This window comes from Homo sapiens, chromosome 16 (genome assembly GCF_000001405.40).
Source record: "Homo sapiens chromosome 16, GRCh38.p14 Primary Assembly".
NCBI classification, from domain to species: Eukaryota; Metazoa; Chordata; class Mammalia; order Primates; family Hominidae; genus Homo; species Homo sapiens.
This window is the reverse complement of record NC_000016.10, coordinates 55,394,007-55,636,396: the sequence shown is the minus strand read 5'-3', so window position 1 is coordinate 55,636,396 and position 242,390 is coordinate 55,394,007. Positions and strand designations below refer to the sequence as shown.

Here is a 242,390-nt window from a genome sequence, read left to right as displayed (position 1 = left end):
GTTTGAGAGTTTGTAATCCCTGCCCTGGACACTTCCATCTCTTTGCACCAGCACTGACCTGATGATGGTGGAAAGGGCTATCACTGTGTGGGAAGGGACTATCACTTTGCCTCTATATGAACACCCAGGATTCTCCATTCCCACCAACCTCCTTAGCCATTGCTGGCCATCCACCTGAACTCCTACCTGTGGGAGTGTTGCCTGCTGTTCCCTGCCCTACTCGTCTTTGCACATGCCATTCTCTCCACCTAGGGCACCCTTCCCCACCTCCACAACCGTACCCCACTGCCCACCCCATTGTCTGATAAAGGAATATCCATCCTGCAGGATCAGCTTTGATGTCCCTTTCTCTGAGTGCGTGGTGTTGTGGTGTGGACCTTCACTTCCCTGGGCTCCCTTAGCATACTTTTTTTGTTGTTTTTATGTGTTTGCATCTTTTCATGCTTTAGCATCTTTCCCACAGGAAAGAAGAAAAAGCAGAGCCCCTGCAGGCAGTGTGATCTCAGATCTACACACGTGAAACAGAAGATTATATAATCTGATAAAATCATTGTTATTGTTACCCTTAAAGGACTGTAGAGTCTCAATGTGTGTTCACATTTATGGTGTCCTGGACGAAGCAGAAATAAACTCCAGAGTGACACCACTCAGGAAGGGACATTGTACATCACTGTACAAACATCAGGCAAACCTGGTGTTTGGAGTGTAAACCAAAAATAAAATTCTAAGCCTACCAAACTACTAAATGGAGCCCCCCTGCCTCTTGGCCAAGGAGATTCCCAAGTAAATCTGAAAAACTAGTTCGGGCCATGACGGGAAGGCAAGGGTCAGGCATGTTTGATTATGTTAGCAGCAGTGAATCTGTACGGGCCTGCAGCAACCTCAATTCTTGCCTCCTCAGAAGAAAGAATTCAACTGAGGGGCATAAAGCAAAGTAAGAGACCAAGGCAAGTTTTAAAGCAGAAGTGAAAGTTTATTAAAGGGTGTTAGAGCAAGAACAATAGGAAATAAAGTACACTTGTAAGAGGGCCACACAGGCAACTTGAGAGATTCAAGTGCGTGGTTTGACCTTTGACTTGGGGTTTTATACATTGGCATGCTTCCAGGGGGTCGCATCTTTTCTCCCCTGATTCTTCCTCTGGCCTGGGCAGTCTGGCCTGCCAGCACTTGGGAGGGACCACATGCACAGTGCTTTTAATGAACTTGTGTGCATGCTCACTTGAGGCGTTCTTCCTTTACAAGTTGAGTGTTCCTACAGGAAGGTCATATATCAGATTAACTCTGCAATTTTGCCTTTTAGTGTGCATGCTTGAGTCCACTTGTCCAACTCCTGAGATCTTATCAGAAGCTGCCGATCACCAGCTTCATGTATTTTCTGTCTATTGGGAAACTGCCTTTCCCTGGCTCCAGCTGCAACCAATTGTTATTCTAGAGAAACAGTTTAACAATCACCTGACTATCACCTGATGATCACCTGACATTCCTGGTGGGGAGAGGACTCTCTTGCCCTGCTTATGTCTGACTACCTACCTACTGTAACATTTCCCTCTTCAAGAGTCCAAGACCCCAGTTCTTTGGGGAAAATGGATAAGGATCACTTTTTTGTAGTTGCTTCCTGGTGATAGAGGGATAGTGGTGGTTGTTTTGCGGGTCTTGGCCTCTTGCTAGATGTCAGGGCAGGGTGGCTCTATGGGTTGATGGAAGTGGTATCCATCCAGGTCCAAGAGAGACAGGGGCAGGATTTCACCTTTGTCATGTTCCTCTGATGGGCAGCCTAGGAATTCTCTGTAGAAGAGTGACTCTTGAATATTGAGAGTATGGCATCCCTCACTGAGGATCATCTGGAGCTTGATGGTCTGAAGGTGAGAGGCAAAATAAAATAAGGGGTTGAGTACAGCTCCAAAAAATCCTGAGGCTGCCCACATGCCCAGGTGGCTGGTGGCTATAATCATGCCTGCTAAGACTTGGGTGCATGGGGTTGCTAGCCAATTCCAATATATGCCCATAATTAGAATATTGATCCACCTTGTTTCATCTGAGCTGCAGCCAGAGTCACTGGTTGGTTCCAGGAATAAGCAGGGTTAGTCTAAATTACAGACAAAAACTCAAAAACAACTGATTAGACTAGAATCTAATAACAGGCATACCATGGTCTTTAAAAAATAATTTTTCTCTCTCCAGTCCTCATTTTTATTAAAAACAAATTATGATAGGACTAATTTGTTTGCAAAATAGCTTTTGTCTTGTTATACTTGCCCAATTATTTGCATAAAGCACAGCAAGAATAGTTATTTGCCATATAGGTTCCTTTTTAAATTGGCTTTGATGGAACTTCATTTCATAAGACATCTTAGGTAAGATTTTTTAAAGCCTTCAGTCCAGCCATGGGACTGTGCCATCAAATGCCTGTATAAATTGGGTAAATTTCTCTCCTCTTGAGGTCCCAAGATAACTTGGCCTCCTGGGCCTGTAAAAAACTGACATTCTTTACTTACCACGAGTCAGGAATTCTGTACAGGGAGTGTATAGGCAAGGTATGAGGCCAGTTTTCCCAAGGGAAAACTATAAGTCAAATTTGATTCCTTAATGGAAAGCATGTCATTCCAGTTAAAGCCTTGGTAAAATAACCAGTGACTCCAATTGTGTCCTGCTACAAAAGAAAACAGATTCTTATTGCACTTATACAAATAACTATATTTCCATAAGTTAAGAATACTCATAGTTTCCAAATTTTGGAGAAATTTCTCCAAATTTTGTTTATAGGAGTACACTTTACTCTATTGTTAAAAGCTGGAAATAGCTCAAAAGAAAAGTTTTCTTGGTTTTGAAAACCAAAGGATTAGCAACGTTTTAACCAAAAGTTCATAAAAGTATTATTTTAGTCTTCTATTAGTTCAGTCCGTGCAGTTAACTCTTATTCTGCTTGATATTCATAAACATTTCAGCTCTCCATGAGAGTCCTGAAAGTTTTTCTCCTATTCTAATGTCACAGTCTCCAAAATTATCAGAAACCTGCATTTAAAAGTACCTGTTAGAGTCCTATACCTGATTAGAAAACCAGCTTTTAAAGATGATTAAAACAACATAACAATTGTTCATGGATGACAAAAAGTCTTAGGGTAGCCATAGTCAAAGATACAATTGACAAGGAAATTTGTTACCTTGGTATCACACAATAATTTAACATTAATAATTATAATTATTACTTGTATACTAAATCATATCAGAATTATAGGAGTTTTGCATAATTTTGGAATGCATGCCAATAACACATTTATACCAGTACAATCCAAAGAAAGCCAAATTGTGCCTTTGCATTAGTGTACTATTGATGTCAAACCCAGTTCTTAATAAAAATCTAGTAGACAAATCTATCCAATCTTAACCAGTTTGACCATAAGTTCATAAGCCTCTTACAATTTTCTGTTGAAGTGCAGAATAATGCTTTAAGAAAAATCAGGTTGTGCTTTTATTTCAATGTTCAATATATGGATAGACTACATAATACTCCTTTAATTTTAGCTAATATATTCACACACATAATTTCTTTTAGAAGATTAATCTTTTATAAATCTTCCACAACTTCCTCAAATCTTCAGCTTTATCCTATCTAACTTAAAACAATCCTTTAACTCTCTAAACTAGCCCAAAAATTTATATTCCCATGCCTTTTTATTATCTTTTGCCAAAAGCACATTCTACTTTCCTTACATGCCTTGCATGTAAAACTGTTTTTCCAGTAGCCTCAAGTACATGATACACTGTTAACTCTTAGCCAATTTAACTTTTGGTGAAAAACCTGCTAAGTAAATGATTCTAATTATGTACTAGGTTTGGAGCCAAGGACACCAGATAAAGTGCAGATAAGGTCTGACTCTTTCCAGCATAGCTAGGGGGCATGGCTAACTCTATGTTCTTAGGTCTTACCTAGTTTTAAAGCAGGCAAGTTGTACAGTTAAGGGTCATAGTAGCAGTTTATGACCTTAAATCAGTTAGTAGAACTAATAACCTTTAAAACTGTATAACATTTATTTTATAAATTCCTTTTCACAAATCTTTTTATTACTATCTATGACATACTTGGACTTTCTGACTTATTCTAAACATCTCTCTTTTTTTAAAAAAAACAGTCATTTTTAGTTTAGGACAAGAATGTATCATTTTAATATAATATCTATTTTCTTTATAACCTTCCTTACCAACACTACCCCTTTACCTTTATAACCTCTGGATTAGACAAGTCATTTTCCTTCTGTTAGAAAGTCAAGATTTGTATTGCACGTTGCTGTGTGAGTCCTGTGAAGGAGGTGCAGATGAGGAGGTTATGTATATACTGTGGAAGTTATCCCCCCTCAAAAGATTGTTCAGTTAGTTTTGCTAGAGCTTGTATGAATAAGCGTGGGCTATTTCTAAACCCTTGAGGTAGGATTGTCTAGGCTGAAGTTATTGATTAAAGATTTAGGTAGCTTTCCCCGGACAAATAGGAAAGATGAATTCAAATGTTGGGTAAATATTAAGTAGGTATCCATCTTGAAAGTATATTTTTGCCCCAAAGAGACGTGGAGTATATAGACTTTACCAAGAACTGGTGGGAGAATGTTAATTGGTCCTTTAAGTAATATAAAGGGGGTGTGAATCTTTTTTTTGAAGGGAGGGTATGGCATTTGCCCCCATTACCCAACAGAATTTGGAGGACAGTTGCTTAGAGAAGGAGATTAGCAAAGAGTAGGCAGTGCTTGAGACCAAAATGGAGATTTATCATTTTACTTTCTGCCTCCAGAGCTTCCCTTGTCCTGTTGATGACAATGTCTGATTTGGAAGCCTGCTGGAGTGGAGAGCCCCTTCAGCTCAAAGCCACCAGGGGTTGGGATTCTGTCCTGGGGAACATTCAGCCTTCAGGACAGTACTGATTCCGGTGTCCAAGCTTGTGGCAGAGGGGGCAAGCCATGTGGGCCTTTCATTTATCCCATTGGGGCAGTTTGCGTTCCAGTGGCCTGGCTTCCTGCACTGATGGCAGTTACCTGGGAGGGTATTCTGAGGCCAATGTGGAGGGGATTGGTAGGCTTGCAGAAAAGCCAATAGTTGAGCCTGCCTCTTGTTCCTGCATTTATCCTTTTTCTTAGCCCTGTCCTCATCCTGATCTTGATTATAAAAGACTGAGGAGGCTAATTTGAGGATTTCCTGCATAAGGACACTAAATTCTAAGGCTGACTTTTATAATTTTATCCCAGTTAATTTTTAGGCCAGACAGTATTACAAAGGAGCCTAGGTTTTGTTTTAAGATTTTGGGGATCAAACTTTTCCCAGTTCTTCAGGATGCACCCAAGGGGAATGTCCTATGGTAGGGAGACATGATTATCCATCTGCAAAAAAGAGAACAGAGGAGAAAAAAAGGAAAAAGGAAAAAGATGACATCACCTCTTACTTTCCTATTACCCTGAACAGGGCATCCCCCATTCATCCTTAGGGTTACAGAATGAACTGCTCTTACCATGTACCCTTAACCTAGGTCCCATCTCATCACAATTACCCACCTGAGAACAGAATAGGTACTGGAGTGAACAGGAGGGCCCCTATTCATCATTGGGGTTCTGGAATGAACTGGTATTGCCATATACCCCTAATCTTGCCTTCATCTCTGTTCTAATGGTAATCTGTTAGCCTGGGACCAAACTTCATCTCTGTCCTATAGGTCTCTTGTACCTGAAGCCTTGGGCCAGCCTATATCCTTGTCTTCATGACATTATAGTGACTCTCACATGGAGCATTCTCACAACAAAATGATTATCTCTTTTCTCAGATTCCCATTTCCCATGTTCTTTAGGTAAACAAGAAGCCTGTTTCTCAGCTAACTGCTGCAAGAGGGATGGACTTCCCTCCCTTTGAATATGATCTTGAAGGTCTTGATACATACTGAGAAGGGTGTGGAAGTGATTAGAGAAATAGAGGCTACAGGAGGAAGTGGGAGGAAGCAAGAGGAATGTTCATGAAAAGCCTTCATATACTTATAAAAACAGCAGCCCTTGGATTCCAGAGGGTGACATTTATTTACCCTGTTGACATCAAGAGGAATCTCCAGAGGACTTGGGCCCTGGGATAAGGGCTCACAAATGGCAAAGGAAGAATATCTTCTCCTCCCAAAGGAGTGGGTGCTAACTCAAAAAATCCAGATGGGGGTCTTCAAAGGGTCCCAGAGTGAGGCCCTATTCAGTCAGACAAACTGCTTCAAAAGCCACAGGAGAACTTAGCCCTGATGTGTAACAGGAACCAAAAGCATATGGTAAGTCATAAGGAGCTGGCAGAGCTGGGCTTCTGATGAGTGTCTGTCCCAGCAATATTCCAGCAGACAGGTGAAGGGTTGGAGGTCATCTGAGCTGGTAGGGTAAAAACAGCACAAATCTCAGGGGATATCTGCAAGGGAGACCATGTCTTTGCTGCCATGCAAATGCAGCAAAAGCCATGAGTGCATGCATAACAGGGAGTGTTTTCAGGGCAGAGAAGGAAGTCACGCAGCATGCCAAGTGAAAGCAGAAAAGGCAGACTTGCCCCTTAGGTGGACAGTCTGGTGGGTGTGCAAGGCCATTTTGGAATACATACAGAGAAACCAAGAGAATAGGCAAGGCAGGTTTTTGGGAAAGAACTGATTTCAGCTGAAAAAGCAGAGGAAATCCCAGACATTGAACAGTTTTAGGCTTTAGCTCTGCCATTTTCATGAGCCTCCTGCACAGGAGGGCCATTAGAGTCTCAGGTCTACTTGGTGCAGATTCCAAGGTCATTCCCACCCTCATGAGCCACCTGTCAGAGTGAGCTGAGAAATAAGCTGGAGGAAGCAGAGCCACTGGGGTCGAGAGGAATCATTCTGGGGGTTGGTTAGTAAGCAGGAGAGTGAATGGGGAGAAGGAAACTGTATACAGGGTTGAATGCCTCCAGACATGTATGGGCAACTTGAGAGATTCAAGTGCATGGTTTGACCTTTGACTTGGGTTTTATGAATGGGCATGCTTCCAGGTAGGAAGGGTTGCATCTCTTCTTCCCGGATTCTTTCTTTGGGGTGGCCTGTCCACATGCATGTGTGTTTACTGAAGTTGTGCACATGATCACTTGAGGCGGTCTTCCCTTACCAGTTGAGTATTCCTAGAGGAAGGTCATATACCAAGTGAACTTCACCATTTTGTCTCTTACTGTGCATGCTCCAGCTGAAGAAGGCGAGGCATAGAGGTATCTTACCACCAGGAAACATATCCAAGTCATGCAACACCAAAGTATGTTAGCAGTGGTGAGTCTGTATGAGTCTGCAGCAACCTCAATTCTTTCCTCCTCAGAAAAAAGAATCTGACTGAGGGGCATAAAGCAAAGTGAGAGACCAAGGCAAGTTTTAGAACAGAAGTGAAAATGTATTAAAAGGTTTTAGACAGGAACGATAGGAAGTAAAGTACACCTGGAAGAGGGCTAAGAGGGCTACTTGAGAGATTCAACTATGTGGTCCAACCTTTGATTTGGGCTTTATACATTGGCATGCTTCTGGGGGTTGCATCTCCCCTGATTCTTCCCTTGGAGCGGGCTGTCTGCATGCACAGTAGCATGCCAGTGCTTGGGAAGGGTTGCATGCTGTGAGTTTACTTAAGTTGTGCACATGCTCACTTGGGGCTCTCTTCCCTTACTAGTCGAGGGTTCCTATAAGGTCATATACCAGGTAAACTCTGCCATTTTGCCTCTTAGTGTGCATGCTTGGTTCCCCTCACCCAACTCCTGAGATCTTATCGGAAGCTGCTAATCACCAGCTTCAGATGTTTTCTATCTACTGGGAGACAGCCTTTCCCTGGCACCAGCTGTGACCAAATATTATTTTAGAGAGTCAGTTTAACAACCACCTGACCATCACCTGATGGTCACGTGACATTCCTTTGTGGGGACGGGGATAGCCATTTCCTATCCTGTTTATGTCTGACTATCTACTATAACAATTATACCCTCCTCCCTTTGGAATTCAGGCACAACTGACCAGCATTAACATGAAAACAGAGATCTTAACATTAACAACACATACTCTGTAGCAACGAGATACTGAATTCCAACCTGACTCTAGTCAGACATCTAGTATAGCATCACATGACAAATAGCAGGCCCTTAAAGAAAATAAAGTATTGCACTCCAAAATATATTCTTTGACATATTTTGAAATGGCCCTGCAAAGTTGTCTCTTATGGGGGAAATTTACATTGTGTAGAGAATTCTCTTCCCTTTCCAGGTCTTTTTCTGATCCTGAAGAGATTAGTTGAGGTTTAGCACCTTTTAAAAGTCTGAATAGGAAACATTTGCCATCTATTCCTTTAAGAATGGCCACCTCGAGACTTCATCTACATAATAAGAACCTTGGTTTCCACAACCCCTTATCTTAATCTAGACACTCCTTTCTATTGATTCCAGGTCTTTAGATATTACCTTAACTCTTTCAACCAATTGCCAATCAGAAAATCTTTGAATCCACCTATAACCTGTAAACCTCCCTTTTCCCCACCCAGACTGAACCCATGCATACCTTAGATGTATTGATTGACATTTTATGATTCCCTAAAATGTGTAAAACCAAGCTGTAACCCAACTGCCTTGGGTACATGTTCTCAGGAACTTCTGAGGCTGTGTTATGGGTCATGGTCCTCACATTTGGCTCAAAATAAATCTCTTCAAATGTTTTACAGAATTTGGCTTTTTCATCAACAGAAGGCCAGGAAGCCAGACCAGGGCTGGCCCAGCTCAGCACACTCTGAGTGACCCAGGACACACCGTGAGTTCTTGCAGGGACCCAGCCCAGAATCTGGGGCCTCTATACATTGATTGGGTTCCAGAGTGGGCTGGGAAACCTAGCCTCCCAGGGTAGCCAGATGAAACCCTGGGAGGCCTTAGCAACAGGCACTTTCTCCAGTTTTACAAGCCACATATGGGCTAGAGGCTGGGCACAGACTCAAATTGCCTAGCAGGGTTCTGTTTTTGTCTTGTTTTGTTTTGTTTTGTGCTGCCAGAGGAGAAAGGTGTGTCATGAAATAAAGACCTTCACCATTTTGGGGGGCAGCAGCAGTTTCTGTGAGCTGAGGCTGGAGTTGGCATTTCTCCTTGGGCCAGACCTGGTCTTGGCCCTTAGAAGCATATAGGTGATAAGAGAACAAAGATGTTAATTAATGACATGTAGAATGTGGCCTGTGACTAGAATTCCTGGGTGCAATTAGAACATGTACCAGGGGATCTGACCTGGTCTGTGGGGTCAGATTTGTTGGGACTAAGACCTGAGAAGTGGCATTCTCCAAGCAAAGAGGAAGAGAAAAACATCTGTAGGCAGAGGGACCAGCCTGTAAATGATGGAGGCATTAGGGGACCAGTATGGCTAGAGTGAAGGTTGTGAGGAGAGGAAAGAGTGAGAGAAGCTTCTGGAAAGACAGTCAGGGCCCTGACCTGAGGGAGGCCAAGGGCCAGGATGAGGACTCTAGATTTTATCCTAAGTATCCAGTGAATGACAAGTGCTCCATGATCAAGAACTTAGACTACCCAGCAGAATGGATAGCTCATGACCTTTTACCTCTGGTGAAGGTTTTGACCAAGAACAAGGTGCTGATTTCTGCCCCACCTTTTCATTCTTCAGGCTTCTCTCTGCTCTCACCAATGCCAAGACTTTGTTCATCGTCTTACTCACCATATACCCCTAGCTGCTAGCACAGTGCCGGCACCAACCTACTTTGTTGACTGTCTGACTCGGCATTCAGGGTCTGACCCGATGTTGTGCTGGATAGTCAGGAGCGACTGGGAAAGCATCCTTCTAACGTGCACACTGCCCAGTTGCATGTGCTTCTGCAGTAGAGGGCTGAGGATCTGAAGGTTGTTGCTGAAGCTTGTTCAGCTCTATCTTTGGAAACAGTATGTTCACATAAAGTGCTGTATTGGTTTTCTAAGACTGTTACCTCAAGTACTTCAAGCTGGTGTCTTAAAACAACAGAAATGTATCATTCCACAGTTCTGGAAACCCTAAGTCTGAAATCAAGGTGTCAGCAGGGCCATGTTCCCTCTGAAACCTTCAGGGGAACTTTTGTCACCTCTTCCAGCTTCTGGGTTTGAAGGCAATCTTTGGCGTTCTTGGCTCTTTCCAAATAAGATCACATTTTGAGGTACTGGGGGGTTAAGACTTCAACATATCTTTTAGGAGCCAGGGGGACAAAAGACGTTAAACCCATAACAAGTACCAAGGTCTCTTTTCACTGTCAGCCATTGCTGCCTCCAAGCTGATGACCAAAGGGTGACTTCAATGACAAAATTAATTGAGATGCTGCCATGAATGACCCGAGCTAACCAGGTCTCTCAGCCCACGCTGGCTCACCCACAGGCCCACTAAGGGGCAAAGTGGGTGAAGCAGGATGCTGGCATGCTGGCTGTGGCACTTCCTAATCCTGTTTAATCTGTATAATGTGGCCCTGGTTGGGATGTCCTGACTCCATCAGACATGCCAATCCTATCTGGGTTGTAAGTGGTTAGGTATTATTAGTGTATGTCCCAGAAAGCTGTCCTTTTCTCTTCCTCCCCTAAAGAAGCATCAGTATTGTGAGTTGCTCCAGATGTGGGCCAGAAGCTTTCTGGTTGCTTCTCCTGACTGGGCTCAGACAAAGACCTTGAAACTCTGGTGATGTCCTAATTGGGTGTGGCCTTTTCTTCTGTGGCACAACCTTGGCCTCAGACCAAATCCAGTCAGTTCAGATAATATGATGGAATTTAGATTTTTTTATAGTACACTAGTTATTGTGAAAAAAGGAATAAGTTGATTCATATTGGAATGGATCTATTAGCGGATGTTGGGGATAAGTGAGAAGCTGTAACTTAGCTTTCCTTTGTAACTCAAGGGAAAAAAAATATATGGTTTGATTCAAACTTTAGAAAACAAGCTTGATATTTTTTCCAGTTTTGAGTTCTGGCTCACTTTGCTAAACTATCCCATTTGACAGGACAAGAAAGCCTGCCTGTTCTGAGGAAGGCAATTTATACTCATCAGCAGTTGTCAACAGGATGGTGAGCACCTAGCATGTAGTAAGCACTCAATCCACCCCCACCCCACACTGCCCCCATCCAGACTGCATTAAGAGCCATTGTTTAACTATGCCAGGGATCAATCAGAGTGCATTCCTTCATTGCATTTCTTCTTGGCCATCGTTTGGAAGTGGTTTGGAAAATGAGTACACATCCTGCCAATCTCCTTGGTCCTACCTCTATCTCCCTCCACACATCTGTAAAATGGGTATCCTAGAATATCCGAAGGACAACTCAGGCAAGATCTCTACTGAGCTCAGGGAACCTTGGAACAAAAAATATCACATTATATCCATTGGGGTCTCTGAATTTTCCAAAGCTCAGATAATGTCAGCTTTAAAGAAAATACTTTGCAGCCAGGCACAGTGACTCATGCCTATAATCCCAGAACTTTGAGAGGCTGATGCGGGCAGATCATTTGAGGCCATGAGCTTCAGACCGGCCTGGCCAACATGGCGAAACTGTATTTCTCTGCTAGAAATACAAAAATTAGCTGGGTGTGGTGGTGCATGCCTGTAGTTCCAGCTACTCGGGAGGCTGAGGCATGAAAATCGCTTGAAGCTGGGAGGAAGAGGTTGCAGGGAGCTGAGAATGCATCACTCCATTCCAGCCTCAGCAACAGAGTGAGACTCTGTCTAAAAAAAAAAAAATTCAACCATTGTGGAAGTCAGTGTGGCGTTTCCTCAGGGATCTAGAACTAGAAATACCATTTGACCCAGCCATCCCATTACTGGGTATATACCCAAATGACTATAAATCATGCTGCTATAAAGACACATGCACACGTATGTTTATTGCGGCATTATTCACAATAGCAAAGACTTGGAACCAACCCAAATGTCCAACAATGATAGACTGGATTAAGAAAATGTGGCACATATACACCATGGAATACTATGCAGCCATAAAAAACGATGAGTTCATGGCTGGATGGATGAAATTGGAAATCATCATTCTCAGTAAACTATCGCAAGAACAAAAAACCAAACACCGCATATTCTCACTCATAGGTGGGAATTGAACATTGAGATCACATGGACACAGGAAGGGGAATATCATACTCTGGGGACTGTGGTGGGGTGGGGGGAGGGGGGAGGGATAGCATTGGGAGATATACCTAATGCTAGATGACGAGTTAGTGGGTGCAATGTACCAGCATGGCACATGTATACATATGTAACCAACCTGCACAAGGTGCACATGTACCCTAAAACTTAAAGTATAATAATAAAAAAATAAATAAATAAATAAATTTAAAAAAAGGAAGAAAAAGAAAAAAAATACTTTGTATTTGCATAGGGTGTTACACTTCTCAAGGTTTTCTCTCACTCTCTTATTTTATTTTATTTATTTTGTAGAGGCAGCATCTCGCTATGTTGCCCAGGCTGTTCTTGATCTCCTGCACTGAAGCAATCCTCCCGCATCAGCCTGCTGAAGTGCTGGGATTACAGGCATGAGCCACTGTGCCTGGCCTCTCTCACTCTCATTCTCTCAGTTTCTTTCTGTCTCTGTTTGTCTCTCACCTGTGCACTTGCATGCACAGTCATGCACACACAGAGAGATACACATACATGAGTTTGGTCTGAACTGACCCTCACAAAATTTCAGTGGCAGTATATAGATGAAGTAGTATCCCAATTTTGCAGATGAGGAAACTGAGTCCCAGGGAAGGTAAGGGACATGACAGTAAGTCAGTGGATAAACACAGGGACTAGAACCTATCGGTGCTCTTTTCTCTGCATTACAGGCTCACTTAGAAGAAGAACAGCTGAAGCACAGTGAAGGTGTGGAATGGGAATGGGGAAGGGTTAGGCTAGAAGGCAAGTGCCTGGATTTCTTCCCGAGGTGCTGCCCTCTGCAGCCTTTTCTGGGTGCAACACCTGACCTAAGGTGCATAGATATCCTGGCCCCAAGCCTGGCAGGCAAGCTCTCTGGGAGTAAACAAGGCTTTTCCTCCCACCCCCACAACCCTCCCATCTCCCCTCGGTGTCTCGTGATGCTGGCCCCACCCTGGAGCGCATGCTTCAGAGCTATCAGGGCACTGGGGCTGGGTGACCGCTACAGGAACTCATCCATAAACACACAAACAATGACTCAGGAAGTGCAAGCCTTTGATGTGGCTCAAGGGCCACCCTGTGAGCACGTGGGGCTCCCTTCAAGGTCATTTTACCCATGTGTGGCTTCACCAGTGTCCAGAGCCCTCTCTCATCTAATTTCATCTGATCTCTCTCAGGCCCTGTGTGGTAGACAAAGCAATGATCTGGAAACTGAGGCTGAGAGAGACTTAAGTGGCTCAGTAGCGGTGTGTAGGAATCAGAGCTGGCCGACAAGTTAGGGATCTTGGAATCCAAGGACAGCTGTGTCCTCAGAGCTGGGGGACCTCTGTCTGTCTTCAGAGTTGACTCCAAGCAGTTGTTCTGTCTCACAGGGCCTCAGCTCCTTCATTTGTCAAAGAGAGCTACTGCTTCTTCCAGACATTGCTAGGGTCCAAAAAAGCAGCTTCTTTATGATGCTACTTTGAGAACCATTAAAGAACTAAAATGAAACAAAACAAAACTTTTTGGCCTCATGATTCCAATAATCTACTGAATCAATGACTGAATGAAGACAAAGTTTGGGTATATTTATGGCTGTTATGAGTGAGCCCAAGCTAGAAAGCAAAATCATTCTCTAAAAATGTCCTCTGAGAATCGGCACCGTAGAACATATCACAGGACCAATTGTCTGGTACCTTCTCTTCTGAGCCATTTGTGGATTATGTTTATATCTTCCCACAGCTGTTCTCCATTTGCCATACTTCTTCATAATGTGCATGATGCAGGCATTGTGGGCTAGTGATGGGGAAAGGGGCACTCTTGGGCAGTTTTAAAGGCAGCATCCCCACAGTTTCGGTTTCCATTTACATATTACTTAAACAGTGAGTCCAACTGCCATTGGGAAAGTGATGGCACTTCTCTTTTAGGATTTCTGTGTTTTGTTTTTCTTCACCAAGAAACTTTCAGATTGAGAGTAGGTGGTTACTTCTTAGTCCAAAAATATCACAGCAGGGGTGGATAGGTAAGGTGAGGCCTACAAATGTAGCTGGATGTGGATGAAAAGGAAATGCAATTTGTAAAGATCAAACCATTGCAGTATGATACAGTAAGAAATTAGCAAACCAATGTCTCATTTTGTTGCAGATTGAATCTATTTACTGAAAAACACTTGTTTTTATAGAAATTAGCTATACCAGGAATTTATTTTAGCCTTCCCAACCTTTCCATCCATTTTCTTTGAGCTTTCTTCTAGCCTATGAATCTGAAAGTTATCACAAATCCAGTGAAAAGTGACTTCAGCTGGCCCATCAGCTGTTCACAGGGCCTGTGTTTACCTTTCAAAAGAAATTGATTTTTCCTAACAATTATGCCAAGCACAGAGATTTTGCTTCAGTTATCTCAGGTTAATTTGTAGTGCCTTCTAGCCTGAAATGCTGACAAGCAGATGACTGACTCTAAGAAATCTAGAAAAATTTGCAGGTTTATATTACAAATGTTTCTCCACTGAATAAAACTTTGTGAGTGTATGTGAATAAAATACATTTAGGGGAAACTTCTACTATAGAGAAGTGAATTAAAATTCAGTAATGCCAATTCAAGCAACCACCCTAGAAGGGGTTCTAGCCTTCTCCTAACTCCAGCTTCCCAAATTATCAATGAACCCACTTGAATTTTCTTCATCAGACACATATGCTTTATCTTTCTACGTGGCAGAAATGCATGCCACAGCCAAAAATGCCTGCAGCTGCCTACGAGGAAGTAACTCTGAGAAACACAGAATCTCACGGATAGAAGAAATACTAAAACTAGATGTTTTCTAGCGTCATCTTCTTAATTAACACAGAAGACTTTCTTGCTTCATTTTTCCACTTTTGGCTATAGAGAGGAGGAGGGGGTCTTTTCCTTCTGTTGTTTTGTGGTTTTTGTTTTTGCCAATAGCAATAAGTGGTCTTTATTTTGAGCCTGATTCATATAAAATATCCATAAAAATCAACAATGACATTTATGAGATTTTGAACATTGGATATTTGATATTAACAAAATGATGGTTACTAGTTTTAGTAACCTTTAAAATACTTTTTTAAAGTATTTTAAAACCCTTAAAATACTTCAAAAAGTATTTAGTAATACATTTTTTTAGAGTCCTTTTTTGGAGATTTTAAAAATTAATTAATTTATTTATTAATTTTATTATACTTTAAGTCCTAGGGTACATGTGTACAACATGCAGGTTTGTTACATATGTAAACATGTGCCATGTTGGTGTGCTGGACCCATTAACTCGTCATTTACATTAGGTATTTCTCTTAATGCTGTCCCTCCCCCCTCCCCCTACCCCACCACAGGCCCCAGTGTGTGATGTTCCCCGCCCTGTGTCCAAGTGTTCTCATTGTTCAATTCCCACCTATGAGTGAGAACATGCAGTGTTTGGTTTTCTGTCCTTGCGATAGTTTGCTCAGAATGATGGTTTCCAGCCTCATCCATGTCCCTACAAAGGACAAGAACTCATCCTTTTTATGGCTGCATAGTATTCCATGGTGTACACATGCCACATTTTCTTAATCCAGTCTGTCACTGATGAAACAGCATCCCTTCCTTACACCTTACACAAAAATTAATTCAAGATGGATTAAAGACTTAAATGTTAGACCTAAAACTATAAAAACCCTAGAAGAAAACCTAGGCAATACCATCCAGGACATAGGCATGGGCATGGACTTCATGACTAAAACACCAAAAGCAATGGCAACAAAAGCCAAAATAGACAAACGGGATCTAATTAAACGAAAGAGCTTCTGCACAGCAAAAGAAACTACCATCAGGGTGAACAGGCAACCTACAGAATGGGAGAAAATTTTTGCAATCTACCCGTCTAACAAAGGGCTAACATCCAGAATCTACAAAGAACTTAAGCAAATTTACAAGAAAAAATCAAACAACCCCATCAAAAAGTGGGCAAAGGATATGAACAGACACTTCTCAAAAGAAGACATTTATGCAGCCAACAGACACGTGAAAAAATAATCATCATCACTGGTCATCAGAGAAATGTGAATCAAAACCATAATGTTTTAGTACCAGTACCATGCTGTATTGGTTACTGTAGCCTTGTAGTATAGTTTGAAGTCAGGTAGTGTGGTGCCTCCAGATTTGTTATTTTTGCTTAGGATTGTCTTGGCAATGCGGGCTCTTTTTTGGTTCCATATGAACTTTAAAGTAGTTTTTTCCAATTCTGTGAAGAAAGTCATTGTTAGCTTGATGGGGATGGTATTGAATCTATAAATTATCTTGGGCAGTATGGCCATTTTCACGATATTGATTCTTCCTATCCATGAGCATGGAATGTTCTTCTATTTGTTTGTGTCCTCTTTTACTTCATTGAGCAGTGGTTTGTAGTTCTCCCTGAAGAGGTCCTTCACATCCCTTGTAAGTTGGATTCCTAGGTATTTTATTCTCTTTGAAGCAATTGTGAATGGGAGTTCACTCATGATTTGGCTCTCTGTTTGTCTGTTGTTGGTGTATAGGAATGCTTGCGATTTTTGCTCATTGATTTTGTATCCTCAGGCTTTGCTGAAGTTGCTTATCAGCTTAAGGAGATTTGGGGTTGAGACAATGGGGTTTTCTAAATATACAATCATGTCATCTGCAAAAAGGGACAATTTGACTTCCTGTTTTCCTAATTGAATACCCTTTATTTCTTTCTCCTGCCTGATTGCCCGGGCCGAACTTCCAACACTGTGTTGAATAGGAGTGGCAAGAGAGGGCATCCCTGTCTTGTGCTAGTTTTCAAAGGGAATGCTTCTAGTGTTTGCCCATTCAGTATGATATTGGCTGTGGGTTTGTCATAAACAGCTCTTATTATTTTGAGATATGTCCCATCAATACCTAATTTATTGAGAATTTTTAGCATTAAAGGCTGTTGAATTTTGTTGAAGCCCGTCTCTGCATCTATTGAGATAATCATGTGGTTTTTGTCTTTGGTTCTGTTTATGTGATGGATTACATTTATTGATTTGCATATGTTCAACCAGCCTTGCATCCCAGGGATGAAGCCAACTTGATTGTGGTGGATAAGCTTTTTGATTGCTTCTGGATTCGATTTGTCGGTATTTTATTGAGGATTTTCGCATCAATGTTCATCAGGGATATTGGTCTAAAATTCTCTTTTTTTGTTGTGTCTCTGCCATGCTTTGGTCTCAGGATGATGCTGGCCTCATAAAATGAGTTAGGGAGGATTCCCTCTTTTTCTATTGATTGGAATAGTTTCAGAAGGAATGGTACCAGCTGCTCTTTGTACCTCTGGTAGAATTCTGCTTTGAATCTGTCTGGTCCTGGACTTTTTTTGGTTGCTAGGCTATCAATTATTGCCTCAATTTCAGCTCCTGTTATTGGTCTATTCAGAGATTCAGCTTCTTCTAGGTTTAGTCTTGGAAGGGTGTATGTGTTGAGGAATTTATCCATTTCTTCTAGATTTTCTGGTTTATTTGCATAGAGGTGTTTATAGTATTCTCTGATGGTAGTTTGTATTTCTGTGGGATCGATGGTGATATCCCCTTTATCATTTTTTATTGCGTCTATTTGATTCTTCTGTTTTCTTCTTTATTAGTCTTGCTAGTGGTCTATCAATTTTGTTGATCTTTTCAAAAAAACCAGCTCCTAGATTCATTGATTTTTTGAAGGTTTTTTTGTGTCTCTAACTCCTTCAGTTCTGCTCTGATCTTAGTTATTTCTTGCCTTCTGCTAGCTTTTGAATGTGTTTGCTCTTGCTTCTCTAGTTCTTTTAATTGTGATGTTAGGGTGTCGATTTTAGATCTTTCCTGCTTTCTCCTGTGGGCATTTAGTGCTATAAATTTCCCTCTACACACTGCTTTAAATGTGTCCCAGAGATTCTGATATATTGTGTCTTTGTTCTCATTGGTTTCAAAGAACATCTTTATTTCTGCCTTCATTTTATTATTTACCCAGTAGTCATTCAGGAGCAGGTTGTTCAGTTTCCATGTAGTTGTGTGGTTTTGAGTGAGTTTCTTAATCCTGAGTTCTAATTTGATCGCACTGTGTTCTGAGAGACAGTTTGTTGTGATTTCTGTTCTTTTACATTTGCTGAGGAGTGTTTTACTTCCAACTATGTGGTCAATTTTGGAATAAGTGCAATGTGATGCTGAGAAGAATGTATATTCTGTTGATTTGGGGTGGAGAGTTCTGTAGATGTCTATTGGGTCCGCTTGGTGCAGAGCTGAGTTCAAGTCCTGGATATCCTTGTTAACTTTCTGTCTCATTGATCTGTCTAATATTGACAGTGGGGTGTTAAAGTCTCCCATTATTATTGTGTGGGAGTCTAAGTCTTGTTGTAGGTCTCTAAGGACTTGCCTTATGAATCTAGGTGCTCCTGTATTGGGTGCATATATATTTAGGATAGTTAGCTCTTCTTGTTGAATTGATCCCTTTACCATTATGTAATGGCCTTCTTTGTCTCTTTTGATCTTTGTTGGTTTAAAGTCTGTTTTATCAGAGACTAGGATTGCAACCCATGCTTCTTTTTTGTTTCCCATTTGCTTGGTAGATATTCCTCCATCCCTTTATTTTGAGCCTATGTGTGTCTCTGCATGTGAGATGGGTCTCCTGAATACAGCACACTGATGGGTGTTGACTCTTTATCCAATTTGCCAGTCTGTGTCTTTTAATTGGAGCATTTAGCCCATTTACATTTAAGGTTAATATTGTTATTTGTGAATTTGATCCTGTCATTATGATATTAGCTGGTTATTTTGCTCATTAGTTCATGCAGTTTCTTCCTAGTATCGATGGTCTTTACAATTTGGCATGTTTTTGCAGTGGCTGATACCGGTCATTCCTTTTCATGTTTAGTGCTTCCTTCAGGAGCTCTTGTAAGGCAGGTCTGGTGGTGACAAAATCTCTCAGCATTTGCTTGTCTGTAAGGCATTTTATTTCTCCTTCATTCATGAGGCTTAGTTTGGCTGGATATGAAATTCTAGGTTGAAAATTATTTTCTTTAAGAATGTTGAATATTGGCCCCCACTCTCTTCTGGCTTATAGAGTTTCTGCCAAGAAATCCGCTGTTAGTCTGATGGGCTTCTCTTTGTGGGTAACCTGACCTTTCTCTCTGGCTGTCCTTAACATTTTTTCCTTCATTTCAACCTTGGTGAATCTGACAATTATGTGTCTTGGGGTTGCTCTTCTCGAGGAATATCTTTGTGGTGTTCTCTGTATTTCCTGAATTTGAATGTTGGCCTGCCTTTCTGGGTTGGGGAAGTTCTCCTGGATAATATCCTGAAGAGTGTTTTTCAACTTAGTTCCATTCACCCTGTCACTTTCAGGTACACCAATCAAATGTAGATTTGGTCTTTTCACATAGTCCCATGTTTCTTGGAGGCTTTGTTCATTTCCTTTCACTCTTTTTCTCTAAACCTCTCTTCTCGCTTCATTTCATTCATTTGATCTTCAATCACTGATACCCTTTCTTCCACTTGATCAAATTGGCTACTGAAGCTTCTGCATGTGTCATGTAGTTCTTGTGCCATGGTTTTCAGCTCCATCAAGTCATTTAAGGTCTTCTCTACACTGTTTATTCTAGTTAGCCATTCATCTAATCTTTTTTCAAGGTTTTTAGCTTCCTTGCAATGGGTTCGAACATCCTCTTTTAGCTCAGAGAAGTTTGTTATTACCGACCTTCTGAAGCCTACTTCTGTCAACTTGTCAAAGCCATTCTCTGTCCAGCTTTGTTCCATTGCTGGCGAGGAGCTATGATCCTTTGGAGGAGAAGGGGCACTCTGGTTTTTAGAATTTTCAGCTTTTTTGCTCTGGTTTCTCCCCATCTTTGTGGTTTTATCTACCTTTGGTCTTTGATGATGGTGACCTACAGATGGGGTTTTGGTGTGGATGTCCTTTTTGTTGATGTTGATGCTATTCCTTTCTATTTGTTAGTTTTCCTTCTAACAGTCAGGACCCTCAGCTGCAGGTCTGTTGGAGTTTGCTGGAGGTCCACTCCAGACCCTGTTTTCCTGGGTATCACCAGCGGAGGCTGCAGAACAGCAAATATTGTTGCCTGATGCTTCCTCTGGAAGCTTCGTCTCAGAGGGGCACCTGGTTGTGTGAGGTGTCATTTGGCCCCTACTGGCAGATGTCTCCCAGTTAGGCTACGTGGGGTTCAGGGACCCACTTAAGGAGGCAGTCTGTCCGTTCTCAGAGCTCAAACTCCATGCTGGGAGAACCACTGCTCCCTTCAGAGCTGTCAGACTGGGACATTTAAGTCTGCAGAAGTTGTTGCTGCCTTTTGTTCAGCTATGCCCTGCCCCCAGAGGTGGAGTCTACAGAGGCAGGCAGGCCTCCTCGAGCTGCAGTGGGATCCACCTAGTTCGAGCTTCCAGCCTGCTTTGTTTACCTAGTCAAGCCTCAGCAATGGCAGACGCCCCTCCCCCAGCCCAGGCTGCCACCTTGCAGATTGATGTCGGACTGCTGCGCTAGCAGTGAGCAAGGTTCCGTGGGCGTGGGACCTGCTGAGCCATGCTCGGGATATAATCTCCTGGTGTTCCGTTTGCTAAGACCATTGGAAAAGTGCAGTATTAAGGCAGGAGTGTCCCGATTTTCCAGGTACCATCTGTCACGACTTCCCTTGGCTAGGAAAGGGAAATCCCCTGACCCCTTGCACTTCCTGGGTGAGGAGATGCCCAGCCCTGCTTTGGCTCAGCCTCTGAGGGCTACATCCACTGTCCAACCAATCCCAGTGAGATGAACCAGGTACCTCAGTTGAAAATGCATAAGTCACCCGTCTTCTGCATCGATCATGCTGGGAGCTGCAGACCAGAGCTATTCCTATTCGGCCATCTTCCTTCTGTTCCTCTTTTTACTCATTTGATAAACTGATAACAGACTAATACTTGATATTCTTTGAACTACATCTTACTGGTGTGTCCAACCACAGGGGCTCCTTGCTAGGTGACATGGGTGTATGTGGGAGACACTGTTCTCTGTCACTTTCACACTGAGCTACTTAGGACTGGGCGCAAAGCCAGTCTGTGGTTCTTTCAACTGCCAAAACAAGCGGATGCAGGCATTGTTTTTATATAAAATGGAAGGAAAATCAAGAACATAATTCAAGTTTTAGGTTCTTACCTTGTCATGGTGGTACAGAAAGAGTTTGGCAGCCCAAACACTAAGGAATTAGGCATATACAGGAGCCAGAGAAAGAGATGTCACACACAAATCTTACAAGGAAAGGGCAGTGGTGGCTCCCCAGTGCCTAATAAACCTTGGTCTGACAACAGGGTAAAAAAATGCAAATGCAGTACAATATCCTGGGGGCATTAATTACTTTAGGGCATCTTGCTGCTGCCCTGTTAGACAGTAATTTGTTAATCCTTAGGATCTCCTGATAAGATAAGGTTTGTATGCTCTTGATGCCTTTAAGTTACACAAAAGCTTCCAAGGCTCCTGGAAATGTTATCAATTGCAATATATTTTGAAACCAAGCATTATATATCAATCACGCTCCTTGAGTTTCAAGTTACAACCAATTACCATAGTACACAAGGCCCTTCACAACCAGGCTGCCATTTATCTCTCCATGCTTTCCCTCATGTATTACTCTTAGGCTCTCATTTACTCCAAGTCAGACTGAACTGTGTGCAGTACTTAGACCACCAAGCCTCCCTGGATCTTTCCCTTGCTTGTATGTAGCTAATGCAAGCTTCCAGACTCAGTTTGGATTTTGCTTCTTTTAGGAAAACATTACAGGCCTCTCTCACAAGGCCAGACTTAGTAAAAACTAACTATTTTTCTGGAGCACTCAGGGCTTATTTTAAATTCTAAATGACCTGAATTCTAAGGATCCCTGAAAGAAACAGATTGAACAGTCAAATTAAGATAATTTGTGGAGGATTTCAAAAAGGGTCTATTTCATAAAGATGTGTGCAAGATACAGGGAAACCATATAGGATACAGTACTCTGGGACTAGTAACAGTGAAGGCTATTACTACCTTTAGGCCAGAAGGAGGAAGTGGAGGAAGTGGTTATCAGAATTCTGATAGGATAGTCACACTTCGTTTCCTTGAAATGAGTTGTGATCTTCAACAAAGGGATGTAGTCAGCATAAGAACACTCTAGGGAGAAAGTTAGGGTGATAAATATTCTGACTTCATCCTCTTTCCAACCTCTGATCTCCTGCTAGGTCTCCACATTCGCTGAAACCAATAGGATGTAAGACAGCAAGGAAAATATTGCCTAAATAGCCTCCCAAGACTGAAAGCAGGCTGAGTATAATGGCAGATTACATATAGAGAAACAATAATAAAAATGACTGCCAACTTCGTATGCAAAACAATAGAAGCCAGAAGACAACGGAAATGGTATATTTAAAGTAGTGCCAAAAAGCCCTGTCGATCCAGAATTTTATAGTTAGTAAAACTATGTTTCAAAACCAACGATTGAATAAAGAAATTTTCAAATCAACAAAGACAGAGACTTTTTCACAAGCAGAACTGCATTACAAAAAATGTCAAATGAAGTTCTGGAGGCTGAAGGGAAATGACACTAGTTGGTGACTCAGATCTATAGGAAGGAATAAAGAACATGGGTAATAGTAAATAACTGGATAAATATAAAAGTCTGCATTTATTTTTTCCTCTAAATTTATTTAAAAGACATATGACTTATTTTATTTTATTGAAGAAAAAATTAATCTGCTTATTGGCAACATAGTATTTGGGAAAACTTCAGGTTTAGAAACTCTAAGGACAAAGAAGAGTGGGCACTAATGTGCAAATGGAATGCCAGGCCAATGTCCAAGTGGAAAAGTAGATCCCTTAATCATGGACTGAAATGCAGAGACCCACACTGATCTCAAGGCAGTTATGATTTCCAAATTAAGCAACAAGTATATGACATATGATTCTTTACAGTAAAAATTATGAAGAGTTGCTACACTTGTAATAATGTAGGTATATACGTGATAACAATTGCACAAATAATAGGAGTTGTAAATGGAACTATAATGTTGAGAGTTCCTATATTTTACATGAAGTATTGCAATACTGGGAAGATTTTGATAAGTTGTATAATGTAAGCCCTACAGCAATCACCAAAGAATAATACAAAGAGGTACAGATAAAAATCCAATGAATGAGTTAAAATGAATCTTAAAAGCTATTCGTTTAATCTAAATAAAGAAAAAATATATAAGAAAGAAAAGATGGCAAAATGGTAGACCTAAATCCAACTGTATCAATAATTATTATAAATGTAAATAAAATAAGCACTCAAAGTAAAAGGCAGAGAATGTCAATACTGGATACAAAAGCAAGACCTACTTATAGGATATCTAGAAAAGATATTCTTTAAATATACAGACATAAATAGGTTGAAAGTAAATGGTTTTGTGTATTGGGGTCTAGTGCAGGAGCTCAGTCTAAAACAATGGACTCCCACAAATTTTAACATTTCCTAAATAGGCAATTAAAATTTATACATTTTTCTCTAAGCAGTACTTTCATTGCTTTCCGCAAATTTTGTATTCACATTATCATTCAGTTTCAAATATTTTCTAATTCCTCTTTTAATTTTCTCTGACTTTTGGCTTACTCAGCAGTCAATTATTTAGTTGTAGAATAGTTGGAGTCACTTGTGCTAAGCGCCACATAATTAAACTGAAATGTTAAGGAAGCAGGAAAATCTCCAAACAGACCGGTTATTTCTAAAAATAGGAGATTCACAGCAACCAATCAGAAAGCCCAGTTAACCTGAGCTGGTATGATAATGAAATCCCCTACTTTAACCTTTCCAAGGAAAGTAGCCTGTAAGTAACCTGATTTTTACCAATTTGCCTTTTGTACTGCTCTGTTTCTTTGTTCTCACTCAACCTACTTTATAAAAATAACCATTCAGCCATGTCCAACAGAGCACTTTTCTATTTTTTTTTTAATAAATGTGGTGCTTCCTGATTCAGGAATCACTAATAAAAGACAGTTAGATCTTTAAACTCAATTCGTTGAAATTTTGTTTTTGGCAGAAAAGAAATAATGCTTAAAATCAATTATCTTAGAAGCCATGTTAAGTGACTAGAAAAAAATACGAGCAAATGAAAACCAAAACTTGAAGAAAGGTAATAAGAAAGATATGAACACAAATCTATTGAAAAGAAAATAAGCAACAGTTATAATTAATAAAGTATAAGATATGCTTTATCAATGTTAGCAATAAGAGAGAGGCTATCACTTAGATTCTGCAGATATCAAAGGAATAATACAGGAATATTATGAGCAACTATATTGCAGTAAAATAAAAAACTTGGATGAAATAAACAAATTCCTCGAAAATCACAACCTATAAAATTAAAAATAGTGACACCATCAAATGTTGGTAAGACTGTAGAGTGATCAGGGCTCTTATCCATTGCTGATGGGAATGTAAATTGGTAAAGCTATTTTAGTTTCTTATAAAGCTAAACCTACAGTCACTTAATGACCTATCAATATTTCTAGATATTTGCTCTAGAGAAGTATAAATGTAGGCCCACAAAAACACATGCACCCAACACAGGAGTGCCCAGGTTCACAAAGCAAGTTCTTAGAGACCTATAAAGAGACTTAGACTACCACACAATAATAAGTTGGTACTGGCAGTATTAGATAGATCATCGAGGCAGAAAATTAATAAAGATATTCAGATCCTGAACTCAACATTGGACCCAATGGATCTGATAGACCTCTGCAGAACCCTCCATGCAAAAACAACAGAATACACATTCTTTTCATCACCATATGCACGTACTCTAATATCAACCACACTATCAGATATAAAACAATCCTCAACAAATACAAAAAAACTGAAATCATACCAAACACACTGTCAGACCACAGCACAATAAAAATAGAAATCAAGAATTTAAAAATCAGTCAAAATTATTCAGTTACATAGAAATTAAACAACCCACTCCTAAATGACGCAGGGTAAATAATGAAATTAAGGGAGAAATCAAGACGAAACTAATGAGAACAAAGATACAACATACCAGAATCTCTGGGACACAGCAACGCAGTATTAAGAGGAAAATTTAGGCCGGGCACGGTGGCTCACACCTGTAATCCCAGCACTTTGGGAGGCCGAGGTAGATGGATCATGAGGTCAGGAGATCGAGACCATCCTGGCCAAGATGGTGACACACCATCTCTACTAAAAATACAAAAATTAGCTGGGTGCGGTGGTGTGCACCTGTAGTCCCAGCTACCCCGGAGGCTGAGGCAGGAGAATCGCTTGAACCCAAGAGGCAGAGGTTGCAGTGAGCCAAGATCACGCCAATACACTCCATCCTGGGTAACAGAGTGAGACTCCATCTCAAGAAAAAAAAAAAAAAAAGGAAAATTTATAGCACTAAATGCCCATATCAAAAAGTTAGAAAGATCTCAAATTAACAACCTAACATTACCATTACAACTAAAAGAAATAGAGAAAGAAGATCAAACCCACCCCAAAGCTAGCAGAAGACAAGAAAACCAAAATCAGAGCTGAACTGAAAGAGACCGAGACACGAAAAACCATTTAGAAGATAAACAAATCCAGGAGTTTGTTTTTGGGAAAACAAAATAATAAGATAGATAGGCTGACAGCTAGGCTAATAAAGAGAAAAAGAGAGAAGATCCAAATAAACACAATCAGAAATGACAAAGGGGAATATTATCAATGACCCCATAGAAATGCAAACAATCATCAGATACTACTATGAACACCTCTATGCACACAAACTAGAAACCCTAGAAGAGATGGATAAATTTTTGGACACATACATCCTCCCAAAACTGAACCATGAAGAAACTGATTCCCTAAACAAGTCAATAATCAGCTCTGAAATGGAATCAGTAATAAATAGCCTACCAACCAAAAAAAGCCCAAGACCAGAGAGATTCACTGCTGAATTCTATCAGATGTACAAAGAAGAGTGGGTACCATTCCTACTGAAACTATTCAAACAAATTGAGGAGCAGGGATTCCTCCCTAACTCATTCTATGAGGCCAACATCATCCTAATACCAAAACCTGGCAGAGACAAAAGAAAAAAAAAGAAAATTTCAAGCCAATATCCTTGATGAACATTGATGCAAAAATCCTCAACAAAATACTAGCAAACTGAATCTGGCAGCACATCAAAAAGTGAATCCACCACAATCAAGTAGCCTTTATCCCTGGGATGCAAGGTTGGTTCAACATATGCAAATCAATAAATGTGATTCATCATATAAACAAAACTAAGGACAAAAATTACAAGACAATTTCAATAGATTCAGAAAAGACTTTCAATAAAATTCAACATTTCTTCATGTTATAAGCCCTTAATAAAATAGATATTGAAGGAACATACCTCAAAATAATAAGAGCCATGTATGACAAATCCACAGCCAACATCATACTGAATGAACAAAAGCTGGAAGCATTCCCCTGAAGAACTGGCAGAAGACAAGAATGTCCTCTCTCACCACTCCTATTCAACATAGTATTGGAAATCCTGGCCAGAGCAATCAGGCAAGGGAAAGAAATAAAAGCCAAGCAAATAGGATGAGAGGAAGTCAAACTATCCCTGTTTGCTGATAACATAATTCTATATATAGAAAACCCCATAGCCTTGGCCCAAAAGTTCCTTCAGCTAATAAACAACTTCAGCAAAGTTTCAGGATACAAAATCAACATACAAAAATTCCTATACACCAACAGCAGCCAAGCTGAGAGCCAAATCAGAAACACAATCCCATTTGCAATTGCAACAAAATGCATAAAATACCTAGGAATACAGCTAACTGGAGATGTGAAAGATCTCTACAATGAGAATTACAAAACACTGCTCAAAGAAATCAGAGATGACACAAACAAATGGAAAAACATTTAATGCTCATGGGTCAAAATAATCAATGTCATTAAAATGGCCACACTGTCCAAAGCAATATACAAATTTAATATTATTCCTATCAAACTTCAATGAAATTCTTCACAGAATAAGATAAAGCTATTCTAAAATTCTTATGAAACCAACAAAAGAGCACGAATAGCCAAGGCAATCATCAACAAAAAGGACAAAACTGGAGGCACATTACCTGACTTCAAAGTATGCTGCAAGACTACAGTAATCAAAACAACATGGCACTGGTACAAAAATAGACACATAGACTAACGGAACAGAGTAGGGAGCCCAGAAATAAAGCCACACACCTACAACCATCTGATCTGTGACAAAGCTGACAAAAACAAAAGCTGACAGGGAAAGGACTCCATATTCAATAAATGATGCTGGGATAACTGGCTAGCCATATGTAGAAGATTGGAACTGGACCCCTTCCTTACACCATATACAAAAATCAATGCTAGGTGGATTAAAGACTTAAATGTAAAACCCAAAACTATAAAAACCCTGTAAGATAAGAAGTTAGGTAATACTGTCTGGACATAGGAACTGGTGAAGATTTCATGATGAAAATGCCTAAAGCAATCACAAAAAAGCAACAATTGACAAATGAGATACAATTAACTTAAGAGCTTCTGCCCAGCAAAGGAAACTATGAACAGAGCAAACAGACAACCTACAGAATAGTGGAAAATATTTGCAAACTATGCATCTGACAAAGGTCTAATACCCAGCATCTATAAGGAACTTAAACAACTTTACAAGAAAAAAAACAAGCAACCCCATTAAAAAGTGAGCAAAGGAAATGAACAGACACTTCTCAAAAGAAGACATACATGCAGCCAACAAGCATATGAAAAAAAGTTCAACATCACTGATCATTAGAGAAATGCAAATCAAAATCACAATGAGATACCATCTCACACCAGTCAGAATGGCTATTATTAAAAAGTCAAAAAATAACAGAAACTGACAAAGTTGCAGAGAAAAATGAATACTCCTACACTGTTGATAGGAGTGTAAATTAGTTCAGCCATTGTGGAAAGCGGTGTAGCAATTCCTCAAAGATCTAAAAACAGTGCTACCATTCAACCCAGCAATCCCATTACTATGTGTATACCCAAAGGAATGTAAATCATACCATAAAGACATGCACGTGTATGTTCATTGCAGCACTATTCACAATAGCAAAGACTATCAATGGTAGATGGGATAATGAAAATGTGGTACACATACAACATGGAATACTATGCAGCCATAGAAAAGAATGAGATCATGTCCTCTGCAGGAAAATTAATGGAGCTGAAAGCCATTGTCCTTGGCAAATTAACGCAGGAACAGAAAACCAAATACCACACGTTCTCACGTATAAGTGGGAGCTAAATGATGAGAACATATGGACACAAAGAGGGGAACAACAGACCTGGGGCCTACTTCAGGGTGGAGGGCAGAAGGGGGAGAGGATCAGAAAAAATAACTATTGGCTACTAGGTTTAGTACCTGAGTGACGGAGTAATCTGTACAACAAACCCCAGTGACACAAGTTTACCTATATAATAAACCTACACATGTACCCCTGAACCTAAAATAAAAATTAAAAGAAAGCACTTGTACATGAATGTTCAAAGCAGATTCTCTGAATACTCTTATTCATAATAGTAAAAACTCAAAACAATTCAAATATCTATCATTACGAAAACAGATAAACAAACTGAGATATATTCATACAATATAATCCTACTCTGCAATAGTATTCATCAACATAGGTGAATCTCATAGATAATGCAAAGGAAGCTGGATACCAAAGGGTGAATATTTTATGTACTTAAAGCATATACTGTATAATTTCATTTATATGAATTTCTAGAAGAGGCAAAGATAATTTGTGGTGATAGAAATTAAAACAGTAGTTGTCTCCGTGGTGATGAGGATTATTAGCTGTAAATAGACTTTAGGGAACTTTTTGAAATAAGAGTGTGGTTTACATGAGTGTTTCCAGATAGATTTTTGCATTCCAATGTTTACATATTTTAATTAAAATAACTATAAAAATAATAAAAATGCATGAACAAACTTTTCTCAGTCAGAAACTTTATAATATTCCCTCTTCTTTGTGTGTTTCCATTTCACAAGTTTTTGCTTTAAAATCTTTTATTGATCACCCTATCACAATATTCTTAGTTTTTGTGTAAATTAAGGCCATAAGCATTAAAACGTCTTCTGTATTGAATGTGTTGAATGGAATGTATTATATATTTTAGTACTATCAAATACAAAAGCAAACTTTCATTGGAAGTGCATCTTTTTATGAGATGAGCAGGATCTCTTTCTAATTAGTTCATGCATCTGTTCATGAATATTACTTATTGCTAAAAGGTCATGATTTATCATCAGTATTACTCCTATTTTCATTTTGATAGATAAAAGCCCTGAAAAAATCATTTGAATGTATAAGAGATGGGAATGGAAGAGTGTATTATAAAAAATTTATTTGAATTACATTTATTTGCCAAAAATCATATAGTGATCAATTATCACAGATTATTTGTAATTATTCACAGCTCACGAGTTGATTGATCCTCCTCCAATTTTGTTGAAAACAATGAAAACCACCTGATTTACAAAAGTATTTGTTACCCAATTATTTACCGATTATATTTTCCCACCTGTCACTATTTCAAATTGTTCCTTTGTTTCATGCTCAGGAAATTCTGACACCCCAGGGTAAAATATGATCTTAAGATTCAGAATACATGAGAAATATACCTTTTTCTCTGTAAAATATAGGAAATGTAAATGTAAAAGGGGTCTCCTTTAAAGCAAAGCAGATTAATTTTAAGAGGTCATTCTCCTTCTTATCTCTCTACCCCAACAAACTATATTACTGTGAGTTTCATGAATAAACATTGCTTGTTCCTGAATATTTTGTTTCATCTGAAGAGTGTGTTTCATAGTGTTGGCTTATGATTTAAAAAAAATATTTCTCAATATGTAGTAGTGCCCGTTTTTAGATACTTAAAGTTGTTTTTCTCTTAATTCATTTTTCTAGAAGTTTTAAAAACTCATCTTTTTATTTTGAGATAACTATAGATTCACAAGCAGTTGTAAAAAATAACACAGAGAGATCCTGTGTATCCTTTATCCAGTTTCTCCAGTGGTAACATCTTGCAAAACTACAGTACAATATTACAACCAGATGACATTGATATAGTCAAGATACAACACATTTCCATCACCAGGAGGGAGGAGTCCTCATTTTGTTTGTTATAGCCACTGCCACTTCCCACCCCTCCCATCCACACTACCCACTGTAGTCTCTGGAAACCACTAATTGGTTCTCCGTTTCTGTAATTTTGTCATTTCAATAATGTTATGTAAGTGGAATCACACAATATGCAACTTTGGGGGATTGGTTGTTTTCACTTGGCATACTTCTCTAGAGGAGATTAAGTTTGGTTTAAGGGGGGTCTGTATGGGTGCCAAGGAGTGGAGTTGTGATGATTAATTTTATGTGTCAACTTGGCTAGGTCGAGGTATTCAAATGTTTGGTCAAACACCAGTGTGATGTAGCTGTAAGGACATTTTTTAGAGAAGATTAACATTTAAATCGGTAGACTTTGAGTAAAGCAGATTACCCTCGACAATGTGGGTAAGCCTGATTCAATCACTTGAATTGACCTGAGAAAAAAGACTGAGGTCCCCCAAAGAACAGGGAATTCTGCTTCCAGGTTGTCTTTGGACTCCAGCTGCAACATTAACTGTCCACTGGGCCTCCTTGCCAGCCAACACTGCAGGTCTGGGGACTTGCCAGCCTCCACAATTATGTGAGACCATTTCTTAAAAGCTCTCTGTCTCTTTTCATGTATCTATCTATCGATCTTCCTATTGATCCACTTATCTATTGGCTTTAACTCATCATATATATACATATATATACATGTATATATGTACATATATACACACACATATATACATATACATATACATATACATATACATATACATATACATATACATATACATATATATTTTTGTATCTTTCCCACATGTTATTTTGATGTGTTTTGGGGGTTTTTGGTAAATTGCCATGGAATTCTAACTTGGCTAAATTTTAGAGTGTTTCTTGGTGCTTCAGCATGTGGTCAAATTTCATGTATGCTTGAGAACATATATTCTCTAATCGTTGGGTGCAAAATTCTATGTATTCTGTGTATGTTCATTAGCTCCAGCTTATTAATTAACTTGTTCTAGTATTTTACAATCTTACTAATTACTGTCTGCTTTATCTATCAATTACTGACAGAAAGGTATTAAAATCTTTCTCTGTGATTACGGACTCTTCATTTTCCTTAATTGTCACTTTTTCTTTGAATATATTTGATGTTAGATCATTAGATGCCTGTAAGTTTAGAATTATTGTATCTTCCTAGAGAATTATACCTTTTACCATCATATAATGACTTCTCTTTATCCCTCCTAATGTCTTTGAAGTTTACTTATTTTAATATAAACTTTATTTTTTGCATGGTATATCTTTCTCTCCTTGGATATTCAGCTTTTCTTTTTCTTTTTTTTTAAGTTTTTTTTTCTTCTATTATTATACTTTAAGTTTTAGGGTACATGTGCACATTGTGCAGGTTAGTTACATATGTATACATGTGCCATGCTGGTGTGCTGCACCCACTAACTTGTCATCTAGGATTAGGTATATCTCCCAATGCTATCCCTCCCCCCTCCCCCCACCCCACAACAGTCCCCAGAGTGTGATGTTCCCCTTCCTGTGTCCATGTGATCTCATTGTTCAATTCCCACCTATGAGTGAGATTATGCGGTGTTTGGTTTTTTGTTCTTGCGATAGTTTACTAAGAATGATGATTTCCAATTTCATCCATGTCCCTACAAAGGACATGAACTCATCACTTTTTATGGCTGCATAGTATTCCATGGTGTATATGTGCCACATTTTCTTAATCCAGTCTATCATTGTTGGACATTTGGGTTGGTTCCAAGTCTTTGCTATTGTGAATAATGCTGCAATAAACATACATGTGCATGTGTCTTTATAGCAGCATGATTTATAGTCCTTTGGGTATATACCGAGTAATGGGGTGGCTGGGTCAAATGGTATTTCTAGTTCTAGATCCCTGAGGAATCGCCACACTGATTTCCACAATGGTTGAACTAGTTTACAGTCCCACCAACAGTGTAAAAGTGTTCCTATTTCTCCACATCCTCTCCAGCACCTGTTGTTTCCTGACTTTTTAATGATTGCCATTCTAACTGGTGTGAGATGGTATCTCATTGTGGTTTTGATTTGCATTTCTCTGATGGCCAGTGATGATGAGCATTTTTTCATGTGTTTTTTGGCTGCATAAATGTCTCCTTTAAGAAGTGTCTGCTCATGTCCTTCGCCCACTTTTTGATGGGGTTGTTGGTTTTTTTCTTGTAAATTTGTTTGAGTTCATTGTAGATTCTGGATATTAGCCCTTTGTCAGATCAGTAGGTTGCGAAAATTTTCTCCCATTTTGTAGGTTGCCTGTTCACTCTGATGGTAGTTTCTTTTGAAGTGCAGAAGCTCTTTAGTTTAATTAGATCCCATTTGTCAATTTTGGCTTTTGTTGCCATTGCTTTTGGTGTTTTAGACATGAAGTCCTTGCCCATGCCTATGCCCTGAATGGTAATGCCTAGGTTTTCTTCTAGGGTTTTTATGGTTTTAGGTCTAACGTTTAAGTCTTTAATCCATCTTGAATTGATTTTTGTATAAGGTGTAAGGAAGGGATCCAGTTTCAGCTTTCTACATATGGCTAGCCAATTTTCCCAGCACCATTTATTTAAATAGGGAATCCTTTCCCCATTGCTTGTTTTTCTCAGGTTTGTCAAAGATCAGATAGTTGTAGATATGCAGTGTTATTTCTGAGGGCTCTGTTCTGTTCCATTGATCTATATCTCTGTTTTGGTACCAGTACCATGCTGTTTTGGCTACTGTAGCCTTGTAGTATAGTTTGAAGTCAGGTAGTGTGATGCCTCCAGCTTTGTTCTTTTGGCTTAGGATTGACTTGACGATGCGGGCTCTTTTTTGGTTCCATATGAACTTTAAAGTAGTTTTTTCCAATTCTGTGAAGAAAGTCATTGGTAGCTTGATGGGGATGGCATTGAATCTGTAAATTACCTTGGGCAGTATGGCCATTTTCACTATATTGATTCTTCCTACCCATGAGCATGGAATGTTCTTCCATTTGTTTGTATCCTCTTTTATTTCGTTGAGCAGTGGTTTGTAGTTCTCCTTGAAGAGGTCCTTCACATCCCTTGTAAGTTGGATTCCTAGGTATTTTATTCTCTTTGAAACAATTGTGAATGGGAGTTCACTCATGATTTGGCTCTCTGTTTGTCTGTTGTTGGTGTATAAGAATGCTTGTGATTTTTGTACATTGATTTTGTATCCTGAGACTTTGCTGAAGTTGCTTACCAGCTTAAGGAGATTTTGGGCTGAGACAATGGGGTTTTCTAGATATACAATCATGTCATCTGCAAACAGGGACAATTTGACTTCCTCTTTTCCTAAATGAATACCCTTTATTTCCTTCTCCTGCCTAATTGCCCTGGCCAGAACTTCCAACACTATGTTGAATAGGAGTGGTGAGAGAGGGCATCCCTGTCTTGTGCCAGTTTTCAAAGGGAATGCTTCCAGTTTTTGTCCATTCAGTATGATATTGGCTGTGGGTTTGTCATAGATAGCTCTTATTATTTTGAAATACATCCCATCAATACCTAATTTATTGAGAGTTTTTAGCATAAAGCGTTGTTGAATTTTGTCAAAGGCCTTTTCTGCATCTATTGAGATAATCATGTGGTTTTTGTCTTTGGCTCTGTTTATATGCTGGATTACATTTATTGATTTGCGTATATTGAACCAGCCTTGCATCCCAGAGATGAAGCCCACTTGATCATGGTGGATAAGCTTTTTGATGTGCTGCTGGATTCGGTTTGCCAGCATTTTATTGAGGATTTTTGCATCAATGTTCATCAAGGATATTGGTCTAAAATTCTCTTTTTTGGTTGTGTCTCTGCCTGGCTTTGGTATCAGAATGATGCTGGCCTCATAAAATGAGTTAGGGAGGATTCCCTCTTTTTCTATTGATTGGAATAGTTTCAGAAGGAATGGTACCAGTTCCTCCTTGTACCTCTGGTAGAATTCGGCTGTGAATCCATCTGGTCCTGGACTCTTTTTGGTTGGTAAGCTATTGATTATTGCCACAATTTCAGCTCCTGTTATTGGTCTATTCAGAGATTCAACTTCTTCCTGGTTTAGTCTTGGGAGAGTTTATGTGTCAAGGAATTTATCCATTTCTTCTAGATTTTCTAGTTTATTTGCGTAGAGGTGTTTGTAGTATTCTCTGATGGTAGTTTGTATTTCTGTGGGATCGGTGGTGATATCCCCTTTATCATTTTTTATTGCATCTATTTGATTCTTCTCTCTTTTTTTCTTTATTAGTCTTGCTAGTGGTCTATTTTGTTGATCCTTTCAAAAAACCAGCTCCTGGATTCATTAATTTTTTGAAGGGTTTTTTGTGTCTCTATTTCCTTCAGTTCTGCTCTGATTTTCGTTATTTCTTGCCTTCTGCTAGCTTTTGAATGTGTTTGCTCTTGCTTCTCTAGTTCTTTTAATTGTGATGTTAGGGTGTCAGTGTTGGATCTTTCCTGCTTTCTCTTGTGGGCATTTAGTGCTAGAAATTTCCCTCTACATGCTGCTTTGAATGCGTCCCAGAGATTCTGGTATGTTGTGTCTTTGTTCTCGTTGGTTTCAAAGAACATCTTTATTTCTGCCTTCATTTCGTTATGTACCCAGTAGTCATTCAGGAGCAGGTTGTTCAGTTTCCATGTAGTTGAGCGGTTTTGAGTGAGATTCTTAATCCTGAGTTCTAGTTTGATTGCACTGTGGTCTGAGAGATAGTTTGTTATAATTTCTGTTCTTTTACATTTGCTGAGGAGAGCTTTACTTCCAAGTATGTGGTCAGTTTTGGAATAGGTGTTTTGTGGTGCTGAAAAAAATGTATATTCTGTTGATTTGGGGTGGAGAGTTCTGTAGATGTCTATTAGGTCCACTTGGTGCAGAGCTGAGTTCAATTCCTGGGTATCCTTGTTGACTTTCTGTCTCATTGATCTGTCTAATGTTGACAGTGGGGTGTTAAAGTCTCCCATTATTAATGTATGGGAGTCTAAGTCTCTTTGTAGGTCACTCAGGACTTGCTTTATGAATCTGGGTGCTCCTGTGTTGGGTGCATATATATATTTAGGATACTTAGCTCTTCTTGTTGAATTGATCCCTTTACCATTATGTAATGGCCTTCTTTGTCTCTTTTGATCTTTGTTGGTTTAAAGTCTGTTTTATCAGAGACTAGGATGGCAACCCCTGCCTTTTTTTGTTTTCCATTTGCTTGGTGGATTTTCCTCCATCCTTTTATTTTGAGCCTATGTCTGTCTCTGCACCTGAGATGGGTTTCCTGAATACAGCACACTGATGGGTGTTGACTCTTTATCCAATTTGCCAGTCTGTGTCTTTTAATTGGAGCATTTAGCCCATTTACATTTAAAGTTAATATTGTTATGTGTGAATTTGATCCTGTCATTATGATGTTAGCTGGTTATTTTGCTCGTTAGTTGACGCAGTTTCTTCCTAGTCTCGATGGTCTTTACATTTTGGCATGATTTTGCAGCGGTTGGTACCTGTTGTTCCTTTCCATGTTTAGCGCTTCCTTCAGGAGCTCTTTTAGGGCAGGCCTGGTGGTGACAAAATCTCTCAGCATTTGCTTGTCTGTAAAGTATTTTATTTCTCCTTCACTTTTGAAGCTTAGTTTGGCTGGATATGAAATTCTGGGTTGAAAATTCTTTTCTTTAAGAATGTTGAATATTGGCCCCCACTCTCTTCTGGCTTGTAGGGTTTCTGCCGAGAAATCCGCTGTTAGTCTGATGGGCTTCCCTTTGAGGGTAACCTGACCTTTCTCTCTGGCTGCCCTTAACATTTTTTCCTTCATTTCAACTTTGGTGAATCTGACAATTATGTGTCTTGGAGTTGCTCTTCTTGAGGAGTATCTTTGTGGTGTTCTCTGTATTTCCTGAATCTGAATGTTGGCCTGCCTTGCTAGATTGGGGAAGTTCTCCTGGATAATATCCTGCAGAGTGTTTTCCAACTTGGTTCCATTCTCCCCATCACTTTCAGGTACACCAATCAGACAAAGATTTGGTCTTTTCACATAGTCCCATATTTCTTGGAGGCTTTGCTCATTTCTTTTTATTCTTTTTTCTCTAAACTTCCCTTCTCGCTTCATTTCATTCATTTCATCTTCCATTGCTGATACCCTTTCTTCCAGTTGATTGCATTGGCTCCTGAGGCTTCTGCGTTCTTCACGTAGTTCTCAAGCCTTGGTTTTCAGCTCCATCAGCTCCTTTAAGCACTTCTCTGTATTCGTTATTCTAGTTATACATTCTTCTAAATTTTTTTCAAAGTTTTCAACTTCTTTGCCTTTGGTTTGAATGTCCTCCTGTAGCTCAGAGTAATTTGATCATCTGAAGCCTTCTTCTCTCAGCTCGTCAAAGTTATTCTCTGTCCAGCTTTGTTCCGTTGCTGGTGAGGAACTGCGTTCCTTTGGAGGAGGAGAGGCGCTCTGCTTTTTAGAGTTTCCAGTTTTTCTGTTCTGTTTTTTCCCCATCCTTGTGGTTTTATCTACTTTTGGTCTTTGATGATGGTGATGTACAGATGGGTTTTTGGTGTGGATGTCCTTTCTGTTTGTTAGTTTTCCTTCTAACAGACAGGACCCTCAGCTGCAGCTCTGTTGGAGTACCCTGCCGTGTGAGGTGTCAGTGTGCCCCTGTTCGGGGGTGCCTCCCAGTTAGGCTGCTCAGGGGTCAGGGGTCAGGCACCCACTTGAGGAGGCAGTCTGCCCCTTCTCAGATCTCCAGCTGCGTACTGGGAGAACCACTGCTCTCTTCAAAGCTGTCAGACAGGGACACTTAAGTCTGCAGAGGTTACTGCTGTCTTTTTGTTTGTCTGTGCCCTGCCCTCAGAGGTGGAGCCTACAGAGGCAGGCAGGCCTCCTTGAGCTGTGGTGGGCTCCACCCAGTTCAAGCTTCCCGGCTGCTTTGTTTACCTAAGCAAGCCTGGGCAATGGCGGGCGCCCCTCCCCCAGCCTTGCTGCCACCTTGCAGTTTGATCTCAGACTGCTGTGCTAGCAATCAGCAAGACTCTGTGGGCGTAGGACCCTCCGAGCCAGGTGCAGGACACAATCTCCTGGTGCGCCGTTTTTTAAGCCCGTTGGAAAAGCGCAGTATTCGGGTGGGAGGTGCCGTCTGTCACCCCTTTCTTTGACTAGGAAAGGGAACTCTCTGACCCTCTGCGCTTCCCGAGTGAGGCAATGCCTCACCCTGCTTCAGCTCACGCACGGTGCGCGCACCCACTGACCTGCGCCCACTGTCTGGCACTCCCTAGTGAGATGAACCTGGTACCTCAGATGGAAATGCAGAAATGACCCGTCTTCTGCGTCGCTCATGCTGGGAGCTGTAGACCGGAGCTGTTCCTATTCGGCCATCTTGGCTCCTCCCCCTCTTTTCCTTTTTTTTAACATTTATTTTAGTTTCAGAGTACATCTATAGATAAATTGCGTGTCACAGGGGTTTGGTCCCTATACCATTTCATCACCGAGGTAATAAGCATAGTATCCAAAAGGCAGTTTTTTTTTAATTCTTACCTTCCTACCACACTCCATGCCCAAGTAGGCCCCAGTATCTATTGTTCCTTTCTTTGTGCCCATGTGTACTCAGTGTTTAGCTCCCACTTATAAATGGGAACATGTGGTATTTGGTTTTCTGCTTCTGCATTAGTTCGCTAGGATAATGACCTCCAGCTCCATCCATGTTGCTGGAAAGGATGTTATTTTGCTCCTTCCTATGGCTGCATAGTATTCCATGGTGTATATACACCACATTTTCTTTATGCAGTCTACTGGATAATCAATTTAGGTTGATTCCTTTTCTTTGCTATTGTGAATAGTGCTGAAGTGAACATACATGCACATGTGTGTTTATGGCAGAACAATTTATATTCCTTTGGGTACATACCCAATAATGAAATTGCTGGGTCAAATGGTAGTTCTGTTTTAAATTCTTTGAGAAATCACTAAATTGCTTTCCACAGTGGCTGAACTAATTTACGTTTCCACTAGCAGTGTATACGCATTCCCTTTTCTCTGCAGCCTTGACAACATCTGTTACTTTTTGACTTTATTAATAGCCATTCTGACTGGTATGAGATGGTATCTCACCGTGGTTTTTATTTGCATTTCTCTAATGATTTGCGATGTTGAACATTTTTTCATATGCTTGTTGGCTGTGTGTATGTCTTTTTTTGAAAAGTGTCTATTCATCTTCTTTGCCATTTTTAATAGAGTTTTTTTATTTTTTCTTGTAAATTTAAGATTCTTATAGATTCTGGATATTAGACCTTTGTCAGATGCAGAGTTTGAAAATATTTTCTCCCAGTCTGTGGGTTGTCTGTTTATTGAAAGTTTCTTTTGCTGTGCAGAAGCTCTTTAACTAGGTCCCATTTGTCAATTTTTGTTTTTGTTTAAATTGCCTTTGGTATCTTTGTCATAAAATCTTTACGAGGGCCTATATGTAGAATGGTATTTTTCTAGGTTTTCTTTAAGGGTTTTTACAGTTTTAGGTTTTACATTTAAGCCATTAATCCATCTTGAGTTAATTTTGTATATGGTGTAAAGAAGGGGTCCTATTTTAGTCTTCTGGATATGGCTAGCCAGTCATTTCATCAACCATTTATTGAATAGGGAATCCTTTCCCCATTGCTTGTTTTAGTTGACTTTGTCGAAAATCAGGTGGTTGTGGTGTATGGCTTTATTTCTGCGCTCTCTACTCTGTTTCATTGGTCTATGTGTCTGTTTTTGTGCCAGTACCATGCTATTTTGGTTACTGTAGCCTTGTAGTACAGTTTGAAATTGGGTAATGTGTTGCCTCCAGCTTTGTTCTTTTGGCTTAGGATTGCTTTGGCTATTTGGGCTCTTTTTTTCTGGTTCTATAAAAATTGCAGAAGTTTTTTTTCTAATTCTGTGAAGAACATCATTGGTAGTTTAATAAGAATAGCACTGAATCTGCAAATTACTTTGGGCAGTATGGCTATTTTAACAACATTGATTCTTCCTGTTTATGAGCATGGAATGTTTTTCCATTTGTTTGTGTCTATTTGCTGTGTCATCTCTGATTTCTTTGAGTAGGGTTTTGTGGTTCTCATAGAGAGATTTCACCTCCCTGGCTAGCTAAGCATTGTTTCTTTTTTTGTGGCTATTGTGAATGGGGTTGTGTTCTTGATTTGGCACTCAGCTTCAACATTATTGGTGTATAGAAATGCTACTGTTTTTCGCACATTAATTTTGTATCCAGAAACTTGGCTGAAGTTGTTTATCAGATCTGGGAGATTTGGGGTAGAGACAATCAGGTTTCCTAGGTTTAAAATCACATTTTCTACAAACACAGATAGTTTGACTTCCTCTCTTCCTATTTGCATGCCTTTTATTTCTTTCTATTGCCTGATTGCTCTGGCTAAGACTTCCAGTACTATGTTGAATAGGAATGGTGACAGTAGGAATCCTTGTCTTGTTTCAGTTCTTAAGGGGAATGCTTCAGCTTCTGCCCATTCAGTATGATATTGGCTGTAAATGGCTCTTATTATTTTGAGGTATGTTTCTTTAATGCCTAGGTTACTGAGGATTTTTAAATAAAGAAATGCTGAATATTATCAAAAACTTTTTCTGCATCTGTTGAAATGATAATGTGGTTTTGTTTTTATTTCTGTTCATGTGGTGCATCATATTTATTGATTTGCCTTTGTTGAACCAAACTTGCATCCCAGGGATAAAGCCTACTTGATTGTGGTGGAATAGCTCTTTGATGTACTGCTGAATTCAGTTTGCTGGTGTTTTGTTCAGGATTTTTGCATCTTTGTTCATCAAAGATATTGCCTGAAGGTTTCTTTTTTTCCTCTCTTCACCAGACTTTTGTATCAGGATGATGCTGGCCTCATAGAATGCATTAGGGAGGAGTGCCTCCTAATTTTTTTTTAATAGTTTCAGTAGGAATGGTACCAGCTCTTCTTTATATGTCTAGTAGAGTTCGGCTGTGAATCTGTTTTGACCTGAGTTTTTCTGGTTGGTAGGCTTTTTATTACTGATTCAATTTTTGAATTCATTATTGGTCTGTTCAGGATTTCAATTTCTTCTTGGTTCAGTCTTGAGAGGTATGTTTCCAGGAATGTATCCATTTCTTATAGGTTCTCTATATGTGTGCATAGAGGTGTTTGTAATCATCTCTGGTGTTTTTTTGCATTTCTAGGGGTCAATGGTAATGTCCCCTATGTCATTTCTGATTGTGTTTATTTGGATCTTCTTTTCTTTATCAGTCTAGCTAGCAGTCTATCTATCTTATTTATTCTTTCAAAGAACCAATTCTGGTTTCATCAATCTTTTGAATTTTTTTTGTCTCAATTTCATTCAGTTCAGCTTTGATTTTGGTTATTTCTAGTCTTCTGCTAGCTTTGGGGTTGGCTTTCTCTTGTTTTCCTAGTTTCTCAAGATGTGATATTAGGTGGTTAATTTGAGATATTTCTAACTTTTTAATGTGGGTATTTAGTGCTATAAAGTTTCCTCTTAACCCTGCTTTAGCCATGGCCCAGAGATTCTGGTATGGTGTGTCTTTGTTTTCATTAGTTTCAAATAATTTCTTGATTTCTGATTTAATTCCATTGCTTACCCAGAAGTCATCCAGGAGCCGGTTGTTGAATTTCCATGTAATTATAGGGTTTTAAGAAATCCTCTTGATATTGATATCTATTTTTATTATACTGAGAGTGTGGTCGGTATGATTTTATTTTTCTTTGGATATGCTGAGGATTATTTTAGCCTGATTGTGTGGTGGATTTTAGAAGATGTGCTATGTGGTGATGAGAAGAATGTATCTTGTGTTGTTCTGGGGTGGAGAGTTCTGTGGAGGTCTATCAGATCCATTTGGTCCAATGTTGACTTCAGGTCCTGAATATCTTTGTTAATTTTCTGCCTCAATGATCACTATTATGGGGTGTTGAAGTCTCCTATTATTATTGTATGGTTTATCTAAGTCTCTTTTTAGGTCTCTAAGAACTTGTTTTATGAATCCAGATACTCCTGTGTTGGGTGCCTATATATTTAGGATAGTTGAGTCTTCTCGTTAAGTTGAACCCTTTACCACTACATAATGCCCTTTCTTGTCTTTTTTTGACCATTGTTGGTTTAAAGTCTGTTTTATCTGAAATTAGAATAGCAACCCCGATATTTTTTTTTCAATTTGCTTGGTAGGATTTTCTCTATCCCTTTACTTTGAGCCTATTGGTATCACTGCATGTGAGATGGGTTTCTTGAAACCAGTATACAGTTGGGTCTTGCTTCTTTATCCAACTTGCCACTCTGTGCCTTTTAATTGGGGCATTTGGCGCATTTACATTCAAGGTTAATATTGATATGTGCAGATTTGATCTTGTCATTATGTTGCCAGCTAGTTATTGTGCAGACTTGATTGTGTAGTTGCTTTATAGTTTCAACGGTCTATGTACTTAAGTGTGTTTTTGTGGTGGCTGGTAATGGTCTTTTGTTTCCATATTTAGCACTCCTCATGTAAGGACTTCTTGTAAGGCATGTCTGGTGGCAACAAATTCTGTTAGCATTTACTTGTCTGAAAAGGATCTTATGTCTCCTTTGCTTACGAAGCTTAGATTGATGAATATAAAATTCTTCACTGGAGTTTCTTTTCTTTAAGAATGCTGAATATAGGCCCACAATGTCTTTTGGCTTATAGGGTTTCTTCTGATATTAAACTTTTCTTATATCTGTTACAAACTGCACAGCACTGGATTAACTTTAGCTATCTTGATAATTTTGTTTACATATAATCAATTTACATCAGTTTGCTTATTGGTTAATTTAGATTTATTTCAGCCATATTGTTTTTGTGATATTTACCTTGCTTTTTCCATGTTCTTATCTATTTTATGCACTAGTGGTTGCTTGATTTTTTAAAAAATTAAAATTTTAAATTTAAATTCCCAAAACAGTTTCCACATTTCACCTGCTGTTTCTATTCTTTTAATGGTTCCCTTAAAATCTTAACACAGATAATTAATAAAATCTAAAGAAATCCATATCTCAATCATACTCCTGACTAAGGCTTTAAACCTGATCATGGTCCTCTCCTCTTTTATATGTTATGATGGTGTAGTATTTTAGTTCCACTTTGTTACTGATATTTATTCACTGTCCACTGTTTTCTCCTCTTCTTCCTCGTATTTCTTTTTCTTTACAGTCAATTTTTAAAAAAAGATTTATCTACCACTTATTTTATTTACCATTCTTCCTTGAATTTTGGTCCTTACATCAGGGTTCATTTTCTTTATTTTTGAAGTATATACTTTAGATATTTCTTGAATAAATTTTCTTTGTTACAAACCTGTTTTTGTTTGTCTGAAAATAGCTTTATTTTACTCTCAGTACTTAAAAATTAGCTTAGTAAGATATACAATTCTAGGTCAACAGTTATTTTCTCTCAGCACTTTAAAGATACTATTCCACTGTCTTTTGGCTTCCGTGGTTGCTGCTGACAAATCTAGCAGTGCTACTGACAAGTTTGTTCCTTGGTAAGTAATATATTTACTTCTGGCTTCTTTAAAGAACTTCTGTCTTTTAGTTTCTGCAGTCCACCATGTTGAATTGAGGTACAGATTTCATTTTAAAAATTTCCCTGGGGCTCATTACAGTTCTGAATCCAAGGGATTCATATTTGTCGACTCCAGAGTAGCAATATCTATTAGTTCTTCAAACAGTGCTTTTTTTCCTCATTCTTACTACTGTCTCCTCAAATTCCAATGAAATGTGTGCCAATTGTTCTCATTCTATTGTATTTTTTTACCTTCTTTTCCTCATTTTTCTCTCTTTGCCTCTGTATGCTGCATTCTGGATAGTTTCTTCAAATCTATTATCAGTTTCCTAATTCTTTTGTAAAGCTGTGTCAATATTTACAGTTTAACTCATCTATTTAGTGTAATATATAGTTTTATTTTCTAGATGTTCTATTTCTAGAAGACTTTTTCAAATAGATCTGGTCTTTTTTATGGTACCATGTTCATTTCTCATAGTTTCATAATTTTCTCAAACAGCCTTTAAAATCTTGCTTTAATTTTTATATTCAACAATTCTATAATCCAAAGATTCTGAGATTTTTCCTGATGTTTGTTTGTGCTGACTCTTGCCTTATATCCTTGCATATTTCATAATTTCAGAACTTTGGTTTGGCTGGGCTTTACTTGGCATTCTATCACATGTTAGGTTGAAAATGTATCCTTCCAAAGATTTACATTTCTGTCTAGTTGGTATCCCAGGGAATTCTTAATTCTCAGCATTGGGGGTTCATAGACCATGTCAGTAATTTTCAAACTTCGAACACATGTGAGGTCAGCTCTACATTTTAAAATGCTTGGGATGGAGGCAGTGAGGACATTCTGCTTCCACCTATGATGGAATAGCTAGTACTTGGTTAGCCCTCTTGCTATAAAGTATTATTAAAATGAACAAAATATATGAAAACTATTTTCAGACTTTGGACAAGAGGCAATGCAGGACTATGATTCCCAAGAGAAGGAAAACAAATGAGGTGATATAATGACCACTCTGTTTTATTCTGTCTAGAAAATTTTCTGGACTGTTTTGTAGAGTGCAAGAGCCCAAACAGAATACAGAAGTGTCACTTAGCTAAGGAGACAGAGATTAGAGCCTGAGGAGGCTGAGTTGGTTGGAAAGTGTGGAGTATAGTACTGAGAAAAAGGAAGTTGGTTATAGACAGAGCTACAGACATCTCTACAGGAAACCCCTTAAGTCTTTGGTTAATTATTGTTATGAACTGAATTGTGTCTTCATCTCCCTCACCTAAATTCATAGGTTGAAACCCTAGCCCTCAATGTGCTTGTCTGTGAAGACAGGGCCTTTAGAAAGGTAAGTTAAGGTTAAATGAGATCATAAGAGTGGTGGTCTAATGCAATAGGAATGGTGTCTTTATAAGAGAAAGGGATACCAGAGCGCTCTCTCTCTCTCTCTCTCTCTCTCTCCAGACATGTATAGAGAGAAGAGACCATGTGAGGACACATGAGTAGGCAGCTGTCTATAAACCAGAAATCTTATCAGAAACCATCCTTAATAGCATCTTGATCTTGGACTTCTAGCCTCTAGAAGTGTAAGAAAATAAATTTCTGGTTTTTTTAAGCCTCCCAGTCTGTGTTATTTTGTTATGGCAGCCTAAGTAGACTAATATAGCTACTAAGCTGCACATGCTCAGCGAAAGACTCCATGAGGACAGATAAAGAACATCTATTGGAGAAACAAAAAGTACTGAGGAAAGAATATCTACAGAGGAAGCTGTATATTGAATAACTACTGAAGCTCACACAAGGTTAAAACACATTTGATTTTTGAACAGCCAGAGCGTAGAGACCTTGTTGAATATACAGGAGATTCAAAAGAGACCCTCAGAAAGGCTACACTTTAGGCATAAGGCTAATGTAATCCTAGAGTAAAGAATACTATGGACTCTTTCTTGTAAAACCTTAAAATAAGCTTAGAAAGAACCAGGCTGATCTGCAAGTAAATTAACTACCTGGCAGAACAAAACTAGACACCCGATTTAAGGATGACAGCCAAATCTAGACACTTAATAAAGTGGCATCCATAATGTCCAGGATATAACACAAAATTATCAGACATGTGAAGAAAAAGGAAATATGACCTATTACTAGGAGGTAAATCAGCGATAGAAATAAAATCAGGAATAACAAACACAGAATAGGAAATAAGAACTTTAAAACTACATATAAATATATTCTAGAAATTTAGGAAATCTGTGAACATAATGAGAGAATAGGAATTCTCATTAGCCAAATAGAAACTAAGAAAAAAACTAAATAAAAGTTCAAGAAGCATAAAATGTGGTATCTGAAATGAAACATTTATACTGCAGGAGACACAACTGGTGAACTTGAAGAGCAACAAAAAATATGAAAACCAAAGCATACAGAAAAAGGAAGATGAAAAAAATTAACAGACTCAGTGACCTATGGAATAGTCCAAATGGGCTAACATATATGTAATTAGAGGAGAGAAATGAGAAAGATTAGGGGCAGAAAAATTATTTGAAAAAAATAATAGCTGAAAATTTTCCAAATTTCATGAAAACTCTAAACTTACAGATCCAAGCAGTTCAATAAACCCCAGAAGCATAAAGAATATTGCACCAAGGCAAATCATAATACAATTTTTCAAAACTAGTAATAAAGAAAAAAAAATGTTAAAAGTAGCCTGATGATAAATTACATACAACAGAACTAGGAAGATAATTATTGTTAATTTCTCATCAGAGACAATAAAAAGAAAAAGACAATGAAATCTGTAATGTACTAGAAGGAAAAGAAAATCAACCTAGAATTCTATATCCATCAAAAATATTCTACAAAAATGAAGCCAAAATAAAGACACATTTAGACAAAATAAAGTTGAGAGAACTTATCGACAGAAGACTTGTGCTACAAGAATTGTTCAAGGAAGGTCCTCATGCTTAAGGAAAATGATGAAAAGTGGAACTATATAAAGAAGAGTGCTAGAAACAGTAAATATGTAGATAAATATAAAATACCTTTCTTTATCAAAGTCTTACTTTCTCTCAATGGTAATTGTTTATAACAAAAATAATTAAAGTGTCTTGTGGGGTTTAAAACACATAAATAACATATGACAATAGCAGAAATAATAAGGTAGAGTAAAATGAAAGTATATTGTTGTAAGGTTCACATGCTATAGGTGAAAAAGTATACTGTTATTTGAAAGTAAACTATATTACATTAAAGATACAGTTTAGATGTGAAAGATATTATAAGCCTTGGAGCGACCATTAAAAATAGGTAATTATATCTAATAAGCCAAAAGAAAATATAAAATGATAAAATGTCAAAAAAAATGATTAATTCAAAAGAAGTCAGAAAAGGAAGAGAGAGTATCCTAGAACAGATGGAACAAACAGAAAACAAAAAGCAAGATAGTAGACTCTGTATGGTAGTAAACCTAATTGTATCAATAATTACATTAAATGTAGGTGGAGTAACTGCTCCAATTAAAAGACAGAAATTGTCATATAGAATAAAAAAATCAAGGCCTGAATGGGTCATAAAACATTCATTTAAGAGATGCATTTAAAAAATAAGGACACAAGTTAATAGTAAAATGATGAAAAACTATAAACCATGCAAACACTAATGATAAGAGAGTTGGCATGGTTGGAGTAGCTATGGTAACATTAGGAGTATTACTAGAATTAAAGAGGCATATTTCATAATGATAAAAGGGTCAATTCATCAAGACTATATGAAAATCATAAGTGATTATGAATCTAAGGGCAGGACGTCAAACAAACTGACTGCCAATAAAACCATGGTTGCAGCTGACAATTTCAATATCCCCTTTTCAATAATTATAGAATAAGCAGACAAAAAAATCAGTGAGGCTATAGAGGGCTTATATAGCATTACTAACTAACTGAACCTAATTTACCTTTACTGAACATTACATTCAACAAATGCAGAACACATATTCCTTTCAAATGCACATGGGACATTCAACAAGACATACATAGACTGGGCCATAAAATGAGTTTTGAAACATTTTTTTAATTGAAAGTTTTTGAAAAATCAGAGATTCTTTCCCCCTGCTCCAACCAAGCACCCAGCCCAAGACAGAAAAGTTTCCTCATTGTCTTTCTTTGTCAGAAGATGGATTTTTCCAGTTCATTCTTTTACTGAGCCTCTAACCCTTCATCTGCTTTTTCTCCCATGAGGTCTCAGTTCAACATTCCCACCTTATACAAAAAGCTTGTTTTTGTCTTCCATAGCCAAAAAATACTAAGTCCCTTTGTTACTGAGATTGACAAATGTCTGCAGGACGACTGTAACTTTCAGGCTTTTACACAGTTCTGGTTTTCATCTGCTTTCCACTTTTGGCCATTGAGGAGTTCCCTCAGTATTTTACATGCTCATCTATGCATTTCAAAATATGTTTGTGATATTGTGTTCAGTATTCTAGGGGTTTCGTGGCCAGCAGGTTCTCAGGTTATCTAGTTCCCATGTTTCTGGAAGTTAAAGCCTGGTTATTTTAAGGGTTCAGGTTACTTTGGCCTAATCAAATATCCCCTCATTTAGAGCCGGGCAGCCTTGGGTTTGAAATCTAGCCTCGGTATTCACCAGTTACGTAACTCTGAGCAAGTGATGAAACTTCTCTGAGCCTTAACTTACATGTGAGTTTTAGAGATCGTTAAGTCTGGGTTTTCAAGTTTGTTGTAAGGATTGTCTCTAATCTTACACAATACAAGGCAGAATAAGCAAAAAAGTTAATGTTATCATTATTCATTCATTCATCAAAGATCGAGTGTTTGCTATGTGCCAGACATACCTTCTATGTGCTAGGAATAACAGACAATAAATGTATAAACAAGTAAATAGTTTCATGTAAGTTCAAGTGCAATAACAAACAGGTAGTGGGATTGAGAATGTGTGTAAAAACATAATGGGTATTTCTAATTAGTGACTGGAGTTCCTACTGGATGATGTGACATTTGATTTAAAATCTGAATCAAGATGAAAACGTTCTGAAATTAGAGTGTGATGGTTGTACAACTCTGTGAATATAATAAAAACATTAAAATGTATACCTTAAATGGGTAAATTGTATGTATATTAATTACATCTCAAGTAATTCATGAAGCTGTTTGTTTAAAAGTCTAAATGAAGAAGAGAAAGCCAGATAAAAATCTTGGGGAAAAACACTGTACCTAAGAGAACAGCAGCACAAAACTCTGAGGCTAGAATAGGGCATTAGCCAGTTTGAAGAAAAGATTTGCTGGTAGGAGTTTAGTGAGGGAGAAGATTGGAGACAGTTGAGATTTAGACTGTGGGTAGGAGCCAGACTCAACACACTATTTAAGGGTGACAGGGCTTTGTAGGCCATGTTGAATATTTTGAATTTTTTCCAAAATGCAATGGGGGCCTTTGAAAAAAAATTAAACTGGAAAAGTGATGTCTGGTTTATGCTGTGAAACAATCACTGTGCTTTCCATAAGGCAGGAGAATTAACAGGATAGAAAAAGCACAAACAGGAAGAAAAGCAAAGGAGATAATTCCACAGTAACTAGAATGAAGTCCTAGGTATCCCACTTTTGACTTAGTCCTCCGTTCCCTCAAACTCTACTTTATTGATTATATTCTTATTTTGAGAACAGAGGTGTGACTGAAAGGGCCATCATAGCAGAAGGACCAATAAGAAGTAGAGAATTCATGCTCCACCACTACCCACAAAGGAAAAAATTATTGTAGTATCCTGAAGTTCAAATTGTCTGATTTCCAGTACCTGGACTACTCACAGAAGGTTTTGACATTTTTGGCTGACTGAAAATAGGCCATTCTAAACCGCTTCTGTCTTCCATTTAAAAACTAAGTCAACATTTGATATATATCATTCATCGGTAAGAAAATATATGGCAGAAGTTAAATATGGCTGCGTTGTTTTATATAAATGATTAAAAGTATGGCCTTTACAATCAGACAAAATTTGGTTTAAGCTTTGTCATTTAATGAGCGACTTAGAAATAGTTTTAAATTTTGTTAAATAAAATAAGGGACAAACAACTATTCTTCATTTAGGTTCAAATGAGTTGAACTGTAAATGAGATGCCTATACATCAGTTAGCACAATGACTAATACATGGTAGGCACTCCAAATAGGTAGCCATTATAATTATTATTGCTTATTGTAATAATTGTTGTCTGTTACTTTTATAAAGGAAAAAAATATTTTGAAAAGATGAAATCTACTCACCTTTAAAAGACATGAACCTGTTAACTTCATGTAAAATTACCTTCACGTTAAGTTATGGTTAAAATTACCATACTCCATGTAATCTATAATAATAATATCAAATTTTTCCTGTAATAAAAGTAGTTTAAACCCAATTTTAATAATTATAAAATCTTCAGCAGATTTCTCAGTAAGTTTTAGCAAACTATTTCTAATTATGAACTACTATGGAATATTGAGTTGGATTTTTTAATAGATCCCAAATGAAAATCAAACTCATATTGAGAGCTGAATCCAGTTGGGCTTCTGTGTCGGGTGGGGACTTGGAGAACTTTTCTGGCTAGCTAGAGGATTGTAAATGCACCAATCAGCATTCTGTAAAAAATAGACCAATCAGCACTCTGTAAAATGGACCAATCAGGAGGACATGAGTGGGGCCAAATAAGGGAATAAAAGCTGGCCACCTGGGCAAGTGGTGGCAACCCGCTGGGGTCCCTTTCCATGCTGTGGAGCCTGTGTTGTTTTGCTTTTCACAATAAATCTTGCTGCTGCTCACTCTTTGGGTCCGCACCAACTTTAAGAGCTGTAACACTCACTGCGAGGTCGTGGCTTCATTCTTGAAGTCAGTGAGACCACGAACCCACTGGAGGAACAACCAACTCTGGACGCGCCACCTTTAAGAGCTATAACACTCACAGTGAGAGCCGTCGCTTCATTCTTGAAGTCAGCAAGACCAAGAACCCACCAGAAGAAATAAATTCTGGACACAATATGTTTAATATTAGAAGAATGATTACACATAGCTTGTTACAGATTTCCAAAAAACAGTAGGTACAGTTTTTAAAATTTACATTCACAGAGAATTTTAATGACATTGGAAAATGTAAGAAACTTTGAAAAAAGATGGAGTAAAATATGTATAAAATTGATAATAGTTGATTTAGGGTGGTAGAAGTAAACATAATTTTTTCTGTTTATATTTTTCTCTATCTTTTAAATTTTGCTAATGTGCATAGATTCTTTTAAAATAATAAGAAAATAATAAGGTTAATACGTTATAAAAAATAGGGACCTGGCTGTTGAAGTGCGATGGAGACAATTTGTTAGAACATGTGGCTTGTTACACAGACGCTTGAGAAGTTTGTTGAGAGAGAACGATTACCTAGAAACAAGAGTTACAGTAAATGGGGTAAAAAGGGCAAAAGTTCTTCAGATTACTATCCTATTTACCAAAGTTTGTGATATGTATTTTGAATATATGTGAAGAGCTTCACTTCTATCAAGCCATAGCACTTATTTGTCACTCTGATATAACAATTTAACATAAAATTGAGTTCATTCAAATGAGCAGAAAAGGAAAAAAATGTAAGTATGTCTACTTTCCCGGGAATGGTCTTGCACCAGTATCTTTCTATTCATGTTAGCATTTTCTATGTAAGAAACAAATACCCAAAGACTTTTGTAGTAGAGACTCCATCTGTTCCAATATAGTCAATATCCTTCTATTTGAGCATCAATTAGTGGCCTTCAATTAACCACCTTGCATTCGGTAATAGTCTGAAGGGGAGAGTTCTTGATTCTGGGAATCAAAGAGCTTTACTGCTGTGCCTCATGCAGAGAGCAGACCAGATGTCTTCTAAAAGCGAGGCAGTCTCCTTTAAATATGCATTAGAGCTAGCATTACTATCACACTTAGCCTTCCAAGGCTCTAAAAGCAGTGGCAAAGGAGGGCTAAACATACAAAATGCAAGCAACTTGGTCTGTAAGCAGTCAGTATGTCATTATCCTTCAACAGAACTCTTTCAATTGAATGTTTGTGGTTTAGAGGTTTTAGGATATAATATTTCTCACTTCAAAGAGTTTTTTTATATTACTATATGAAGCCATGGTGCATTTAACTGACTTAATAAAATGTAATTCTTACTTTAAGTCTTGAGAGGAGAAAAGCCTCTGTGAAAGAAATCTTTGTTAGCAAGGCATATAAGCAGAGTCCTGGTCTGCAATAATATTGATGATCACGACTTGTGTGTTACTATATAAAATTCAACCAGTCAAAATTCAACATCTTTAAGAATATTGCTACTTTGGGCAAAATTTGAGTTTCATTAGAGTAAAATCATTTCTGACATTTCATAAAGTTTAATGCAAACAAAAATGATTAATCATTCATAAATATGTAAACATATGATATTAAAAGGGTATATTACATTTGAGACAAAATGGCAGAATCAGAATTTTTTTAATTGCTAAGAATTTTATGTAGCAAGTTTGTTTATTCAGTAACATAATCACAAAATAGAAATATCACATTCACAGAAGTGGAAATAAAGAGCATAAAATATTTTTAAAACAGGAAAGCAATGGGATCACTTTCAAGAGCCTCAAAGAAAACCTTTAATTTACAATGCTACGCTTTCATGATTAATAGGATTAATGTGTGGTTTTTCTTTGATAAAAGTAGTCATGATTTTTTAGTATTACATACATTCATTGCATATGACAGACACTCTGATAAAAATGTACTGTTCTAATTACTTAATTGTTTTGGCTCATTTAACACCTTGTTTAAATAGCTTTAAGACATATAAGAGGCAAATAATTATATATACTTAAGGATAAAATTTTCAGATATTTATCCAAACACACATTTACCCATTAAATTAGAACACTAACTGCTTAATATGTAAAACTAGTTTGAAATCATGACTCTTGATTAAATACATACTTCAACATCTCTCATGAGACTTCCCAACTTCAAAAATGACTTTAAAAAATTAGCTTGGGGGTGAATCACCAATACATTCAGAAACACGGCCAAAACAAGGAGTTTTATTTCAAAGACTGAATTCAGAAAATGAACCAACTATTTTTGTACATTATATTAATAAATTGGTTCTTTGTTGAAAACCTCAAACATGAATGATATTAGCAATATGCATGTGTGAGACCCATTAAAAATGACAATTCAAAAAAATTACTGCTTAACCTAAAGGAAAAATGTTACTGTTGGATTCCTGCCTGGGGCTTAAATTGTGGTCTTGCATTAATAAAGTACGTTTGTTGATTCCCTAGCTTTGGGTGATACCTTGAAACCTTTTGTGTTTTCTGGGAGATATTTCACACAAGTTCTAAAATTTGAGAGTCCACTTAACAAAATAAAATTCCCACTTACATGATAATATATTAATTCTAATATTATATAAATAGAACAAATCTGATTCATTTATAGGGCAAGTGCTACATTCTGAACTATCTAACTCAAATTAAATTCAACTCTGTGGCAAACAATTCATTTTCTTATTAGGCAATCAATGTTACCTTCAATAAGGCAATTCCCATTTACCTTCTGGCCATAGCAGTTGTCTTAAAACCAAGTTCTAAACCTGTAGTTCATGTAAAAGGATATGATTTCCTTAGCAAGTAGTTAAGAAAATCTACAATAGGCCGGGAACGGTGGCTCACACCTGTAATCCCAGCACTTTGGGAGGCTGAGGTGGGTGGATCACCTGAGGTCAGGAGTTCGAAACCAGCCTGGCCAACATGGCAAAACCACATGGCTACTAAAAATACAAAAATTAGTCGGGTGTGGTGGTGGGCACCTGTAATCCCAACTACTCGGGAGTCTGAGGTACGAGAATCACTTGAACCCAGGAGGCAGAGGTTGCAGTGAGCTGAGATTGCACCACTGCACTCCAGCCTGGGTGACAGAGCAAGACTCCATCTCAAAAAACAAAACAAAACAAAAAACTACAATAGAGATGTATGTCAAAGAGAATATAAGTTCTTAAGAAGCTGCGTCTAATTAGTGAAGCTCTCCCTTCCCATATTCAGTGATCCAAGAAACTGAAATTTAAATGGAAAAATGAATCTGTAAAGTTATAGATGTCAAATTCTCAGATTCTTCATTGTTATTTCCCAAGTGGAAAAGGATTAGAAATAATAGAATATTATTGATTTTTAGAGGAAAGTAGATTAAAAAGTGTTTACATTTTTAAAACTTTATACAGTGTTGCTCAATGCTCACCAATAGACCATTGCATTCATTTGTATATGCAAATTAAACTGGAAAATCCATAAAAACATATGTATCACCAGTAAATGAATCAGTAAAGTACAATATAACACAAAAGAAAACGAAATATTGCTTGATTTTTTCCAATAAAAGCAAGGTTAATAAAAACATTTTTAGTAAGAAAATCTATCATTTTTGTTTTAAAAATCTTTCAATTTTAAACATCATTACCAACACATTAAAAGTATTATCAATAAGTGCCTTTACAATTTCAAGCAAAAGCTACTGTGTTTTCCTTATTGGAAATACTGCTTTCAGTCATCTTTTTTGTCTGAGGTACTCTCTTCATGCTTTTCAGGGCTGACTTTATTACTGGCGGTGGAGGGGGTTGTCTGGACTTCTTTTGGTAATGAAAACACATGGCACGTCTGGAGGTCTAGGTATGTTGTAAATATCTTAGCATATTCTGGATGCTTTAAGGCAAAACTTTTAAATTCCTCTAGAAGAGAAAGAAAAAAAATCCAATAAGTTGGGGTGAATCTTCTTTTGGCATGATGCAGATTAATAAATGACTCTAATAATGCAATTATTACAAAATTCTACTACCCAACACACAAACATTGCTGATGAAAATATAAGTTGTACAACCACTTTGGGAGATAGTTTTTCCATTATCTAGTCAAGTTGAAGATATACATACTCTTTGACCCATTAATTCTACTCTGAGGTATATATCCTAGAGAAATTTGTGCATATTGTGCTCTGAGAGACATGTATGAGAATGTTCACAGCAACATTATTTATAATAGATAAAAAATAAAAACAACTTGGATGTCCATCAACAGTAGAAATGCATAAATAAATTGTGTCATACTCATGGAACATAAGGCCATATGGCAATGAAAATGAATAAACAGCTATGTAGAAACAATGTGGATTAATCTTAAAGCCATAATGTTTAATGAAAAAAGCAAGATATAAAGTAACACATAATTGTATGAGTCTATTTATATAAAGCCCAAAAACTTAGACAAAACTAAAATTTAATATTTAAAGGTACATACTTTAGGGGTGAACTGTTAAAGTAAAATAAAGCAAGGCAGAGATTCCTTTTTAAGTCAGGATAACAACCCCCTTCTTTAAGAGAGAGGTAGGGGTGTGGTTGGGAAAGGGCACACAGGGGTTTCTGGAGTTGTGGAAAAGCTCTATTTCTTGACTTGAATGGTAGTTACATGGGTGTTCACTTTATAAAACTTCGTTGTGCTTTATATGTTTTATTTAGTTTTCTGTATTTTTGTTCTTTCTAGCAATTTAAAAAATGTTTAAAAAATTATATTACCCACCACTTTCTATAATTGGTTTTTAAAACCATTTGAGCCCTTAACTCTGGTACAGAAAAATACAGTCTTAAAAAGCTGAGCCTTGATTTGTAATCAATAATGGATAGGAAAGTGTACAATATATAATAATCATACCACAAGACCTCCAAGTAGAGGAGTTCTTTTTATCTCAAGTGTTTTAGAAGCTGAGATAGGGCTACAGAAGGCTTACTTAGTTAACTATCAGGACTTGAACCTCAATCCTCCAGTAACCTGGAGTTTCTGAAATATTATTCTGTCTTCTATTTTGAAATCCTTCTATTCTCTTCTTTTGGGTGGATAAAACTTTATTGAGCTTATTAGAGCAAAGATAGCATGGTCTTTGGATTAGCTGCCATTTGGCTCTATAATAAAATAATGTTAACTAAATGTCCTATTTCTATACATTTACTTTTAAAAAATCCTCTGATAAGCAAGGGTCTGCTTCATGACACATTAGGCTACCTAACTCTTGAATATAAAAATAGGTCTTAGTCTGCAGTGACCTCTGATCATGCCACTGCACTCCAGCCTGGGCAACAGAGTGAGACCGTATCTCAAAAAAACAAATAAACAAACAGGTCTTAGTGATGAGGAAGTCACCAGATTGAACTCAAATCATTATTTGCAATTGCAATGTTGTTTTGCATTAATAAACCACTTTTTATTTCTAAATCAGGCAAACTACTAACTGTTCTTTTTTAACTTCCAAAATAAAGGTTCTTGTTTCTAGGGATACATTATAGAAAAAAATAAAAATAGATGAAGTTTAATCTACATGAGTCTGTTTCAATGACGGAGACACATAGAAGACTTAAGTGACTTTGAAGATAAGTGAGCATGACAGTTGATCTACTGAAACCAAGAACTTTAATTTCAAGACTTGTGCTATGGCCAAAAGATCAAGATCCTCTGTTGGGATGTCAGTGGCATTAAAGAGTAACTCATTGCTGGAAGTCCTGTGATTGACTCTATGTGGAATTTGAGCATTAATTTAGATAATGGAAAACTGAAAATAAAGTAATTTAAGGCAGCAGTCCCCAACCATTTTGGCACCAGGGACTGGTTTCATGGAAGACAATTTTTCCATGGATGGTAAAGGGGATTGGGGAGATGGTTTCAGGATGAAACTGTTCAACCTCAGATCATCAAGCATTGGATTCTCATAAGGAACGTGCAACCTAGATCCCTCACATGTGCAGTTCACAATAGGGTTCATGCGCTCCTATGAGAATCTAATGCCTCCACTGATCAGATAGGAGGCGGAGTTCAGGCTCTAATGCTCACTCGCCTGCCACTCACCTCCTGCTGTGTAACTCCGTTCCTAATGGCCACAGATCGGCACCGGTCCATGGCCTAAGGGTTGGGAACCCCTGATTTAAAGGATCACATTTAAACAATCTAAATGGTCACATTCATGACATTTATCAATATCTACTTTTTAAACAAAATTATACTTAAATACTTCAAACATTCTTGAAAAAAATAGCAGATTTGCCTAATATTGGGAAAGGGGAGATATTCTGTATTCTGCAAAGAAAAAGGTTGAACTCCAAAAAACAAAGCAGATTTCCCTGAAAAATTACTTAAATCAACAGGTTATTATGGCTATCTACAAATCATTTTTAGTATTAGCTTCCATTGAAGTAGTTATTCCAACTAGTTTTTCAAAATTTAGTAGTTTGGAGTAATAGTCTTCCTTATGAAAATAGCCAGAGAAGAATTAGTACACTTGAATTTATGACTCATAAGTTTCATCTCAGTATTTACACTTCCCATTTTATCCTGTTTTTTCAAATGAACTCAATAGATTAAGTGCCCTAGGCATTTAATTACCTAAATGACAGTAATTAAAAACAGAGAGTAAGAGAAGTATGTGATCTACTTTTCCCATCCCATGAAAGTTAACAAGCTGAAACTCTTGAACACCATAAGGAAAGAGTAATTAAAGAGGAGTCTCCATCCAGCCTCAGGGGAAAGACTGGGGAAGATAAGCCAGCTTGACATCCATGACCACATCAAACCCAAGACAGGGAAACAATTATCTTGGTCTCTCCATTGAGGTGTGTTTCTCAACAACTGCACTGTGAATATAGAGAAGCTTCAGTCCAGTGCAACTTGTTTTGATGGGTGGACTTGAGCCATCAAGAGAAAAGACAGTTACTGATGGATAGACCTGCCACTTTGCCACAAGGTCTTTCTCCATGATAGACCCTAACTCACAGGAGTTGCTAACAAGATGGCATGAGACAAGGAATGTGAAAAGTTACATAGGTCACTAATAGTAAACATCAATAAATCGTTTAGCTACTATTATTGTTGGTGCCTCAGTCCATGTTCCTTTACTATAGTTGCAACCTACTTGGTTTACTTGTTCAGTTTTGCCTGGCCACACTGAAAGCAGAGATCACTAAAGTGTAGAGTCAATAGTGCAGGCTCCAAAGTCAAACTGTTTTGGTTTTTGAATTGTGGCTCTGATGTTCTTTAGCTAAATTGTCTTAGATAAGTTACTTAAAGTCTTTGTATCTTAGTAAAACAAGAATAATTAAGAATACCGATTAGATAGGCTTGCTATAAAGATTAAATGGGTTAATATATATAAAATGTTTAGAAGAGTGCCTAGCATATAAGTCCTCAATAATTAGCTATGACTATTATGCCATTACTACTATTATTACTGTGGTCATCAATATTACTATTATGTCTATTATTAATGTAATTAGTTAAGAGAAACAGTACTCTTGAGCATCAGTCCATAGTCTGGATGTCCTCCTTGTAAACTAAGTCAGGAGGCCAGATTGCCTACTCACCATAGGAAATTGAGTCCCCTTGGGCTATTTCCTTGAAGAGACCAGAAACATCAAGGTCAGGCACTCCAAGGGAAGCCTGTAGAATGGTGGAGAACTCTTCCTCCGTTATGTAGCCATCCTCATCAACGTCAAACAGCTGAAGAAAATAAAATGTAAGAATTAGCTCCCTCAGGATCATAGTGGTAGGGAATAATCTTGGAAAATAAAGTCTTTAATAATTCAAACATCTACTGTGGCAAGGGCTAGAAATATGTATATTAAGAAAGTATCATCTCTACTACCCTCACAACACCTGTAGCTTGGTGTTTGAGAGAGACAGGATTAAAACAGGAGCTATACCAATGGTCCATAGTACAAAGGGACAGGGGATCTCCATGGGGAACATAATGAATCCTACCCAGAGAGGTCCAAGAAGGCTTCATAGGAGTTGACATTTGAGTTGGGTCTTAGAACATGAAGAAAAGTTCCCAGAATATACAAAGAATGGCAAGTGATTGCCTGGGGCTCCAGTCAGGAGATAGAGACAAACAGGAATTAGATCATGGTGGGTATATAATTCCTCACCAAATCCTGTAGGATTATAATGGGAGTGGAGGTGGTGTGATCCTATGAGAACTGAGAAAACTTTGAGGCAGAGTATGGAGGATGAATTGGGAGCAAGAGGTTGATAAAACCAGAGGCAGGAAAACCAGTTAAGAGTCTGGGTTTGAGAAGCAGGAAGGATAGGAAGGGATAGAATTCATGAAAAGCAAAGACAAGACTTGCATATCAATAAGGGGTCTGTAGTGATGGAAAGGTCAGAAGTAAAAATGGTATCTTCTAGTTTAGGCAACTGGGTGAAAGCTGATTACATTAGCCAAAGTGGGAAAACAGAACAAGCGCCAAATGAGATCAAGAATTAGACCTAGATAGGTTAAATTTGAATCAGAGGTGCCAGGAGTAAAGAAGAGATTCAGAATATCATTTTAGGAAACTGATGAGTCTTGAGATACGAATTTGGGTAAGAATGGAAACTATGGTTATGTTTGAGCTTATCTGTAGAGAATGCACAAAGTAAAGCAAAGTCCTGGGAACAGCAACAGCTGAGGTATGAGTAGTGAAGAGGAACTGACAGAAAAGGCTTAAAAGCAGCAGCCAGATAGGAGAACCAAGAAATCAGAGCATGTATCTTAGAAGCTAAGGGGGTGTGTTCAGGAAAGAGGAAGAGATGCTAACAGTGGTAAGGGCCAACAGAGCAAAATGCCATAGGAAGGCCTAGCAAGAAGCAAAACCGTTTGTTGGATTTGATTATTAGAGGATCCTGATGATTTTAGTAAACAATTTCAGGGGACCGGAAGCCAGATGGTAATGGGAATCAAGAGATGAATAGAAGTGAAAAGCAGAGGCAAGAAATATGGACTCTTCATTTTAAGGAATTATGAAACAAAGGGAAAGAGATAATCGGGGTAGTATCCAAGCACAAAAGAGGTTATTTTAGGAAGGGAGAGACTGAATATGGTTTAGGAGGAGGGGAAAAGGCAGTAGAGTGGGGTAGACTGAAAGTCATGCAGCAAAATAAGGATAACTGATGGATAATTAATATTCCATACTCAAAATCCTCTCCTGGGTCTTAAGAATTTTTAATGATATGAGTACTTACTTTTTATAAGCACTGATCAAAAGTGTTCAAATCACTTTACATGTACTAACTCACTCAACCCTCACAATAGTCTTATGGTAGGTGCCACTGTCAGTCCTATCTTACAGATGGGAAAGCTGAGGCACAAGGAAGTTAAGTAACTTTTCCCAAGGTCACACCACTTGCAAGTAGTACAGGGGGCATCCAAATCCAGGCAGATAATATCTAGAGTTCCTGATGTTGAGATTTCTACTTCTGACCAAATACAAGATCAAAAACAGAGAAAAACAGGTATTAGATAAGGGGTGATAACCATGAAAAAAATAATAAGCAAATACTGAATCATGTTTTAATGGTCCCTAAAGGGTAGGAGGATAAAAAAGTATAATTTGAAGTTGAGATTTGTTGCCCCAGCAGACAAAGCTCTGGCTTCAAGTCCATTTCTTACCACTCAGTGCCTAGTTAGGGGATACAATAGTTGGAAAGTGAAAAGTGAATCGACATCTGTTTTCACAAACTGTAGACCTCAGGCTCTTCATGCGCCTTGGACTTCAACAGTAATTGCCAGGACTCAGTCCTAGCTCCCTCCTCACAAGCTCTAAGCTTTCTTCAGAGGCCTTCCATTTCTAAACAGTTTGTGCCAACTCATCTAAACAGTCTAAATTCTTGCCAGGTTTGGTGCTTTGGTGTCTCTCACTTCTGTATAAGCTCCTTTTACATGGTCCATACTAAAGACTTTTACTTCCTCTATATGTGTCCTTTGCCATAACTCCCCTCTCTAAACTCTTCAATTTCCCTCACTTACTCGTCACTCCCCACTACAAAGTTCCTAGATCTAAGGTAAACCCCATGCATGATCTAGACTCTGGTAGAAAGTTTAACACCTCAGTTTCCTTTGAAATGGGGACTGATATCTCCCCATTGCACAGAATAATGTGGAATCTTAATGAAAACATTCTGTCTTTCCCATCACGCACATGGCCCAAGACCAGCTGGACCCTCCCTGAAATGTGCATTATGAACAGAGTTGGAGTTTGCTCATTTTAACTGCAGTGGCCAGGGAGGTTGTAAGGCTGTTCCTGCAGCCAGGACCTCTGAAGCTTCCTGGCTGTGAGTTTTCCCTTGAGTCTACTCCCTGGCCTTACAAATAATTCCACTTTGGCGTCAGTCAGTCAGTCTATCTTATTGCTTGCAAATGAAGAATCTTGACTAATATTCTAACTCTAAGTGTCACTGTGAAGGTGAAATGAGATAAAAGATGGGAAATTAACTGTGAAGTGCTATCCAAATAAAAGTATGTAAAAGAATCCTATATGTAAAAGGATACTACTAAATAAAAAGTATGCAAAAATACTTCCAAAACATAAAACACATTTAAAAAGGAGGGTTAAAAAATAACCAATGTAAAGCATAATTCTTGTCTTACTGAAAAAAAAAAAAAGCTAATTATAGTTTTAAGCCCTCCTTTCTTCCCTTCCCCTTCCCCAAACCAAGGTCTAGGCTAGACAAAAATCTCACAGCTTCTTTCAAATCGTAATTACTGTGATTAAGGGCCAAATTTTATATCAGGTCTTTCATTGGTAAACCAAAAATGACCATTTGCTCAACTAAACTGATAATTACACGTACAATCCCCAAACAGAAACAGAAATATCTAGATCAGAAGAATAAGTTAGCTATGTGTGTAATTTTAGGTTTTATGATGAATAAGTCTGTAAAAGCTGAAGGTTTTAAACTTTGGAAAAAGTCTGGCCCTTGCCTTATGACCATCTGCTAAGCATCAACCATTTAGGTTCTTTATAAGCCTGGCAGTTAACTCAGTTTAAACCAATCTGAAATAAAAAGTAAACTCAGGGGCTCTTCTGTCAATGATAGTGCACATGAAAATTCCTAAGGCTTATCCCAATTGGCCTCTAAGACATAAGAAAGAACTCTTGGAAGAAGAAAGTCTTTCTAGATAATAGAGGGGGGAAAGCCTTCTTGGAATTGCAGGGAGACATTCTTCTCCAAGAAAGTCAGGAAGAGATGAGTAGAAAACAGAAACAGAGAAGGTCTGCAGCTCTCTTGCTGGACAAAAGCAAGGAAACTACGTGGCTGTACAACAAGAGCCAATATACATAGCTTAGCAAGACAAGGAGAGAAATGAAGTTTCTCTTTTACTTGAGAGAACTAAAAGGGAGTATCATATTTAAACATACTGATTAGATGAAGCCCCTTTACTCTCAGAACAGAACACACATTTTGGGAATGTATTCTTCCCTCTTGTTTTGCACTTGTAAGCAAATGGTCTTCAAAATTTGAACTTTCATCAAGCTCTGTGGGAACCAGGGACATGAATTTTATTCATCTGCTCCCAATTTAGATCCCTGTATTGCTGTGAAAATATATGTGACAAGACAGGAAGACATGAGGGGCAGGAACTTGGGACATTTATGATGGTGTTCACCTGACGCCACAATGCCAAAACAAATTTTATTAGAAAAAGTACCACTGAAAATATCACTGACATACAGAATGAGAAAATAACGATAGATCAGAACTTTCCAGAGACTGAATTAGGATGACTAGTGACAGGTGGTGTTTATTTATAAACTTCCCTTTGGGGCTTCAAAATGGGGAAGCTGAAAAGAAATAATTTTTTAAGTTAGCTTGTGAAATCTCCTGCTCTTCAATCTTGATGTTGTTAATTAGGCTACTTCTAGAAACTTTTTGCTTAAATAAATGCTTGTGTTTTCTTTATTCTTAGTAGCAACTGACTTAATCACATTATTGTCCTGTACATGTCACAGCAGATCTATAAAATCACATAATAGATTCACTGATTTTCAAATAATACACTTAGAGTCAACACTTGTTTACAAGGCAGACCAAGATGCTTTCAATGGGGCTGACAGTACCTTAAATGCCACCTGGATGATCTCCTCTGTGTTGGAAGGGTTGCACAAGACAGCCAGGCCAATCACATACTCTCGGAAGTCAATGCTGCCATCATGGTTCTGTGAAAGGATGGGATAAATCAATTAGGAGGGCCACTAGTGGAATTACTATTAATCCTACTACAAGGTAAAATTCAGGTATGTCTTATAGCTCAACCTCATCATTCACTATTTGGAGAAAAGTCTCACTAAGAAGGAACAGCAAGCAAGTAGCCCAACTATTCCCAAGAAGGAAGAAAAATATATTTTCTGTTCAGCAATAAATATAAACTTTTTATGACTGGGGCCATTTATCATGGCTCTATGGCACCCAGTGTGGGTTCTTGAGCTCAGCTTTGCCATGATGGGAGCCCCTCTGGGAGGCAGGACCTATGAGTTTCATCCTTTGTGGAAGTGAAGTGTTCATTCCACCATTACTGGTGGTCCTGCCATAAAGACCAACACCAAAGGGTCATTAAGGGTCCTAAGGGGTTACTAAGCAATCTTCCACATGTGGAAAATGAAAGAAAAGAAAAAGGGCAATAATCACAGCTACATTTTTTCTTTCTTCCAGGCTTAATCTATAGTAAACCAGGAGCAACTGAAGCAAACTTGGGCAACTTTAATAGCCCTGGGGGACATCACCCCAGAAGATCTTACACTTCTAAGCCAATGAAAATAAAGCATAACTAGTATAATATACCTTAGGAGGCATTTCCTGATGGCAATATAAGGGAAGAAATTGATTATTGTAATTCAGGCTGACTAAATACAGAGTTTTCCCTGTACATTAACTGTTTACCTAGACAGGAGCTCTAAGAAGATGAAAATGGAGAGAAGAAAGCTTAGGAGAAAAGGAAGAAAGAGAGAGAGAGATAAGGTAGAAAGTAGGGAGGACTGAAGGAAGAGAGGCCAGACAGAGAACTAAAAAAGAAAGAGGGAGTAGAGGAGAAGGGACAAATGAGATGGAAGTGTTAGAAAAAGATAAAGAGGTGGAGGGAGGGTAGGAGGAGGGAGAAAGAAAGAGAAACTGTAAGTAAGTACTTGATTATAATACCAGGTGTTAGAATTATTTTGGCAGCAAAATTTTCAAGTGATAAATTCCCAGATAAACTATGAACTAGTAACAACAAAGCTAGGGCAGTACTTAATTTGATAGACTAATAATAATATTTGACACAACAAGAGTATGATAATCATCTGTGTTGAAGTATCTACGCTTCAATCAAAAGTTTCTTAAAAGCAAGGGCTGTTTCCTTTGTGTAACAATGTATTCTCATTCCGAGGCACAGAGACAGGGGCTAAGAAAAAAAAAAACAAAAAAACAAACACAACTTTTTCTCATCTACCGTTACCTACTACTCTAGGTTCATAGAACTTCCACTTTAAAACACTAAGGCAAGAATTCTTTGCTGGAGTTTCATGGATGAATTTGGGGAAGGAAGGGCTGTGAAGCCCCTGAAATGGTATGCAATTTTTATGACATCTTTCTAGAGAAAAATGTAGCTTTTATTAGCTTCTCAAAGCAACCAAAACTTAAAAAGTTAAGAATCATTTTCACCATATTACTTTATCTTACTGCAGGGCGGAAACTAAAAGGAGTAATAATTTAATCTCGTTTTCTCACCAGAGAAGGTAGAAACAGAGGTTTCAAGATTTCCCTAAAGGAACAAGGTTTATTCCTGAAACAAACATTCAGGTCATCTGACTTTCTTTTGTCTGATTACCAGTCTGTCAGAGAGCTGTTTTTGTTTTGTTTTGTTTTTTGTTTTTCCTTTTCTTTAATCAGCTTTATTTGTGTTGATTACATTTACATTCAACCAAATGCATCCATTTTAAATGTACGGTTTGATTTGTTTTTTGGTCTTTGGTTTTTTTAAAGATATGCTCTTACTCTCTTGCCCAGGCCGGAGTGCAGTGGCTATCCATAGGCATGACCATAAGCGCACTACAGGCTTGAACTCCTTGTCTCAAGAGATCCTTCCACTTCATCCTCCAAAGGAGCTGTAACTACAGGCGTGTGCCACCACACCCAGCTTAGTTTGATGTGTTTTGACAAATGTATACACCATGGTAACCAGCGCCAATATCTACATTTCATCACTCCAGATGTTTCAGAGAAGGCAGAGTATTAAAGGAAATCATTTCCTTCTTTGCCACCACCATTTAATTTTCTAATGCACTCTGGAGGGCTGTTTTTACTGAACCTTAGAGGTTGAGGAGCTTCTTGAACCATGGCTTTATTGCTCAACATAGATACATTTCTTCTGCAATTAGCTTTTTCCACTAAGCAACATAGAAGTCTTAAATAGAAATTCTTAAGAACAGATCCAAGAATGATTTCTGGACACTGAAGTTACTATCATAGATTGTCTGTATAATTGGAAATACCCCTTTGAATTTATGTTGTATCTTTATTGTGAGATATCCAGTTTTTATCTATACTACCAAACCCTATGTGTAACACTTGTCAGGAAGCATCATTAAGTCATTTTGCAGATGGAGAAATAGAAATGTGACAAACTCTTAACATTACCACTAGTCACAGAACAAGGTAACATTCTGGACCCCTAATTTCATTAACATACGAGTGGTTTTGAATGACAAAGAATCTTGATGATCACAAGAGAGGGTATATGAATCTTTTCATCCTAGTAATATGAAGGAAAAAGCAGCATGGAAATTACTCTGAGAGATTATATTATTGGATTAGTAAATCAATATACTGTTAAGATTCCAAATTCAGAATAACAAAATTTAGAACTGGAAGGAATCTTATAAATCATCCATTCAACTTCTTCATTTTACCAATGAAAAAAATGAGACAAAAGTTTCTCTTGAGGTCACAAAACTCACTATTGCCATAGCTGCAATTAAAATTTAGATAATCTGGCTGCTTACTAAAGCAAATAGCTTGATAAAATGTACCCCAAAACAGATAAAAATTATACAGCAAAATATACTATTTTTTTAATTCTTAAATGTCAAATCAGTATCATGATAAGAATTATTGCACAATCTTTGGTTCTTTTCTTTAAAACCTACTGAGGTCCCCAGGAAGAATTATAAACTTAATAAAAAAAAATCCAGACTTGAAGATATTTCAGGGCCACATTTCAAAGGAGACCAGCTCTTTGGAGGGAGGCCGTAATCCCTCCATAACCTGTCCTAATCTGGAGCCCAGAGAAGTCCAGAGTTAGAACTAAGGAGTTACATTGGGTAAGTACAAATAGAAAAGATAATGGTCTCATGGAAACTCCAGACAGTGGGCCCCATCCCTTTCCTGGAAGTCAGCAGGATCAGAAAAGCATGGAAGTGTGTGTGAGGGGAGGTCACTGTGAGCTCATGGCCCCCCAGCACCTTTCATCTGCTTAGTCACACAACACCAGCTTTCAGGGCCAGCAGGAAGCTCTAGGCTACTTGTTCAAATATTGTCCACTTAAAACTCTTGAAAAAATAAGTGGTGATTCTCATGTGTCTGATTCTCAGGTATCAGTTCCTTCCAGTTGTTTCATAGTTGAATTTATTCAACATCTTTATTCATGTGGAATTAGATACTCTTTATAACTTTTTATGTTTAGTAAAATTTAAGGATATGGTTTTGAATACATTTTGCAATGATAAACTCCCAAGAAGAGGGACTATTTTTCCTTCTGATGTTATAACTGAAATATATCATCCCTGTAAATGAGAGATAATCAGTGTTGTCAAAATAATTTTAAAACGTTTACATAAAACAGAATTTACTTGGCAGCAACCAACAGAAAAAAGTCTTCACATCGTCAGAGATACTCTATAAATCCAAAGGAGTATTATTATTAAAATACAGTAAATTCTGAGCTGTACAGAAGAGTACAGGAAGAAGTATTCGATTTAACTGAATATTCTAAGAGCATATTTCTACCCATATACATAATTGAATCAGTTTCTAGGAATAAAATTGTTTTAATATACTTAAATATTTTTAAAAAGCAATTCTGAAGGTTCTTCAAGATCAGTAGGCACATTAGATATCCATACTTTGTAAGTGCCTCCACAAATATTTTTTAAGTCCCCACTATACGGGTAGTTGTTTAATACTACTGATAAGATTTTTTTAAATAATTGTTTTTTCAAGACAGGGTCTCCCTATGTCACTCAGGCTGGACCCCCCGGGCTCAAGCGATCCTCCGCCTCAGCCTCCCAAGTAGCAGGGACTACAGGTGTGCGCCAACTTGCTTGGCTAGTTGTGGGGATTTTTTAAATTTTTTTGTTGAAACGGGGTTTTGCCATGTTGCCCAGGCTAGTCTTGAACTACTGGGCTCAAAGCAATCAGCCCACCTCAGCCTCCCAAAGTGCTAAGATTACAGGCATGAGCCACCATGCCTAGCCAGTACTGATAAGATTTCTGACTGGGGTAGCTAGATAAACCAACTTTTAAAAACACATGCACCGCTACCCAAAAATATTTTTAAAGTGACCTTTAAGATCACATAAAAATTTTGAATGTTTCTGGTAGTTTGCTGTTCATAGTTACAGAGCACATGATTCTTTTTCCTTTTTTATAGGTTATAAAATTTAGTGGATTATATCAAGATAAAGTTACTTTTCAAAATCACATGGGATCTTTTGAAATTTAAAAATGTAGATGTATAATTTCACATATTTTTATCACTGAGTATGATTTTCAATTTACATTGATTAAATTACTTAATGTCAGAAATTTAAGAATAATGGCATGGAGTTATATGAATTATATAAATCTTAGGCTATAAATAGTCTTGCATATAGAGCAGGCAAATTTTTAAAAAGGTGTCAAGTTAAATATTGCTTCTAACATTAAAAATGTGCCTTTAAAACATCAAATATTGAATGAAAACTAAGAAATTCAATCACTTGCTAGGCTATTGGTTCTACACAATGCTAAATATTTGGTTACTTGGAAAAAGTCCAGATTTTTTAGTTCTAGTATCCACTCTGATGTCTGAGGTTACTTATACAAATTCAGAAGAGAAAAGGAGAGAAACTTAGGTAATTTCAGGGTGTTTTTCCATGAGCATGCTGGAAGAGAATTGTAAAAGTAGGTAATCCCTCAACTTGAGAAGCAAGGGCAATAATACCACTCCTAGTGTGAGATGATTGTTTTAACTTTTATGAAACATTTACAATAAAGTGAGGAACAAAAATGTGGTTACATTGTTCTTTCCACAACCATCCTATGGAAAGGTTAAATTATAAACCTAATATTCTGAGAATTTAAAAGATGTCTGGCAGCTTTCCCCTTTCTTGGCTACTTTACTACATCCATGCCTAACATATTCCTGGACTTATTCTAAAATAGAGAGATTGTTATTAATGTGTGGTTGCTGGCAGCAGCCTCCTTCTTATGTAACCACACCTGGTCTAAGTAGCACACCAGACCAAGGTTAAATTACAAGTCCCTTGAGGAAAGTGGATGTGATCTCTGTGCTTGGCTCAGTTCAGAATTATATGTGTGTGGTGTTTCATAAATATTGTATGATGGTGATGATGGTGAACACAAAGGTCAAAAGCCAACCTCTCCACATTTCACTGGGGATTTCTAACAGGAAGCTGAGGGATGTTAACAGGCTAGTTACATCATTTCCATAGTTACAACTTTCTTCTAAATGAGTCCAAAGAGGAAGGAAGAATTTATCTGCAAACTCGGGATGACCCTCCAAAGTAGCCTGGGATAGAGACAATGCATTAAAAATCAGAGAAGCAGAATGGGTAGAGACCAATTAAATAGCAGACAGAGGAACCAAGCACTTGCAAATGTAGCCTCTCTAGCTGTGTCTACTGGCACCGGAATCCTGGATTCTGTTTGCTCTGCTATATTAGCCTATTATCAAAATTATAAAGCCAAACCAAGGTCTGTACGCAAGAAAGGCACAACTACCCCAGCTTTTGGGTGGCATTTTCTTGGTATTTCTATCTTCCTTCTCCTGAATGCTGGCAACACTGACTCTCCTGCATGGCCTTAGTTTTGGCTGAGACAGGCTTGAAAAATACTGTGAGGTGGCCCTACTTCAAAGCAATCAAGGCTGTCAACCTTGGCTGATCATTAGAATCACTTGGGGAGCTTTAAACATATTCATCTCTGGGCCCCACCTCTAAAAAGTCTTATTTAACATATTTGGAGACTCAAGTATTAGTATTCCTAAAGAGCTCTCCCAGTGATTCCAAATTGCAGCCAGGGCTGAGAATAATTGCAATAGTCAGCAATATGTGTTCTCTATATTGGTTTACATTCCATTTAACTGATTACTGTTCATGTGTTTTTCTTTTTTTGTTTTTCTTTGTTTGCTGCTTATTTCCTGCCTGTAGTTTTCAAAGATGAACAAAAGAATTTTCCTTGCTCTAAGGCAGGACAAGACACGACAAGAGCTGGCTAACGTCAACAGGGCATGCCTGATTTTGTATGAAGTACGTGTAAGAGCAAACATTTTGATTCATTAAGGCAGCTAGAGACATTTTTGAACTATGAGCATATTGTTTTATTCCTCAATGTCTTTGACTCTCTTTACAAATGTATCAAAACAAAATTGCTAGTGCTTTTTTTTACTAAAGAAACAGAATTAAAGAACTTTAGAATTTTAGATAGTAGCTCCATCATTTAAAAAAATGCTACCCTTATATAAAACTGCTTAATTTCATTGTCTGAACCTGTTTCTTTATGGTTAAATAAGTTTCCTAAAAAGCACTTTTCATTTTTTTACATAATGGGAAAACCAGGTATAAAATTACAAGAAAAACAGATTTTGAACCTCTCTCCTCAACTTTTTAAAATGGAAAATGTATCTCCTGAGGGCTTTCTTGATTTATTCTAGGATTAAAAAAATTCATTCTTAACAACAATAACAACAATAATAAAGTTCCTACTCCTTGGAATTTATTCACTAAATAAGCAACACCTTTTAAAATCTACTCCATTAGAACTCTACCCCACAACCTCCCCACCATATATATGCAAGTCCATATAAATCCAAATCTCAAAAAGCTGATATACAAACCACTCAGAACATTTTTCGTGAAATATCTGTTTTAATTCAGCAGTAAAAGGCAGCACATGATCAGAAATATGTAGGGTTGTGAAAGAGCTTGCCAGGAAATGAGAGCTGTTGCACAGGGTATCAGCAACTGTGTACAGCTTGGCAAGGTTTTCAGTCCTGTCCTCCAGGGAGGATCTTGACTTCTCAGTTCCCACTTCAGGAATACATGGTCAACTGCAGCCATTCTTTGATAGACACTTGAATCAGGCCATCTCTATCTCTATCCAGAGACTTGAAGGCACGAAACATGGCATCCAGGCGGACCAAGCAGCTGATGAAATTGTTAAAATCCATATCTCCATCTTCATTAGCATACCGGCGGACAATCATTTGGTAAAGTTGTTCATTTAGCTGGAAGCCTGCGGCCTGCAGAGCTCCCCGCAGCTGAGAACTTCCCAGAGACCCAGAATGGTCCCTGTCATACTGCTTATAAACACACTGCCATTTCTTGATGTTGTTCCACAGATACTTAAATTCTTCAAAGCCCAGCTTACCAGTCGTGTCACTGTCCATGACAGACACAATGCTCCGGCAGGTGTCAAGACTAAAACCGTCAGTCTTAAGATCTTTGTGCTTAGAAAGGACTTTGTTGAGAATATTCATCAGATCAGTGGCACCCACCTCCATGTCTGGTCCAGCCAGCTGTGTAAATTGTTGCCGAAATCGCCTAACTTCCTCACTTTCTGAGGCCTCCACACTGGTGAAATGCTGCTGAGTGGGAGGCGGTTCTGGAGTATACTGAGCTGCTGCAGCCTCACTGATAAAATTCACAATTCCTCCAACTATCCCTCCAATATTTCTTCCTCCTCCTTCTCTTCTCTGACCACCTCCTCCAAAGAGGCCTCCAAGAGCTTCTCCAAGACCTCGATCTGCTCCTTCCAATAGAGCCTTTGCAAGAAACATGCTTTCAGTTTAACAAGCAAATGCGGCAGCAATCTTAGAGATGGTATGAAAAAAGATGAAATGGAGTTCAAGTAGTTTACATGTGGAAGAACTGGCTTTTCTTTACCTGCTTACACTGCACCACGCCCCATGATGTGATGTTTCACATCCTACTGAAGATACCTGAGTTCCATGAGGTCCTAGCACCTGCCATATTTTACAAGGCCTCAATAAAATTGTTTTCACTCTTCCAGATACTTATAAATTATAGTATGTAGGACACCTTAGGATAATAGTTTTAAAGAAAAAATATTAAAGTATGCATTTTTATGTCATTGATTTCTTAGTCCTCTGTCTCAGCACCTAAAAAATGATGTGCATTTTCCTAACAGGAAAAAGGTAAATGATGCAAGGAAATCAAAAATTTATTCTCTAAGAAATATTTATTGTTAGAATAGAATTGAAGAAATCTTGGGCATTGGAAGAATATTTAATCCTCTTCCTTTAGCAAAGATTCTCAAAATCCAGTAGTCTTAAGAAAAATTTAGAAGGGAGATTTTTAAAATGCAAGGTCCTGAATTTCCACTCCCAGAGATTCTGATTCCATAGGGCTGCTGTGGTGTCTGTGATCGACATTGCTAAAATCTTTTTTGAAATGTAACATTCATGTAAAAAATGTATCATATAAATCACAAATGGATAGCTCAAAGAATTTCACAGACTGCACACATCTCAGAGGCCTCTTCATACTTCTTTCTAGTTACTTCCGTCTTCCAAGGATAACCACTGTCCTGACATCTAACACCATAGATTTATTTTTGCACCTTAAATAAATTAAATCAGACAGTACAGACTCTTTCATTTATTCCTTTTTCATTATAAAAATGTTAAATGTTTTAAAATTGTGATAAAATACACATGCCATAAAATATACTATTTTAACCATTTTTAAGTATAGAGTTCAGTGGCATTAAGTATATTTGCATTGTGAAACCATCACCACCAGCTATCTTCAGAACTTTTTTCATCTGGCAAAACTGAAACTGTACCCATTAAAGAATAACTCCCATTCTCCCCTTCCCCCACCCCTGGTAACCATCTCTCTATTTTCTAGCTCTATGATTTGACTACTCTGCATGCCTTATATAAGTGGAATCATACAGTATTTGTTCTTTTGTGACTTGCTTATTTCAATGAGCATAATTTCTTCAAGATTCATCCATGTTGTATCATGTGTCAGAATTCCCTTCCTTTCTAATGATGAATAATATTGTATTGCATTAATATACTCATTTTGTTTTTCCATTATCCCATTGGTGAATACTTGGGTTGCCCTTTTGGCTATTGGGAATAATGCTGCTATGAACATGGGTATACAAATATTTGTTTGAGTCTTTGCTTTCAATTCTTTTGGGTATATACCAAGAAGTGGAATTGCTGAATCATATGATAATTCTATTTTTATCTTTTTAAGGAACTACCATACGCTTTTCCTTATTGACTGTACCACTTACATCCCCACCAGCAATACACAAGAGTTCCAATTACTCCATATGCTTGCAAACACTTGTTATTTTCTCTTTTGTTTTGTTTTCTAATAATAGCCATCCTAATGGCTGTAAAGTGGTATAACATTGTAGTTTTGATTTGCATTACCCTAATGATTAATGATGTTGAGCATCTTTTAATGTATTAATACTTACTGACCAAAGAAGATCTTTGGAAAAATGTCTATTTAAATCTTTTGGCCATTTTAAAATCTGGTTATTTGTTGGGTTTCTTGTTGTTGAGTTGCAGGAGTTCTTTAAATATTCTAGATATTAATCCCTTATCAGATATATAATTTGTAAATATTTTCTTTCATTCTGTAGGTTACCTTTCCACTCTGTTGTTAGTGTCCTTTGATGCACAAAAGTTTAAAATTTGTATGTGGTCATATTTATCTATTTTTCTTTGGCTGCCTGTGCTTTTGGCGTAATATTCAAGAAATCATTGAGAAATCCAGTGTCATGAAGCTTTTCCTCTGTTTTCACTGAAGAGTTTTATAGTTTCAGCTCTTATGTTTAGATCTTTGATCCATTTTGAGTTAACTTTTGTATATGTGTAAGTTAAGGGTCCAACTTCATTCTTTTGCATGTGGATATATAATTTTCCCAGCACTATTTGTTGAAAAGACCGTCCTTTCCCCATTGAATGGTTTTGGCATTCTTGCTGAAAATCATATGACCATATACACAAGGGTTTCTTCTGGGATCTCTATTCTATTCCATTGGCTTATATGTCTTTCTTGAAACCAGTGCTGCACTGTTTTGATTACTGTAGGTTTGAAGTAAGGTTTGAAATGAGGAAATGTCAGGCTTTCAACTTTGCTATTCTTTTTCAAGATTGTTTTGGCTATTCAGTGTCCCTTGAAATTCCCTATGAATTTTAGGATTGATTGTTCTATTTTTGTAAAGAAACATTGGGACTTTGAAAAGGATTGCTTTAAATCTGTAGATCACTGTGGGAAGTACTGACTCTTAATATTGTCTTCTAATCCATAAACATGGAATATCTTTCCATTTATTTGTCTCTTCTTCAATTTCTTTCAGCAGTGCTTTGTAGTTTTCAGTGTACAAGTCTTTAGCTTCCTTCTTGAAGTCTATTCCTAAGTATTTTAATTTTTTCTATGCCATTGTAATGGAATTGTTTTCTTAGTTTCCTTTTCAGAATTGTTCATTGTTGGTGTATAAAATGCAACTGATTTTTGTGTGTTGATTCATATCCTGTAACATTGCTAAGTCCCTTAATTAGTTCTGTGTTTTGTATGTGTGAGGGGTAATCTTTAGGGTTTTCTACAAATAAGATCATATCATTTGTTAACAGAGATAATTTTACTTCTTCCTTTCTATTTCATATGCCTCTTATTTCTTTTTCTTGCCTAACTGTTCTCGCGATGATTTCCAATACCATGTTAGTAGAAGCATGAGAGTGGGCATCCTAGTCTTATTCCTGATCTTAGAGGAAAAGCTTTCAGTCTTTTCATCACTGAACACAATGTTAGCTATCAACTTTTCATATATGGTGTTTATTATGTTGGGGCACTTTCCTTCTAGTTTGTTGTGTGATTTTATCAGGGAAGAGTACTGAATTTTGTCAAATGCATTTTCTGCATCTGTTAAGATGATCATGTGATTTTTCCCCTTCATTCTGAGAATATGCTGTGTTACATTAATTGATTTTCATATATTGAACCATCTTGCATTCCAGGAATAAATCCCACTTGATCATGGTGTATAATACTTTTAGTGTGCTGTTGAATTGTGTTTGCTAGTATTTTGTTGATTTTTGCATCCATGTTCATATGGCATATTGGTCTGTAGTTTTCTTCTCTCCAAGTGTTTTTATCTGACTTTGGCCTCATGGAATGAATCAGAAAGTATTCCCTCTTCTTTAATTATTTGGAAGAGTTTGAAAAGAACTGGTGTTAGTACTTCTTTCAATGTTTGGTGGAATTTTCCAGTGAAGCCAACTGGTCCTGGGCTTTTCTTTGTTGGGAGGTTTTTGGTTACTGATTCAATATCTTTGCTAGTTATAGGTCTATTCATATGTTTTACTTCTTCATGATTCAGTCTTGGTAGGTTGTGTAGGAATTTGACAATTTCATCTAGCTTATGCAATCTGTTGGCATACAGTTGTTCGTAGTACTCACTCATCATCCTTTTTATTTCTGTAAAATTGGTAGCAATGTCTTCTCTTTCATTTCTGGTTTTATGTGTCTAGCTTTTTCCCCCCTCAACAGTATATTTTTGAGATTTGATTTTATATTTTTAATAAGCATCTTCAGAAGTCAGTCTGTAACAGGTAGCCTGGATAATACTTTGAGAAATCCTACCTTTAATACTAGTTATAGTCAGAGTACAGGTCCTCCAGAGGTTATTGGAAGTTCTACTGGGGAACTTGGGGAAAAGTAGCTAGGACTTAATGATTAAGTCATTATATTACTTAGCATTTGGGGGTCTCAATTTCGAATCTACAAAATGATAATAATAATATCGCCCTTGCTTACTTCAAATGATTCAATCTGATTTATTATGTATCAGGACTTGGGCTCAGTACTTAGGTTACAAAGGTGAATAAAGCAGGATGGCTGTGCTCAAAAATCAAGTAGAACTACAGGAAACTGGTATAATTATAATATGAAGTCTGTGTTCACATTTCTACTATCAATACTAATCTATTATATTTGTATATATATGTTTTAGTATTTAGGTTTCATTGAATTCCTCTGAAAGATACAAATGTATTTTAGATAAGGTAAGAAAAATTCAGAAAAGTTAAGCTAGTTATCCAAGGTCACGCAGCTAGTACACTGTCCTATGATATCAAACAAGTATAGGCACACAAAAAGGGATCAATGAATTCTACTGAGGCAAAGGAAAGGAGAACATTTACCTATAGAAGAGATCATGTGTAGGCCTGACTACAGGCTGAGTCTCAGAGTTCTCCAAATAGATAAGGGATATAAAAGGACAGTCTAGCAAAAACACAGAAGAGCTAAAGGATATGAGGTATTCAAGAGATGGTGAATAGTACAATGAGATGAGACTCTATTGCTAGGAGTGATGAGAGATAAAGGGAGATCAATAAAATGGAATCAGATTGGAAGGGGGTTTGAACTGCTATGTGGCAGAGTCTCTCTCACAAGTAATTGTAGAAACTACTGACAGCTCAAATGTAAAGTCAAAAGGAGATTAGATGTGAAATTACTTTGGAAATTATGTAATTCTAGAACTGAATAATGATTATTCTAGCTATTATTAGGGAGAGAATAGTAGCCAAGGGACATCGCTCTGTCTAGGACATGAGAGCAATGTCCTGTCTTCTGCCACACTGAGTGGTTTGTGTAAAACTTTCCAACAACTGATTTTATTTCTCATAGGCACAATGAAATGGCCTCTGTGAACACCAAAAACCAAATGTCTTCTTTAACTACTCAGCAAAAGTATCACAAAAGAACTCTCTTCCTTTTAGGGAATCACAAGGGGCCATCTGGCTTTAGACAGATTTAAACCCATTCATATAAGCTTCTCTCAGAGAAAATTACATGAACTTTGTTTTTATAATATTGCAAATTAACTTGATAATATCGACTGTCATATAAAATGTGCCTCCTTGTGCCCATCTGAAGTGTTTTTTTGCTGTGGTTTAAATCCAATTCTTCTCATTTATTTTCCGTGAAGATGGAGGGCATTTGGCTAACAGTTTCTCATAAGCCATCATAGAATAAAAGACTATTATTAGATTAACAAGCTTTTTCTCCTCTGGATGATTTAATCCCCTATGGCTATTTATTAGAACATTAATAGCAACCTTAATTGCTGTCTGTGGGAACTCTACCATCCATATCTGCAAAAAAAAAAAAAAAGTATAGGAGGGGAAGAAGCCACATCTGATGGATAATTTAGTCCCAATTTGGGGAACAAAGTTATTAGACTTAAAAAGTACACAATGAGACACAATGTTATTAAAAACATTATTCAAAATAGTCCAAAAATGGAAACAACCTAAATGTTTACCAACTGGCAAATGGATAAGCAAAATACGATATATCCACATAAAAGAATACAATTTGGCAATAAAATGATGACTGATACATGCTACAAGATAGATAAACCTTAAAACATTATGCTAAGTGAAAGAAGCCAGACACAAAAGACATACATTATAGGATTCCATTTATATAAAATGTCCAGAAAAGGCAAATCTATACAGATAGAAAGTTGATTGGTGCTTGCCTAGGGCTAGGGGATAAGTAGGTGACAGGAACTAACAGTTAATGACATAAAAAATCATACTGGGGTGATGGGAATGTTCTAAAACTGCTTGAAAGTTGATGACTGCACAACTTGGTAAATTTACAAAAAAAAAATTATTGAATTGTATACTTGGGTGAATTAGGATATGTAAAATATGCCTCAAGAGAATTATTTTTTAAAAATAGTGACAGTTTGTAGTAAAAAAGAATACCAAACTAGGAATTCTAGTCTCAGTCCTGCAATTAACCAGCTGTGTGGCCTTGGGCATGTAACTTCCTCTCTTGAGCTGGCAATCTTCTGCAAAATGAAGAAGATGGGCAATTTGATACCCAAAGGTCTGTTTAGCTCTACAATTCTGTGAATCTAGATTTGTGACAGCAACATCATTCTTGTATTTAGTTTCCTTCTGGTGCCTATACCTTTTTATGCTATATGTTAATTTAATTTAATCTTTCTTTATCTGGGTCTGGTTCTACAACTTTTAAAGACATGCTCACTTACCCTTATTCCCACTTTGACATATTGTGTGGTGACTGCAACCTATTAAGTATGTTGCTTTCCAAACAGAATTCCAAGGGGAACTGAACCTCGTCTAGAATAACACAGAAGGACTCACAACTCCCACTTTAGATGAAGCCTTTCTGTCAAGTGGGGCCTTCATCTAACTGCAATATGATCTGGACCAGACCTTCCTAATTTGTTGATAAGAATGTCATGTTGGATGAAATCAAAAGCCTTTCTAGAGTCCATACAGATGAAATCTATTTGGTTTTCCTTATCATCTTGGACTGTCACTCTGTCATAGAGGGAATTTAAATTGGTCTGACACAATTTTCTTTTTACAAAGCCTTGTTCTTTACTTCCTTGTGCTCTTGGAGGAGGCCACTAATTACTCCCTTGCTCTAGTTTAAAAAGTTACATTTTAATTTTACAGTCTCCTTTCTGTTTCCTCTGTGCATCTCCCAAGTATACTTGCATTGAGAAGCCAAAAGTAAAGCATATAATTCTCATGTCTAAATGGACATTTTAGTTAACTACACTCAGACATAGAAAATACTGTGATGGACTAAATGGAGGAGCTAAGTGAACCTGAGAATTGAATAGGGAAATACTCAGACATATAGAACCAAACTTTCAAGGCAGCTTATACAACTGAATAGAAAAGTTTATGTGTCACACTCAGAAAGTTGTAGCCTTTTTTTTTTTTTTTTCAAATTGTATCATATAAGTTGTGGAATAGACTTCATATAGCAAATCCTGAGTAACTGGGATTGGAATCAAAATGGTTCTTTTCATGTGAATTATGAAATACTGTATTACATATAAAACGTTAACTGGAAACTTAAAATATAGAAGACTTTACTGTTTGTTTCCAGTCATTTAAGCCACCTAAGTGCCCTGTCCTAACTCTCAGCATGAGCAGAAAACCTGCACACTACAGCACCCTACATTCTGTAACAGGAAGGGGCAGGCAAGGATGTTTGTTATTATTGGCACTCAAGATTTAACACTTGAACTAATACCAAGAACAAGAACAGGGCAGACAGGAAAAACTTGGAATAAAGAAACACATTCATTCCACATAATGTGAAACAGTAATAAAACATCTACAGAAGTTTACAATAGCTAAGAAGGCTGGATTGCCAAAGTGCTAAAGTATACACAAACTTTTCCTGTCCAGTATTTAAACAAAGTACATAGTAATGCCAGAAGAACTAAGTACTTGTTAGGAGCAGAAATGGGAAAAATCATGACCATTGTTAAATTTCTTACAGAATGGAAATCATAATCACCTATCTAAATTTTACTAAGGAATAATCTATGATGCACATAATGGTGTTGGTAAAAAGAGAAAGTGAGCTAATGCCAGGCTACAGCTCAGAATTAGAAATCAATTTCCTCACTCTTTTCCTTTCATCTGTGAAGATGAATGATACACCACTACTTACAACTATGGGAGGATAGTAACAAGAGCTAGACAGATTAGTCAATAATAAAGAGTCTTAGTGATCCCTTTAAATCAGATGTAGAATACCCACAAATTAATAACAATCACTATAAGTCAGACTTATAGTGACTTGTAGTAATCCTTCAATCCAGTTCTTAAACCTATGAGCATGCTTTGTTTTCATCAGCTTAGGAAATACAGTAGGGACCAGCGAACTACAGCTGGTGGGCCAAATCCAATCTGGGCCTGTTTTGCAAATACAGTTTTATTGGGACATAGTCATGCTATTCATCTATGTATTTTTATGGCCATTTCTGCTCTATAATAGTGGAGATGAATAGTTGTAACAGACACCATGTGGTCTGCAAAGTCAAAACTATTTTCTATCTGGTCCTTTACAGAAAAAGTTTCCTGACTGAAATATAGCTTTGCTGCTATTGAGTATGGTGACAGTGTTAGATAGAAAATTAAGATGAATGCATCTTGAGATGTAGTGTGGAAGAGATATGACTTGCTTGTGGTAGGAGGTAAGAGGCAGATAATATGGTATATTGGCAAGTTTGCAAAAAAAATTATGTGCTTACAGAAATATGTGAGAACTGTTTTATAGGTACAGAAGATACCGCTGCCAGGGCAGCATACAACTGCTGAATAATGTGGTGCTGAAGGAGGATGAAATGAACAATGATGCTGTTTGGACATTGCAAGACATTGTTATAACTGTAAAAATGATTGTGCTATAATTACTTCTGATTTAGCCAGTGTAAAAATTTCCTAATCTTGTTAAGTGTCTTTGAATCCCTTCAAGTGTGCTGGCATAACGTCTACTCTTAATCTGAATTATAAACATATAAAATGTTGAGAAGTCATTGTTTTAAACCATTGTTTAAGCTCTTAGCTCTCACTCATCTGGACATTTAACTAATCCCCAATGAAACTGTGAAGCAGAGAGTTAAGAACAAGTTCATGAAAATAAAGAAGCGAAATTAAACCCAAAGACGGAAAGGGTCTTTTTTGTTTTTCAAAGATGTGAGACCTTTCCAAAGGAAATTATCCCAAACTAGTGAACTATGCCATGCTTTGGATCATGAATACCACATTTTTGTTGGGCCTTCAAACTGTCTGCCATCAAATATCTGAGAATGTAAAGACATGTTAGAAGGAGCCAATAGCATATTTTTGTAGGATAAATTGAGACAAAAACCATTATGAAGTTTTTGTAGACGAACCAAGAATGCAGGTGGGAAGAAAAAGTAAAAGAATGGTGGAGAGATATTGAGGTTTTCCCTCCATCCCCCAAATGCCAACCACAATAGCACTAGACTTGAGGAAAGATAAGAAAAGAAAAGAAGAAAGGGGGAAAGGAGGATAAAGTGGGAAGGGAACATGGGAAGGGCTTATGGGAGCATTTTCCACTACAGGAATTTCTAGCTGCTGAAAGAGCAACAGGGACACCTTACCTTTTCTCTTTCCCATCCTTCCTCCCATTGTGTACTTAGTTTAGCAAGATAAACTACCCTGAGAGAAACAAACTATGGAGCTGCTGAAATTTCTTGCCTTTCCCATCAAACTTCCCTCTGCTAAATCACTCACAGAGACTGAGAAAACAAGCCTAGCATGGAAAGTGGGTATGTGTATAAGGTGTGGCATCAATTGCACAATTCAGCTTCTCAAAACAAAGTAAATCTTCACAGGCACAGACATTCAGGTGTGTTCAGAACAGAAAGAGAGAGAGAGAGAAGAAGACAGAGAGAGAGAGACAGAGACAGAGAGATAGAGAGACAGAGATAGAGAAAGGAAAAAAGGAAAAAGGAAGGAAAGAAAGGTGAAAATGCATTAATCATTAATTCTCCAGACTATTTTCTCTACCTTCCAGTATGTTGGAGATCAAAAGAAAAGTGCTTTGAAGAACAGTTACGGTTTATATCTAAACCTCAGACATATCATACAAAGAAGTAAAACAAACAAACAAACAACATCAAAAAAAGCCCCACAATTATAAAATAATATGTCAGCCTACCAAATCAGTTCATGCGAAAATGCGGTAACCAAATAGGCTGCAAAGGCTCACCAGTCTTCCAACTGCCTGGGCCAATTGTTATCTCTAGTATGAGTTAGTCAATCAGCTAGCTGGCAGTTATTTTAATCTTTGGTTTATATCCCCTTCCCCACTCAAATCCTCCTATAGTTAACAGTGCTGTACAAACAATGAGGGTGTTGGCAGGTATCATCAATCATCAAAAGACAGAACTGGTGTCACAGTAATTCTTTCTCTTTTTTTTTTGAGACGGAGTCTCGCTCTGTCGCCCAGGCTGGAGTGCAGTGGCGCAATCGCGGCTCACTGCAAGCTCCGCCTCCTGGGTTCACACCATTCTCCTGCCTCAGCCACCACGCCCACCTAATTTTTTTTGTATTTTTAGTAGAGACGGGGTTTCACCGTGTTAGCCAGGATGGTCTCGATCTCCTGACCTCGTGATCTGCCCACCTCGGCCTCCCAAAGTGCTGGGATTACAGGCGTGAGCCACCGCGCCCGGCCCTGGTGTCATAACAATTCTGTAACTGCTAGCTATAATAGTTTGACACCTGAAGGACAGGGAAAGCTCTACAGATACTATTTTTAATTTTGATTAAAAATCCTGATGAGCACAATGTCTAAGATATGCTATAAACTTCGTTCTTTGTCCCTGTTTCATGTCCCTTCCTATTTCCCTATCTCCTGTCCTGGTTTGTACATCCCTGCCATATTCCTTCCCGTCACTAGTTTCATATATACATACATTTTATTTAAAATTACTTGCATGGTTTCTAAAACCATAGTGGAAAATGCTATATAAATCTCAGAAATATTAGTAATCATACAAGTAAAAAGGTACCTCTAATTTTCCAACTTGCGCAGTTACATCCAATCATCTACTTGTGGCTGGTGTGGTAACTCACACCTGTAATCCCAGCACTTTGGGAAGCCAAGTTGGGTGGATTACCTGAGGTCAGGAGTTCAAGACCAGCCTGGCCAACATGGTGAAGCCTTGTCTCTACTAAAAATATAAAAATTAGCCAGGTGTAGGAGCGAATGCCTGTAATCCCAGCTACTTGGGAGGCTGAGGCAGGAGAATCACTTGGACCCGGGAGGCACAGGTTGCAGTGAGCTGAGATCATGCCACTGCACTACAGCCTGGGTGACAGAGTGACATTCAGTCTCAAGAAAAAAACAAATAAACAATAATTTACTTCTTTCTTCCCCTAAATCTTCATTGCACTTTATAGTAGTACTGCTGCAGTCATACATTAGTATTTCATAGATGATGACAGATTATTTGTATGCTGCATGCAAGCCCAGAAGAGAAGTCCAGGCACTACACCTAAAAGAAGGTTGCTTAACAGCATCTTGTTAAAGAATAGTTCATCTATGAGATCACAGAATAAGTCATTAGAAGAATTTAGTGTGCTCTGGGAAAAAAGAAAAAAGCCCTGGTTATTTCGGTCATCAAACCATGTTTTCTTTACAAACTACTTTTTTTCCCAATAGTAAATATAAAACTGGAACTGTTGCTACACACCAAGATGGATGGAATCTTTAGCCAGCCTATCATTCTCGACTATAACTGGCAACTTTGAACAAAATACAATAAGCAACTACCTCTGGACAAAATACCATAAGAGGAGGATTGGTGAGGAAAGTCAAAACTTGAAGAACAACTAGTAAGGCTGCAAAACCATGGAGGCCACTTAAAGTAAGACATTATTAAACTGTTAAAAGAAAAGAACAGTCAACTCAGAATTCTACATACAGGCATATCTCATGTTATTGTTCTTTGCTTTACTGCACTTCACAGACAATGTATTTTTTGTAACAATTTGAAGATTTGTAACAACCCTGTATGAGCAAGTCTATCAGTGCCATTTTTCCAACAGTACGTGCTCACTTCATGTCTTCATGTCACGTGTTGATAATTCTCCTAATATTTCAAAAAATTTTATTATTATTATATCTGCTATGGTGATCTATAATTTGTGATCTTTGATGCTACTATTATAATTGTTTTGGAGCACTACAAACTCTGCCCATGTAAGATGGCAAACTTAATTGATAAATGTGTGTGTTCTGATTGTTCCATGGACTGACTGGCCATTCCCAGTCTTGCTCCCTCTCCTTGATCCTCCCTGTTCCCTGGACACAGCAATACTGAAATTAGGCCGAGTAATAACACTACAACGGCCCCTAAGTGTTCAGGTGAAATAAATGGTTGCATATTTCTTACTTCACATCAAAAGCTAGAAATGATTAAGCTTAGTGAGGAAGGCATGTCAAAAGCCCAGACAGGCCAAAAGCTAGGTCTCTTGCATCAAACAGCCAAGTTGTGAATGCAAAGGAAAGTTCTTGAAAATTAAAAGTGCTACCCCAGTGAACACACAAATAATAAGAAAGTGAAACAGTCTTATTGCTGTTATGAAGAAAGTTTGAATAGTCTGGATAGAAGGTCAAAGCCACAACATTTTGTTAAGCCAAAGCCTAATCCAGAATAAGGCTCTAACTCTCTTCAATTCTGTGAAGACTGAGAGGTGAGGGAGCTGCAGAAGAAAAGATTGAAGCTAGCAGAGGTTGGTTCATGAGGTTCAAGAAAAGAAGTTGTCTCCATAACATAAAAGTGCAAGGTATGGCAGCAAGTGCTAATGGAGAAGCTGCAGCAAGTTATCCAGAAAATCTAGCTAAGATAATTGATGACAATGCAGATGAAATGGCCTTTTAATGAAAGAAAATGCCATCTACGACTTTCATACCTAGAGAGAAATCAATGCCTGGCTTCAAGGCTTCAAAAGACAGGCTGATCCTTTTGTTAGGGGCTAATACAGTGGGTGGCTTTAAGTTGAAGTCAATGCTCACTTGCCATTCTGAAAATCCAAGGGCCCTTAAACATTATGTTAAATCTACTCTGTCTGTGTTCTATAAATGGAACAACAAAGCCTGGATGACTGCACATTTGTTCATAGGATGATTTAAAGATTATTTTAAGAACATTGTTGAGACCTACTGCTCAGGAAAAAAAGATTCCTTTCAAAATATTACTGCTCACTGAGAATGCACCTAGTTACCCAAGAGCTCTGATGGAGATATAGAAATAGGCTAATGTTGTTTTCATGCCTGCTAACACAACATCCATTCTGCCACCCATAGATCAAGGAGTAATTTCAACTTTGAAGCCTTATTAAGAAATGCTATAAGGCTATAGCTGCCATAAGAAATGCTGTAAGGCCATAGCTGCCATAGCTAGTGATTCTTCTGGTGGATTTGGGCAAAGTAAATTGAAAACCTTTTGGAAAAGATTCACCATTCTAGAAGCCATTAGGAACATTCATGATTCATAGAAGGAGGTCAAAATATCAATATTAACAGGAGTTTGGAAGAAGCCAATTACAACACTTATGGATGACTTTGAGGGGCTCAAGACCTCAGTGGAGCAAGTAAATGCAGATGTGGAAATAGCAAGAGAGCTAGAATTAAAAATGGAGGCTGAAGATGTGACTGAATTGCTGCAATCTCATGATAAAACTTGAATGGATAAGATGCTTCTCATAGATGAGCAAAGAAAGTGGTTTATTGCAATGGAAACTACTCCTGATGAAGATGCTGTGAACATTGTTAAAATGACAACAATTGATTTAGACTGTTACATGAACTTAGTTGATAAAGCAATGACAGGGTTTGAGAGGACTGACAGCAATTTTGAAAGAAGTTCTACTGTAGTAAAATGTTACAAAATAGCATCGAATACTACAAAAATAATTTTTTTTTTTTGAGATGGAGTTTCGCTCTTGTTGCCCAGCTGGAGTGCAATGGCATGATCTCGGCCCATTGCAACCCCTGCCTCCCAGGCTCAAGCAATTCTCCTGCCTCAGCCTCCCAGGTAGCTGGGATTACAGGCATGTACCACCATGCCCAGCTAATTTTGTATTTTTAGTTGAGACAGGGTTTCACCTGTTCAACTGTCAAGCTGTTCTCAAATTCCTGACCTCAGGAAATCCACCCACCTTGGCCTCCCAAACTGCTGGGATTACAGGCATGAGCCACTGAACCCAGCCTACAAAGAAATCTTTCATGAAAGGAAGAGTCTATCAATGCAGCAAACTTCATTGTTGTCTTATTTTTTTAAAGTGCCACAACCAGCCCAGCCTTCAGCAACTACCATCCTGATGAGTCAGCACACATCAACACTGAGGCAAGACAATCCATCAGCAAGAAGATTACAACTTGCTGAAGGCTCAGATGATTGCTCACATTTTTTAGCAGTGAAGGGTTTCTAAATTAAGGTATACACATTGTTTATTTAGACATAATGCTATTGCATACTCACTAGACTACTGTATATTATAAATAAACTTTTCTATGCACTGGGAAAACAAAAACTGCATATGGCTCACTTTATTGTGATACTCCCTCTATTGCAGTGCTAGAACCAAACCCCAAACATCTCTAAGACCTGCCTGTACAACAAAAATATCCTTCAGAATGAATGCAAAACAAGGTAATTCTCAAATAAGATAAAACAAAGGGTTCTTACTCTTAAGTATTTACCCAAGTAAAATGAAATGAAAACCTACATTTATATAATAACCTATATACAAATTCTTAGAATGACAGCTATAGTCACATTTGCCCCCAACTGTACACAAACCAAATATTCCTCAACTAGGGAATAGATAAAGTAACTATGGTACATCTATACAATTGAATACTACTCAGCAATGAAAGGGAATTAATTATTGATCTATAAAACACCATGCCTGGATCTCAAATGCATTATACTTGGTGAAAGAAGCCATACTCAAAAAACTATATACTGTATGATTCCATTTATATGACATCTGGAAAAAGATAAACTATATTGATGGAGAACAGATCACTGGCTGCCAGGACTTAAAACTGGGGGAAGGGCTTGACTACAAATGGAATAGCTGCAAGAAAATATATATATTTTTTCAACTGTTGTGTATCTTGAATGCAGTGGTAGTTACATGCTTCTGTGCATTTGTTAGAATTCATAGAACTGTAACCAAAAGAGTGCATTTTACTATCAATTTTTTTTTGAGAATAGGGTCTTGCTCTGTTGCTCAGGCTGGAATGCAGTGGCATGATCTTGGCTCATTGCAACCTCGCCTCCTGGGCTCAAGTGATCTTCCCACCTCAGCCTCCTGAGTAGCTGGGATTACAGGTGTGCACCACTATGCCTGGCTAATTTCTGTATACTATCAATTTTATATATTAAAACACAAATTAAAAAATAGAAAACCTGAAGTTGTGAACAGTTTTCCTAGGGAAACTTTTTGACAGTTCAATTATCTAATTGCATGTCCTTAAATATTCATAAGCAGCAAACTGTATCCCTAATATAATGGCAAATGGCCAGATTTTAATTAAAATCTTTGTTACAAAATGTCACTTGAAAATAAAAATCTATTTGGTCTTCATACAGGTTTGTGGAAGTCTAAAACCTTCAGAATAAAATTCTAAACACCCATGTCATCAATGTATGAGTTTTGATATAAATTTTAAAATTCCTGCCAATGATATAAACTCTTCCAGTTCCATACCACAAATGTGGTTATATGGTCACAATATTTATTTCTGACCTGGTATTTAAAATAATAGATACATACATTATATCATATTACACTAAAATAATAGATATATATATGATATGATATGATATGATATTTTATTATATATGACAGTATAATAAATGTTACAATACACACACACAATTATTAATATTACTATTAAGGAGAAAAAAACAAAATCATGCAATTAAACCATAGGCTCAGCCTTGATTCTTCTAACACTGACCTATCAAGTTTTTCAAATTGCCTACCATATTGATTTACTCACTGTAGGACTGACAGAGTAAAAATGTGAAAGATTAAATTTTAACATACCCTGTCAAAGAGTGCAAAAAGTTGTCTCAAGACATCTGAAACAGGCAACTTTAAATACTTGGCGAATTCTTCAATTCCAATTCTTCCTCCTTTTGAGGAACTCGCAATAGATGCATATTCATCCAAATGCTTACGAACACCATCCCAATCTAATCTAAACAAACAAAGAATTATAGATACATGTTATTAGCCCTTTACAATTCACATGCACATTTTATGATCATTATTTTATTAATGTATCTGGGAGAAAAATATTTTAAGTGTTAAATTTGTAAAGGAGAATAAAATAGGTACTTAAAAGCACATATTCAACATATATGCAGGCATTTAATCTTTTATTTTGTATTTTTTAGGAGAGATGGGGTTTCACCATGTTGGCCAGGATGGTCTCGATCTATTGACCTCGTGATCCGCCTGCCTCGGCCTCCCAAGGTGTTGGGATTATAGGTGTGAGCCACCACGCCCGGCCCGCATTTAATCTTTTAAAGGATACTTGTATAACTAACAATTATCTCAAATATCTCAGGGAAAGAAAAGTATATGAAAAGAAGAACATTGTAGTGGAATAATAAATTATTCATGAGAAGAAAATAAGAAAGCAAATATTTTAAATCTAAACATTACTTAGTGAGTCCATAGTCTGTATTAAGTTTTTAAAGATGAAATAACAATTCTTGCTTTCAAGAAGCTTTCAGGCTGATAATGAATTCATATTTCACAAAATGTTATGATAGGGGGATTCATTAGACTATACACATGTCCTCCAAGATTAGTTATGAAAAACTACGGTGATAAAACACTGGAAAATGTACTGTAGCTTACATCATAGCCTATCTTTGCTTTGTTGAATTAAACTAATGACCTAACATATATTCTTAGCCCAATTTCAGTGACTAACTAAACTTTTTAAATCTACAGAACATTGTAACTATAATATGCAAACAAAAGCAAAACATTTTTATTATCTTACAATATAAATAATATTTTCTATATCAGTTATCAAAATATTATACTTTAATACTGAACTTTGATATAGTAACTGGTTCTTCAGCTCCTTCATAGACAGGATGTTAATTAATAAATTCTGCAAATTCCAGTTAGGGCTGAGAACAGAATGAACTGCAGTAAGGGTAGAGGGAGGTTGAGGGTTACACCTTTTATAGCGAAAAGCTCAACAAGAATGTTCTCAATGGTTTAAACTAGATCAAAAGAGCAGGAAGAAGATTTTTGCCTTTTTTTTAAAAAATAGGTATCCAGAAAAAAAGGCAGATCTAGGGCAAGTATTTAATGTTCAGTGGTGGTAAGAATTGCAACTATACAAATCAATTCATGTTTCACATGTGAAGTTCTGACTACCACATGCCAGTATCATCTAATGATGCTGTCCTTGTAAGAAGGTGGCAGGACTAACTTCTCTGAGCCACTAACTCCCTCTGAGTAGGGAGGCAGATCTGTGTGGATCCACATTTATTATCCCTTGGTCTCCTCCTGTGACCAATGCACATATCTCTGAGTTAACTGTTCTTGAAAAAGCAAAAGTAGATGAATAAAATGTGAGATAAATTCTCAACTCTGACTTTCCTAATATACACCAAATGGGAACTAGAGCTGAGCATTAATAAAGCAGGAGAAAATAAACAGGATTTCAGATCCCTTTTGGACAACTTTATGAAAGTGTAGTCATTTTAAAATACACTTACTTCAATTTTCGGCTAATTTTAGTAAATTCCACCAGCCCAGCTTCCATAGGCAATGTTAGCTGTCCTGCTGAAATCATCAATCTGCAGTCTTCATAGGTATGATCTGTTACTGGTATTCCCAGAGCTCTAAAAGTATTAAGAAGCAAACTAAAATTCATTTTTTTTAAAAAAAAAAGTAATCATATTTCACTAGGCTTTAACTGGTTCCAAACGACAGCAAATGAAAAAGTATTTACTACTTTTTAAACCAGTAACTCTCGCTTTTCTTGACAAAGAGACATGTTTCTCCATTTCTTCACAGACTTACTAAGGATCAAGTTAATCTCCTTATATCTACATGCTTCTGTATGTGTAGCTGATAATATTTGCTTTGTGTTTTAACTATAATAATAATAATAGTTGCCTTCAGTCTCATGGAAAGTAATTAGAAGACTTAGGTTCAAGTCCTAGTGGAGTTTTTCACCAGCTGTGGATGAAGCCTCACTTTTCTCATCTGTACATAGGAGTGAATACTATCCTTATTCCAAATGGTTATAGTAAGGACAAAAAAAGAATGCCTGTGGAGGGTACTGTTTAAACAGATAAATGGAGCCGAACACAGTGCCTCACACCTGTAATCCCAGCACTTTGGGAACCCAACACAGGCAGATCACTTGAGGCCAGGAGTTTGAGACCAGCCTGGCCAACATGGTGAAACCCCATCTCTACTAAAAATATAAAAATTACGTGAGGCACACCTGTAGTCTCAGCTACTCAGGAGGCTAAGACAGGGGGACTGCTTAAACCCAGGAGGCAGAGGTTGCAGTGAGCTGAGACTGCACCACTGCACTCCAGCCTGGGTGACAGAGGGAAACCCCATATCAAAAAATAAATAAAATAAAATAAACAGATAAATGGCATTTGTATATAGTGTAAGTAAACAATCTATCCAAATTACTAGCTGTCTATGTTTTTCATCTTTTATAGCTAGAGATCACCTTCTTGCTACATAGCAATCTTCCAAAAATACTGAAGCAAAAGATATTTCTTCTAAACCTAAACATCCTCCATCCTTAAGGGAAAGTATAACTCCTAGTTCCTACTTCACTACTCACAAATTAAATGATAGTGAATTAGATTTGAAAAAAATACATATTTATAAGAACTGGAAAAACACCGAATACCAAAAAAAAAGGTGCAGTACATGAGATAAACATTCCTCTTCACTAAATTTTTATTCACAAATATTCAGTGAAAACCATAAAATTATGTCTTTAAGCTGTACTGGATTTTGTTGAATCATTGCTAGAAACATTAAATTTTGAATGAATACAATCAGAATAAAACATTTTTTTTGGCCAGGTGCGGTGGCTCACGCCAGTAATCCCAGCACTTTGGGAGGACAAGGCAGGCGGATCACCCGAGGTCAGGAGTTCGAGACCAGCCTGGCCAACATGGCGAAACCCCATCTCTACTAAAAATACAAAAATTAGCTGAGCATGATGGTGGGCGCCTGTAATCCCAGCTACTCAGGAGGCTGAGGCAGGAGAATCACTTGAACCCAGGAGGCGGAGGTTGCAGTGAGCCGAGATTGCACCATTGCACTCCAGCCTGAGTGACAGAGCAAGACTGTCTCAAAAAAACAAAAAACAAAAAAAAAATTTCTATCTAAAATATTTTTTCTAAGCTCTTTGATTAATAAGTGTTTTGGTATAAGAATATATAAGATGGAAAATTAAATTTTAAAATATTTTGGGACTTATAACAATAAATAGTACAGTATAATAGTTAACAGCTTGGGCTTTGGTAACAGGAAATGTGGATTTGAGTTCTAGCCCAGACAGTCACTACCTAGTGTGACTTTGGGCAAACTACTCACCTCCCCAAGTCAGCTTTCTTACTTATATCATAGAGTTGATGTAAAGATAATGTTAAATAACTTAAGTTGAGGGCCTACCACAGTACTTGTGTTTTCCAATGCTTTTATCATATACTTTCCTACTTGAGTCTCCTAATAATCAAAACCATGAGAAAGGCAAGGCAATGATTTTAACTCCCATTTCACATGTGAGGAGAAGGGGATTTGGAGGAGACTTGTCCAAAGTTGTGCAGCTAATCAAGGTTTTTCTTACTTTTTATCACAAGTCATTATTACCTCCGCACCTTTGAATTCAGAAAAAGGCTGTCTAAACAAATCCCTTCTCTTGTTTCTAAGCACAATTTGGGAAGCCAAAATATCTGATATAAGTTCTCTCAATTTTTTTTTTTTCTTTTTTGAGACGGAGTTTCACTCGTCGCCCAGGCTGGAGTGCAGTGGCATGAAAACTTGGCTGACTGCAACCTCTGCCTCCCAGGTTCCAGCAATTCTCCTGCCTCAGCCTCCTGAGTAGCTGGGATTACAGGCGCTTGCCATAATGCCTGGCTAATTTTTGTATTTTTAATAGAGACGGGGTTTCACCATGTTGGCCAGGCTGGTCTCGAACTCCTGACCTTGTGATCCACCCACCTCGGCCTCCCAAAGTGCTGGGATTACAGGTGTGAGTCACCGCGCCCAGCCCAGTTCTCTCAATTTCTAATAATTATCTTGCTTTCTACCTTTTGGATATAAGCTGGCATGAAAACATAAGAAAGGAAGAGAAGAAAACATAAAAACTAACTTTGTAGCTGATCTAGAAACTAGATAAAACAAGCACATCTATATACACTTAATAGCAAATTTTTTGCCAAACATTTATTCTATTTTGAAAATAGTTATTCTGCAGAAAAATATTAAGATACATATATTAGAATAAAACATATACTTATAGAGACACATACATATACACATATACATGGCTGGCTATATATATATGAAATCTGGCTATAAAGCTAAATTCAGCTATGAAGCTAAATTCAGAGTTCTCATTGAATTTTTACTAAGACAATAAACACTGCTGGTCTATTAGCTCCAAACCTACTACTGGGAATGACAGAGGTGGTGTGTGGGAAGAGGATGCACACCTGGAGGGCTCTGAGGCTACCTGGGTGGTGGTATAGTATAATACATTCTTTCATTACAAGATAGGGGGTGATTTATCTAGTCAGAATAATGGCCAGTTAGAACTCCCTTATGTGCAGGAAAATATTAACCTTATGTTTTATAGTTTCTAAATCCTATTTTATAGCCATCCATGAAGAGGTGACTTTTTCCCTCTTCTATGCATCTCTTTTTGCATTGCAAACTTTCTCTTTTTTGGTGCTATAGTCGAAGGGATAGAAGGTGGGCCACGGCAGGAACCACTGAGATCATCACAAGGCTCATCTGACAGTGGCGGGCCAGCTTAGGAGAATCCACCCTGTGCAAGGCACTAACTGGTCTTTTCTGGTTATTGTATCCTCTCCAGTCTTTCTGGTAAAGATATATTTCCTTATTTGTGGTATGCAGCTGGGGAAAATACTTATAGATTGTTATACTGACCTCATCCCTGGGCACATTATTTTACGTATCAAAATGAATTGGGGAACGAGGCCTTCAGGGGTCAAAAAAAAATCCTTAAAATGAGTTAAACGACATGCACAAATAATTTTCAAATTATTTATGAGTTATAATCAAATATAGACACTTACTCTGCCATTAAATTCCGGACTTTATTGGCAAAAAGGACAGGATCATTTTTTTCTTCATCATTTGGTACTTGAACTGGCATAAACTGAAAGACAAATATACCTTTCCATAACAATGTCTTAAGCCTAAGACATTAAATGCCAAGTAAATTAATTTATACATTATCAATATATTGAATCATCTACCTTTCTAGAACATAGGTTATATGAGGTAATGGGGCACTGGGCTTGTACTCAGGAGATCTGTTTCTAAGCCCTGGGTCTGCTTGTGTGTTAACTAGTATGTCATTTAACTTTGATGAACCATTTCAACTCTAAAAAGAGGGCTAAGATCACTACTTCCCTGGTGATTGTGAGGGTGAAACAAGTCAGTGTCTGGAATTCTGGAAGTGTAAAGCTGTAGCTACTAAGATCTTTCTCCTCGAGCTGCATTTTCTACCACTCTCATCCCTTTATGTGAAACTCCCATCCCTTTATGTGAAAACTTTTTTTTCTTTTCTCTTTGCCTTTCATCTTCTCTATCCATTCTAATGTCAACCATATTTTTACTATTTGTTTGAACTTTATGTTTTGTCATTTATTCTGCTTTTTAAAAAAACTCTTAGTATTGGCTTTACAGCTTTTTTGCTTAACACCATTTTTTGCTTTAGCATTTTTAATTCTACTTTTTCTCCACTTGATGTTCTGTGATGCCTCAATTGTATTGTTCTTGTTTTTATTTATGGTTTCCTGACATTAACAAGGTTTTAGTGCCATATTCAAGTTATTACGTATTTTTCAGCACCTACTATATACCAGGCAAGATTAATAGGACCCTATTTCCTGCTCTAAAGAAGATCAATATTTTAATAGTATAGAACAACACATTAATAACCCCATATGCTAAGTGTCATTACCCTTATTACCCCCAATTATAGATGGGGCTCAATAGCTTAATTAACTTACCTAAAGGCATGCAAGTCACATGGCCAGAATTCAGCCCAAGATTTGTCAGATTCAAAAAAAACCCTTATTTTCTCCACTAACCATCCTTCCTGGAGTATGAGAGCAAGAGGTAGGAAAGGATTAATTTTGTCAGGGGCCAGGGAAATGCAGCCAAAGAGGAAGGTGGTGCCTAGGGAGAGAGTGCACACAGGAAAGCTAATTCTGTTAAGGGTGCTCTATAGAAGAACTAATACTTGATGTTGGCTTTTTAAGAATAAGTGAGATTTTGCCAATAGTTACTGTTTATTGAATTATAACTACAAACCAGGCATCATGCTAGGTGTTTTACATACGTTATTTTATTTCATTAATTTTTCCCCCATAGTAGGTGCTCAGGCACTGCACTAAGCCCTACAAACATGACAGCAAAGTCCCTGCCCTCAAGAAGCTCTCCATTCAGTAGGGTAGAAATTTATGAAACAGTGAGCTAAATCCACCAATAAGAGTTACCATCCATTAAACATCTACTGTGTGCTGGGTATTTTATATTAGGGGCTTTATATGATTAACTCTCTAAACAATTCCTTGAGGTAAATCTTACCACTTCCATTTGATAAATAAAGAATGCAACTAGAAGTAGTTAAAAATACCATTTTTTTCCAAATGGACCTGTTTTCAAGTCTTGTCAATCATATTAAGAAAACTGTAAGCATTGGTATCTCAGAGGTGACATTTAAGCAAGGGAATGACATGACCAGGTCCAAGTTTTTAAGTGGTAACTTCAGCGGTAAGGAGTGTATGCACCAAAGAAGAGACTAAGAGCAGGGAGAATGTCTGGAAGCAGCTGCAATCATGGGAGAGATAATAAGACCTTGAGTAGAGGGAGTGAGGATGTGGAGGATGGCATGGATGCAAGTTGCCTTTTTAAGATAAAATGTATGGAATTATAGAATAATGTGCTACAGGATATTTACTTTTCACATTTATCTGATTATTTCCTCTCTAAGGGGGCAGCTGCAAGCTGCAGAAAGTGTTCTTGGACTGGGTTGCTGCTTGAGATCTGCCGTGTGATCCTGGAAAAGTCATTTAGCCTTTATGAGCCTCAGTGCCCTCTCCTGTCAAATGAAAAAATTTAACTAAACGATCTCTGAAGTCCTTCCCATTGGAATTCTGTGTGTGGCTCTCTATTTTGCATAGTTGTTTTTTAAGATAGAAAAATAAACTAAGCCACCAGAGGTCCCCACATCCTTATATATCTAGAATAACTATCTTGGCAAAGAAATATTTCTAAAAATTCCCTGCATCCTGATCTAGTAAAATTTCTTGTATTTGCTTAGTATAAAATCCAAGAAAAAAACAGTAAGTTGAAATTAATGTTCATAAAATCTCTAACAAAACAGTGTAAGAAATTAAAGTTTTTAATTGCCATATAATTCTTCATTTTTTAAAAAAGTCAAACAACCATTTGTAATACACTTGATTTAGGTCATAAAAGGTCATACTGAAAACCTTGAAAAATAAATTGCTGCTACACTGTTAACCAAACATAATACAATGAAATACAGGTTTGGTTTTATATTAGTGCAGGTAGTATTTTTCATAAAATGATTTTTAATAACTCTCATATTGGCGTGACATCTTATTCTTAAGGAATAAAGTTCCACTGAGAGTACAAAATAATTAAAATCCTAAATTTGACACCCATGGGCCTTGGAGGCCCCATTCCTCCTAAGAAGCAATTCAATGGAAATTCTAATAAAAAGTCACCTCTCCTAGAATAAGACCTTGCCCTCTATATCACATTTCCATTTTGTACAGTCATTCAAGGCTCACAGTATGAATGTATCCTTTATTTGGAAAGGAAAATCAATCAAAGAGAGGTGAACATGATTGCCACTATCTTTTATGGTTCCCAACAGACATCTATATACCCCAATGACTTCAAGCCCCCAAGTTTTCCTTTCTAACTTCATCTTCTCTCAGTATCCTCATTACTCACATTGATGACTCACTTGACATCTTGCCACAGATATTCTTCTAGACTCTACCTCAGCCATGGAAACAAACTTATGACTCTAATCTCTGCTAAGTTCTTCAGTTTCCCCTCATTATCCATTAGTGTTTATTTCTTCCCTAATCTGGTCTTGCATAGACCATGACAACCTAATGGTCACATCTGGATCAATCATCCCTCTTTATCCACTCCCTCTGGCAACATCTCCCTGACTATCTACACTGGACTTGGGAGTCGGATACTTCTGTATGACCTGTTACTTAGAATCTTTCACTTCTGCCATGCCCACAGTGCCAATCACACATCCTCAGCCACCTCTCCTGATCTTGCCTTCATATTCCTGTTAGGGACCACTGAGAGATGCTAAAAATGTTACATATGTTCCATGCTTTTCAAGTTGCAATTCCACTTTTACCTCACTCTTGTGAGGTACAAATGGTACTTCACTTTCAACTTTATAAAGAAGACAGCTTATGTGAATGTATTCCCTTCTATTGCACCTGAAATTGGCTTCACAGCTCCACTCCCCTCTCCTTTCAAATACAGTATTCTCTGTACCTTCCCCATACTTAACTTTGCACCATCCTGTCCCAGATGAGGAGGAGACTAAGCGACATGTTTCTCAGGTTAACATCTCATTTGTGCTTTTGGTCCCAGAGTCCCCCACTTCCTCTTGGTCCTTAGCATACAAGCAATATATAAAATTCTTCAGCCTACTATTTAAGACATCCATCAACCAAAGCCAGTCACTTACATAGATTCTCAGTATCACTAAAGCTAGTTTATTCATTTTTTCTTGACTACATCAAGCACATTCCTTTCTACTAAAAAAATGATGAGGAAGATTGAAGAATTATGACACTATAATCAATCTTTTATTTTTTCCTTGTAACAGAAAATAATTTTAAAAGGACAATCTTAACAAATGTGCAGTTCTAGTTCTTTGTGTAATTCTTCTTTTAAATCTTCGAAGAGAAAAAATGCAAAAGAAGGAAGATATTTTTAAACAATGCTTGCTGCTTCCTTCCCAAAAGAACAGAAACATCTAGATGAGACAGAAAGTAAAAGTTAGTGCTTATTGAACACTTACTATGTGCCAGCACATAAGTAACTTTATTACTCCTCAAAACTCTATAAATTTTCTGTCATTATCCCCATTTTTGTCAGTGAGAATGCAGGCTTAGAAAGGTTTAATTTTCTCAAGTACATACAGGTAGGTAGTAACAGGATTAGAACAAAAACTCTAGTTAATACCCTTTTTATTTCTCTATTAGTATTCACAAATTCCAGAATTTTACCAAGTTCCAGAAGAAATTAGCTTTGTTAGAACAAGTATATATGTAGGGTGTGTGTGTGTGTGTGTAGTTGTATGATTGAGGTTTTCTAAAAGGCTCATTTTAGATTAAAAACTACAAATAATTGTAGTGCATTTGGATACTTAAATAAACTATATAAATGTCTTTGAATCTTCCCTAAGTAATTAGCTCTCTAAAGATCTTAAAAGTGATATGTACATGTAGCTGTTGATCATAATACTCATTATTAATTGCAATCTTTCCCTAAATCAGAAATTCTTTTTAAATTAAAAAAACAAACCTTTCTATTACTTTAAGGAAATGAAAAGCCCACAACAGAGTATTTTAGGCCTAATGCTAGCCACTATAAGCTCACTATAAGCTTTTAAAGGAATTTTCCTAAAGAAAACACAATAGTCTCCCTTATCTGGGATTTTGCTTTCCGTGGTTTCAGTTACCAACAGTCAACCATGGTCCAAACACATTACATGAAAAATTCTGGAAATAAACAATTCATAAGTTTAAATTGCATGCCATTCTGAGTAGGGTGATAACATTTCATGCTATCCTTCTCTATTCTTTCTTCATCACAAGGAGAAGAGGGATGAATATAGTACAATGAGATGTTGACAGAGAGAGAGAGACCACATTCACATTCAACTCTTATCTATATTGCTACAACTGTTCTATTTTATTATTAGTTGTCACTGTTAATCTCTTATTGTGCCTATTTTATAAAATACATTTTATCAGAGGTATGTGTGTTTAGGACAAAAGTTAGTATATATAGGGTTTGGTATTTCTTGCAGTTTCAGGCATTCACTGGGGGTCTTGGAACATATCCCCTACAGATAAGGGGGGACTTATTATATATCTAATATGCCCACTACAGACAATTTTTATTTATCTATAATATATACTAAATGGCTTCTAAAGTCAACACGCTTTTAATGCAAACTGAGATATAGCCTATGAAGGAAACTGACTGCACAGTCAGTGTAAATGGCTTGTTTCCATTCATAAACTAGCTGCGGCCCACTTAGTGCTTTATAGTGTGACATAGCATGTATTCTCTCTCATGAGATAAACTAACAGACTCTTAATTCATGTCACATTTTGTAATGTTTCCTACTAGCTATTTCATTCCCTATGCCCTAAGCCATATCCTTATAAAGGGATACTTGTGAAACAGCTGGTTAATAAAAGTATGACTAAAAGATACTTTAAGAACACCCATTATGCCACATTAGAATTCAAAGAATAACTTTTAGTAGAACCATTCTGTAGACAGACAACTTCATCATTGTTCAAGGATGCCAGAAGAACAATTACACAGGACATGAGGTTTAGAACTAACTATATTTTTAAGATCCAAGAGTCGAGAAAATAATAACCTTTTCAAAAATACTGTATGTCTCTATGTTGGGAAGCAGAGAGGGCTGGGAAGAGGTGGTAAGAAAATATTCCTAAATATTAGACTCATTATATCTTAGATATCTAATGATTTTGGTAATTAAAGACTTTGGTAGTCATGATTACTGAGGGGAGACTTGTGAAACTAAAGGATATGGCAGCCAACATAATGGGGTGTCATGTGACTCACAAAAGCAAGACTGTCTAAAACGGCACTTTGATAATTCATTCAAAGTTCATTTGAAAAACCATAAAATTAATACCATATTCTTGAATAATATATCTTGAATTAGGTTTACCTAATATTCAAGAAGTTCTAAAAACATGTTTAAAATAAGATAGTAACAAGGATTTCCATCAATTTAAAAAAAAAGAAAAAAGGGGGTTACTTGAGAACAACCAAGACAATTGAAACTGGAGCAACTAAATGTACTGAGACCACAAACCAATCTCAAGCTGGGCCTCAGCAGACGTAGTGGAAAAGCTGGAGCCTCAGAGATGGCCCAGCTCTTACAGAGCTTCAAGCCAGGGTGTGGTATACTTAGTGCCTGAAGGGCTGCTGGGATACATTTTCAGTTAAATCCAACAGTGAGTATTAAAATATTAAAATATCATAAAGTATTTAGGAGTCACCTGGGTGAAAGGGGGAGTCATAAATTTAAAGTAAACATAATTAAAATAAGAATATTTGTACTAAATTTGAAGTCCACAAATTCCCATCCTCTTGTTCTGCACTACGATTCTAATTCATCAAATCTCTGTCGACGCGGCTATTTTCAAGCAGCTGAAAGTCATTTTATTTGTGAAGTTATGGAACAAAGAATACATTGTTTTCTTTGCCAGAAAAATATGATCCAAACAGGTCTCAGAACTGGCTGGAGAATGCAAATATCGTAATTAAAAAAAAAAAAGACAGAAAAAAAAAAAGAAAGCCATGACACAGAAAGGAAATGTGGTAATAATGGTCATGACAAAAAAAAAAAGAGGAATCTGAATACCTCTGTTGTAATGCAGTTTGACCACTGACATGCTATGGCAAAAAAGACAGCTTTGTATACATTTCTACATGTGTTGCTAGATCTTGTTTTAGCTACAGAGGGGTACATTGAGAGGAAGAGACAATATCTTGCAGAGAAGATAGCATGGCTTTTTTAAAGTATGAGTTTTCTTGTTTTTTTAGAAAAGTGAAACAGGCCTAGACTACCTGAGCAGCTATTAAAGAAGCAAGAGCAGTGCTCAGAGTATTTAGAAATATTATGATATAAGGCTTCCTGAAGTGTATTCTATAGAACACTGGTTCCGGGAGATATCTAGAGAAAAAGGTTCTGTAAGTCAGACATTTCAAAGGCACTGAGTAGTCTTGAGAAAAAAAAAATTCATTTTGTTTCCCTTGATACTTCCAAATGTTATTAAATTAGTTTTTGTTCCCCAGGAACCTCTAAGAAAAACCCAAGAACAAGTGTGGGTTTTCTTTTTTTTTTTTTTTTTTTTTTTTGGCCACAGTGAGAGATAACTGAACTGGTTTTAAAAGTGGGGGTGTATGAAATATAATTAATAAACAGATATTTTCAAGACAGGCAGAAAACATGCAAATCTCAAGAAAATTTCACAAAACTCATTCTGAAATGTAATTTGCCCTCCTAAATCATTTGGTATTACTGACAGTCTCTAAATGGCCAAATCACTAAGCTATCTAGCAAAGCAAAATAGTATTCTTGTGAATTAAATTCCACAGTCCTGTCACTTAGGCACTAGACCCCACTCAGAACTCTGCATGACACAGGCAAACTTAAGGTTTTCGTTACACAATCCATGGATGCAATTAGAAAATCTAGGAGACCCATTATCAAACCATCTCTCTTCGGAGACTACCTGAGGGTACTGCTAAAACCGACTGGATGCTGAATTCAGGGTTCTACTCTACATCATATCTAGAAACTAAGAACAGCTCTAGAACCAACCTTTAGAGCCTTAAAAACCTGGTCAAAATTTTCAGAATGTTGTAATAACTCCTCTCTCACTACCTGCCACTGTAATTCAAACCAAAAGACTGTCCTGTGGATGATGATATGTGCTGCCTCCCAGATAGAATTTCCTTGGGCTTTTCATGTGCAGGGTGATTTCACAGTGAAGGCTTCTGACCTCTATGTCTCTCCCCTAGACCCCAAGTAGCATCTCTTAGCTTTCACAAAACATTTTCTTTAAGGAGGTGTGGGGCTCTATCAGCTATGGTCAGTTCCTTTTGTCAGGATGTGAAAATATATCATTCAATTTGGCAGAGGTCAGCATTAAAGGAGTAAAAAGATGAGAGCAAGGTGATGCCCCTCTGGCCAGCCAGGGTGGTTACATGTTTCAAGTTCCCAGAATCTAGAGGTGTTTTCTAACATGATTTCAAGGGCTAAATCTGACAGCCTAGGTTTATATACACAATTTGTAAAACACCTGGTGATGGACCTTTATATCTGGTCTCTCTAGACTAGAGGTTCAAAATTAAAGGAAAGGCCAAATCTCAAGTTCCAAGGCCACATTTTGAATGACTTACCTCAACTTCTACCTTTGTGAAGAGCTGGCAGAAAGTAAGCATACAAAGCTGAATGCTGAAGAGAAAAAAGAAAAGTCTATCTTTATACAGTCATGCAAGTATCATCTTATATTATTCAACAATCATTTCTTTATACACAAATACCCTCACATCACACTTCACATATATTTTGCATTTATAAATGCTACACTGCAGCTATAACACTTTTTGGGCCTAGACAACTATTCTTTTTTTTTTTTTTGGGGACAGGGTCTTACTCCGTCACCCAGTCTGGAGTACAGTGGCATAATCACGGCTCACTGCAGCCTCAACCTCCTGGGCTCAGGTGATCCTCCCACCTCAGCCTCCCAAGTAGCTGAGACTACAGGTGTGAGCCACTGTGCCCGGCTTAGACAAGTATTCTTGACAATTATTATTCAAAAGTTAAATCATCAAATGAATACCAAATATGTATTTCAGTCAGAGCCTCAGCTCAACAGACTAAACCACAAATTTGAAGTTTCCTTGACAACACAGACTCAAAGGCCCAAGTCTCTAGAGAAACTACCCAAGGCCACATTTTAAGGTATGTAAATGTGTTTATAAAACTCCTAGGTAGATCATTACATTTCTGAACTGTTTTTTGACATTAAAAAAAATCAATGGGCCTTTCCTTAAAAGTGGAAGCTTTATCAAAATTGTCCCAGTTATTAATAAATGTTTTAGTTATGAGGAAATCTGAAAAGCTTCAAATTTCATTGTAAAGGCAGGCAAATGCTGTCTTTAAAGTGGTTAAGCAACCCTCTAAAAGATAATGTTTGAAATAGTTGTTCCTACTTATAGCTTTCCAGTACATATTTAGACTCTCTGGATAAGACTTCTACTGGATTTTTAGTTTAGTCTCATTAGACAATTGACCCAGAAACCAGGCAGAATGGATTAAACTACACATTTAAAAAAAGAACCAACCAATCTCTTTTCACTGTTAAGAAATTAAAACATAATTTATCTGTAAAAATTACCTGAGGGAACTTATTTAAGGAATGTAGGAGCTTAAGAATTTAGTTAAAAGAAATAATTTAGAAAGTAGATATATCACTTTCATAATTAATTATAAATTGTTAATGTGTCAGTTCACAAATCTTCCATTTGAAAGAAAAAAATCTTTTACTATCTATAAACTCTAAAGTCAATCCACACTATCTAGCATAAGTTGTTTTTAATTATTTAAATGGAGCTGTGGAATTCAATTACTTGAATAGATGCATTCTATTCTGAAAATTCTGAATACTGTGAAAAATATGAAACCACACATAAAATCTCATTTAACCTGTCTTGTCCACCCTACAGACAGACCAAATACTTCTTAGTCTGATACAAAACTTCTCTAAGTTTATTCCAAGTCTCCTTTTCCTTGGGATATTCGTTTTGGTATAAAATCTGTTTCTTAGAATCTGTAACTGGAGTAGCACTTTGAGCAAGGGCAATTGAGAAAACAGATTTAGAAGTAACAGACACAGTGCTAATAATATTAAGTAGATGAGAAGACAAAAGTGGACGTGAGATTTGCAATAGATTGAACAAAACAAAGCTGTGCCTTTCAAAGATTTTGTGTTTGTTTAAAAGTCCTGAAAAATTTTTGACTCTCAAAATATTTTTTCTCCCTTTCATTCCTGAATTCTTTCTCCTAATTTCCTTTTCCTCTTCTCACATACTTCTCAGTTGAGAAGGCTAGATTAACTAAACCCGTCTATTATATTTTCTATCCCCAGTTCCTCTTCCAGAAAAGCTTTCTCCTATTTGATCATCACATTAACCTGGACTGCTGGGCAACCAAAAAAAGTCCTATTGGCCACATCACTATCTCTGTAAGGAACTTAACCTGTAAAGGCCCAAAGGATGGCACACCTCAGAAAGTGGAAGTATGCTATGCATCCATTGTTAAGGCACTTCGTTTTCCCAAATACTTTCATACTACCTGTTTCTCCCAATTCTTCCATGTCTAAAAGCAATCAGGAATTCAAAATAAGTAATGGCATGAAACATGTATTTTAGTCAAATGAATAAATTGATTTCCTGGTAAGTGAAAGATAATATGCTGTTTAGATATCCTTTACAATTTATGTTCTTTATGTTTGGCGTTATTTGTGTATCTTCAATTATCAAGGACTGAAGCATAACAAGAATATAAGTGTTTCATATGTGTTAATATTTATTCTACTGTCTCATCAGTTACCTATTCTGATTTAAATTTATTATTTCAAAGCAATGTATATATACACAAAATGGAGAAATTATGCAGTTTTGATTTCAGAAGTTGGTTGGATTACGTTGAAGTTATCTAAAAAAGCCTACAATGTGCTTAAGGCAACTGATGATTTCCTTAAATATTTCCAAGTTATTGTCACCTACCCATCAACAATGTTATCTGAGCTTTGTGCTTAACAATATGAAAACTGGGTAAGACCCTAAAGGAAGTCTTCAAATTCAGGTATTTCATACGGCTCTCACCAAAATTTAAACAGGCTCAGACTTATTCAGAGGGAACTAAACAAACGATCTTGAGAGAAACCAAGTTTCTACATGTTCTGTTCTTTTTAAAGGCCTACTTCACATCAGCTTGCTTAATAATGAAACTGTATTCCTCTTCTCTCTTAAGTAAAGTGCTTATAGAAACTGCTGATTCCAATGCTTTTCAAATCCAAGAGCAGAACTGAAATCTTGGTTAGCTATTTTTTCAACTCATATCAGACACATCATAGCTATTTCAGGCCATATGACTAAATTTTTCTGAATGGCTTAAACCAACATAGTAAGTAAGGATAGAGACACTAGATAATGCCAAATCTGCAATGGAAATAAAACTACAAAATTAAAGCTAACTATGATGCAAACTAGGTCACTTACGAACTAGCAAACACTTGAGACCCATTTGAATGGGACAGATGACTAGAATTTTGCACACAGAAGACTCCAGGGGTTAGTGGTCAAGATAGTGATGCTCTCTACAGAGACTTATCAGTTATAAGACTTAGGGCTCTGATCAGAAATCTTTATGTTTTTAAATATAACAATATTTTTAAAATAATACTTTTTTAAAGAATGAATAAATGATCTTTCTTTTTCTTCACTAAAATAAAATTTATATAAACTAATAATAGACATAAGTGACTTACAATGTATATCCTTGCCATGTCCAGGTCACAGTATCCTATAATAACAAAATTATTTTAGCTGTTGGTCTGGAGGAAAAATACTAAATAAAATAAAGATCTTATTTTAATATGGGGATTCATGTATTTTTTCTGAAATTAAAAGCAACATGTTGAGAAGTAAAATAAATACATTATTGTTAAAGAACAGTGAACTGATCTATGAATTCTTGGATTACATATCTACATAGCAAAGATCTTCCTAATGTCAACAACTTTTGATGAAATGACTTGTTTTAATTTTTTAAAAACTATTTTACATGCTTAGCCACTTTTCTCCTAATATGAACATATCTGGATAATTAATTTGATTACAAAAAACTCAGAATATATCCGTTTTCAAAAAAAAGCTTATTTGGGGGAAATAAAATAATATGAACATACAATAAACTCAAACCTATGGGCAGAAGTACAACAAATAAAAGTTTGATAGATTTTAATTCTTTTTTTAACCATAGATGTCCAAGGTTGAAAAACCAGCCTCTAAATAGAAAACTGATTTGATCAATAACCCTTAATATTAAATAGTAGAGATAACTAATAATTATATCCTGGCTTTTAATATAAATTCTCTAGTAAAGAAAGTTCCTCTCAGAACCAAAACATTCCCTCAAAAATCTTTCTTTAGGAAAATGGTGGTAAAATCAATATTTAGAGGACAACAATGTACCCAACTGGAACAGAAGAGACTACTTCCTGAGTCAACTCTGGACTTTATATGTTAAGCTAGGCCAGATGCAGTGGCTCATGCCTGTAATCCCAGCACTTTGGGAGGCCAAGACAGGTGGATTACTTGAGGTCAGGAGTTCAAGACCAGCCTGGTCAACATGGTGAAACCCTGTCTCTATTAAAAATTCAAAAATTAGCCGGGCATGGTGGCACATGCCTGTAATCCCCACTACTCGGGAGGCTGAGAAAGGAGAGAATCACTTGAACCCAGGAAGCGGAGGTTGTAGTGAGCCAAGATCACGCCATTGTACTCCAGCCTTGATGACAGAGCAAGACTCTGTCTCAAAAAAAAAAAAAAAAAAAAAACCCGAAAAACAAAAAAAGATGTTAAGTTTTCTCAGGTATTTTCTTATTTAATTAAGTTACTTACTACCAAGGCTCACACAATTAGTAAGTACTGAGGCAGTAATGAAAGACCAAGCCTCTTTAATATTTATCCTGCTATTTCAATACTTCTTCACTAGTAATGACCACTGAGTCAGGAAAAATTTCTTTCTAGAGTTAATGAAAATCACAGATTTTTAACTATTCATTCTAATGAGACCCTAATCTGGGAATTAATCACACCAACATGGTGACAACAGAGTAAAGGCTAAGAAAATATCTTCCTGAAGTTCAGTAATAGCAAAATAATATTTAATATTGGTATCAATGGATATGTGCCTATCTTGCAAAATTTTAAAAACTAGATGTGGCGAGCAGAATGAGCTCTCCCATTTGCTTCCACCATTTATCTGTTCACAACCTTATTTATATATTAAAAGGGGTCCCAGAGAATCTGTGCTACTTGGAATACTGAAATTCTTCCTGTGGTAAAATACTGTGCTTACCAGCTTGTTTGGGTATCTGAGGAGGACTGGCTGCACTGGAACTCCTGGAATGAAGGCTCCTGCAACCACATTGAAAGTTTATAATGTGTTTTTATGTGAATAAAAGTTTTATGATAAAGAGAAAATTAATAAATAGTATAAATAGACTGAATATTTTAAGAGTATGTGTAACAGAAATCATTTGCTAAATGTTGGTAAATCCCTAGTGCTTACCAAAATGAGGGATTTTTTTTTTTTAATTAAGAACTACTGAAGCAAAATATTAAATGCTGTGCCTATGCCACTTAAAATATTTGTTTATTCATTGATTTATTTCTCCACTTTTTTTCATTTTCCAAGTGTTAATATTCAACAGAATTGTTTTAAGTAATGATAAAATCAAGACAAAGAAAAAATAAGAAGAAAAGCTACATGAAACCAAATGCTTGAAGCAAGAACTACCACACTTGCTAGAAGTGAGTCATAACTTTGCTGCTGAGCATTCTGGCAGCTAATACAAAAACATTTTAAAGTATTAAAAATTATAATGAAAGCTGCATTCACTGACTTCTAATGTTAAAAAAGAGGTGAACCTTAGAAAGCATCTGAAGACATTATAATGATAATGAGATAGGTTTTCTACTTGATGACATAGAACCTTATGTGTCCGTGAGGGTTCCCAAACACACACACAGCCACACATCCTAAGTGCACATGCATGGAGTGGACACTCCAAGGGGAGAGGAATTATGACCCCAAAAGAGAAAGCAAAGCAGTAAGTTCTGTGGATCCACAACGTTAAAAAGTTGCTATCAGAAAAGAAAAAAATGCTCAGAGCAAGCTAAAGAGTTATTTTGTGTATTTCTATAAAATCATTTGCAAAATCTCACATATTACTTTGTTAGAATACATAATTTAATTTTTCTCACCTGGTTTAAAAGTAATCAAACAGGAACGATTAGTACAAGTACCTTCTGGGAAAACTAGTATCTTGGGAAAAAAGGAATAGATTTAATATTTCAATCTAATTAATAAATTACCTCTTTACTCGCTTTCTTATGACTTCACAAACAGCTGCCAATGCTTAAAAAACAAAAACAAAATAAAAGGCTAACATTTGATTCTAATGAAAGCTACTATCAGATTATTCAATTTTCTTGTAAAGAAAGTGTTGTCTAATTTAATTAGAAAATGGATTTAAGCTTTGAATAAAGAATATACTTAACAAATGTCTCTTAATGATAAAACTAATGATCTGAATAAACTTAAAAGATGTAGAGCATAATTCATGGTCAAAGTGTGCATTAGGCTACATTAAATTCTTTCTTCTGCTATATATCCTTAACCAAATAATTTCCAACTTTGTTTCAGTTTTCCCATTAATATTTACTCCCACAACATATAGTTCAGGCATGTCTTGAGGACAAAGGAAAAAAGATATGTGTACAATGTGCTTCATGTTTACTTGAATTAGTTGACATATGGAATACAACTTAATATCTTTTTTCTTTTTGAGGCAGTGTTTTTAGCTTTTAACATACTTCTTCATGTTTTCAAAGTAAAAGATATGCAGTACGTTAGTTTCCCCATTAAGTAAAATAGCAACTTAATTTTCTGATGCTTTTAAAATTTAGCCATGAATAAATTGCTAAGTGAATAAAATAAAATAAAGTAACATCCTGCACTCACAGCAGTTAGCAAAGTGTTTTTATGATAATTAGATAGGGAAAATATTATTGGGCTACATTGCCACAATAACAGGTTATTTATAAAATAAAAATTATGAAAGGATATAATTCCATTCTCCAGTTTAAAAGTGGGTTTCCTATGACAACGGGATACAATATCAAATATATTTTATTCAGTGAAAATTCAACAACTAAACTACTAACGATTAATGGGTATACAGTGAATCGTAAAATCTCAGAGCTGGAAGGGCCATTAAAAGTCACCTAGCATATCTAATGCTTGATTTCTTTCTACAATAGTGGTAGTTCAGCCAATGCCTGAAAATTCTAGAAAAGGATTCCACATCAGACCATTCCACTTCTGGACAGAAAGTTGTTCCTCAAGATGAGCAAAATGAGCTGAAATTTATATATTTGTTATCTCCCATCTACCAGTCCTAGATATAGTCTTTGGATCCACAGAGAAAAATCAAACCCTACTCCCAATGCCACCTATTCTCAATCCTCTTTTTAATCACTCCTTACATGCTTTGGTTTCTAAAACAACCTGTTTGGTCACATACTTTCTCTTGGACTTTAACATCTTCATGTCATCATGTGTGGCTAGATAACTGTAGGACTATTAGTCTGCTAGAGATGAGTTGTTTTCAACTGGGCAAAGATAAAGGAGTGACTATTAGAATCACCCTTGGCTTATTTTGCAGTAAATGTTACCCCCCCCCCACCCCCGCATTCCAGGGAAGGGAGTGGTGAGATGGTAAAGTTTGAAAAAAGGTTCTACAGGTGATTTTGATATGCCCCTTGAACTGAAAAGCACTATCTAAATATACTTCAGGTGAGATTAAAGATCTTAATCACTTACCCACCACAATATTGAGTATAACTGAGCTTATATAATTAAGCTTCTAAAATATGAAATAGGAGATACTTTAGTATAATGGTAATAGATACTAAGGTATCCCCTATCTCATCTATAAAGTGGTAATTAAATTTAGAGTTAGAGAATCAAATTTTTGTAACACAAAGAGAAAATTGGTTCAAAGAGTTTGGAGAATAAAAAAGAATAATACATTTAATTCCATAGAGTATCTCATGGGGAAGAGGACTTCTTAATACTGGCTACTGTATTTACTCTGCATCTATTATGCTAACAATACCTAGTATAGGTGTCCACAGATATTGCTATCTGTGGATCCAAATGAGTAAGTCTACATACATACAATTAATAAACTCCCACTATATTTAAATTAACATCTACCATGTTTTACCTGGGGCCATTCTCCTCCTGATGTTGTTCGCTTTATTATTTCATTTATTGTGTTTTTTCGGGAATCCGGATCTACACGGGACACCAAAACTGGTTGCACAGCCCGTAACAGTCCTTTAAAACAAATGAAAAGTTACAGGCAAGCCATTTTTTGGCTAAAGCAACCACAGCAATAATACTGGATATATAACATATTGTATGGAAAATTTAAATGAGTAAATCAAAGAGAACAATTAAAAAACAATTTATTAGAACTTAGCTTCTAATTTTGAAAGAAGTGGATATTTACAACTAAAAACATTTCATTAATTTAACAGAACTAAGCAGCAAAAATACAAAAGGAAGCAAATGTAATTTTCTCCCTAAAGGTCTTCTTCCTCAATTGACATTAAACCTTTGGGATATGCTACAAGATTATTGTTTTATTTTAGGAATACCTTGAAAACTGATTACGTGAATTCACAGTACACATAAGTAGGAGTAACCATTACTCATAATACTGCAATTTTCAGTAGAACATTTTTTTAAAATAGCTTCCTAACACACGAAAAATCAACTTCAATTTACCAAAGATCTATTGCTACACAATTTTTCAGGAAAAAGCCATATTACACAAAGCATGGTAGTTACATTAAAAAAAAAATGTCTTAGCTGAATGACAAAGCTGCAAGAACTACTATTACTTCTCCAGAGCACTGAGGCAACATCAGGGAACTTTCACACTCTCTCATCATCTGATGTTTGCAATAAACTTGGGACAACAGGGAGTAGTTACTTGGAGACAATTCTTGAGGGAGACCAAAGCATCTGGTAGGAAAAACACTTCACTTGCGTCATTATTTTTCATGGCAGGAAGTACCTATTGTCCCACATCATAATTTTCAAAGAGCTACACATAGGTCCCTCATGGAGATTTGGGGGGCAATAATGAAGAAAACAGAGTAAGGAGAAATCACTTACTGCATTTAGCAGCCTAATATCCTGAAGATAAATTCATCAAACAGCATATACCTGTGTTTTCATAGATTCTCTCAAATCAAACATGGATTAAATTCTCTCAAATCAGGCATGGATAGTATCTGAAAACTAGTCTTTCTGGCTATATATAAGAACAGAAAGACAATGACATAGTGATAAAAAGTTTTAAAGAGTTATGAAGCTATAAAAGGGAAGTCTCTAATCTTTTTTCATAAATATACTATTTCCATGTAGTAACTTATTACAATAAAGTAAATATGTTTGAAATGTTTATTTTAAACTTTTTAAAAAGGTTATCAATGAACTATATATGATTATTTTAATTTAAAGCATGAGCATGAAAATATTTTATCTACGTTACCTTACAAGTACTTACTGCCAATCAGAGGGACTTGTGCATTCTCATTTCGAGATACCATAGAAGGTAACCCAGCTACAACACAGGCAATTCCATCAAAGAATGTTGAATGAGGGGCAGCAACAAAAACTGGTGCTTCCAAAGGACTTGCAATCTTTCCTTTTACAGCAACTATAAATCCCATTGAAAAGAACATAGCACGACCCAGAAATTTCAAAGCTGTTTGAGTAATTTTCCTTTGAAAATATAGAAAAGATGTAATTAGCTCTGTTAATTAAAGCTAGCAGCAGGGTTTTACTCTATAATACAATAAGAAAACCAAAACATGTCAGAGTATTTCATATGAAAATATGAGCTGAGGAGAATAACAGCTAACACTTACATGGAGCTGTTTCTGCCAGGTGCTAGGCACTATTCTAAATGCTTTATATATAGATTAATCTCTTTAATCCTCAGCCTAATCTTTTGAAGTAGGTATTTTGAAATTATTACTCCCATTTTATAGATGAGAAAACTGAGGCACAGAGAAGTTAATTCACCCAAGGGTATGTGTGGCTAAGAAACAGCTCCATCATTCTGAGACTATAAAGTGTTAAACATGAATTCTCAACACACATCCCCTACTGAGATATCCAAATCAGTATTGTCCTTCAAAGTGGTTATCTTGGGAATCCACATTTGTGTAATGAAGATGCTACTATCTCCTAAAACACTTTTGGAGCTCTCACACTGAAACTGTTCTCAGAATTATTTTAGGAATTTTTTTAAAAGTCTTGTAATCCGTATTGTTACAGTTTTTAGATATCATCAACAATCATCAGAAGTGAGTTCAACATCTCACTTCCCTGGAACAGAGATGTACTTAAGCAATTCCAGAAACTACTTTTTTAAAAAACCTTTAAAAAAGATTCTGCCATTATAGATTAGTTAATTTATCAAACTGTGTCAGGAACTATGCCAGACACACAAGACAAGTAAGATCCAATTGAGTAGGGAAACAAAAATGTATTCCTAGAAGTGCAAACACAGGAGGGATATCTCAGTATGTGAATAAGCATATAGCTTTTTATGAAAAATAAAATATGTACATCATCCAGGAGGTATCTAATGAGAGCTTTTTTTTTTTTTTTTTTGAGATGGAGTTTTGCTCTGGTGCCCAGGCTGGAGTGCGGTGGTGCAATCTTGGCTCACTGCAACCTCTGCCTCCCAGGTACAAGCGATTCTCCTGCCTCAGTCTCTCGAGTAGCTGGGATTACAGGCGCCCACCACCAGGCCTAATTTTTGTATTTTTAGTAGAGATGGGGTTTCATCATGTTGGCCAGGCTGGTCTTGAACTCCTGACCTCAAGTGATCCGCCTGCCTCAGCTTTTAAAAATAGGATTCTCATCTAATTTTCTCCACATTTTTGTAATAATATACTGAGGAGCTATTAGCAACTAGTTCCAAAGAAGTTTCTGTGACTTTTATTTCACAAGAAGGAGGTAAAGAAAACCACAATACTTTCCCAGAGGGCACAGAAACTGTACCTCCCTTTCTTCTTTAGTTTAGAGATGAGATTTCTACTCATGTAATGATATGAAGTGTATTCCTTTATCAAATTTCCACACCTCTTATTTTTTATCCATAGTGATATAGCTTCTGATAACTATATTTATCCCATATTCTGAGCCATTAAACACTCTTATTTAACATGTTTAAAGAATGGCTCTAAGTCTGGTCCCACATAATAACTTCAACGTTACCTGTTTGAGAGGAGAAAGAGATACTAGTTTAATTGACAAAAGTAAAACTTTCTTTTCTAACATTTATTATATCTATTGTCTGGATTATTTAGACTATTCCTTCTATCATCCTAGGTTTTCATAAGCCACCGACAATAAAAATCAAAGAGGTAATCTGAAAAGAATTGGTGAGTCATAAAAACGTTCCTTGAAGCATTGTTTTATACTACACAACCTTGAGTTTAAAACAAAGGAGTATGATTTGCAAGAACTGAGATTTCTCTGGGGCATTGCCAGCATTGAATTCATTTCCACTTTGATAGTGAAATTTGTTCACTGGAACATGAACTGAACAGCAAACTATGTATTTCTTTAAAAGTTTCTAGAACAGTCTTTCTCAAAATTTTTGGAGGATGCACTCACATTTGAGATTTAAATACAAAAATATCCTTATATATAAAAATTTGGCAACAATTTCAAAAGGTTTGACAATGCCCTGAAACCCATCTACAGATTTGGAATTCACATGGAATCCATGGAGTCCACATAAGAGGCTGCACTTTTAAGGCATACAGATCACAACAATTTGGTTCTGTTCAATAAGAATAAACTTTTACCAGTAGCTTTGTCAACTCATGATCAGTTTCTCCTCTATTACCATCTTAATTAGATAATGCCTGAAAAGCAGTTCCATTCTGCCTCATGCTAATGTTTAAAATAACCAGACTGTACTGGTTAATAATTGTTATTAATAATTGTTTTAATAGAAATTACTACTAAAGTAATTAATAAAAATAGTATAACTAATCCACTTATGCCACTGCAGAAAGCTGTAGAGGGAGAAAAGCAAATGTGAAAACTGAGAGCAAGGTATTTTGTAGCTTCAGTGGTTTCAAGTATAGTAGTTGGGTATCTTTCCGAACTAGGGATGTATCGCATTTGGCAATAACTCAGAAAACAAAATATTTTAACATTAGGCAATTATAACTTTTAGAAGATTATCATAATGTAGTTGGCATTTGGGCAGTAATTTCTACGTATTTCATATGAGAAATAAAAATAAATTATTTATTATTGAGTAGGCAGATAAAACTGTAAAATTTATTATTGAGTAGGCAGATAAAATAGTTTTATCTAACAGCAGTTAGATCACTGACTAAACTATGATGAACTCTTCTTATATTGATTTAGTATATCTTAATTTAATATTATGTCCTAATATTTTGGACAAAATTATTTCTTACCTCCTCCAACCAGTTATTGGGTGGGTCAGCTTTTCAGGACAGCATACTGTTGAAATTGCAGCAAATGGCCATGCAAGTAATAAAATTAACGCAACCAATAAGACACGAATTGGAAGCAAGATAATCCCAAGAAGGACAATCTGAAAGTCAAAGTTGGTAAAAATAAATGAATGGACATTATTTTAATTCATGGCTATCAAACAGAAACATGTAATAGGAAAGTTTTATGGTGTTCATGCATTCAGTCAAGGATGAATTGACTACTAGCCTGTACCAGACAAGGATTTAAGCACAAAGAAAAATAACAAATTATATCTGACTTCACAAAGCCTACTGTGTAGCAAGAGAAACACTGAAGAAAACCGTAAGACAAATGATCTGCATACCAATGAAAGTGAATAGAGAATGCTGGGGGAACAAAGAAAAGGTGTATATGATTTAGCAGCCAGGGAAAGCTTCCTGGAGGAGTTGTAGCCTGAACAATCTTGCAGTAAGCAGGAGCTAGCAAGGTAAGAAGGGGAAATTGCTTTTTGAGAGCTTTAGGTAGAAAAGTGAAGGCATCAGAGTGTGACGAAGTAAATACATTGTTTTATATACCTGCCAGAACTTTATAACTAATAACAATAAGGAGATAGATGAGAAAGTAAAAATAAATAAGAAGAAGAAATGAAAAGTAAATTAAAAAGAATAGCAAATAATACATGGATGCTTACTATGTAATACACCAGCCATTCTAAGCACTTGGCGTGTAGTAACTTATTTAGTTCTTACAACCTTAAGTTTCAAGTTTTACATACCAGAAAGGAGTAACACAGAGGGAGTTAAATTGCTTAAGATCACAAGTGGTAGAACCAGGATTTGAACTTAGTTTGGTTATAAAGTTTGTGCTCTTAATTCTTTTACTGTACTGCCTTTTGAGTAAAATAGACTGTGCTTATGTATGACACATTGCCTTTTTTTCTATAAGCTGATTATATTACTCAGATAGTAGGCTTCTTTTGCTGTCTCTGCTGGCCCTTATCTGATTCTGAGCACCATCAAATAATTTAGAAAAAATGCCAATATATTCTAATTATCTGATCTTTAGAATATTAAACAGTAACACAAGGAAATGTACAGATCTAAAGTATACAATTCAATGAGCTTTGATAAATATATACTCATGTAACCACCACTGCAATTAAGACACAAAACATATTTACCACTCCCAGAAAGTCATCTTGTGTCTCTTCTAGTCAAACCCTATGTTCTTAGGCAACGAATGCTAGATTTCTATTGCCATAATTTAACTTTATCTGTTCTTAAATGTCATATAAATGGAATCATACATCATGCATTCTTCCACTTAATACTTTTTATTCCACTATGTTTTTTCATACACCAGTAATTCATTCTTTTTAATTGCAGAGTATTATTTCACTATGTGACCATATGACAATATGTTTATTGATTCTCCTACTGATGAACATTTGGGTTGTTTCCAATTGTGGGCTATTATGAATAAAGCCACTATGAACATTCTTGTACAAGCCTTTATGTGAATGTTTTAATTTCTCTTAAGTAAATACCTAGCAGTGGAAATGCTGGCTCATAGATGTTATTTAACTTTATAATAAACCACCAGTTTTCCAAAGTTGTGTCATTTAAAAGTATCAGTGGAAATGTGGGAGAATTTCAGCTGCTGTACATCCTTGCATTTGGTTTGGTAGACTTAAAAAAAACTTTATTAAGGTACAATGTACATAAAAGAAAAAACACCTATTTTAAGTTTATAGATTATGAGTTTTTCAAATGCATACCCCTATGCAGTGACCACCACAATCAAGATATTTACATCATCTCAAAAAGTTTTCTTTTGCCCTTTGCAATTACTACACCCTCCCCAAACCTAAGCAACCACTGATAGGCTTTCTTTCACTGTAGTTTTACCTGCTCTAGATGTTCATATAAATAAAATCACTAGCATTTATTTACCCTTTTATATCTGGCTTGATCACTTCATATTTTTGAGAGTCAACCATATTTTCATATATATCAGTATTTACTCTTTTTAATTGGAGAGTACTATTCAATTGTATGAATATATCATGATCTATCTATTTACTTGTTCATGGGCATTTGGCCTATTATAAGTTTTCAGCTATTATACCTCATATGAACATCAATGTTCAAATCTCTGTGTGACCATACATTTTCATTTCACTAAAAATAAAATTATTGGGTCATAGGGCATGTTTAACTTTGTATAATACTATAAAACTGTTTTCCAGAGTGGCTTCACCAGTTTACATCCCCAGCAAGGTATGAGAGTTCCTGTTACTCCACATCCTCACCAACATATGGTATGGTCAATTTTTTAATATTTAATGTTAGCCATTAAAGTGGGTATAAAAGGATATCTCATGTGGCTTTGATCCACATTTCCTTGATGAACAATAATGTTGAACACATTTTTCATATACTTATTGGTCATTCCTTTAACTTCTAATATTAGTGTCTGTTCAAGTCTTTTTGGCCCATTTTTACTGGTTTGTTAGTCTTTTTCTTATCAATTTGCAAGAGTTCCTTATATAAATGTATACAAGCCCTTTGTCAATATATGCATTGAAAATATTTTCTCTCATTCTGTGGCTTTCTCATTTTCTTAATGGTATCTTTTGATTAAAGTAATTTTAATTATGATGAAGTTTAATTTATTAATTTTTATTTTATGTTTAATTCTTTTCTGTGTCCTTCTGAAAAAATCTTTACCTCAAGGTCTTGAAGATATTCTATATTTTTTTCTTCTAGAAGCTGTATGATTTTCACTTTTACATTTCAATCTATGATCAATCTTAAATGACTTTTTTTGTGTGGTATGCAGTATGGATCAAGGTTCATTTTTAACCATAAATTTATCCAGTTGTTGCAGCACCAAAAGACTTGACATTTCTCAATGAATTTTCTTGGTAACTTTGCAAAAAATCAATTGAATATTAATGTATGGATTTTCTTTCTGTTGCATTGATCTGTTGATCTATACTTCTGTCAATACTCCACCACCTTACTTACTACAGGTATGAAGTAAGTCTTGAAATCAAGTAGTGTGTGTCTGCCCATATATTCTTCTTCTTCATTTTTCTGAAGGCTATTTTAGATACTCTGCATTTCCATATAAGTTTTAGAATTGTCAGTTTCTACACATACACAAAAACCTGTTAGGATTTTTACTGAGATTTCAAAATGAATCTACAGATCAATTTGGAGGAAATTGTCATCCTAATAATATTGATTCTTCCAATTCATAAACATGGTATATCTCTCTATGTAAGTCTTCATTAATTTCTCACAGCAATATTTTGTAGTTTTCAGTGTAGTGATCTTATATGGTTTTTCCTAAGTATTTAATGTCATTTTATTGCTGTTATAAATTAGATTACTTGATTTCATTTTGCAATTGTTTGCTCCTATAGTATATAAATGTAAGATTGACTTTAAGTTTTGATCTTTTATCCTATGACCTGGCCAAGTTCACTTATTAGTTCTAGTAGTTAGTTGTTCTGTTGATTCCTTAGGAAGTTCTTCATATACAGTCTATATCATTTGTGAATAGGACAGTTATACTTTTTCCATTCTAATCAATATGTCTTTTATTTCTTTTTCTTATCTTATTGCACTGGCTAGGATCCCTAGCGTAATGTTGAACAGAAGTGGTGAACAAGATATTTGTCTTATTCCAAACCTTTGAGGAAACAGATTCAATATTTTACCACTATGATATTAATTGTGGGTGTTTTGTAGATGCCCTGTATCTGATGGAGAGAGTTTCTCTTTATCCCTATTTTACTAAGAAACTTTTTTTATCACTAGTGGGTATTGAATTTTGTCAGGTGAGTTAATGAAATTTCTGCATCTATTGAGATGATCACATGCATTTTATCATATGTTCTGCTTATATGGTGAATTACATTGAAATTGGAATTTTATATGTTAAATCAACCTTATATTCCTGATATAAGATAAATTTAGAAGTGATATACACAGTATCATCCTTTCTATACAATGCCATATTTGACCTTTTAATGTTTTGTTAAGAGTTCTTTTAGCTATGATCATGAGGAATATTGATCTATAATTTTCTTTTCTTATAATGTCTTTTTCAGATTTGGTATCAAGGTAATGTTAGCCCCATAAAACTAGTTAGGTACTGTTCCACACTTCTCTACTTTCTGAAAGAGCTTGTGTGAGTGATTTTATTGTATTCTTAAAAGTTTGACAAAATTTACTAGTAAAATAATCTTGGCGAAACGTTTTCTTTAAATGTATATGTGTGGATACAAAATAAATTCAAATTCCTTCATAGATAAAGGGCTATTCATATTTTCTAGTTCTTGTGTCTATTTTTGATACACTGGATTTTTGTCCATTTCATGTATGCTTCAAATTTACTGGCATAAAGTTGTTAATAATGTTCCCTTATTAGCCATTTAGCCTATAATGATATATGCTGTTTCATTCTTGATACTGGTAATTTGCATTTTCTTTCTTGTTTTCTTATCAGTCTTGGTAAGGATTTATCAATTCCATTAATGTATTCTATTAATGTATTAAACAAATGTTTGATTTTAATTTTCTATGTGGTTTGTTTTCTATTTCACTGATTATTGCTCTTATCTTTATTATTTCCTTTCTTTGACTTACTTTGTGTTTAATTTGTTCTTCTTCCAGCTACTGAAGGTAAAAACTTAAATCATTAATTTTAAATCTTTCTTCTTTTCTAGGTATTTAAATGTATTGGTTTAGTTGCAAACACTGCTTTAACTGCATCCTACAATTTTGATACGTTGCATTTTGTTTACATTTAGTTTAAAACATTTTGTAATTTCACTTGTAATATATTTTTGACCCAAGGACTATTTTAAAGTATATAGCTTGATTTCTAAATATGTAGATTTTTATCAGATATATTTGTTATTGATTTCTAATATAATTTATTGTGTTCAGAGAATATTCTCTGTAATATTTCAAACTTTTGGTATTTATTGAGGTTTTTTATGACCCAGCATTTGGTCTATGTCGGTAAGCATTAAATGTGTACTTGAAATTATATGCTGGTATTTTTGGAGGTAGTGTTCCATAAATGTCAATTCAGTAAAAGTGGTTACCAATGTTCAAATTTTCTATATTATTAATCTTTGGTTTGATTGTTCTGTCAATTACCAAGAAAGGTGTGTTACCATCCTCAATTATGTTTTATTTATTTCTTTGTTTAGTTTTCTCAATTTTAGCTTCATGTTTTCAAAGTTCTGATATTACGTACATAAACATTAAGTGCTGCTAAGTTTTCCCACTGACCGTTTAAAGAAATGTTCCTCTTTATATCTGATATCATGACATGTCTTGAAGTCTACTTTATCTGATATTAATACAGTCATATCAGCTTCTTACACTTACATTATTTCCACATTATCTTTTCTCCCTTCTTATCTTTGTATTTACATTTATAGTGCATGTATTGTGGATTAATGTATAGCTGGGTCTTATTCTTTTGTCTAGTCTGAAAATCTTTGCCTTTAAGTTAGAATGTTAATTAATGTATACTAAATGTAATTATTGATGTATTTGGGTATAAATCTATTGTTTTGCTATTTCTTTTCTATATATCCCATCAGTTTTGTTTCTGTTTCTCCTTTTCTGTTTTCTTCCTTGAGTTCATGAAATTTTTCTTTAGTGATCCATTTAAATTTCTTTTATGGCTCCTTTGCTATACCTTCTTGTACTTTTAGTCAGCAGTTGGTCTGAAGATTACAATGTGTGCTTAGCATAAGACAATGTACTCAGAGTTAATACTGTACCACTTCACAGAAAGTGTAAGAAAAGTACAATTCCATCCCATCCACCACTCTTTCAGTATTGTTATGTTTTACCCCTACATATATGTAAACCCAAGAAAATAATAATTTTTGTATTAAATGGTTACATTTTCTAGCTCTTTGATGAAATTAATATAAAGAAAAAAGTTTTATATCATTCTTTCCATATTTACCATTTCCAGTGCTCTTCATTCCTTCCTGTATATCCAAGTCTCAATCTGGTGTTATTTTCCTACAACCCAAAAAATGTTCTTTACCATTTCTCTTCTTTCTTTCTTTTTTTTTTTGTGATGGAGTCTCGCTCTGTCTCCCAGGCTGGAGTGCAGTGACGGGATCTCAGCTCACTGCAATCTCCGCCTCCCAGGTTCACTTCATTCTCCTGCCCCAGCCTCCCAAGTAGCTGGGACTACAGGCGCCCGCCACCACGCCCGGCTAATTTTTTGTATTTTTTTTTTTTTTAGTAGAGACGGGGTTTCACCATGTTAGCCAAGATGGTCTCAATGTCCTGACCCCGTGATCCGCCCACCTCGGCCTCCCAAAGTGCCGGGACTACAGGTGTGAGCCACCGTGCCCGGCCTCTTTACCATTTCTTGAATGCAGGTCTGACAACAAATTCCCTCCATTCTTATCTGAAAATGTCTTCATTTTCCCTTCATTTCTGAATAATATTTTCATTAGATACAGGATTATGGGTGGATAGTTGGGTTATCTTTTTATTGGTGAGTTCTAAGAGTTATTTATATGTTTTGAACACTCTACTCTTATCAAATGTATAATTTGCAAATATTTTCTCCCATTTGGTAAGTTATCTTTTCAATTTCATGGTAGTGTACTTTGAATCAAAAAGTGTTTTATTTTGATGAAGTCCTCTTTACCCATTCTGTCTTTGGTGGCTAGTACTTTCGTTGTATGTCTAGAAAACCACTGCCTAATTCAAGGTCATGAAGATCTACACTTATGTTCTCTTCTAAGCATTTTATGATTTTAACTCTTACATTTAGTATTTTGATCTGCTTTGAGTTAATTTTTGTATATGCTGTCAGGTAAGGACCTAACTTCCTTCTCCTGCACATGTCAATCCAATTGTCCCAGACCATTTGTTGCAAAAACTACTCTCTCCCCATTTTATTGTCTTGGCAATCCTGTGGAAAATCAGTGGCCACAGACGTATGAATTTACTTCTGTATTGTCAATTCTATTTCATTGATCTATATGTCTGTCTTGTTACTGGTACAACACAGTCTTGATTACTGTAGCTTCACAGTACGTTTTGAAAATGAGAAATGTGAGTTCTCCAATTTTGTTTTTATTTTTCAAGATTCTTTTGGTTGTTTGTAGTCCCTTGCATTTCTGTATGAATTTTAAAATTAGCTCATCAATTTCTGCAAAAAAATAAAGAAGCCAGCTGATATTTTGATAAGGGTTATACTAATCTGTAGATCAGTTTGGGAAGTGTCATTATCTTAACTATTTAAGTTTTCCAAATTTATGAACACAGGATGTCTTCCCATTTATTTAAGTCGTCTCTAATTTCTTTCAATGATATTTTGTAGTTTTCAATGTAGAATTCTTCTGTTGCTAAAGTATTTCACTCTTTTTGATGCTAAATTAAATCGAACTGTTTTTAAATTTCATTTTTAGATTGTTGCTTGTGAAAAAATATGCCATGATTTTTGTATATTGATCTTGTATCCTGCCACCTTGCTGAACTGATTTATTAGCTCCAAGTGTTTTTGTGCATTCCTCAGGATTTTCTATGTTTAAAAAATCATGCCATCTTGATGGTTTTACTTCTTCCTTTCCAATATAGATGTCTTTTCTTTTTCTGGCCTAAGCGCCCTTGCTAGAACCTCCAGTACAATGTTGAATAGAAGTGATGAGAGTAGATATCTTTGTCTTATTCCTTATCTTAGAAGAAAACTTTTTGGTGTTTCACTATTAAGTATGTTAGCTATTTTTCACAGATGCCCTTTATAAGGCTGAGGAAATTCCTTTCCATTCTTAGTTTATTGAGTGGTTTTTATCATGAAAGTGAGTCAAATCGTTTTTCTGTGTCTATTTTCTTGTGCCCTTTATTCATTAAATATGGTGCTCATGTTAATTTTTCTATGTTGAACGAACATTACATTTTTGGGCTAAATATGACTTTGCCATGGTATAATTCCTTTTATTAGTTGCTGGATTCAGTTTGCTAGCATTTTATTGAGGATTTTTGCATATATATTCACAATGGATATTGGTCTGTAGTTTTCTTTTATTGTGATGTCCTTTTTTGGTTTTGGTATCAGAGTAGGCCTGGCCTCACAGAATGAGTTGGGGAGTGCTCCATCTTCTTTTATTTTTTGGAAGAGCTTGTGAAGGATTGGCATTAATTCTTCATTAACCCTTTGGTAGCGTTCACCAGTGAAGTCATCTGGTCCTCAACTTTTCTCTGTGGGATGTTTTTAATAACTAGTTAATCTTTTTATATATTATAGGTCTATTTGATTTTTTATTTATTCTTGAATCAGTTTTGGTATTTTGTGTCTTTCTAGAAATTGGTCCACTTCAACTAAGTTATTTAATTTGTTAGCATGCATTTGTTCATATAATTCCTTATAATCCTTTTTATTTTGGAAAAGTCAGTAGTATTGTCCTCTCTTAATTTGAGTCTTCTTTCATTTTTTTCTTGGTCAGTGCAGACAAATATTTGTCAGTTTTTTTCAGAGTACCAACTTCTGGAGTTGTTATTTTTCTCTATTGTTTTATTATTACTTTGGAATCACTGGTTATTTAGAAGTAATTTAATTTTGACATATTTGTGAATTTCTCAAATTTTTTCTGTTATTGATTTCTACTTTCAATCCACTGTGGTCAGAGAACATACTTTGTATTATTTTAACCACTTTATATTTATTGAGAATTGTTTTACTGTCTAACATACAGACCTACCTTGGCAAATGTTCCATGGGCACTAGAATAATGTGTTTTCTGCTGTTGTTGAGTGTTCTACATACATATCTGTTAGATCTAGTCTGTTTATAGTGTTCTTCAAGTCTTCAATTTCCTTATGATACTGTCTCATTGTTCTACCTTCTATCATTATTGAGTAATTGAAGTCTCTAGCATTGTTGAAAATCTTTCACCCTTCGATTCTGTCACTTTTTCCTTTGTGTATTTCTGGACTCTGCTGCTAGATGCATATATGGTTATAATTATTACATCTTAATGAATCAACCCTCTTATCATTATAAATGTCTTTCTTTAGCAACAATTTCTGTCTTGAAGTCTATTTTATCTGATAGTAATACAGCAATTCCAGCTCTCTCCTGGCTACTGTTTGCATGGTATATCATTTTCCATCTTTTTACTTCCAACCTATTTGTGTATTTGAATCAAAAGTATGTCTCTTGACCAGGCATGGTGGCTCACACCTATAATCCCAGCACTTTGGGAAGCCAAGGTGGAAAGACTGCTTGAGCCCAGGAGTTTGAGACCAGTCTGGGCAATATAGGGAGATCCCATCTCTATAAAAAATACAAAAATTTGTTGGGTGTGGTGGTGCATGCCTATTGCTGCAGCCACTCAGGAGGCTGAGATAGAAGGAACACTTGAGCCCAGGAGGTCAAGGCTAGAGTGAGCTGTGATTACACCACTGCACTCCAGCCTGGGCGACAGAGTGAGACCCTGCCTTTAAGTAAATAAATGAATAAATAAAGTGTGTCTCTCTTAGGAAGCACAGAGTTAGGTATTTTTATCAATTCTGTGAATCTTAATTTTAATTGTTTTATCAGTTTATATTTAATGTAATTACTAATAAGGTAGGATTTATATATGACATTTTGCTATTTGTTTTCTGTATGTCTTACGTCTTTTTAAATTTCTCTATGTCTACATTGTTGCCTTCTCCTGTGTTAAATATTTTCTAGTGTATCATTTTAATTCCCTCATTCTTTCTTTTGCTATATTTAAAAATGTATTTGCTTTGTGATTGTCCTAAGTGTTGGCATCTTAACTTATAATAATTTTCTGGTTCGGATCAACCAACTTAATTTCAATAGTATACAAAAACTGTGATCCATTCCCTCCTTTCTCCTATTTGCTATTATTATTATACAAATTATGTCTTTATACATTGTATGTGCATCAACACAGATTTATAATTATTGCTTTATGTAGATGTTTTTAAAGTTGGATAAGAGAAAAAAAGATTTACAAACAAAAAAATTACATTTGTACTGTCCTTTATGTCTACCCATGTAGTTACCTTTACCACTGCTGATTATTTCTTCATGTGAATTTGAGTTACTGTCTAGTATCCTTTCATTTCAGCCTGAGAGACTCCCTTTATTATTTATCTTAGGGCATGTGTGCTAATGACAAATTCTCTCAGTTTTTGCTCATTTATACTTCATTTTAAGGATAGTTTTCTAGCTATACAATTCTTTGTTGACAGTCTTCTTTCAGCGCTTTGAATATGTCATCCTGCTACTCCCTTGTGGTCTCTGTGGCTCTTGATGAGCAATCAGTCATTAATCTTGTTGAGGATTCTTTGTACATAATGTAACTATATATAGGTATCTTTGAGTTTATTCTTAAGAGTTCCTTGAGCTCCTTGGGAAGGCAGATTAGTGTTTTTAATCAAAATCAGCAAGTTTTTGGGCATTATTTCTTCTAATATTCTTTCTGCATCTTTCTCCTTTCCTGGGACTCCCATTACGAAACTGTTGGTAAAGCTGATAGCGTCCACAGGTCTCTGAGGTTCTGTTCATTTTTCTTCATCTTTTTTTATGTTCCTCAAACTAGATAATCTCAGTTGACCTGTTTTCAAGTTTGCTGATTCTTTTTTTGTTTGATAGTCTGCTGTTGAGCCCCTCTAGTGAATACACACACACACACACACACACACACACACACACACACACAATGCATTGCATCTTTATTGATATTCTCCATTTGGTGATACCCTGCTCCATACTTTCTTTTAGCTCTTTAAACATGGTTTCCTTTAGTTATTGGACCATATTTTAAATATCTGATTTAAAGTCTTTGTATAGTAAGACTAAAGTCTGGGCTTTCTCAGGGAAAGTTTGTATTGACTGCTTTTTAAACTATTTATAAGCTATACTTTGTTTTTCTTTACACACCTTGCAATTTTTAAATGAAAACTAAACATCTTAAATAATATAGCAACTCTGGAAATTATTCTCATCCCCTTCCAGGGTTTGTTGTGGTTGCTGTTTGTTGTTGTTATTTGTTTGTTTAGTGTCTTTTATAAACTAATTTGTAAAGCTTTTATTCTTTGTCATTGTGGCTACTAAAGTTAAAGTCTCTGACCAGTTAGCTTAGTAATCAGCTAATAATTAGAGATTTTCTTAAGCACCTGAAACCAGCAAGTTTCCTGATCCTTGCAAAGGGTCTCTGTGTACATGTTGGGGTACATCATAAACAGTCAGGTGACAGATGACAACTCTGCCTTAGCCTTCACTTTCTGCTTGTACAGTCCCTCAAGGTTAGTCAGAGGTGACAGCTTAGGGTATTTTTAGATATTTTCAGGACATGTGCATAGCCTTGAGAATTAACAAAGCCTTACTCATGTGGACAGCCTTCTAGATTCCTAGGAATATGTCAAAGCTTTTAAAGTCCCCTATGATCATCTCATCCCTTAGCTTTTCTTTTAAGGTTTTTGGCTAGCCTACTGTTTGCTCCAACTGTTACTCCCTGTCTCAGGCAGCTGTGATGTTAAGCAATTGCCTCTGATTTTTTTATTTTTATTTTTTAAGAAGCAGTCTCCCTATGTTGCCCGGGCTGGCCTTAAACTTCTGGTCTCAAGCAATCCTCTCACATGAGCCTCCTGAATAGCTGGGACTATAGGTGTGCACCACTGCACTCGCTTTCCTCTGATTGTTTTTGACAAACGCCCTTGAGAGAAGGCTATTTGCACTGTGTAAGCACCAAGACAAATCAAATAAAGACAGTCTTCCCAATGAGGCATTCCAGGCAGCCACCAGACTGACCAGTAATGACAATTCCTTGGGAATGGGGCTTTGAAAATGCTCCAACACTATTTTTCCCCCTCTAGTGGCTGACAGGTTGCTGGTTTTCATTATGACTGTAGGCCGTTGGTTTTTAAGGCTACTACAGAGCTGAGGATGAGGAATTAGAATAAAATTAAACTGTAACGAAGCCTACTATTCTAACTAAGAGTCAGCACTCTTAAATAAATGCTCCTTGGATTGTTGAAAGCCTTTGGTTAATTTTCAGAGCTAAGACAAAGTTGATTCTGATTTTTTTTTTTTGTTTTCATTGCTTTTATAGAGAAGATAATTTTCAGAGGCCTTTACTTCATCAGTTTTGCTGATGTCTCATCTCAGTTTTTTTCATTCTGCTTTTTAGACTGAATAATTTCTAGTGACCTATCTTCAAGTTCACTAACACCTTCTTCTACCATCTTCAATGTGTTGTTGAGCCCATCCAGTGAATTTTTCATTTCAGATATAACAGTTTTCAGTTTTGAATGCCCATTTGGTTCTCTTTTACATTTTCTATTTCTCTGCTAAGCTCCTTCCAACTATTCATTCATTATGCCATTCTTTACTTTTAAGTCCTTGAGCATTTTTATAATAGCTCCTTTCAAGTATTTTTCTGCGAAGTCCTACATTTGATCATCTTAGGGTCTGTTTTTATTGCCTGATTTTTCTTTTGATCACAGGTCACATTTTCCTATTTCTTTGAATGTCTAGTACAGTTTTTATAGTATTTTGGCCATTTTGGGTGATATATTACAGATATTCTGGATTCTGTTATCCTTTTCTAAAGAATGTTGATTTCTGTCCTGGCAGGTAGGTAAAATTCTGGCTGATTGCATTCACTTTGTGAAGGCTTAGTTTTATACTTTTTTAGGGAAAATTTGTTTGAAGCTAGCCCTTAGTCTTAGACTGAAGCCTTAGTCCTAGGGTATAGGACTAGCTTTTCTCCTATGGTATCACCTTTGTGAGGTTTCAGTGTAAAGCCTGAGATGTTTGCCAAGGCCCCCTTAATTGGTGGGATTCTAACTGTGCCTTCCCTGTGGTGTCTATCAGTTGAAATGTCTGCTCAGTTTCTTCTTCCTTCCAGCTGTTACTTTCCTCCAGAGTCCTTGAAGGCTCCTTTGTAAATACACAGCTCAGGAATCGGCCAAGGTTTTGAGATCATTTATATGCCAATTTAGGGGCTCCCTCATTTCTAGTTTCCTCCTTTCTGGGACTTCCACCTTCGATTTTTAGTCACTTTGATAGTCTTGAACTTTGTGCTCTGATATATCATGTCAATCAATAAGGCTGAGGCTTTCTAGCAATCCCTTCATGTGGTGTCAAGTGATAACCTTCAGGGAAAAAAAGGGGCTGGGGTAATGTTACACAGTATAGAAGTATTATTTCAAGAAACAAATCCCTCCAGTTTCTGTCTGATTTGTGTTGCTCTATAGTGCCTTCGTGTAGTTTTTCATATTTTGACTAGGGTTTATAATTGTTTGTCTACATTGTCTACATTGAGCTACTCCACCATTCCTGAGACTAAAACTAGTCCTGTTAAATTATTATTATTCACTTGAAAACTGACTTACAAATATAATGAAACTTATGCTATCAGTCTTATTTCCTATAAAACAGAATACGTATTAGGTAAGATGAGTAGGAGTTTCAGAACTATAATATAGAAGGGATCTTGGATCCAGGAGATTTTTCTTGAAGCTCTGTGTACATGGTAAGCACACTATTTTTAGCTAATGTTATATTTATTTGAATGGTGGTGCAATGAAGTATGGTGGTATACTGGGGAAGAGTACTGTGGAGAAGATGAGACGACTCAAATTCCCAAGTCACTCTGGTAGGTCACTGGCTGAGATTCTCTTCAAAGAGGTATCATTATTAAAAAACAAGCAATAATCTTGACTGAAAGAAAGGACCATATAGCATAGACCCTGAAGAAAGAGTTGGAATGAGTTTAAAGTATATTAGCATAAGAGTCACTCATGTCTACACTGAGCAACCCATATGGATTTTAATTGAACAAGTTGCAAAATATTAGGCAACTTTTTTTTCTGTGCCATCTTCAAGGTTTGCAACAAATAATAGTGTCTAACAGTAAATCAATTTTGAGTTAACTCATTGACAAATTAAGAGAATTCATCATATTTCCATTTGGTAATATGTCATCTCCATTGGGTGGCCTTCTCTCAGTGTTATTCTCTGGTTTTCCTTCATTACACTTACTAAAACATGAGATTATATATTTTTGTACTTGTTTGTTTAACTATCTTAGTGAAATGTGAGGACAACAGTCCTTAAGCAAGACATTGATCATCATTTAAGATTAAACTTAGTCTAAATTAATCATACTAAGTCATACTTAAATGAAAGTGTGTCCACCTTTTAAACTGGATAATATGGACATTGTTTTTCTACCATGCCTATTCAAATCTTCCCTTTACCCAGATGATTCAAGCCACTGAAACCTCTTGTATCTCTGATCTATATAAATTTAAAAAGTATTTTTAATATCCAGACTTTGTTAAATCCCATTTAATCCAAGTAGTAAATTTTAAGTACAGTATATACTTTGTAGAAAATATATAGGATAACTATCAATATTATCAATATTAAGATCAACAAACAATAACAGATTATTTCACTTAATTGTAGCCCTCCTTTGAGTTATTAATATTCCAATGTAATAGACGAGAAAAGTATAGTTCAGAGAGGTTAAGTGACTTGGCCAAAGTCATACAACTAATAAATGACCAGTTCCTATAACTGACTAGCTATCATTCCATTATACTATAACTCTCAGAGAGTTATTTGGAAGAGATCTTTAAACAGTAACAAACCAGGTGATGGAAAAACTTAATAATTTATTATAGGTGCAATATAAATATTTGTCAACATTCCATGCTGTTTCTTTCCAAAATATGAAGTCAAATAGATGGGCATATTTTCATTTAAGTATGATTTAATTAAATCAGACTAAATTTAATCTTGAACAATGGTCTATGTATTTACAAATGTTTCAGAATGTGAAGACACAAAAAGAATATCTATTAATTTAAAGACATGAGGATCACATTTTTAAACGTTTAATTTCCTCACAAAGCAGTATTACTACATTCTTTATCTTCTTCCTCTCTCACACCCCTCTTCAACCAGACACCCATCTACCATTACTCAAGCCACCACCTGTGTTGTTTAGCTCTGCACTTAACCTTCCCCCACTGTAGAGGACAATGGTCTTAGTGCATACAAGCTGATTGCAAATATTATACTGCTTCAAATCCAAAGTAATGTGTGAGATGGACATGAAAACTTCAAAATTGTTCCCCCACCCCCCCAACCCCCGCAGAACACACGGACAAATGTGGTTAGCAGGGTCTATCTTGTTCTCTGATCACTAACTTCAACAAAGAGGAAGTCCAAAGAGTGCAACTGCCAATGGTAAAAGGAACCCTTTACAAGAAAAAGGAAAGGAAAGGAAACTTCCTTTGTGCATAACAGTATAGCCATTTTTAACAATGGAAAACAGCCTGGGCTACTACTTCTCATGCTTCAACTTAGGAAACGTTTTTAGGTGAAGACTGATTCTGGACCAAAACTTCTTGAACATCCTAAGCTGACTCAGTTGTCCCTTTTCTTTGATTCTGACTTCCCACCCTCCATCATGCTCCTGCTCAGCTAAATCTTTCCAGCCTTACCTGTTGTTCTAACCACAGACCTAGGCTCTCTGCCTTCTGCCTCACTCTTATCCATCCCATACTGACTCCTCTCCTTCCTAAGGCAAAAAAAAAAAAAAAAAGACTTCTTCAAATCTACTCTCCCGTAGTAGATCTGCCTCCCACTACACTCTCATAAACTCAAGTTGAAGCTTCTGTCACAGATTCACAGATTCCTTCAACCTTCTGGGGCATGGAATGTAGCCTGCGCCACCAGCCAGCTCAGTCTCTTCCTGTTTTGGATTCTCCTCTCAGGCCCGCATCTTCCCAGCATCTTCTCTCCTCCCGTGCCCGCTCAGACCATCCTCTAAATGTCCTCAATTCTCAGACACACATCTCCGCCCCTTTCAGGCTCACGGCCCCTCAGAAGTCCTCTCCTCTCAGATCCACTGCTCTTTCTTCCTCTGATGCCTTTGCTTCCCAGACCCACAACGCCCCTCAGACCCACGCGCCCCTCGACCGCCCTCCCCCGTCAGACCTACACCAGTCACCTGGACCCGCCCCAGACCCTGGCTCCCCTCGGGCCACCTCCCTCCTCAGACCCATGCCCCCTTCAGGCCACCTCCCTCCTCAGACTCTCGCCCGCCTCGGACCACCTCACTCCCTCAGACCCACGCCCCCCTCGGCCGCCCTCCTCTCTCAGACCCACACCCCTTACCTGGACCCCCCTCTGACCTAGGCCCCCCTCAGACCACCTCTCCCCTCAGACCCACGCCCCTCACCTGGACCCGCCTCGCGGAGCCGATCTGCGTCTGCTGCACGAAGGGGTTCGGCACCGGCGGCGGGAAGAAGGACGCCTGACGGGGCACCATGGGCGGCCGCAGCCCCACGTTCCCGACGCCGGCACCTGGCACTGTGGCCGCCACTTCCGCCGCCTGGGCGCACCGGCTCATAGTTGAGCCGGGCGTAGAACCCGGCCGAAGCGATCTACGCGGGCGCTGCAGCCAAAACTGAGCCGAAGACCTACTAGAGTCCCAGCCTAGGGCGACGCTGGGGAGCCTCTGCGCAGGCGCTGAAGTTACTTAGACGCCTGCTGCTGCCGCCCTGCCCCTTCGGCTGTGACACGCCCCAGGCTCTGGCCACACCCCCTCAGGCATCTGGCTCCACCCCCTTGGTAATATAGTCCATCCCCTCGGAGGGGAATGTTTTCCTTCCGAGCCAAGACCCTGAAGGGTACCCCAGGATCCCTAACATTCCACAGCGAGACACTAGGCAGAGTTCCCTGCTTTAGGGTCGGACGGACCTGGATTTTCAATCCCTTTTACTGGGCCTGTGACGCTGGCCAAATCACTATCTCTATGAACCTCGGTTGCCTTCCGTAAAATGCAGATAAATGTATTCTCAGATAATCCTAACCTGGATCCAGTAATGCCATTGAGCAACCACTTCCCCTGGGCTGTTCCATTAAGTGAGCTAATATTAATACACCCATGATGGCACTAGGAGTGGAATTTGTTTCACTCAAAACATAATGGACTGACAGGGGAGAGATGGTTCTCCAGAGGAAAACTGAGCTACTATTACCAGAAAAGGCAAAAATTACAGTTGCCCTCCACGCTAGATGAGGAACCTGACCCAGAAAAGGGAAATGTATTGGGCTGTGGCTCCCTTTCACACTGAGGAAGTTCAAGCCTGTTTGGACCTATGTGGGTGCTCGTGGGGGTGGGAGGGCAGGGGTTTGTCCCATTATCTGAGGACAGTTGATCAACCCTGAGTGGCTGAGAGTTAAAGGAAGGAGATGATAATCAACTCATCCCAACTGATCAACTCTTCTCACAGCAGGTAGGAAGGCCAGGATGAAAATCTGAGTCTGAGCCCTGGGGTTCTCCAAAGTTACCCTCTGAATGTCAGAATCTTCCAGCCCTACCACATAGATGTGTGGCCTTGAGTCAGTCACTTAACCTGAGTTTGCTTCCTTGTCTAGGAATGGGAGATTCATTCTAACTCCATAGAATTGTAGCAAGGATTAAATAAAATAATGCATGTGTAGTGTTCATAGAGAAACACTGAAGAAATGGCATGTTTTAAGCATTATTATGTTGTGGAGCCACTGACTTTTCTCTCAGTGTAACAGGGAACATTAATAACAGTGCATTACAGCCATGATAGAAGATTCCCCAGTCTAGGGGGTCTTCAAGTTGGGACTGGCAGACCCTTGAGACTCTTTAGCCAGATACCTGCACAGAAAGATGTCTTTCCAACTGTCAACAACCTAAGCCAGGCCAGGTGCAGTGGCTCACGCCTGTAATCCTAGCACTTTGGGGGCTGAGGAGGGTGGATCCCTTGAGCCCAGGAGTTCGAGACCAGCCTGGGCAACAAAGAGAGACTCCACCATCTCTAAAAAAAATTAAAAATTAGCTGGCTGTGCTGTTGCATGCCTGCAGTCCCAGCTACTCAGGAGGCTGAAGTGGGAGGATTGCTTGAGCCCAGAAGATCAAGTCTGCAGTGAGCTATGATCATGCCATTGCACTCCAGCCTGGGTGACAGAGAAAGACACTGTCTCAAAAAAGAAAAAAAAAGAAGAAGAAGAAACAAAAAGAATCTGAGTCAAGGGGACAGGCCATGGGAGGATAAAAGATAGAAAAGATGGGGCCGAGAGTGGTGGCTCACACCAATAATCCTAGCACTTTGGGAGGCCGAGATGGGTGGATTGCCTGATCTCAGGAGTTCGAGACCAGCCTGGGCAACACGGTGATACCTGTCTCTACCAAAATACAAAACAAATTAGCTGGGTATGGTGGCGTGCACCTGTAATCCCAGCTACTTGGGAGGCTGAGGCAGGAGAATCACTTAAACCTGGGAGGCAGAGGTTACAGTGAGCCGAGATTGCGCCATTGCACTCCAGCCTGGGTGACAGAGTGAGACTCCATCTCAAAAACAGAAAAAAGAGATAGAAACAATGACATCAGGCTCACTGAGGAGGTCACCTGTAGAGTTCACTCCTTACGCACCTTCCTCACCAGCCCCATCATAAGAGGCCAGAAGCAATATATATACTATCAATCAGACTATCGGAGCCAGAAAGGGCCTCAGAAAAACCCCAGGCCTTCAATTTCTGTTCAGCAGTAGCTCCAGAATTTCTATGTAGGAGATTAGGAGTGGGTAGACTGGTAGGAAGGAGTAAGGAGCTTATCCATTAATACCAGCTGTGTTTAGAAGCAAGCACAGTATTTCTCCCTTAGCTGTGTTTACCCAGCGTGGTTTTGGGGGTGGTGGAGGGTAGCAGGAGCGGTTTTGAAGGTGGTGGGGGTGTTTTTGAGGGTGGCGGAGGGTGGTGAGATTCTGGTTTGAGAGCTAAAGCTCCTCTGCTAGGCTATCCTTTGGCCTTGTAGGTCCCTAATAGCTATGGGACCCTGGAAAAATCACTTCTCTTGAGCCATCAGTCTCTTCATCAATAAGATTCAACTAATAATGGCCTTTTTTATTTATGTGGTTGGAAAGGTTAAAATAGGTGACACGTGAAAAGTGCCTTGCACATAGAAAGCACTCTATTAATTGAGGGGGATATTATTGTTACTGTTCATTGTTAGTAGTAGCATTAAAACTGATATGATTGCTAATGAAGAAACAGACTTAAAGAGGAAGCAAACCTCGAACAGATGCCACAATAAAGCAACAAAATTGCTGATTCTTCAGGGCTCTTTCTACAGGACAGAGGGACTAGAGCTTACTCTCCCTGAGGTTCTCTTGCTGTTTACTTTGGAAGCTCTGACCTTTCCAGCAGACACCATCACCTGTGCCCTGCAGGGAGCAGAGATTCGGACTTTTTAAGTTTCCGCTTCTGGCTGGGTCTGTGGCCCTTGTCTAGGCTCTGCTAAAACAGATGGCAAACACGGCCACTCAGTAGGTGTCTTTATTCATACTTGTTGACATTTCCCATGGGGAATGGTTGAAGGGAGGGGCAGGGAGGGCTGAGCGGGAAGCCACGGCTTGGTTTTCCTCCATCCAGTGGAGAAGAGACTCGGTAGGGACATGCTAAGTAGAGTGAACAGGGGAACCATCACTATGTGGGCTGAGATGCACTGTGCAGTGACTTCAGACAACCTGAGTCCTTCTGTCAGGAAATGCAATTTCTAAGTGGAAAAAAAAAACAAGACCCAAAGAAAAAAACAAAGTGCATACAAAGCAAACTGCTAATGTAAGAAAGGTTCTAAGGCAGCCAGCAGTGAAAAGCCAGGGGTCTGGAGTGGCCACCTGGCCATGCCCTGTCCCACTGCCCTGTGCCAGGCTGTCGGGCCACCAGTGCCCTCTTGAGACAGTCTCCATTGGCTCCAAGGGTTCTGTGAGCCACAGAAGGTTGTGAAAGGAGAAGAGCCTGAAGTGTGGCAGCACCAGGGCAGCCCAAAGCAGGGCTGCGTTGAAAATATCAAAGTATCTCTTTAGGGGTGGCTCTGAGGGTTGGTGGGATTGGAGGGGGAAGGGGCGCCTGGGAGGAGTACAGTCAGCATCTATTCTTGGGCACCGGGAGGAGCCACTCTCTGGAATCTTAAATTACCAGGTAGGAGTGAGAATGCTGATTAGCTGTAGAGCTGAAGGCACGGCTGCCAGGCCCCTCCGGGTCCTTCTCTAGTTCTCCAGGCCCGGTGTATCGAAGGCAGTGGAGAGGAAGGGCCTGTGGGAGCCAGGGCCAGCTCAGCAGCCTAGCCAGTCGGATTTGATGCTTCCAAACTTCACGCTCTTCAGACTTTGGTTCTCCAGCTTCAGGTAATAGGCACCCTTGAAGAAGTAGCTGTGACCTGGGATAGAGAAAGAAGAGACCGTGACCCCCTTATCCTGACATTCTGGCACACAGAAGGTTCCTGGGAACTTTGAATTTCTGCCTGGCATAGGGAAGAAGCTTTTAAACGAGAAGAGAGCTTTGAAAGGCTGAGGCAGGAGGATTGCTTGAGCCCAGGAGTTCGAGACCAGCTTGGGCAGCATAGAGAGACCCCCATTTCTACGAAAAACATATTTAAATTAGCTGGGTATAGTGGTACATTCCTGTAGTCCAAGCTACTTAGGAGGCTGACGTGGGAGGGTCGCTTAAGCCCAGGAGTTCGAGGCTGCAGTGAGCTATGATTGTGCCTCTAGCCTGGGTGATAGAGCAAGACCTTGTCCCCCCGCCAAAAAAAAAACTCAACTGTGGCGGGGCGCGGTGGCTCACGCCTGTAATCCCAGCACTTTGGGAGGCCGAGACGGGCAGATCACGAAGTCAGGAGATCAAGACCATCCTGGCTAACATGGTGAAACCTCGTCTCTACTAAAAATACAAAAAATTAGCCGGGCGTGGTGGTAGGCGCCTGTAGTCCCAGCTACTCGGGAGGCTGAGGCAGGAGAATGGTGTGAACCCAGTAGGCGGAGCTTGCAGTGAGCCAAGATCGCGCCACTGCACTCCAGCCTGGGCGACAGAGGGAGACTCTGTCTCAAAAAAAAAAAAAAAAAAATTCAATTGTTTCAATCTGAGCTGATTGAAGAAAAGAAAACAAAAACAAAACCAAAACACAACAAAAGCCCAGAAGAGCCCCCTCTGGGAGTGGAAGAAGGGAAATGGCTGTGAAATAAGCTCTTTTATTCCCTGTTTGCTCATCTCTAAGATGAGGATAAAGATTATCAACCTTCTAGGGCTTGCAGTGAGCATTAAGTCAGATAACATATGCTATTATTAAAAACAATAACTCCACTTAACACAAGCATCAAACTAAGCACATTCCATGTACCAGAGGTGGCAAAACAGGATATATCCAGTCCTGTCAGGCCCACAGATGGGTTTTATTTGACTCTCACAAGTTTGTTTTGTTTTGTCTTTAAATCTGAATAACTTGCCAACATGTAAACATCCAAAAAGTCACACAGAAGTACAGATTTCTGGCTTCCTTTAAAAAAACTAGAATATCTAATATAGAATATCTAACAACACCAGGCCCCATTCTTTTTTTTTGAGACCAGGTCTCACTCTGTCACCCAGTCTGGAATGCAGCGGCATGAACACGGCTCACTGCAGCCTTAAACTCCTGGGCTCAAGCGATCCTCTCTGCTCACCCTCCCCAGTAGCTGGGACTACAGGTATGCGCCGTCATGTGTAGCTAATGTTTTTTAAAATTTTTTTGTAGAGATAGAGTCTCACTATGTTGCCCAGGCTGGTCTCAAACTCCTGCGCTCAAGCAGTTCTCCTGCCTTGGCCTCCCAGAGTGCTGGGATGACAGGTGTGAACCATGGCAGCTGCCTAGGCCCCTAATCTTGCCCGCCAATAATTATCTGAAGGTGAGAAGAAAGTGTCTCCTGTAAATGAGGCATGTGCTCTGATTCCGCACAGACTCCACAGTTCCCCACTGTCTGCCCCTGCCTGCTTTACTCATTTGTGCTACCTGCCTGACACATGGAGCTGTTGGAGTTTGTGACTCCTGACATACATAATCTCATTTACTATTAATATGCTAGCATGTAGTAGGTGCTCAATAGATGTTTATTCTTGAAGATAACTCCTAATCTAGCATCTGATTGTACACTGCATTTTCTTGGACATGTAAGACCTTCAGCTACTGGAGGTCAGGGCCTGTGCTTAGCATACAGTAGGTGCTCAAAAAAAAAAAAATCTGTGGAATTTAGTTGAAATCTCCTCTAAAAAAAGCCAAACTGGACCCATTTCCAGGACCCTAGAAAGCTCACAGATGCCTCCTCAAGAGTATGATTTTCAAACTCCAAATTCTATCCCTCGCTGCTACTGGTTGTGTTTTAATCAGCAGGGGGCCAGGGGCAAACTGGTTGAGTGGAGGATCTTTGCCACATGAGCAACAGAGCATGACAAAGTTTGCCTTGTCTCAAATGGAGCCATCCTTCTGCTAATGGGAGGTGGTCACAGGCCTCCTGCAAAACGCAAATGGGCCTGGATCAAACCCCAGAATGAATCCACGGCACAGAGCCCATGTTCCTTCTCCCCTGGCCCAGGCCTTCCGCCCTCCCCTGCCCTGGCTCCAGGCCCTGCAGCTGTGAGAAGTCTTTCTGGGTCTTACTGCCTGGAGCCAGGCCAAGGAGCAGAGGTCAGGGATCTGGAAACCTTCCCAGCACTAGGATGAAGGAGTTGATTTGTTTTCCTGGGCGCCGCCTGCCTGCCTGCCCTGCACAATAAAGAAGTGTGTATTTGCAAGGAGCTGGGCCCTGGCTAGGGGCGGGGAGTCCTAGAAAGCGGAGACAGTCCTGGGTGGCTCACCGCCGCCCTGCAGGTCCACGACGGCATCCAGGTTATCGGGGATGGCATTCCAGGCATCTGCGATGAGCTTGGGGAAGCCAGGATCCATTTTCTTCTTCACCTCATTGTATCTGTAAAGAAACAGACACAGTGAACCAGCAGGGCCTCTCTAAAGGACACTTCCCCCCTGGCCTGGATGGGAGCACCCAGCTGATGGCTCCTGGATAGGCCTCGGAAACTGGACCTAGCCCTTCAGGGAAGCAGCCAGCTGCAGTGGAAGGAAGGGCATGGAATCAGACCTGAGTCTGAGCCTCAGATCTACCACTTTTAATTATATGACTTTGGATGACCCCATAAAAACAATCTCATGATTACTGCTAACATTTATAAAGCACTTACTACATGCCAAACAGTGTGTTAACCACTTTCCATACAGCTACAGTTTTACCAGCTGTAAAATGGGGTTGTGTCTAATTTAGTGTATTTAATTTAATGCATGCATTAAATAAAACAGCACATGCAGAGCCTCTATCCCCATGTCTCATAAATATTTAGTAGGTACTTAAGAAATGTTAGCTCCCTTACAAACAAATCCCTGCTGTAATCCGAGGAGTGCTAAACTAGAAGCCCAGGGATGGGAATCTGCCCCATCATTCTTTCACTTCATGGCTTGGAAAAATTGCTGCTTCTTCATCTGCCACAGGGAGATGACAGTCCCTGCCCTGGGAGATGACCATGGCTGGGGCAGTGAGGTTACAATGCAAGGTGGAAGGTACGTGTAAGTCCAAGGCCTGTTAGTCACAGGGTGGGCCACATGCCACCTCAGTTCCGGCGGCAGCAATCCTGGGCCCCGCCTTTAATTCAGGTAAATACTTTGGGCATCGGTTAGTATGTTCTTCTCCCTGGCTAGCAATCCTTCTGTCTTTTAAGATTTTTGGAGAACTTTTTAAATGCTGCTGTCATGTTGATTCCTTTGCCTCTCCACTTCATTATTCCATAAATATTTACTGAGCTCCCACTATGGGAGCTATGGATATCCTAGTAAACAAGTCTTGCCCAAGTGGAGCTGTTTCTAGATGAATCTGTGTTCGCATCCCATCCTGGTAGCAGCCACCTTTTGCTCCACAGTGCCTCCTAGGGGGCTCCCTTCCTTTCTGCAGCCAGCCTTGACCACCTCCACCCTGGACCCCAACAGCAGCTTTCCCTATATGCTCCCTTCTAGAGGAGACTTCTCCCTCAAAGGGACTTCTCCCTCAGCCATCACCCCGAAGAACTAACGCCTTCCTTAATCCCAGGTGCAGCATAAAACTCATTCTTACAAAACCTGGCATGCTTCCTCATGCCCTGGGTCACCAAAACCAAGTTCCCTAGCTCAAAATCCCAACACTCCCATCCAAGGCACCTCCACTGAGCCCTCAAACTACATTCCCTAGCGTTAGGATAGTTTGGAGATGTGTGTCCCACACTTGAACTGGCCCTCATTTCTTTCTCATTCTACCCACAGAAGGTGGGGATGGCAGAAGTCAAGCCCATTTTACAGATGAGGAAACTGAGTCTCAGATAAGAGAATTAGTTTGCTTCCAAGTTCTTTTCATCCAGAAAGAATACAAGCACTGTGGTGTCAGAAGATGTGGTACTTCTCTGCAGCTGTAGAAGTTGCCATGTATAGCAGGTGTTAAGAACACAGATATTTGTGTCCCAGCTTTTCCTTGAGCCACTTTAGCCTCAGTTTCCACACTTGGGAAAAGGAGCTAACAGTATCTACCTCAACTGAGAAATATAGGTGACCTGCATAGCCTCAGGCTGGGCTATGGTAGAGGCCCCATACTGAGAGCCATCATTATCTGATTCAAATGTGTTTACATAATTTTCCCTCATTCTACTATAAACTACATGAGGGCAGGGTGTGATGATTTTTTGACCCCCGTCTCTCCAGCAGCTAGCTAAGTGCCTGGCACACAGCAGATGTGGAACATATATTTGTGGCTTAGTGAAAGCTTCTACAAGCAGGGCCTGAGCTCTTCTTGGCATGCTGAAGACAGCTGCTCAGCCTCTGTCACTCTGGGGCTCTCTCTCCTTCTCCAGCAAAGATGCCTCTGGGGCCTCTGCAGACTCCACGGCAGGGCCAGTGTCACAAGCTCATTCACCACTTCTCTTGGAATAGAGATCTGTCTCCTTTGGAAGCCAGCCCAGAGCTTCTGATAGGCCCTTCAGCTCTGTCCCTTTTCAGGAAGTCTCAGGGTGGTTCCTCTGTAGAGCACGCTGTCTGTCCTGGCTCTGGCTTTGGGAGGTGGGCTTGTGTGGAAAAGGACTGGGAGGCAAATAACTCTGCCTGGAAATCCAGCAAGGCACTGCCACAACCTCCATGCCTGTGTGTGTGTGTGTGTGTGTGTGTGTGTGTGTGTGTGTGTGTGTATGCGCACATGCGCACACAATCATGTTCCTATATGCTAGGAACAGGTCTGTTTTTGCATGTTTACATAGATACAGTGCATGGAAAAGTGATTTAAAAAGTTCTTCCAACACCATAATTTGAAAACTTCAGGGCTTTAGGATTCTAAGATTCACGTTTCTGTGAGTCTGTGCGGCTCACCAGCCACAATTCTAAGACTTGGAGATTCAGGGCTCCTACAATGCTGAGATGCCATTCGCAGTACGCGTGTGTGTGTGTGCGTGTGCGTGCACACTGTCTGGGGCTAGTGTCTGGAGCTGGTGGGTGGAAAGCCTGCTCTGTGGTTTCCTGCCTGACTGTTTTCTTTCTTGAGGCTTGAGATATCAATCAGCTTAGGTTGCTAAGTGTCTTAGCAATATGTCTGGAATTCCACCCTGACATGGGCAGGCCTGGGATATAAAGAGTTTCTGAATGCAGGGCAGCTGGGGGGCAGAGTAGTGGGGAGGAGGGAAGGGGGAGAAGACAGAGGCCTTAGGAAGTAAGCGGGATTGTTTTGGGGATGGCAGACAAAGGCCTCAGGAAGTGCCCTCTAAAATTCTTGGGTAGGGCCCAGATGCAGTGGCAGCCATGGAAGGAATGTGGGGATACCAGGAGGGAGGGGATGGAAAGACACACCACAAGTCTTTGTGCCCCGACCACTCTTTCCTCACTAATCAAATGGACTGGCAGGTATAGTGGAGGGGGTACTCAGTTAGAATACAAGAGAAGTAGCTATAATCCTGGCTTTGTGCAAATACACATATCTCTATAGCTTGAACAAGTTATTTAATTTCTTTGGACCTCCGTTTCCTTTTCTAGAAAGTGTGAAGAATTACAGTCAAACTCCTGAGGTTTGGGCTACCTCTCACCAGCCACTCCTGGATATTAGGTTCCCTGGTCATGACTATAGCCCCTCAGAACTGGACCCTTTCCTGTAGATAACCTGGAGCACAGAACCATCTGCTTCCAAATTGTTCCCCTGCCAACCTGCACCCACAGCCACGGGCCTGCTGTGAGCATGACACAGGGCACCTGCTCCTTCCATGGGGTCTGATTTGGATGCTGGCTTCTATGGATGACTGGTGCACCCATCTCTAAGTCTTCTTCATATTTTGTCCACTGCCTTCATGTTCCCCCATCTCTTGGAACCCCCATTCCACCATCTCGGGTATAGAATAGTAGTGAAGAGTGAAGACTAACATGTTTTCCCAGGAGACAGAATGCCAGGGTTCAAATCCCAACCTGTCCCTACCTGGCTATGTGACTCCAAGCTGGTTACTTAACCTTTCTTTTTTCTTTTTTTTTTTTTTGAGTTGGAGTCTCACTCTGTTGCCCAGGCTGGAGTGCAGTGGCATGATCTCAGCTCACTGCAACTTCTGTCTTCCAGGTTTAAGTGATTCCCCTGCCTCAGTCTCCCTAGTAGCTGGGATTGCAGGCATGCACCACCATGTCCAGCTAATTTTTTTGCATTTTTAGTAGAGATGGGGTTTCACCATGTGGCCAGGCTGATCTGGAACTCCTGAGCTCAAGTGATCCACCCATCTTGGCCTCCCAAAGTGCTGGGATTACAGGCGTGAGCCACTGTGCCCAGCCACGGTTACCTAACCTTTCTGAACCCAGGTTTCCTCATCTGTAAAATGGGAGGAATAATAATTCCTATCCCATAGAACCCTTGGGACAGTCTCTGACACATAGTGTCAATAGGAGCAGTTATTATCTTTATTTTTATTACCCCCTTCTTCAGTGAGTCATTTCAAAATGTGAGGGTCCAGACCAGACATGGGCCAATCAAAAGAATTCTGCAAAGAGAAAGGATATTCCACCAGAATTATATCAGCAATGTGTACAAGAATGGTTCACCTTTGGCAACATCTCAGAGGTGCCAGAGACCAAAGAGGTTAGATACCAGAGAGAGGGCATCCAGAGCCCACCAACCTCTGAACTCAGCCCAGGAGGCTTGAAGCCTCAGGGCGGCTTCTCTGTCTCTCGCAGCCAACTGTGCTGCTGTCCTACCCACCGCCCTCCCTTACCTCCAGAATTTGTCTCCAGCAAAGATGTATGTCTTCTTGTTTTTGCTCCAGTTAAAGGCGGCATCCACTCGCTGGACATCAGGGGGCAGTCCCAGGCTGGTCAGTGGCTTGGGGTACCCTCGCTCCAGGGTGCTGGCTGAGTAGATCCAGTATTCATTCCCTGGGGTGGAAGCAAAGGGTGTGTTGGCTGGTGCTGACATGCCCTAGGCCAGCCTGTTCCTCCCATCATCTGTCTGTCCACGGGCCCCACTGCAGCCATTCCCAACAGAGTGCAACTTCCTGCTCACTCCTGGTTGCAGTGCCCAGAATCAGGGCTCACACAGAGGGCTTTAGAAGTCAATTACAGAAGGTGCCTGGTCAAGGACATGAGTTGGGGGATAAATCCAGCTCACACTCTGCTCACCAAGTCGTGCACTCTAAGGGCCTTGCTGTCATAAAGAGGCACCTTTTGCTAATTTGCAAAAAGGTGCCCTAGGAGCCAGCAGTTGTCCTCTCCGGGACCCATGATTACGGTGGATTGGGGGAGGTGGGAGCCAGGTGGTGGAGACAATAGTCTTGGCTGAGCCTTTATCTTCTCTAGGATCCCACCTCAGACCAGGACAGGGACCTCCTAAATCCTTCTTTACCCCTCATAAGAGCCCAGCTGTCTGTCTCCCTGAGTGGTTTGTGAGCATCGCGAAGGCAGAGCTTGTATCCCCAGGGTATGGCAAAGCCCAGCGCATGGAAATGCTCCAATAAATGTTAAATGAGTAAACCTTAGCCATACAGACCTCACCTTGATGATTTCTACCACTTCTAGGGGCTCCCTGTACTATTATTTACTTAACATTCTGCTTTCAGTGAATTCATTTTGAAATCTTTAAAAATAAATTTATTAAAAAATGTTTTTTGACTGTCAAAATATCAGTTACTGAATAATCCGTTTCTGTCCTGATTTGAAACTCCACACTATTATAACTAACTGCCTCTGTTAAAACCAATTTATGTCTAAAAGTAAAAATGAAAACAAATATTCTTTAAAACATTCGAACTAAAACTGTTACCTGCCAAAGACTGTATCACTACAAAGGCGTTAGGGACACACCAGCACTAAACTGAGACTTTTTTTCTTCTAGAAAAGAAATGAGACGGATTGAAAAGAATTAAGAAAATGAAATGTGTACACTGAGGGTTAATGCTATCTGATGTTGGGTGTCGGAACCAATCTCCCAGAGGAGCTGCGCACTTCAGGAAATAATGTTGAAAGAATGAATCCATAAAGGAAAGGGAGCACCCACGGGTGCATAGGAACTGTGGTTTGAGAGGGGGAGTGAGCCTGGGACACCCAGGAGCCCTGGTGCAGAGCCCTGTGGAGCTGAGGGCCAAGGAAGGGTGCTTCCCACACACCTGCAAAGAACACAGCCTTCTCCTCCTGTGGGGCCTCGTATACCGCATCAATCTTTTCCGGGAGCTCAGGCCAGAATGTGGCCACCAGCAGGGGCCCCATGGGCTTGTCACGTGGCGTCACAGTCCGCCAAATGAACCTGGCAGGAGGCAAGGGGGCACAGGAAACCACATCTTCAGTCACCCTGCAGCTCGAACCACACACACCCCCAAACCCACCCAGAAACATCCCAGAGATGATTCCATGATGGGAGTGGGAGGCAGGATCAAAGGAAGGTTGGAGAAGGACTGGAGAACGGGCAGAGTTCCTGTCTGCAATCTGCTGGAGCTGAGAAACATCCTCCTACCCTGTTCTCTCCCTCTACCTCCTCCAGGAAGCCTTCCCTGACTACCTCCATCCATATTGTGTTTTCCCTCTCTAAGCCTCTCAAAATCATCAACTCTGAGTGCCTGGAACAGTAGTGTCTGTTTGTCTTAACTCTCCTATTTGATTAGAGGCCAATTGGGGCAGGAGCTGATGACACTCAAGTATTTCCTGAATTAAAATGAAATGAATTTGTGTACTTTGTCAAGAGTAAGAGTTATCATTTATTGAGGGTCCTACTAAATGCCATGTGCTTTATTTATGTGCCTTGTAATTTAATCCCCACAATCTTTTAAGACAGCATGCACTCTGGATGGTCTACCTAGCATTAATTATCTATTTCCCCACCATCCTTCTTCACAAAACTCCACATTTATGATCCAGCCTTCACCTCCTCTGACCCTGTGTCCCCTACCCCCATTCTAGGGGTAGATACTGATTGGTATAAGCCACTGGTTCTCAAAGTGCAGTCTCCTGACCAGCAGCATCTGCGTCACCTGAGAACTCATTAGAAATGCAAATGATTGGGTCCTTACAGAGATCTACAGATAAGAATCTCTGGGCTTGGGGCCCAGAATCTGTGTTTTAACAAGCCTTCCAGATGATTCTAACGCATGCCAAGGTTTGAGAACTACTGGTCTAAGCCAATCAGAGTTTAGCATTCCCTAGCACTGTTACTGATTCAGCAGTTGCCATATGACTTACAGTGGTGTAAAGACGGAACACACAGACTTGTATTTCACATCTGGGGGTCTGTGTGTGTGTATCTGTGCGTGTCTCTTTCTCTCTCGCTTCCTGGGAGAGGGCAGGGATTAGAGCCCCAACTGCCACTGGTAACCTTCTTGTGACCATGAGGTAGAACCGGCCTTAGGATGAAGTAAGTGCAGAGGCTAGCAGTGGACAAAGACATCAAGTCACTGACCCTCTCTCTGCCCCTGCAGGCAGCTCTACCCCTGGACTTTGTACCAAATGAAAGCAATTTCTCTCTACTGTTTAGGCTGGATTGAGTTTGCAGAGGGATGGTCTCTGTTATTTGCAGAAAAACATCCTAGCGTAGGAAGGTGTCACAATTTTTATTTAGCAAATGAAGCTCAGAGAGGTTAGGATTCAAATTACTTAGTTATCACTACATCAATGACTAAATAAATTAGTTATTACCAAGATTCATATCCAGATCTGACTCCAAAGTCTGAGTTTAATCACCCTGCAATACTGTCCTTCATGACCCCCACCCTCACCAGTGCCTAGCAGCAATTTTTGCTCATGGTTGAAGTTTAATATTTACTGGTTAATCAAATAAACCCATTAAACACTCATCACGTTCCTTTTGAAAGAAAACTGTGATGTGGTAGGCCAGGGATGGCTCCAGCCTGGGTCTGGGCTCTGCATCCTTTCCTAGGCCCCACACATCTGAGATCTGCATGTGTGGTCAGGGCTTTCTTAGTGGGAGGAGCTCCAGATGAAGCACATTGCCAGATCCTTACAATGGGAACTGCAGAGCAGTGCTGACATCTGCTGTTATATATCCTGATTTGGGCATTCGAGGCCTGACGGGACCTGATTTCTCACTACATTCTAAGTCTCATCTCTCATTGCATTCTTGCCATTTCCCCATTGGCCAGCAGACCCTGTGAAGGGCAAGGCATCTGCACCCCAGAATTTGGCCCAGTGCCTAGAGTAGAGGAAACTCTTCCTGAAAGTTTATGGAACATCTTCTAGCCTCACCAGATTCTCACTGGCTAATCCAGAAACTTTCACATCACTATGGCTTGGCTCTGCAGGTCCCTCTGTCTCAAAGAACCTCCTAACTTGTCACCCCCATCAGATTCTTGCTTCTCCTTTGAAGGCTCTGCTCAAATGCTGCTGCATCTGTGAAGCCTTCCTTGACTGGGACGTGCTCACAAAAGCACCTAACACCTCTGCGATCACTTTTCTTTCATCTTGCCATGTCAGTTCTCCATGCCTATTTCTCAAACTGGACTTGTGATGCACAAACTTTAATGTGCATCAGAATCACTGGGAGAATTTGCTAAAACGCAGATTCCTGGGGCCTAGCCCCAGAGTTCCAGTCAGGAGGGTCTGAAGCTGGGGCAGAAAACCCACCTTTTAATACCCACACTCTAGATGGTTCTGTTATAGGAGGCCCATGCGCCTGTCTTTGAGAACACTGATCTAGCAGCCCCCCACCCCACTGTCCCGAGAACATCATTCTTCCTCCTCCAGCTACTAAAGCCTAGCAAAGTATTTGGCACAGTAGATGCCAAACAATTATTTGTCAATAACAATAGCTAATATGAATACACTTACTCTGTGTCAGGCATTGTTTTTGTTCTCAGCACTAAGTTCATCTAATCCTTACAACAGCCCTAGGAGATAGGTTGGAATATTAGCCCCATTTTATAAATGAGGAAACCAAGGTACAAAGAAGATACTTAATTAACTTGTCTATGATTACATAACCAGTAAGTAGCAGTTACAGAATTCTAACCCAGAGAATCTGGCTTCAGAGTCCATTTTCTCAACTACTATACTCTATGAATGAATAAATGGATGAATAATGAATAATGGATGGCTGGATCATAAATAATGGATAATAGATGGCTGGCTGGCTGGATGGATGATGGATGGAAAGATATAGGTATGGATGGATGGATGGGTAGATGGATGGATGATAGAAGAATGGAAGGACAGACCCTTTAATGAGGTCCTAGATACTGCCTGCCATTCTCCAGGGAACTAGGGCATTAGGGTAAACCTCAGTCTTTAGTCAACTGAGTGGTGATCTTTATCTATAGCATGAAGAATACCACCTCTTTCTACTCTGCAGTCACTCACCACCCATACACAGAGTAATTTGGCCATTTGAGGGCAACGCCATTCTAGAAGGCCTGTGGTAGACTGAATTATGGTTCCCAATTCTTCCCTCCATTTTGATTTTAGGATTATGCATTCATATGCATTTCCATGTGACTTTGCAGTACTACCCTCTAGGGTAGGTCTTGGGATTGGCCATGTGACTTATTTCAGGCAGTGGAATATTCTCAGACAAGATGTGAGTGGAGGCTTTAAATGAGCTTGTGTAGTTCAGTTTGGCCTCTTGCACCCTGTCATCTGCCATGAGTAGCTGCTAATCCCATGAGAACAACAGGCAGAGCACACCTGAACCCAAACTGTAGCTGAAAGTCAAGATAACTAGTAGACCCACAGACTATGAGAGAGCAAACAAAATGCTTGGGTGCAAATCCACTGAAACCTGGAGGTTGTTTGATACACAGCAGAAACTGCCTAATTCAGGTCATTCTGGGAAGCATTTGGCGGAGTCTTCAGCGAAGAGTGAGGGAAAAGAATAATGGTATAAGAGCAGAGGACAGGAGACAAGGAGGACAAGAAGCAAGCTCCTGCACTCACCGGTCCTTGAAGAAGAAGATCTCACCACGGATCTGAGCGATGCCATCAAATACAATGTCCTGTTTGCAGATCTCAGGAGTGACAGGGCCCAGCGTGGGGGTGGGGCCGGTGCCAAGGTCAATGTCAGGAGAGGCCCCTGGGGAGAACACCTGACCTTAGACTCTCTGCAGCTCCAGAGGTTCTCCCCACTAGGGTGAGCCCCCAGGGGTGCCCACCCAACCATCTAAGAGTCAGAAGAAATCGCCTTCTGGCCTTAGTGTAAGCTCCGTAAGGTAACAAGAAGATGCCTGGACTTGGGGAGTCCTGGGGCCCTTTGTACTTTATATATGCTTTTTACTGACATCACCCAAATCAGTCCTCTCTATAGCCCTGGGAGTGGGGTATCATGATTGCACCATTTCACAGGTGAGGAAACTGAGGCCCAGAAAAGTTGAGTGACTTGCCCAAGGATTCAAACCCAAAGCTCAGATTCTTATGCCCACAAGAGTCAGGGCGGTCAGGGGGCCGCTGGTGTGTCCAGAACTGACAGTATGGCACTTTTCATGATAAGCAATTATTTTAGAGATGAGGAAACTGAGTCCAAAGAGGTATAAAGACTTACACAATATCTTGCAGCTAGTGAAGGGCAGAGGCCACATTTGAACCCAGCACCCCTCACGGCAGACCTTGGGCTTTTTCCTGAGTCTAGCAGTCCCCAAACTTCATCACTCAAGCACCACTTTCACTATTTTGGCCTGGCTCAGATATCACCTGGACCATTAAATATTTTTTAAAAATGAACTGACTTTTTAAACTCTAGCCTCACTGTAAGAACCAACAATAAATAAATAAATAAATAAATAAATAAATAAATAAATAAATAAATAATTGGCTTAAGGCACTGGTTGTTCTGTTTCTACTACATACTAAAAATCAAAGCTTATTATGAAAACTAGAAACTTCCACCCCCGTATTGTTAAGGTCATTCCACATGATGGAAAATTCTGTCCTGTACTTGGCTATTCTCCTGGATTCTAAACTCCACTGGGTTGCTCAAACCTGTGTAACCTTGCACCAGGTGACCTTACTCACCTAGAAAATGGGAGAAACCCAGAAATGGAGCGCTAAGAGTGACATGGATATTAGCATTGTTCGGATAGGGAAGAGTTATCCAAGTATCCCCTTGGAGAGCTGCTCTGCCTTCCCAAGACCAGGTCAACACTCCCATTTCCTGCCCTCGTCTCCAGCACTCCTGGCTGGATGAGATCTTGCTGGTCCCACCCCCTGGGCCTCCATCCCAGGCTACATGACCTCCCCCCTCCTCACCCTCCACCCCCAACCCCCGCCCGGAGGTTTACCATAGAGCTCCTGAATGCCCTTGATGTCATCCTGGGACAGACGGAAGTTCTTGGTGTAGGTGTAAATGGGTGCCATCAGGGCCCCAGGGTCTTGGGAGTGCTCCAGCCCCATGGCGTGGCCAAACTCGTGGGCTGCCACGAGGAACAGGCTGTACCCTGAGGGTTGCAGGGAGGAGAGAGGGTTGAAAGACAGGAAGAGAGATGAGAGAGAAGTCAAGACCTGACCCAGTGATGCAGACTTTTGAGGACAGCCCCACAGTAAGGCTGAGAACCCTGGAAGCGGCATGTATTGATTTTTTTTTTCTTTTCCTGAGAATTCTGGGATCAATACACAATTTTGGGATTAGTGCCTATTGTTTCCAAGTGGGGTCAGCCAAAGTCTTCTTGTCTCTTTCCAAGTCAGTATCAGGACAGGTGTGCTATAAAGGAACAGAACAAGTAGTATCTGCGAATTTTCTACTTAAAACCCCATTCATTTTAAAATCCTGCTTCCTGGCTTTTTATGTCTCTCTATAAAAGATGAGCTCTACAAACCCAGCTCCTCAGCCTCTCTGAAGAGGTAAGAAGAGTGGGGATAGGCTGGCCCCATGTTGCCACCATTTCTGCCCAGGTGAAAGCAGTAAAAACCTTTCACACTTAGCGTGGTTGCACAGGCTGAGCCACAGCCAGCGAGCAAAACCTGTGTCACACCCTGTTGTGGTTAAATGCGTCCCCCCAGAAAAGATTTGCCCAAGTCTTAACCCTAGGGACCTGTGAATGTGAACTTATTTGGAAATAGGCAGGAGAATCACTTGAACCCAGGAGGCAGAGGTTGCAGTGAGCCGAGATCATGCCACTGCACTCCAGCTGGGCAAGAGCAAGACTCCGTCTCAAAAAAAAAAAAAAGGAGGAGAGGCAAGCAGAGGGGGAAGAAGGCCATCCATGTCATGACAGAGGCATAGACTGGAGTGACGCATCCTTCAGAGGGAACATGGCCTTACTGACGCCGTGATTTTAGACTTCCAGCCTCCAGAAGCATGAAAGAATACATGGGGTTTGTTTCAAGCCATCAGTTTGTGGCACTTTGTCATGGCAGCCCCAGGAGACTATAATATTCACCCTGGGTGAGCCACTGAGCTCTGGATACTTGAACCACTCAGGAAGGTGGAGAATCCCACCTTTAAGCTGGTAAAATCAGACTGTGTCCTAGCAAGGAATTTAGCAGGGGATAAGAAAACCTCCTTTGGCCAGCCTCTGTCCACTGACATCTGCCAAGTTCCATCTCATGATGATTAAAAAGAATGAAAGCAACATAAAGACAGGCTTGCCTAATTCTGACAGGCCCTGGACCTGCCCACTGACCTGGCCATTATGGGCCATCAGGGAGCTTTAAGCAACCCTGCAACCCTGGGCTCTGTAGCCTAGATTGGGCACAGGGCCCCAAGCACCCTGCTCACTGCACTGAGCACATAGTAAGGTCACAAGCTGTCTCCTGGTCACTCTCTCCCCTGAGCTTGTGAGTCCTAGGGGGCAGAGAGCTGTCCCAGTCAGCTCCATCCTCAGCACCCAGGACTGACGAGGACCCACCATTTACACCCTGGTAACAGATGGTGCTGACTGATGGGGGAGAGAGGGCTCTGGGGGCTCCCCCAGGGCTGCGTGGACCATGGTGTCAGATCAAGCATGAGGCTCTTCCTTTTTTCCTTTCTTCTACTGCCTACCAGCTCCTTGAAGGCACCTCTTTGTGCAGTGGGAATGTCTCTTAGGAGAATTGTCTCTCTGGTAATCTGTGCTCAGAATTCAGCCAATTTTGGTAGTCACAAGCCCGCCTGGAGGGTGGCTGAAGGGGAAGACAAGAGCAGTGACCCCTCAGGAAGGCCAGTTCTTACCCAGGAGGTGAGTAGCAGCATCTGGTCTACCAGGGTCTGATTTTGGAGGCTGTGCCTCCACCTGGATGGGCAGGATCTAAGCAGGGACCTTGGCTCCACCAGAGATGGGCATTGTCTCAGCCCAGGTGGGCGGGTCTGGGTAGGTGGGTGTCTGGGGGGCAGTGTCTATGCTTGAAGTGGGTGAGGTCTCAGGAAGGTTTTTGGAGCAAGTTTAGGGGCAAGGGCAATGTCCAGGGTCTCTGTCCAATGACCAGGGCCTCGTACCTTGGTCAGGGCAGAAGCCCCACTTGCGGTCATCATCGTAGTTGGCTGTGGTCGCACACCACATCTTTCCGTCACTGCGGCCGGCGCTGGTGCAGCTCTCATATTTGTTGCCCAGGAAAGTGAAGGGGAAGACACAGGGGGCACCTTCTGAGTTCCCACCAACAGTGGACATGGCTGTGGGGTTAGGGATACGGGTCAAGGCGCAGCAAAGAGTCTGAGGCTACCACCAGGAAGCAATGACATGACGCTGACCTTAATGAACCACACCTAAGTTAGACTCAGTCCCAGGCACTGTATCTTTAGACTCATCTCACCCACCCCTGACAACAGCCTTGTGCAGGAGGGACTGAATAGCACCGCGTTTCATGGATGGGAAATAGATCAGAGAGATGATGAAATTTCCCTAAGCCAACACTGCTAGGAAGTATCAGAGCTGCAATTCAAACCCAGGAAGCCAGATTCCAGAGTTCTAATGAGCCTCCCATGGAAGGGGGCAGATGGGCTAGGGGCAAAGGGAGTTGGATGAAGCTGATGGCACCAGCACATGCCCCTCAGCTGTGAGCCCCCTTGGGCAGGGCTTTGCAGAGACCAACCTCTGTGTATGCTGCACAAAGCAGGCGCTCAGTAAATTCCTGTTGGAGGAAGGGAAGAAGGAAAGGAGGGAGGGATAGAGAGGAGGGCAGGAAGGAGACAGGGAGGAAAGCACGGAGCTCTTAATAAAAAACAGACTAAAAGGTGGAGATACAGACCAGGAAAGGCAGGGAAGAGAGATTGCAGGGTCAGAGAGGAGGAGAGAGAAGTCTCTGCCAGAGAGCCTGAGAGAAAAGGGATGCAGGTCGGTCAGAGGATCCTGAGCAGGCCTGACATTTAAGTGTCACCAATTCAACTGTTGATGCCCAATGTCTGTTCTGATTTCAGTGCCCAGGCCATACCAGGTGACAAGTATCCTGACTAGCTACACGGACATCTTGGTGTGGATGTCATTCGCACAGATGTCTTAGCACCCCTGTCTTGGGGAAAGGAGGTGGGCACTCGGAGTCTTATGGGTTTTTTTTTTGTCAGACAGCAGGTGCTGGGCCCTGAGGGAGGGAGAGGGAGTGGCACCCACCGGTCTCAGGGCAGAAGCCATACTTCTTGTCGCGGTCGTAGTCCTCAGTGGTGCCGCACCAGCGGTAGCCATCCGTGCGGCCCTCAGTGGTGCAGCTGTCATAGGATGTGCCCTGGAAGCGGAATGGAAACTTGCAGGGCTGTCCTTCAGCGTTGCCGCCCATGGTGAACAGGGCTAAGGGTGGGGGAGAGAGGGAAGGATGTGAATGAGACATGCTTCCATGGGCACAGGGCTGGCTGGCTGCCCACCTGCCGGTTCACACCAGTGAAGTTGATGCATTGTTAAAATATTAAGAAAACATCTCTACTGGTTGGTAAGGAGCTGCTTCTCTGAGCTCCCAGAGAGAACCCCTGCTTCCCTGGTTATCCCAATCCCTCCCGTGGGACCTTGTGGACCACCCAACAACAAAATGATTGACACCTGGCACACAGCAAGGGCTTCTAGAACCCTGCCTCAGCCCCAAGGGCACTGTCCATTCTGCCTGGTCCACACCTGTACCATGCAAATTTCATGTAATAATGATGTATGACATGAATATATCAGTCATGGCAGGCAGGACCACGAGAATCTCTCTCCATTTGATAGGTGGAGAAATCAAGGCTAGGACAAAGATGGTTCTCAAACTGCTCATGGTCACAGAAATGAAAGAAGTGAATGAAGGTTGTAACTAAAAACTACAAAACACACTAATCTCAATCTCTCTTGCTTAGTCTGTCACTCTCATATATGTGTGTGTGCGTGCACACGCATACACAGAAAGCTTGCTTTACCTCCTGTCAACCCCAGGCCCCTTCCTGGATGGCCTTGTTGCAGTCTCTGTAGGAAGGAGAGAAAGAATGAAGAGGAGGAGGGAGGGAGAGGGAGGTGGTGCCTTCAGGTCCCTTTTACTAAACACTCTGGGCTCCTACTTTGACATCTTCAAGACAGGGGCCATAAATGGAGAGTTGGGGGAGGGAGTGGGGTTCAGAGCCTGGCCTGTCTGTCTTGGATTCTCCCCATCCTCCCCTCATCCACCCAAAGCTAAAAAATGGTGTCTCTGGAATTGCCAACCAGCAAAACCACAAGTCCATAACAAGGACCATCTGTGCACAACGGCGCCAGAGGTGACCTCACCAGCCCCCGTTAACTCCACCATGGCCGGAATGGAGCCCAGTCCCTGGCCTCCCACCACAGAACTCGAGGCCCTGTATCCTCACCACTCCCCTCTCTACCAAAAGACCTTGTCCTGCAATGCCAGAAACAATGGCACCTAGAGAAAAGGCAAGACTGAGTCCAGATACCTTAGTGGCCTCAGAGTTGAGAAAGGCAAAGCGTTAACTTCGACCAATGCCAGCCCCCTGCCTCTGACCTCTCATTTCTACCACCCAGGAAGCCCCTGTCTCCTCCCAAATTCCCCTGACAAGGATGGCAAGAATCAGACACTGACTCAGCCATCAGCAGGGGCTGAGTAACAACAATCTCTGCCTCGAGACCCAGACACGTGCGTGTTGTGCGTACTTGCATCTGGCTAAGCACAAAGTAAATGGCTAATGTCCAATGCAGGGAATAACCCTTCCCAAATTTATGAAATACAGCTGTTTCCACATCTAACTATCACCAAAGCTTTCTGTTCCTATCAGAGGGGTGACACAGGGAAGGGTTAACGCCACATGTAATCCCTACCGGGAAACGCAAGATACAAAAAATATTTTTATTTCAAAATGTCTGACTTATTAATGGTGAATGGCTTAAACTCTTACTTAATATAAAGTTTAGCTCTGGTAGTAAAAGCATAAACAGGAAGGGAATTAACTAGCTCTTTGTTTCTTTCATTCTGTCAAGATGGTTGGTGCTTAGTTTTCAGTTACAGTGGGGTTAGGGAGATTCACAGACATAAAATTACAGACAAAAAGACAGTCTTTAGTCTATGTAGACTATAGAGTCTTTGTGACATGGGAAAGAAGATAGTGTTAAAAATTTTTAGACTTTTTTCCATTTTCGCCAGGTTTTCTGGGCTTTCAATCTGCAGAATTATCAAATATGATGACTTCATAGAGTATGAAGTTACATTGTCTTTTTGTGATTTATGACTATTAAGTGTGTCAAGGATATTTTTAAAAAGGATTGAGTGTGTATGTCAATATCTGTACCCCATTTTAAAAGATTTCCCCCATGTGGCTTCAAAATCTCTGAAATGTTGCATCTCAGGCACTGACAAGCACACAAACACAAATACTGAGTCAAGCCTAAAGTCTTTATCAAGACACAGAGATGCAGACACAAGCTAGACAGGAGGCAGAAAAAGACAGTGCCCAAGAGAGGCAGATAGTATAGCCCCCGTGCCCAGACACACACACACACACACACACACACACACACACACACACACAGGCACACACACACACACACACACACGCATTAGCAGAGGCAGCATCAGGACCAAGGCAGGAGCAATAGCTGAAATTCCTCAGTTGGAGTACGCAAACCAGGTTGAGTCCAGCCCTGGTCTGAGTCCTGCCTCCCTATCACACTGCTAGGTTTCCAGCTACCAGCAAGCCTTTCCTCATGCCCTTGAAGTATCAATCTTGACTGAAGTGTAAAGACTGGTTCTAGAGAGAACCACTGGGCATTGTAATAGTTCTAAGTTCACTCCAATATATATTAGAAATAAATAATTAGCAAATCAAATCTGTGACTTCCTAAATGATTGCTAATGGTGAAACTTAAAAAAAATCAACTTGATTTAATTAGAGTACTACGTTCATCATGGTACTGGTGGGAGAGAAACAGCAATGGCTCAGATCAGGATGGGGGGGAACTGAGTGAAGGACGTTGGAGGGATGCTCATTAACTGGCAGTGGCAGCCAGTCCTGGAGAGTGTGGAGGGAAGAGCACACTGGGGAGCCCGGGAAGCTGGAGGCTTGGGGTGGAAAGTCTTGGGGACTAGAGTGGATGCTCACCTTCATGGGGACAGAAGCCGTACTTGCCATCCTTCTCAAAGTTGTAGGTGGTGGAGCACCAGAGGAAGCCATCGCTGCGGCCGGTATCAGTGCAGCTGTTGTACTCCTTGCCATTGAACAAGAAGGGGAACTTGCAGTACTCCCCATCGGCGTTCCCATACTTCACACGGACCACTAAAGAGTGACATGGAAGGGGGAGGTTGGACTTCTCCAGGCCTTCTTTGGAGACCAAGATTCTGACTCACCCAGATGTGTGACTTTCCTCCCCTCCCACCTCTCTGGTCCAAGCAAATGGAGTGGAGAGAGGACAGGAGAGAAGGTCTGGGGCATGCAGAGGGCCCCTTTCTCACCTTGGCCTTCTCCCAAGGTCCATAGCTCATCGTCATCAAAATGGGAGTCTCCCCCAACACCAGTGCCTGGGGCGAAGGCATGAGCCAGGAGTCCGTCCTTACCGTCAAAGGGGTATCCATCGCCATGCTCTGAAACACACACTGGGTCTTAGCGTCTAGCTGTGCCACCTAGACCCTGAAACCCCTCCACACCCCATCTACATGTGGAGCCTGTCAGCCCACCCAGCATCTGTCCCCTTCCCTTGTCCCAGTGGGGTTATCCAGGACTGTCAACAGGAGCTCAGTAGAGATCTGCTGACCTGGTTGTTACCATCCTATGGTCTACACTGCTCTCCCAGGTTTACATGACTCCCAGTATCCATACCCTCTACCTCCATTGTCTACTCTACCACCATGACACTATATGTACCACATACCCACATTACCACACTAGTGTCCTCACCCCATCTTCATCATCCCCAGTGTCTATGCCATCCTCCATCCTGTCAATACTGCCCTCTTAACCACAATCCTGCCTTCATGTCACACTATCACCAATATCTGCAACATGAATCCTCATGCCCACCTTGTCACCAAGGCCTGTACCACCCACCCACTTGTCTACATTGTTTCCCCTGCTCTTTACCTTCATCACTTACCACTCAGTGTCTATACCACATACCTTTATGTCTGTGCTACTGGCAGTGTTCACACCATAAACTCACATGGCCACCTGGCCCCAGGTTCTACGACCCTTCCTCTAGTGTCTACACTGCTCCACTGTTTCCAAACCACTCTCATATATCTACAGTTCCTCAGTGTCTACCAGCATCATCCAACAGAGCTTTCTGTGATTAAGAGGAATATTCTTTGTCTGTGCTGTCCAAAATCAATAGTCACTAGCCTCCTGTGTCTTTTGAGCACTTAAAATGTGCCCAGTGTGACCAGGAAACTAATTTAAAATTTTTAACTAATTTAAATTTAAACAGCCATGTATATTCTGCCTAATGGCTGCCATATTGGACAGCACAGTAGACCACTTGCTTCGGGTTTAGACGGCCTCCAGGTTATACCACAACACACCATCTGCCCCCATGTCAACGTGGCTCTCCAGTGTCCACTCCGTGTTGTGCTGCCCCCATCTAAACCACCCCCAGGGCCCACACCATCTACTGTCCTATCTAAGCCGCCCTTAGGATCCCCACGCCCCTCTAATGTCCATCTCACCCCCTCGTCTCAACACTGATCCCTGCTGGCCCCTCTTCTGCCCCATCTTCTGCCTACCCCAGCGGCCAAAGTTGATCATGATGTCTGCCTCTCCATCATGGATTCGAGAAAACCGCAGTGGGGTCACATCGCTCCAGACTTGGAAGGCACGAGCAAAGGCATCATCCACTGTCTCTGGGTCCAGATCAGGTGTGTAGCCAATGATCCTGGAGGTGGTAGAACTGCATGTGAGTGTGTATGCATGTGCATAAGTGTATGTATATGCAAGTATGTGTGTGTGCACAGATGTATGAAAAAGTTTGAGTGTGTGTGTGTATGTGAACATACAAGTATATGCACAAGCACGGGAAGGGTGCACAGGTATGTGTATGTATATGTGAGCATGTGCCTGCGTGTATGTGTGTGTAGGCTGGGCAGGGCTCACTGCCAAGGACAACCCTCCCAGAATGCCTTGAAGACCCAGGGAGTCCCAGGCCAGCCAACATTTTTAGGCCCCAGCTCAGGAGTTCCATCTGTCACTTCTGGCTGGTGGGGGAGGGCCATAAGTAGTGCATTATGGGGCACAGGGCAAAGATCCCACCATTGGAACCCAGCACCACCCATACAGAGCACAGCTCTTGGCCCAATTAGCAACCAGTTATAACCCAATTGGGCTGCTAAACCCAATTAGCTACCAATCATCACGTTCCTTCTGCCCATCCCAATGACCTCATCTAAAAACAATAACAATGACTAGCATTACTACACTCTTGCTCTGTGTCAAAAATCATAGAAGCCGTTTGTATTAGTTCAGCCTAGCTTAGTTCCCCAACATACCATATAAGGGCATTTTTTAAGCCCCATTTTGTAGATTGGAAAGCCAACATTCACAGCACTGAAAAGTAACCCAATGTCTCATGGCCAGCAAGTATGAAACTCAAGTCTGTCTGACTTCATTTTCTAAGAACTGTGTATTGAAACTCCCTAAGATGTCAAGCCTTCACAAAAGACACCTCATGGATCCCCTGAGTGGAGAGAATGCATGGGTCAAGGAGACTCGTGTCCCTCAGCCCCATGGCCCTGCCTCCCCAAGCCCTGCCCCGGCACCTGTATGTGATCTGGTTCTTGTCCCACTTGGGCTTGCGAGGGAAGAAGTTGTAGTTGGCCACATCTGGGTTGCCGCAGCGTGGCTTCCGCATGGTCTCGATGGTATTCTGGTCAAGATCACCTGTCTGGGGCAGTCCAAAGAACTTCTGCATCTTCTTTAGTGTGTCCTTCAGCACAAACAGGTTGCAGCTCTCCTTGGGGCAGCCATAGAAGGTGTTCAGGTATTGCTGAAAGAAATGCACACCCCCAAGGCAATTAGCCACATTAGGATGGCACAGTACTGACCAAAGCAGGCTGTAGCAATCAGCCCCCCAACCCAGTGCCATAGTCCAGACAGGAAATAAGCCAGGGGTCCCAGAGCACTGGGTGGAGTACTGGGTTCCCAAACCAGCACGGTCACCCATTAGTTGAGCGACAGGACATACAGCTATAGAGAGCATGGCTACCACTTGTTGGTGCTGGGTGCTGACTATATGTCCAGGCACTAAAGTCAGAATATGTTAACTCATTTAATGCTCAAAACTCTGTAATGTAGATATACTAACCCTATTATACAGAGGAGGAAACTGAAGCACAGAGAGGTTAAGAAACTTGCTTACGATCACACAGTTCACAAATGGTAGATCTGGATTTGGGACAAAGCAATCTGGCTCCAGAGGCTGTGATATGGAATCATTATACTCCAGCATCCTTCCTTTACCTCTATCAACTCATTTATCTACCTTGCGGCTGGTGACTTGGGGACTTTTTTCCTCCTGTTTTCTTCTAAAGAGATTCAAGGACTATGTGCATGGGCTCTGGCAGTAGACAGACCTGGGTTTAAATCCTGAATCAGCCATTTGCAAAAAGAAAGTAGTCCTGTCCTTCATGAGTCATACAACTGGCCCTGCCCAAACTGAGGCCCAAACTGAGCAGGTCCCTGCAGAGGTTCAGGGAGCAACCGACTCATTTATTTATTCAACAAATACTTTTTAATACCTACCATGTACCAAGCCCAGTGCTACTGCTGAGGAAAAACAGGTGAAAAAGATAGACAATTCTGTCTCTAAGGTTCAAATCCTAGCAGGGAGGCTGATAGATCCCAAATAAAACAAAATGAAGTATGTGATAAGTACTGTGTTAGAATGTTGAAAGGAGCCAGGAGATCTTCTGACAACGGTCCTAGCCTTGTTGGAAGTAGTTAGGAAAGGGGAAATGGAGGACATAACAATAATAATAATATAATAGAATAATGGCTAGTGCTTATTGAGTACTTACCATGTGCTAGGTAAGCACCTAAGATTACCTCTCTTTTAACCCTGAGATAGGAAATTTCCCAGTTTGCAGATGAAGAAACTGAGAAGTCACTTGCCTAACATCATCACTAGGCCAGCTGGTTGGTTCATGCACTCTTTGATTTGAAGCCAAGCGGTCTAAGTCCAGAGTTATCTTCTTAAGCCCCCACTGCATTGCCTCTGGACAACACAGACTTCCATTTGTCAGAGGTGTTCAAACCAGGCACCTCCATCTTGAGTGGGGGGCTGGGTAAGATGAGGCTGAGACCTGCTGTGCTTCATTCCCAGGAGGGCAGGCATGCATTCTTAGTCACAGAATGAGACAGGAGGTTGGTAGGACTGATTTCACCATATACAGTTCGGGTCACAAAGACCCCTATGATAAAACAGGATGCAGTAAAGAAGCTGGAGAAAGCCCACCCAAACCAAGACTGCAATGAAAGTGACCTCTAGTCGTCCTCACTGCTCATTATATGCTAATTATAATGTATTAGCATGTTAAATACATTAGACACTCCCACCAGCGCTGTGACAGTTTATAAATGCCATAGCAACATTGAGAAGTTACCCTATATGGTCTAAAAGGGAGAGAAACCCTCGGTTCCAGGAACTCCCCACCCTTTTTCTGGAAAACTCTTAAATAATCCACCCCTTGTTTAGCATATAATCAAGAAATAACCATATGTATACTCAGTCCAGCAGCCCATTCCCTGCTCTGTCTATGGAATAATCACCCTTTTATTCCTTTACCTTCTTAATAAATTTGTTTTCACTTTACTCTGTTGGCTCGCTCTTGAATTCCTTCCTGTGCAAGCCAAGAACCCATGTGGCCCCCAGGCTGAACCCCAATTTAGGGGTTCATCCTGTGACCCATTGGCTGGAAAAGGTGTAGGAAACCAAGTAGCTTTGTCATTGTCCCAAAGCTCCACTCTCACCCCCACCCAACAGCCACATCATTATGCCAGCCAGCTCCAGATCCTTGAAAAAAGTAGCCCTCTAAAAATGTATGGAGGTTTCCCAACCCATCTATCCAGAGGGGGCTGAGACCTAGCTGTTTGGAAGGGTGAGAGTTGGGAGAGGGTAGTTGTCACCTCCTGAAGGAGTTCCTAGGGTGACCAGAGGGCATGGGCGTCTTCTCCCGGACAGGTTGAGGGGGAGGCTGGAGGGCAGGGTGGCTGAAGCAACAAGGGAGCAGATATCCCCTGGACTGGAAAGGACATCTTGATGGGTCCCTGGCCTGCCTCTCTCCTCAGGCCCTACTTACGCAACACTGCGGCCAGGCTCAGTGCCCCTCCAGCCAGGCGCGCGCACGCTCACAAGACAACATCTGAACCGCGGTTTGGGAGCCCAGCCAGGAAGGAGGGCTCTCTGGCCGCTCTCCGACCCGAGCGGAGCGCAGTCCGCCCCCGCCCCACGCGCCGGGCCCTCCAGCGCCTGCCCCACTCCTCCTCCCTCCTGCCGGGCCAGCTCTCTCCTTCTTTTCTCCGACCCTTTGGAGAAGTTCGAGGAAACTTTCCGAGGCCCAGCCCTTGACCAATTTGTCCATTAAGCCAGGAGAAAAAAGATGCGCTCTCTGCTTCCCTCCTGCCCCAATCACTTCCCAAATGGCCCCCTCGAGCTGTTTGTTTAAAGGTCCCTCTCCGGATCTGTGCCGAAGGTTCCTAGAAATTTGCCAAGCCCCGCTTTGACCAAGCTCCCTCCCATCCTTATGCGCGCATAAGTTTACCCAAATTGTGTGCCAGAGCACCGTTCCCAAAGTCCTACATTAGCAAAAACGACCCCTGTAGCTGTTTGCCAAAGGCTTACCTAGACGCTTGGCAAGAGCCCTTAGCAACTGCCCAGATGTGTCCAAAAGTTGTTTACAAAGACCGCCCCCCCCCCCCGCCAAATGTCCCAGATACTAGAGGATGTCCCCGCTATTTACATAAGAGTCCCTTTCCAGTAGTTTGCCAGGTCACCCCTCTCCCACTCTCTGGCTTGTTTTTCGCCCCACTGCTGTATGCTGAAGGTTGCCAAATTGTTTATCAAAGGTTTTCTTTGCTTACAAAAGATCCCCCACCGTTTGCAAGAGATCACTCCAATAGCTTGCCAAAGACCCCCCAAGCTGTTTACCGAAGCCCCTCCCCCACGCTGTGTGCCCACCGCCGAGGGCAGGGGGAGAGACACCCCCATCCTTTGCCTCCGAAGTTTGTCTAAACGTGGTTCCTTGAGGCCAGCGCAGCAACTCACCACTGCCAACTCTTTGTCCGTTTTGGGGGCGACATCGCCGGGGAACTTGATGATGGGCGACGGCGCGGCGGCGGCGTGGCTCAGCAGGCAGCCCAGGAGACAGAGCGCCCTCAGGGGACCCGTGAGCGCGCCCCGGGCCATTAGCGCCTCCATCGTAGCGCTCCCTGGCCCCGCGCGTCGCCCGGGGGTCGCTGGCTCGGTGCGTGTGGCCGCCTCGCCGCCTGGTTGGAGCCTGCTCCGCGGCGCAGGGCTGCGCTCCGAGGGTCCGCTGGCTCGGTGGCCTGGGGTTTGCCCGGCTCAGCGGCTCATGGTCCGGCCCCCGCGCCCCAGCCCCCGCCGCCGCCGCCGCCGCCGCAGGTCCTGGCAATCCCTTTGTATGTTTAAAGCCCCAGATGCGCAGCCTCCAGCCACCGCCTGAGGAAGTCTGGATGCAGCGGAAACAAGGGAGGGCAGCCGCCAGATGTAGCCGGCTGGGCTGGGAGGGAGCTGGCAGAGCGGGGCTGGGGGCGGGGGGCGCACTCGGGCCCGCCCCTCTCTGCCCCACCCCCCTACTCGCCCTCCTCCACTTTTCTCCTCTTTTTTCCTTTCTCCACCTCTTTTCCCCGGCCGCCTGCTACTCCTGGCCTCTACGTCCACCCTCAGTGCACGACCTCGTCACCCCACTTGCCTCTCTCGCGATCTGGGCGCACAGCCTCAGAACCCCCTGCTGGGAAACATCTGTCGCTCTAGGCCCTTGACGTCCTGAGGTTAGAGAGCAGCGGTACTACTAGGAGGGACGCCGGCTTGGCTAGGACACCCTGCACTCCCTGGGGTCAGGAACGGGAAGGAATGGTCAGAAACAGATGATCAGCCACAATGATAGATGGTCAGAGACAGAAATTTTCGATATTTAGGGATAGGGACAGAGAGATTCTGGGATGAACAGAGATGGAAAGAGAGAGATGGAAACAGAGACAGTGGAAGGTCCCAGGTTGCTTCCTTACCTCTTTCCTTCTGCAAATGTGTAAGCCTTAACTTGGCCTCGTATAGTGCGAGATGCTAGATACACCTTGGGAAATAGAGCAGTCAGGGGCCCCGCGTTAGAGACGTTGGAACCAGAGCGACTCCATCTTGAACAGGGGGCTGGGTAAAATGAGGCTGAGACCTGCTGGGCTGCACTCCCAGGAGGGTCCGCATTCTCGGTCACAGGATGAGATAGAAATTGGGCAAGACTGGTTTAATAAGATAGAGGTCACAAAGACCCCACTGATAAAACAGTATGCAGTGAAGAAGCCAGCCAAAACCAAGATGGCAAAGAAAGCGACCTCTGGTCATCCTCACTGCTCATTTTACGCTAATTATAATGCATTAGCATGTTAAAGGAAGCACCCACCAGTGCCATGGCAGTTTATAAATGCCATGGCAATGTGGGGAGGTTTACCCTATATGGTCTAAAAAGGGGAGGAGCCCTCAGTTCCACGAATTCCCCACTCACTCTTGAATCCTTTCCTGCGCCAAGCCAAGAATCCATGTGGCCTCTCAGGTCGAATCCCAATTTTGAAGTTCTCCCTGTGACAACCGTCTCTGAGGAATGTCTTCTCCCTCTCTCAGGAAAGACAGTTGAGAGATAAGCTGTGATGGGGAACTCCAGCAGGCTGTTGGGAACGCCTGACTTCAGCCCCTAAACTAGTAAAGACAATCAAGGAAGGCTTCCTGGAAGAAGTGACTTCTGAGCTGAGACCTGAAGAGCTAAAGAGGTGGAGTGCTGGGTGGGGAATATGGGGAATGTTTTAGGGAACATTGACAATGGCCCAGAGATGAAAAACAGCAAGAGGCACTGGAGAAGAAAGTTTTTTCTATCTGAAAAAGGTGGGGCACAGGGTGAGGGGATGGAGCTGGAGGGGTCAGTAAGGACCAGCCTAGGAAGGGGGCAGATAGGACTGGGGGTCAGCAGGGAACAGTTTGAGAAGTAAGGTCAGGGGCTGAAAGAATCAGGAGCAATATACTTGTGGGGGGCATTGGAGGTCACGATTATGTCTTGATCATCACAGCTAGAAAAGTCTCTGCGGCTTGGGTCTCAGTGGGCTTCAGACAAGTTCAGGCTTGTCTGGTGGGTGTGTGCTCTGACTTTCCAGAGTCAGTTTTAAAGGACCCTCTTGGGAGGGACCTTGCCCCGCAGGAGGGAGCCAGGCCCTTCAGCCTGACCCAGTGACAAACCTTGGCTGTTTTGGAGAGGGCGAGACTGAGGTCAGTTGGGAAGGGGGATTGCCTCCTGGCCCAGCCCCACTGGGCTCATGTCCACGTCCTGTGGATAGCCAGAGAGCCAAGTTGGAGAGCTGAGAGCTGAGAGTGAAAATGGAAAAAGTTATCTCACTAAAGCAGGGGCTGCAAACTCGTGGCCTGTGGGCTAAATCCAGCCTGAACAGCATTTTGAAATTTGGGAAACTTCATGTAAAAATCTGACTTTCTGGTTTTCTTTTTTTAAAAAAATTTCCCAAAAATCTGGCAATACTGGATGCCAGTTTCCATATGGCAATAATTTGCTGAAGTTGAGTAGTGACTGCTCCCTTTAGATGAGGCACATACTTTGGTTTGCCACAGTCCTCACCACTCTCTATTGTATTGCCTTGTATGTGACTCCCTTCACTAGGTGTTGTTCATTTACACTTGCCCAATTTGAGTTTTAACCTTTTCAGAAAGTCTCTGGAGTCTGCATAACATGCTTTGGAGCTCCTCTGGCAGAGGGCAGCTTTGACTGTACCTCTTCACAGCCTCTGTGGTTTTGGCATTCCAAGGGTATCGGTTTCCAGTGTGGGGCTTGGTGCCCATTCAGAGATGGCAATGGCTGCAGAAGCAGCACTCAGTGAGAGAGAGGCTTCTGTGCCCAGCAATGACTATGTCAGAGGCATTGGAACCAGAGCAACTCCATCTTGAATAGGGGTTAGACTAAGACCTGCTGGCCTGCATTACCAGTAAATTAAGGCAATCCTAATCACGAAATGAGATAGGAGGCTGGCACAAGATACAGGTCATAAAGACCTTGCTGATAAAACAGGTTGCAGTAAAGAAGCTGGCCAAGACCCACCAAAACCAAGATGATGATGAGAAAAACCTCTGGTCAGCCTTACTGCCACACTCCCACCAGCGCCACGACTGTTTACATATGCCATGGCAACGTCAGGAAGTTATCCTATACGGCCTAAAAGGCAGAAGCATGAATAATTTACCCCTTGTTTAGCATATAATCAAGAAATAACCATAAAAATGGGCAACCAGCAGCTTTTGGGGCTGATCTGCCGATGAAATAGCCATTCTTTTATTCCCTTACTTTCTTAATAAACTTGCTTTCACTTTATGGACTTGCCTCAAATTCCTTCTTGTGTGAGATCCAAGAACCCTCACTTGGGGCCTAGAATGGCCCAGGGGACGAGGAGAGAACAGGCAGTATCTGATGATAATGGGCTTGTTGGTGAGCACATGCAATATGCTCCAGGGCCCCTGTGCACTCCTGTATATCTCTCTTCCCCTGCCACGGTAACCCTGGGAGCCCTGTGTTGATCTAGCAAAGTCGTAAAATGAAAGCAACCAGACCCACTACAGACTTCGTAAGTGAAAAACAAACTCTTAGGCAACGAACCATGGAGCTTTTGGGATATGTTTGTTACTGCAGCATCTTTTAGTCATTCTTAATATAGATGCAAAAATGCTGTTTAGTGGATATAATTGTGTTGCCAAAAAGATATGTTCAAGTCCCAATGCCTGTGACTGTGCCCTCACATGGAAATAGGGTCTTTGCAGATACAATCAAGTTAAGATGAGTGGGCTCTAATCCAAAGCCTGTTGTCATGATAAGAAGACAAAACTTTGGACACAGAGACACACAGCAAGAAGAACTCCATGTGACCATGGAGGCAGAAATTGGAGCAATGCCTGCAACCCAAGGAGTTGCCTGCAACCCAGAAGCTAGAAGAGACAAGAAGGAATTCTTCCCCCAGAGGCTTCAGAGGGAGCGTGGCCCTGCTGACATGTTGGTTTTGGACTTCTAGTCTCAGAGCTCTGAGAGAATAAATTTCTGTTGTAAGCCACCCAGTCTGTAGTGCTTTTTTACAGCAGCCCCAGAAAACTACGCAGGCTGTGATTAGAAGACGTCGCGATATGACATGAATTCTGTCATTTATTCGGGAAGTTTTTGATGAACACTGTTTTTGGTGCTGGGGTACAGTGGCATTAAGGTGGTGTTTTATTGATGAAGAGGCAGAAATTACAGTGCGGGACACTAAGCAGGGGACAGAGCATTGAGGGAGGTAGTGGCCGTGTGCCATGTAAGCCTTCCCAAGACCCTGTCCTCCTACTTTTAGTAGCTGCCCCTTAGTTTCCCATTGGGAAGCTACTTCTCCCCAACTCTAGGTCTGAATTCAGCAGATGTGACCCACCTCCTGGCTCCACAGTGGCAATGTGACCCAAGCTGGGCTAAAAGGCAGATCCAGGCATCTTGGTGAGGTGATGATTCAGATACCGGCTTGTGAATCCACTGGAGCCAAGGAAAGTTAATTCTGGGACTTTAGCTGGAGGTACAGGTTACCTCATTTTATTCACACTTTGCCCTACTGTGCTGTGCAGAGATAGCAATTTTGCAAATTGAAGGTTTGTGACTACCCTGCGTCAAGCAAGCTTACTGATGTCATTTTTCCATTAGCATGTGCTCACTTCCTGTCTCCGTGTCACATTTTGGTAATTCTTGCCATATTTCCAAATTTTTCATTGTTATTATATCTGTTATAGTGATCTGTGATCAGTGATCTCTGATCTTACTAGTTAATTGTTTTGAAGTGCCACAAATGTCAGGCCTCCAAGCCCAAGCTAAGCCATCATATCCCCTGTGACCTGCACGTATACATCCAGATGGCCTGTTCCTGCCTTAACTGATGACATTCCACCACAAAAGAAGTGAAAATGGCCAGTCCCTGCCTTAACTGATGACATTACCTTGTGGAATTCCTTCTCCTGGCTCATCCTGGCTCAAAAGCTCCCCTGCTGAGCACCTTGTGACCCCCCACCCCTGCCCGCCAGAGAACAACTCCCCTTTGACTGTAATTTTCCTTTACCTACCCAAATCCTATAAAACGGCCCCACCCCTATCTCCCTTCGCTGACTCTCCTTTTGGACTCAACCCGCCTGCACCCAGGTGAAATAAACAGCCTTGTTGCTCACAGAAAGCCTGTTTGGTGGTCTCTTCAGATGGACGTGAGTGAAAACAAACTGTGCCCATATACAAGGGTGAACTAAATCACCCTTGTAAATGTGTGTGTTCTGACTGCTTTACCAACTGACTGGCCATTCCTCATTTCTCTCCCTTTCTGTGGGCCTCCCTAGACCCTACAATCAACAATATCAAAATGAGGCCAGTTAATAACTCTACAATGGCCTCTAAGTGTTCAGGTGAAAGGGATGGTTGCACATTTCTCACTTTACGTCAAAAGCTAGAAATGTCTAAGCTTAGTGAGAAAGGCATGTCAAAAGCCCAGAGAGACCAAAAACTAGGCCTCTTGCACCAGGTAGCCAAGTTGTGAATGCAAAGGAAAGCTCTTAAAGAAAATTCAAAGTGCTATCCCAGTAAACACACAAATTATAAGAAGGTGAAACAGCCTTATTGTTGATACTGACAAAGTTTGAGTGGTCTGGAGAGAAGAACAAAACAGCCATAACATTCCCTTAAGATAAAGCTTAGTCCAGAGCAAGGCTCTAACTCTCTTCAACTCTATGAAGGCTGAGAGAGGTGAGGAAGCTGCAGAAGAAAAGTTTAAGCTAGCAGAGGTTGGTTCATGAGGTTTAAGAAGAGAAGCCGTCTCCATAAGATAAAAGTGCAAGGTAAGCAGTAAGTGCTGATGGAGAAGCTGCGGCAAGTTATCCAGAAGGTCTAGCTAGGACCATTGATGAAGGTGGCTACACTAAACAACAGATTTTCAGTGTAGATGAAACAGCCTTCTACTGAAAGAAGATCCCATCTAGGACTTTTATATCTAGAGATGAGAAGTCAATGCCTGATTCAAAGGACAGGCTGACTCTCTTGTCAGGGGTTAATGCAGCTAGTGGCTTTAAGTTGAAGCCAATGCTTGCCCGCTAATTCAAAAATATTGGGCCCTTACGAAAATTTCTTTCAAACTACTACTGCTTATTGAGAAGGCACCTGGCCACCCAAGAGCTCTGATTGAGATGTATGAGATTCATGTTTTCATGCCTGCTAACACAACATCCATTCTGCAGCCCATGGATCGAGGAGTAATTCTGACTTTCAAGTCTTATTATTTAAGAAATTTATTTCATAAGGCTATAGCTGTCATACATAGTGATTCCTCTGATGGATCTGGGCAAAGTAAATTGAAAATCTTGTGAAAAGGATTAACCGTTTCAGATGCCCTTAAAAACATTCATGATTTCATCGGAGGAGGTCAAAATATCAACATTAGCAGGAGTTTGGAAGAAGTCATTTGCAACTCTCATGGATGACTTTCAGAGGTTCAAGACTTCAGTGGAGGAAGTAACTGCAGATGTGACAGAAATAACAAGAGAATTAGAATTAGAAGTGGAGCCTAAAGATGTGACTGAATTGCTATAATCTCATGATCAAACTTGAATGGATAAGGAGCTGCTTATGGATGAGCAAAGAAAGTGGTTTCTCGAGACAAAAACCTACTCTTGGTGAAGATGCTGTGAACATTGTTGAAATGACAACAAAGGATTTAGAATATTCCATAAACTTAGTTGATAAAGGAGTGGTGGCAGGGTTTGGGAGGATTTACTTGAATTTTAAAAGAAGTTCTAGTGTAGATAAAATGCTATCAAACAGCATTGCATGCTGCAGAGAAATCTTTTGTGAAAAGAACGGTCAATCAATGCAGCAAACTTTATTGTTGTCTTATTTTAGGCAATTGCCACAGCCACCCCAGCCTTCAGCAGCCACCACCCTGATCAGTTAGCAGCCATTAACAATGAGGCAACACTCTTTGCCAGCAAAAAGACTATGACTCACTGAAGGCTCAGATGATGGTGCTCTTTTTTTTTTTTTTTTTTTTTTTTTTTTTTTTTTTTTTTTACCAATCAAGTGTTTTTAAATTAGAGTATGTACTTTTTTTTAAACATAATGCTATTACACACTTAATAGACTATAATGTAATGTAAACATAACTGGTTTTTTTATAATCAGGGTCTTACTGTGTCACCAAGGCTGGAGTGCAGTGATACAATCATGGCTCACTGCAGCTTCTACCTCCTGGGCTCAAGTGATACTCCCACATCCGCCTCCCGAGTAGCTGGGACCACAGGTATGCACTACCATGCCCAGCTAATTTTTTTGATTTTTTTTGTGGAGACAGGGTCTCACTATGTTGCCCAGGCTGGTCTCAAATTCCTGGGCTTAAGCAATGTTCCCCCCTCAGCTTTCCAAATTGCTGGGATTACAAGTGTGAGCCACTATGCCCTGCCCATAACTTTTATATGTATTGGGAAACCAAAAACTGTGTGTCACTTGCTTTATTGCAATATTTGCTTCATGGTGGCTGCCTGGAATTGAACTTGCAACCTCTAGGAGTTATGCCTCTATTTGGGATGCACCTACACTTTCACCTGTAAATGAAGTTGGTCTGACCTAAGCGTGGAGCTACCTTTAAGGTTAGATAGAGGCTTCCCGAGGTTGAAGCTTCACCAATGGGAACAGAGCCAAAAAATCAGTGGAAACCCTGGACCCAGCCCTGCCTGTAGCCAGAAGTATCCTTCACTTTTTAGTTTGTGAGCCAATAAATCTCCTCCTCTCAACTTTGAGTTTTGTTTTGTTTTTTGCTTAAAGCTGCCTGGGTTGAGTTTCTGTCACTTGCAACCTGAAAGTCTTGACTGAAACAGTGAAAGACTTTAGCTGAGAAACCTCTTAGCCGAGAAACCTCCCATCTTAAAGATAAGAAACTGCAAAGCTTCTCATCTTTAAGGTCTCAGCTCCAGTGCTGCCTCCTCAGTGAAGCCTTGCTTGACTAGTCATCCCCTAAAATGAGTCACCTCTGTGTTATTTCATTTCTGGAAGCTACTGCTGTCTTGAAACAATCTTGTAACTTTTATTTCTGACTTCTTTATTGACTTCTGAACTAGAATGTCAGTTGTGTTTCCAGTACTTAGAACGGGGTTTTGCACATAGTAGGTACTCAATAAATATCTGTTGAACAAATAAATGGTTGAAGAAATGAATGATTCTTCCATACATATGAGCAGATGGAAGGGCAGGCTCAGTAAACAGAGTTAGGGCTGGTGGGGTGGTCCCCAGGGTAGAAGGAAAGGCCAGAAAGAGCATGAAGGCTACAGAGACCCTCTACCCGAGGTCCCTGCCCTCCTTGGTTTTGTCACAGGTCCCAGGTACATCTGAGAAGCATTCAAGGGCCCAAAAGTGGGCTGGAACACACAGCCCTTAAGGAGCAGAGGCAGGGCGTTCCCCAGGGCCAAGACATCCCAGAAGATTTAGGTTCTCTGCTGGGCTCCTCAACACCAGGCTCATGGATTCCAAGCTCCAGAGGCTCAGAAGTCCTGGTTACTGTTCTTAAAACCCTTTGCCAACTTTGACTTACTCTTAAATAAAACCACAACTCCTTGCCACAGCCTGCAGAACCCTCCACACCCTGCTGTGACCTCTCTGCAGCAATCGGGATCCCAGGAGGGAGCAGATGGCCCTCCCGGATAAGGATAATTCGAGGAGAGCTTACTGATGATGGATTAATTCCAAAGCACAGGGGTAGGGTATAAGGGAAGCCAAGGGGTGGCACGCAGGGACCTGGGCCAGAAGCACCAGGCCCAGAGGGCTGACCAGAGGGAGCAGTTCCTGGAACCCAAAAGGAGGGAAAATTGCACACAGCAGAGGCCATGAATGAAGCAGCCAGCCCCAGGCAACCTCCCAGGAGGAATCCGGAAATAAACACACTGACTTTATTCTCCTCTCTCCTTCTGATCTTTTGCCAGGCTTCCCATTGGCAGAACCCAGTCCATCCCAGGGAGCACAGGAGCTGGGCAATGCAGTCTGAGGGTGGGAGGTGCAGAGCCACCTGGGGAGGCAAAGAGGAGGGCCCAGCTCTGGCTTCTATCTTTGCATTCTTTCCCTTGATCTTTCAGCTTGGGCCACACTAGCCTTCTCTCTATTCCTGAAAGATAGCAACCCTGTGGTGAGGGCCATAAAGGTGGCTGCTCGGGTCTTCTTTTAAGAAAGAACTTGCAGACCGGGCTCAGTCGCTCTCGCCTGTAATCCCAACACTTTGAGAGGCCGAGGCATGTGGATCACTTGAGGTGAGGAGTTCGAGACCAGCCTAACCAACATGGTGAAACCCTATCTCCATTAAAAATTAGCCAGGAGTGGTGGTGCATGCCTGTAGTCCCAGCTACTCAGGAGGCTGAGGTGGGAGGATTGCTTGAACCCCGGAGGTGGAGGTTGCAGTGAGCCAAGATTGCGCCACTGAACTCCACCCTGGGAGACAGAACAAGATCCTGTCTCAAAAAAAAAAAAAGAAAAGAAAAGAAAAAGAAAGAACTTGCCATTCAGCAGCAGAATGCAGTGAAATGACAGCCTCAGCCTTTAAGCCTAAGCCATCCTCCTTTCAGTCAAGCCCCAGCTAATGGTTAAGCACGGCAGGGGGCTAGAGCCTGGTGTATCTGCCTAAATGTGGGACTCTATCCTTTCTCCAGAGCTCCCCATTGGGTGGGTTGATACTTTTCAGAGCTGTGTGGAGGTCTGAGATTCTCTCTTTTCAAATATGCTTCATTCCCCCTTTTTTTTCTTAGTCCCCCAAACTTATAGCTTCATCTCAGACTCTGATTCCTGGAGGACGCAACTAACACATCTGTCCCCACTGGATTTTGCATTCAATGTTCCCTTGAACTGCAAAGCTTCTCATCTTTAAGGTCTCAGCTCCAGTGCCACCTCCTCAGCAAAGCCTTCCTTGACTGACCATCCCCTAAAACCAGTCACTCCTGTGTTATTTCATTTCTGGCAGCTACTGCTGTCTTGAAACAATCTTGTTACTTTAATTTCTGACTTTTTAAAATTGACTCCTGCCCTTGAATGTCAGCTGCATCTCCAGTACTTAGAACAGGGTTTTGCACATAGTGGGTGCTCAATATACATCTGTTCAATAAATACATGGTTGAAGAAATGAATGATACTTCCCTAGATATGGGGAGATGGAAAGGCAGGCCCGGTAACTGGAGTTGGGTATGGTGGGGTGGTCCCCAGGGTAGAAGGAAAGGCTAAACAGAGCACTGGGGGCTCTGCCCTGGGCTGCTCAGGAGTCATTTTGCTGACTCAAAACTCTAGGGATTTTCTTGTCTTATAAAGGCACAGGTTCCATCCTAGAGCTTCCCTTTCTGCCATGTGGAGGTAAGGTAAGGATAGACCACTTTAGACTTGGCAGTCTGAAGGTAGAATTGTTTATTTGTAACCAACAGCAGGAGAAATTTAGGGTAGGCTCTAGGTGGGACTTCCCAACAGCAAATAAAAAGAATGAGGATTTAAAGGGTTCATAAGGTAGGCCCACTTCCCTGAGGGACCTTAGCAAGACAGAGGACTGGTGAGACCCTCTTTGGCCTAGCGTGGACTCATGGGTGGACTCCAGGATCTTAAGACAGCTTGAAGATTCTGGCTGGGATGGGAAGGATAAGCGGGCAGTTGGCTTCCTTCCTTGCCACCCCCACCTTGCTCATTGCTTCCCCCATCCAATTTTCTCTCCACCACCCAACGTGGGGTCTCTGAATCCCTGAGTCACTGTGTCCTCCAAGACTCTGCCCCGGCCCACTTCCCCATCTCTCCCTGCTGTGTTCTTAGCCACAGCCTCTTACTTTGGTTTTGTCCAAATGTGTGGCCTCTGGCTGGGATGGTCAGGACTGGTTAGGATGTGGCGCTGGGGCAGCTGTTGCTTGTGCCTGCTCACCCCCACTCTCTGTTCTGCTCACAGCAGACTAGGCTGTCCTCAAGAAAGCAGGTGTCCCTACCAGCCATGTGCCCCAGGTCGGTGGGAGACTTGATCCCTCAGGGACATGATGCTAACTTCAGGAATGGGCATAGGAGACTGTTGAACGTGTCTGTCTGGGGCAAGGGGCTCCTCAGAGAGGAGCAGGGGAACAGAAGACATGGCCTTGTGATGCTGTTTGAGATCCTGGATCCAGCTATACCTGAAACCAATCTAGTCTTGGATTTTTCAGTCTAGTGAGCCCTTTTTATACTTAGTCCAATTTCAGTAACGTTTCTATTATTTGTACCTAAAAGCTCCTGGGCAATAGAAGTGTAACCTTGGAAAGGCCACCACTAAGCTTCTCCCCAGCAGGACTCATCCCCCAGGGAAGGAGTCTTCAGTGGATAAGGCTAGTGAATTGCCATAGGTCCTGGTGTGAGTCTGTCTGTCTGCAGGTCACTAAGCCAGGCAGTGACCTTGCCATTTCCTGTGCTTCTGGGGGTTGGGTTTTCCCTGGGCACCATGGGGTGGAAGAGATCAGAGTAGAGATCTGGCCCCCATGGAGCACCAGGACATCAGTGAGGAAGGGGCCACATTCCTGCTGCTGTTTGAGCAACCCTGGGAAGCCCAGGTTATGGGGAGCTAGTTGGAAACCAAGCAGCGAACTCCCTGTGCTGTACGGGAATGTGCTCAGACCAGCTTGGGCTCCTCTACTGGGGGAGGCTGCAGAGAGGACGCTACCCACCCAGATCTGCCTCTGATTGGAGGACCTATGTCCAGCTGCTAGTATGATGCTGCCCTGGCAGAAGGGACCAGCCTCCCTGAAGGTCACGTCTTTTCCTGGAGCAAGGCATCCAAGGTTGGTTGGTGCCCAATTAGAAAGGCTCCACTCCCTCCTTTTCCCAATTTGGAACACTTCCTTTTTTTCTTTTTTCTTTTTTTTTTTTTTTTAAGACAGAGTCTCACTCTGTCACCCAGGCTGGAGTGCAGTCGTGATCTCAGCTCACTACAACCTCTGCCTCCCAGGTTTAAGTGATTCTCCTGTCTCAGGCTCCTGAGTAGCTGGGATTACAGGTGTTTGCTAACATGCCTGGCTAATTTTTGTATTTTTAGTAGAGAGAGGGTTTCACCATGTTGGCCTGGGGAGTCTCGAACTCCTGACCTCAAGCGATCCACCCGCGTTGGTCTCTCAAAATGCTGGGATTACAGGTGTGAGCCACCGCGCCCAGCCCAATTTAGAACACTTCTGAAGTGCCGTTCAGTTCTAGAGCTTCCCTGTGAGGTGGGATGAGGCCTTTGTGGAGACTGCACAGCAGCCCACCTTCTCTACCTGCCCCATTCCACTTCCTTCCTTCCCCTTCTGAGGGTGGTGACCCCGAGAACACTTCCTGATAAATCTTCTGCTTACTCTTTGTCTCAAAGTCTGGGCCTCCTAGGCAGTCCATCCTGTGAAAATCCCCCATAGCACCATGGGTTCCTCATGGACACTTGTTCCTTTGGGTTAAGGCACTGTCCCTTAGGTGGGGTGGGGTTGGGGACAATACTTTTCCAGAGGAAAGGGAACATGGTAGCCACACATTTGTTACTGGTAGCCTTTCCAGGCCTGCCTTCCTGTAGAATCGAAGACCACAAATGGTCGGAGAAAGGAGAGGCCCAGATCGGGGCATAGCCAGAAGTGGGGTCCTTGGGCAGTTAGGGGCTGCAAACTGAAGACCAGCATATCAGATCTGCACAATTCCCAGAGATGATCCAATTCAATTTCCCTGTTTAATGACAGCCAATGCTGGGAGAGAGACTGAGCACTGACTGCATGTCAGGCACTGTGGTAGGTCTTTTATGGATGTTAATTTCCAGGGTATTTCTTTGAAACGGGTGGCATGGTTAGCAACCTGTTTAATAGTTGAGGAAGCTGAGGCACAGAGAGGATGACTTACTCGTGGCCGCACACTTAATATCAGCATCAGGATATGCCTTGGGGTTCTCTAATGCCATAGCCTTTCCACCTAACCACCACATTACATAGACTTCCCGGAGAGATGGGGAAACTGAGGCACAGGAAAGTATTTGCCTGGGCCACACAACAAAGGGAGGACAAACAGAAATCCCCTGGGCTCACTTTGAGCCAGGAACTGTGCCAGGCATTTTCACACAGGTTGTTGTACTCAGTCCTCCCAGTAAATCCAGGGGTGACTAGGCTATGACTATGATGGGAAAAGTGAGCCCAGAGAAGTTAAGGAATTTGACCAAGGACACACAGCAAGTAAGCACAGTACTGGAACCCGAATCGTTGATTCTTTCTTCTGCAGCTGCTGCTACCTTTTCCACGGCTGGGTTCTCTCTCTGCCCAGCTCCCCACTCTGCTGTCTCGTGCCTCTTTGTGGCATCCCTGCAGCCAACATCCCTCTGACCCTCCACTGCCCTCAGCTCACTGGTTCCCCCTAGTTTAGGGATGTTCTCCAAATGCCCTCCCTTTGACCCATCTGCAACTCTACCCTACTTTCAAAGGCAGCTCAAAACTCCTTGCCTCCAGGAAGTCCTCCTTGATTCCGAGCCCTTCATCTGCAGCCATGTTTGGGTACTGAATATGGCTTCCAGATCATGTGACCCCAGGTGACAACCTCATAGAGCCTCACTCCCTTTATTTGTCCAATAATTGTAGCAACTCTCTCTCAGGGCTGTGGCAAGAATTTGTTGGTGTTTACAGTGCCTGGAATGCATGCAGTAGATATCTAGTAATTGATCATTATCTTTATAATAATGTGTTCCCTACAGTGTTCACCAAGCAGGCCTGTGTGTATGTGTATGTGTGCGTGTACAGGTGTGTGTGTGTGTATATATGTGTATATGTGTGTGTTGTATGAGTATGTATGTGTATATATGTGTGCATGGATGTGTGTGTATGTGTATGTGTACACGTGTGTATATATGTGTGTATGTAGATATGTGTGTATATATGCACGTGTGTGTTTGTGTGTATGTTTATATGTGTGTGTATGTGTGCGTGTGGATATATATGTGTGTATGTGTATACGTGTGTGTGTATGTATGTTTATATATGCGTGTGTGTGTGTGTGTGTATCTGTCCAAATCAAAAGATCAAAAGTCTTTGGTGAGTACTTACTGAGTGCAAGGTTTTTGTGCTGGGAGGAGGCGCCCAGACCATTGGCCAATGACGCTCTGATGAGGATGGGGTTGGATGCTCATTACCCTACAATAGAACTGGGCCTCCTTGGCCGCCGAGCTCCTCCTTGGGCTTAGAATTACCTGGGCAGGGAAGGATCTGTTCTCTCAGACCACAGGTTCGCTAAGGCGGGGTGACTCCAGCCCCGATCCCACATTTCTAAGGCGCGCTTCCTTCTGCAGATAGGCTGCGCCATCTGGTGGCCACTTTTGGAGAAGCAGCCTCAGGGCTCAGAGCGGCCTAGATCAGCCCATTCTCTGGGCTCATGGCACCATCTAGTGGCTTTAATGCACAATCACGGTCCATTAGCTTCAGCCTCAGCATCGCCTGAGGATGAGGTTTTTTAAAAAATTCTGGGACTCCATCTTAGAGCTACATAATCAGAATTTGGGGGAATGCATCCACAGAATTTATATTTTAAACAAGATTCCCGTGCGATTCTTAACTCTGGAAAATTTTGAGAATCATGACCGTACAAATACTTCTGCTGAATTATTTGCACCTGCTCCTCACCTGTTTGGTAATAAAATCAGCATCCACTTTACGTCTCAGAAAGCTCATTTACTATTTATTGGCACTACTTATCCTCTTAAGAGGGAGACGGGACAGGCTGAGGTTCTTGTTTGCAATTTAAAGTTGAGGAAATGGGGACCCAGAGAGTAACATGTACTCACCCACGACCACACAGTGAGCCAGCAGCTATCTTCCCTCCTCGCTCTTGGCACGTGGGGGGCAGAAAGAAGGAGCATTTGTCATCAGGAGGCCTGGGTTCTCCTAGCTGCACTTTGCGAGCAAGAGCTCTGCAAAAGTGAGATGGTGTCACTGGGGTGGGACTTGTTGGCCCCTGGGTCATACGATGCTCTTGTTTGTCTGTCTGTCGATTACTGTAGCTATCTGGCTTGCCCATTCTTCATCCTGGTTGGGTCGAGGGTGGGGCTGGGCAGTGACCTGTCAATCAGAAATAAGGACATGGAAGTCTTCCAATCATAATAGCTTGCACTTGTTGACAGTGTTACAATATTGTTAGGCCCTGTTCTAAGTACTTTACATGTATTAGTTCATGTGATCCTTGCCACAGCCCCTGAGAATGCATTATTATTATGGTCATCTCTTTATGCATGAGGATACCAAGGCACAGAGAAGTTAAGAAACTCACTCAAGGTTACACAGAGAGTGAGTGTTGACCCAGGCAATCTGCTCTGGTGCCCACACTCTTAGGCTGGTGCCATCCAGTGCCCCCGGAGCAAGCAAGATTTGGCTTCTGCACCCTCAATGACATCAGTATTTTCTCTGGGCATCCTCGGCCAAAGCACCGTCCCTCTGGGGCTCTCTGTCTCTATATGTTTATTTGCCTGGTAAATGCTTATTAAGCCCTGTGCTGAGTGCTGGATATATAGCAGCAATTAACCGCAGTCATTGCTCTTGTGGCGTTTGCATTCCAGTGGGGAGACAGGCAATACAGAGCAAACAGACTCATACACAAGGTAATTTTAGATGGCTAGGAGACCTGGGAGGGATGAGGTCAAGATTATCTGATGAGGGCAACTTGAGAATGGGTCGTCAGGGAGGGCCTCTTGGAGGCCCTTGTTAGGTGTGAGTCCTGAAGGAGGAAAATGAAGCAGTCACATGCAGAACAAGGGGAAGAGTGTTCCAGGTAGAGCAGATGGCAAGTGCAAAGGCCCTGGGGTGGGAACAAGCTTTTTTGTATTTGAAGAACAGAAGAAGGCCACTGTGGCTGGAGCAGAGCGACAGGCACAATGAGCTTTTGTGGGTTTGGTTGGCGAGCATGTGTCCCCATCTCCTTGGGAGTTGTCCCTCCTCCCCACTGAGGACAGTGTTTCTGGGAAGGTGGATTGGGTTACTGTCCTGCCCTCTTCAGAAGCCAAGACAGTTCTAAGCCTTCCTCCTACTACCCTGCCAGGGTGGGGCTGTAATCTAGGCTGAGCCAATGGGACACTCATATGGTTTTTTTTTTTTTTTTTTTTTTTTGAGACAGAGTTTCACTCTTGTCACCCAGGCTGGAGTGCAATGGCATGACCTCGACTCACTGCAACCTCTGCCTCCTGGGTTGAAGCAATTAGCTTGCCTCAGCCTCCTGAGTAGCTGGGATTACAGATGCCCACCACCAGGCTTGGCAAATTTTTATATTTTTGGTAGAGACAGGGTTTCACCATGTTGGCCAGGCTGGTCTCGAACTCCTGACCTCAGGTGATCCACCTGAAAGTGCTGGGATGACAGACGTGAGCCACCGTGCCCGGCCCACTCATATGACCTCGCGTGACATAGATACAGATGGAACAATGGCAGCCCAGGCACAGCAACTGCGGGACCCTGAGGCCTGGTGTTCCCACCTTGATGTCTGCTCCAGTTGCCTGGCTCCCTTATCCTATTCTAACAAATCCCCCTTCGCTTATGTTGCCAGAGTTTACTTCTGTGGCCTACACCCAAATGACCCTACTGATGCAGTGGAGGAATGAAGGCAGATGAAGTTGGGCCCAGATGCGCTAGGCCTGGTTGGCCAAGCCAAGGAATTGGGTTGTGTTCCAAGGAAAATGAGGTCCCTGGGGATTTTTCTGGCACTGCCCTTCTGAGATGCTGTGATTCTGTGTGGGTGGCTTCCCACCTATGGGCATGACCTTAATCCACCAGCCCCTGTCCAGAAGCTCTCCCCTGCCCACCCAGGCCCAGGTCCCCACCACACTCTACCGCTAATGCACAATTGCCCTCCGCAGGCACCCAGGCAAGGTGAGCTTGGGATTACTTGTGTATTTCCCATGCACCCCCAATAAGGTCTCTCTATGGCTCAGATAAACATCTCTAAGATTTTATCCCTACCATACACTCCACCAAATGAAGAGTAAAACGAGAAGGGAGGAGAAATAGACAATCAGAACGTTCATCTTATATGTTGTGGAGCCCAGGAAGGGGACTGAGGAGGGGTCAGGGAGCCAAGGTTCAGCCAGTGCCCCAAGTGCCTCCTGCCCTTGAATTCCGAAGCATCAGGAATCAGTCACGGTAACAACAGCCAGCTGGTGACCCCAATCCCTCTGCACAGCAACAAGCCTTGGCTCTTGTTTTTCTAAGAATCCAGTCAATCCTCTTTCCTGTAAGTTGCAACCCAGTCCTCCCCCCAGGCCGGGCTGAGGACACAGCTTGTCTTCCCGATGGTGTCACCTAGAACTCTGGTTCCCCTGCTCCCTTTCTCTTCAAATAGGAAAATTGGCACAGCTTGACTTTCTTCCACTGCCCTCCCAGCCACAGCTTAGACACCTACAAACTCCCACCGCAGGCTGGAGTGCCCTGGAGCCCTAACTGTGATACCCAGGTCAGTTTCCAAATCTGTACCTTTCTGCGTCTCCTGTTCCAACTCTCAGTGAACTCAGCTGGTTCCTGCCCTTCCTCCCCAATGACCAGCCCTGAGGAATTGACAGCTAGGCCACAGCCGCCTCTTCCTCCAGCTTGACCCTAATTGGAATAAGTACCTCTATCATGGAATCCCAGAGGGACTTACGGTGGGGTTGTAGGCAGTGAGCCATGATTGCACTACTGCTCTCCAGCCTGGGCAACAGAGTGAGACCTTCCAAGAGAGAAAGAGAGAAAGAGGGAAAGAGAGAGAGAGAGAACAGAAACAGGAAAAGAAAGAAAGAAAGAAAGAAAGAAAGAAAGAAAGAAAGAAAGAAAGAAAGAAACCATTTAACATTTAAAGTTTACATTTAACAAGGGCTTACAATATGCCAGGTGTTTTACAAGTATTCATTAATTGATTCAAAAGACATTTATTGAGGGGTGTAAAATGATTATCTCTATTTTATAGATGAAGAAACTGAGGCACACAGAGGTGAAATAGCTTGCACAAATGTTGCTTAGCTGGTAAGTAGATTAGTCATGGCAAAGCTAAGCTAGGCAGCCTGCCTTCTTTTTTTTTTTTTTTTTTTCCGTGATGGAGTCTTGCTTTGTCATCCAGTCTGGAGTGCAGTGGCGTGATCTCGGCTCACTGCAACCTCCACCTCCCAGGTTCAAGCGATTCTCCTGCCTCAGTCTCCCAAGTAACTGGGATTACAGGCATGCGCATTTTTTTTTTTTTTGTATTTTTAGCAGAGACAGGGTTTTGCCATGTTGGCCAGGCTGGTCTCAAACTCCTGACCTTGTGATCCACCCACCTCAGCCTCCCAAAGTGCTGGGATTACAGGTGTGAGCCACCATGCCCAGCCCTTATAGTCTTAATAACTGAAAGACAACAGCTTCTAGAAGGATTTTGTAGCTCTCAGCATTGCCTGCCATGTCTGCACTGGGCAAGGCCTTTCCCGGGCAATTTCCTTTCCCATGACAGAAAATGGGTGGTGACCACTCTATCCTGATGTTGTGTGGTCAGCTATCTGGCTGTGGGTGCAAAAAGGATGCACTGAGACCAGGTTTTGAAGGCATTTACAGACACATGGAGCTCTTGGAAGGCTCCTCAGCTTGTCCTCTGGAGTGGTTCTCAGAGGTGGATGATGCCGCAGAAGCAGAAATGCTGCAGGTTCTCGCTTGGAACCTTCCATCCAGTCCAGGCCTGGAGGAGCAGCCATCCAGGCAGGAATTGCAGGAAAGGCTACAATCCGTAGAGAGATCTGAAAATGAGTCTATCTTAGTGAGGCAGCAGTTGGGAGCAAGAAACAGAAGCCCCCTTAGACTAACTAAGGAGAAGGGAGTCGGAGTATGATTACAAGAACCCTAGGAGGCCAGCGGCGGGGCTTGAAAATCACGGGCTCAGGCTGCACTCAGCTCTTTCTCCCTGCGGTCTCTGTTCCCCAAGCTCCCCTCTCTGCAGCCACCCTGGGCAGCTCACTCTCCCTATCCCCTGACCCCTCACAGTGGCTCCGTGTGATCTCTCGGTCCACTCAGCTGTCCTTCCAGGTCCCTGTGGAGAATCCCTGAGATAGGAACATAGAAGGTGTGGGGGCCAGAGGGGGTGCAGAAGGTGAGGCACCATTTCATCCGTAACAGCCATGACCAGAAATGCTAGTAAATGCTTTTTGAGGCTTGTTTCATCGTGAGATTTTGCTTCAGAGGCCATTTGGGCGTTTTTCAGCCCTGGCCTCTTTGGCTGCCGGAAATAAGATCCCACTCTAGCAAAGGGAGGTCCTTTTTTCTTCTTTTACAATTCCACATCTTTCCAAGGGTGATATTCAGTAAGCCCACCTCAGATGGCATCTGAGAGTGTTAGATTTTGCTCATCTGATGCTGAGGATGGTGTCTGAAACACAGTCAGTGCTGAGTAGTTGTTGTGAGCAGGAGCGGTTGGCTTCCTGCATATCCCAATGAAATCAGCCCGGGGGCTGCAGGGTGCTTTTCGGAGGGGCCATTCCCCAGGAGAGTGAGGATTGTGGGGATCCCAGTCAGTCCTGTCTCTCTGAATTCAGCCAGCTGCTTTCCTGAGCTCCCAAACAAGGCCGTTTTTTCAGCATCTATTACATTGGTGCAAAAGTAAATGTGGTTTTACTCAATGGTAAAACCACAATTACCTTTGCACCAACCTAATAGGGTTCCAAGACCTTGGGTGTCACAGGCCCAGGCAAATGAAGCTGAGGGCCAGGGGTGAGAGGAGATGGCTGGATTGGAGACTGGTGCATGAACTGGGCATAAGCACTGCAGGAGGGAAGCTGGGTGGGGCCTGGGAGAGCTGCTTTCGGGGATTCTGAGGCTGCAAAGGAGTCTGTGGTTGGAAATAACCCCCAAGAAAAGGACAGACTGGTGTCAGGGTGTGAAATGTCCTTAGACCTCTCCTCTGCCCCACCCCAGTGACCTAGAACTCAGCTAGTTTTGATGCTTGTTGAACCAGAAATGCTGTTGACTGAGTCTCTGAACCCTCTATTTTTTTGTAGGGGGAGGGAGGGAGTCACATAGAGCTGCTTTTTTTTTTTTTTTTTTTTTTTGAGACTGAGTCTCGCTGTATTGCCAGGCTGGAGTGCAGTGGTGTAATCTCGGCTCACTGCAACCTCTGCTTCCCGGGTTCAAGTGATTCTCCTGCCTCAGACTCTTGAGTATCTGGGATTGCAGGTGTGTGCCACCACACCCAGCTAATTTTTGATGTTTTAGTAGAGACAGAGGTTCACCATGTTGGCCAGACTGATCTCAAACTCCTGGCCTCAAGTGATCCATCTGCCTTGGCCTCCCAAAGTGCTGGGATTGCAGGTGTGAGCCACGGTGCCCGGCCTGAGCTGCTTTTTAAAACATGAATTAGTTGCTATATCCGTTAGCTGTTGCTGCCTAACAAACCACTCCAAAGCATAATGGTTTCATACATTTTTTTAAAATTAGTCTACAGGCTGGCTGGGTGGTTCTGCTGATCCAGGCTTAGCTGATCTAGGCTGGGCTCTCTTTCATCTGCAGAGCTGATGGGTCAGCCGAGCTGGGCGGGTCTATGCAGCCCATGGGATGGCGTGGCTCTGCTCTGTGTGGGCTCTGGTCCCCAGCAGTGCAGCCTGGGCTTGTCTTCACGGTGGAGGCGGCTTCCAAGGCAGAGGATGGAAATGTGCAAGGCCACTTGAAGCCTAGGCTCAGAACAGACACAACTTTGCTTCTGACACACTCAGTGAGTCACAGCAGATTCAACGGGTGGGGAAATAGACTCTAGCTTGCAATGGGAGAGGGTACAAAGTCACTTATAAAAAGTTTGAAGACGTGGAAGATTGGGGCTATTTTTGCCATCAGTCTACCAAGTCACTAGTATTTCTAGCCTTTCTTAGCAAATTCCCAGTATCCACAGTAAACTGAAACAAAATAGGAACCACCCTTTCAGGATGGTTACTGTTAGGATGTGCTGTTTCTGTTTTTTTTTTTTTTTTTTTTGAGATGGAGTTTCACTTTTTTTGCCTAGGCTGGAGTATAATGTCGCGATCTTGGCTCACCACAACTTCTGCCTCCCGGGTTCAAGCGATTCTCCTGCCTCAGCCCCCTGAGTAGCTGAGATTATAGGCATGTGCCACCACAACTGGCTAATTTTATATTTTTAGTAGAGGCGGGGTTTCTCCATGTTGCTCAGGCTGCTCTTGAACTCCCGACCTCAGGTGATCTACCTGCCTCGGCCTCCCAAAGTACTGGGATTACAGGCCTGAACCCAATCTCACTAGGTCTGTCTTTCATATCTCTTACCTACTTGGCCCTGTAGGCAAGTGAGTTGACCATCTCGTCCTCCAATACAACCAACTCATGCTCATGAACTGGCTCCCCATTGTCTACAGGAGAAAACTAAACTCCTTAGCTTGGCAGTAAAGGCTTTTTGCCATGGACTATTCCAGGCTTACCTCCTGCCTCTGCCTTTTGTCCCTCTCCTCAGCTCTCCCTTACACCCTTAGTCCTTGTCACACCTTTGCAAACACAAGGCCCTTTTTCTTTATGTTCTTCTGAACCTGTCTACTTTGCAACCTGTTCCTTCTGCCAGGAATACTCTTTCTGTGCCTGGAGAAACTTTCTTCTCCTTCAGGGTGTGGCTCAATGTTGTGTCTACAATGTCTCACTCTATCCTTTTGGGCTTCCCTTGATGCCATCCTTCACATCTTGACCCAGCACAATTGACTCCTCCTTCCCCAGCTCTGTCTTTGAGAGTGTTATAAACACAGCCCTCTTACTCCACCTGATGCGGCTGTAGATGTGCCAGACTGCCCTGAAGTGTGTGTTTTCACCAACACACCTGCATTCACGTCTTGCCTCCACCACTCTTGAACTCGGTTACCCTGGGCAGGTTAGTTGATGATTTCTTTGAGCCTCAGTTTCCCCATCTGTGAAATAAGTTTACAATATATCTACCTTCGAGTGTTGTTCTGAGAGGCTCAATTGAGGTAGCAGGTAGAATATACTTAGTATGGTGCCTAGAACATAGCAGACGTTCAATAAATATTCGTTGTATGAACAAATAGCCCAGGCCCAAGTCCTTTGCAGCCTCAGCACCTCCCAGCCTTCATGAGACCCTCTCTGTTTCTTTTTGGGCAATAATATTTCTGTTCTTCAATCCATGTCAACTTCTTAATCACTTTGTGGGGATGGGAGTAAGGGGCACAAAACATGCCCACAAAGTACTTGAAATTATTGCTATTCAGGAATCAAAAGGCAAAGATTAGTTGCCTGTCTCTGTCTCACAAACAAATTAATGGAGTGGCAGCTTTTGGTGCAAAATACAGTTCTTGTCGAAAGGATTATAAGTATTAAATCCAGCTAGAATATACTGTGATTGCATGTGTGTGTGTGTGTAAAGCAAAGCTGCAATAATCATACATTTACAACTAATAAATTGGGTCCTTTAATTCCTCTGCAATAAGCCTTTGAAATATAATCTGTCATTTCAGACTTACAGAACATGACTTTTCATAATTATAATTCTCCAGCACACATTACTACTTATAATTAAATTCACTTTTAGGAAATATGGAGCTTTTTTGTGGATTATCTGTTCATACGATGTCATGATGGTAAAATTAATGTATAATCTGTTGAATACATTTGGTTAGTTTTTGGATAAAAAACACATACTCTGCTATTGATCAAAAGCTGGAAAGACAGATGAGCTGAACAAAATATATACTACTTCTCAGCAACTGGCTCAAACAAAGCCAAAGCAAACCCAGGCATGTCTTTCCCATCCCTGCCTCCCAAATAGGGCATCTAGGACAATGAAAAAAAAGCATTTGAGTTATTTGAAAGGACACAAATGTTAAATTATGGCCAAATTGTCTGCTGGAGATGACACAGTGTCATAAATTTTGAACAGCAGTTGAGTAAAGGTCTCTTGCTGGATGGATGATCAGAAAACAGACCCCAAAAGGCTCCAAACCAGCAACCGTGTGCAGGAGACATATACGGATTCATGAGCTAAGACACAAAGGAAAAGATAAGCAGATAAGGAAAAATGAAAACCCTGAGAAATAGGCACAGAGAAAGTGGGCATTCATGGTCTAACAGCACCATCTTCAGCGTTTTTTTTTGTTTTTTTTTTTTTTTTTTGAGGCAGAGTCTAGTACTGTCATCCAGGCTGGAGTGCAGTGGTGCGATCTTGGCTCACTGCAACCTCTGCCTCCTGGGTTCAAGTGATTCTCCTGACTCAGCCTCCCAAGTAGCTGGATTACAGGCGGGCGCCACCATGCCTGGCTAATTTTTGGTAGAGACAGGGTTTCACAATGTTGTCCAGGCTGGTTTGAACCCCTGACCTCAGGTGATCCACCCACCTCGGCCTCCCAAAGTGCTGGGATAACAGGCGTGAGCCACCGTGCCTGGCCCATCTTAAGCTTTTCATCAAAAAAGCTACATTGCATTTTTACAACTCTGGACAAAAATGTTTTATCCAGCTCAAGGTCAAGGCTGGCCAAAGCCATGAATTGGTGTGTTCCCTACTCATGTCTCAAGAGAATTAAATGCTTCCTGAAGACTGGATTTGAAGAATGATGAGGAAATCTCTCCCCACCAGTGGAAATGTCCTTCCAGGTTGATTCTTTTTCCTAAGGCCCAGGAGGAAGACCTCTGTTTCAAGGGTAAGGTTTTCCTGAGAGGGGCAACTTGAATGAGAAGTCAAATATTTAGCATGAACCTGACAACGTGTGTAACTTTGACAGAGGTGTAAGAGAGAGGGCACCTCTGCACTTGGGACAATGAGTTTGAGCAAGAGGACTGGGTGAATTGCTGTTGATACAGGAGTGGCTTCCAGGAGCAAAAGGCAGGGAAAAGATTAGAGAAGGTCTATATGTGTATGTGTGTGTGACAGTGTGTGTCTATATGTGTGTCTTTATGTGCCTGTGTATATACACGTTTGTGTGCATGTGTTTATGTATACATGTATCTATGTGTATGTGGTCTGTACATATGTGTGTCTGAGTGTGTAAGCATGTATCTCTAGGGGTGTGTCTATGTGTCTGTCTGTGTATGTCTGTCTGTGTATGTGTGCCTGTGTCTTAGTCCATTTGGGCTGCCATAACAACATTTCATATACTGGGTTACTTAAAATAACAGAATTTATTGCTCACAGTTCTGGAGGCTGGGAAGTCCAAGATCATGGCACCAGCAGATTCAGTGTCTGGTGGGGGATCCCTTTCTGGTTAACAGACAGTGACTTCCAGCTATGTCCTTATGTAGTTGAAGAGACAAGAGGTCTCTCTCTGGCCTCTTTTATGAGGGCACTGATTCCATTCACAAGAGCTCCTACCTCATGACCCAGTCACCACCCAAAGGCCTTGCCTCCTAACACCATCACCTTGGGAGTTAAGATTTCAACATGGGAATTTTGGGGAATACTGACATTTAGACTATAGCAGTCCGTGCATGTGTGTATGTTTCCATTCTGAGTGTGTGAGTGTGTGAGTGTCCCTGTGTGAGTGTGTGTGTCTGTCTGGTATCTGAGTGTTTATGTGTGAATGTGAGTGTCTGAGTGTGAGTGTGTGTGTCTGTCTGGTATCTGAGTGTTTATGTGTAAGTGTGAGTGTCTGCATGTGACTGTGTCTGTCTGGGAACTGAGTATCTCTGTGTGAGCGTCTGTGTGACTGTATGTGCCTGTCTGGTATCTGGATGTGTGCGTGTATGTGTGTGTGTGTGCGCGCACGTGGTGTGTATGAAGACAGTGAGAGGGAGAAGAGAGGAACAGGCCTTAGGCAAGTTTCTTCTCCTTTCTGGCTCCTGAATTCTCCATCAGTGAAACGATTCTTTCCCCAGTGAGTCAGTTAATCTACCAACGTTGCCCTGCTATGTGCCATCTCTGTGAAAGGTACCAGGGATGCAGAAGTGGGAGTCAAGGGGCACTGCCCTCACAAGCTGTCTGTGGCATCAGGTGGTGGATGATTATGGCTGGCATCTTCCCAGGGACCTCACATCAACAGCAAGAAGGGCCACCACCTGTGAGGCAGGGCCTGCCTTCCCCGCGTTATTAAAAGTACGTGCCTCCCCTGTAATCCCAGCACTTTGGGGGGCCAAGGCGGGCGGATCACAAGTTCAGGAGATCAAGACCATCCTGGCTAACATGGTGAAACCTTGTCTCTACTAAAAAAATACAAAAAATTAGCCAGGCATTGTGGCGGGCCCCTGTAGTCCCAGCTACTTGGGAGGCTGAGGCAGGAGAATGGCGTGAATCCGGGAGGCAGAGCTTGCTGTGAGCCGAGATCGCACCACTGCACTCCAGCCTGGGCGACAGAGCGAGACTCTGTCTCAAAAAAAAAAAAAAAAGAAAGAAAGAAAAGTACGTGCCCCCACCATGCATAAGGACAGGGTTAGGACTGCCAGGGGACAGAGGAGGAAGTCCCTCACTTGGCAATAGCTCTCTGGCTGTAGCCCAGGCAGTCACTACTCTCTGAGGTGGTGATGGATGCCACTTTCCTAGGCTCTCCATTGTTAAAGACTCGAAATGCTGCAATCTCAGCAATTATGGAAGCATTTCTTGTGGCTATGGTCCAGGCAGGGCACAAGGAGGAAGTCATGGGCAGATTCAAGCAGGAGAAGCCTATTAAGACAAGCTCTCTAAACAGAGGTGATGTCAGCACAAAGATCAGCATTGGCCTTGGGCCTGAGATGAGATCAAGGACTGAGCAGAAATCACCACTGTGCCAACTTAAAGTCTCATAAATGTTTCTCTGGTTTGTGCTATGGAAAAGGAGAAGCCTAAAGATGGAAAGGCATTCGCTCAAGGTCACACACAACTGAGAGGCCAAGACAGGTCTAAGGACATTGACTTTTAAAATTTTTAGTTTTCTATTATTTTTAGAGACATCTCATCTGCCACCTAGGCTGGAGTGCAGTGGCGCCATCATAGCTCACTGCAGCCTTGACCTCCTGGGTTCAAGCAATCCTCCCTCCTCAGCCTCCCATGTAGGTGGGGCTACAGACATGCACCACTATACACAACTGACTTTTTTATTTTTATTTTTTTTGTTGAGACAGGGTCTTGCTATGTTGCTCAGGTTGGTCTCAAACTCCTGGCCTCAAGCAATCTTCCCACCTCAGCCTCCCAAAGTGCTGGGATTACAGGCATGAGCCTTGGGGCCCAGCCAGCATTGACTTTTAATCTCTGGCCTGTAAAAGTATGCACACAATATTATTTAAAACGTATACCTGGCTGTCTCCCTCTCCAAAGTCAAGAATAGGACCAGGATAAGGCTGGAGATGAGATTGGATTTGGGGTTGGACTCATTCCCATTTCTATCTCATTATCTTACACCTGAAGGCACTAATAAATATTCAGTAGATAAATAGATGCAGAGATGGACGTATAAATAGATGAATAGGTGAATGAACAAATGAATAGATGGATGGATGAATGCATGGATGGATGAATGAATGGATGGATGGATAGATGAGTGAATGGATGGATGGATAAATGAATGGATGGATGAATACATAAATGGATGGATGAATGGATGGATATATGAATGGATGGATGGATGGATAAAGGGATGGATGGAGGGATGGATGAATGGATACTAAAATTAAGAAAAGGTACAAAGCTGAGGCCTAACAGCCCCCTCCCAGGATTGAAGGCCGGAGTTTGTCCACATATATTTTGTGTGTGTATAATACAGTTGACCCTCACAAAGGTTTCAAATAATTAGTAGCCAGTACAAAATCAGGAGATTTCACATCTTAAAAGTGCAGATTTATGGCTTTTATTCTTTTTTTTTTTTTTTTAAGAGACAGGGTTATGCTACGTTGCTTAGACTGACCACAACCTCCTGGGCTCAATCTTCCTGCCTCAACTTCCCAAGTAGCTAGAATTACAGGTAAGTGCTACCACAGCTGGCTCTGGCTTTTCTTGAAAAAAAAAAAAATCAAAAGACATAGTAACACCAGGTTTGCACTCCACATGAAAACGATCTTGAAGCTGAATAGCAGCTGCTCCTTTTGAAGGGAGAATGATTTCTGGTTCACCACAGTCCCTACCATTCCCTACTGTCCCCACACCTCCCCAATATCCTCAGCTACATCACTTGGTCAGCCCCATAGGTATCTGCATTATCAACTCTTAACTTAAAGAAAATCTTTTGTCACTCTCGTTCCCTTCAGTTTGCTGATGCTGCACCAGCCAGTCTGAGGCTGGTGTTTTCTTACTTTGCCCTAATCTTCCCCTTCATCCGGCATTCTGCAGTTCTGGGTTGCGCACCCAGGCGACGTTAACCAATGCCTTAACTTAAGATGCAGAGAAGACTCTGCAGCCCACCTCGCTCCAGTCTCCCATGGGAATGGTAAAAGGTCTAGGCAGCTGGGTGCGGTGGCTCACGCCTATAATCCCAGCACTTTAGGAGGCCAAGGTGGGTGGATCACCTGAGGTCAGGAGTTTGAGACCAGCCTGGCCAACATGGCGAAACCCCATCTCTACTAAATATACAAAATAAATAAATAAATAATAAAAAAAATTAGCTGGGCGTGGTGGCAGGCATCTGTAATCCCAGCTTCTCGGGAGGCTGAGGCAAGAGAATTGCTTGAACCTGGGAGTCAGAGGTTGCAGTGAGCCAAGACTACACCACTGCGCCCCAGCCTGGGCAATAGAGTGGGACTCCGTCTCAAAAACAACAACAACAACAACAACAAAAAGCCGCAAAGTCTAAGTAAGGGCTCCCTCATGGCAGTAAAGAAAGGTAGTTTGGGTGCTTGTGTTGAGTAGGCATGCAGGCAGACTTGAGGAAAGGATGAGCCGGCCATCCAGAAGCTAAAAAGGAATGATTTCGGAAAGTGTCCCTTATGCACTTTTGTATTTCATTGACATTTTAATTAAGACTGGAGCACTCTTTGGGGAGCTCTGCTCTGAAGTTGAAATCACTTTAATATGCTGCCCTAGCATAAAGCTAGAGATGAATGGAAGCCTGGGGTTCTCATATGTTTCATGGTACTTAGCAATTCTTTTTCACAATGCATTATGATGTTAAGATGGTTTATGAGTTTCTATTGGTTAAGTGCAGCCATATCAAATTATAATTTTGCTCAGTGGATTTTGCTCTAAGAAGATTAAAGAGCACTTAGGCCTTCCCTGGTGGGAGGCAGGTCCGAGGATCACCTCAAGCTCCAGGCAGGCTCCAGTAGTTAAAACTGTTGCTGTAGAGCAATGAGGTGAGCTCTGGTTGAGGGGCGGTTGAGTGTCATGGCTGCAGGGTCACAACCTCAAGTTTAGCAGCACGTTCTGGAAGCTGTCCTAGCTAGGGATGAGTTGACGTGTACTAGGAATTGCATTTCACATAAGACCCTCCTCAACTTTCGTGTGACAAATTTTTGCTTACAGAGCAATGCACTTTCATACCCCGTTTTGGTATTTAAATATTTTTTTCTCTTGGTGGCTGAAACCTAAACACAATCAGAGTTGCATAATGTGAAGTATTCCCACCATGTTTTTTATTTATAACATCAATTGGATGTAGCTCTTTGGTTGGTGTGTACTTACTGCCCTTGTTCTTCATCAAAGTAGTTTTATCTATATCATCTAAACTTTGTGCAAAATGGCTTCCACAAGCATTGTGAGTGGTATTATCAGTTCGAGATCATTATATAACCTTCCAGCGATGAAATAAGTGAAGAATACTGAAATAACAGCTGCTATTAAAGTTTGGGAACTTCAAAAACTAGGGTAAAGAAGGCTCATTTAATACATCTTTTAATAAATATTTGGAATAAGTGGGTACTCATCTGGAAAAAATATAAAGTTGGATCCCTACCTCACAACTTATACAAAAATAAATTCCAGATGAATCAATGTTTTTATACATACACTAAAACATAAAAGAATTGAAGAAAATATAGAGAAACTTTAAAATAATCTCAGAATTGGTAAGATTTTTCAAAATATGACTGAATCATCAGAAACCATAAAAGAAAACATTGATCAATTTGCCTACAAGAAAATCTTTATAAGGCTGCATAACAAAAAAGCAAACATTAAAGTAAAGCAAAATAAATGTGGAAAAATATTTGCAGCTCCCATCTTACAATAACAAATTTTCTGAATGCATAAAGAATTTCTATAAATCAATAAGAAAAAGTTAAATGACTGAACAGAAAAATGTGCTGAGAATATGAGCAAGCCACTCAAGGAAAATGAAATTCAGTTGACCCTTGAACAACACGGATTTGAACTGCACGGGTCCACTTACACGAAGATTTTTTTTGAAAAATTTACATAAAGGCCAGGAGCGGGTGGCTCATGCCTGTAATCCCAGCACTTTCAGAGGCCGACGTGGGCAGATCACCTGAGGTTAGGAGTTCGAGACCAGCCTGGCCAACATGATGAAACCCCTTATCTACTAAAAATACAAAAATTAGCCAGGCATGATGGCGGGTGCCTGTAATTCCAGCTACTTGGGAGGCTGAGGTAGGAGAATCGCTTGAACCCTGGAGGCAGAAGTTGCAGTGAACTGAGATCACACCACTGCACTTCAGCCTGGGTGACAGAGCAAGACTCCATCTCAAAATTAAAAAAAAAAATGTTACATGAACTGTGCTTGCCTAAAAGGCAGACACTTCCACTTAATGAATAGTAAATACATTTTCTTTTCTTAATGATTTTCTTTTCTCTAGCTTACATTATAGTAAGATTGTACTATATGATACATATAACATACAAAATATGTGTCAGCTGTTAATGTTATTGGTAAGGTCCACAGTAGGTTATTTGTAGTTAAGTTTTGGGGGAGACCAAAGTTACACATAGATTTTGGACCGTGATGGGAGTTGGCAATCCAACCCCCATGTTGTTCATGGGTCAATTGTACTATTTTTCATTGGCCAGATTGGCAAATATCACAAAGTTTGACAGTATATTTTTTGAAAAGGTTCTGGAGAAATAAGCAGACTCAATAGTACATGCTTCACTTTCTCTAGATAGACTCATGAGAAACAAGTCATTGTCTCTAAGGGGTGAAACTGGGTGGCTGGTATGTGAAAGAGACTTTGCAACTTAAAATTTTCCACCACATGTATGTATTACCTACTAAAATAGAATATTATGCATAAATATATATAGATATAGATGTAGATGAGATATGTATACAATACTGCTGGTTTGATTCTTGAACTTATTTTTCCATTGGTGTTTGCCAATATAGGCTTTAGCCCAAGAACAAACATTTATGGAATCAATTATACTTTAATTAAAAAGGACTGTTCTCTCTCTTTTCTCTTCTACCCTGCAAACCCTTCAAAACCTCAAGGCTAAGAGAACTAACACATAGTAGGAACTCAGTAAATATTGTCAAGTGAATGAATGCACCTGACTTGGCCTGAAGTGGAGGCCAGGAAAAACCACTTTCTTCCCACTTTTTTCATGATTAGGACCTGAACACCCATGCTTCCTGGTTTCAGAAAGAGAGAAATTGGGTAGAATCAAATGACAGGTCACCTGGGCCAGACGACGACAGGAGGAAATGGTTAGGTCTAGCTGTACAACTTTAGACATGTTACTTAAACTCTTTCTGAATCTCTGTTTCCTTGTCAGTAAAATGGAGATACTAATTACCTTCTAGGAGATCAGTAAATGTTCATTGAATTGAATAGAGTTCTTGTTAGCAAAGGGAAAAGAGTCTTCATCATAATTGAGATAAATAAAAGTGGGAGGTAGGAAAAGAGGTCAATGTGGTGGCCTTGCTGTGGCCCAAGGAGCTTTTAATACTGTTATGCAAAGTTAAATCAGGGCATGGGTAATGTAAGTAAGGCCCTATGAGTGTTCATGACTTGGTGAGCTTTTAAATACATTGTTTATTTGTATTGCAATATCTCTCCTTCCTTCCTTCCTTCCTTCTTTCCTTCCTTCCTTCCTTCCTCCCTCCCTCCCTCCCTCCTTCCTTCCTTTTTTTCTTTCTTTCTTTTCCTTCCTTCCCTCCCTCCCTCCCTCCTTTCTTTCTTTCTTTCTTTCTTTCTTTCTTTCTTTCTTTCTTTCTTTCTTTCTTTCTTTCTGTCCTTCCTTCCTTCTTTCTTTTCTTTCCTTCTTTTTTTCTTTCTTTCTTTCTTTCCTTCCTTCTTTTATTTTCTTTCTTTCTTTTTTTCTCTTTCCTTCCTTCCTTCCTTTCTTTCTTTCATTTCTTTCTCTCTTTCTTTTTCCTTTCTTTCTTTCTTTTCTTTTTTCTTTTCCCTTCTTTTCTTCTTTTCTTTTTTCTTTTCCCTTCTTTTCTTCTTTTCTTTTTGAGACATGGATGCCCTGTTGCCCAGGTTGGAGTGCAATGGTGCAATCACGGCTCATTGCAGCTTCCAGCTCCTGGACTCAAGTGATCCTCCCACCTCAGCCTCCCAAGTAGCTGGAACTCTAGATGTGCGCCACCACGCCCAGCTAATTATTTTTATTTTTAGTAGAGACAAGGTCTTGCTATTCTTCCCAGGCTGGTTTTGAACTCCTAGCCTCAAGTGATCCTCCTACCTTGGCCTCCCAAAGTGCTGGGATTACAGGCATGAGTCACCACTCCAGGCCTGTATTTCTAACAGTATGAGTGTGTGTGGATGCTTATGTGCATGCATGCATACACATGTACATTTAGTAAAATGCTTCTAAACTAGGACTCCAGTTCTATCCCAGATCTCCCAGGAAAACCTGGAAAACCTTAGCTAAATGTTTTTTCGGGAGTGCTTGGCTTTCTTATCTGTGGTTGGAGATGATTCCCTTCTAATCTCACTCACAGGGTTGTTTTCCGGTTTTGTTTTTTGTTTTTTAAAAATCAAATGAGGTGAATGAGAAACCAGTCTGCAAACTGGAAAGAGCTATGCACGTTAATAATTATGAGGGTTTTATGCCTTTTGCTGAATTCAGGCTCTGGCTCTTATTAAAAATGCCAACTCCCTTGGTCCTTCTGCTTGGCCATTCATACTCACTCTGCTTAATCATTTGCACCTCAAGGTAAATTAACAGATTAGGCCAAGGAGAGTGTGGAAGAGAGTAATTCATAGTATGAGAAATAATAATTACAACAATAATAATGGCGACATTTATTGGGTGCTAACTCTGTGCTGGACTCAGTAGAGACCTCTCCAGAGATGAGGGATGTATAAGAGAAGAAAAGATAAATTGTGGTTACTCTGGCACAAGCTTGCTAATAGAGTGCTGTGATCTTTTTGCTCATAAGGCTTATGTGCTTGTGTGTGCGTGTGCGCATGCGCGCGCGTGCACGCTCATGGGGGCGTGTGCTTGTTAGCATATTGGTTTTCCTCATCTCTTCCCCCTCGGGGGGAGAGGAGACATAGGAAATGGGGGAAGGCTTCCAAGCAGGCTCCACTAATCACATGTGGTACAATGCAGGGATTTCCAAACCGTGAGATGTCGGGGTCACAACCTTGACTTTGCCAGTGACCCTGCTGTGTGACTCTGGCCAAATCTCACCTCCTCTCTTAGTTTCATTGTCTGCTCTGCTGAAATGAAAGGGTTTCCTGAGTCACCCTGGTAATAGACACCTACGGTTTTGCCCCCACCCAGGCCTCCATTCAGTTTCTCTGGCTCTGAACTCTGGGTAGAATGGGCCAGAAGGAACCTATCCTTAGTTCCAGGCCGGCGGGGAACCTAGACTGCTGTGATTGGCTCCAGGATGGGCAAAGGACCCCTTCAGAGCCCTAGCGATAACCCATGGCTTTTGTTCTAGGGACAGAACAGATGCTGTTTCCCAGGGGACCAATCCCAGAAATATGTGGAGCTGGAGCTTCTGGCAGCCTTTTTGCTACCATGAGGTAAGTATCTGTGTGAGTAAGGAAGCAACACAGCCAAACGTGGAGCAGAGAGATAAAAACTGACTCCAGGGGCCATTGTTGGAGCACCTGGATCCAGGTGATCCTGAACAGACACCTCTGTACTTTTCTCTCCTATAACCTAATAAACTTGATTGCTATTGCTGTTCTTCATTTAAGCCTATTTGGCTTGGGATTCTGTCACTTGGAGCTGTGTGGTGACCTTATGCAGTGTTTATGGGGTTTACACAGTGGTTGTCATGGCCTTTTCAGTTCAGGAATCCCAAAGCTTTATGGCTTCTATGATTCTCCTGGGAGTGAGTGGGGCTGGCTGCAGGAAACTGGGTCACAAGGCCTCAGCCACAGTCGCCTTGACTCTGCCAGTGTGGTGGGGGCTTGGCCTGGTCCCCACAAGGAGAGAAAGTGTTGAGTCCCATGTCTCACCACTCTTCATGAGTATAATTATTTTGATGCCAAATTATTAATGGGCTTGGCTGTGACATGTTTTCCCAGACCCCCCTTGGAGATGTCACGTTATAAATGGTGATCTCATTGTATAATATTTTTAAATCTGAAAATTTAAATACTGAAATACCACTGACCCCAGTGGTTTCAAGGAATGGCGTGCAGACTTGTAGTGATCTCTACTCAAAACTTAGAAGCTTTCACATAAAATTCCACATTCCTGGTTTCCCTGAAGAGGGAGAAGGCCTGGCATTGCTACGTAGCGCCACTGGGATACACACCCAGGGTGATAAGTGCCTGACACTGAGCTGCCCCCACTCCCTTGGATGGGGCCCGCCTTCCGCATCCTGACCCGGGTCTCTACTGCTGTGCACACACAGCCCCCATATCAGTCAAGAATAAGGAAGACTTAGACAATGCTCCTTCAACACCAGTGCCCAGGGAGTTTCTAAAAGTGCAGTCACCCCGGGATACCTCTCTCCTGCACATTGCTTGAGATCCCTAGCTGTGAACACTAACAGGAGCTTTTATGCTTCTATGCTCTGTACCAAACGCATGTGCACCAGCTCATATCATTCTCATGACAGTCCTGGGTGAGGGTCATTCCACCCCTTTTCACATAAAAAATCCGAGGGTCAAACACACCGTGTATCTTTTTTTTTTCTTTTTTTGAAATAGGCTCTTGCTTTGTCACCTAGACTAGAGTGCAGTGGCACAATCACAGCTCACTGCAACCTCGACCTCTTGGGATCAAGCGATTCTCCCAGCTCAGCCTCCCAGGTAGCTGGGACTACAGCTATGTGCCACTATGCCTGCCTTCTTTTTGTTTGTGGAGACAGAGTCTCACTATGTTGCCCAGGCTGGTCTCAAACTCCATGCAATCTTCCCACCTTGGCCTCTCAAAGTGCTGGGACTATAGTCACGAGCCACCACGCCCGGTGCCCACACCATGCATCTTGAGCCACCACGCCTGGCACCCACAGCATGCATCTTACCCCAGGCCACATCCCTAGGGAGAGCTGGGACCAGAGAAGACCTCCTGCCCTGCGAGCTTCTTTTGACCTTTGTATCTGGGGCAATCAGCAGAGGTGACTGTACCATGGCACCCCACACCCAGTCCAGTTGTGAGAGGAAGGAGGTGGAGAGGAGTAGGTAGACATAGTAAAATAAATGTCATGGAAGCCAAATTTAGAGGATATGGAGAATGTCAAAGTGAGAAGCTGGCAGGTCATTTGGTCTAATGCTCTTGTTTTCTCCATGGGGGAAAGTGGGGAAGTTGACAGTTTCAAGGACACGTAGTGGCCCTGGAAAGAGAGAAGGGTCATTACAGTGGTTGTTATGGTCATTACAGTAGACCAGATTCTGAGACCTAACGTGAACCCTGGGCTTCCCCATTTAGCACTGCTTTCCCCTGAAAGCTTCATTCACTTGTCTACCCAGGGCAAGGGGAACTCCTGGCCATGTGCCTGGGGGCCTTTGCTCTCTCTTCCTGCTCCTCCAGAATAACTTCCCTTTGGGTAATTTTTCCATTACACTGTTCCCCTTTGGACTTTCAGAAATAAAAACCCAGCCCCCCTGGTGTGCAGTCACACTTGCGCCCTGAGGAGTAGTTAAAATTCAGCTTGAGGGGCACTTAGTGTCACAGAAGCCTAGATAAAGAAACAAGATTTCAGGCAGGAAGAAATAATAAAGAGGCAGGACTTCAAGTGTCCTGTGAAACACAACATTCGGCCTCCGGCACACACATCCGTGGGAGACGGCTCAACTTCTTTATAAAGTGGTGAGTTCTGTGTGAGCACAGATGCATTTTGTTTTCCTATGAGGAATCAATGATTAAATTATCAGAAAGCTAAAAACCAGGCTGCCTGAATATTCCCCGACGTGTCCCCTGTGTCTCCCCAGCACCTCCTGCTCAGGAGGTACAGGCTTTATCTCCAAAGCTTTAGTTTAAATGTCCAACACATCTTATTAATGAAAGTAATAAGCTGTTGTTTATTATATGTCATGATGGGGAATATGACTATTTAATATAAACCTGACATTTAAATTCCACTTAGTTATGAGACGTGGACGATATCAAGGCATAACTCTTTACCCTGGAGTAAAAACTCCCTGGGTCTGCATTTTAAAGCATTGAAATTTTCAAAGTAATCAGGTTCCTTTTTTTTTTTTTTTTCCAGAGGAACCAAATTGTGAAGACATCTGTTCTGTTATTAATTTCACATACATCTTAAGCTCCTCAAGGCCAGAAATGAGGCTTCATTCACGTCGAATTAATGAAACATGATTGTAAGTCCCTTGCTTGGAAATGCTGTCACACAGTTCTGAGCTGCTTATAAGCACTGAGTAATCTCTGAAACTGCCAGGGGACGGCCACTTGAAATCTGCCCTCCCCTCCCCCTGCCACCCAAAAACAATATCTGAATATATCACAACACTAACTATATCCTGAAAGATTAATAGCAGATAAAAATTTCTGGGAAATGAATCAGACTTTCTCAGTAAAGGATACAGAGATCTCAGGCAAAAGCAGATTGCATAGTGGAAGAGCTCTTTGGGATACAGTTTAATAACTGTGCCCCAGGCTGCCCCTGAATACACCCAAAAGGACGATGGTGGGCCAGGAAGGGGGTGGGGAGTCTTGGAATTTCTTGCAGAGATGTCTTTTGAGGGTGTGTACGAAAATGTACTGGAGGTGACACAGATGTGAAACTGGAAACTTGATCTGCGAAAGCATGATGTATGTGTCAGGTGTGTGGGAGAATGTGTGTGCATATGGAAACTGTGTGTGAATGCATGCAGGAATGTGTATGAGTCTACTTACATGTGGGTGAGTATGTGTATATCAGTGTGTGAGTTCGCGCACGTATGAGTGTGAAAATGTGTGTGTTGTGAGTTTGTGTTGGTGACTGTGTATGAGGGTATGTGTGTATGAATATGGGTGAGTTTGCATGTGTGAAAATGTCTGTGTTGCAAGTTTTTATTGGTGAGTGTGTATGAGGGTATGTGTGTATGAATATGGATGAGTTTGCATGTGTGAAAATGTGTGTTGTGAGTTTGTGTTGGTGAGTGTATATGAAGGTATGTGTGTATGAACATGGATGAGTTTGCATGTGTGGAAATATGTGTGTTTCGAGTTTTCATTGGTGAGTGGGCATGAGGGTATGCGTGTATGAATATGGATGAGTTTGTGTGTGAAAATAATTTTGTGTGTCTGTGGATGCATATGAAGGTGTGTGTGTGTGTGTGTGTGTGGTGAGTGGATGCATTGACATGCACAGATCTCTCAGGACAGACAGGAATCAGTCAGTCCGGGCTGGATCTTAAATAGCAGCTCAGCACAATACCATGCCCATCTGAGCCAGTCTTGAAAGGAGCTTGCTCTTGAGGTTTTGGGTTTGGGGGGCTTGATTTTTTTTTTTTGTCAAATAACTGAAAATGCCAGCAGAAAGATTGTCTGGAGGGAGGCATGAGATGGGGAGCCTGAGATTTCTTAATCAAACTTTCAAGTGTTATTTTTGGTCTTCCGCTGAGCTGGGACCAAAAAAGAATCTGCATATGATATTTACATCTCAAATCTTCAGAGCCTCATTAGCTTTGATAGTTATTTATTTATTTATTTATTTGCAAAAAGGAATTTAAATCAAACAGAGAGGCACAAAAGCAAAACCTTTGAATGTAGTGCAACATTAATTAAAACAGGCAGCCGAAGGGTAGAGTGAAATACAATGGAATCCAGAAAAAAAAAAAGACAATGAAACTAATTAGACTCTGATGGGAAGATCCTTCCTCGTTTGGTGATCATCCATTGGTAATTAATAAGTCACAAATATTGATGTTTGAAGAAAAGTGCCAGAATTTTAACCCCTGTTTTTCCAGAAGTTTAAAAAAAATTTCTTTAGATTCTGATCTTCTAAACTAAATCAGTCAAATGATTGGATGTTGAATTTTACAGTCATGTGTTGGTGACGGATGGGGATGTGTTCTGAGAGGCTATTTCATCATTGTGCCAACCTCATACAGTGTACTTACACACACCTAGATGGTATAAGCTATATGGAATAGCCTTTTGCTCCTAGGCTACAAACCGGTATAGCATGTATCACACTGAATACTGTAGGTAATTGTAACACCGTGGTAAGCATTTACATATGTAAATATAGAAAAGGTCCAGTAAAATTATGGTATAAAAAGTAGAGAATGGTACACCTGTATAGGGCACTTACTGTGAATGGAGCTTGCAGCACTGGAATTTGTTCTGTGTGAGTCAGTGAGTGAGTGGTGAGTGAAGGTGAAGGCCCAGGACATTACTGTATACCACTAGAGACTTTATAAACACTGTAGACTTAGGCCATGCTAAATTTATAAAAAATAAAGTAATTGCACTACAGTATTACAATGGCTACCGTGTCACTAGGTGATATGAATTTTTCATCTCCGTTATAATCTTATGGGACCACTGTCATATATGCAGCCTGTCATTGACCGAAACACCATTACACAGCACAGGACAATATTGTGTTCTGGGGGAAACAGACTAGCCTATACCAGCAACTGGTTAGCTCTCAACACCTGTCCTCAAAATAATGTGCAGGTGGATCGAATTCAACTGTCAGCGGATAAAGATATATCTAATACAAGAGATGCTGGACTCCAGCAGTTAGCATTAACCCAGTGGTGGAACCAACTTGTATATATGAATGGATACAATCCCAGCTAGATTTTTGCCCCTGTATATTTTGAGGCTTTGTTGTATGATCCATGCTTTGTAGATCTGTGAAAAACATTTCCAGGCATCCAGTTGAAAAACCCTTGACCAACAGTATAAAAACGACTTTTAGCTTTGCCTAAGCATAAGGCAGCATCAAAGGGGTCTGGCTTCCTTTTGGGAAGTTCTTTTGAATGAAGTGATCAGTTAGTATTTATGCTTTTTGTCCTTCTGTATTATGCAACAGCACAAATGCACAACTGCCCCAGTGGGACAATCTAATGCATAGCCAGCCAGTCACACAGTTTTAAAGTTGGACGCATGTGTCTTTGGCACGTCCCAGGTCTCCTTTCAACTTCTTTCAGAATCTCTTTTTTACCACCCTCCAGCCCAGCGCTTGAGGTTCTCAGGATGACCCTGGGTCATTTCTAGCTTAAAGAGAGTGGGCTTTGAGAAATATCTTGATAAGTGTTAGTGCAATTTTTAAAGATGGCTAAAATGCTAATGGTGAAATTTCAGGCTTTGTGGCAGTTGGATGAAAGGAATGTTTTTGAGCAAAAGATCTTTCCAACGATCCCTCAAACCTACAATGCATAAAAGTGGACTTGTTTAGATAAGTCAGTAAATTATGCCTAATCTCAGTTTTCCTCCATGTAAAGAGGAAGAAATTAAACTAGAAGTAGAATGATCTTTAAGGTTTATTAAAGAGAGAGAGAGAGAGAGAGAGAATGGTTTGCCATGTGCAAAAAAAGGCAAGGCTCTTCCTTATAAGTAGCACAGGGATTCATTCATTCATTCATTCATTCTGTGTGTGTGTGTGTGTGAGAGAGAGATCTCTGGGCCAAACCCTATATCACAGTTCTTTCACATCATTTCACCTACCCCTTACAACAACCTTTGAGGTGGGTATTCCTAACAGGAGTGGTTGTCAATTTATTTAACTATCAATAAGCCACAGATACTTGCCAATCAGAAAGAACACTGAGTTAAACACTAGAACAGGGTCCTGGAGACCCCTGACTGTGCCAGGTATTTGTTGCTAGATGAGGAAAGAGGTGGGGAGGAGCCAGGGTGCCTGGCACAATGAAGGGGAGATTGGGAAGCTATTTGACAACTGGCCTGGGAAATGCTCTAATTTTTAAACTGCTGGTATGGATTTTGTACTATTGGATATGGCTGAACATCAGCCGTGACTTTCAATCTCCCCATTCTGCAAAGGACAAAGCTGAGGCCCTGGGAGGTCATGAAAGCTTCTCAAGATAAACCCATCAAAAAGCGACAGGCTTGAGTTGAAGGCTACTTTAAGTCTTTGAGACTCCAAAGTTGGTGTTCTTAACCATTATGCTGACTGTACACATGTCTCTAAGTTGACCTCAGTCTGTGCCAGGCTGGCCTGGCATTTCTCTACAAAGAACTGGAGGAAAGTGGATCGGAGGAAAGATCTGGTTTGAGTGGGAGTAGAGTTGGCCGATTTAGTAAGTAAAAATACAGGACACACAGTTAAGTTTGAATTTCAGATAAACAACAAATAATGCTTTTGTATATTTTTAGCTTATTGCACGGGATATATGTACACTGAAAATTATTCATTTTTAATCTGATGTTCAAATTTAACTGGACATCTTGCATTTTATCTGGCAACACTACGTGTGGAGGGAGGGTCACAGGGATGCTAAGACATTTCAAATACCAAGACACTTCAATCTGAAGAAACATTTTCTTTGCTAGGAACTCCCTTTTGCAAAGTCAATGATATCAGCTGTAGTAAGAACACTTCTAACCTTACCCTGAGTACCTCTTTGATTTTAAAGTCATAGAATGTCAAGGCAGAGGTCATTTAAGCCAATACCCTGCCTCACTGTCTTTCTGCCTCTTTCTGTCCTCTCTCTGCCCAAGAAGGCAGAACCCACAGCACCGGCGCTGTGGCTTGGCTTTGAAGCCAAGGAGCATAGCCCACGAGGCATGTCCTCATCTCCAAAGCACATGGAAACTATTCCTTTCCTGAAGGTCTTCATGGTTAGCCTGCTGCAAGTCTCATGGTTTTTCAGCTGCAGTTGTAATTTCTATAGCGCCTCCATCCCAGCTCAGCTGGTATTTATTAGAACACATTCTTTTTGAAAAGAAAACTGTTTCTTAATTAAAGGTTGGCAATCCATAGCCTGTTTGCAGATGAGAAAAATTAAGCAACTACTATGAACAGCGCAGTGTGTCTCCTCTGTTGGTTAGAACATTGCTGTCTAGACACGTGGAGTGTCTCCTGTGTTTTGGGCCGTCCCTGCATTTACATCTGAGTGCATTTTTTTTTTTTTTTGGTGTTGCACAACAAATACTAATGAACCATGAGACCAAATGGAAGAGATTTTGGAGTGAAACAAACTTGTCTTCTGTTTTAACCACTCCCTGTCACAGACTGCTTTTCAAACATAATACCTGGGCGGGGTGGGTGGGGGTTAATGAAAAATGTTTCGTGTCCAAAACCCAGCCTTACTGTCTATGCCAAAGAGTTGGTTTCTGGGGCCAAGTAGAAGCTGAGAGGAGCTGATCTTTGCCTCACCTCTGGACCAAGAATGAAATAAACTTATGAAGAATAAAAATATTCCTTTCATGGGGTGAAGATTCTTAACCTGGGTTCCATGAAATGGAAGACTTCTAAGAATTCCATGGAATTCTTAGCTTGAATGGGAAAAAAAAATGTATTTTTAAATTTTTGCTAACTTCTAACTGACAGTTAGCATTTCCTTCAATTCTGAATGTAGGCAACAACTAAAATTGTATCAGCACTACATGGGACTTTTGTGACTTCGTCATTAATAGATATCACAGATATTTTCATATCACATTATAGTTGCTACAGAGTATCTTGAAACAGACTCACTACTCTCTGGAAATTATAGTGATGAGTAGACCCACCTCTATATCTTATTATATCTTGGTTAATAAAAGCCCACATATTACTATATTAATTTAAATAATTATTTAGATAACTGTTATTTAATATAACTTTTCTTTGTAATGCTGTTTTGTAAATTTTATGCATGCAATGACATTATTCTGGAATGAGCCTTGAAGACTATGCTAAGTGAAGTAAGCCTGACTTGGGATAAATAGGATAATTAAAAAAGGACAAATACTATATGATTCCACTCACATGGGATATGTAGAGCAGTCAAGTTCATTCACAGGAAGTAGAGTGATGATTGCCCCAAGATGGGAAAGGAGGAAATAATGAGTGGTATTGTTAATGGGTGTAGACTTCCAGGTTGGGAAGATACAGTTCTGTAGATGGATATGGTGGTGGCTATACAATAATGTGAATACTTAATGTCACTGACTTGTACACTTAAAAATAGTTAAAATAATACATTTTATGTCATGTATATTTTATCACTATTTAAAAATCCACAAGAACAATGCCAATATTTTCATCTCACATTTTAAAACCCACATTATTCCATAAGGAGGTCCATAGACCTCCCCTGGAGGGTCTGTAGCACAAACCTGGCTAAGGCCTCCTGATTTTAAGGGATTGCTTTTCCTGATGCCTTGTACATCTTTCCAGTATGTTTTGCCTGGAGGAATCTTTCTGTCTCTTCAGGGGTCAGCTCAAATACCACTGTCCCTTGGCTCCTGTTCTGTTCCCAGGGCTAATGTGGGGATATAGTCTTCATATTCCTCTAAGCCTATCTCTAATATCCCAGTTGGATCTTATTGCCTGCCAAAAGCCTAAGGCCTTGAGGCCTTTCCCTCTACTTAATTAAAGGGTTATTTGGCAGGTGTAAGAAAAGCACTTAGGCAATATTATTACCAGACTGAGACTTTCTCATTGATGCAATAGGGAAACTTGCTGTGTGAGTCAGTATTACTCAATGCCTTGTCTGGGCATTGATACATATCTCGTGGTCACTTTTTCACATTTTGTGCTACATTACATAATCTTATGAAATCTACAGAACCCGGAGGTTAGTGCTATCAGGCACAGCATTTTGCAGATGAAGAACTGAGACTCAGAAAGCATAAGTCGACTTGTCTGACCCCAGAGATATTTTGCATCAAACATCTTCCAGAGTGGCAGGATTCCTTGGGAGTAGCCCAAGCTTCATTTGATGAAGATCACTCATTGGAGAATCTGTCTTTGAACCTGACAGAGGAAAACAAGGTACTAAATAAGTAAGGACTTTGGATCCTCAGAGTTGGAAGGGCCCAAACTACCTAGTTTGTCCCACCTGTTTTAGATGTGGAAACTCTTGGGTCAACACCAGAAGAGTAATAACCACCACTGTGCTCTTGACGTGGATTATCTCAATGATTCTGAAAATTTCATCACTGTGGGCTCCTTTTATAATTTTGGACATATTTGAATGTTATTGATACTATGATCTACTTAATGCTGTTCTCCCCTTTAAATGGATCTGCTTTTAAAACCTAAATCCATTTACTCACACAGAAAATTTTATACTATTTCTGTGAATAGAAAACCACTAACCATAAAAATTATTCCAATAAAAAAGAAAATATGTATTAAGTTCTACCTAGACACTGTTGCCTGCAGTGGGACTCTGAGCCTGAAGTCTTCACTCCCTTTGTTAAAACACAGAGAACAAAACAACAAAAATAATTAGTACTTGTTAGGCATTAAAGACACAATAGCATCAACTGGAGACTTTCTTGACGTAATTAGAAGAATTCAAAGAGAGCTAAAAAGGACCTAATACACTTACTGTTTGAGTCAGTGCTATTTAATGCCTTGTCTGTGCATTATTTCAAATCATTTTCAATACCACCCGTGGTCTCTGCACCTCTGGAAACACCCCATTATCTTAGCTCATCCTCGCAATAATCCTATGAGGTAAGTACTAGCACTAGGACTAGTTAGTACTGCCCCATTTGTTGGATGCACAGCCAGTCAGGCACCCCTGCTCTCTCTGTCTCCAGGGTGCCTGACCACAGTGATATTCTGTTCTGTGTTGCAACTACCCATAAAAAGAGCCTTTGGCAGCATCTTGTGGGTCCCCATAAATCTTGCAGGTCCAGATGTCCATCCAGGAATAAACTCCACTGCATGGAGCCCCATGGTGAGACGGACTGCAGGCTTGCAGCCCCACACCTATGCACCGGCAACGTGCCCCCAGGAACACAGGACCAACTCCAAATTTGGGAATGAAGATAATGTTCAGGGGAACACAGGACCAACTCCAAATTTGGGAATGAAGATAATGTTCAGGTAGGAAAGGAGGAGTGCACAGGAGAGGAAGGAAGTGAAAGCAAGTGGTGGAGAGGACAAGGGGAGCCTCAGGGTCCTCATTTGGAAAATGGGGCAAGAAGACCTGCTTCACAGGATGGTTGATTGTTGGGAGGATTTGAACACATAGCAGGTGATTCACTCTCCCTCTCCCCTCCCTCCTCTCTCCTCTGGCCCATGTCTGTCCCCCTCCCCTCCTCTCCGCTCCTCTTCTTTCCTCTCCTCACCTCCCCTCTCTTCTCCTCCCCTCCCTTCCCCTCTTCCCTTCTCTCATCCCCTCTTCTCCCCTTCCCTCACCCCCATCATACAAACTCACAGACACACATATGTATTGACGTAGTTTTAAAAGTGAAAATAGGGAATTTGTAGCCAAGGTCTGCTCTGACATGACAATAAATGGGATGAGGGAGGCAAGAGAGCCCGGAGAGACAGAGTCCCCTTGAGCTTCAGGGAAAGCTTCCCAGGAGCTGGAGAAAGGGGTCCCTCAAGAGCTATCATCTGACATTGACCGGGAGGTCCCTCAAGGCCAAACAGGCTCTAATGGTAGTTCCACCATTGGAACCTCACGCCTTTGAGGTAAGCATTGCTCTCTCTTCTGCAGTTTCTGTAAAGAAATGCAAGAGCTGGCACACAAAGCAGAAATGCACATTTCAAGCACTTTCTTTCAACAGAAGCCTTGGGAAAAGAGGGGACCATGAGAAATGGAAGGAAAAGGGGAAAGGACAGGACTCAGCCAAGGTAGATGCTTCTCATTCACACATGGGCTCCAGGGTTCTGAGGCTTCACATAAGCCTAAGACTGGGAGAGGAGGTGGCCCAAGCCTGCAGAAGGACATGATTTCTGTGGCGTGTGGCTGTATATCAGTTTCCTCCACACCAGCCTCTTATCTCCTGTAGGCAGAAAGGCGAGGCTGATGGGAAGGCCAGATTATACCCCTGACTGGGCCTGCTTCTCATCGCTGTTAAACCACTTCCTTGGACTCCTTTGAGCTCGGCACATCTGGCAACCCGGTGGGCTTTTTCTTGAGGACCAGGGAAAACACAAACCCAGACTTGTGTGGGTGTGTATGATCCGTAAATACTCCCAACGTGCTGATGGAAGTTCCAACTTGTTCTGTGTCCCCAAACAAGCTCGTCCCCTCCCTGGGCCTCGGTTTCCTGAACTGCAAAATTGTGGCAGGGAGACAAGGCTAGCTGATGTCTAAGAACTCTTCTTGTCTTGAAATTAAAACATTAATAATAATAGAGGCACTGCTTTCACCTCCAGGGGTGATAACCAGGGAATGCACAGAGAAATATTTGCGGATATTCTTGCATACTGAAACCCAGTTTCTGCAGAGCCAAATACCTACGTATTCAGAAAAATCCAACTAAATGGCAGATTATCCATTATCAGCCTAAGAGATGGAGTCTTGCCGACTTAAGGGCCATATTTATTTGCTCAGAGTTAATGTGCTTAATCTGAACCTATACATTAGTGTTCAGGCACTGGTGGCCTTGTTTCTTTTGCACTGTACCATGTTTTTAGAAATTAGAAATTGAGCAAACAGGCCAGACATGGTGGCTCATGCCTATAATCTCAGTGCTTTGGGAGGCCAAGGTAGGTAAATCACCTGAGGTTAGGAGTTTGAGACAATCCTGGTCAACATGGTGAAACCCCATCTCTACTAAAAATACAAAAATTAGCCAGACATGGTGGTGGACGCCTGTAATCCCAGCTACTTGGGAGGCTGAGGCAGGAGAATCGCTTGAACCTGGGAGGGAGAGGTTGCAGTGAGCTGAGGTGCAGTGAGTGCAGTGAGCCACTACACTCCAGCCTGGGTGGCCGGGGTTGGGGGGCAGGGGCGGAATGAGCAAACATTTTAATAACAGAAGACTTCCTATGAAAGTTTCAATATCCAACATTTCTAGAAAAGCCTGCGGATCTCATGACAGTCAGCTGGAGCCGAGGAGAGGGTGTGCCTGTTTGTCATGGGCACAGTCTTCTCTTCCCAGTCCCACTAGATGACATTATTCTCTCTCGTCACCTGCCTGCCCAGGTGTTTGAGTTTGAGACTATGCATTAACAGAAAATGGTTGCTGAAGGCAGAAAAGAAGATGCCCCTGTTGGAAATGTTGCCCTTCCAGGTGAATGATGCAGAAACACCCATGTGCCTGCTCTGCCCTAGAACAGTCAACCTTCCTGCTCTTCTTGGCCATGAACAAGGCCTGACACGTGGCTGCCCGAACTTTTTGGACAACTGGCTGCCCTCCTTCTCAGACAGGAGTGTCAGCCAGCGAGGGCTGGGGCCCATATGCTTCCCAGAAATGTCCCAATCTCCCATTTGATTGGGCTTTCCTGCTGGATCTCTGTACCACCTACTGCCAACTGGTGGCTTTTCCTTTTCTTCTGCCACAGGCCTTTTACCAATGTGTGAAATTGCTTTCTCTTTCTTTCTGCGGGTGGATCTCCATGTTTGGTGAAAGGGTTCTGCTGAGTTGGGGTGGAGGCTTTTGCAAAAGTGATTTTTTCAAAAGGCTTTTCCCTCTCTGACTTTCAAGACCCTACCTACCTGCCTCATTTTCCTTCTCCTCTCCTATCTCTAGCCTGCTGTGTGTCAGCATGGGGGAGGCGGGGGACAGCAGGGGACAACAGAAAGGGAAGGTTTCCAGAGAAGGGAATACTTGGCATGGCTGTGGTTCTATGGCTAAAAATGGCAGGAAAGTCATGCGAAGATGAGAAAAGAGCCTGTAGCAGGCCACAGAGCTAGGAAGTTGCCAGGCATGTGAAGGGAGCATGTGGTGAGTAGAAATATAGTGTGCCCGTGAGTGTAGTTTTCAGGGGAGTGTTGGCAAAAGGATGGTGATGGTGAGGAAGGATAGGCGGGGCCCAGAGTCCGAATGCCATGCTACACTGCTGGCTTTGATCTGAGGTCAGTGGGAGCCATTGTAAATTTAAGCCAGAGAGCAACATAGTCAGATCTGAGTTTTGGAAAGAGCAATGGATTGACTGGAGGAGAGACAAGAGACAGGAGGAGCAGAGAGAAAACAACAGCAAGAGTCCATGCAGGAGACAAAAGTCTGCATTGGCAGAGGCATGGCTCGGGGGGCCAGCAAGTCAGCACCATGAGAGAGACCCTTCCCTGGGTCACATATGCAGGGAGAGGAAAAGGGTAGAGCTAGAGACAGCACCAAAATGTGTAACCTGGGCTCCTGGACGACGGTGACTCCAGTAAGACAGAGGAGGGAAAAACAGCTCTGGGAAAAGTCCAAAGTCCAACGAGTCTGGTTTTACACTTAGATAAGTACAGGTTGAGTATCCCTTATCTAAAATGCTTGAGACCAGAAATGCTTTGAATTTCAGTCTTTTTTGGATTTTGGAATATTTGCATTAGGCTTACCAGTTGAGCATCCTAAATCCAAAAATTTGAAATCTGAAATACTCCGATGAGCATTTCCATTGAGCATCAGGTCAGTGCTCAAAAAACTTCTGATTTTGGATGTTCGGATTTGGGATGCTCACCCTGTAATTAATATGTGAGACAAAGATGGTTTGGGGGGTTGTAGGATCAGTTTGCTCACTCTTCAATTTATGGGACTATATGCATGTTTTTCAAACTTATAAAAGATTCATGTTGTATTGGTCTACAGAGCACTTTGGAATCAAGGAAAAGTCATTTTCTTTCTTCCTTTGCTGCCTTGGAGATTCACATTCAGCCTTCAAGCCCTGGTTGAAATGTCATCTCTTCCAGGCAGAACTACCAGCCTTCCCCGTGTGCTCCCTGTTCTTATTTCACAGCTGTTCTTACCCTGTGGACCTAGAGTTCACAGTCCAGCATCTCCCTCACTCAATGATAAGCATATTGATTTAATCTTTAAACCCCCCATCTGGCACAGTGTTTAATATATAGAAGTTGTTGCTAAAAGTTGAAGAATGAATAAATAATATTTTTCATATCCTTTTTACAGCTTTAGATTCATGGCACAGAGAAACCCCAGAGCTTGTCCTAGATCACTCAGTGATCTTAGAGTAGATTCCTAAGACTTCTTCTCTAGCTTGGTCATTTCCAGAAGACTTCACACTCAGGTTTTCCAAAGCATGTATTTATCCCATGCAGTTACTTATAAATTAGAGCCCCCTTGGAAATTCAATGATTTCACAACTAAATCTAAATTTCATTTCTTTTTTTTTTTTTTTTTTGAGATGGAGTCTTGCTCTGTCGCCCAGGCTGAAGTGCAGTGGTGCAATCTCGGCTCACTGCAAGCTCTGCCTCCCGGGTTCATGCCATTCTCCTACCTCAGCCTCCTGAGTAGCTGGGACTATAGGCGCCCGCCACCACACCTGGCTAATTTTTTGTATTTTTGTGGAGATGGGGTTTCACCATGTTAACCAGGATGGTCTTGATCTCCTGACCTCGTGATCTGCCCGCCTTGGCCTCCCAAAGTGCTGGGATTACAGACGTGAGCCACAGCGCCTGGCTCAACTAAATCTAAATTTCTTATTTCTTTTGATAAGTCAGGAAATCTGGAGACATTGGACAGGCTCCTCTTCCCAATTAGCCACACTCCCCACCATGCCCCAAGACTTCCCCAATACCAGGGGATGTGTTGTTATGTAATACCATGCTTGCACTGTTGCTTTTTTCTTATATAGAGGACCACAGTTGTATGGCTGTGGCTTTAACAGACATGGAAGCAAAATGAACCTAGAATTAGACTCATGTTTGGAGAAGAATGAGAAGGAACACATTTTTTGGTGGAAGTGACAATTATTCCTATGTGCTATCTTTAAGGTACAAAGGACTCCTTACTTCACTCATTTTCACATGCACTCTCTTTGCTGTAACTCCTGTGACCAAGTCCCCAGGCATTGAGACTCATCCCATAGAGAAGCAGTAGGGCACAGGGGTTAGGAGCATGGCCCTTCTGGGTTTTCTTTGGCTAAGTTAGCTTGGGTAAAGTTAGCAAGTTTTGTTGGGCTGGGGTTAAGCTCCTTAACTTCTCTTTCCTTCAGTGTCCTCATCTTCAAAAGGGGGTGATGATGATAATAACACCTATCTTGTAGGTGATTGTGAAGATGGAATGAAACAAGAAATGTAAAGAGTGAATGAAGCCGGGCACAGTGGCTCATGCCTATAATCCCAGCACTTTGGGAGGCTGAGGCAGGTGGATCACTTGAGGTCAGGAGTTTGAGACCAGCCTGGCCAACATGGCGAAACCCCATCTCTATTAAAAATACAAAAATTAGCCAGGCGTGGTGGTGCGCACCTGTAATCCCAGCTATTGGAAGGCTGAGACATGAGCATCACTTGAACCTGGGAGGCGGAGGTTGCATTGAGCCGAGATCTGGCCACTGTTCTCCAGCATGGGAGACAGAACGAGACTTCATTTAAAAAAAAAAAAGTGAATGATATTACCTGACACCTGGTAAGGAGGCAGAGGACAGGAGTATTTTTGTCATTATGGTGAGTGACAACATACCAACTCACTCATTAGTTAATTTATTTGGTAAGTGAAGATCGACTTAGTGACTAAGAAGGTTGATGCCTTTGAAAAGTGCCAAATCAAAAAATTTGAAGGTTTCTTGGTCCATGTCAGTGGTTCTCAATCCTGGAAGTGGATGGGAATAATCTTTGTTGCTCTCCCCAGATACTAGTCTGGGGACCCACCAAAGAGCAATTACACCAGACCCTCCAGGGACAGGATTTGTGGCCCCCAGAATGATGACAACTATGCCAGGTTACGGTCAGGATGGGAAACTCGTCTCAAGTCAGGTCAAGGTCATGCGCAGTCCTGAGACCAGGTGCCTCCTTACATTACACACCCTCAGTGCCTCATTTACCTGCCCTGGTCCCTGTCTTGCCTCAAACCACTAAAACAGAAACTCCATGAGGGCAGAGACTTTTTCCCTATTTTTCTTTCACTACTATCCCAGTGCCTGGAACAGCAGTGCACATATAATATGCTCTTGATAAATACTTATTGAGAGAATGAATAAATGGATACATGAATAGGCCCATCTTCCAAAGGTTCGGATTGCAGTCACCTCTTTGCTAGAGACTGCTGGATTTGCTCTACATAAACCAGAAGAGTGGAGTCCTAGACTTCAGATGCTCAGTGTTTCCAGAAGAGACCTTCAAGGTCAGCTGGGACAATTTCTTTTTTTTTTTTTCCAAACCATCTCTCATCATCATGATATTTTCCTTGTCTGCATCCCACTTGAGCTGTTATTTCCTTAATGGTGGCTTTACATCAATTCGTGCTTACTTAGAAACATCTGTCTGACAAAGAAACCCTAAAAAGATCAGTTCTGCCAAGGAAAAACTATCACTTGCCATACATAGAAAGGCAACTGTGAAATTAAGTACAAAGGAAATAAATCAAGTTATGAAATGGAGTTGGATGCTGATGCCTGCTGAGGATGTGAGCCTGGGCCTTCCCCTCTTATCATTATGAAGAGAGGGTTGAAAACATTGCAGAGGTGTTAAAGAGATGTTAGCATTGGATTGAGACTTTCTCTTAGAGGGAGTCAGAGGCTAGAAAGAGTCCAGAAGTGATACCTTTCTCTCTCTGAGTTAGTACTGTTTAATACCATGTCTTTGCATGTCACCCAAACCCATCCATGTGCTGCCCAACCATCAGTGGTATTCATCCCACTGGAGAAATCCATAGTTAGTCCCAGCTCCTTATTTTGTAAGACTTAGGTCCAAAGAGGCCCAAGTTCATATTCATTTATTCATTCATGCATTTGTTTGACATATATCAAACACCTCCTATATGCCTGGCACTGTGAACTAGACAGGCTAAGTCCCAGCTATTTTGGAGCTACCAACCCAGGGTCAGAGGAGGGGCTATACCTTTGGTCCCAGACCCCTAGTGCAGTGCTCCTTCTCTGCCCCTTCTCAGAAGGTGTTTTTGTAATCCCCATCTACACCCTACCCTCATGGGTGACTTGGGCACTTAGTGTTGCATTAACATCGTTTCCTTTTAATAAAGCAGCTACATTTTCACCCCATCCCGGGCTCCATGTTCCTGCTGCACACACATCAAGAATGCTGCTAATTTCAGCGTCTGCCTTCCAGACCCAGACGTCAAAACAACTACCTTTCATCTCAGGTTTGTAACACAGAAAACCTTCAATATTGGGAACAGATAACCTCGAAGGTGGGTTCATATCTCTCAGCACGATTGCTGTAACTTAACTCTGCTGCACCCGATCAAGGCTTTCTCTCTGCCTCATAGGTATTTTAATACAAATGTTCCTTTCATTTGGCTGATTGAAGGTCTCCAACCTGCAATAAATGAAACATCTGATCCCCTTGAATCCAAATAACTTTTTCTTTGATTTTCTTTTACTTCTATTTCTTCGTCCTTTGTTCTACAGCCCGAGTCAAATTTCCCTTTAGAAATTGAAAGAATGTGTGTGGGTTTTTCCTGCTTTTTTTTTTTTTTTAACCAAGCTCTAGTGCAACCGCTGGTTCATGGACTAGAATATTAAGATCCAATTCAATGGCAGACTGTCTCCAGCAATGTTGTATTTTTATTTTTTTTTGCCGTCATCCCCCCCACCCACTTGTGAGCAATGGTTGTACAAATTAGCCTCTGTGTACTAGTCACCGAAGCTGGCTTCCCAATTAACCCCAGGCTTGAGAGAAAATAAGACTAAAGATTCTTCCCCTCCTGAAAGAACTAAGTTATCCATGCACAAAAGCCTACATGTTGGCACCTGGCTATGGAGTTGGGCATTTAATTGCCTTTGTAATGACTCAGTCCATCTGCATGGTATTGGGTCCCCAGTTTCAGGTAATGGGCCAGAGGGGTCTTATTAGTCTCTGGAATGACCAGGCCATGTGTATTCATCACTTCGAAAGGCAAGCAGGGTCTGTGAGAAGCTGGTGAAGCTCTTTGTGTGTTCACATCTCTGATTGTGCCCTGTGTCCACACTTAGCCAGGACACCTACCCACTTAGTGGTCTTGGCTTTGTTTCTAGGGTGAGGGCTTGAGCTGTGGGTAACAGTGCTGATTATTACATGCTAGTAAGATTGTCTCCCTCTTTGAAGTGGTAGAAAGGTTTGTCCCTTCAGGGTGATTGGGTGAATATCAGAAAGCAACCACAGGAACATTTTGTTGTACTTTGCTAAGGTCTAAATATTTGTCTCCTCCCACCAAAAATTAGTGGTTGAAACCTCATCCCCAGTGTGATGAAATGAGGAGGTGAGGCCTTTGGGAGGTGACGAGGTCTTGAAGGCAGAGCCTTTATGGATGGGATTAGTACCCATATAAAAGAGACCTCAGGGAGCTTGTTCACCCCTTCTGTCATGTTGAGTACTCAGCAAGAAGATGCCATCTATGAGGAATGGACCCCCACCAGACACCCAATCTGCCAGTAACTTGATCTTGGACTTCCCAGCCTCCAGAACTGTGAGGAATCAGTTTCTGCTATTTATGAGTTACCCAGTCTATGGCATTTTGCTATGGCAGCCCAAATAGACTGAGACATACTCCTTAACCTTTGACCCACTTCTGTTTAGGCCCAGCCAGCCTTCCTGAGCCTGTGCATAGTCTTCCTGGCTCAAGGAACTCTCTCTACCGAGGTGTGATCTCCTAACTCCTGGCACTCATTTACCTATCCATGGTTGGTAGTCAGCCTCCAAGATGCCTGCAGTCATCCCTGCCTCCTGGGATTCATATCCTCCTCCACATTGTGCCAGGATTGGGCTCTGTGGCCAAAAAGAAAACAGCAGATGAGAGGACGTGTCTCTTCTCAGAAGGGTTAGAAAAGACTGTGGCTTCCATTTTAGATGACTTTCTCTCTCTCTCTCTCTCTCTCTCTCTCTCTCTCTCTCTCTCTCCTCTTTTCCTTCTTCTCTTCCTTGGATCTCTTGCTCTGAGGAAAGCAAACTACTATGTTGTGAGCAGCCCAATGGAGAGGCCCACAAGACAACGAACTGAAGCCTCCAGCAACAACCCTGTGAGGTCAGTTTGGAAGTGGATTTTCTAGCCCCAATTGAGCTTAAGATGACTTCAGCTTCAGCAGACAGCTTGACTGCAGCCTTTCTAGAGAGCAAGCACCACCCAGCTCTGCTGCTTCTAGACCCCTGACCTCAGAAATTGCACGAGATAACATGTTTGCTGTTTCAGGCTGCCAAATTTAGGGGTAAGCTGTTATGTAGCAATAAATACCAGCACACCATGTGAGCTCGTCTCTCGAGGGACTCTCTGAGGCTCCTGATGTTCCTGGTTGGCTCCCTCAATCTATGTGCTTGTTGTCCCTTAATATGTATTTTCAGTTCTTCCTTCATAAGAAACACCCTTAGCTTTTAAGTGGATCCTTGGCTGCCTGGAATAAACACTACATTGCCCCAGGTTTTTTGGCAGTTAAATGTGATCATGTGACTTAACCGTATTCTAGTCAATGGGCATATGTGGAAGTGGTGTGTGCAACTTCTGGAGAGCACCCTTACTAGGCGGATGCACCTTTCTTTCCACTTTCCTCCTTCCTGCAGGCTGGAACTGCCCATAAAGGCTGGCACCCCAGCAGCCACCTTGAGAAATGCAGTGATGATGCTGAGTGGCAAGGCAGAAGGCACAGGGTCCCTGCACCTGAGGATTGCTGCTCCAAACCTGGGCCACCAGCCTGAAGATCCCGCCAGGGAGAAATAAAGCTCTGTTTTGCTGAAGCCACTGCTATTTTGGGGGTCTCATCTCTTCCAGCTGATTCTAACCTGAAATTGAACCTTAATTCAATCTGGCTGATCCATGAACAACCATCACGCCTTGTGCTCTGTGTCAGATAGGTTTCTTAAGGGAGAATGTCACTTACTGACAGTGATTTGTCAACACCAAAGAGGAAAAAATATCAGAGAAAGGTAAGAGGGAGAACAATAGAGAGAGAAAGAGAGACAGAGACAGAGGGGGAGAGAGAGAGAGAGAGAGAGAGAGAGAGAGAGAGAGAGAGCAGACTTGGTTTAATTTCCTCTTTTCCCTTATTACTTTCTGACATTTTCTGACCTTAATACCTTTGAAACTTAGCACTTCCCTCAGAAGCCTCCACTGTAAACAAAGCCCCAAGATTTCCCTATAATTTTCCCCTCCCCATTGGCCCATCAGTCCCCATGGGCTTCTGCTTACCAGGATGCCCAACTATTCCCCTGCAAACATCCCCCTGCCCAGTGGGCCCTAACACTCACTAGTAGCATTGCCTTTCCCCCTCTGTTCTGCCCTCCTCCAGAGGCTCCCCATTCTCTGGATCTAATGTTGTCCCAGAAGTTTACCCCTCCCTGTCCCACCCAGGCGACCTCAAATTCTCCTAGTGGCTTCCAATGACCCAGTTGTGCCCAGAAGCTTCTCCCTAACAGCTTAGGCTGTCACAGCCTTCCAGAGGCCTCACCCATCTTAGTAGGGTCTATTGCTCCTGTTCCTTAAGCCCTAGCAGTCCCTCCACCCAGTAGGCCCTGAAACTGTAATGCAGTCCTCTCAGGCTGAGGACCTGCTCTGTGCAAAGGCCTGAGAGGGAGGTGGAGAGAAGCCAGGCAGAGGCCAGATATATTAGCAGTTTTCCTAGAACAGTTGCTAAAATAGAGCAGACAGGGGCTATGGGAGTTGATCAATAGATATTCATTGAACATCTACTTTGTGCTGCGAATGATTTCAGTCATGAGGGACATAGCAGACCATAAAACAGAACAGGGGAAGCCTTCTTTAGAAGTGGTCCTGGTATATTTCTGTCAATTGACATATATTCACAAATTCACGCATCCACTTAATACGTATTTATTGAGCTCCTTCTGTATACGAGGCACTGTTCTTGTTGCTGAAAATACAAAACTGAACAAAACAGAAAAGCTCCTGCCCTTGGGAGCTTATGTTCTAGTAAGGAAATGAAATAAACAACAAACAGCGAGTGCCTTCAGTCTTATGTTCCCAGAAGAAGATGCTGAGACAAGGGTTGAAGTGCAGGTAATTTATTAAGAAAGAGCTCCCAGGAGATATCCATAAGGGCATAGGGAAACAGGGCAAGAGAGGGGGAAGAAGCCCAGCAAAGGTGCAGCTTCCCAAAGTCCCAACCTCTGCCTGATCCTGTGGAGAGCTCTGGGGTATAAATTACATCTCAGGGTCTGTCTGTCTTTGAAGCAGGGGTGTCAGGCTTTTATACTCCCACATCCATTGGCTACAGGCTGGAGGGGTGAGGGGGAGTAAATTTTGGGTACTTTTTCTCCTCTCTGCATGCCATGGGGACAAAGCAGCTGCAGAGGTTCATGGGCCAGCACAGGAAGGAAGTTCCAGGTGTGAACCTTTTAGAAGTAAAATACGTAGGGCCAGGTGTGGTGGCTCACGGCTGTAACCCAGCATTTTGGGAGGCCGAGGGTGGTGGATCACCTGAGGTCAGGAATTCAAGACCAGCCTGGCCAACATAGTGAAACTCCATCTCTACTAAAAATATAAAAATTAACCAGGTGTTGTGGTGCATGCCTATAATCCCAGCTACTTGGGAGGCTGAGGCAGGAGAATAACTTGAACCCGGAAGGCAGAGGTTGTAGCGAACTGAGATCATTCCACTGCACTCCAGCCTGGGCAACAAGAGAGAAACTCTGTCCCAAAAAAGGAGAAGGAGAAGGAGAAAGAGAAGGAGGAGTAGGGGAAAATGTGTGTAGAGGCTGGGGGTGAGCACACAGAATAAGTAAAAGGGACCTGAGGGATGCATCCATGCAATAGATTATCATAATATGATGACAGGTGTGAGAAGCATTGAGGATTTCACCACTCCTGACCCCTCCTCCATGCACAGGGGCATCCGGAGGATCTCCATGTCTCTATTCCCCTTACCTTGCTCTGCCCCAAGGGAGGTGACTTGGCTGATTGATAAGGATTCTAGGAGGAATAAACTGAATGTGAGCAGCTCTGTCCTGTCCTCATTCCTTGTCTTATTTTGGTCTCCTTAAAGACCTAGGGTACAGAAGGAAGGGCAGTGACTGGGGGATTCCTTAGGAAACCAGCATTCTGAAAAATAATGACGTGGGCAAGAGAGTGGGAGTGGCTGGTGGTCTTCCCCTTGGGGGAACTGAGAAAGCTGCAGTGAGAAAGGGGCCATGGGGATGTCAGGGAGGCTCAGGCCAGGTAGGGGAGCAGCCCCTGCACAGGCCTCAGGGTGGGGGTGTGCTTGGCACTTTTGAAGATTAGCCAGCGCAGGTGGAGCAGGGTAAACAAGGAAGAGTGTGATAGAAGATGGCATCAGAGAATGAAGCAGGAGCTGAGTTGGCAGGACCTGCAGGCCAAGCCCAGGACTGCGGGTTGGTGCCAACCAAGAGGGGAGCAAGGGCAGCTTTCAAACAGGCAATAACACAATCATGGATAAAAGGATCCTTTTGACTTCTGAGTACAGAAGGATAATAGGGGAAAACGGAGGAAGGCAGGGAGACCAGTTAGGGTGCTCCAGCAATAGTCCAGGCGAGAACTGATGGGCACTTACACCAGATTCTTCTGCAATTAGTGGTGAAAAGTGGTCAGATATGGAATCTATTTTGCAAGCAGAGCCCACAGGTTTTGCCAATGGAGTGACTGTGTGGTAGGGGAGGGAGTGGTGGCAATCAGGGATTCTACAGCAGCCACTGTTGTGCCACATCCATAGGTCCTCTCTTCACCATGTTAGAGGCCCCGCTTCTAATGGCCAGCCTGAGGTCCATTTTTATTTTATTTTATTTTATTTATTTTATTTATTAATTTTATTGCCTAAGGGCTTCCTCTGACCACTGGAGCCCACTCTGCCCGTGTGTCCAAAGCAGGCCAGAGGATCCCTCAGGGGCAGCCTCAACCGATGACTGATGGGAGATGGTGTATATGCAGCCCAGTTCCGTCACCCCACAGGGGAGGGACGTAACTCTGAGGCTTGTGCTCTGCCCTGGCTCCTAAAGTCCCCAGCAGGATGAAGCTCCAGTAGTTCATATCGATAACTTGCTTGACAACACACCCTTCATGGGGTGCATTTCTTTTCCATCTCGCTTTCCCACTTCCTCTCACTACTTCCTGAGAGCATTTTCCAAACAGACTATTCACACTCAAAGCCTGGCCCAGGGTCTGCTTCTGGAAGAACTCAACCTCAAAGAGCTAGTGCTAGAGCTTTTGGCTGGATCAGCTAGAAGAGGGGCAGTGCCATTTATTGGAAGAAGGAAGAAGTGTCAAGACTGCAGATTGGCCACGTTGGGTCAGAGATGTCTATTGGCCATTCAAGCCAAGCTGTTGAGTGGGCACGTGGAAATACAGGTCTGGAGAGTTGAGAGTAATTGTCAGGCTGGGGGAATAAACCTGAACACAGAGCATGCTCATATTACAGAGCATGCTCATATTATTCTGTGTCTACAGTAGAGCCCTGCACCTTCTGACTTTCTGTCACTAATGGCAGAGAAGACAACACCGACAAGTATAAGTCCAGGCAGGCACCAAGTCCAAGTTACTTTGATATTTTCAAGGAACGGCCAGGCTCAACAGGACCCTGCTTACCCAAATGCACAGACTGCTGGTGAGGGGGCCGGGTGGCTGTTTTAAGGTGGACACCATTGGGTATTATCTGGAAGAGCTCAGACTTTAAAATCAGTCAGCCCTGGGCTGGATGTTTGGTTCTGTCACTTCATAGCACATCGTCCTTTGACAAGTCCACTAACTTCTCTGAGTCTTAGTTCCTCCATCTGTAAAATAATGCTGATAGAGTTATTGGGATGGTAAGATTTTTAAAAATCATGTCATACAGGATTCAACAAAAAGAAGGACCTAATGCATCTTACTTAATTCCCCTCTCATGAAGGAAAAAAAGCTATTTTTTTCTATTTCTTGTCTGCGTATATTTCTTTGATGGTTCTTAAATATTTTTTGATGGCTAATATAGTGAGTGAAGACAGAAAGACATTGCGAAGACACCAAAGACACAAGAGCTTTCATCTTAGTTGTTACCTTTGAATGTTCCAGAACTACTGCTACAACAGAATAAGCCCAAGGTGATTTAGACAGAAATCTCAGGATGCTACATATTAGCCCCCTAGTTCACTGCAATAAAAAGTTTAGGTGGAGGCCAGACGTGGTGGCGCACACCTGTAATCCCAACATTTTGGGAGACTGAGGCAGGTGGATCACTTGAGTTCAGGAGTTTGAGGCCAGCCTGAGCAACATGGTGAAACCCCATCTCTAAACAAAAACAAAAACAAAAACAAAAACAAAATTTAACCGGGTCTGGTGGTGAGCACCTGTAGTCCCAGCTATTCGGGAGGCTGAAGTGAGCAGACAGCTTGAGCCCAGGAGGTCAAAGCTGCAGTGAGTCATGAGTTGTGATCACGCCACTGCACTCCAGCCTGGGCAACAGAGTGAGACCCTGTTACAAAAAAAAAAAATGTGGGAGAATTGAGGGAGAGATATATAGAGAGAGACTGATCAACTAGTTCTTCCCTTAGGGCCTAAATGCCACCATAACTTCTTGCATGCCCATTACTGGGCTGTTGACACAGCATTGGCACGTGCCACACATTGAACCACAAATACCTGAGTTGGGTAGGGGATATTTCCAGACCTCTTGCTCCTGCTGGTGAAAAAGACTTTTGAGCTGGAATCTCCACCCCACAGTGGCAGTATCCTGGCTCTGGCTTTCAGAAATGCCAGCTCAGATGCGGAGAGGAGGACTTTGCATCTGTGAAAACCCTTGATGTCCCCTTCCTGAATAGGTCTAGCTTTAGCCACGGGGGTGTCCTGACTCAAGCTCAGAGTCTCCCTTTGCTATACCCTTTAGAAGCTCAGCCCAGGGCTGCGTTGGGGGTGTTTGTAAGCTCTTTAACATGTCCTGTAGTTAGTTTTAAAGGGTCTCCTTGTCCTGAAAGCTCTCTAAACAACAATCATCTCTTTCTCTTCCTTCTTCGTTTCTTTTCTTTGTTTTTCATCTCTGGATTTGTTTCTACCGTGATTGGAAACCTGCTGTTGTGAGTTTGCATGGAGGAGGTGAAGCCTTCTCATGTCCTCCTGCTTGTTACTTGCAGGAAGGCAAACATCAAAAGGCACTGCACCGGCTCCCCACGCGGCCCAGATCTTCCTGTATAATGTGGAGAGGAAATTGGTGCCTTTGTGCTTCTCTTGCTCAGATCATATCAATTCAGTTTTCCCCTTCACTTAATTTGTAGTTCGAGTCGTCCTCGCAGGCACAGCAGTGGTGGGTGCGGAGGAAGGTCAGGAGGGGGAGAGGAAGCAGGCTGGATGCTGGGGCTCATAGAGATGCCGAAGGATATTGGAAATGATGGGAGCAAAGGGCCAACCTAGTGGAGGGTAAACCCCAGGTCAAGGGATTGGAGAGGTGCTGTGGCATTAACCCCAGATGCCCCTGACTCAGATACTTTCCTTTTCGAATCCATAAAATGGGGAGCTTGGGATAAATAAGCATTAGAAGCCTTTCCAACCCTGTAAGTCTGTGATTGTACTCCCAGTTCTGTCTCTTAAAATATAGCCTTGGCCACATCACTTAATCTCTGGGCCTCTGTGGTGGAGGTTGTAAGGTGACTTAATGAGTAACATCCATGAAGGTGCTTAGCTGCTCCTGAGAGTATAAGAGAAGCCCCCAAAATGGCATTTAAATATACATCTCTTTTTCTGTACCTCTTGTGTACACACAGGGGGTGCCCAGGAATTTCTTCATTTGATATATTTATTATAGTAAGCATTTTAGGCTTTGTGGACCATATATAGTCCATGTTGCATATTGTTTTCCAACCATTTAAAAATGTAAAAACCATTCATAGTTTGCAGGCTATACAAAAACATGTAGTGAGCTGGAGCTGGTCTGCAAGCCAGTTTGCCCGTTCCTGCTCTATAGACAAAGTGGTTGTGTTCAAAGGCTAGCTTAGCCACTTACTAGCTGTGTGACATTGGACAAGTCACTTAACCTCCCTGATGATAATTTTCTTTATCTGTTAAATGGAGATTGTAACTTCCTTTCTCATAGTGATACTATAAGGATTATACATGTATATGACACTTAGCAGAATATTTGGCATATAGTTAACATTTAATAGTGGTTATTGCTGTTGTCATTAATTTGTAGCTGGGAATTTGGGGGCTGCATAAATGAGGACTTGGTTGGAATAGAAGGGTTTTGTTTTGTTTTGTTTTGTTTTGTGCCACAAGGTCAAGAGGGAAGGGATCTCCAAGAACAAGGCCCAGGTCATTTCTAGGCTCAAGATTCATTTATTAATTCACCTGTCCACTGACATATATTGAGGGTTTACTATGCCAGGAACTGTAATGAGGATTGAGGATGCAGCAGAGTATAAAACAAGCAAAATTCTTGCATTTAAGGAGCTCATATTCTCATGGTGGTGGAGGGAGATAGATGATACACATATAAATAAGGTAATATGCCCAAGGTGATAAGGACTATCAGGAAAAATAAATCGGGTAGGGGTTTTGAAAATGATGGATTTATGTAGGGAGATCAGAGAAGACCTCACTGGGAAGAATGATATGAACAGAGTCCTGAAGGAGGGGAGAGAGTCAGTCATGTGGATGGATATTTGGAAGAAGAGAATTCCTGGCACCAGAAGCAGCAAGTGCAAGGGCCCTGAGGCTGGAACATATTTGGCCTGCTGCAGAAGAGCGAGAACACCAGTGAAGCCAGAGTCAAGTGTGCTAGAGAGAGAAGTCGATCAGACGCCAGAGAAAGGGGGACTTGGGGAAGGGGTGTATACCATGTCGGGCCTTTCAGGTCATTGTAAAGTCTTCCTGTACAAGAAAGCTGGGAAGGTGGACAGATTCTTCACTCATTTCCATTGCAGTCATTTGTTCTTTTATTCAACTTATATTCATTGCAGCAGCCACTCTGTGCCAGACAGTGTTCTCATCCCTGTGCCATAGACATGCACAGAGATGAGAATCACCTTTGCTCTCAAAGAGCTCTAAATCAAGTAGGATTAGTTAGCCGTTAATCAAATAAACACATAAAAATAAGACCACTCCTTGGAAGGATGATGGGGGGATGATAGGGAGAACTGATGTGGTCTGGCATTCTGGGACTTTGCCCTGAGGAAGGGACGGTGGAGTGCAGGTCTGGGTGTTAGGCAGGTGGGAGCTCAGCCCCTTCAAGGAGCTCTGCAAAGGCCAGTGTGGTGAGAAGGTGGAGAGCGAGGCCAAGCCTGGTGGGAGCATGAGGGCTGGAGTGGTGGGCAATGAATGGCTGGATCTCACAATGAATGGCTGGATCTTACAACGAATGCCTTGTGGGCTGGGGCCAAGACCATCTTTTCCTTCTCCTAAGAGCAAGGAAATCTCAGAAGTGAGTAGAGAATGGCATAATCACATTTGCTATTGGAAGAAATCACTCTGGCTGCCCTCATGAAGGGGGAATCGGAGTGAATTTGAGGTCACCAGTGAAGAAGTGATTACAGTTACCAAGTTGAAGAATTACTTTGAATTACAAGTTGAAGAGTTACTTTGATAAGAGTTGAAACAAGGAGGCTGAAGAGAAGTAGATAAACCCTAGAATATTTTGCAGGTAGGCTTGGAGAACTTGGTAGCAGATTAGCCATGGGGATTAAGGAAGAAGGAGCACAAAAAAGCCTCTGAAGTTTGGGATTTGTGTCCCCAGAAGAAGGGTGACCAGGATATTGGCAGGAGGGTTGAAGCCTTGACAGTTCCCATTGCTGTGATCTGCCAGAACAGGGCTCCTGGAAGGTAAGGACCATGGCTAGTTCCCTGTCCTGCATCTCGCCCTGCAACTGGTTCACACAGCAGGCGCTAGATCCCTGCAGAGGTGAGGGTTCCTTCAAGCCAGTCCTCCTCCAGAAAGTCAGGAGAGAACATGGAAAACAAGTGGAATTGGTGGAAGCAGCATGAGATAAAAATTCTATTTGGAAATGGTGAGCATGAGGCTTAAATATCTGTGGGGTTTCTACAATGAGCTTTGCAAAAGTGGCTCGTGATTTTACTCATCAATTTCTCAAGGTGACTTTTGATTGCCATCGCCCTGGCCTGGTTCAACTCCTTCTTTCCCTGTGCCCTTCCCTTCCTCTCTCCTCCAGGATCCTCCCTCCATTCCCTTTTAGAGGTCACCTTGAAAAGGACCCTCGGAGCTCCTTTCTACTTCAAGGCCAGTGCACATGCTGCCCTGTTGGCTGTGAAACCTCTTCTCTCCAGCACACTGCACCTCCATAGCTCTTCTCTCAGTTAACTCCTTTTTGTCTTTGCCTGCCACTTGTCACCTGATCAGGTAGCTTCCCTGATCCCTTTAGTTGTGTCATTCATTCTCAGAGCATCCTGGCTTTTCCAGTGCGGCACTTTTCACAGCAGTCGTTAATTACTTATTCTTATCATTTTCTCTCCCTCTCAGTAGTTTATGATCTCTGGTGCCTAGGACCATGCTGGCATATAGGTGAATGCAATGAATGATTGTTTATGAATGGTTAGGGAATGAATGAATGGGCCTGGGTTGTGCAGTCTTAGGGTTGATGCAGCCACCAACCAACTTAAATCATCCAACGGTGTTTTAGAAAGAACACCTTTTGCTTTACATCTCCTAAGCATATCTGCATTTTATGAGACAAAATAAACCTTAGGCTAAAGGAATGCACCTCTTGTAATGGAGAAAATATTTTAAAGATATTAAATACTTGTGGTTTTCATTCTATAAATCATGTTCCCTACAGTCATTCCACCATTATTGCTCCAATGAAGGGTGAATGAAGGGTGAATGCCACCTTGAGAAGGAATATGATATGGGGTAGGAGAAGCCCAAGCCAGATGAGAAGAGGAGGTGGGAAGACACTTCCTGGCCTGGCAGCAGGGGAGAAGAAAATGAAAGACACAAATTTGTAGGGGAAGCAGGCAACGTGCCACAGGTGTTCTGACTGCCCACCTAGGGAACACATGCCAAGGCCACAGTCTCCATGTGAGCAAGAGCATCACCTGGAATATCCAGGTAGGGTAAACCTTGGGAGCAAAGTGGAGCAACCACTCTCCAGCAGGCTCCAGGGAGCAGTTAGAAGGCACAGTGTGGATGAGAGGTCTCCTCTCTCACTGTCATAAACACAAGGACTGCAAAGGACAATTTTAACTAGGAGGAGATGGTTCCAACTGAAGAAACTGAGTCATCTTTAATGAACAAGCTTAAAATATCCACTTCTGAACCCATCACCCAACACACACTGCCACTGGCAAGAGGCATGTGTAGATGGTAAGATCACTTACAGAAAATACAAGAGCTACGTTTCCTTTGTGTGTCTAAGTAGTAGCATGACTGAAATTGCAAGTTTTCCCCCGACACCCTCTAATGGTGAAAGCCTAGGGCTGGATTACTTACATGACACCTCAGGACATTTGCCTGTTGTCCCTATCCCAGCCACCAGATAGTACCCAGCATGCCTTCTCTCCCTTCTCCATATTGTCCTTTTCCTCCTCATCTTCTTCCTCTTTTGTAGTAGACATGTCCAGCACCGAATGACTACAAAAGTTCAATAACAAACATAAAATGAGGGTGATGGGGCTGACTTGGATAGCTTGCTATCTTCCAGCCCAGCTCTAGACTCTTTTATCTGAGATACTGGTGCATATGAAACATCAGCAACCAAGGGTATGTGTGTGTGTGTGTGTGTGTGTGCATGTGCATATGTGTGTGTGTTGGAGTGGGAGGCTGTCTGCCTTCATCCATGCTTCTTTGTTTCCACAGTGGGTTGTCTCAGTCTCACCTGTTCATACACAGACACGGGGGCCTCTGCACCTTTCAACCAGTCCCCCACAAAGGGTCTACACTCTTGGGTGCTTTAAATAAGCACGCTAACTCCATTGTTCTCTTGTGGTCACCCTTGCCCACAAATCCTACTGCTAAGTGAACACCCTATCGTTCCGTCCTGGATCATCCTCCAGCTCACTCCAATTACTTTCTACTCCTTCTAGGAGTTAAATATTCCTGTCATGACTTGACCTTTTTGGAAATGTCTGATGCTTGTATCATAAAACAATGGCAAGGCACTTTAATTGAATCTTTTTTTAAGTGCATACTGACATCTGATACAGAATAATAATGCTTAGCACTTGCAGAGAACTTTTCATCTTCAAAGCACTTTGCTACCATTAAAGGCCACATTTGCTGAAGATAGATTCACTTTCCTTTGTGTCACACTGAATCACATCAGACTGAATTTGGAGGGGACAAGGAGCAAGGGGCTTGCTTGGAGTGCTGAGTTGTGCTTGAAAACAATCTAAAAATAAGCACTGGAGAGCTCTCAGAATAACTGTCATTTCCATTCTAACTGCCCCCAATTACGTTCATTTTATTTCTTGTTTGGGCAGGATCGGCTAGCTTACACTGCAGAAACAAACACTCACACAATCTCAGGAACTAACGATGTGAGAAGTTTATTTCTGACTCATGCTACATGTCCAGTGGGCCAGCTGGGACTCTGTTCCAGGTCTCCCCTGCACAGGGGACCCAGACTGAAAAAGTAGCCACCATTGGGAACAATGACAAATGGCGTAAGAGAGCGATGTGAATCATTCACTCACCGACTCTTAAAGCTTCCGCCTGGAATTCTCACGTCACTTCTGCTCACACTTCATTGGCTGAAACAAGTCACATGGCCACACCTACCAGCAGCCTGGGACCCATCGCAGCCTTCCTAAATGTCTCTAGACCACCACTACTTTTCTCTCCCTCCATTTTCACCCCCACCACCAGCAGCTTCTCTCGTTGACTAGACTTCTGCAGTAGCTCTCGTCTGATTTCCCTAAACTCACTCTTGTTTCTTTCTCCCATCTGCCCTCCATCCTCCAAGAAGAGTGAATTTTTCAGTTTGCAAATCTTATTTCATTGCAAAATGAAACCTACTCACCTCAAGTCAACCCCTTTCATTGACTTTCTTTTACTCTTAAAACTCAGACCCGGCCAGGCGCGATGGTTCATGCCTGTAATCCCAGCACTTTGGGAGGCTGAGGAGGGTGGATCACCTGAGGCCAGGAGTTTGAGACCAGCCTGGCCAACATGGTGAAACCCTGTCTCTAGTAAAAATACAAAAAATTAGCTGGACATGGTGGCAGGCACCTGTAATCCCAGCTACTTGGGAGGCTGAGGCAGGAGAATTGCTTGAGCCAGGGAAGGAGGAGGCTGCAGTGAGCCGAGATTGTGCCACTGTATTCCAGCCTAGGCAACAAGAGCAAAACTCCATCTCAAGAAACAAAAAAACAAACTCAGACCCAAGTCTTTCCTGCAGTCTACAGTATTCACCATGGCTGGACCCTGGTACCCATCTGCCAGCCACATCTCAGGCCATGATTCCCATCAGTCTCCTCTAAGTCTTGAATCCCACAGTCTTTGTACTTGCCATCCTCTCTACCTGGAAAGCTTCCCACTCCCAACACCCTTCCTCCAGGTAAAATCTGATCATCCTTCAGCTCCTAGCCAGTCACACCTTCTTCAGGAAGTCTCTCTGATAGCACTTGGCAAGCCCAACTTGAATCTCTCTTGCATAATTCTCACTGCAATGAAAACTGCATAGCATTTGTTTATATTATTAATGGAGGGCGGAGACCTTGTTTTGTTTTTGTTCAGCAGTGTACTCCCACAGCCTCATCTCATAATGCTGGCACTCAGTAAATATTGATTGATCAAATGAATGAATGAATGAATGAATGAACAAATGAATGAAATTCAAGTCCTTCCTCCAGTTCTGTCTACCCAAATATTCAGCTAAACTTAGGCTAATTCAGGTCAAAGTCAAAGTCCTCTGTGTGTAACTTTCTTGTGATGTTTTTCACATGCTTCCTTATTCCACAAGCATTGCAAGTCTGTCTTTCCTTCTCCTGCAGTGCCTAATACCTGCCGAGCCTTGGTTGTCGTACAACTTAAAACATGGTTGCCAAATTGGCCTGCAGTGGCTGGACTTAATGCAGAATGACACTTGTAAGGCATCCCTGTTGTACCCTGCAGGATCTGGCTCTGCCCATCTCCCTGACTACATCTTCGTCTCCACCTTATTTATCCCTCTCCACTCATGACAGCAGTCTTGCTCTTCCAACACAAGCTTATTTCAACCTCAGGCCATCTGCACTGGCTGTTTCCTCTGCCTGGAATGCTCTTCCTCCAGGTCTTGGCATGATTTTCTCCCCCTCCTAATTCAGGTAACTGCTCAAATGTTACCTCTTCAGACAGGTCTTCTTTATTGAAGTAATACCCCTAGCTTTTCTCTCTATTTCCTCACCCTGCTTTAAAAGATTGTTTATTATGGTTTTTATAAAGGCATTCTATATATTTATTTGTTTATTTTCTAACCCTTCACTGGGAAGCATATTCCATAAGAGTAAGAGCAGTTTCTCTTGCTTATCACAATCTCCACAGCCTCTAGATGGGTGCCTACCACAGAGAGGTTCAATGAACACCAGTTATTGTTTATGGTTTCAATGAATTGGCTAGTTTTGTCACTGAAGGAAACAATCAAGAGATTTAACTTGATTGGTGTTTTGGTCATATTGTAATAGATATTTTGTCATTCCCATAAAAATGGGAGGAACTGTCTTCCAAAACCCAATTTATTTGCTCTCTATTTCTCTCTCCATCTCTTTCTTTCTCAACCAATCAAAGGCATATGCATACATACACACACAGCACATACTCACAACAACTTTATTAGACCATTAGTTGAAGGGATGAAAAGTTGGTAATGTTTGATTTTGTTCTTCATATGTTGTAGATTTCAAATAAATTAAGTTAGTTCCAAGAAAACAAAGTCCGAATTTTGCAATTTTCTGAGAATTATTGGAACCATGTCTTCAACACGAGATATGAGTCTATAAATATTTTCAGTGCTTAGTGTACTAATTACATTTTGGTGCTGATTCACACTTAAATGCTTTCATATTTTCACCACATGCCTGTTGAAGTGTACATTTTTTTTCCCAGAAAAGCACATAAAATACAAATTTTTCTACTTCAAAGCAGCAGCAGAGGAGTTAGAGTTCTAAATATTCTCTGATTTGGAATGGTGTTCCACTAGCATGAAACCAACATTTCATCAAAGTGGTTTGCTTCAATCAGGATTGTACCTGTGAGATATAAATTATAAATCATATCTTCTGTTTTACATGGGAAATGGGAGCTCTGAGGTGGATCGTGCTTGAACAGATGGGCTTGAGGTAGTTTCATGTCTTCTGCTGCTTATGTTTTGCTTCTAATGTCATTTTCAAAGATTCCATCGTTAACTTCAGAGACACTAGGCAAGGAGCCTGCAGCAACTAAATATGGGTTTTGACAAAGGTTCTAGCAGCCAGACAAGGCAGGGTGGCCTAAGGTGACTGGAGAAGCACAAACTAGCAGCCTAGAGGGGTAGGCAGGAGAGAAGGGAGCTGGGAGAAGAGCTGGGACAGAGCAGGAACATATGCCCCCTCCCTCCTTCTCAGTTCCTTTCCCTCAGGCAGGGAATAAAGGGAAAAGAATGTGGAACGGAGTAGCAGAAGTCCTGGCTTTTAGATCTAACTCCATCTGCAACCCATGGTTAATTCTGTGGTTCTGTTTCTCACCTGGAATACAAAGAGATTAGACCAAGTCTGCACTGATATGCTGCAATTCTGCTGTGTGAGTTGTTAAATATGGAAATCCTGGTTGGTAAAAAGCCCTCCTATATCATTTGCCAGAGCTCCTATAACAACCACAGTTTAGGGGATTTAAAACAATAGAAATGTACTTGTATTTGTCGGTTCTCATGCTGCTATAAAAAATACCCAAGACTGGGTAATTTATAAAGGAAAGAGGTTTAATGGATTCACAGTTTCACATGGCTGGGGAGGCCTCACAATTATGGAGGAAGATGAAGGAAGAGCAAAGGGATGTCTCACATGGTGGCAGACAAGAGCAAATGAGATCGAAGTGAAAGGGGAAACCCTTTATAAAATCATCAGATCTCATGAGACTTATTTACTACCACAAGAACAGTAGGGGGAAACCAGCCCCATGATTCAATTATCTCCCACCAGTTCCCTCCCACAACATGTGGGGATTATGGGAGCTACAATTCAAGATGAGATTTGGGTGGGGACACAGCCAAATCATATCAGTATTCTCTCGCTGCTCTGGAGGCTAGAAGTCCAAAATCAAGGTATCAGCAGTTGACACCTTGCTCCCTCTGCAGGCTTTGGGAGGAGAATCCTTCCTCATCTATTCCGGCTTCTGGTGGCCCTGGTGTTCCTCGGCTTGCAACAGCATCACTCCAACCTCTGCCTCTGTCTTTCCATGGCCTTCTTGTCTGTGGTTCTCGCTATACATTTTCTTTAGGCCCACCTGAAATCCAGGATGACTGCATCTTGAAGTCCTTAACTGCTTACATCTGCAAAGACTCTTTGTCTAAATATGGGCACCTTTCTGAAGTTGTAGGTAGATATGAACGCTGTTGTGGGGTGGAGGGGACACACTATTGCACCCACCATATCCCCTGAGTGCCTCTGCTGCCCTGGCTTTCTTATCACCTCCCCTGGGACTCCTTGAAACTCCTCTAGATCCAGCAACTAAAGTGTTAATGCTTGGCACTGCAGGGTTCCCTGGGACGAAGCCCCAGGCCTCTATGCAGGACTAGAAGATCCAAGGGCCTTGTCTACTTGGGCATCCTGACCTATACAAGGAGTGAGCATGGGTGAGCTCAGTGAGGACTACAGAGACTTCAGAGTTACATAGAGGGAAGACAGTGACTGGGGAGCATATTCTAGAGAGACTGGGGCCCTGTGTGATAGTGGTGGTGGTGATGGTAGTGGTGTGTGTGTGTGTTATGTGTGTGCATGCATGAGTGCACATAGCTGTGATGGGGACGTGTGCCAAGAATAACCTCTGCTTGGCAAAACTAGATGTCCTGGTGATGTGGCTGGGAGAAATGTGTTTCCTACACCTCAACCATTCCTCATGTTGTTCCTTTGTCTGCAGTGCTCTTCTTCCTCCTCTTCTTGGGCTACTCTCCCATGCTTCAAGGTTTTCTGGAATTTTGTTCAGACCTGTTGTGCTGAGGATCCACTTCCCGTCCTTCCCCTGCAGGAGAGGGAGGAGGCTGCAACCTACACACTACATTTCCCAGAGCTGCGTCAGCTGGCCTCCAGCTGCATTCAACCAAGGGGAAGCACTGCTGGGACCTGGAGGGTGAGAGGAAGAGAGAAGCCAGGGTGTTTCCCACTTTCTCTCTGCCTCTGATGGAATTCGCAGCAGCAGCTGTTTTCTCTGTGGCTCCAGTTCCCACCAGATAGACCTGCCATTAGTCCTTTATTTTCTGCTGTCCCCTGGTCCTCAGCTCCCATGTCTACCCCTCCTTTATTTCTGCAGCTCAGGAGTGCAGCTTATCTTGCTATTGTTAACCATCTTGGCTGCCTCACAACCCCATGTTTGGCTTATGTCCTCTATCGTTGGTAGCCAATTCCCCGTATTCAATTCTTTCTGTTTTAAATACTCAGATTATTTGACTGATGCACCTTTGCTATATCACCAGTCACTGTATTGGCATTCACCCATTTACTTCTCTGCTTCCCTAATGAGACTATGAACTTGTAGAGGGCAGGACCTCTGTCTTACCAATTTTTGATACCTCTCCCCCTGCCAGAGGCTTCCTCTCCCATCTATTCTGTCCAGGGCCTTGTACATAGGAGACTTACATCAAATGTCTGTTGGTTGGATGAATAAATGATAGACAAAATTGGCTTTTCAGGAGCTTGTAAATTGACAGGTAGAGATTTTCTTCTATTTCCTTGACATAACTTACAGGAATCTGTTCTTTTCTTACATAGCACTTATCACAATGTGTAATTGTATAGCTATCTGCATGGTTATTTGATTAATGCATGTCTTTTCTCCCCAACTACAAGGAGCAAAGTGTGGAGCAGTTTGCTTAGGTCTGCATTATCCCAGCACGGTGCTTAGCACATAGAAAGTGCTTATGATATCCATGTTAAATGGAGAACCCACGTAGGCCTTTAGGAGCCAACAGGTGGAAGCAACCCAAGAGTTCATCAACAGATGAACAGATAAACAACATGAGGTATAGACATACAATGGGATGCTTTTAGGCCTTAAAAGGAAGGAAATTCTAATACATGCTGCAACATGAATGAATTTTGAGGACATTAGGAAAGCATAAATCAAAATCCCAATATCACCTCACACATATTAGGATGACTATTATTAAAAAAAGATAGTGTTGGGACGGGTGTGGAGAAGTTAGAACCCTTGTGCACTGCAGGTGGGAATGTGAAATCATGCAGCTGCTGTGGAAAACACTATGGCATTTCCTCAAAAATTTAAACATAGAATTACCATATGATCCAGCAATTCCACTTCTGGGCATATACCTCAAAGAACTGAAAGCAGAAACCCAAGCAGATATTTGTACAACAGTGTTCATAGCAGCATTATTCACAATAACCAAAAGGTGGAAACAACCCAAATATCTGTTGATGAATGAATGGATAAACAAAGTGTGATATCTACATAGAAGGAAACATTATTCAGCCTTAAAAAAGAATGAAGTTCTGTTACGTGCTGCGACACTACTGAACCTTGAGGACATTACACTAAGTGAAATAAACCAGATGCGAAAGAAGAAATAATGCACGATTCCACTTATACGAGCTTCGCAGAGTAGTCAAATTCATGGAGACAAGAAGTTGCTGGGTGCAGTGACTCACGCCTGTAATTCCAGCACTTTGGGAGGCTGAGGCAGGCAGATCACTTGAGGTCAGGAGTTTGAAACCAGCCTGGTCAACATGGTGAAACCCTGTCTCTATTGAAAACACAAAAATTAGCCGGGACTGGTGGCGGGTGACTGTAGTTCTAGCTACTCGGGAAGCTGAAGCAGGAGAATTGCTTGAACCCAGGAGGTGGACGCTGCAGTGAGCTAAGATTGAGCCACTGCACTCCAGCCTGGGCGGCAGGGTGAAACTTCGTCTTGAAGAAAAAAAAAAAAAGAAGAAGTAGAATAGTGATTGCCAGGGAATGTGGGGAGGGGAAAATAGTGAATTATTATTTAGTAGGTACAGTTTCAATTTGAGAAGATTTAAAAAGTTCTGGAGATATATGGTGGTGAGGGTTGTACAGCATTATGTATGTACTTAATGCCACTAGCTTTCTGCTTAAAAATGGTTAAAATGATAATATTTATGTTATATATAATTTATTACAAAGGAAAAAAATAAAGACTAGAATACAATTCTCTAGATTTGCAAACTTCCAAAATGTATTTTTGAAGGCACATGGGCTTTTTAAAAAACCAGATTCTGATTGACTAGCTAAAAATCATCATGTTGATTGGTTTTGCTTCAAATCAAAACCAATTAAATTCGAGAGTCAGAAACACCAGGCAGACACTACTACTTCCTCAAGACCCCTCAAGACCCTCCTTATTCTGACGTGGGTGGATGAAACAGCCCTGAGTTCTGGCCCGCATGCCGAGTCGACATCTTACAGCCCCGCATGCCACTTGGACACAATCAATATTGTCAGTGCTTGTGTGAGCAGCTCTTAATAACAGAAGCCGAGGAGGCAGGTGGATAATTTTGCAGTGAGGGAGGAGGAAAGCAGGCCGGCCAGGTATCTGTTACTCAGAGAGAGATGAAAGAGGAATCAGCAGGCCTTTTTCTAAGCTGAAAACAGCCTGCATAAGCTGATCATGGGACAGCCAGCTGGGCAGCAGGAATTTCTTCCATTATGGTTGACCAGACAGGGAAATCTTCTCTGGGCTGCTTGTGTTAATAGATTGTTAATGACTGATGCAGGGGGTGCCTTTTATGCCACCAAAGGAAAGGCAGAAACAGGGCCCTGACTTTGGCGTAGATGACTACACCAGCACTTGTTCCCTTGCAAAGACAGAATTTTAAAACATTTATGGTAGCTGAGCTTGAGCCAGGCTCCAAACAGCTCATGGAGGAATGAAACGATCTTGTCTGGTGTTCATCTTCCTTTGTTTTTTCACTCAGACATTAAAAATACAGCAGCCTAAAAGGAGAAAATAAATTTCAAAGATCCTCCTAGATGTCAGGCGCAAAGAGGAGGTAAGATGTAGGGTGAGTTTGCTAAACAGATAAAGCAAGTGGATAGGAGATGCGCGGTAGATTCTTTGGAGACAAGGACTTAACTCTGTCTTGGCTCCTCAAAGTCTCCTTGGAAAATTTCTCACACATGGGCCTGGTGCACCTGCTGCCCTGTTCCCTGGGTTAGGGGCTTTTGCAGAACATTTCAGAGAGATGCTGAGTTTTTCTTAAAAAACAGCTTTTCTCTGTGTTCTTGGCCCAGCTAAGCTGATTATTTTAGAAAGTGACATGGCTTGAATACTTAAAAACAATAAACATATTTATTAACGCATCCTATAAATACAGAAAAGCACATAAAGCATAAATGTGCACTTTTCTACATTATGTTCTTATATGTATATGTTCGCCAATTGAGTGCTCCACCTGCATCAGTAAACCTAACACTGGGTTGAGCGTGTTGTGTTCAAAGGACCAAAATTATTTCTTTGGAACTCTCTTTCCATTGCAGATCAGATTCTCACATACTTTGATAATGGCTAATAACTACAATGACTGTAGACTTTATCTTTTAAATGATGGGATTTTAGAATTTCTATATAAAGCCCTTTGAGATGTGAAATACCTTTGAGAGTGAAAATGTACAACAGCCATAAATTGGAATTGTCCCAGAAAGCTGGGATGTATGTTCACCCTACCAATAACAAATAACAGTAGACATTGATCAAGCATCGAATGTTCTTGATTCTCCGTTTGCCACTGTCCCAACCCATCCACTCTCTGCCCCGCTCTTCCTGCTCTGTGCTCTAGGAGGTGAACTCCTGTGGACTGCACCTCTGGCTCCCTTGCCCTTGGATTCAGCCAATGGGAGGCCTAGCACCTCTTTATCCACACCATCTCATGGAGTTCTTACAACAGTTCATGAAACAGTTACTATTGTTATCCCCATTTTGTAGATAAGGAAACTGAGGGACAGGGAGATTTAGTCATTCATTCTCTAAGATGCACAGCTAGACAGTAGTGGAATAAGATCTTATAGGAGTGATTGAAATCTGGAGACATTGAGGTGAGTCTTGCTCAAAACCATTCTCAACCTAATGACTTGGGAACCTCTGATCACATCTCAGGGTAACCAGGTATCTCCAGCAGTTCTGTGCAAACCCTGAGGCTCAGAGAAGAAACTCATAAGCACAAGACTCAAGTGGGCTTTCTTCAGGCAAATAAGGCACAGACTGTCTATATATTTCTCTTTTTTGTGAGTTGTTGCCTTAATATTGTAGACCAATATGGTTCCCAGACCTGATGCATCAGCATTGCCTGGGAACTTACTAAAATGCAAAATCCTGGGCCCTACCCCAGACCTACTAAATCATATTCTCTGTGATGGGGCCCAGCAATCTGTGTTTTAACAGAGACTAACCAAGCCCTCTAGGGGAAGCTGATGCTCTGGCTCTTGGGCTCTTGTGGCTTCTGTGCTGAAGCCTGGCACTATCTGGCTGGAGTTCTTTGGGATTTCCCAAAGTCTTCCTTTGTCTGATGGGATTGAGAACAGAAGAGAAGATGACATGAAAACCCCAGCTCTCCTTCCTCCCTGACTCCCCTGTGGGCCTCCTCTCTATTTGTGCAGCTGTTATAATCATTGAAACAGCTGTTCATGAATATTTCAGGGCTGCTGACAAATCCTGAGCCTGATTAGCAGGGCACAGAGGCAGGAACCCCAGAACCGGCTGACGATACAGCCTCTTGCTAATCCTAATGGGGCCTCCAGATCAGGAAGAAGGAGGCTTTGGTAAACATGGAGCCCATATCTGATGGAGGGAAGAGCCTATGCCTGACTTTCTCCATGCTGAGAAGCTTCTACAGGAGGAGTTATGGAAACATTATTAACATTGTACTATATGTGAGGTTCTGTTACTTCGTAATAAGCAGCAGAAACTACATTAAGAGAGAAACAAAAGAAGTTTATTAGAGGGTATATTAATTTGAGTTCAGTCAGATAAATAGAACCAGCAGAAGATATATGTTAACAGGTGTATGGCAAGGAATTGGCTTATGTAATGTGGAGCTAGCTGGGCAAGTCCTAAATCTGTAGGACAGGCTTTCTGGAAGGGCAAGTTGGAAGTCTTGGGCATGGGCTGAACTGCTGTCCACAGGTAGAATTTCTTCTTCTGGCCTTTCACCTGATTAAATCAGGCCCAGTCAGATTATTCAGGATCATCACCCTTACTTAAAGTCAACTGATTAGGAGCTTTAATCACATCTATGAAATACTTTCACAGTAACAACTAGATTAGTGCTTAATTAAATAACTAGGGACTACAGCCAAGCCAAGTTGACACATAAAATTGACCATCACAGAGGGGCATGGAGTGGTTCCAAAAATATAGAAAAAGCCACACTGGGAGAATCAAGGACTATTCTGGAAGGCCAATTAGCAAAAGCACTTGGAATGCTCCTTCTGGGAGCCATATTTAGGGAGAATTATTGCAACCAGTTTTGACCTCATGTCACTTCTGCTCAAAGTTACAGTTCCTGAGTTTATATGATACCTGCAATTCAATCACCAAAACCACAGTATCCTTCACTCTTCCCCATTTCATATATGTATTCCCCCCCCACAGTGAGAACACTGTGTCCTATCACAATTGATATATTTATTCATTTGCCCTATCCTACAATATATGCAAAATAGTTTCAGAGTTACTACATCAATACTCCTATTAACAAAAAATATCCTCAGTAAAGTTCAGGATTTCTTTATATGCTTTTTGTTCTTAGACTGTATCCCACTGTAAGTGGATAGTCAGAATATTGTGTTCAAAAGTTGCTAGAATTACTTGTTGTGTGGGTGTATGGTTATATTATAATTGTGGTATACACTTCAATTCATTCTTTTCTGTTTGTGTTTGGTGTTAGGGTTTACTTTCTGTATTCTTTTAAATTTACTGTTATTCTTTTAAAATATTTACAAAATTCAAATATCTAAACCCTATTTAAGAGGAAACAAGCAGTGAAGTCTCCTTCCAATCCCTTTCCACTTTTCCTTTTTCCTATCTACCCCTTACAGGAAACTATTTTCATTCATTTTTGTTTGATCTTTCCTGGGTTTCTTTTTATAAAAATAAGTAAATACTATATATACTCTTACTTGCCCTTATTTCTTACACAAATGGTAGCATATTATATACATGTTTAATATTTTTTTGGTAGAGACAGGGTCTCATTATGTTGACCAGGCTGGTTTCCAACTCCTAGCCTCAAGCGATTCTCCCACCTCAACCTCCCAAAGTGCTGGGATTACAGGCATGAGCCACCACACCCAGCCTTAAAACTATTAATTGTGGTTAAAAAAAAAGAATACATATTATAAAACTTAGCATCATAACCAGTTTTAAGTATTTAATTTAGTAGTGTTAAGTATACTCACATTGTTGTGCAACAGATCTTTAGAACTTTTTCATCTTGCAAAACAAAAACTCTATACCCATTTAAAAATCAACTTTACATTTCCCCTCTTCTTCCAGCCCGTGGAAACCAGCACACTACTTATTGTTTCTCTGACTTTGATCACTTTAGATAATGCCTCACGTAAGTGGAATCATACAGTATTTCACTTTTTATGACCAGCTTATTTTGCTTCGCATCATGTCCTCAAGGTCAGATATACATTTGTTTGTACTTTACTTTGTTACTTAAAAATAGTTTCTGGAAGTCACTCCATATTGGTTATGCAAGATTTCTCTCATTCTCTGATGTGGTTGTATAGTACTCTGCTCTATGGTTATATAATGATTTATTCAACCAGTCCTCTGTGGATAGGCATTTAGGTTGTTTTCAATATTTTACTATAAAAAAAAGTCATAGTGAAGAACCTCATGCATGTGTTATTTATATTTGTAAAGATGTATTTCCTGGGTAGATTTCTAGAAATGGGAAGGCTGTGTCCAAGGGTAGAGGTATAAGCAGTCTTGTTAAATGTTGCCAAATCCCCTTCCTGGGAGGCATGCTGTCTTCCATTCCCTCCAGCAATCCAGGAGAGCCCCTGTAGCATCTCTAACAAAGTATGTCCATAAGCTTTTGAATTTTTGCTCAAGTGATAGGTGAGCTATGCTGCTGTCTAGGTCTAATTTGGGTGTATGTTACTATGTGTTCAACTGAACATCTTTTTATGTGTTTAAGGGCTATTTGCATATCTTTTTGTTGTGAAGGATGAAATGGATTTCCCCATTTTGATATTTTTGTCTTTGTCTCTCTTTCAGAGACCACACTCTTAACAACTATACTTGTTATAAATAGAAAATAACATAAAGAAGTTCGATGTTTAAAGTCATTGTTTATTTTTTTATGTACACTATCCTTTCCTTCCTAAAAGCATCAGAATCTTTCTTTTGGGGAATGTCCCATTGTGTGGACAGTCCAAATCCACCTTTTCTCTCCCTACCTGGGCCATGATAGTGCTGAATACAATCAGACCTAGGCAGTCAGGCACATCTCCCAGACTCTGAGTCTTGAGCATGAGGTTCTAGGACACAAGGAGATCAGTTGACACCATCACTACAGGTAGTGATGGAGTCAAGTTCTTCCATCAGCTGTGCCAGGAAGCTCTGGGAGGGTTTTGCAGTGCAGCTCTCCTGGAACTGCTGGGTACCTGCTGGTTCCCAGTCTGCTCTTTCTGGCTCTGGTTGAGGCTCTAAACCCCAGCAACTTTCCAGGTAACTAACAGCTTCTGTTTACTCTCTGCAGAGTCAGTTTCTGTTGCTTACTCTTTGTGATGATTAATTTCATGTGTCAACTTGACTGGGCTAAGGAATGACCAGATAGCTGGTAAAATATTATTCCTGGGAGTGCCTGTGAGGGTGTTTCCAGAAGGGATTAGCATTTGAATTACAGACTGTGTAAGGTAGAGCTGTCCTCACCAGTGTGCGTGGGAATCATTCAATCTGTTGAGGGCCCAAATAGAACAAAAAGGCAGAGGAAGGGTGGATTTGCTCTCTGCTTGAGCTGGAACATCCATCTTCTCCTGCTCCTGGACTTTGGCACTCCTGGTTCTCAGTCCTTCAGACTTGGACTGGGACTTACACTACTGGCTCTCCTGGGTCTCGGGACTTTGGTTTTGAGCTGGAACTACACCATTAGCTTTCATCTTTCAGAAAGTAGATGATGGGACTTCTCAGCTTTTGTAGTTGTGTTCACCAATCCCTCAAAATAAATCTTTTTGTATATCTATATATATCCATGTGGTTCTGTTTCTCTGGAGAATCCTAATATACTCTCAATCATCCAAATTCATTTTTTCATTTGACAATAATTATTGAGATCCTACTAAGGCACTGTTCTGGATGCGAGAAATATAGCTATGAAAAAACAGAAAAATCCCTGCCTTCCTGCAACTTATGGTCTAGTAGGGAAGAGAGACAATACAGAAGAGAAGTAAAGAAGAAATACGGAACACTGAAAGTGGTAAGGGCTTTGGAGAAAAATGAAGTAGAGAAAAGGGACAGGAAGTGGTGTGAGTGGGTAGCGATTTTAAAGAAGGTAGTTGGAGAAGGGCACAATGAGAAGTTGACTGTTGAGTGAAGATCAGTTAAGGAGATTGAAGGAGATGAGGACTCAAGTCATACAGATAACTGGGAGTAAAAGGTTCAGGCTGGGCACAGTGGCTCACAACTGTAATTCCAGCACATAGGGAGGCCAAGAGGCCAAGGTGGGAGGATCGCTTGAGGTAAGAAGTTCAAGACCAGCCTGGTGAACATACTGGGACCTCATCTCCACAAAAAAAAAAAAAAGAAAAATTAAAAAAAATAGCCAGGCATGGTAGCACATGCCTGTAGTCCTAGCTGCCCAAGAGGCTGAGCCTGGAGGATCACTTGAGCCCATGAGGTCAAGGCTGCAGTGAGTTATGAGTGTACCAATGCACTCCAGCCTGGGCAACAGAAGGAGACCCTGTCTCTAAAACAAAAAACAAGCAAATTAAAAAAAAAACAAAAAAAGGATTCCAGGCAGAGGGACAGAAGGGGCACTGGCATTGTAGTAAAGATGTGCCTGCTATGTTTGAAGACATCCATGGGCTTAGAGGTGAGCAAATATGAGGAAGGTCATAGATGAGGGCCAAGAAGTAAGGGTGGGGTAGGACCCAACTGTACAGGGTCCTATAGATCATTGTAAAGACCTGGGATTTTTCTCTGAGGGACATGGGAATCATGGAAGATTCCTGAGCAGAGGAGTGGCATGACAAGACTTATTTAACAGAACCCCTCTGGCTCCTGAGACCAGAATACACTGTAGGATGGAAGGAAGGAAGGCCAATGAGGAAACAGAAGTGATGCAGTAATCACAGAAATTATGATGCTTTAGACCCGGGTGGTACTAGGGAGTAGCTGCGATGAAAAGATATTTTAAAAGTTTCTCCATGTCCCACCTATAACAGCATCATTTTTACTCACTGTGGTCTATGTGCTATACTTGCAGAACCCCTGTACTATACAACAAAGCTTTAAATTTCATGCCACAGACTAGAAATGCTACTGAGTTCAAAGGAGAGGTGATCATTGAGGGTGGGTTGACTCAGATTATCTTATTTGTCCTCACAGCAACAGGCAGAATGGAAATATCGTCTTAATGGTGCAGAAGAGCAAATGGAGATTTTGGCTCTAGTGGGGGAATCAGATTAAAAAAAAAAGTAAATCAATGAGAAAATGGCCAGTTGTCATATAGGATACAAGGAAGAAGAAAACGAGACTGAGATAGGAATTGGACGAATGGGAAAAATCTAAGAATGTTTCTATTCTAAAGGAAGAGAAAGAGCCAGCTATGAGAAGAATAAAACAGAGGAGGTGCATCAGGCAGTGGGAACAGCATGTACCAAGACCCTGAGGCAGGAGTATGGGGGCTATGCTGGAAGAACTGCTGGAAGGAGTTTGGATTTTACTCTAACCAGCTCCCTCTGTTCCTCGCCTATTTCACATGCATATGCATGTGCTGTGTTTAGCTCCAGTTCAGCTGTTTTTTTCTTAGGGGTAGAATGTGGAGCCATTTCTTAATTGCTCTATATTTAGCTTTGTTTAAAAATCTATAATTTAAAAACCACCAAGGGCTGGGTTGGTAATTCAGCTTCCATGGTCCATTTAATCTTTGGCCTTCACCGCTGAGCCAGCCCACCAAGGTGACAGCATGTGCCAGTCATTATGGAAGTGTTTGTTAGCAGAACATCTGCTCCCCCAAAGCTGGCCTGGGTCCAGTTGCCGAACCCCAGAGCTAATCCCAGGGCCCCTTGGTTTAGTTTCCTACAAAAGGAGGCTGGAGAACTGAACAGCTGGGGCATGGTGGAAGGGAGGTGGCGAATGGCATCTTGAGTCCTGCATCAACTCAAGTCTGTGCTGTGCTATTTACATGCCATTTCACTTCCTCTCTCTGGACCTCAGTTTCCTCACTTGTCCAGTGGATTGGATCATATCAGGTCCTAGATCTAGGGGACATTTTTATTCATTGTGAATAGAACTATCTATTAGCATGAGCACTTGTGGGGTCATTTGACAATATGTATCACAATTTAAATGACATTGATCCAGCAGTTCCACCTCTAAGAATTTTTCTTCCAGATGCATCCACACAATTGTACAGATAAGCAGGCACAAGGAATTCATATTAGCACTGTTTGTGATTGCAAAGTATTAGAAACAACCTAAATGTCCATCAGTAGAAAATTGGTTATATAAATTATGGTGCATCCACACAAAGGAATACTATGCAGCCTTTGGAAAGAATAAGACAGATCTCTATGTATGGATAAGATATGATGCCTAAAATATATTATGTCAAACGCAAAATATTGTGTGCATTCTTGTACTTTAAAAAGGTGATGATGTAATATGCATACATATGCGTACTGTATATCTAGAAAGAGACACAGGAAACAGAACTGTGATTGTCCTGAGAGACTGCAGGTCAGGGTGAGAGGGCACCTTCTTTTTCACTATTTATTTCTTTTATACTATTTGTAGTTCTTTTTGCACACATCAGTTTCACAGCCAAAAATTAAATAGATTTTCTTAAATGTTCTAAATGCCTATGGAATCAGATAGGTAACATAAGGGACTTTATACTTTATATTCAGGGAATGCCCTGAGTATAGAGCCACAGGGAGCCATGGGGACTTTGGTGAGTTGGAGTGCTCAAGTTCACTCAGCGGGACAGCTGTCACTCAACCCCACTTAACTGTGACCACGGAGCAAGGGGCCAAGGTGGCCAGAGCTGACTTCTCCGGAGAAAGAGAAATTCATATTTTAATACAACTCTTCTGATGCTTAAGTGTTGGTAACAACACTTATAAACAAAACACTCTGTGAGTCACAAAAATCTGGAGTCAGAGTTTGCTCCTGGTACAGTTTATAGCTGCTGAGTTTTACTTTTCCTTTCAGCTTTAAGGATCCTTTGCCTGGGAAACATACAAATATTACAGGCACTTTTGCACAGGCACAAGGGGTCTTTTTCAGATTGGTATGGGTTGGAACGGATGACTCTGCCAATGGTGACCGTGGCCAGGGGGGCAAAGTGATGTCTCCACACCTGCCGCCATGGTGAGTAGAAAAAGCTCTGGTCTTGCATAAGCATGTGATGCCTGGCCTGAGGCCAGTCTTGAGCACTTTGAAAATGGCAGAGCGAGGATACGCATTGCCACGGGGACACAAGACCTGAGCAGCCATCCTCGCCTCAGCCTGCCCTTGCAAGGTTTTCAGTCCCAAAGGGGTAGTTCAGTAAAGCCAATGACATGCACATTCAGATCTCAATTCTACCCCAACAAAGTCACCTCCCCTCAATGGGTAGACACCCAGGCCCGTTATCAAACACACATCCTAGAACATACTAGAAAGGAATGCTGTTTATTAAGAGCTGTGTTTGAGCCCAGGAAGAGGTTATTTTCTACCACACTGAAATGACTTGACACAGACAAAAGAAAATGTTTGAAACAGAATAGTAAGGAAAATGTCTACAACAGAAGAAAAATTTCTTAAAGAATGCCTGTCTTTGCTACTAGTATCAATACACTTTTACTGTCTACACTTATACAACGGAGAGGAAATAGGAGCTTTCTAATGTGTTGAAGTTATGAGCCAGACAAGAAAGATGTTAGAATTGAACAGGCAATAAATAATGTATTAAAAAGCAATTATTTCCCTCTGTCTAATGGTTAGTAGTTGCCTGTTTCCCCTTGAATGAATCTGTTTCTTAAACTATACATCACTCACAAAAATAAAAACAACAATAAAGCTGACCTTTGTATGTCAAAAGCCTGATTATGGCCCGGTTGGCAAGGCTGCATGCTGCCGGTCAGCAGATCCCGGGAAGGCGATTATCTAGACACACAAGATGCTTCTGAACAATCGGGAAAGAGAGGCCTCAAAGACACAGTTGAAAGGTGATTGGGGAGGTGGAAGGCATCAGCCCTGTGAGGGAGATCATTGCAGCATTTCCCCAGTTACAGGCCTGGCTGCAAGACAGAGTTCTTTGTATAAAACACTCACACGCAGATCAACACCGGAGCCTGAAAGTCCCTGTAGGGCTGATTGAGATGCTTCTGTACCTCAGCAAAACCTTGAGGGGGAGATGGCGCTCCATCTCACAGTGCTAATGAATTCGCAGTAGGGCATCTCTGAGCTTCTCCTCTCCTTTGCCTGCCTCTCCTCTCTCCCTGTCCAACCCGTCCTCGGTAGAATCAGAGCAGGAGCTGTTAACGGGTGAGGGCCAGACTCTATGTGCGAGGCTCTGGGCTGGGAGCTCTCAGACATTACCTCTTTCCAATCTCAAATCAACCAAACCAAGGAAGAAATAGAGATTCAGAAACAGAAAGAGGCCACTTCAGGATTTGAACCCAGGACTCTCTACCTCCAATGCCCAAGTTCTTTCCACTAAGAAAACCACAAGCTCCCAACACCCTCTTTCCCTTCCTATCTCTGCCAGTATCTCGACTCCAGCACAGACAGCACTCTCAAACCTCTTCTGGAATATTCCTTAAACCACTTTGCTCATGCCCTTTACCTTGGATCCTCCCCACCTGTCTCTCTCATCCCTTGCATGGCTTTCCATAGCTCTGGGAAACTTGCTCTCTCATCTTTACTGGGGAGCAAACTGCCTGGTTCTATGTTCACTGCATGCGTGTCTATACCCCGGCCCCGTTACTTCCCAGAGCACATCTTCAGTGACAGCCCACTTTCCACAGTTCTCGTTACACGATTACACTTGGCCCAGTGTAAAAATTGGTTGGTTCTGGCCTCAGTTCTACTACTTGTCAACTCTGTGATCTTTGGCTGGTGATCCAATGTTTCCTGGCCTTGCTTTCCTCATTTTGATGGAGTTAACAATCCCTGTCCTAACAGGGGTCTTTGATGAAAACGAGAATAATGAATTGAAAGCAATGTCTTAAACTTGTAAAATTAGTTTTGTCATTATAAATATTTACCTCTTACATTTTCCTCTAGCACATTTTGCCCTTTGAATGTCCTCCTGAAAAGGATGTAGAAAAAAGTAGTTGCCCAATTTTGATAGACGGGAAAACAGGAAGCTATAAAAGCTAAGTGATTTACTTAAGGAAAAAGAAAAAAAAAATAGAACCCTGAGAGGGTCTGTAACTTTATAACTCCTTGCTTTTTCATTAGATTACAGGGCTTCTTTAACAGCCTATTTTTATTCTCAGATAAATAATGATTTTAACTAGCAAATTCAGACATCTCTTGGTGAGCACCTACTTTGCGTCAGAAAGAGATTCAAAGACCCAGAGTGGCTTCTGGGTCTTTGGTTTACTAGTTTCAGCCCAAGCAATGTAGCTACAGTTAGGGAGGAGGAAGAGTGGGCCAGCTCTTTTCTCTTCATCCCTGCCATGTCACTGGCCAGTGGGGCAACATGAGGACATTCGCTAACTGCCCCCTTTGTCTTGATTTCCACATCTGCTAGAGTCTTTTTCTCATTGGAACGCTCTGAGATCTTAATACTCATAAAGTGCTTAGAACCATGCCTAGCATAAGTAAAGTTTCCATATATATGACTGTTTACTCACCCTACAAATATCTGACAAGTGCCTACAGGCATTGTTTTAGGCATTGGGCATATGACAATGACCAGAACAAGGTACCCATAGGGCTTATGGTCCCTTAGAGGGGGCAGACAATAAACACATACACGAATATAAAAAAGTTAAGTAATTTGGTTAGCTTTTCTTAACAACTGTAATTTTATAGATTATTACATTTTCCATTTGATTTTATTGGCAGAGAATGTGAACACTTACTGGGTCATCGATTTTAGATTTCTATGTGACTTGTCTTCTAAAGATTCCCGTTTCCTATCATTGGAAAGCAACTGCCCAGGAGACCACAGTTCTGTGTTAGACTAGAACTGAAATAATTTAGGTTCTAGATACTAAATGGTATAAACTTAGGATTTGCTTTAATTAGGACTTGAAAAGTCAAATGCTTGCTGAGGTTAGGTGGGTATCAAATGAGAGCAGCTGTCTGGAATGGGGATGGTGACATGGCTGCCCCATGAGGATGTGGCCCCAGTATGGCCGGATTGTCCGGTATGTTTTGGGACAGAGTGATCCAGTATTTTTGTATGAGATTTTCTGATTTTTGTTCAGTGGCAACAAATTCACCTTTAAAAACAAAACTGTTGAACTGGGCCAAGTGTGGATTAAACAAAACCCTCCTGTAGGCCAAGCTCAGCCTGAGAACTACCCATTGGCAAAGATCATTGCTTTCTATCATTGCATGTAATTTTCAACCTTGTCCTAAACTCCCCTGGCTTTTGAAGACACTATGATTTTTCTTCCTTTTGTCTGTTTCTTTTTCCAACAACATCAGTGGCAATAGTCCTTGTAGACAGATTTTCTGTGCTGAACCATTGCATCATGGGAAAGCCAAGAGAGCTTGGGAGGCTGAATTCTTTCTATGGCAGCCATCGACTGCTTTTGGGTGGGCCTCAGAGTCCATTAGAAGGTTGGAAAAAATAACTGGTTCTTGCTCTCCCAACTTTAATAATCACTGACTCTTTGTACTTTCCATCTTTCTGGTGATGTTTGATTTTTTTTGCATATTAATATGTCCCTGAGCAGAATGCTTAAATCCGAAAGGGAGCAAGTGTGGGTAGTGGAAGGAACATATAGCCACACTCTTAGTCTGCCCAGCAATATACAGATGAAACTGGAGCCCCGCGGGCCTCCTCTGCATACTCCAGATATCCGGATACTTTGGCTCTTTGTTTTCCAAAGAGTACAGGATTAGAGTAACTGGTCACCCCGTACCAGACTATAATCAACTGCACAACTGAGCCCGGCTCAATTCTGCATCAATGGTGAGTGAACAGCAGAGAATTTGCTGCCAGGCCTGTATGTGAGTGTGAGTGAGTGTAGTCTGTTCTCAGAGCCAACCAAGGCAGCTTTGAATAGTAATAAGCATTTTAGAGCTTTGGACTCTGGCCTTCACTAAATGGAATTCAGAGGTGATGAGTTTGTATTTTTGGTGTCTATATTTGCCAATAGCCTTTCATGCAAACTCACAAAATACCACCACCTCCTAAGGCAGTGGTTCTGAAATTTGAGCATACATCAGAATCACCTGGAAGACTTTAAAATCCAGGTTTCCGGCCCTGCCTCCTGATTTTGATTCAAGAGGTCTAGGATAGGGCCCAGAATTTCCATTTCTCATGAGTTCCCAGATGATACTGATGTTGCTGGTCCAGGGACCATACTTTGAGAACCACTGTTCTAAGGAATTGGCAAAGAGGTGTCTAAATCAGGAAATACTTATTTTTATATTACATTTGTTCCTTGAACAATGCAGGAATTAGGGGCACTGACCACCCATGCAGTTGAAGATCAGTGTATAACTTTTGACTCCCCAAAAACTCAACTAGTAATAGCCTACTGCTGACTGGAATGCTTACAGATAACGTCAATGCCAGTTAACACATATTTTGCACGTATATGTATTATACGTTGTATTTTTAAAATAAAGCAACGTACAGAAAAGAAAATGTTATTAAGAATCATAAGGAAGAGAAATATATTTATTATTCATTAAGTGAAAGTGGATCATCATAAAGATCTTCATTCTCATCTTCTTCACACTGAGTAGGCTGAGGAGGAGGAAGAGGAGGAAGAGGAGGGGTTGTTCTTGCTGTCTCGGGGGTGGCACAGGTAGAAGAAAATCCGCATAGTCATGGAGCTGCACAGTTCAAACCTGTGTTGTTCAATGGTCAAATGTGCATATTGCTCTTAATGGCATTCAGAGGCAGCAGATCCTAGTGGAAATGGAGTCGGGAAAATCTGGCTTCCAGCCCTGACGGTGCATTACTGGCTCTGTGGTCTTGGGAGAGCTCTGATACACTCACCTTCTAAGAAGCATAGTTTTCCCACCTGGAAACTGAAAATTATAATTCCAGGCTTACTTTTCTCACAAGAGTGGGGGGAGACTCCAGTGATCTTGGGTGCCCGTGTGCTTTGCAAACCTAAGACCCTCCACACAGACCTGAGGGATCTTGGGAGTTTATCTTCTAGTCTCTTCTTTTTTTTTTTTTTCTTCTTTTGAGATGGAGTCTCACTCTGTTGCCCAGGCTGGAGTGCAGTGGTGCTGTCTTGGCTCACTGCAATCTCCTCCTCCCAGTTCAATTGATTCTCCTGCCTCAGCCTCCCAAGTAGCTGGAATTACAGTCATGAGCCACAGCACCTGGCTAATTTTTGTACTTTTAGTAGAGACAGGGTTTCACCATGTTGGTCAGGCTGGTCTCGAACTCCTGACCTGAAAAGATCTGCACGCCTCAACCTCCCAAAGTGCTGGGATTATAGGCATGAGTCACTGCACCCAGCTTCTTCTTGCTTTTTACTCTGATGAATTCTCTGCTATAAGATTATTTTAAGGTGAAAGACCCTGAGGATGTAAGATCAAGAGACTCATTTTCGTAAAGAGTTACTCTTTTTTGAAGGGACAATGTTGTAACTTCCCCAGTCTCCAAGAACTCTTCCAGCCTGAGAAATGGATTTACTTACTGTAGTAGGCAAAGCCCTTAAAATAATATCAATTTATAGATGTTCTTAACAGACTGCTTTCCTGTTTGTGTTGGGGACTAGTTTTAAAAATTACATTTTTTTAAAAAAAGATAGTTGACTTGGAGAATAATTTAGCATCAAGGAAGAAATTAGGCCAAGGCAAATAGCAGATGCTAAAATCGTGGAGAGCCACGTGCAGCCTCTTTGAAATGGCTGGGACCTTATTTGCTGAGCACAATCAGGGCTTCCTTCCAGCACAGAGGATGGAAACTCTCCCATCATCGGCTCTCGATTCCTTCCCTGATTATAAACAGAGATTTCTTTCCTCTGTTGGCCCAGCCCACATCCATGCTGGGCAAAACTAGAAGAATGTTTTCTCTTACATTGCCCAGGCTTCTCTGTAACATCAGCTGCTGGGCTGAATTGGCAGAAGGGT

General features: G+C 41.1%; 3 protein-coding genes and 1 long non-coding RNA gene across 11 annotated transcripts, besides 5 other annotated features; 1 reads left to right on the top strand and 3 right to left on the bottom strand.

The window, feature by feature from the left end:
- Positions 36,742-37,301: an enhancer, noted in NCBI's record as "OCT4-NANOG-H3K27ac-H3K4me1 hESC enhancer chr16:55633008-55633567 (GRCh37/hg19 assembly coordinates)". NCBI's record gives its function as "activates a minimal SCP1, AML or CMV promoter by ChIP-STARR-seq in naive H9 embryonic stem cells {active_cell/tissue: H9 hESC(naive)}" and the evidence as "EXISTENCE:reporter gene assay evidence [ECO:0000049][PMID:30033119]".
- LPCAT2 (lysophosphatidylcholine acyltransferase 2) lies at positions 49,731-127,325 on the bottom strand. 4 transcript variants are annotated; one of them, NM_017839.5, is made up of 14 exons: positions 127,045-127,325; positions 110,750-110,889; positions 107,803-108,020; positions 106,450-106,562; positions 104,423-104,483; positions 103,515-103,573; positions 101,920-101,954; positions 98,765-98,819; positions 90,580-90,662; positions 86,995-87,120; positions 85,295-85,448; positions 61,668-61,766; positions 57,153-57,288; positions 49,731-53,483 (listed from the first exon to the last, which is right to left on the bottom strand). In NM_017839.5, exons 1-14 carry the CDS (start codon positions 127,213-127,215, stop codon positions 53,299-53,301), a joined length of 1,635 nt encoding a protein of 544 aa, NP_060309.2. In that variant the 5' UTR covers positions 127,216-127,325; the 3' UTR covers positions 49,731-53,298. The 4 variants fall into 4 exon arrangements, with proteins under 4 accessions (NP_060309.2, XP_047290233.1, XP_011521471.1 ...); XM_047434277.1 differs by lacking the exon at positions 127,045-127,325 and adding an exon at positions 116,775-116,792; XM_011523169.4 differs by lacking the exons at positions 104,423-104,483; positions 107,803-108,020; positions 110,750-110,889; positions 127,045-127,325 and adding an exon at positions 104,534-104,576 and having other exon boundaries at positions 106,450-106,524.
- CAPNS2 (calpain small subunit 2) lies at positions 68,710-69,713 on the bottom strand. Its single transcript, NM_032330.3, has one exon. The coding sequence runs from the start codon at positions 69,638-69,640 to the stop codon at positions 68,894-68,896; it is 747 nt and encodes a 248-aa protein (NP_115706.1). The 5' UTR covers positions 69,641-69,713; the 3' UTR covers positions 68,710-68,893.
- Positions 129,706-157,567, bottom strand: MMP2 (matrix metallopeptidase 2). Of its 5 annotated transcripts, none has more exons than NM_001302508.1 (13): positions 157,432-157,567; positions 153,262-153,488; positions 152,233-152,381; positions 150,970-151,098; positions 150,620-150,793; positions 147,681-147,854; positions 146,573-146,746; positions 144,441-144,596; positions 143,104-143,239; positions 139,335-139,471; positions 137,949-138,108; positions 133,509-133,618; positions 129,706-131,058 (listed from the first exon to the last, which is right to left on the bottom strand). In NM_001302508.1, exons 2-13 carry the CDS (start codon positions 153,411-153,413, stop codon positions 130,955-130,957), a joined length of 1,755 nt encoding a protein of 584 aa, NP_001289437.1. In that variant the 5' UTR covers positions 153,414-153,488; positions 157,432-157,567; the 3' UTR covers positions 129,706-130,954. The 5 variants fall into 5 exon arrangements, with proteins under 5 accessions (NP_001289437.1, NP_004521.1, NP_001289439.1 ...); NM_004530.6 differs by lacking the exon at positions 157,432-157,567 and adding an exon at positions 156,765-157,199; NM_001302510.2 differs by lacking the exon at positions 157,432-157,567 and adding an exon at positions 156,342-156,399.
- Positions 133,403-133,904: an enhancer, noted in NCBI's record as "H3K4me1 hESC enhancer chr16:55536405-55536906 (GRCh37/hg19 assembly coordinates)". NCBI's record gives its function as "activates a minimal SCP1, AML or CMV promoter by ChIP-STARR-seq in primed H9 embryonic stem cells {active_cell/tissue: H9 hESC(primed)}" and the evidence as "EXISTENCE:reporter gene assay evidence [ECO:0000049][PMID:30033119]".
- Positions 161,450-161,969: an enhancer, noted in NCBI's record as "NANOG hESC enhancer chr16:55508340-55508859 (GRCh37/hg19 assembly coordinates)". NCBI's record gives its function as "activates a minimal SCP1, AML or CMV promoter by ChIP-STARR-seq in primed H9 embryonic stem cells {active_cell/tissue: H9 hESC(primed)}" and the evidence as "EXISTENCE:reporter gene assay evidence [ECO:0000049][PMID:30033119]".
- Positions 164,854-165,744: an enhancer, noted in NCBI's record as "NANOG-H3K27ac-H3K4me1 hESC enhancer chr16:55504565-55505455 (GRCh37/hg19 assembly coordinates)". NCBI's record gives its function as "activates a minimal SCP1, AML or CMV promoter by ChIP-STARR-seq in primed H9 embryonic stem cells {active_cell/tissue: H9 hESC(primed)}" and the evidence as "EXISTENCE:reporter gene assay evidence [ECO:0000049][PMID:30033119]".
- Positions 165,745-166,636: an enhancer, noted in NCBI's record as "NANOG-H3K27ac-H3K4me1 hESC enhancer chr16:55503673-55504564 (GRCh37/hg19 assembly coordinates)". NCBI's record gives its function as "activates a minimal SCP1, AML or CMV promoter by ChIP-STARR-seq in naive and primed H9 embryonic stem cells {active_cell/tissue: H9 hESC(naive and primed)}" and the evidence as "EXISTENCE:reporter gene assay evidence [ECO:0000049][PMID:30033119]".
- MMP2-AS1 (MMP2 antisense RNA 1) lies at positions 174,100-209,600 on the top strand. The gene is made up of 7 exons (NR_147198.1): positions 174,100-174,222; positions 183,537-183,625; positions 189,449-189,533; positions 192,176-192,284; positions 206,917-207,036; positions 208,813-208,896; positions 209,427-209,600. It is a non-coding gene; the product is annotated as an MMP2 antisense RNA 1 (long non-coding RNA).
- Positions 209,601-242,390: the final 32,790 nt, after the last annotated feature.

What these genes read in the sequence shown, in the direction of transcription:
- MMP2 (NM_004530.6), bottom strand. Translation starts at nt 156,917, where the DNA reads ATGGAGGCGCTAATGGCCCGGGGCGCGCTCACGGGTCCCCTGAGGGCG. An exon ending in AAGAACCAGATCACATACAG is followed by an intron (nt 152,382 to 153,261) that starts GTGCCGGGGCAG and finishes TACCACCTCCAG; the next exon opens with GATCATTGGCTACACACCTG. An exon ending in GAAGGCTGTGTTCTTTGCAG is followed by an intron (nt 138,109 to 139,334) that starts GTGTGTGGGAAG and finishes CTTCCACCCCAG; the next exon opens with GGAATGAATACTGGATCTAC.
- CAPNS2 (NM_032330.3), bottom strand. Translation starts at nt 69,640, where the DNA reads ATGTTTCTTGCAAAGGCTCTATTGGAAGGAGCAGATCGAGGTCTTGGA.
- LPCAT2 (NM_017839.5), bottom strand. Translation starts at nt 127,215, where the DNA reads ATGAGCCGGTGCGCCCAGGCGGCGGAAGTGGCGGCCACAGTGCCAGGT. An exon ending in CCAATAACTGGTTGGAGGAG is followed by an intron (nt 108,021 to 110,749) that starts GTAAGAAATAAT and finishes ATATTTTCAAAG; the next exon opens with GAAAATTACTCAAACAGCTT. An exon ending in TCAGATACCCAAACAAGCTG is followed by an intron (nt 101,955 to 103,514) that starts GTAAGCACAGTA and finishes TTGTTATTATAG; the next exon opens with GATACTGTGACCTGGACATG.